The following is a 270826-nucleotide window of genomic DNA, read 5'->3' as shown; positions in this document are numbered from 1 at the left end:
GGGAATGTTCCCAATAGGAATATTCCCGAGAGAAGAAATTTATTTGGGAATGTTCCCAGACTGTGATTTTTTTTTTTTTACTGTTCCGAGTGTTGTAAGAAGTTGTTAGACGATAACTTCATTTAGGTCAAAATTACATAAAGTATTTCTTAACAGATTAATTACTGATTAATATTTGTTACTTATAATGAAACTAACATCTGTCTATTCTTATTATTACCATTAATTTCTCTAAATAGAATGCAAAACCTCTAATGATAAAATCTCATTACATTAACATTCTCATTATATTAATATATTTTAGATTTATATTTTCCCCCTGTAACATAGTTCTAGTAAACCTCTATTAAATTAATTCTCATCATTTTAACCAGCTAGCTATCTCAACTTAATTATAATCCTTTACATATTGCATATAGACTGAATTGAATTGCATTAGCTCATAAATTAAGTTATTACTTTTTCTTATAGCTCAGTTGGTAGAGTAGCTGGCTACGGACTGGAAGGTCCGGGGTTCGATCCCAGGTTGTGACAGGACTTTTTCTCGTTGCCAAACTTTCAGAACGGCCCCGAGGTTCATTCAGCCTCCTATAAAATTGAGTACCGGGTCTTTCCCGGAGGTAAAAGGCGGTCAGAGCGTGGTGCTGACCACACCACCTCATTCTAGTGCCGAGGTCATGGAAAGCATGGGGATCTACCTCCATGCACCCCAAGTGCCTTCATGGCATGTTACGGGGATACCTTTTTTATAGTTTTTTTTTTTAATTTAATAAACATATACTAGTTAAAAGTTAACTAGTAAGTATTCATAATTTAAATATGTATGTAACTATTGTATGGGCGGCCGGGTAGCTCAGTTGGTAGAGCAGTTGGCTACGGACTGGAAGGTCCGGGGTTCGATCCCAGGTTGTGACAGGACTTTTTCTCGTTGCCAAACTTTCAGAACGGCCCCGAGGTTCATTCAGCCTCCTATAAAATTGAGTACCGGGTCTTTCCCGGGGGTAAAAGGCGGTCAGAGCGTGGTGCCGACCACACCACCTCATTCTAGTGCCGAGGTCATGGAAAGCATGGGGATCTACCTCCATGCACCCCAAGTGCCTTCATGGCATGTTACGGGGATACCTTTTTCATAGTTTTTTTTTAATTTAATAAAGATATACTAGTTAAAAGTTAACTAGTAAGTATTCATAATTTAAATATGTATGTAACTATTGTATTGATTAACGCTGATTTAGTGGAAGAGAAGGCCGTATGGCTTAACTCTGCCAGCGAAAATAAAACATTCTATTATATTGTATTCTACTCTAATTTTCTTTACCTTGGCCACTGTTACAAATTACAACCCAAGGGAAACATAGGATGTAGGGAGTATTGATAATAAATAATCACATGGTAATTTCCTCTTGACAACAGAAACAAAGAGTATAATAAATAAAATAAGCTGAGAAAACCATACGTAATAATTGCTGTGCTTCCACACAGGAAGTGAACCATAGATCGAAATAGATGATAATCTGAAGGACTATATTCCGGGTATGGTAACAGTTCGATTTCTTCTAATTCCTGGATATTGTCCATGGTTATTTGAGCAGTATGGGATCTCGCATTATCCTGTTGCAAGAGAATTCTATTTCGATTTACCAATACCGGGTAGCTCTGTCTCAAAACTTCATAAACTCGTTCTAGCCGTTGAGAATAAAGATTCGCTTGAATTGCAAGTCAGTTTGGAACAAATTCCCAGTGATTCACACCTTCAAAATTCCACTAGACACAGACCTAATCGATTTTACTTAACGACGACTTTGGCAGGTTTACGGGGATCGAGAGGTGTCAGGGTTGTAATTTTTCATCACATGTGACAATTCTCCTGATAAATCTATCATTCATGGGATTAGCAATAAGCTGACGACAGATATCCACTCTGTGTTGAGCCTAGTCAGGTGTCAGCTCATAAGATCTACAACTTCTGTATCATGCAGTGGCTTACTGTGGCGATGTATTGTATATTTTGAAGCACCAAATTCTTCTGACAAAATATGAGTATATTTTGTTGTGAATTTTCTTCCAAAATTCTCAATATTCCAAACATTAGCTATTTCTGGACGTTGTTAACCTTTATGCCTCCTTCTCCATTATTGAAACGCTGGAATTATTGTGTGCTACACGCTCACTAACAACACCTTCACCCTCGACTACACATAGACTATTCCTCTAGCCGCTGCAGCAGCTTCATAATCTTGTTTCCAGTAATGGTTTAGAAGGGCTCGAATCTCAAACTTATCACCTACATTTTATATTCTTCGCATTAACAATTTACGGCTGTCACAAGTTCACAATACCGAATAATAACCATAGCGTTCTGTAAATAGTAGGCGTATTGCCTAACTAAAGAAAACCATTAAAATCTTGCAAAGAACCAAACTTATACCGACATAACTTATGAGCAGAGCTGGGAAGTTGGTATCAAAACTGTTAAGTTGTGTGAGCTTGGATTATATGTCTGCCGAATGAAAAGTAAAAGCGCATCTCTCAATGTCAGTGAACCAGAACGACAAACATGTACAGCCGGGTAGTAACCAAACTTGTGCTGCAATCGTCCACAGCCTTAGAACAAGAAAATAATAAACGAGTAATATAAAAATGCAATAATTTATAATTATAAACTTCGTAACTTCCAAACTAAAATAATAATTTACCCATATATATATATATATATATATATATATATATATATATATATATATAAAACATACAAAGAATACAATTATGTTTCTAGCCTCATTATAATAAATAACAATGAATATTTTCATTTTATCAAAAGAAATACTCCTTTTATGTTAAAAAAAAGAAAACAATATTTGTACTCTGAAAATATTCGTTCTACGTCACAAGACGTTATTGGAGCAAATATACAGTAGGGGAGAGTCGGGTAGTATCGGACAGTGCGTTTCTTTCGTCTACCACCACATGGTAGTACCTGAATGACATGGTTACGTTTCTCTATGTGACATCACAGAAACGTAACCATGTCAATCAGGTACTATCATCGTGTGGTAGATGAAAGAAACTCACTGTCCGATATTACCCGATGTCCGATACTACCCGACTCTTCCCTGTATCTTACTATCATCAGATGAACAACTACTTTGTGAATCTAATAATGTATCTCGTATGTGGCACATAATATTAAACCCATAATTGTTTTAAAAAAAATGTTTCATTTCTATTGTAATGACAGCTAGGAAGTTCGTATCGTAATTCCGATGTTGAACTTGGACTGTAACGCAACGGTATCCATAGCAACGTGAGACGTCAACATTTAACGAAGAATAATCCGGGAAAAAATAAACTGCTGTTTGCATAATTATTCAATAACAGATGAGTAAATTTTTTTGGAATCATGCATAATATTAATACTACGTAAATAATACAATAATAACAGAACAACTCACTTTGTTCAGAACCTACACTATTAATTTAAATTAGCAATATTCTTCAAACTATCCACGATTCTACACAGCTCCACAGAATGATACTATGCGTTGTTTATGTGAACTGTGTATCGTCTGTAGCGAGCTGTAGCAGGGCGAGGCACGGGTGACATCCATACTCCTCGCTGTACTCAACCGAAATCTACTGCTTTGATACGAATTTCCTACCTATGCTTATGAGATGACCTAATAATATCTTCATTGCTGTTTGTACATCATCCTTCCAAGTTGTTGCAGGTTAGGCCTTCCTCTCTTACGCTCCCTTTGAAGTATTCATTCTAGGTCTATAACATGTCTTCTTGCATCATTTTTACTTGACCGTGCCATCTTAACTCTTTCAATGTTAGCTCATCCAAAATTGGAGATGTCACTCCCACCATCTGTCTAATTGTATTATTCTTAATTTTATCTTTTCTCGCAACCCGGACTGCTCGACGCCAGAAGTTCATTTCAGTTGCAATTACATCAGCCTCATTTATCCCTTTGAGTGGTCAGTTGTGTATTCCATAAGTGATTATACTTTTAACAGCAGTGATAAATATTATTTTTATCTTTTATTTATGTTTTTGATCCATAAAAGTCCATTTATCGTTGATATTGCGTATTTTCCTTTATTGTTTCTGATGTTATTCTCTTTATATTTGCCGTCTTCTTTATTTTAACTTATAAATATTTGATTTCGTTTTATATAATTTAATAATCCCTCCACCTTCAATTGTTTGATCTTTTCATTATATCCAGTTACTAAATAATATGTTGATCTGTTCTGTTGATACAATACATTGTTATTATTATTATTATTATTATTATTATTATTATTATTATTATTATTATTATTTATTTTTATGCATACGTCAAACTATAGTCGCGACGCTGTTATTCCAGGCGTGATTCCTCCTCTTTGCCTACGTCTTAGGAAGTGAAGGCTCTATAAATTCTAGGTAGGTAGTATCGTTCGCCATTTTTGTTCTTTCGTTGCCGAGCTACCATACGAGGAATCTATTTGCCGCACCGTTAAACATTATCATGTCGTAGCTCCTACGATAATAAATCAAACGCACTGTAATTCAGCAAATAATTGAGCGGCAAATAACGTCTTCGTGTGCTTTCTGCGAATGCCAACGAAAGAGTCAAAATGGCGGGCGATTATATTAAGTATTTATCGAGCCTTAAGAAATGAATAACGTCTTCCTCAGCGAATCACAAGACGCACACGTTTAAATGTAGCCGACCTGCAACGTGATTAGCTGCCGGAAATTAGAGCTACGGGACTATAGCTTAGAGGCTTTAATTGTTTATTCTTCTGTATCTCATATAGGAGTTGTTATTATTAGTTTAACTGACAATAAAATAATAGTTCAAATAAAATATAGGGTTAATGAATACGAGACTAAAATCATCTCAACAATCTTCAAAAGATTACAATTTAATCCAATTTCGTATCAAAATTTAATAAATAATTCACTAATAAATATAAATTATCTACACCGTCCACCACTGTGGAATAATGATTAGCATGTCTGCTTGTGAAACGAGCGGGCCCGAGTTCAGATTCTGATTGTGAGTTTTTCCGAGTGTGGTAAGCACAATAAGTCTCAGGCTGCATTAGGCCTCTCTTCCGAAAAAAAAATCTACCTATACGCTCTAACATGTGGTCATATCGCGTGTGTAGGATCTTTTAATGTATCAGTAGGCCGTTGTTACTATTGTTGAGTTCCTATTTGTATTGTTGTGTGTTATAGATGGCTTGTGTTCATGTAACTGATTTTAGATTTTGATTATTGTTTATAATATTGGTCATTGAGGCGGTGATGAATTATGGTATGAAAATTTCCAATCCGGCATTTGTCTTTGTGACTGAGGGAAACCGTTAGTGGCCAGGAGCGGATACAGATCTCATATTTTATCTCTATAATAATAATAATAATAATAATAATAATAATAATAATAATAATAATAATAATAATAATAATAATAATCCGTGGCGCTACAGCCTGTGAAAGATCTAAACCGACCAGCCGGCTGCTGGCTCACGTCCACATGCCGAAGCAGAGGTGGACGATCATCCAAGCAGAATGGAGGTATCGTGTGGTTAGCACGATGATCCCCCAGCCGTTATAGCTGGTATTCGCAACCGGATTTCGCTACCTATCGTAGCTCCCCAAGTCCATCACGATGCTGGGTGGGCACCGGTCCCATACACTGGCCAAAATTTCATGAGAAAATTTCTTCCCCCATTAGGACTCGAACCAGCGCGCATTCCGTAACGCGAGTCTTAGGCAGGATGTCTTAGACCGCGACGCCACGGCGCGGGACCATATTTTATCTTTACCTCTGTAAAACGACACATTTGCGGGGGGGGGGGGAGGCAAGGAGATGGGAGGAAAGTTGTAATGCTTTCCATACGCTGACGTCCACGTTGTAAGATCAGCTACTACTTTAAATTTAACGGGCACTGACCGGCAGAGATATAATACGAGATCTGTGTAGCCCTTCATGGGCTGTCGCGCAGCGGATTTATTTCTTTTCATTCCACTTTGTAGGGATTACAATCGGACACTAAACATTAATAAGGAGTCAGATTCCCTTGGATGTGTAATCAGCATGGTGCAATGTTAATGTAAAACAAAATTCTAGAATTATATTTCTGCAAGATTCTAGCAGAGAAATCGGATGAAAATTGTTGTGCTATTTGTTCATATTTTGATTTCATCAGATTCGATTCGTAGAGTTTTAGCTGATCATTGCAGAATACAGCGTGAAGGCAGTATAAGGCTTGGGTGTCAACGATAAGGTGATATGCCACAGAATTATGCTGATTTAACATGTTTTGTTATCATATTACGCAGTTTGAACCATTTGAACTCTTTCCCCTCGGGATAAAAATGGCCACCGTCTTTAATTATAATGTATCACTCACGCCTCGTATGACACAGTACTGCCGATGTTTCAGACGACGAAGACTGGCGGGAATATTAACTAGAATATAAGTGACGTGTCAGTCTTGCTAATTTATCTTAATTTTTCTCAGTCCTTTAAGGAAGTTGTCAGTAAAACTGTTTTATTGTAGATTAAGACAAAAAGCTCAATCTCGTATCTTAATGTTTCCTTCCATAAAACAAAATCCCATATAATTTCATTTCAAATACATCATTCTTCTGTGCGTAATTCGTTTTGCAACAGAATTCAATACTACTTCATTTCCGTTCGCAGGGATTCAATTATTTATTGCATAACAATAAATTACAACATTCTGAATCCATAGTTTCAGTGATCTTGCATTGTAATGAAATCATTGTTTGTACCGTTGCTGCGTTATTGTGCAAGACAAGGAAAGTAGAAGATTCAGAATCTTGTATTTGCATATAGGAGTCGACATAAGAATCAGAAGTATGGCGGTATGTATCATGATACGCGACTTGTAGCATGTGTGCAGCTTTGAGGTATGAAACTAGTCAAAAGTAATACAAAAATATACAATACATAGTAAAAAAAGGTTTTCCAATTCACTGCGGGCTAAAGCAGGGACATGCACTATCACCTTTACTTTTTAACTTCGCTCTAGAATATGCCTTTAGGAAAGTTCAGGATAACAGGCAGGGTTTGGAATTGAACGGGTTACATCAGCTTCTTGTCTATGCGGATGACGTGAATATGTTAGGAGAAAATACACAAACGATTAGGGAAAACACGGAAATTTTACTTGAAGCAAGTAAAGCGATCGGTTTGGAAGTAAATCCCGAAAAGACAAAGTATATGATTATGTCTCGTGACCAGAATATTGTACGAAATGGAAATATAAAAATTGGAGATTTATCCTTCGAAGAGGTGGAAAAGTTCAAATATCTTGGAGCAACAGTAACAAATATAAATGACACTCGGGAGGAAATTAAACGCAGAATAAATATGGGAAATGCGTGTTATTATTCGGTTGAGAAGCTCTTATCATCCAGTCTGCTGTCCAAAAATCTGAAAGTTAGAATTTATAAAACAGTTATATTACCGGTTGTTCTTTATGGTTGTGAAACTTGGACTCTCACTTTGAGAAAGGAGCAGAGATTAATGGTGTTTAAGAATAAGGTGGTTAGGAAAATATTTGGGGCTAAGTTGGATGAAGTTACAGGAGAATGGAGAAAGTTACACAACACAGAACTGCACGCATTTTTATTCTTCACCTAACATACGAGTAATTAGGAATATTAAATCCAGACGTTTGAGATGGGCAGGGCATGTAGCACGTATGGGCGAATCCAGAAATGCATATAGAGTGTTAGTTGGGAGACCGGAGGTAAAAAGACCTTTAGGGAGGCCGAGACGTAGATGGGAAGCTAATATTAAAATGGATTTGAGGGAGGTGGGGTATGATGATAGAGACTGGATTAATCTTGCACAGGATAGGGACCGATGGCAAGCTTATGTGAGGGCGGCAATGAACCTTCGGGTTCCTTAAAAGCCATTTGTAAGTAAGTAAGTAAGTAAGTAAAAAAAGGTAAAGATATCCCAGTAACATGCCATGAAGGCACTTGGGGGGCATGGAGGTAGAGCCCCATGCTTTCCATGACCTCGGCACTAGAATGAGGTGGTATTGTAAGCAGATTAATTTAATTTACAAGCATAAACTGTTCATCAGTTGAGTAAAAGGTATGGATAAATTTTGTTAATTCTGTTCTGAACTTTTTCTCAGAGGCCTTCAAAGCTTTAAAAAATTAGGCAGTTTATTGAAATCTGTAATCATCAATAATGAACTCTATTTTTTGCAACAACTGAGACTAAACCGTGCTGGACCCCGGACTCATTTCACCGGCATTATCATCTTCATCTCATTCAGACGCTAAATAACCTAAGGTGTTGATAAAGCGTCGTAAAATAACCTACTAAAAAAAAGAGACTAAACCGTTGCTTACGAGATTATAATGATTTTAGATGGAGATGTGATTTGTGTCTTGTATTGAAATTATGAATGTTTTGATTAGTACTAAATTTATTTTGGTTTTTAATACAGGGTGTATCTAAATTGGTGTCAAATATTTCGGGGACGTGTTCTTAACATCAAAACAATTAAAAAAGTTAATAAGAACATGGGTCTGAAAACCATATGTTAGGGAGTTATTAAAGGATTTGTCCCTTCATTGACCGCTGATTGTTTGATGGTTTTATGTTTGTTTGTATTTTGTAGAGCAAAGAAACCAGAATAAAATGTATTCTGTGAGTGAACAGAACGAAATGATTTGCATCATTTAATTGATGATGTGCTTCTGGACGTCATCCAACGAATGTGTTTTAACACGATGCTACTCCAGCTCATTTCAGTCTGATAGTTCGTAATTTTTTTAATGATCGATTTCCCCAAAGATGTATTGGTCGAAGGGGATTCATTGCATGGCCTGCTCGATTGCCTTATTTTAATCCAATGGATTTCTTCGTCTGGGGACATTTAAAGTCCCTGGTTTATGCGACTCCTGTACTTAATGTTGATATTCTGAGAGCGTATCCAAATGGATTTCACAAATACGAAACACTCCAGGAATTTTCAACAGAGCACGCCAGAGCATGTAACGCAGGTTTAGGGGATACATCGAAGCAGGAGGAAGCCACTTCGAGCAATTTTTGTAACATTAAATTTTGTCTTGTAACTGAAATAAATTATTTTGAGACCAATGTTCATATGAACCTTTTGTAATGTTTTTGTGTTACGAACACATCCCCGAAATATTTGACACCAATTTAGATACACCCTGTATAATGCATCATCAGGGAAAAAATATAGCACAAAGTAAAGCCATTATTTATAAATCACTTTTATACACTTCTGTCATAATGAAATCGATTTCGACGTTTTCAGCATATCCGATTCTAAAAAAGTGATTTCATGCACTCCGTTTGTATGTACACAACGATTTATTCTAAGTTATTGTCATTATACTTCCCGCATTCTTCAGTCTCCCCATTTGTGTACGAATAATATTTTTTTTATTAAATTAGAATTAAGTTTAATATTTTGTTAACCTTCTGCACGTTAAACAATGAATTCATCATGATCTCCTATTCATTTGTTTTGTTTGTTTCTCCTTTATGTTTTATCACGGCTGACTGGATTCCAAATAAAATTACGATGTTTTAAAAACACACAATTTCAGTCATTCAAGGTCTAGGCCTGTTATAATTATTTTCGCCACCGTATTAACAGAGAGTGTGATCTGATTTTTAAATGAGTTAATTTATATTTTCTTATGATTTATACTCTAATCAAATTAATTCGTAACTTGAAACTATCATATCTTCCGACACCACACACGAGACTGACGTCTGATTTGAGTTGCGCTATTTCACGATAAAATGAAAGTGAAAGATGGAATAACTTTACAAATATACACACGAGACATATTAAGTACGAATTATTTCGTAAGGTACAGATTTTTCATTATTATGCATATGAAGAGTTCGCGGCAAAAACGATGAATGTCACATTTTCGTTAAGGATTAGATAATGATCTAATTGAGTATAAATAAAAATATATAAAAATAAAATTTTAACAAACTTAAAATGATAGTTATTATAAAACCAACACCAATCAAAAATAATAAAAATTATAAAAATATATTAGAGAGCTTATCCCCCATAATATTTATATTAATAAAATAAAAACTAAAAAGATAGAAATATAAATAATAATATATGAATTAAATTCATTTCTTGAAAAACCAGAAACTGCAAGATGTAGTGCTGTTTCTATAGAAAATAAAGGAAAGGATTACTATATTCGTGGTGATAATTCTCCTTTTTACCATTTTTCATATGAACAACATTAAATTTCGCAGTGATCCATTGAATTAGATAATGACATCAACCTTAAGAAAACTGTGACATTCATCGTTTTTCCCGCGAACTCTTCATATTTGTTTTCTGTAAGTTAATTTTCATTAGTCTTTGTTTACGTAAAGAATGATGTACAATGGAGCCGACATAAAAAAGTATCTTCGCACATAATCCACCCATTATTCAAATTCCTTAGGAGTGATTTATTAAAGAATATATTCAAGACTAATTTAGAAACATATTAAACGAATTAGCTTTGCACCAAAAACGATACTTCTTAGCGCAAGTGGTCGTATTTTAATTATATGGATACAATAGCAATTAAGATACATGTTGAAGGAATTATCCCTGGGCAAAAATATATGCTGCTGGAGCGAAATTGTCATATTTTAATTATTTCAATATAACTGTAATTAAGAAACGTGTTAAACGAATTAAAGGCATTTAGTGGATGAACATGTCTGTGAAAAATGAGATTTTTTAGTGAAAATGGATAGTGTTCTTTCACACAGCACCTTATTTCAGTTTGTCTTGTCATAGAATACAGAAATATAAAGAGGATGAAGAACTTATGTTACAGATGCAAGTTTGTTTTTTAGTGGATGGAAGTTTATTTGTCTGTGGTAATATTTGTAACATAACTCTTTCATCTACTAATATCTTCAACTATCATTGCATCAAAATCGGATGCTCCCTGCACAAAGTGACCTATTTTAATTATTTAACTACTTCATAATTTCATGTGTCATTAGGCTATATGAGGTTGTTATGACTAAGATACCTATTGTTAATTATTTTGATTTATAATAGTACGACACAATTGACCGAGCATTCCTGGTGTTGTGGAAGAGAAGGTCTGATGGCCTTAACTACACCAGAATAAATAAATAAATTAATTAATTAAATTAAATAATAAAATAAACTAAATTAAATAAATAAATAAATACATAACTAATAAAATAAATAAATAAATAAACAAATAAATAAAATAAAATAAATAAATAAAATAAAATAAATAAATAAAATAAAATAAATTAATTAATTAATTAATTAAATATATTAAATACATAAATAAAATAAATAAATAAAATAAATAAAAAATAAATAAATTAATTAATTAATAAAATAAAATAAATAAATAAATTAATTAATTTAATTAAAGAAATAAATAAATAAAATAAATAAATAAACAAATAAATAAATAAATACTCTCGTTGAGAGGGTTAGAGGTCAGGATTTGGGATGGCCCACAAACCACAAATCGTGCTAAAAATGTTGCTTTACTAATTACCCAATATGGAGTGTTGTGCCCTACACGGAACTGTTACCTATTAAGTATATACATTTTCGCAGTGCTCACATCGTGTCTCTAGAGTGGTGTGTTACAATTTTGAGGTTATTTTCAAAGATGTATATGTACGAGTGTAGGAGGATATTGAATTTTTACCGAAATATCTCTCACGACATGATGAAATAACTTCATTATTGCGAAACGCGAGGTTCAATGCACCATATTTACTCTATCTGCTTGTCGATTGTGATCTGTGAATTGCTATACTGAAGAATCTTCGTGTAGTGTTGCACGTACTCAACGAAACAGCTCCTGTATTATCAAGGCTTTGTCACGATGCTCAGACCTTAAAGGGCCTCGTGAGAAGTACGTGGATTTACTCATGCTGCTGATACGACTATTGCCAAGGTTCACACGCAGCTATCTTCCGCAGTTGCGTAATCCCAGACTGTATTTGGGTGCCTATCTAACAGAAACACAATTTTTATTTTGTCCAGACCTGTAACAACTCGTCTCTTTTTCCCAACTATTTACACTCTTCTATCCCAATACACCTCTGCTGAATCATTTTCTAATATCTTACATGGAGTATGTTGATATTAAAGTATATTTATAGTAAACAGTAAATATTTAAGAATGCTACATTATCAGGCTTAAACGTGTAATCAATGTGACTCATTGTTATATTACTTAAGGAGTTCAAATTTCATCCACACAGCATTTACTGAAAATTATATAGGGTAAATTAGGGTCTGTTGGACAGTCGGGTATGTTGGATACTTGTACTTTAACGTGTTGCCTCTCCACTTTTGGGCACCACATTCTGCTAGAAGTCAATGACGGGAGTAGCCCCACTCGTGGCTACTTCCGTCATTGACTTCTAGCAGAATGTGGTGCCCAAAAGTGGCGAGGCAACACGTTAAAGTACAGAGTGTCCAACATGCCCGACTGTCCAACAGACCCTAATTTACCCTACTTACTTACTTATTTATTTACTTACTTACTGGCTTTTAAGGAACCCGGAGGTTCATTGCCGCCCTCACATAAGCCCGCCATTGGTCCCTATCCTGAGCAAGATTAATCCAGTCTCTATCATCATATCCCACCTTCCCCAAATCCATTTTAATATTATCTTCCCATCTACGTCTCGATCTCCCCAAAGGTCTTTTTCCCTCCGGCCTCCCAACTAACACTCTATATGCATTTCTGGATTCGCCCATACGTGCTACATGCCCTGCCCATCTCAAACGTCTGGATTTAATGTTCCTCATTATGTCAGGTGAAGAATACAATGCGTGCAGTTCTGCGTTGTGTAACTTTCTCCATTCTCCTGTAACTTCATCCCTCTTAGCCCCAAATATTTTCCTAAGAACCTTATTCTCAAACGCCCTTAATTTCTGCTCCTCTCTCAAAGTGAGAATCCAAGTTTCACATCCATACAGAACAACCGGTAATATAACTGTTTTATAAATTCTAACTTTCAGATTTTTTCACAGCAGACTAGATGACAAAAGCTTCTCAACCGAATAATAACAGGCATTTCCCATATTTATTCTGCGTTTAATTTCCTCCCGAGTATCATTTATATTTGTTACTATTGCTCCAACATATTTGAACTTCTCCACCTCTTCAAAAGATAAATTTCCAATTTTTATATTTCCATTTCGTGCAATATTCTCGTCACGAGACATAATCATAAACATAGCCAACATCGTATGAGCAAGCTTATATTCGGGGGCAGTTCCTATAAATAACTGTTTTGTACTAAAATACAATAGAACAAAAATTAAATAAAATTACAGGAGAGTTACTTCCAAACCTATCTCTTTACTTGCTTCCAGTAAAATTCCCGTGTTTTCCCTAATCGTTTGTGGATTTTCTCCTAACATATTCACGTCATCCGCATAGGCAAGAAGCTGATGTAACCCGTTCAATTCCAAACCCTGCCTGTTATCCTGGACTTTCCTAATGGCATACTCTAGACCAAAGTTAAAAAGTAAAGGTGATAGTGCATCTCCTTGCTTTAGCCACAGAAAATTATATAACACACAAAAAATTAGAAACGCGATTATTTTTCAAAATAGTTCTCCAGCTTACTGATACGAGCGACAAGGGAGCTTTTTAAAATTAGTTCTTGAAAGAATATCTTTGGTTGGTTGTGGAGTCGTTTCTGCATCTCTTTCAACATGAGAGCAGCATGTGGGAGCATTTCCAGCCTACTTCAGTAATATAGGGCCTGTATTATGAGCTTTTTGCTCATTGAGACCGTTATCATGAAAAAGGACGTCTTTACAGTATTTCCATCTATTTTTATCTCTATGACTTCTAACAATACTACAGTAAGCTTGCATTCGTTGTTTGTTGATATAAAAGAAAGTCGATCGATTAATATCGGCCCTTCCACGATCCAAGAACCACAGCCATTACCTTTCCACTTTAGTATATTTTGACGGTGGTGAATCTGAGTGTTTCCATTCCTTGTACGGAATTTTATTTCCAGGACTTTGTTGACTTTTTTTTTAATGTCGAACGTTGAAGTGGGCACCAAATCGGGAGAAATGTCCGCCACCATTTCTATAAAACTCTACGCGCATTTTGCTGCTTAGCAACCCGCAACAGATCATTAGCGGAGAAATAAATGAAGTTTGAATATCATCTATACTAATAATAACACTCTAACCTAATTTTTTCTGGTAATTTTCGCTTTTGCAATAATAATAGATGTAAACTTACCTAGGCTATATAATTAGCTCTCCTGAGACAAAAAATTTCATTTTTGAAATTTTTGTTTGTATATCTGTGTATCAAAATACTTTATTTAAAAGGGATGTTATAAGGAGATCTGAAGTCAATAAATCGAAATATCTCGTTTATTATAGATTTTTTAGAAATGTTACATTACAAAAGTTTTTTTTTAATGTTTCCGACAAGTTTTATTCTATGCAATATTTTGATGGTACTGATATTTAACGAGATATGAGTTTTAAAATAACAATGCTTTTATATCAGTGCCACCTCAATCAGACTAATACCACAGTCTAGTATATACAGTCACGAAGCTCAATACGTAGTAAATATGAATCCATAGACAGTTTCTAACCACTAGGATCGCTAATATCGCCTCATTATAGACAATGCGAAATAGTACCGGCACAGTCTATTGTTCCTAGCACCATCACAACTCAAGCTTCGTGACTGTATATACTAGACTGTGCTAATACGATGAAGTGAAAACAAATGACTCTCCGTTTATTTAAGGCGGCCTTGCACAACAAATGGAAGATGTTCAGTTAACACTATTGTTATATGGATATCATTGTAATCTGTAGGCATAGAATTAATATTAATATGTAAAGAGAGGGTGTGTGTTTGTATAAAGTAATCGCAGAAGATACTCAACAGATTTGGATAATTTTATTTCACCATTGGAAAGTGTAGCTTCTCCAGATGAACATAGACTATATTGGCTATTCCACATGAAGTCGATCAGTAAAAAACCTCGCATTTTTTATACTCTAATTTTTTCCCTATTTATACAAGGTGCTGAGGAGAGTGTATTTTCAAAAATATACTATCGAAAGTCAAACGGTTTTCGTGTTGTTGAGCGACAAATTTAGCGTATTTTATAAAAACAAGCCTCTTTCAGCGCTCAGAACTCTGGAACCATTTGCTGCAGAACACTGAACAGGAGCTAATTTTGAAGCTGACATTTGGTAGGTTATGATAAGAAGTAATCCTTATTTTTATTGTATACAGGGAGAGAGATAATCTGATTTTACTTACTTTTAGGCTTTTTATCCATTTGTAAAAATGTAAAAAAAAAAAATATTGAGAAAAAACGTTGTATTATTAAGAGGGATTCGGCATTGTTTGCTTAGTGTCACGGCAATAAGTTTCGAGGGTATTAAATACATTATTTTCACACGCCTAGACTTGAAAGGCGCAACACAGCACACACTGGCCGAGAGATGAAGATAAGCGAGCATTGGGCGTCATTTTACTCCTGTGTTTATGAAAACCTGTGATAAAGCTAGCCCAGCTATGCGCTACTAGACGAAACATCACGTGTTTATGTCTCCTGGCCTTGCTTGTCTCGGCTAGCTCCCGCCTCACAGTCAGCTGGTTAGCTCATGCGCGTACTATTTATTTTCTTTATTTGATTTTTCGATACTTTCTTATTAACGTTGCACCAGTAAAAATACGTGTTTATTTGTACTTTCAAAGCGGAATCTAACCATATATTTTAAAAATATTTTTTCGTGGACAAAGGTGTCTTAATTAAGAAAAATCTAAATTTCTCCATTTCCATAAAAAGTAAGAAAAACTGTTTACATGTCAATATAAACTTTAACTTTTCAGCACCAAAATAAACCATGATTTTGATCATTGGGTGAAAGGGTTTCGGAGCCACAACAGTTTAAAGTTGCTAATTTTATGAAAATACGATAAATTAAAATATTTTTAATTTAAACACTATGAAGTTCTGATGCCTGAAACTTTGCACAAAGCATTGTATCACAGTTGTTAACGGACAGAAAAAGTTTCATTGTATTTAGAAATTGCAAGGTCAATTTTCTCTATATTTCGGTCGATTTGAGATGGAATAGTCCATATCACTAGGGTAACTCAAGAGTGAATCGAGAACTGAGCACAAATGCGCAATACGGTACAATTAAAACAGATCTTTATGCATAGAAAGCTTGATATGAGTAGCTTAATATCAAAGACGGACATCTGTCGTCTCCGTAGTTTTGATCTAGAGGCAATTTTTTGTTTCACAGTGTTCTTTGTAATATTGAACACAATTTATTTTATAAACATAGTATCAGAGTTTGCATATGGTTTCACTATAACTGGAAAGAGCATGAAAAATTGTATAAAAACCACAGCTATCTAAATTTCGATTGAGGTCAGATGTCCGTCTTTGATATCAAGCTACTCATGTATTGTCGAAACATTGTATTACTTAATTACGTATTTGAGTGAGCCACGGTAATCTATAGCCTTCCTTAAACTTTATTTAGTCCACATAAAGTGCTAATTTTATACTACAGTTTAATTTTCTGTTGTCCACGGAACATAAACTATTTATCCTTTTACTAATAATAAAATTGTAACCTGAATATTTCTGGTAACAAATGTAGCGCAAATCACGGGTATGGCTTATAGTATAATATACAGTATGTGTTACATTCAAGATACTACAAGTGAATGCTGTATTTGTTTTCTTCCACTGGTTACAATATTCACTAATGGCGAAGTGCATCAACATTGATTAAAAACGCAGTAATCATAGATTACGAAACGATGGTTAAACAGTAGCCGTGGTTAAAATGTAATTTATGTGCACCATTCATAATCACCGATTACTAAAACTTGGCTAGCTGACACCTCATTTAACCAGAGTAAAGTCTATGATGGTACATTGTTTCTACAAAATGACTAAAGGAAAGCATCCATACCGCTGCAAAGATAATAGTCAACGTCTAAAAACGACTGCGCTCACTATGTTCTACATCGAAATGAACGTATCCTACATTTTCGCGTTGCATTTGTTTGCCTTTGGGCGCTGTTATATTTGTGAGTTCCATTTCTTTGTTTTTCAGTACTGTTAGGTTAAAATCGTACAAAATGGAAAATTGAATCCAAAAATGATTATATCCCAATGTTAGGTTGAAGTATCGATAGACTTAATTACTAGATTTAAATGCAGGCCTATTATATAAAAAAGATGGAATATCCATAAAGGAAAAGGATGCAGAAAATTGGTAGGAATGTGTGTACGATCTTGGACTACACCAGGGAATTGTGCATTATCCTAAGATCCATCCATAACCTCTCTTTGTTCAGCCAGTGACATAGAGAAAGAGATACCGGTATTCGAGTATTCCCTCTTAAAATACAGAAAATAATAGTTAAATAAAATCGTAATATAAGCAGCCGATCCGTAGGAGAAATATGATTGTTCTTGTGTTATTTCAATTGATCCATTTGTAGATTTTGATAAACGAAATCCCTCCTGAAATTTTCTGTCACCTAATTGCTCGCAAGAATTCTCTCTTTCCACTAAAGAACCTTCACCCTCACGCTCTATCCAAGTAATTCAAGTACTGCACAATAATAATCGTCTTCGAAATAATCACCTGTGGTTATGGCCGCCATTTTGCTTTACTTGCTCTGCTAATCGCTGGTTATCTCCTTTAACCGCTCATATTTGGCCGGTTAGAGATTACTGTGGTTAACTTCCTATTTAAGTCGTAACCGAGGTCGATCCACCGTAAAAATGCTTAATCGGGGATTAGGTCACAATTTTAACCGATGGTTACACTAACCGACGTTGATGCACGTGGGCATAGAAACTAAAATTTTTTGTTTCGTGATTACGCTAAGATGAATCTCAAGTGGTCGAAAACGAGAGAGAAAAATTCTCTTTATTTTGAGAAGTGATGAAGAGAGTCACTGCGTTGTATTACTTGATGTGCCGTACAATGCAATATTGTGACATTGTACTAAGTCTAATGAGCTTATTTCCAGAAGGAGAGGAGATAATTAACTTGTAACATCTGTCCTGTTTTAGTCGTCATGCCGGGTTGTTAGTTCAAAACATTATGATCAGTGATCACCCAGGACATAACCAAGTTTTGTACACGTTGTACTTATTCTGGTACCTCCAATCTGTACCTGGTTATGTATCACGTCTGTAATTAGCAAGCTAAAAATATACACACGTAAACAAAAGCACGCGTTACCTTGGCGACTGTCTAGAAATGGAATAGTGGTAATTCCCTGAAGATAAGGCGGAACCTTGAGGGACGTTTACTGTCTGCTAACAGCAAGAGGAAATACAGATCGGGTTATGCACATCTGCGCAACAAAAATACCACACAGAAAGGCAGATTAGCTGTGTCCATACTGCGCGTAACAAGTGCAAAGTGACATAATATGCGTGGAGAAAGGAGGAGACATTTCGGATGTGAGGACTTGACAAGTTCCACACTTGTAGCTTACTTTATACTCCAACATGCGTGAATGAAACAAAAGTAATTTCAATAAATTCGAAATAGGCATACGAAGTTTGGCGTACTGGAGTAGAGTTCTGGCAGCTAGTAGTCCAGCATAATGAATAGAAATTCATAGTAGTAGTAGTAGTAGTAGTAGTAGTAGTAGTAGTAGTAGTAGTAGTAGTAGTAATAGCAGTAATAGTAGTAGTAGTAATAATAGTGGCGGTAGTAGTAATATTTTAACGACGTTTTCTACTACAGAAGTTAACTACTACTACTTAACCCGTTCAGAAACTTCCTCCCGCCAAAATTAAAATAGACTTTAGTGCAAACCCTCGTATTACCACTGTTTGACTATTGCGACATAATATTTACAGATTTGACAACTGAACTTTCGAACAAGCTACAGCGTGTGCACAATATGTGTGTCAAATTCATCAGCAATGCTCGCAAATTTGACCATATTACACCTTCGTTCAGATATTTATCCTGGCTGCGACTCAATAACCGTAGATCACTTCATACGCTTTCTCTTCTGTTTCGAGTTCTCCACACTTCTACTCCAAATTATCTTCGTTCCCGGTTTAACTACTTATCCTGCAATCACAATCTAAACACCAGGTCACAAGAGAGCCAAATCCTAGCAATTCCTCCCCATACAACATCCCACTATTCATCCTCTTTCACTGTCTCCGTCCCTCGTGAATTGAATTCTCTACCTCAGAAGATTAGGGGCTGCCAGACAATAACTACTTTCAAGACAAAACTAAACAATTTCTTACTGACGCGGACAAATTGAAGTTGTAATTATAATCATAATCGAGTTTAATGATTAAATTATATTTAGGTATGATTATTATTATTATTAATGTTATTATTAGTACATAATTATTTCATTGGAGTGTTGTGAAGGTAAAAGAATGGTTATGTATTGTATTGTATTGTATTGTATTAATTATGTTTTGCTCCTTAGCAATATAGTAATTTTGTATTTTTGTATCGCACTGGTTGAGTGGAAGAGAAGGCCGAATGGCCTTAACTCTGCCAGTTAAAATAAACCATTATTATTATTATATTTTGCCTGCAGTCCTCTATTAGGGACAGGGATTTTACATCCCGTAGCTCTAACAAGACACGTAGCTCCTAGCTTTACGTCATGGTGCAAGAGCATGTTAAGGATTTTATCATCCTTTAAAAGAATTCCCCTCGACCGGATTTAAATTCGGAGAAGATTCCAAGAGACTGCATAACTTTTCCGGATGACTATCCGGAGATTATATTTTTTGTAAGTCATCTCCCTGTCTCCCGCTGTGGAGTAACGGTTAGCACTTCTGATCGTGAAACGAGTGAGCCCGGGTTCGAATCATCGTTGGGACAAGTTACCTGGTTGGAGTTTTTCCGGGGTTTTCCCTCAACCAATTGAAGCAGAATTGCTGGGTAATTTTCGGCGTTGGACTTCGGACTTATTTCGCCATCATTAATTCACATATCAGCAGCCATACCATAGCCCGGGTTAAGTTCACGGTGCGGCGTGCTCTACTTGTATAAGAGCGCGGCCATTCGGCTACCCAATCAATCATATAATAGGAGTGGTGAGCACAATAAGCCTAAGGCTGCAGTGCAAACCTTCGGGGTCCCTTCTCCATACAAGAGAGAGAAAAAAACATCTTCCTGCAATGCAAGAAGCCTCAGTCATGCATGACTTTTGTCATAAATAGTATTTTATTAATTACAAAATATCTGAAGTCTGATTCGTGAAATGTATTAAGTCAGTGGTATATGCAATGGAGTGGGAAAGGAACTGGCCATCCTACCCCATTATCATCTGATTTAGTTGCGTCAACATTGAAAAAAAAAAATTGTTATATTTCTAAAGATGAGAGGGACTTCAAAATCTTTGCCTGGCATGGGACATCGTAATTTAGATTCATAAAAGTAAATATCAATTACTTTCTTATTCATTATGCCATAAAATACACGCTGTACGGGATACAGAATATAACTCATTCTAACGCGTAACAACGTTAATAATTTTACCGTCTGTGAGCTCAAAAATAGTTCTTTACTTGTTCTCTTAATAGTAAGCTTACATTCTGTCATTATTTTGATCCCACAATGGAGAAAATTTTACAACTTATAAATGATTATTTGAAAAAAAAAAATGCATCTCAAAACACTGAACACGATTCTAGTAAATAATAAATAATCTTCCTTATTACAGAGTTTACTTTAGGAAAATTTATTTCCGGAAAATTTAATAATGTGGTCACATTACTCATAATCTATTTCAATAGCAGTTGAATTTTCGGTGGTGGAGCAGGGTCCTGCCCTAATTTCTGTAGTGACGCGTTACACGCAATCATGCGGATTTCCCCCAATCTCTTGTCACTTTTTTATTCCATTACATTTTAGTTGTATTATGTTATGTTATTCGGTTTTATACTTCATGTATCCTTCAGCTCTTATGCAATAATTATTTATTTATATTTTATCCTTGGTATAATTTTTATGTTCATAATTTCATTGTTTAGATTTTCATTTTTCCTTTACATAATATTTATATTTAATTAATTACTTAATTTCACCCTACTTTTCTTCAATTAATTATTTAATTTCACCCTACTTTTCTTCAATTAATTATTTAATTTCACCCTACTTTTCTTCAATTAATTATTTAATTTCACCCTACTTTTCTTCAATTAATTATTTAATTTCACCCTACTTTTCTTCAATTAATTATTTAATTTCATCCTACTTTTCTTCAATTAATTATTTAATTTCACCCTACTTTTCTTCAATTAATTATTTAATTTCACCCTACTTTTCTTCAATTAATTATTTAATTTCACCCTACTTTTCTTCAATTAATTATTTAATTTCATCCTACTTTTCTTCAATTAATTATTTAATTTCACCCTACTTTTCTTCAATTAATTATTTAATTTCATCCTACTTTTCTTCAATTAATTATTTAATTTCATCCTACTTTTCTTCAATTAATTATTTTATTTCACCCTACTTTTCTTCAATTAATTATTTAATTTCACCGTACTTTTCTTCAATTAATTATTTAATTTCACCCTACTTTTCTTCAATTAATTATTTAATTTCATCCTACTTTTCTTCAATTAATTATTTAATTTCACCCTACTTTTCTTCAATTAATTATTTAATTTCATCCTACTTTTCTTCAATTAATTATTTAATTTCACCCTACTTTTCTTCAATTAATTATTTTATTTCACCCTACTTTTCTTCAATTAATTATTTAATTTCACCGTACTTTTCTTCAATTAATTATTTAATTTCACCCTACTTTTCTTCAATTAATTATTTAATTTCACCCTACTTTTCTTCAATTAATTATTTTATTTCATCCTACTTTTCTTCAATTAATTATTTAATTTCACCCTACTTTTCTTCAGTTAATTATTTAATTCCACTCTACTATTCTTCAATTAATTATTTAATTTCACCATACTTTTCTTCAATTAATTATTTAATTTCACCCTACATTTCTTCAATTAATTATTGAATTTCACCCTACTTCTCTTCAATTAATTATTTAATATCACATCACTTATCTTCAATTAATTATTTAATTTCACCCTACTTTTCTTCAATTAATTATTTAATTTCACCCTAATTTTCTTCAATGCTTTTAGCAGAATATTAGACCTACTATTTTTTTTGCGAATATTTACATATATATTTATCATATTCTCCTCTTCTTGAATTATTTCCTTTTCTATTTCATTGATTTATTCGTTTTGCTTGTGTCCTTCTTCCTCAATATTAGAAGGAAACTTGTCTTCCTCCCAGCTGCTCAGTTAACCACAGCACTGCCCGATACCCTGCCTGCTGAGCTAAGAAGGCATGTCTGTCAGTTGCTGCGCATGCAGATGCATCAGGGCGGCCTTGGGTCCGCGCGGTACGTTCATTGACTAACAGTACTGCGTAGCGAATTAAACCGGATACTACACGATAGTGACACTGGCCTTGACCCCTTGGCGCCCGCCACGTGGCCTGTTCACTGACCTAAGTGTACACGATGTCGCAATATCAGGTGAATGGGTTCGCAGGGGTGCCCAGCAGCGTTTCCTGGCCTTTTACAAGTAATTTCATTTGTTTATAGCGTAATACATCTGTAAAATAGTATATTATACTACTAGTAGCAAAAGGACAGCTCTATGCAAAAGTGGATGAAATTAGAACACGACCCAGCTGTAATTCAGAAAAGATTATTTGTATTTGAGATTATTCAAGTGAATTTCATTTAGAAAAGCATCGGAAAGCATCCGATTCAGAGTCACCAATTTATTGCAGTTCAGAAAGCGTCAGATTTAATTAGAAAACAGCAATTGTAATTCAGAAATAACCTGTAAATTCCATACCTATTAAAGTTCACGTTGACATTTTATAATATATATTTTTTTTAATCCAATGCCACCAGGTTGTCTTTTCGACATTTCTGGTCTTCTCTCCTGGCCATGGCTTAGTTGTAACCCACTTCTAAGGTTGGGGCGCCTGGAAGGCGGAGTTACATTACCCCGATGATGTGATAGGATGATTATGATAATGTGGTGCCAGGAGAGGTCTTAAATCTAAACTTAACCTAAATTCCAGACCATGGAATCCCCTTTAAGGAAAAAATCCTGTGCTCTAACCGGGAATCGAAATCGAACCCGGGACCTCATGAACTATAGCCAGAAGCTTTGACCACTAGACCATGAGGCTGGTCACATTTTATAATATACAATCACATAAACAAAACAGGCAGTTGTCATGACTACAAACAAGTGAATTTCAACTTGATTGGAACATCTGAATCGCGTTATAATTATGTCAACAATGTGACGTTGAAACATGTATTCAGGTTTCTCCCCACCGACTGTCCTGAAAATTGCATTTTAAAATATTTATTTAAGACTGGTTTTAAATTTAATGTAGTCACATTACTAATAAATTATATATAAACTTAATTACACTTCAACTTCACTAACTACACTTGATTATGTACATATCAACTTAATTCATTACACCTCAACTTAACTAATTACACCTCACGTTAACTAATCAGACATCAGTTTAATTACTTATCAACGTAATTAATTATATGTCAACTAAATTAATTACACCTCAAGTTAACTAATTACACATCACTTTTATTAATTACATATCAACGTAATGAATTATATGCCAACTAAATTAATTATACCTCAACTTAACTTATTACACCTCAAGTTAATGACTACACAACAACTTAATTAATTGCATATCAACTTAACAATATGCCAGCTTAATTAATTATACCTCAACTTAACTAATTACACCTCAAGTTAATGACTACACATCAACTTAATTAATTGCATATCAACTTAAAAATATGCCAGCTTAATTAATTATACCTCAACTTAACTTATTACACTTCAAGTTAATGACTACACAACAACTTAATTAATTGCATATCAACTTAAAAATATGCCAGCTTAATTAATTATACCTCAACTTAACTTATTACACCTCAAGTTAATGACTACACATCAACTTAATTAATTGCATATCAACTTAAAAATATGCCAGCTTAATTAATTATACCTCAACTTAACTTATTACACCTCAAGTTAATGACTACACATCAACTTAATTAATTTCATATCAACTTAACAATATGCCAGCTTAATTAATTATACCTCAACTTAACTTATTACACCTCAAGTTAATGACTACACAACAACTTAATTAATTGCATATCAACTTAAAAATATGCCAGCTTAATTAATTATACCTCAACTTAACTTATTACACCTCAAGTTAATGACTACACAACAACTTAATTAATTGCATATCAACTTAAAAATATGCCAGCTTAATTAATTATACCTCAACTTAACTTATTACACCTCAAGTTAATGACTACACATCAACTTAATTAATTGCATATCAACTTAACAATATGCCAGCTTAATTAATTATACCTCAACTTAACTAATTACACCTCAAGTTAATGACTACACATCAACTTAATTAATTGCATATCAACTTAAAAATATGCCAGCTTAATTAATTATACCTCAACTTAACTTATTACACCTCAAGTTAATGACTACATAACAACTTAATTAATTGCATATCAACTTAACAATATGCCAGCTTAATTAATTATACCTCAACTTAACTAATTACACCTCAAGTTAATGACTACACAACAACTTAATTAATTGCATATCAACTTAAAAATATGCCAGCTTAATTAATTATACCTCAACTTAACTTATTACACCTCAAGTTAATGACTACACATCAACTTAATTAATTGCATATCAACTTAACAATATGCCAGCTTAATTAATTATACCTCAACTTAACTAATTACACCTCAAGTTAATGACTACACATCAACTTAATTAATTGCATATCAACTTAAAAATATGCCAGCTTAATTAATTATACCTCAACTTAACTTATTACACCTCAAGTTAATGACTACATAACAACTTAATTAATTGCATATCAACTTAACATATGCCAGCTTAATTAATTATACCTCAACTTAACTAATTACACCTCAAGTTAATGACTACACATCAACTTAATTAATTGCATATCAACTTAAAAATATGCCAGCTTAATTAATTATACCTCAACTTAACTTATTACACCTCAAGTTAATGACTACACATCAACTTAATTAATTGCATATCAACTTAAAAATATGCCAGCTTAATTAATTATACCTCAACTTATTACACCTCAAGTTAATGACTACACAACAACTTAATTAATTGCATATCAACTTAAAAATATGCCAGCTTAATTAATTATACCTCAACTTAACTTATTACACCTCAAGTTAATGACTACACATCAACTTAATTAATTGTATATCAATTTAAAAATATGCCAGCTTAATTAATTATACCTCAACTTAACCAATTACACCTCAAGTTAATGACGACACATCAACTTAATTAATTGCATATCAACTTAAAAATATGCCAGCTTAATTAATTATACCTCAACTTAACTAATTACACCTCAAGTTAATGACTACACATCAACTTAATTAATTGTATATCAACTTAAAAATATGCCAGCTTAATTAATTATACCTCAACTTAACTTATTACACCTCAAGTTAATACTACACATCAACTTAATTAATTGCATATCAACTTAAAAATATACCAGCTTAATTAATTACACCTCAACTTAACTAATTACACATCAACTCAATTACATATGAACTTAATTAATTGCATATCAACTTAAAAATATGCCAGCTTAATTAATTACGCCTCAACTTAACTAATTACACATCAACTCAATTCATTACATAAGAACTTAATTAATTGCATATCAACTTAAAAATATGCCAGCTTAATTAATTACGCCTCAACTTAACTAATTACACATCAACTTAATTAATTACATATTAACTTAATTAATTGCATATCAACTTAAAATATGCCAGCTTAATTAATTACGCCTCCACTTAACTAATTACACATCAACTTAATTAATTACGTATGAACTTAATTGCATATCAACTTAAAAATATGCCAGCGTAATTAATTACACCTCAACTTAACTAATTACACATCAACTTAATTCATTACATATGAACTTAATTAATTGCATATCAACTTAAAAATATACCAGCTTAATTAATTACGCCTCAACTTAACTAATTACACATCAACTTAATTAATTACATATGAACTTAATTAATTGCATATCAACTTAAAAATATGCCAGCTTAATTAATTACACCTCAACTTAACTAATAACACATCAACTTAATTAATTACATATGAACTTAATTAATTGCATATCAACTTAAAAATATGCCAGCTTAATTAATTACACCTCAACTTAACTAATTACACATCATCTTAATTCATTACATATGAACCTAATTAATTACACATCAACTTGTTTAATTACATATCAACTTTATTAGTTACACCTCAACTTGATTTATTACACAACATTTCGATTAATTACATATCAGCTTAATTAATTGCCTCTCAACTTAACTAATTACACATTAAATTAAATAATTATACATCAACTTAATTACATATTAACTTAATTACATATGAAATTAATCAATTAATTAAACATGAACTTAATTACGTAGGTATTACGTTTATAACATCTGTTGGATATCCCTGATCTACGCCAACTGTGAATGCTTAAGATATCTTAAACGTAGCGGGAATAACTCCATAACGAGGAGATACACGAGTCCATGCGTCGCAAGAGCGGCATATGCTGAGGAAATCGGCGCAATAACGAATTTAGATTAGAGATGATTACTGCAGGTCCATTAAAAGATGCCAATCAATCCAATCCTTTTCAGTCAGTATAGCATTCTTTACTGTGTATAAATTAAGTGCTTTGTATGTTCGATGATCCGTTGCATTGTAAACAATGATCAGAATCCTTAAAGATGAATGATTACCGCAGTGGTGGGTTCGAATTCTAGCTAGGGCATGTAAGTTTGTCCATTGTCACAACAACGTTGCAAAATTTACAGATGGACGTGGATAAATAAAAGAAGGAGGAAGTGAAAGAGAAATAGTGAGATTTGGATATTTAAGAATAGGAGAATACGAAGACTAAAAAAAAGAGCAAAGGGGATAAATAAAAATATAATAAAGGTGGAGGAAAAGAAAGACAAGAATAGAGAATTTAAAAATTTAAGAAAGGGGGAGGAAGAAGTAAATCAAAATTAAGGTTAAATGAAAGAGAATAGGCCAAAAAATACGAATGTAAAAGAGGATGAGAATGAAAATAATGATGATAGAAAAAAATAAAGAAGGGAAAATAAAACGAAAGTGAAGGAATGTAAAGAGATTATTGAAACAAAAGAAAAGCGACAAGCAAGGCATAACAGAACGAGGTTACGTTTAAGACTCGAATTTGGAAAGTTCAAGGTTCAAATCTCCTGGTCGACTAATCTGATTGTGGTGTTTTTCATGGTTTTACTCAGTCACAGACAAATACCGGACTATAAATTTACATACCATGATTCATCACTGCCTTAGTCACCAATATCATAAACATTAAAACAAAATCTAAATCAATAACATGAATACAAGTCATCTCTAACACACGACAACAGTCAACTGATATGCCCAATGATCTTACACACGTGATAAGACCACAGATGTAAAAGCGTGTATAAATAAACTTAATAAGATAAGTTTAACCTAGAATCGCTCTCGGTGACAAACGTAGTTCCATATCCATAAACTCTTCAGGTTACTTCACTAGCGAGTCACTGATGTAATTTTTTCCTTCAAGATTATCTGAATTCCTCCAACGGAACGGCTCAAAACGGAGTGAGACAAGTGAACAAATGACTTGGAGCTCACATAGACTCTCCGCAACAGACCCAAATTCCCTTGCAAAGACGCGTAATCTCATATCTAGTAATTGTTTAGATTCATTTTCCGGACTGAAAGGCCGTGGTCTGTTGGTTGGTTTTCTACCAGACGCTTCATCTGCAACTACGGCAGACATCTTCAGTGGATTGGTATTCGAGGTCGCAAAACTCTTCTCGGCGTACCTGAGGCAACTGATCCTCTGGCTGAATGAATGAATGAATGAATGAATGAATGAATGAATGAATGAATGAATGAATGAATGAATGAATGAATGAATGAATGAATGAGGGGAAGTGGGAGGAGAAACTTTAAAGGTACGTGAAAACACGTCCTTGCAAGGGGGGATTTGGGGCTGTGAAAAACTGAATTTGTGAGCTCCAAGCCTCTTGACCACTTGTCTCACTTCGGGTTGGCTGGTTGTGCGGGCGTATTTACAGTGCATCTAGCGGGCCGAGGCCTGTTGTCGCTGCGGTCCGCGCCCCTTTGTTCGCTGCTCCCGTTCTGGGTTCCGTCCTTTTGTTGTAGTGGCTTCTTATCTGTTCTGTTTATGACCGGGTACCAACATTTGTTTAGCTTTACACCTTCTTCCTTGCGATTAAAGTTGTTGTCATGTTTATGGATTTCGATCGCTTCTCTATCAGCGTATTCCGAATCTCACCGGTCCGGTGGCATCAATGACGTCACGTTGCAGCGAAATAAGGAACAAAACTGCTGGAAGGATCGATGGCTGTCATGGCGACTGTACAAGTTGTTGTCTGTGCTACGCTAGCAAAATTTTGCGAAATTTTCGTACTGCCATCTCGTTCAAAGAAAAGATAGCATAAACAATTTATTTCTTGAACCGGTAGTAATAACTGGTCCGTTGACATGTTCGTTCATAAGCCATTAACATATTGTTTTTACGTTGTGCTCATTACAAACAATACAGCAGAACACACCGCCATGACACAACAGTGCACGATGTTATTCGTCTGCTAATTCCCGCCCTATACAAGAACCAATCAGATTCACTGATGGCGGCTGATGGAGACTGCCACCACCTCTGCAAGTTGATGGCACCGGTGCGACACCGGTGGAGCATCAATGACGTCATCGGTGGAATTCGGAACACCGTGATGCCATCGGATTGCTCACCGGTGAGATTCGGAATACGCTCTATGTGGACAGGGGAAGAAGTGATCCACAGGATCAGTTGCCTCAGGTACGCCGAGAAGAGTGTTGCGACCTCGAATACCATTCCACTGAAGATGTCTGCCGCAGTTGCAGACGAAACGTCTGGTGGAAAACCAACCAACAAACCACGGCCTCTCAGCCCGGAAAATGAATCTAGATCTATAGACTCCGGCCGTGAAAGCCTACACTACAATATTAATTGTTTCTCAACATTCACTCAGTCCAATAAAAGAATGTGAGATCAGGAGAAGAGAAATTCTCAAACCACGCTGTAAGGTCTAGGAGGATACAGATTAGCCTGTGTAGGTCAAGGCTACGCATGTGGACGTACACAGAGTGAGTACTGTTCGGTATTCTAACCGCATCCGTTACGCCTACTTTAACGTACATTCTCGGCAAACTCATAGACAAACTCAAAGCATGTGTACACGGAATGCCGTCTTTCAGAGAATCTCTAATTCGTTTAGCATGAGAGTAGTAGCTTTCGACGCTTTGAGAAACGAGTCACGCCGCTACTCCAGCTGTAGTAGGGACCGGATTTTTATGTAATATCAAGGCGTAAAATATGTACATATTTATGAAAGAAAAATAAGCTGAATATGTACCAAGATATGTAAAATCATAAAAATAGTTGGTATAAATATCTGCCAGGTATAGGATAGGTAAGACTCTCCAGTTGTGATTTCATAGAGCACCCGACTTTTTTACCGCACACTTGACACATTACTATTTTTCCATCTGTAGTGAAAGCTTCGAGATAGGTTTGGAAGTAAATCCCGAAAAGACAAAGTATATGATTATGTCTCGTGACCAGAATATTGTACGAAATGGAAATATAAAAATTGGAAATTTATCTTTTGAAGAGGTGGAGAAGTTCAAATATCTTGGAGCAACAGTAACAAATATAAATGATACTCGGGAGGAAATTAAACACAGAATAAACATGGTAAATGCGTGTTATTATTCGGTTGAGAAGCTTTTATCATCCAGTCTGCTGTCAAAAAATCTGAAAGTTAGAATTTATAAAACAGTTATATTACCGGTTGTTCTTTATGGTTGTGAAACTTGGACTCTCACTTTGAGAGAGGAACATAGGTTAAGGGTGTTTGAGAATAAGGTGCTTAGGAAAATATTTCGGGCTAAGAGTGATGAAGTTACAGGAGAATGTAGAAAGTTACACAACACAGAACTGCACGCATTGTATTCTTTACCTGACATAATTAGGAACATTAAATCCAGACGTTTGAGATGGGCAGGGCATGTAGCACATATGAATCCAGAAATGCATATAGAGTGTTAGTTGGGAGGCCGGAGGGAAAAAGACCTTTAGGGAAACCGAGACGTAGATGAGAGGATAATATTAAAATGGATGTGAGGGAGGTGGAATATGATGATAGAGAATGGATTAATCTTGCTTAGGATAGGGACCAATGACGGGCTTATGTGAGGGCGGCAATGAACCTCCGGGTTCCTTAAAAGCCAGTAAGTAAGTAAGTAAGTAAGTAAGTGAAAGCTTCGTTCATCGCAATCCACGATTTTATTTTTGTCGTTAGCGTTGAAGATACAGGGGCATTTTAGTTTTAGTTAAAAGCAGTAGATAAACTCACTTGCACTTTATACTGTAAGTACTAAAACTAGAGAACTGCGTGAAATGAATGGCACAACAGTACTGCAAGCACTGTTTCGCTTTACTGAATTAGGAGAAAATAAGAGGAGATGTGGGACACATGCATTTTAGCTGCTACTTGTAAGAAACAAAGTACCTACTAAAACCTCAAACTATAGGCATTTACAAACTGTTATTTGAAAAGTGACATTCCTGTCTCATTGAGAAGGGTAGGATTATTCCAGCCGAGAACCATACTTTCTAATTGCTCGCAAATTCCATTTTCTTATAGGTCTACTAAATTTAAAGTAAAAAGGTCAAGAAATAACCTGAAAAGCTATTTATTTTAATCTTTTAACAGCTTTCCAGTTTGTTCCTCTACTCCAGCTTCTTTTCAAAAGTCGGCTACTTTATTGCGGTTCAAGCCAGACTTGACACGGGTTTTCCCTGGGAAGATTAGGAAGAGGGTGGGTAAGGTTGCAAATTGTATGGGAACGGCTTGCTCCCATACAGAACAATATTATAGTTCGAGACAAATCATGTCGTCCTCGTCCCACTCCACCGCATGAAGGCAACGCTACAATACAGGGTAGTTGTATGAGAAAGGTTGCCTTTTGTTCACTCATATTTACAGCGAGCGGTATGGGGTGAGTGCCTCTATTACTTTCTGGAACTAAGGTAAAATTTTTTTTTTTAATCTGTGTATTTCAAATTGTAAACTTCCCCAGCAGAAGTTCCTTTTCTTCCTTTTAGAGAAGTAAAAATGAATAAAACCCATAAATATGTAGGTTTATGTAATATCAAGCCATAATATGTAATGTGGGGTAAATATGTAAAAATATGAAGTATCAAATTTTAATATATTAATGGTAATTACAAGATTCGCAAAGATTTGTTATTTATATACGGTTAGGTTGAAAGGAATATAATATGTAATTACATATAAATCCGGTCCCTGAATTGATGAGTCAAAAGAACTTCAGATAACTGGGTAATTTACTATTGGCAGAGCTTATTACATAGTTTACGGTGTGTTGCAGAACACATTGTTTTCAACTGGATGACCTGCATTTCAAGTTCGACGAAAAATATCCAAAAAATTGTGTATTAATATAAAATTAGACATATTACATTCAATTGCCGTATCTTCGATGCCCCAAAATCTTTTTCTCAAAAATGTAGTACTCATTTTTATTTGAGTTGCCAGGTAACGGATAATTTGCCTCCATTTCTGGTATTGTTTTTCACTGCTTTTCAAAATGCATGCGACTTATTATAGCCATGCAGTTGAAACGTGATGGAAAACAACATACTAAAGAGCGTTCGAAGTTTAGAAAATACTATTAGATATATAAGCGTTTTCTTAACTGCCCCCCGGTTGTAATACAACTAAAATAAGTTATTTACGTATTTTATAACGTATATAAAATAACAGAAGTAAATGTACTCCAATTATTCATTAATTGGAAATACAAATAAACTAATACGAGTATACACGTCTATTTAAAAGCAACGACTTAACAATGTATGTATGTATGTATGTATTTATTCACACTGCAATGGGTATATACCCGGTGGCAGTGGTAACTAATTACACTCAATAAAGACAATAATAAACACAATTAATAAAAAATACAATTAATAATAATACTAATAATTAATACTAACAATAATTAATAATAATAATAATAATAATAATAATAATAATAATAATAATAATAATAATAATAATAATAATAATAACAGGGGACATCCTAAATTAAATGAAGCACGATCAGTTAAAATAACATTTAAAGTAAATCTAATTTGTACCTTAAACCTATGTTCGAACTAAAACCCACGAGTATGATATGTTCATATCTGCACAAGTACCTTTCAACACTACACTCATTTCGCTGTCAACTCACTCACTGCACTGGAACTACGACACATTTCACTGATTCTATCCTGATTTCACTAACACTTCAAAAACATTTCACTGTTCAAATACTTTGCACTGCCACTATAAACTATAAAGCTTCACTGACAGGAACACGTTTCACTGACACAACACACTTCACTGACACAACATAATTCTTCACTGATAGAACACTTCAATAACAAAATATCAATTACACCCTTTAAATACTGTGTATAATTATCGTCTATTAGTAAAACAATAAACAAATGAGCGAGATAAAGAAATAAGCGTGACTAACGGATTTGCCGAACGTACAAACGTTATTGTGAAAACTATTTTAGCACCATTGCTTTTATTACACAGCAGAGGCAAGAAATATGGACACGTTTTCTTTTCTGAAATGGATAGATTGAAATGATATATTACGGACATTGTAACAGATTTATATAATGTAACGCCTTACGTATTAGGCAACTTCTTCACCAATAATACAACGCGGGTTAGTATAAGTTTGTACATTGCGTGAAGAAGAAACTCCACTTACGAAAAAGTACTAAATTAGAGTGGGTGCGACAGCGGGAATGAATATGGGCGTGGCTTCTCAGTGCAGGCTACTGAAAAGAAATTTACTCTTCCTATGGCTGGCTGGCTCCCTTTTCCAGAGTCCAACCCTGAACGAATCCTTGCACTTAACCTGATGTTGCCCCGTTGTGTGTCGTATTTGCGAATATAGTTCCAGTACGACATTACGAAGCGGGTGGCATTCGTGAATCCGATGCTGACAGACGAACCATCCTGTCCCAATCCTAACAGAGCCAAGTCAAATCCCCTAACGAGTATCTGAATTGCATCGATGCTAAGTAATCTAGTAGCTGTTACAGCGTCTTAAAAAATCGACAGGCGCATAGTTTCACTATGCTGCATATTTTTACGTAGAAATACGTGTGGGTATAACCACCTGTCGACAGGTGCATAGCTTCACTATGCTGTATATATTCACGCAGAAGTATGTGTCGGTGTCATTACCTGTCGACAGGTAGGCCTACATAGCTTTACTGTGCTCCATTTCTTTACGTAGAACCACGTGTTGGTGGTGCGTATCGCCAGATGACGTCACCATCTCCAACTCAAGGTCACGTTGGATACATTGATCCTTCGTCTGTCGATCGCCGTTTACTTCATTGAAATATGTCGTACAATTTAGAAATTATAGGCGCGACAAAACAGGCCTGAAAATGTGTCGGTCGATTTTCTATGATGGCACCCTAGTACTGGACCGAATTTACAGACGTATTCGCGTCAAAAATTGTAAATATTGCAGATAGGGTCGGATTTCGCTCGCGTGTATTTTCGGAGTCCATTCGGAGTAGTAATAATTGAACTGATAGCACCTTTTACAACCCATCCTCTGAAACCCAGTGGTGTACCCGGAGAACAGTGTACTTAAATTATTTCTGCCTCAAATAAAATTGAATTTGAAACATTCGTTAAGTAATAAGAATTCATTTCGTTTAATCTTGATTACGTAGTTCGAAATAACTCTACGGCAGCTTGTGGCTAGCTTTATCTTCCGGCCGGTTTATTCCCTGCTAATCACTGAATGCAATACTGAACGTAAATTTCATCTCGGAAGGGGAAAACCTATCTCCGCGGAAATCGGTTATCGCTATTACTTTTCTACGTATTCCACAACGTTGAATACAGCTGCAGAACTGGATGTAAACACAGGCAAACATCTTTATGAGCAACAGACGGGAGTTTCTCAATACTCATGTGTTTTTTTTCTAAACAAATTCTTTTTGTTACGTCACAACACACTTAATGAGAAACGAGTAGGATACCATTTGTGTCATAATATATGAATACACATGGGCGAATTCCCTGGAACAATGTTATATCTACTACGTCACTCACGAACGTCACCATGGAAACCGCAAACAAATGTGTAACGCCATGATGATAATGCATGTTGCTAGTACAAAGAAACGCAGTTAATATGGTCGTTTCTTGTGCACACATGCTTTCCAAAACGTTGTTTCATCATATGTTAAGGATTTAGTATTTGTATTTCAGTGTAAAAGTAATCTGATTCCAGTAACAAGGCTGTAATTCTGTTCCCTGACAGTTCACAGTTTATATTTTAGTACCAAACAAACTTGATGAGTTCTTATTTTAAATCAACAACATAATTACGATTCACTCCAAAATAAAGTCAGCAATTTTCCTCATGGTTGTTTATATTACGCAGAATATACTGATAAATAAAATGGTATAATTCTTATCAAAGAGTAAATATTTTTCCTCGAGAAATTCATTAACCTATAGTAATTAGTACCCATAAAAATCACGTATCTCGTAAACAATTTCTGGTTGTTCATGTTTTTGCCATTGTCTCTTGCGTGCCATTTTATTTTTATCACGTATTTGTGCTTGATAGCAGGTTTTAAGCTTATCAATTTAATTGTCTACTCTAACAGGTATATAGGGTAAATGTTGGTTATACAGTGATACGGGTAATATTGTGATAGTTCTTTTTGAGAATTTATTGCAATTTTACTGATCGAGAGAAGGACCGGTTTTGTTCAGCTGCTTGTCCACGAACATTCCCTTAATACGATGACGCAAATAACCGATCTTCCTCTCGCTCAGTAAAATTGTAATAAATTCTCAAAACGAATTATCACAATATTACTCATATCACGATATTACCAACTTTTACCCTACATTCATATCACTGATAGTGGCAGGTAATAATAATAATAATAATAATAATAATAATAATAATAATTTATTCCTTTTTTGTTTATTTATTTATTCGTTTATTCATTTATTTATTTATATATCTATTTATTTATCTATTTATTTATTTATCTGTTTATCTATCTGTCTGTCTGTCTGTCTATTTGTTTGTTTGTTTGTTTGTTTGTTTGTTGCGCTTTACAACAGCCTGGGGCCAATAACAGTTCAACACGATAAAAGTTAGCACAAGATTTACATCAACAAGGAATTACAAAAACAGTGTCTATAAATAATTATTAAAATTATAGACAAATACAAATAAACAATAATGACAAAATGAATAGATAAACTGCAAAATACATGATATCGAACAGCTCAAAAACGAATAATAATAATAATAATAATAATAATAATAATAATAATAATAATTTTATTTGAAAGATAATGATAGTACACTTTTCGTTGGCACTCCCGATGAAGCAAAAGCTTGTGGCCAGAAGTGGAGTTTACATTAATACCACTGTTCTGACAAAAAATTTTCGAGTTATCATAATTTCTAAAAATGTTAGGTCTTCCATCAGATTATTCACACAGAGCAGCAACAACTCTCTAGGGAAAGGCAACTCCAAAATCAATCCCCTGGTCCTACAAGTTGAGGGAGGAGGTTGTTCTTCAGGCTAACAACTCGATCACAAGATCCTTTTATGAGAAAAAACCTTATCGTGAATCTGAATTACAATATAGCCGGACACTCCTTTTCTGTGCAAACTATTAAACGAAAGCTCATCTTTTCACTTATGTGCATATTAAATTGAAGGACTTAGTGGAAGAAGGGGGTATCCCTCAAAAGTATGTTTTTGAGATATTTAGCATTTTGTTAGTTTCTCTGTAACTTAAGGAAAATAATAAGAATCACAAAGTATTTTGGGTAATTTGTTAGATAGGTATTGCACTAACTTTCTGCAAATGTAGAGCATAATATCTTCATTATTATTATTGTAGGAAAATTTCACTTATGATATACTGTATTTTACAACAAAGAAACAAACAAACTTTGAAACACATTAATCAAAATACACTTAAATAAGGTTCATTTGTTTGTTTGTTTAGTCAACTGTCTGAAGACAGGTCTGAACTTCATAAGTGATACCAACAAGGCACCACTTATGAGGCAACTAGACCAGAAGATAATGGATTATGATCATTGTACTCTATTTCACATCCATTATCTGATTTCAAATTTAAATAAACGTTGTGATGAATTGGAGGTATGAACTTTCATATGGACAGTATGTCAGGACGCTAAGATGGGCATTCCATTGGGGTGCTTTGGTTCCATAACTGTGCCTGCTATACAGGGTGTTAAAAAAAGGATCCAATATTTTAGGAGGTGCTATTGTGCATCAAAACGCGAAAAAAATGTCTAATGAACATGGGTCCTACAACACATACTGTACTTTCTGAGATCTGAACACTTCTTCATAGAAGGGCTCAATCTGACGTCCATTCATGACAATTCATTCCTCTGCCCTTTGGCGTAAGGAATCACGCACTCTTTGAAATTGACCTGATTCCTTCATGTGTCTCCATAACCAAAAGTCTAGGGGATTTAGGTTTGGGGAACGAGCAGGTCAAGGTGTTGGGCTTCTCCGACGTATGCAGTGGTCCTGAAATGTCAACATCAGGTGTTCACGCACATTGCGGAGAAAATGTGCTGGTGCGCCATTGTGTATGAACCACATCCGTAGTCCTGCTGACATGGTACATTCTCCAGCAGGGCAGGCAATATGTTAATAAGAAAGTCCTAAAAGTTTCTATGGTAACTCGTATGGCCCTATTAATCTATCACCAAGAACGCCTGTCCGTAAGTTGATTAAGAATCGGTGCTGATGCCTTGTTTCTTCAACTGCATGGGAATTTTCATCAGCTCACACATGCTGATTACGAAAATTCACAACACCATCTCTGCTGAATCCCGCTCATATCCGCAACCAGACTTTTGTTTTCAGTATTCCTTGCGACGTATCAGTATTCCATGCCAGGGGTGTCAACTACTGTATGATTTTCTGGTAGTCTGCTGTATTGTAGGGCAGAGAAATACATTGCCATTAATGGACGTCACATTGAGCACCTCCTACGAACAAGTGTTCAGATCTCAGAAAGTAAACTTATGTGTTGTAGGACCCTGTTTATTAAACATTATTTTCTTATTTCGATGCATACTATCACCTCCTAAAATATTGGATACTTTTTAACACCTGTATTTGGTTACTTTTGTTTCCTTGTATGTTAATGAACACTTGAGCAGACATTACGTTGTCTGTGCGTGTAATATATTCTTGTCCACTGTTTCGTGCCTTCTGTCTGCTGTTGTCTTTCCATTTTCTGGATTTCTTTTCCTCTTTTTGCTATTATTTGTCTTATTTTCACCATTTCGTCACTTACAAAAACATTAATACGGTCATCACCCGCCATGTTGCTTGGAAACTCATTGCATCAAAGCAGTTTTCCCATTGGCCAGTTAGGTAAACAGCTGGCCAATCAGAACCAAGATTTCAAAGAACTGTGGGATACCTCCTTATTCCATTCAGAATTTTGATACAACTTACAAAGCCCTTTCATATGTTCATATTTATTTCAAAATGGTGCTATCCCTCACTTAAATAGCACTTTAAACTAACAGTAGATGGACTCAGCTTTCATAATATGGAGTTAGTTCATTTTTTATCAAAATGTGGGGTACCCCCTTATTCCACTAACCCCTTCAATTATAACATTTATGTATGTCTTTTGAATAGTAGTTCAAGAAAATAAACTGTAAACAGTAATACCATGCGCAATCTGATAAAGGAACTCGATTATTATGAAACGCTTGAAGTACATAATGAAAAAATACGTGTCATCTTGGTAACGATTCGTTTGATCCATGAACCCTGTTCGCTCGTAACGATGACGACCCTCTTTGTTATGTAAGGCAGTAGTTCACTTTTAGACTGCAAACCGCATACATCCGCAGGGAAGCAATTCAGCTCGTTCCTTGAATCTGGACTGGTCCTGAAATCTGACCACTTCCCTGTCAGGCCGTGTTACTTCACAAGTGGCATTTCATTTCCTTCGCCGTACTTGTGCCAAATTCAGGAATACATTTGCGAAAAAGTATTGAGCCCTAGTCCACATACATTACAAGTAAATTCATTCATTCATAGTGTTCTGCCCAAGGGCAGGTCTTTCACTGTAAACCCAGCATTCTCCAGTCTTTACTATTTTCTGCCTTCCTCTTTGTCTCCACATATGATCCATATATCTTAATATCGTCTATCATCTGATATCTTCCAAACCATTTCTTTCTTAACATATTCCATTCTTTCTTTCATTCATTTTGTTTGCATTTATTGTTGCTGTCCATTTCTGTATGCTGTTCTCTTTTCATTACTACCACAGTCTACTAAATACAATCACGAAGCTTGAGTTTTGAGGTTGCTAGAAACAATAGACTGTGACGGTACTATTTTGCATTGCCTGTAATGAGGCGATATTAGCGATCCTAGTGGTGAGCAACTATCTAATGTTTGCATATTTACTACGTATTGAGCTTCGCGACTGTATATACTAGACTGTGTTACTACCTTCATTAGGCTATTTATTTTCGTCTCTGTGATCTAGTGGTTATAATATTGGCATTTGGATCAGAGGTTCACTGTTTTTGAAAGCCGATGATAAGTCATCTTATTGCTTCTTTAGGGACAAGATTTGTGTCTCTAATAGTATTATTATTTTTAATAATAGTAATAATGATAATAGTAGTAATAATAATAATAATAATAATAATAATAATAATAATAATAATAACAATGGCTTTATTTAATCTGGCAGAGTTAAGGCCGTAAGGTCTTCTCTTACAGGATTAAAACTTGCTTACATAGTTGAACATAAAACTGGATCGGAATTAAGTAATTACATACTGATACGATTTAGATACATGAGATCAAAAGAGGTAGTTATATAAAAATTTATCTCATAAAATAAAAATGAACATAATGGAATACATATTAATATTGTTAGAATCAAGTACGAATCACATAAAAACAGAAGCCGATAATTCAATAAAAAATGTACACAGTAAAAATAATAATAAATACATTAGTATACATATTAGTATTACATTACAAGTAAGTAGGATTCACATAATTAAACCAGAAACCGACAATTGAATAAAATGTACACAATAAAAAATAGACTAATAATAATAATAAACACAGTGGGATACATATTGGTGTTAAGTCATAAATAAACACGATTTACATGATTACACAATAAAAATAAGAAACAAAAATAAAAATAAATACAGTGGAATACATTGCATTAAATATTTGCAACGCGTTAGGTCTGGCAACTCATCATAAGATATTTTTTTCTAATTTACATTTAAAAGAAATTAAAGTTCGGCAGCTCTTGACTTCAGGGGACAGAGAATTCCAGTGACGAGAAGTAGCAACAGTGAAAGATGAAGAATAAAGAGATGATGTGTGGAGTGGTATTTCTAGTGTGTTAGGTTATTATTGTTATTATTATTATTATTATTATTATTATTATTATTATTATTATTATTATTATTATTATTTCTACCACAGTTCCGTGCATAAATATTTTGGAATGTACCCAGTATGCTCCCAACACAAAAGCCTATCCAAACAAAATCTGAATATCATTCTTATGATACTCGAAACAAGAACGGCATAACCGTTTGTAAGCATGCCGCTAAACTTTCTGAATCATCTCCCATTTACCTGTGTTCAGAATCTTAATTTCGCTTCCAGTCAATATCTGTAGTCAGAAAACAGAAAATTCCTTTCGTAACTCCCGAAAGCGTTTCCTCGTAAACCATTGTTATCATAAGTTGGACGAGTACTACATCAGAAACGATGAACAAGCGGACAACTGATATTGATACTCTAAACTCAGCTTAAATTGTTTTAACATCGGTTTCTATCATATCTCTTTATCTCTGCCATATGCCTTCATTTATGTTTGCTGTAACATTTTAATTACTGTGACTTTGCTTTGTTGCTAGTTCTGTCGATTTTATTATTGTCGCTGTAACATTTTACCTTCATTGTTATTAATTTTAGGAAGCTTGTAATTTTCTGTTTATTTTAGACAATGACTTGTACTGTTTGTTGTTGATAATTTTAATTAGTTTTTAATTTGCTATTAATTTTAAACGTGAATTTGTAGTGTTTATTTTAGACAATGACTTGTACTGTTTGTTGTTGATAATTTTAATTAGTTTGTAATTTGCTATTAATTTTAAACGTGAATTTGTATTGTAATTTTCTGTTTATTTTAGACAATGACTTGTACTGTTTGTTGTTGATAATTTTAATTAGTTTTTAATTTGCTATTAATTTTAAACGTGAATTTGTAGTGTTTATTTTAGACAATGACTTGTACTGTTTGTTGTTGATAATTTTAGTTAGTTTGTAATTTGGTATCAATTTTAAACATTAATTTGTACTGTTAATTTCAGTTTAAATTAGGCAATGACTTGTACTGTTTGTTGTTCTTAATTTTAGTTGGCTTGTAATTTGCTATTAATTTTAAACATGAATTTGTATTATAATTTTCTGTTTATTTTAGGCAATGACTGGTACTGTTTGTTGTTGATAATTTTAGTTGGCTTGTAATTTGCTATTAATTTTAAACATGAATTTGTATTATAATTTTCTGTTTATTTTAGGCAATGACTGGTACTGTTTGTTGTTGATAATTTTAGTTGGCTTGTAATTTGCTATTAATTTTAAACATGAATTTGTATTGTAATTTTCTGTTAATTTTATACAATGACTTGTACTGTTTGTTGTTGATAATTTTAGTTATCTTGTAATTTGTATTAATTTTAAACATGAATTTGTATTGTAATTTTTTGTTTATTTTAGACCATGACTTGTATGTACTCTTTGTTGTTGTTAATTTTGGTTATCTTGTAATTTGCTATTAATTTTAAATATGAATTTGTATTGGAAATTTTTGTTTATTTTAGACCATGACTTGTATGTATTGTTTGTTGTTGTTAATTTATTTTGCTTCTGATTTGCTATTTATTTTAAACATTCAGTCTTACTGCACTGCTAATCACAGTTATACTTTCAATTTAAGTATCACGCTCAGCCTCTATACATTATTTACCAAATTTTGTCTCATTTCAAGATTGCTTGCAAATACCTGAAAAACTTATTGTATTCCTTTTCTAATTTCTACTTATGATATTTCACTACTTCTAATATATTATTGTGTAATTATTATATTTAATTTATATTCCACGTCCATGCACTGTATTTGTGAAATGGCGATTAAAATACTTACTTTAAGTCATCTTATCGGCTCTTAACAACTACGTAAAATTTTATTTATAAAGCTGGGAATAATGGCGTTATAATTTTATTGTCCGCTCTTCTTGTTTCGCTTGTGAGTTATTTCTCTCTCTCTCTCCATTATAGAGAGCAAGCGAGCACGTTGTAGTGTGTTGTACAGCAAGGATTGTGGCAGATAATGCTTTTTACAATAGCAAGCTGTGCAGTTGGAACTTAATCCTTGTGTTTGTACATTTTCTCTCATCTTGTTGAAATTCAAACGCTCATGAAGCACGAGATTTATCTTAACAACGACAAGAGCTCTCAATGAGGCATTTCGACACTGGGAGAATGGACGACAGCTTGCGTTCATGCATGTGAATTGGAGTCTGTTGTGGCACTCTAAGTATTGAAACTAATTAATAATAATAATAATAATATAATAATAATAATAATAATAATAATAATAATAATACACGTACTGAGTAGCTGCATAGAATATTTTGGGCCTACTTCAGGCAGCGGGAACAAAACTCGGACTTCTGAGTAAAGGAGAAAATAGATTGTATTATGAGTGTAAAGCCACATCATTATCAGGCCATTGCTCACAAACGTTTTGCCTCTATAAACTTTCCGCTCCCCGATGTCTAAAGTAGCATGGTGACACTAGATGATGATGATGATGATGATGATAAAGACGACGAAGATAAAGACGATAAACACGACGACGGTATTGATGTTGATTTTGATGATAAAGACAACGACGCCGATGATAAAGACGGCGAAGATGATGATGACGATGACAGATGTAAGGAAGATAAGAATGATAAAGCAGGTGGTGGTGGTGGTGGTGATGATGATGATGACAAAGACGAAGATCATGGTGATGATGACAGTGATAAAGACGAAAATGATAATAATTAGGATAATAAGACGACGATGATGGTGCTATGACAAAGACGACAAAGATGATGATGATGATGACGACGATAAAGACGACGACGGTGATGTTGATGATGAGGCTAATAAAGACGATGATGATAATGACGATGATGGTGACAATTGAAGAGTCCCCTGCAAGAATGATGGATGTCACTTTCTTGTCGAAAATGAACCAAGACTGTCAATGCATAGCTTAAGACATATAGAATGTACATACAGAGTTACATGGCATTAACACTGACAGTCATTGTCCAGTAATGATCGGAAAATCACAGTTAAGCTTTGAGCGCTAAGCATTTCAAACTTTCAATTGCTTCTCCTGAAAAATGTATTCCAAATGACATCTATGATTCTTGCAGTGGACTCTTCAATTATAAAGATGACGATCATTGTGACGATGATAAAGACGACGAACATGATATGAGGATAATAAAGTCGAGGAAGATGATGATATTGACAATGACAAAGACGACGGCGATAATTACGATTGTGGTGACAACGATAAATACGACGAAGTTTATGATGGCTATGATAAAGACACGAAGATGATGACGATGATGGTGACAATGATAAAGGCAACAATGAAGATGATGATAACGATGATAAAAACGACGAAGGTGATGATTACGATGATACAGACGCCGAAGATGATGACGATAATGGTGACAATGACAAAGACGACAAAACTGATGACGATGATAAAGACGACGAAGTTTATGATGGCTGTGACAAAGACACGAAGATGATGATGACAATGATAAAGACGACGAAGTTTATGATGGCTGTGACAAAGACACGAAGATGATGATGACAATGATAAAGACGACGAAGTTTATGATGGCTGTGACAAAGACACGAAGATGATGATGACAATGATAAAGACGACGAAGTTTATGATGGCTGTGACAAAGACACGAAGATGATGATGACAATGATAAAGACGACGAAGTTTATGATGGCTGTGACAAAGACACGAAGATGATGATGATGACAATGATAAAGACGACGAAGTTTATGATGGCTGTGACAAAGACACGAAGATGATGATGACAATGATAAAGACGACGAAGTTTATGATGGCTGTGACAAAGACACGAAGATGATGATGACAATGATAAAGACGACGAAGTTTATGATGGCTGTGACAAAGACACGAAGATGATGATGACAATGATAAAGACGACGAAGTTTATGATGGCTGTGACAAAGACACGAAGATGATGATGACAATGATAAAGACGACGAAGTTTATGATGGCTGTGACAAAGACACGAAGATGATGATGACAATGATAAAGACGACGAAGTTTATGATGGCTGTGACAAAGACACGAAGATGATGATGATGACAATGATAAAGACGACGAAGTTTATGATGGCTGTGACAAAGACACGAAGATGATGATGACAATGATAAAGACGACGAAGTTTATGATGGCTGTGACAAAGACACGAAGATGATGATGACAATGATAAAGACGACGAAGTTTATGATGGCTGTGACAAAGACACGAAGATGATGATGACAATGATAAAGACGACGAAGTTTATGATGGCTGTGACAAAGACACGAAGATGATGATGACAATGATAAAGACGACGAAGTTTATGATGGCTGTGACAAAGACACGAAGATGATGATGACAATGATAAAGACGACGAAGTTTATGATGGCTGTGACAAAGACACGAAGATGATGATGACGATGATAAAGACGACGAAGTTTATGATGGCTGTGACAAAGACACGAAGATGATGATGACGATGATAAAGGCGACGAAGTTTATGATGGCTGTGACAAAGACACGAAGATGATGATGACAATGATAAAGACGACGAAGTTTATGATGGCTGTGACAAAGACACGAAGATGATGATGACAATGATAAAGACGACGAAGTTTATGATGGCTGTGACAAAGACACGAAGATGATGATGACGATGATAAAGACGACGAAGTTTATGATGGCTGTGACAAAGACACGAAGATGATGATGACAATGATAAAGACGACGAAGTTTATGATGGCTGTGACAAAGACACGAAGATGATGATGACGATGATAAAGACGACGAAGTTTATGATGGCTGTGACAAAGACACGAAGATGATGATGACAATGATAAAGACGACGAAGTTTATGATGGCTGTGACAAAGACACGAAGATGATGATGATGACAATGATAAAGACGACGAAGTTTATGATGGCTGTGACAAAGACACGAAGATGATGATGATGACAATGATAAAGACGACGAAGTTTATGATGGCTGTGACAAAGACACGAAGATGATGATGATGACAATGATAAAGACGACGAAGTTTATGATGGCTGTGACAAAGACACGAAGATGATGATGATGACAATGATAAAGACGACGAAGTTTATGATGGCTGTGACAAAGACACGAAGATGATGATGATGACAATGATAAAGACGACGAAGTTTATGATGGCTGTGACAAAGACACGAAGATGATGATGACAATGATAAAGACGACGAAGTTTATGATGGCTGTGACAAAGACACGAAGATGATGATGATGACAATGATAAAGACGACGAAGTTTATGATGGCTGTGACAAAGACACGAAGATGATGATGATGACAATGATAAAGACGACGAAGTTTATGATGGCTGTGACAAAGACACGAAGATGATGATGATGACAATGATAAAGACGACGAAGTTTATGATGGCTGTGACAAAGACACGAAGATGATGATGATGACAATGATAAAGACGACGAAGTTTATGATGGCTGTGACAAAGACACGAAGATGATGATGATGACAATGATAAAGACGACGAAGTTTATGATGGCTGTGACAAAGACACGAAGATGATGATGACAATGATAAAGACGACGAAGTTTATGATGGCTGTGACAAAGACACGAAGATGATGATGACAATGATAAAGACGACGAAGTTTATGATGGCTGTGACAAAGACCCGAAGATGATGATGATGACAATGATAAAGACGACGAAGTTTATGATGGCTGTGACAAAGACCCGAAGATGATGATGATGACAATGATAAAGACGACGAAGTTTATGATGGCTGTGACAAAGACCCGAAGATGATGATGATGACAATGATAAAGACGACGAAGATGGTTGTGGTGGTGGTGGTGATGATGATGATGATGATGATGATGAAGACAAAAGTTATGCTGGTGATGGTGGTGATGATAAAGACGAGGACGATGTGATGACAATGAGGGCGGCTCTGTTGTAGAGATTCAAGCCTTCAATCTCCTGTGAGAAGAATTTTTTCTCCCGAACCACAAGTTTGAAATTTTCTCTCTGGGGTCTGCTGACATGATCTGAGTGATGATGGCCATCTCAAAGGCTATTTCGCACAGGTGAAGACACTGGACTACCGGAGGGGCTTTACAGTTGCCACAGTCTTTGATCCTTTTGTGAGTATGAGCATACACTTTCCCAGACTTGTGTAGAGTATTTCCCCTAGGAACAACCTCACTGCTCACGCGATCTTGGATGGGATCGCACAAAGGCAGGACCCCTAAGAAGTGAGTATAGCCTGCGTAAGGAAAGAACATTTCAAAGTACGTATATAATCCCCTAATTCTTTCAGCAGGAGATGGTATGGAGTGTTAAAATTCCATCCACTTAAGAAGTAATTATCTATAGTGCCTTAGAACGCATCGAAACTTGATGTTGCGTATTATCGATATTAGAGCAAAACGCATTTCCTAATTTAGTTCTGGAACTTAGTGAAAGTGATATTTTTGACAAAGGAAACAATACAATTTTAACCTCTTATTCTTTAACTATATTCTGCAATCCTTAATTAGAAGGTTGAAGTTTTTCAGGGTTTTCCCTCAACTGTAAGGCAAATGGCAGAAAATTCGGGCCACAACATCCCTGAGTATCGCCGGCCTCATTCATCACCGAAATCATATTAATAACAAATCAGTAATACACGTACAATCACATCAGTCTCAACAATAGTACACAGGCCTTCGGATTTCAACAAAAAGATTAACTCGCGATATGACCAGAGATGTTAAAGCGAGTATAAATAACAGCGAGATAAAAAAAGAAAGTATACATGTATAAAGATTATAAGACATAAAGTACTCTAATACAATAAAATATTAATCGACTTACTGAAATTCTATTTCACTAATATTAGCTTCATCAAAACGCTTGAACGGAGCCACCATTTTCAGTTGACTATCTATATGCGGTAAACAAATTACGATCTCAAAGTATGTTTTACAGTACCATAAAGAATTTGCAGTTTCAAATGTTGGCAAACAAACAAACAAATGGTAGGGAGGTGATAAAAACAGAAGAAAGTATACAAAGATTAGAAGAAATAAAGTATTCTAATACAATAAAATAGGTATTAATTGACTTACTAAAATTCTATTTCACTAATGTTAGCTTCACGAAAACGTTTGAACGGAGCCGCCATTTTCAGTCGACTATCTATGCGGGAAACATATGACGATCGCAAAGCATGTTTTATAGTACCGTAAAGAATTTGCAGTTTGAAATGTTGGCAAACAAAGAAACAAATGCTAGGGTAGTGATAAAAACAAACAAATGCTAGGGAAGTGATAAAAATAAAAAAAATGCTAGGGAAGTGATAAAATTGTAGCGATAAACAACTATGATTGATTGAAACACGTCCTTTCCTACTGTTTTATTGGTCAAAAGTAGTATGACGTAGAAAAATGTATTAGTCACAGAAAACCCATCGCACATCGCCTATATACCTTCGGCAGTTGGATTTAGAGATATGCTGGCAATTACTAGGCCTACACCAAATAGAACAACAAAACATGAAATAAATTTAAATGCAATAATCTGCGAATATATGTAATTTAAAATAACCTTGGTTAGGATAAAGATAATAATGTATGTATATTAGTCACTTACAGAGCGGATAATGTTAACTTCCTCATTCAACTTTTCTTTATTTTTCGATGTTGATGACTGAATAAACATGTTCAGCGATCTATCAAAGATAAACCGTGGTATGGCTTCATTATGTAGGTGATCATCATACATAAGTTATATTGTAAGTATTAGCTTTCTGTCATTAAGATGAACTGCAAGAGGAAAAAGTAATTTTGGTGTTATTTGCATTATCAAACAAGCTTCCTTAGTCCAAAGAATACGTAATTTTACCCAGCGATGTGACTCGGAGTTAACGTTTGAGACTCCCATTTGGGGAGTCAAACTCAGTGCCCTGCCAATCTGACTGGGGTTTTTCATGGTTTCCCTCAGCCACAAAGACAAAGAAATTTACAACCATACCATGATTCATCGCCGCCTTAAACACCAATATCATAAAAACTAAAATTAACTTTAAAAATCAGTTACATGAACACAAGCCATTTATAACACACGACAGAAACAGCAACTGAACAATATTCAACGGCTATTGACATACCCAAAGATCCTACATACGCGATATGACCACAGATGTTAAATCGTGTATAAAATCTTTTTGCATTATTTTGAGATAATAAATGTTATTAATCATTTGAAGAGTTCGCGGGAAAAACGATGCATGTCACATTTCTGTTAAGGATTAGATAATGATCTAATTGAGTCTATAACTGCAAGATTTAGTGCTGTTTCTATGGAAAATAAAGGAAAGGATTACTGTATTCGTGGTGATAATTCTCCTTTTTACCATTTTTCATAAGAACAACATTAAATTTCGTAGTGATCCATTGAATTAGATGACATCAACCTTAACAAAACTGTGACATTCATCGTTTTTCTCGCGAACTCTTCATTTCATAATGGTTTTTTTATTAGTTGGTAATTTCAACTAGGCTATCCAAAACTGTAATAAACCACTGTTAATAATATTGTAGTTAATTTTTACCAGATAATATAATTCTTGCTTGTTTAAAATAGTAAACGTCATAGTGATTCAATATAATAAGTCAGTATTAACTTTTGCATTTATAAAATTATAAAATATCTTCCCTTTCCCTATCTTATTGAGGTTATAAATCACAAAAGGCTCACAATTTGTGTGTGATTAGACTTGGCCCTCTTCAAGGCCGTCTTCGACCATGGCCTTCCTTATTTCATTGATACACGACGTAAGTCATAGAGAAATGCTTCAAAACAATCGGAATCAATCAAGCAACAACGACTTTCGCCGAATCTATATCATTTTCTGCTCCAACATTAATCGTTTTAACTAAAAGAATGTAATTAAATGTAATAATTGATAGTAACCATGACGACGTTCGCCGCGATGTTCGTTCAGTTTTCAGCGCCGTAAACAAACTGACTTCATCTCTCAACTCCGTTCACTTTTAGAATTGGTCCCAATGTAAACGAAACAAATTGTATTTATCCGCCAAAAACCAAACCTGTACACACCATACCAAAAATAAATAATGTTTTACTAAACAACAATGCTTTTATAACAATAATAGTTATTAGTACTATTATAGCCTTGAGTTTTTCAGAAAATTTCTGTCATTTTAAATAGAATAATAATGTTCTTGTAAACACGTTTTTACTAAGCAAGACCATCCAAATTAGGTAATTTAGAAATGGCTGTACCTTCGCACATGACATGTACACCATTTCACAACAAATGCGTATATGATAACTTATATATTGAGCCTTTTCATATTATGAATATATATTATTAAAGCATTATACATCATTATAATCAGTGTTTGTTTTCATTTAAATATATATATATATATATATATAGTCCTACTTTCACGTGCGATATTATTCTTCTCTAGTTTTAATATTATATTATATAATTCGATTGCCGCTGTAATTTAAATTTTATTTCCTATTTTATTTTACTTATTTATTTTTATTATTTTTTTATTTTCTATATTTCTCTTATATTAATATTATATTATATAATTTCTGCAACTGTAATTTTAATTCTATTTCCTGTTTTATTTTATTTTATATTCTCTTATAGGCCTATTAATATTATATCTGAACTGCGACCGAACACGAGCGCTGCTCATTCGGTCTCAAATTTTGTTAATACCACTGTATCTCCTGTTTTATATTGTTTGTATTATTTTATTTCTATTTCTCTTGTTTGTTTGTAATTATATTATTTATTCTGTATATTTAAATTCAAATAAATAAATAAATAAATATATAAATAAAATAAATAAATTTGTCGTGGATTTAGACTGTGTACTACTTCTCTGTGAGTAGAATGTTTTCCGACACGTGGTTAATGTTCAAACCAAGAGCGGATAGATTATAGTTATTGACTGTAAAAGTCATGGCCTCCTTGACTCACCGAATCTGTTCGCACAAGTCAAACAATCGATGAGCGCATCAAAATTCCGAACAATTGACGTATTTTCTCTGCGGCGTTGTGTTCTTCAGGCGTAGCAACACTTTCGCGGTTTCCTTACACAACGTCCATTAGCGAATAAAGAACTCTGACATGCTGACATACCCATTCAGACCAGTACTTGACACAACACAAGCGGTCTATCTATTGGCTATCGGATAAATGATGTCACTCCATCACGCATGTCGATTATGCGAAAACTTGAAGAAATGCGGACTACAACAATGGGTTGAAAACTCGTGTTCTGGCGACATTTTGAGAGATTTACAGGGGTTTCCAAAACTAACACACAATTGCAATTAAAATTAAAACGAAGGGATTTCTGAAAAAATCAGACACGTAAAACCTTGTATTTATAAAGGAATAATTTTATGGAGACTATTACACTTTTACTACGTCATACTACTTTTGACCAATAAAACGGTACGAAAGGACGTATTTCAACCAATCATGGCTGCTTATCGCATTTGTTTAATTTTATAGCGTCTCTAGCATTTGTTTAATTTTATCGCATCCCTAGCATTTGTTTCTTTGTTTGCCAACATTTCAAATTGCGCTGGTCTGGACATAAAAAAAATACAAACCACTCCAGTCGATGCACAGCACTTTCAAATATGACTCGCATTAGCATTCAAGAACAAGAATTAATAAAGATCACTGGTCATACCTATGCATCTTCCCTGAAATCCTACTTACAAATAAATGAAGAGCACCATTCGGAAATTCTGAATGAGTTGAGGAATAAATCATGTACATCAAAGAGTTCCACTTCTTTTAAGCACACGTATAATATAAAACACTAACACCAACCACTAAAACATTCAAATTTGAAAATTGTATTTTCAATAATTGTTTCTTTTAAAATTATTCATGTTTATTTTTCATGTCATCATCGTTAATTAAAACTTTTCTTGTTTATTTCATCATCCCTAATTAAAACTTTTCTAACACTTGTTTATATTATTTAGGTTATGTTTGTTATAGCTTTTGCTATATGATATTATGGATAGTCACGTATCAGAGATTGTTTAATACTAAGATTTATTGAAAATCATGTGTCAAGTGACGTTGATTACTGGGATCCGGATGACCGGATGATTGAAGTGGAATGCAAATGTTTTAATAAAAATGAAACTGAATCAACAAAGCCTTCTTGACTAGTAATCGTCTACAGAGTTCAATGAAGATTTCATAGTTGGCACACCTGATAACATCACATTATCATAACACACCACTGCCATCTAGCATGCATCTAGCGTAATATTTGTAATGTTGAGATGGTACAATAATACATTTGAAGACAGTTGTATTTTCGTAAGTCAATTAATATTTATTGTATTGGAATACTTCGTTACTTCTAATCTTTATATACTTTCTTCTAATCGTGTAATAGTCAATTAAATCCCACTCGAGTTTTGATTTTCTCTAGATAAATCAAAACCTCTAGTGAGATTACTGTTGATAAAATACTTTTGCCACTATTGTTGTGCGAGTTATGATGTCATCGAGAACAATTTTAAACGACACTCTTTAGATTTTTAATATAATGTAGAAGAGAATATTTTCATGTCATACTTCATTTGTTTTTATACAGAAGCATTATGTTTATATGGTTACTATGACAATAATTTTGTTGTTGATATATTTTGTTAATCTTTGTGTTATGAAAATAGTTTTATTGATGAAATTAACATAAAACAAATCGTTCTTAAAAAACATGAAATAATTGAGATCCTGGTGATAGAATTTGGTGACAGAAGACGTGCACAACTTTTAACGAAACTAATCAAAATCGGCCACCTATTTCTCAGTCAACTATGAGTAAAATAGAAGCGAAATTCAGAGCTACGTTCGGGCGTGGGTTCGATTCCCGCTTGGGTTGATTATTGAGTGAGTAAATGAGTGTTTGGGTAAATAACTCACCATTTAAGTGAATATGTGATTGAATGAGTACTTGAACAAGTGGTTAAGTGACTGGCTTGCTATGTGCTAATTATGTAGGCCTATTGTTAGTTACTCAATATCTCAGTTACTTTACACCTTATAATTCATAAACTACTGTTACTCAAAACTGCTTTGATTGCATGTAACATCAACGAATTTTCTAATTTTCATGACCGTAGCTGTACCTCGCATTTATTCTTGTGCTCGAGTTGGAAAGCTTATTAGGATTTCTTTTCTCTGAACTGCCAGAAAGACAGCTCCGCTGGATAATATTATCCCAAGACAAAAAGCACATTCACGCATCATATTGTGTTCTTTGTTTGAACTGAACACAAAAACGTCAGAAGGAATATATTATACCCGCAGTGGTGGGTGGTAAACCATGGATATCATTTGCAAACATTGTTCAATTCAAGCTGAATTTCTCTCTAAAATTCCGGGTAGGTGTAGCCCCTTGGCACTACAGCAAAACGCAGGTTATTTGACGACGATGCATCAGTTAAGAGGTTATTTAGTGTGGATGTAATTGATAATAGCGAGAAGAGACCAAGGATGTATCATGACATTACCTGATGCTCACCTTACAATTAGAGAATTCCTCGGGATAGATCCAACCAGGTAATCAATCCAATCGGGATTCGAATCGATGGCCGAGTGCAGTTCCGAATTAAGAGTCCAGCTCGTTACTCGTTACCCTTGAGTAAACCTGTGGCTATGTTCACTGCAACAAGAAATAAGAGTGTTTCACAAAACTATTAGAAAAGGATATATTTCCCCCCCCTCTCTCTCTCTCTCTCTCTCTCTCGAGAGAGAGAGAGAGAGAGAGAGATTTAAAGAAATAAATTAATCCTCCGGCCTTAATGAAAGACGACCACGAGGATCCGGAAATTAATGCTAATAATACAATGAATTAAAGATTAATATTGCTGTAAAAATGAAATGTAATAATTAAGCACCGTTAATATCAATTATAAAAAAAATCTTAAATTATGACCTTAACATTAAATTTATAAAGAAAAGAATTTAGTTACAATTGGCATATTGCATATCTTTAATTAAGACCTTCTGAATGGCATAAATTATATATTACTACTAGTTTGTAGGTAAATTGTAGCCTAAATGTTTATGTTTTCAGTTAGTGACAGAAAGCTCATCCTCTGCCCACAAATTTCTGTTACTCGTGTAGGTATATGACCTTTCAAATTAGCGTTATAAAAACATGTGAAGTTAAAATAATACACTGAGAAATCTGTAGGCCTACGTTTTCAGAAACCACGAAATTTTAATGTACAAAATATTAAAATATATAAACAACAATGTAATTTATAATGTTAATATATTATTTATCAGCGAAAGCTATTTAGAATTAGAATTAGAATTATTTTACATCTTGATTACACAACTTTTAACACTGTATCACTGTATTACTTCGGAATATGTATGATAAGAACTTTCGTGTGTTAAATTTTAACGTACCTTGTTAACATGTTCCGACCTATTTTGGGTCATCTTCAGAACTTGTCGTTGTTGGTCTTGGCGCCTCTTGTTCTGTTTCCTGTGAGGATGCGTTCGTAGTGTAAATTTAAAGAGTGTGTTTTGAAATTGAGTTGTGTGTTGAGAATATCGTTGGGGTGTGTTTTCGTGTGTCTGTATATTTCATAGTGTGTTTAGTTTCTGGCTTTTTGGTTGGATGTGTAGTATTTCCATGTCTGTGTTGATGTCTCTGTAGGTGTGGTTGGCATTTGTGTTGTGTTCTGCATATTTGAAGGTGTTCTGTAATTTTGTTATGGCTGTGAAGTGTTCTTTGTAACGTGTTTGAAATGATCTGCCTGTCTGTCCTATGTAGAAGTTGTTGCAGGTGTTACATTTGAATTTGTATACGCCTGTGTGGTTGTATTTGTTTGTTTGTGTTGTTTGTGTGTAGAGATGTTTTTGTAGAGTGTTATTTGTTCTGTATGCGATGTTGTAATTTAATTTCTTGAATGAGGTTGCAATTTTATGTGAAGAATACAACACAAACACAAGAACACAAAAAATACGTTACACTAACATACGAAAACAAAAACACACACAAAATGGCAACCTCATTCAAGGCAATATGCGAAAACCAAGGCTGCAATTCAAAAGGATTTAATTTGGAAAAATGCCGACATTTGAGTGAAGAGGGAGATTAAATAGACAAACTGCACGAGCCGCGCGAGAAACAACATACTTTACTTTTACTTCCATGGTATCACGTGTGACGTCACAATTTTGCATGTCAAAACGTTACACTTATTTTTTTACTTCGAATATTGACAATTTACGTACAAAAATTGTAATATTAAAATGCAATGAACTTGAAATGCCTGATGAGACTGCAACCGGCACAATAGACAGGTGGAAGAAGTTGCCGAAGCAACAAGGCAAATTGAGTTTTCACACCTACAGCGCCTACCTGAAGAGATGAATCCATCAGCGAAGTGGCCGCAGTGGCTAAGGTATTGCAATTTGGAAGCTTCAGTTCACCAGGAAGGTATCCCGTCCATCATTTCATAAATGGTGATATTGACATAGAGGTAGAGAGCGCGCATCCTTTTTGACGTAGAGTACGTCTGTCTCCGCACCCAGTACGGGCACCCATTCCGGACGTACGAATTTGTCCAGAGAGAATTACATACAGTACAACCACTGAAACCGAACTACTTGCAAGTGAATTCAGTCATTTTGTCGGGTTACAAATTATGTCTTTCAGCCGAAGTTGAAAATTTATTTTCTCATTTGAACTGTAGTGTAAAACTTTATTTATGTATAAGTGTAAACCATAAATCGACAAAATAAAATTTAGAGGGAATCTATCTATCTATCTATCTATCTATCTATCTATCTATCTATCTATCTATCTATCTATCTATCTATCTATCTATCTATCTATCTATCTATCTATCTATCTATCTATCTATCTGTCTGTCTGTCTGTCTGTCTGTCTGTCTGTCTGTCTGTCTGTCTGTCTGTCTGTCTGTCTGTCTGTCTGTCTGTCTGTCTGTCTGTCTGTCTATCTGTCTATCTATCTATCTATCTATCTATCTATCTATCTATCTATCTATCTATCTATCTATCTATCTATCTATCTATCTATCTATCTATCTATCTATCTATCTATCTATCTATCTATCTATCTATCTATCTATCTATCTATCTATCTATCTATCTATTTATTTATTTATTCATGACTTATAGGAAAGCACACAGGCCAGATGCCCATCAAAGCATCTTCTTCACATAAATATAAATTAACAGTTTAACTTATAATATAATTATTGATAATAATAATAATACATTAGCAGCAGTTATAAAGTAAAAAATATGTAAAGCATTAGCATTAAATAAAAAGAAAACATAAATGGCTCAGTGGCAGAGTTGCCTAAACCACAATTAAACTGGAAAAATTATTGAAGTCTAAACTTAAACGTGTTCTTTTTAAATTATATGCTCTCAATTTGAAATTATTCCCCCTTTACTTACTTTGGCACACATATAAATGATAATATACAGTCATTCTATGCAGAAATCTGAGGCTTAAAAATTTGTGGCTTAGGCAACTCTGGCACTGAACCACTCACATGAACATAAAAGAGAGATGTGGCTTTTAGTGAATCAGTATTGACAACATGTCAGAAATTTAATAAATCGATATCTATTTCAGGGGAAAAATAACGCTGAATGTGCTGTGATATGAATGATGTAGATAATTTTTTTTATAAATCTGTTTCCGAATAACTTTTCTCTACCGGAAAGTCAGTTTCTTCACTTAATGAACTGAAGTTGATTAACATTTTAATTAATTAGTATTAGTATTTATTTATTTAACCTGGTAGAGATAAGGCCGTCAGGCCTTCTCTGCCCCTCTACCAGGGGATTACAACTATAACATGAACAATAAGATTACAGTTAATATTAAATTTACAATTACAATTACAATAAAAATTAAAGTACGACAAGAATACCTGATTAATGAAAGCTAGACATTTTATCATAGAAGTTAAGAACAAAGAATATTTTTGTATTTACTGAATTACAAATTAAACCTACAATAACAAAATTCTATAGTGATGAAATTACCGGATATTGAAATATTTTGTGATAGATTAAGAGAACTATTTACAAGAAACCATGTCTGAACGAGTCTCAATTACTGACCAAGTGCCTAGTAAGTTTGCGTTTGAATTCAATTTTATTTCGACAGTCCCTGATGCCAGCAGGTAACGAATTCCAGAGTCTTGGCAGGGCTATTGTGAAAGAGGATGAGTATGAGGAGGTTCGATGGGATGGTATTGTTAGTATTGTTTCATGGCGAGAGCGTAATGGTGAATTCATTATGAAATAGTTTATCGATCTAGGAATATTAAATAGGAAATTCTTCTAGATCTACCTGGAGAAATATAAAATGGAATCAGTTTGAATATTTCAGCGGAATGAATATCATTTATCCATCTTGATTACACAACTTTTCACACTGTATCCCTTCGGAATATGTATGGTAAGACTTTCCTGTGTTAAATTTCAACGTACCTCGTTTACATGTTTCGACCTATTTATGGGCCATCTTCAGAACTGGTCGTTACAGGAAACAGAACAAGTGGCGCCAAGACCAACAACGACCATTTCTGAAGATGGCCCATAAATAGGTCGAAACATGTAAACGAGGTACGTTGAAAAGTCTTACCATACATATTCCGAATATTATTTGTTAATATTTTTGTTATAAATGTCATCGTGTTAGTGATTCTTCTGTCATTGAGCGTACGTAAACCAAAAATTCATCTCAATAGTCAAGTTGAGAAGTGGAATGGACGAGGTACTTCGAATGTTTTATAATATAGGAACCTAAGGAGTTTATTCTAGATCAACTTAATTGAATGAACATTGTTTGTAGCACATTGCAACTTCCTTCTAAGTATTTATAAAGTAAAATAAAAACAAAAGGTTCCATGAATAATTTCAAATTATTACGAAATCCCCCTGATTTGTAGGCAGAATTAATAATGAGTTTTAAAGTTAGATTACGGTCAAATTCTATACCTAAATATTTTATTCTTGAAACATAGGCCTACAATTTTTTGTCAATAACTGAATAACAGACAGAAGTATATTCTTTTTTCCTAGAATATTTCAGCATTCAACATTTCCACTGTGTATTATAGGCCTATATAAATATACTTTTCTGGTCTTATTCCTTCTGTCCTTTTGTATTCAATTATTTTGCCAAAACAGCACCTGTGGCATCCTCTTTTATTCTACATACCTATATGTGTATTCTAGGATTTTACATCTCCATGGCGTGATACAATGTCGCTTAGAAACAAGTCTGTTTTGTGAGTTACGAATGTGGGACAAACTGGAGTTCCAGAAAAAGTGCTGGAAATGGACGCACTACATGCAGAGTGTTGCAACACGTTGGGCAAATAACGCAACCCGCGGAACATGTCATCAGATCGCTAACTTGTCTGTTTGCACAGCAGATCCGCACGCCATTCAGCTGTGAAACTCTGCTTCCATCACGTCGACTCTCTGCGCTATTAAAACGCGTTAAATAGCTTCGACTGATGTCCACTTGGTCAGCTGGTGTATTCTTTTCGCTGCGATATCGGACAAAGCACGGAAATAACCAATTTCGCTAACGAAATTACTTTTCATTTGTTTTTTTAAAACTCCTGCTGGGATCGTATCTACTAAACAGTTACTAGCATCATCAATAGATGCCGTTACCAGATTCCAATATCATTAAGCTTCGTTTTCTTTATGGGTCTGATCGCTGGACGAACATTTCTGGTGATCGTCGTCATAGTTACGGTCATTTGCATTATACTACTAGGTTCAAAAAGTTCCCGGAATTTTACTACCATTTTTCGTATTAATATATAACAAGGGATATTACACATTTGTTTTGTTGGTAACATTCATGATGTCATTTCCTTAAAGTTTGTTGATAATGGCAATTATTGGTTTTGAGTTGTAGGCAATTGTTTATCATAGTGTTTTGTTTGTTCGTCGCATTTTGTAATTATGTCCACAGAGCAAAGTACAAACATCAAGTTCTGTGTTTTGCTGGGGACATGATCAGTATGGCTGATGAAGATGGTGATTTCTTAAACAAAATGAAACTGGTGCTACTTGTACGACCCAGTCCCTAAACGACAGTCATCTGAGTGGAAATCGAAAACATCTCCTCGGAAGCAAAAATTTCCTAGGGACACTTACAAAGGCAAAGTTATTTTAAATGTTATGTTTTATTTAACGACGCTCGCAACTGCAGAGGTTATATCAGCATCGCCGGATGTGCCGGAATTTTGTCCCGCAGGAGTTCTTTCACATGCCAGTAAATCTACTGACATGAGCCTGTCGCATTTAAGCACACTTAAAGCAAAGTTATGTTGGAAGTTTTCTTCGACTCTCAGGGTCTCATGCACCATGAGTTCATTCCAGAAGGTCGTACTGTAACGAAAGAATTGTACGTAGAAACCCTCCGTCGCCTCTGGGACGCAGTGAGAAGGAAACGTAAGAAAAGTGGGTAGAAAAAAACTGGTTCCTTATGCATGTGACAATGCACCTGCTCATCGCGCAATTATTGTAAAGAATTTTCTTGCCAGGCACAACATAACTGCTTTGGATCACCCACCATACTCTCCTGATCTCTCACCACCTGATTACTTTCTGTTTCCCCGTCTGAAAAGTCATCTGAAAGGACGGAGATTCAATGCTGAAGAGGTTATCGCAAACGCGACGAGAGCACTAAGACGGGTTTCACAAAATGGCTTCCAGGCCTGCTTCCAGGAACTCTACACGCGTTGGCAAAAGTGTGTAGTTGCGGAAGGCAACTATTTTGAAGGGAATTCTGTAGAATAGTGTTTAAGGTACGTTGTTTCTATGATGCTAACAAATTCCGGGAACTTTTTGAACCTAGTATGTATAGCAAAATTGTTTCATTCATACATTTGGAAACAGGCCGTTTTTTACTTGGAATTTCGCCTTTGTAGGCTATTTGGCACGATATGTCGTCAATCTCTCAGTAACGATGTCCAGAAAAAAAGTGACACATTAGAATCGCTTATAACTTTTTACAAAATAAACATAGCGAAACGAAAAGTAGACAAAGGAGTTCTGTAACCGTAAACATTCGTATGAAACAAGCCTTCAAGGCCAGCGAGATGGGTAAATCAAATCATGCGTCGAAAAGTGCGTTCCTGCGGTCATTTTATGAGACATAAATGGATCCGGACGTTTGAGATGTCGATCGATCCTCGGCTTCCAAAAAGTAATTGCGAAAATTAGTGAATTTTGAAAATGCCTCGAATGCAAATGTGGAAACGATTATAACAGGAGAAAAGAACATCCCAAGATGAATCAAAGAAATCTGGTATATTTCTAAAAAAAAAAAAAAAAGACATGGTCTAAAATATTTTAATATATTTGTTATATTATTTATACTTAAAAGTTGAAATCCGATCCAGCTGATGTTTAAACGACATTCATTCATTCATTTTACTCCATAGATCTTACATGAACAATGAAGCTTTAAGATGTGGAACAAGTCAAAATTTTACAAGATTACAATTACAATTTTTACAAATTTTTACAGTTTTACAATTTAGTAATTTTCTACAATTTTTACAATTTTGTGCAATTTTTTACAATATTTTGGCGAGATGTAGTGACATGAGGTGAGGTCCGAGGATTCGCCAAAAGATTATCCGGCATTTGCTCATTACAGCAAATTCGCTTTAGAGGAGAAAAGGTTTTGACCACCGCAGACAAATTAAAAGTAAGTTTTCGAAAATGCAATTTCAGAAAAAAATATCGTTATTCAGGTCGATGTGGTGCTAGTAATATTAAAACATATATCCAAAGGAGGAAATTTTCTTTTCCGGGTTGGGAATGAACATAGGAATGCGGAAGTTAGGAAAAAATCCAGAAGGGGGGAATCAATTCGAACACAGTACTTATACGCACATCCAGCCAATGAGAGTCGCGACACATATCTACTGTATAATAGAGTTGCTTAGTAACACATCACTCCATACTCTTTGTGAATAATCTGTATTTCTTCCGATTAAGAAAGTCGTTTTCGAAATTACGAACGGAGACAATATTAAAACGATTTTTCTCTTGCAGTTAAAGCCCTGTCCAGACTCAGCAGCTTACTTAACGCTTCACTTGCACATACAAAACTTTGCAAGTAATGGCTGGTTCACAATAAACTGGGAACGGAAACGGCAACGAGAACGAGAACGGAAATATTGTTATAATAAATATATTTAAATGTGAGGATTCACAATTAACTATTGTGAATGCTCACATTTAAATACATTTATTTTAACATTATTTCCGTTCTCGTTCTCGTTACCGTTTCCGTTCCCGGTTTATTGTGAACCAGCCTTAAGAAGAAGCGTTTGGACGGTAAAACTGAGCGATTTTTAGAACTGAGTTGGAGGCATTCAGTTCTAAAAATCGCTCAGTTTTACGGTCCAAACGCTCCTTCTTACTTGCAACTTTTTGCATGTGCAAGTAAAACGTCAAGTAGCCTCAGGCTGCAGTGCAAGCGTTCGGGTCCCTTCTCCGTACAAGAGGGGAGGGGGGAAGTCAAGTAAGCTCGCCAAAGTATTGTAAAAAATTGCACTTACTTACTTACTTACTGGCTTTTATGGAACCCGGAGGTTCATTTCCACCCTCACATAAGCCCGCCATTGGTCCCTATTCTGAGCAAGATTAATCCAGTCTCTATCATCATATCCCACCTCCCTCAAATCCATTTTAATATTATCTTCCCATCTAAGTCTCGGCCTTCTCAAAGGTCTTTTTCCCTCCGGCCTCCCAACTAACACTCTATATGCATTTCTAGATTCGCCCATACGTGCTACATGCCTTGTCCACCTCAAACGTCTGGATTTAATGTTCCTAATTATGTCAGATGAAGAATACAATGCGTGCAGTTCTGTGTTGTGTAACTTTCTCCATTCTCCTGTAACTTCATCCCTCTTAGCTCCAAATATTTCCTAAGCATCTTATTCTCAAACATCCTTAACCTATGTTCCTCTCTCAAAGTGAGAGTCAAGTTTCACAACTATAAAGAACAACCGGTAATACGTATAACGGTTTTATAAATTCTAACTTTCAGATTTTTTGACAGCAGATTGGATGATAAAAGAAAACAAAATTGTAAAAATTGTAGAAAATGACTAAATTGTAAAACTGTAAAAATTGTAAAATATTGTAAAAATTGTAATTGTAATATTGTAAAATTTTGACTTGTTCCACATCTTAAAGCTTCATTGCTCATGTAAGATCTATGGAATAAAATAAATGAATGAATGAATTAATTAATTAATTAATTAATTAATGAATCTGGACCGGGCTTGATTTTGATGACATGAAAATCAATTCATTCCAAAGAATAAGTAAAGATCTTACAAAGAGAAACAGGCGGTTAGATAGATGGGTGGGTGTGTGGGTAGGTGGGTAGATGAACAGATAAATAGAAGGATGTGTGGGTAGATGTGTAGGTGTGTTGGTGAATGTGACGGTACGAGAATGGAAGGTTTGGTGGGTGGGTGGGTGGATAGTGCAGGGATGGATGGAATGTTAGATTATCAAAGGATTAATGTAGCTATAGATGGATAGATGTTTGGCGGGTATACTCTGTTATCACCGCATCATCACAATCTCCGTCGCCTTCTTCTGCTGTTCTGTCTTCAAGTGAAGAAGCCTACACTGTGTGCACATTTCTTTGCAATTGAACTTGTTACACAAAGTTATTCCGACGCACAAACGGCGGCCGGCCAGTGCAGTAAACACATCTTGCGGATTACCACGTTTAATTAAAATCAAAAGCTCTCATCAGCTCGCAAGAAAAAAAGAGGCCGCCAGCATTGTTAATTCTCTAAGAATTAAGTATCCGTCCGAGACTGTGTCTCTACTTCTTGTCTGTCTTCATTTAACATCCCTCTTTTAAGACTACAAAGGATGTTTAAATACAAAGAGATTACATGACTTTAATTGAACAATTTTTAGTGAAAAATTCAATGGAAAATCAAAATAGTCGGGAAGAAACTTGTCAGACGTTCCGTGAATGGGGCTGAAGGAAGTCCTGCATTCACTGTGTAGAAGCACAGTCTACTATATACAGTCGCGAAGCTTGAGGTGTTTTTTTGCAAATCTCGTGATAAAGCGCTCCAAGCGGTTAGCAACTAGAAACAATAGACTGTCCATGGTCGACTTTGGACTGTGTCGTATTTCTATCGAGTGCTAGCTCGTTGCGTATTTCACATTGATGCTTGTGAAATGTTCGTTATTGGTTATAATGAAAATGTTAATGGCTAAAATATAATAATTGGAATAATAATATGGGACAAGGAGGAGACGTTTGTAGTGCTATAAATTGTAGCAACAGTAAGAGAAAGAGGCCAGAGTTATCCTTTTTCCGATTTCCGAAAGAGTCAGAAAGGTTCCTGGGTTTCCACAAGAATGCTGTGCAGAAACAAAACTGTTAATTTGAAGTTCTTTGTGACTTAGAATACATTATATCCTTAAATTTCACAATGAAATGTTTCAGTCTAACCGAAAGGACATTAGATACCGGTTAAAGTTCTGTCACTTAGGCTGCTAAATTTCCAGAGAAATAAAGGTTAGGTCTACTTTTGTTTTTCAGAGGATATATTTTTAATTGTAGCTATTAATTTTGTTATTATTTTTATGTGTTATTTTACTAAAGACGTAGAAAAATTAAGTTTGTTTTAATGAAATTTATTGATCACGTTTTATTTTCAATTCTGGTGGGATTATTATTGCTTAGGCCTACTTTTTTCTTCAAAGGATATGTTTTTAATTATAGCTGTTAATTTTGTTGTTATTTTTATTTGTTGCTTTACTAGAGACGTAGAAAAAGTAAGTCTGTTACAATAAAATTTATTGATCACGTTTTATTTCCAATTCTGGTGTGATTATTATTGCTTAACCTCATCCCACTTTGTTAGCTACGTAAGCCTACACTACAAGTACCGGTACACGTAAGTTACTCCATTAATTCATATTTCCATTATTATTGTTGTAAAGAGAAATGCAAATTAATATTTATTGGTTTCATAGTTAATTATCGCTATAATCCTGAATGAGTGAAGCTATTATAGCAAATTTCAGTTCGTTTTGCACAAACAAAAATTATATCAACTTATTTCTTGCAGGTATCTTCGATTTTATGGTGGAATTTAATATACTTCATTAAAATAATAAATTAACTTTATGCATTTAATATTTCAATAATGGAAGGAAGGTGTTAATTTTTCCAAAAGAACACGACAACGAAAGTGTAACATATTTTGTCAGCTGCTAGGAGAGAGATCTGCGATGATGAGGCGATAGTAACGATCCTAGTGGTGGGCAACTACCCATGTTTGCATTTTTACTACATATTGAGCTTCGCGACTGTATATAGTAGACTGTGGTAGAAGTCTCAGAAGGGGCATGAAATGAGCATAATGTCTGGGATGTACACCGTGTCCCAAAAGGTACTTTACAACTTTGATGTGTTGTAATTCGGTCTGTAATTGACATAGAGGAACAAACCATGGTTCATATGATTCACCAACTCTTGAAGTTTTTTTTCTGTTTTTGTTTTGTTAATCCGCTTCAACATGCGCACCTCTGGTGGCGCGTACAACGTCAAGGCGAAATTCCAACTCTGTCCATACTCTCCTTGGCATATCGATGTCAACTGGGGCAATGGCAGCTCTTATTCTAGCCTTCAAATCATCAAGGTCAATCACACGAGTTCTATAGACTTTGTCTTTGACAAACCCCCACAAAAAGAAGTCAAGGGGTGTCAAGTCTGGGGATGTGGGAGGCCACGCAATTGGACCTCCCCTTCCGATCCAACGTGCGGGGAATGTGTTGTCCAGGGTCCGTCTCACTTCTAAAGCCCAATGTGGTGGTGCACCATCTTGTTGAAAGAAGACTGTTGGTTGAAGCTCAAACAGTTGTGGTATCGCATACAGCTCCAACATGTCTTTGTAAGTTGTTGCATTAACTGTTTGTTCAGCAAAAAAGAATGGGCCTATAATGCGGTCAACCATCACACAACACCAGACATTGACTTTGGGACTGTCACGAATCACCTCCCTTACCATGTGGATTGGTTGAGCCCCAGATTCTTACATTATGTGTGTTGATCTTACCGCACACATGGAAAACTGATTCATCCGAAAATGCCACTTTGTTCAGAAAATTGTTATCATCATCAATTCTTGAAAGAATATCCACAGCAAATTGCATACGCAAAGGTCTGTCATTTGGTTGCAGTGTCTGTATCAGTTGTAATCGATATGGATACAGACTTAGGCGCTTTCGGAGTATCCTGTGTACTGTCGAGCGAGGGATCTGCAACTCTCGCGATGCCGTTCGAACAGACTTCTGCGGTGATCGCTGGAAAGACAGCCGTATTCGTTCAGTGTCTTCTTCACTTGTTCTTGGCCTGCCCGTATGGTGCTTAACATCCACACCTCCTGTCTGCATTAAGTTGTTGTACCACTTTCTTATGGATGGCCGAGAGGGTGGGTGTTTCCGGTATCGTGTTCTGAATCTCCTCTGCACCTGAATGTCTGATCTGGTTTCAATAAACCACTCCACGCACTGAGCTTTTTCTTGCACAGATGCCATTTTTTTTTCAAATGTTCTTGTCACCTGGAAAAGAAAAATCAGTCAGTCAGTCAGTGACATAACAAAACTTCAAGAGTTGGTGAATCATATGAACCATGGTTTGTTCCTCTATGACAATTACAGACCGAATTATAACAAATCAAAGTTGTAAAGTACCTTTCGGGACACGGTGTATTTTCATAACATAAAAATCGCATACATAGCTCAAACACTTCTTTATCGATCTCAGGTGTTACAGTTCGGTCCATCAACTAGGAGTACTCCGATTGACACCCTGAGCTTCCCTCTTCTAACAGACATTCATATCCGCGGGTTAAAACCAAAGATATTTCCACATACAGCATTACCAAATCTCTCAAGAACAATAAATATTCTATATACAGATGTCCCAGGAGGAATATAAAATACTTCAGGATAATATAGGCCTGGTTTGGTTAAGGAAGAACTTTGGTGTTGCACTCATACCTATCCTCAAAGATGCCCGAATCTCGGCATAATGGTTCATATTATCTGTAGTAATTGCACGAGTGTGTTTCGGGCTCGTAAAGTTATTTTGAAATTCATTTTAAGGGAATTTTCAGATAAGTCTTTGAAATTCAATGAAGTGGATTCTATTATTTTTCCGCCATATGCAAGGTACAGTTCAGAGGTTAACATAACTTATTGTAATTTGTAAAACAATAAACGTATCTGATGATGTCGCTATCAAAAACGATGAAAACGTTAATACGAACATTTAATTATGTAATATAAAGAAATTGTACCTTGTATATGGCATGTTAAGTCACCGACGGAAAAATAATAAATCCATTTCATCTAAATTATGCTAATAAGATGAAACCATGAGTCCAATTTAATAAGATTATTCAACGAATAAAATTAAATAACTTTCAAAACCGAATTACTTACATAAATGATAATAATTATTACAAAATACAGCAATAACACATTATTATGTTTGCTTGTAATGAAGTTCAAAAACAAACTGCTATCTATCACGGCATACTAAATACTACTATTGCCAACTACTCAGAGCGGAAATACTAAACAACAATACTTAACCTCAAAAGTAAGATAAGCTGAAATGTTACATTAACAGAATAAAAACACGAAAGGTTTTACAGACATTTATTTATTGCTTGAAGTTACAGTTACTAAAAAAGCAATTTTCAAAGTTAATTTTGTTGGCGTTTCTTGATTTTCTATTATTAACACTTAAGAATCGTACGAGGTATCTTATCAGATAAGACGCTTCCTTAAAAAGCGTCTTACCAAGAAATACAACTATGACTGGTTGATTTTAAGGCGGTTCTGAAACGTTATTGGCCAATATTGCAAATTCATCCTGTAAGTTGAATAGTCTTCTTTAATCATTTGATCCACAGTTGCGCTGGTCTCTGTAGCAGGTCGATTTTTGCGGAAATCGTCGCTGTCGTAAGTACGTCCATGTTTGAATTCCTCAGATCAAACATGCATAATCCTTGCTGATGGTGCTTCATTTTCAAAAGCACCTTGATGTTGGTGAATGCATTCTTTTGGCTTTAATGACGATTTAAAATCATTAAATAAATCATAGCCCGAAAGTTTTCTCGACTTAAATCCATTAGTTTGATAGACCGTTAACTTCAAAAATACATGCAGTTCTATGATTTTTTTTTTTTTTTTTTGAGAGTTGTAAATAGCAGTTGTCTTGGAAACAATTGCATTTGCTATCGAATAAAAAACAATCTAATTTATTGCTATTCACATTAGTTTTGTATTGTATTGTAGACCTATTGTATTTGAAGAGTCCACTGCAAGAATGATAGATGTCATTTGGAATACATTTTTCAGGAGAAGCAATTGAGAGTTTGAAATGCCTAGTGCTCAAAGCTTAACTGTGATTTTCCGATCATTACTGGACAATGACTATCAGTGTTAATGCCATATAACTCTCTATGTACATTCTATATGTCTTAAGCTATGCATTGACAGTCTTGGTTCATTTTCGACAAGAAAGTGACATCCATCATTCTTGCAGTGGACTCTTCATTTATTAACATTCCATGGTATTCATACATTGCTTCACAGCTAGAATATGGAACAAGTCAAAAAACTTAATACTATTATAATGTCTTAATTTATAGTCACAGTCTAGATTAAATATATACAGAAGAGATTTGAAATATAGTCTACTAGTACAACACAAAGTTTTAGTAGTCTATCAATTTCATGAAGCGTCATTGAATGTCATGAATTCACCTACAGAATAGAAGGCGTGAGAAATTAGGTACCGGTACTTCTTTAATTTGCAGTTGTAACTCCCGTACTACTACCACAGTCTAGTATATACAGTCACGAAGCTCAATACGTAGTAAATATGCATACATTAGATAGTTGCTCATCACTAGGATCGCTAATATCGCCTCATTACAGGCAATGCAAAATAGTGCCGGCACAGTCTATTGTTTCTAGCACCCTCAAAACTCAAGCTTCGTGACTGTATATAGTAGACTGTGCTACTACTATGAAACAATCATCACCAACTGTAGTACAACTGGTTATCTTTATTTTCGTAGAAAGAGAGAAATTTTGCAGCATGGAGACAGACTTTCTCGTGCAGTGCTCCCGTCTGACCGGGAATGTGGCGTTCGGTCATATTGCCTCGCGTTCCCATGGGAACGAAGCATGTGATTGACATGCATGGCCAGTCCGGCACACGTCTGAAAACATCACCCAGAGAGACAGTTGCCTTTGCTCTGTTCGCATCCTTCCCTCAAGCGGTAAATGCTGACAGGTTTTGACTTTCTTCTCATATGCGCTTTAGCCAGCAAATCTCAGTGCCATGTGCTGTTAATTGTAATGATAGGGAGATGCCTGTTTCATATATACAAACACTTCGGGAAGCTGGAAATTCATGTAAACGAGTAATGGCAAATCAAACACGGTAATGACGCTCTATTACCTATTCCTGCCATAGATCTAGACAGCGTGATTAGTGAAGTGAGGGGAAGACAAACTAAAATCGTTATGAAAATTGTATCAGGAGAGAGAGAGAAATAACTCGTTCGACCTTAATTAAGGATGACCACGAGGATCCGGAAATTAATAGCAAATAAATAAAATTAATTAAATATGATTATTGTTATAAAAATAAAATGTAATAATTAAGCACCATTGATTATCAATTATAAAATAAAATCTTAGAAGATGACTATAAAATTATACTTATAAATAAAAGATTTTATTCAAAATTAGCATATCCTTAATTAAGGCCTTCTGTGTGGTATAAATGAAACTGTGTAATCTACAGGGAATCTTTAAGAATTTGCGAGATGATTTTTTGACTTTCAAAAGATGATATTGATAATTGTTTTAAAAAAAATTATATGTAAATTTTGGTAAATAACTCCGAGCACCAAAAAATAAACCTGTCACTGACCAATTGAAGAGAGGGATGTTATACTTGGCACTAAGGTAGGGAATACAAGGTTCATAAATGGCCCTCTTTTCCTGATCAACCTGATGAGCTTGGTTTAGATCTCTCTTCATGCGTATAGTTGGATCTATGATAATAGCCTTTTGTTGTTGCCTGTTTACAATAATAATTTATAGTATTAAGAGAGTAAAATCTGTTTACTCTCGTGTACTATACAATATTTCATCTATTACTTTTATCTAAATTTCATTACTAGCCTAGTATCTAAATTTAATTTTAAATTGTATTATAAATGAATGAATGCATGGATTTTATTGTTGCTAATGCGTTGGTTGTCATGGAGAGAGTTATTTAAAAAAATAATTTGAACACTGCTGTGATTAAAGCTATTGTTTAGGTTGTTAAGGACGGTAAGAGAAAGACCAGTTTAGATATGAATAATATAGTGTGTCCCACTCGATGGTAGCCCCGTTAGTTTAAAGAAAGTAAAGTACAAAAATACCATGAGATTGTCACAGTAGATGTTGAAAATGTCCTCCCTGAGCGTTAATACACAACTGAATACGACGTCGCAAGTTTCTGAAGGTTGAAATCCTTGAAATATTTGTAACAGGAAATTAATGTTTTTGGAACACCCGGTAGTTATTTACGTATTAAGGGAGGTAAGTAGTGTTTAGTAGTCGAGGACGAGTTTGCGCTCGAGTGCAGAGAGGACTGCAATTAAGTAGTCCAGTCTAGCAAATTCTACTTAGGGGAGAGTCGGGTAGTATCGGGCATCGGGTAGTATCGGACAGTGCGTTTCTTTCATCTATCACTATATGGTAGTACCTGAATGACATGGTTACGTTTCTCTATGCGACATCACAGAAACGTAACCATGTCAATCAGGTACTATCATCGTGTGGTAGATGAAAGAAACTCACTGTCCGATATTACCCGATGTCCTATACTACCCGACTCTCCCCTAACTCTCGAACTGCATATAATGTTTTTCCTTTGTCACATTTTACGTAATATATTTTTTTTCATTTTACATTATTTAGAGCCTATTTCACCATGCATACTTAAATTTAAGTCTTCATCAAATATTGGTTTAAGTAAGATCTAGCCAAATTTGCATTCCATCACACATTTAAGGACAGATTTTTAATCCTCCTGAATAGTTTCTTTTGATAATACTATAGCACCCGGAGTGGTCTTGGGATAGCGAATGAGACTCTGTTTCGATATTGGAAGATAGTCCAGAAAGTCGTAGATAAAGTCATCATGACGAAAGAACATTATCCCTGATTGAGAGGGTTATAGGTTGTAGGCTCAAAATTAAATTCTGAAGATAGCATAATAATCCTATGTATTGTGGGTCCCTTTCACCACGGCATGGCATGGCGCGTCCACAGGTTGCGGATAGAGGAGACGGCCTACAGATATGGAGGGTAGCTGCGAATGTATTGAAGAAGCAGTCGTAGGCAGCCGATAAGGAGTGGTCCTCCAGCTTGGGGGTTGGGCGAAGGGCTAACAACCCATCACCGTAAAAAAACAGCGTGTTACGAAACCTTACAATAAGTCTCGGAATATGGCGGGCTTATGTGAGGGCGGCAATGAACCTGCGGGTTCCTTAAAAGCCATTTGTAAGTAATTAAGAAAGATAGCTTAAGAATGGGCGGCTCGTTGAATGATGAATCTTGGGACATAGTAAAGATTAGAAACAAATTACCGAATTATTATCTTTTATGTAGAAACCAACTGCGAGAAAAGCTAAAGGAAGATCCAAAAAGCGCTGAAAGAAACAGGAATGATACTGAATTACCTTCATTAAATTTGTAAGATTCGTCGATTCTTGTAAGTCTGATTACATCACTTTACTGTACGAAATGGGAGTGGTGCTGCATTACAAGTAAACCGAGCGGAGACGGAAGGAAATGGTCAACGTGTTTTTCGTGCAGATCGGAGATATCCCACGGGAAGGAGGGAAGGAAATCCCCCGGGAACTGATATCTAACAGAATACTTTACGCTAAGGTTTGATGTAGGAAAACAATTATGGAATTTCAGGGAAATTTTTACTCAGGATTTAAAAGAAATCTGAAACTTATTTTATACGGTCGTAATGTCCACACCTGTGGAGTAACGGTCAGCGCGTCTGACCGCGAAACCAGGTGGCCCGGATTCGAATCCCGGTCGGGGCAAGTTACCTGGTTGAGGCTTTTTCCGGGGTTTTCCCTCAACCCAATATGAGAAAATGCTGGGTAACTTTCGGTGCTGGACCCCGGACTCACTTCGCCGGCATTATCACATTCATCTCATTCAGACGCTAAATAACCTAGATGTTAATACAGCGTCGTAAAATAACCCAATAAAATAAAATAAAAAATAAACTGTCGTAATGGTCGCTTTAAAACCTTCTTCATTTCCTTCTTCTGATTTAAGGATGTATGCTTCTACTATCGCCTCTGATTGAGATTCTGGCTGATATGTACATCTACACTCAGGGACAAAAAAAACCGGACACTTTAATATTTGCTGATATTTTGCAAACCATTATCTTCTCATACAATATTATGGTAGCCATCTGTTGTTATGGAGACGTGTATACATTGTTGATTGTTTTTTGTTTTATAAACAAGCCATTACAACCAAATATTCCAATTTTGCTTCGGAGTCTCAGCTATAATAATTTTGTCTCAACCATTTGTGCTTCATTATCGTTATCATTCGTTATTTCTTTATTTTTACATTTACTGAGTTTAAGTGGGGTTGTAACATTTGTCTTAAAACAAGATGCGACCTGAAGATGTGGCTCGAGCTGTAGCCCTTTACGATGATGGACGCAGTGTACGTTACATTGCAAATGTTATGAATATGGCTAGAAGCACAACCCATGATGCCATAAAACGGTATAGAGAGACCCTAGAATATACCAGAAGACCAGGTTCGGGTCGTCCAAGAGCTACAAATCCAAATGAAGACAGGTATATGGTGTTGAGAGTTCTTAGGGAGCGCAACCTGCCAGCTACTAGTGTAGCCCAGCAATTTGTTAACATGCATGGACGCCCAATTTCGGCCAAAACAGTTAGAAGGAGGTTGAAAGCAAGTGGACTGATATCAAGTAGACCTGCAACTGGTCCCAGACTTCTCAGGATGCATCGAGTTGAACGACTGCGTTTTGCAAATGATCACAGGGATTGGAGAAATGGACAGTGAAGCTGTGTTCTGTTCATCGATGAGTCCCGTTTCAATCTGTGCTCACCTGATGGACTTGGAAGAGTTTGGAGAAGGAGGGGAGAACGATTTTCACAGTGTTGCATTTCCGAAAATATGCCGTATGGAGGTGGTGGAGTGATGGTTTGGGCAGGAGTGTGTACGGATGCTCATACAGAGTTGGTTTTTGTTGAAAATGGAAGACTAACAGCTGATAGGTATATAAATGAATGTTTGGCTGATCATGTTGTGCCATTTAGCCAATTTGTAGGCGATAATTTTGTTTTAATGCATGATACTGCACGGCCGCATATTGCCCATGCAGTCGGAGATTATCTCCAAGAAGTGGGAATCCATGTTCTTCCATGGCCAGCAAGGAGTCCAGACATGAACCCAATTGAACACGTGTGGGGCATGCTGGGACGGCGTGTTAAGAATAGACGACCGAGACCAGAATCGTTACAAGAGTTGAGGCGAGCACTTGGCGAAGAATGGGAACTTATTCCTCAAGAAGACATTGCTAACCAAATTGAGAGCATGCCAAGACGTATGGCTGCAGTTATTCAAGCCAGAGGAGGTAATACCCGTTACTAAAAAGAGTTTTTAATGTTTAAGGCACCATAAAATGAAAAAAAAAAGAGACCAAACGATGCCATAGTTATACGCCCTTTGTAATTTTTTGTAAATTTTCTCATTAGAGATTTTTTTTTCAAATGTTGTCGTATAAGGTGCTAAATGAAACATTATTTTGTTTAAATGGGTTTTGTTTCATTTTGAAATAATTGGCAACAAAATACAAGCAAAAATAGAAGTGTCCGGGTTTTTTTTGTCCCTGAGTGTATTATCAGGCAGTACATCTCACTTGACGATATGTGTCAGAGGAAGAACAATTGTTTGTATACATCTGAAGTCTGACTAGTGTAATATGTAGCTAATCGGCGATGTATGCAATGGAGGGGGAAAGAAACTGGCCATCCTACCCCATTATCTCCTGGCCTAGATGCCTCATAAGTTGGTACCACTTGTGAGGTTCAGACCTGTCTTCAGACAGTTGACTAAACAACTTCTACTATAGCACTTAAACACAAATGACCCAGTGTGCACCTCATGAGCTGGAAATCAACCTAAAAGACCGCAATGCGACACCAGCCTTGCCATGCTACTCGGTTTAATTTCCTGAAATTTCTCGGGAGACAATATAATTATGTTTCCAGAGATAACGATGCCTGATTTGGCTTAGACCTGGGCATTCCAGCAACATGTGAGGTGATGACAGGGCCTCCATCCCACATTTCCTACAAATTAGGTCATCACTAAGGCCCAATACTCGTATGTGTAGATTAGTACATTATGCAACGAGCCTATAATGGTAGTAATTAAGACGCGAGTATGTTTATTTGTGAAACGAGCGCAAGCGAGTTTCATAATTTTCATACGAGCGTCTTAATTACCATTATAGGCAAGTTTCATACGACTTTTAATGCTCGACCATATTTCTAACTTGAAATTATTCATAAGTATTCATGTTATGGTTATCTAAGTGAGGAGCGGAACTGACCTTCTAAATTGTGAGATGTGCGCAGACGCGAAAGTATTGATTTTTTCCGAGGAACGAATGTCACTGACCTTGATATAATCTAGAGAATAACATGAACATTAATCTTGATATAACCTGGAAATTGATTTAGAATTGAAAAACGAGATGACAAATTGAATTTATTTGAATATTATTTACAATTAACGCTAATTATTATAGTAACAGAACATAACCTTCTGCGACAGTATTGGATTTCCAGCCTCCGTGACGTTTCGCTAGTTGTCTTTCGATTGCATATCCGAGAATAATCGATACTTGCGCTTTTATAATGCTACAATGGTGATTTCTCATTGGCTGAACAACTGAACTATAATGAATATTTGTACTTTAATGAGGTGCATTAAAGGGCTACTACCAGGTGTGTAATTACTACATTTCGGCATGGTCGAGCATAAACTTATTTAGGTGACAATGTCCAGTCAGAATTCTCATTTCCAAAACCAGGACTTTTGTTCAGTCAGGTTTTGGTTCTCCAATAAGGAGTTTAGCTTGTCTCATGGCTGGTGTAGATCTCCGGGCTTCTAGTAAAACCTTCATCAAGTTCTTTTTTAGAGCCTGTCTGATCATATATTAAGGATGCCAACACAGGGTTCCGGGACATAGCATTGAATTAAAGAAAAGCAAAATGTTTGGCGAGAATGGCCTAAAACTCGCGATCCTCACCTGAAAGCTCTTGTGAACCAGTTAACGTAGGTATTGAGATAACAGGCCAACTAGAACCTCGTGTAAGTCAATTAATATTTGAGGAGAAAAATTCTCTCCGTCGCCGGGGATCGAATCCGGGTCCTTGGTTCTACGTACCAAGTGCCCTGACCACTGAGCTACGCCGAATTCAATCCACAGCACCGACCGAACCTTCCTCCTTCAATGTTTCCCTTTTGGCCTGACTCCAAGTTAGGCATATATGTCCAATGTCAACTGCCATTGTAATTTCCTTTAAATGTAAATTAGAAAAGTATCTTATGATGAGTTGCCAGACCTAACGTGTTGCAAATGTGTTCCACTGCATTTTTTTTTTTTCGTATTTTTATTATATAAATCGTGTTTATTTATCACTTAACGTCAATATGTATCCCACTGTGTTGTTTTTTTATTATTAATCTATTTTTGTGTACATTTTATTCCAGTGTCAGTTTCTGATTTAATTATGTAAGTCCCACTTAATTGTAATCTAATATTAATATGTATATTAATGTGTTGTCCACACCTTTGGAGTAACGGTTAGCACGGCTGACCGCGAAACCAGGTGACCCGGGTTCGAATCCCGGTCGGGGCAAGTTACCTGGTTGAGGTTTTTTCCGGGGTTTTCCCTCAACCCAATTTGAGCAAATGCTGGGTAACTTTCGGTGCTGGACCCCGGATCATTTCACCGGCATTATCACCTTCATATCATTCAGACGCTAAATAACCTAAGATGTTGATACAGCGTCGAAAAATAACCTACTTAAATAAAAACTAATGTGTTTATTTTTATTTTTACTGTGTACATTTTTCTTTTTTTTTATTGAATTATCGGCTTCTGTTTTTATGTGATTCGCATTTGATTCTAACAAATTAATATGTATTTCACTATGTTTATTTTTATTTTATGAGGTAAATTTTATGTAACTACCTCTTTTGATCTCATTATGTAATCAGTATGTAATTACTTAATTCTGATCAAGTTTTATGATCAACTGTGTAAGCAAGTTTTAACCCTGGTTGAGTGTAAGAGAAGGCCTTATGGCCTTAACTCTGCCAGGTTAAATAAAGCCATTATTATTATTATTATTATTATTATTATTATTATTATTATTATTATTATTGTATTAGGAGCGCACTCAGCTGAGTGACTGTTTGGCCGGGATTCCACAGTTACGTGCACAGTAATCTGTACAGAAATATGCACTGCAGCTATGAGAATATTAAAGGTTTTTTTATTAATTTGTCCTACAATCTGTAATATTGACAATTAATATTTGAGGAGAAAAATTCGGTCCGGCGCTGTGGATTGAATTCGGCGTAGCTCAGTGGTCAGAGCGCTTGTTATGTAGAACCAATGACCCGGGTTCGATCCCCGGCGCCGGAGCGAATTTTTCTCCTCAAATATTAATTGTCAATATTACAGATATTATTCTGTAGGACAAATTAATAAAAAAATATATTTAATACTTGTGTAAGTCGTTTACGAACCGATCAGCAAAGCGGTAAGAATAAAGAAACAGAAGTGAAATGGGCTCTGTACTTCAAAATTTTAAAATGTGTCGATTGCTATTCTGAGTTCCTGACTTGTGAGTACAATGCCGAGAATCTTAGCTCCGGTTGTTCAAAAGTCAAGCATTTTTTTAAATTAAATCACGGGTCAAATTGCCGAACATTCTCGTTTATTTTTTTAATTCCTCTCGAACGGAAATTTAACCCTTTAAAATGAGGACATATCCGGGAGAATGAGGACGTATGGTAACCCTTAGTATTATTATTATTATTATTATTATTATTATTATTATTATTATTATTATTATTATTATTATTATTATTATTATTATTATTACTTACTTACTTACTTACAAATGGCTTTCAAGGAACCCGAAGGTTCATTAGAGATTTATATAAGGGTATAAAGGAATTTAAGAACGGATATCAGCCAAGGGTAAACGTGATCAAGGATGAGAATGGTGACTTGCTTGCAGACTCTCCATCAATCCTAAACAGATGGAAAAACTATTTTGCGCAACTACTAAATGTACATAGGCCAAATAGAAATGATCGGGACGAAATTGAAATACAAACTGCTGAGCCATTTATATCCGAACCCACGCTTTCAGAAGTCGAAATTGCGATAGAAAATCTGAAAAAGTACAAGTCTCCAGGTATCGATCAAATTCCAGCAGAATTAATACAAGAGGGTGGAAGTGAATTATATAGCGAAATTTATAAACTTGTACTTGCTATTTGGGAAAAGGAAATTGTACCAGAACAATGGAAGGAGTCCATAATTGTACCTATTTTTAAGAAGGGGGACAAAACCAACTGTGGCAACTATCGAGGAATATCACTTTTGTTGACGTCGTACAAAATATTATTATTATTATTATTATTATTATTATTATTATTATTATTATTATTATTATTATTATTATTATTCGAGGGATAATTTCTTCTTACAGACATTGTGAACATTTTTCAATGAGCATTATAGCGTTTCTTCCATTTCACACGTTAACTGTTTGACTACGCTCTCCCCTATCTGTGTGTACCCAGTTGAGTGGGTCATGTTGCAAAATGAGCTGTCAGCCCATAGTTTGCTGAATGGCACTTCAACATACTGCTGATTATGTCGTATAGAATATGGGTGTGAGTCTGTATGCAATAAAAGTGCAGAAACTTGTTCCTGGATGAAATGATAAAAAAAATCACTATCACATATAAAAAATGATTCCATTTACAATGAACCAGTGTTTTCAATTAGTCGACACGATGGGTGAAGGAAGTTATGACACCATCACGCATTAATCATGGTGACTTATGACAACTACAGACTTTCTAATTCATCGACAAGAGTTGTGTTCTCAGGACACACAATTAGGGACCCAGTCAATCAGCTAACTATTTATCATCGATAGTATCGTTTAAATACACCAAAAATTTATGGTTTCTAAAACTCGTGAGGATGATTTTCTAAAAGTAATTCGATCACACCGCACATCTCACATCAGCTTTGTTCCACTGTCGCCACACCTCCGAACCCAGTAACAGCAACTTTCTGTAACTACTTCGATTTCCCTCTCATTTTTTACACTATATCTTCATTATCGCCAAATTTCCATCTTAACTCCGAACCCAGTAATACGAGTAGTATGTTTTCTGAAACTACTTCGATTTCCTTTCTCATTTTTTTACACTATTGCTTCATTATCGCCAAATTTTCATCTTAACTCCGAACCCAGTAATACGAGTAATATATTTTATAAATTTTATATATTTAATGTACTATCTCTCAGTAGTCACAGGATAAGAGCACAACAAATGCACTTGTTCAAAACCATAAATGACTTAATAGACAACCTTGATCTTCTACAGCTAATTAGTTTCAATATTGGTAAATCAAATTTGAGAAAGCGATCTCTCTTTTAATTACAGACAACAAAAACACTATCTCATAAAATGTCTCCACTTTTATTAATGCTTCGAACTTACAATCATCTATCAAATAAACAGGATTTAGATTTCCCGTTATCGTACAATATGTACAAGAAAAAGTTATGTAAAGCATTACTTGAAACGCATGTTCTGTGTTGGTGAGTTTTTGAATAAATGAATTGAGCCTATTAGACCTGCTGTGTAGTGCTGTATATTGAATTTATTAACATGGTGTTGTATTTGCTCTGCAATTTGCCAATTATAGCTACGCCTACATTTTGCACTTTTGGCTGTGATGTCCGTACTTGGCTCTTTTTGATTTGTTTTTATTTGGTGTTTTTCATTTATATCTGTATCTGTCGTTTTTTTATTTAGGTGGTATCAATTTGTTGTTTTTTCCTTCTCTTTTCTATTTTTAATTTGTAATTACACTTGTATCTGTTTTACCTCTTTTTTCGTGTTGTATGCAATATGTTTTTTTTATCTGTACTGTCTATTGTAATTGGGGCTTTGCCCTGTTATGGACATAAATAGATAAATAAATATGTTTTCTGTAACTACTTCGACTTCCTCTCTCATTTTTTTACACCATTGCTTCATTATCGCCAAATCTCCATCTTAACTCCGAACCCAGTAATACGAGTAGTATGTTTTCTGTAACTACTTCGATTTCCCCTCTCATTCTTTTACACTATTGCTTCATTATCGCCAAATCTCCATCTTAACTCCGAACCCAGTAATACGAGTAGTATGTTTTCTGTAACTATTTCGATTTCCCCTCTCATTCTTTTACACTATTGCTTCACTATCGCCAAATCTCCATCTTAACTCCGAACCCAGTAATACGAGTAGTATGTTTTCTGTAACTACTTCGATTTCCCCTCTCATTCTTTTACACCATTGCTTCATTATCGCCAAATCTCCATCTTAACTCCGAACCCAGTAATACGAGTAGTATGTTTTCTGTAACTACTTCGACTTCCTCTCTCATTTTTTACACTATTCATTATCGCCAAATCTCCATCTTAACTCCGAACCCAGTAATACGAGTAGTATGTTTTCTGTAACTACTTCGATTTCCCCTCTCATTCTTTTACACTATTGCTTCATTATCGCCAAATCTCCATCTTAACTCCGAACCCAGTAATACGAGTAGTATGTTTTCTGTAACAACTTCGATTTCCCCTCTCATTTTTTTACACTATTGCTTCATTATCGCCAAATCTCCATCTCAACTCCGAACCCAGTAATACGAGTAGTATGTTTTCTGTAACTACTTCGACTTCCTCTCTCATTTTTTTACACCATTGCTTCATTATCGCCAAATCTCCATCTTAACTCCGAACCCAGTAATACGAGTAGTATGTTTTCTGTAACTACTTCGATTTCCCCTCTCATTCTTTTACACTATTGCTTCATTATCGCTAAATCTCCATCTTAACTCCGAACCCAGTAATACGAGTAGTATGTTTTCTGTAACTACTTCGATTTCCCCTCTCATTTTTTTACACTATTGCTTCATTATCGCTAAATCTCCATCTTAACTCCGAACCCAGTAATACGAGTAGTATGTTTTCTGTAACTACTTCGATTTCCCCTCTCATTCTTTTACACTATTGCTTCATTATCGCCAAATCTCCATCTTAACTCCGAACCCAGTAATACGAGTAGTATGTTTTCTGTAACTATTTCGATTTCCCCTCTCATTCTTTTACACTATTGCTTCACTATCGCCAAATCTCCATCTTAACTCCGAACCCAGTAATACGAGTAGTATGTTTTCTGTAACTACTTCGATTTCCCCTCTCATTCTTTTACACTATTGCTTCATTATCGCCAAATCTCCATCTTAACTCCGAACCCAGTAATACGAGTAGTATGTTTTCTGTAACTACTTCGACTTCCTCTCTCATTTTTTACACTATTCATTATCGCCAAATCTCCATCTTAACTCCGAACCCAGTAATACGAGTAGTATGTTTTCTGTAACTACTTCGATTTCCCCTCTCATTTTTTACACTATTCATTATCGCCAAATCTCCATCTTAACTCCGAACCCAGTAATACGAGTAGTATGTTTTCTGTAACTACTTCGACTTCCTCTCTCATTTTTTACACTATTCATTATCGCCAAATCTCCATCTTAACTCCGAACCCAGTAATACGAGTAGTATGTTTTCTGTAACTACTTCGATTTCCCCTCTCATTCTTTTACACTATTGCTTCATTATCGCCAAATCTCCATCTTAACTCCGAACCCAGTAATACGAGTAGTATGTTTTCTGTAACTACTTCGACTTCCTCTCTCATTTTTTACACTATTCATTATCGCCAAATCTCCATCTTAACTCCGAACCCAGTAATACGAGTAGTATGTTTTCTGTAACAACTTCGATTTCCCCTCTCATTTTTTTACACTATTGCTTCATTATCGCCAAATCTCCATCTCAACTCCGAACCCAGTAATACGAGTAGTATGTTTTCTGTAACTACTTCGATTTCTCCTCTCATTTTTTTACACTATTGCTTCATTATCGCCAAATCTCCATCTTAACTCCGAACCCAGTAATACGAGTAGTATGTTTTCTGTAACTACTTCGATTTCCCCTCTCATTCTTTTACACTATTGCTTCATTATCGCCAAATCTCCATCTTAACTCCGAACCCAGTAATACGAGTAGTATGTTTTCTGTAACAACTTCGATTTCCCCTCTCATTTTTTTACACTATTGCTTCATTATCGCCAAATCTCCATCTTAACTCCGAACCCAGTAATACGAGTAGTATGTTTTCTGTAACTACTTCGATTTCCCCTCTCATTTTTTTACACTATTGCTTCATTATCGCCAAATCTCCATCTTAACTCCGAACCCAGTAATACGAGTAGTATGTTTTCTGTAACTACTTCGATTTCCCCTCTCATTCTTTTACACTATTGCTTCATTATCGCCAAATCTCCATCTTAACTCCGAACCCAGTAATACGAGTAGTATGTTTTCTGTAACTACTTCGATTTCCCCTCTCATTCTTTTACACTATTGCTTCATTATCGCCAAATGTCCATCTTAACTCCGAACCCAGTAATACGAGTCCCGGTAGTATGTTTGCTGCGACTACTTCGATTTCCCCTCTCATTTTCATTACCATCGTTTTGTGTCTAGCAATGATTCTAGTTCTAGCTCAATCAAACTATGTCTTAACAACAAAGCCATATTGGGTTCGAATCTCGGGAGATTGTCAGATTTTTTATGGTTGTTTACAGATCTATAGTGCCTCCTTGAGGGGAGAAGCACGGGCTGGGGGCTGCCCTCGCACGCAGGCCGCCTGGGTGGGCCCACTGTACTACCCGAATGGAATGATGTGCATGCCCCAAGGCCCGCTTGCTACAGATTCCCCTGCAATCGCCTCTGAACTCTCCTACAGTCTACACACTTCTTTACCTTTTCCACAATTCCTCAACTCCTGGTCCCACATCGTTTAGAAAATCACGAACAGCTAACTCGAAATGGGCCAGTGCACCATCCTATTGCAACCATACCTGATCCATAACTCCTCTTTCAGTTAGTTGGGGTATTAACCAATCTCGAATCGTCTCCAGATGGGTTCTTCCATTGGCAGACCCTGCAAAAAAAAAAATGGCTAAACCACATAATTTGCAGCCACACCTGCATAATGGGCGGCCAGGTAGCTCAGTTGGTAGAGTAGCTGGCTATGGACTGGAAGGGCCGGGGTTCGATCCCAGGTGGTGACAGGATTTTTTTCTCGTTGCCAAACTTTCAGAACGGCCCCGAGGTTCACTCATCCTCCTATAAAATTGAGTACCGGGTCTTTCCCGTGGGTAAAAGGCTGTCAGAGCATGGTGCCGACCACACCATCTCATTCTAGTGCTGAGGTCATGGAAAGCATGAGACTCTACCTCCATGCCCCCCTCCCCCCCAACTGCCTTCATGGCATGTTACGGGGATACCTTTACCTTCTTTTTTTTTTTTACACCTGCATAACACGTGGTGCATTATTCCAATTGCAACATGAAATGTGGATTTTCCTTTGCCCAAAAACCATATTCCTGCGGTAAATTATACACTCATCAGAAAAGGGGACTTGTCATCGAGATAATGCTGGAAACTCCTACAATAAAGCACATGCTTCGCTACAGGTCGAAATGGTCTCACCTATAAGTCCTTCATGTGACGACGCATTGTTGTTGCCAAATACTCTTAATCTGTCACTAGATTATATTTCAAGTTATACTTTACATAGTTACATAAACTTGAAATACTACGATAAAATCAGAGAAAAATCTTATTTGTCGGAGAAAACCATTAATGTTTCGACCAGTGATGAATTTAGATTATCTCCTCAGGCAGTGCTGTCACTTAAGCAAGGTAAAGCAATTGCCTCCCCTCACGAGTTGAAAATTAAAAAAAAAAAAATGATTGAACAGTACAGTATTACCAAAAAATGTGAGAACTCTACCTTTAATATTAAAATGTTCTATTTTTATTAACACTTAAAAAATTAAAGACGATAAATTTTGTTGGGGCTAATTCAGGAAATTGTTTGTGGCAATGGCATACATGTATTATCCTGCAATGCCCGATTATTTCTATAACATACACTGGTCTAGTTAATTTGCTTGTATATTACACTAATCTGCCACTAATGTAAGTTGTGATCTCACTCGCGATTAGTAGAAAAGTCACTGAAATACTGATGGAACCGAACAATTTACTCTGTTTTTTTTTTTTAATTTGTCATAGAGCTAGCAGTTACATTTCTGTAGGTAACTCCTCCATTACAACATTTACATTTATGTCTCATTTACACTGAAAATTTAATTTAATTTATTTTAAGAATGCAAAAGTTACCATCAAATTAGAAAAAATTGTAAAACCATTCACGATGGGAACATAAATATAACATTATAACCAGTCTTATATATACAGTCACGAAGCTCAATACGTAAGGCATGTGCATCCATAGATAGTTGCTCACCACTAGGATCGCTACTATCGCCTCATCACATACAATGTGAAACAGTACCAGCACAGTCTATTGTTCCTAGTACCCTCATCAACTCAAGCTTCGACTGTAATATAACCATAAAGATACTTGGTAACCATGGAAACATAACAACGACGTTATTTCATTATACGAGTATTGTTCTGTTGTATACTTCAGCGTTATGTGACTGTGTTTTAAAATTACGTATGCATAAAAAATGAAAGTTTGGAGTTTGCAGATTTCCATATTATTATCTAATGGCAATGTTAATGTCAGTGTTTATGTGAATCATTGTGAATGGCCCCATTAATTTAATTTAATTTAAGTATGACTATCATTACTATTACTATTATTATTAGTATTATTATTATTATTATTATTACATAATTATTATATTGGTGTTGTGAAGATGAAAAGAATTGTCATTGTATTGTAGTATTGTATTGCTTTGAATTGTATTGTATGTATTGTATTGTATTGTGTTATATTCATAGCATTGTAGTAATTTCCTATCATACTGGTTGAATGGAAAAGAAGGCCGAATGGCCTTAACTCTGCCAGTTAAAATAAACCATTATTATTATTATTATTATTATTATTATTATTATTATTATTATTATTATTATTATTATTAAATAACCTAACCGCAAACTTCTGTGTTCATGTTATTTTCATTTTTAATTTAATTGTGAATGAGCCTTTATCCTCGTGCAGTCTTTCAAGATGGATTTGCTATGTTGTGGAAGGTTCCCTTTTCAAGTCTCCTCCTGTAATATATCTGTGCTTGATCATATGAGGATGGGAAAACCAAATTCCTTTATTTAAAAAAATAAAAACATGTTAATTTATTCACCTTACGTTTTACAATTTAAGTAAAATATAAAGAGTTAAAAAAATGGCAACTAATACTATATTCTCATCACTTCCAAGTCCAGCACTACAAATCAGTTATAAAAATGAAAGTAACATCTAACATAACATACTTGTAAATGACTAATAATTCACCATGCTTACATATTATGTTAATTAGGTGGGCACTGGCAAGGTACAAGACACTTCTTAATATGTTAAAGTATTACTTTCTTCACTTTGCCACAGCGAACAAAAGCATATTTGTCAACACTCACTTTATTAACAACATTCTGATCACTTTCTGCAACTTCAGATAATCGTCAACTCTTATAAATTTAATTTTTTCTATGCACACAAATTTGAACTATATATATGGAAGAAAGAAGATTCACAATGCAAGGGAAGAAAATACTTGTTAAAAGTATCAAGATTTATGCAATAGAAAAAGTAGAGAGTATCAAGGCCTATTTGGAGAAATTTTGCTTCCAAATTATGTGCCTCAATATTCGTTCAGTCAAATTTCAATATTGTTTGCAAGTGGCATTCGTTTAAATATACAGATTGGAGTTTAGTGCAGCCAATTGGTGGAATATTTGTACACAAAATGGTGCTCTATGTACATCAATGTGACTATTCGTTGCCTGTTCTCACAAACAAAACAATTCTGACTCATTACATTTAAAAAATCAAGTTTCCTAAAGGTGTAGAAAGTGACATGCCAATGCAAAGCAGAATCACGTACATTAACAGCTAGATCCACGAGATGGTAAACAAGTGCAACAATTCTAAACCAGAATCAATTGGAAATCGTGCGTTTCACTCCACTATAGTAAATTAATATTGTTTACTAAGCTAAAACTGAGAGTTCCCAATATTAAAAACCAAGGACATGCGTCCACCAAGTTCCTGCAAGATTTTATAATGACACAGTTGGTTTAGCTAGGCATGAGTACCTTGTAGTAAAATTCTCAAAGTTTTTAACTTACAATATGCAGATGAAGACTACCTGGTTGACTAGTTCCGAAGTGATATTCTTCATTTTCCGAAGCCTAGTGAAGATCCCGTGCTATCTTCTGGTTTCCGTTGTGGTGGGGTGTGTTCATGATTGTGTTGAAAAGGGTGTGTGTTTTGAAATTGAGTTGAGTGTTCAGGATGTGCTTTTGTATGTTTGTAAATTTCATATTGTTCTAGTGTGTCAGGTTTCTGGAAATTTTAACTGGATGTTTAGTATTTTCATGTAAATGTAGTTGTGATTGGAGTTTGTGATGTGAATTGTTGTGTAGATTGGTTATGGCTGTGATATGTTCCTTGTACCGTGTTCGAAATGATCTTCCAGTCTGTCCAATGTAGAAGTCGTTGCAACTGTTGCATGATAGTTTGTAAACTCCTGTTAAGTTATGCAAATCTAGTCTTTCAGATAAAGGCTCCCTGTAAAGCAGATTTGAATAATTTCAAGGGAAAAATTGTTCCGGGGTCGGGTATCGATTCTGGGACCTCTGGTTGAACGTACCAGCGCTCTGCCACTGAGCTACCCGGGAACTCCACCCGACACCGTCTCAACTCTTCCCTTTATATCCACACAACTCGCGTGGGCTGACGAAATGCCAGAGACCCACATCGAGTGCACACAATCTCTGTGTGACTTGGAATTGTGGTTTTCTGTTAACGTACACAGTGACGTATATATTATGCAAATCTAGTCTTTCAGGTAAAGGCTCCCTGTAAAGCAGAAAAGGGTGTGTGTTTTGAAATTGAGTTGAGTGTTCAGGATGTGCTGTGAGTGTGTTTTTGTATGTTTGTAAATTTCATATTGTTCTAGAGTGTCAAGTTTCTGGTTTTTTGCCTGGATGTGTAGTATTTACATGTCAATGTCTATGTTGCTGTAGTTGTGATTAGAGTTTGTGATGTGAATTGTTGTGTACATTGGTTATGGTTGTGATATATTCCTTGTAACGTGTTTGAAATGATCTTCCAGTCTGTCCAATATACAAGTCGTTGCAACTGTTGCATGATAGTTTCTAAACTCCTGTTAAGTTGTATTTATTTGTGTCTTGTCTGTGTGTTAAGATGTTTTGTAGTGTGTTCTGTAAGCAATGTTGTATTTTAGTTTCTTGAAAGATGATGTAATCTTGTATGTGTTCTTGTTTTCGTAAATTAGTGTGCTGTATTGGTTTGTTCTTGTGTTTGTGTTGCATTTTCTTGTTTGTGTTTAGTCTTTTTACTTTTCGACACAATCATGAACACACCCCACCACAACAAGAAGCCAGAAGATAGCGCAGGACCTTCACTAGGCTTCGGACAATGAAGAATATCACTTCGAAACTAGTCAGCCAGGTTATTTTCTAATGTCAACACAGTAAAGAAGTTATAAGTAGGGCTAGGATATTGATGAAATTGCATCTTTTTCTAGTAAGCCAGAAACATAGCCACTTTAGTATTTATATGTTATGTGATAAACTGGGTGTTTTAAGACATATTTGTAGGGCAATTTTTTTGCATTTTTTGCCTGTTTCAACTCATAAGAGCATCTTTTGTTTTATTCGGACATTTTTTAGCCATTTTCACTTAATTTTGGCCACATATCCCCATTATTAATATAAAATAATGTTTATTTCCTTTGATATTTTGTCTACATATTTTGTCCATTAATACCCATTTTTTTTTACTTGGTTATTTAACGACGCTGTATCAACTACGAGGTTATTTAGTGTCGATGGAATTGGTGATAGCGATATGATATTTGGCTAGTTGAGGCCGAGGATTCGCCATAGATTACCTGACATTTGTCTTATAGATGGGAAAAACCTCGGAAAAAACCCAACCAGATAATCAGCCCAAGAGGGAATCGAACCTGCGCCCGAGTGAAACTCCGAATCGGCAGGCAAGTGCCTTAACAGACAAAGCTACGCCAATGGCTAATACCCATCATTTTGTATATTATATTTTAATCGTTTTTCTACACAAATATTGCCATTTTAACGTAGTACACTCCAACTACCCCTTCAATATAGATTCCTCTATACCTGCTAATTCTGGGTAAGAGTGGCCGTGTGGTGAGTTACATGGAAATTACATCAGGTAAAATATTAAAGTGTACCACTTAGAAAAAATTATGTAAAATTAAATAAATTTAAATGTTGGTACTACTCACAGAATTTAACTTAATTACTAGTCTAAATATTAAGTAGTACAAAACCTCTTTTCCTACTAAGCCAATTAGGTAAGAACAATTTTTAGGGCATTTTTAAGGGCATTTTTGAAAGATTTTTAGGTCATAAATGGATTGTTTTTAGGATATTTTTTCATGATTTATAGGTCATCAAAATCCTAGCCCTAGTTATAAGTTTAATCAATAATTACTATGAACGTGTTAAAAGTCTATACAGCAATGCAGGATATGAAGACAAGTTTTACTGATGTTCACAGCAACATGCTCCTTAACAGGACAAGATCCTAGTTGACTAGCTTAGCTGAAACTAGTCAACTAGGTATTTATAAACTTAGTTCACTATTAACACGTGAAAGTAATCACTATAAATTATATTCCTAAGTGACATAGTGTTAAAAGTTGTGTAATCAAAATGTATAAGGACGAGATCTTTAATATCAGTTGGACGTTCTCCATCCTACTAAATTTGTCTACAGTGAAGAGGGATAAGCCAAGTTAAAAACAAGCTACAGCATGATGCCAATGTCTAGCTGAACCCATTTCCTAACAGTGCCATTCTAAATACTCACAAGAACTTTGCAGACACACTGTAGTGTAGGAAACCTTGAAATACCAGATTAAATTCACAAATCACTTGAATTATGTTTCACAGGACAAGACACGACAGCAAATAATATACACATACAGAACAAGCTGAATTATACACTGAATTCAAACGTTTCAATAATATTATATCCATTCTTACATTTTTATAGCCTTTGAAAGTTACAGTAAGGAAGTTTTTAATTATTTGGTTAAAAGAAAAGAGCATAGAAGATGTTTCGTAACTCACACAAAGCACTCTGAAACATTTCACTTAGCGCATCACTTAGATAATAATTACAAGCCACACTGTGTTATCTCAATTACAGTACAATGATGTAGTTACAATACATAGTCATGCATACTTTACATACACATAAGATTATCCAGAAAGGATATGTAAGTCACTCGGGTTTAACAGTGTTCTCATAATTATCTGGAGAAAATGTTATAGAATACAGATACAAAAGAAATAATATAAAGCAAAATAAATTCTCATACACATTACTTCCATATAAAATGTAAGTTGCTGGTAGTGATTAAGAAAAATGAAGTAAAATTTAAAATAAATAACGTTAATAATTTTCCTGATCAAAACATTTACACATGATAAATGGATGAGAAACACGAGGCTTGTTATGGTGGCTGAATATGTTGTAGTTTTAGGTATGTAAATCATGCTGTGGTAACACTCATTATTGGTTCCATTCTTAAGGGAATACAGGTAACTGAAGTGCATCACATACATGACAATTACACCCTAGGGCAGCCTACTCCCGAGTAAAATAGCCATGGAAGCAGGATAATGTGGGGGGGGGGGGAACATTTTTCATGAAAACCTGGTTTTTCTTGTAAGAGAAGAATGTGATTCTGTAAAATGAGACTTAGAGGGAGATTGAGTAGCCTATATTGACAATACAAAATTTCTTATGTTACGACCTGGCCTGGGATCGAACCCGCAACCTTGGGCATACAAGGCCAGCGCTGTATCAACTTGCCAACCAGGTCGACTTTCATAAATAATACACAGGTTGGCAGAACTGTGAAATGGATGACGCAACACCAATAAAAATTACATCAGTAGCAGTTGAAGAATTGAGGAAGAAGCACATCTGTTCGTTTCATCCATAGCTTACTCTTTGTTTAGGTAACGAGAGCTAGAAATGGAGCCTACACGTGTCTCGGGTACTGTGACGATTGAAGATCAAAGATCGAATCTTTATGTGGCAAAATCTCACAGAAATCCACAGAGGAGTGGAGTCTGTGGTGAGCTTACAGTGGACCGTAATACAGTTTCTCGTTGGGCTACTAGTTTTCGTGTCAGATTAGATGATGCAAGACCAGGAAGGCCGAAAACATCAACACATGAACAAAGTGTGGAACTTGTAGCGGATGCTCCTCAAGAAGATCATCGAGCGACATGTGATGAACTTGCAGAAGGTACAGGGATTTCACCAAATTCAGTATTTCGTATTTTGACAAAGAATTTGAAGAAGAGAAAAATGTCTGTGAAATGGGTCCCTCATTGCTTCAGTTCTGAACAGAAGCAGAAACGCCTGGACATTGCAAACTTGCTGATATGACCATCACAAAAATGAGTAGCCCAACGAGAAACTGCATTGCGGTCTAATGTAAGTTCACCACAAACCCTACTCAAAGCACTGTGGAAATGTGAATTTCTATGGATTGGGGGGGGGGGGAGGTTTGCCAAGTAAACATTCGAATCTTTAGTCTTCAATCGTCACAGTACCCGAGACACATGTAGGCTCCATTTCTAGCTCTCGTTACCTAAACACAGAGTATGCAATGGACAAAATGAACATACATGCTTCTTCCTCAATCATTCAACTGCAACTGACATAATTTTCATTGGTGTTGCGTCATCCACTTCACAGTTCTGCCAATCTCTGCATTATCTATGAAATGACCCTCATAGATACAGTTTTCTCAAGAACTGTAAGAGTCGGAAATTTCATACTTCTATAGCAGCTATTAGAGAAATGTGACACTTATAAAGCAGTTATTACATGAACTGAATTCGCTTTGAAAATTATCACTTCAAAAATTATTTAATCATGTTTGACACTACACTAAATATCTACAGTTAAATTTTGTTAAATGGTTTAAATTGAGTATTTTAGAAACACTAAAGCACGAAAAGAAAAGAAAATTCAGGAATTTTAGTTATAAAATTCAATGTTCAATCTCCCATTAAAGACTTCTTTCTAAAAAAAAAAATAAATAAATAAATAAATAAAATAAAGGTCAAAATTTAAATATAAAAGAATTTGCATCTCAATATAGTAAGACCTTCCCAACTTGCTGTATTTTATTACACATTTTGGACATCTATAAAACTGACATTTCAGATTTTAAGGAAGCATAATGAGATATTTTTGTGTACAACCTCGAGGTTATATGTACAGACTATCATTATGAAATGAAAGCATGCTTCCCACTCCTGCATTTCTTTTTAGTACTGTTCTGAGAAATCTATTCCAGATATTGTGACATTTGTTAATTTTCTGTCTTACAAAATCAGACCATAAAATTCCTTCTTTCTCTCTTTCTCTCACTCAGTCTCTCTCATGATTAATTACCTTGCAAATTCATTTCATCTTTTTTTTTAGTAGGTTATTCTACGGTGCTTTATCAACATCTGAGGTTATTTAGCGTCTGAATGAGATGGTGATAATGCTGGTGAAATGAGTCCGGAATCCAGCACCGAAAGTTACCCAGCATTTGCTCATATTGGGTTGAGGGAAAACCCCGGAAAAAACCTCAACCAGATAACTTGCCCCGACTGGGAGTCGAACCCGGGCCACCTGGTTTCGCAGCCAGACATGCTAACCGTTACTCCACAGGTGTGGACTTAATTTCATCTTAAAAATGGATGTTACTTCCTGAACATCCTTACAAAAGCACGAAAACAACTAACAATTTTGTATCCTTTTCCATATAATAAACACAAATGATTACATGGAACAAGGTTTTTGAGTGTCGATATATTGTTGCAATAAAATAGAAAAAAAAAATCAGAATAAATGTTAGAAATGTCTAAGATAATGCACAAACTACACTTCAAAAGCAAACATTTGGTAATATGATGACTGTATGAAGAATTTGACAAATAACATAATTTGGAAAAATTATTAGAAATATCTCTTAAATAATAATAATGTTTAAATCTGTAAGTAGAAATCTGATGAGAATTACATATTTTATTGTACTTAATGACAATTATAACAAATAATAACACAAGAACCATGTCAAGATTTACATAACATTTTAATATAAAAGGTAAGTGTAGCAACAGAACATGAATAATAGTTCAAATATTTGTAATACGTTTGATAAATAAAGTTGAAATGATTTACAGACAATGCTGGAATTCTTAGCAGTAAGTTGAAATGGAATTTGTAGTGGACAAAGATGTTGTTGGATCAGATGTTCCAGATTGAATATCCCCATCCATCATTTTACCATTTTATATAATTCATAATCATCCGAAGGTGAATGCTCTGCAGAGAAGAGTAAAAAATTAAAAAAAAAATAATAAACACAATTTCTAGAAATTACAAAACCCAAAAAATAAGTAGGATGCGTATTTTCCGGGCTATCAACCTGTCAACGCCGGCCGTGAAAGCCTACATTCCAAAAAATAAGATTTATATTACGCATTTTTAAGTAAAAAAACGTAAGTTAATTCAGAAATTTTAAGATCAAACATAGAGTTCGCATAATAATGACCAGAGAAAGAAAGAGAGAGAGAGAGAAAGAATTTATGAAATAATATTACAGAGATCTCAGCGTATATTTTAATCACATTCTTTATGCCTAAATTTCCTGAAATGTTTTCTTCAAAACAATTAAAAAAAACTGACTTGCTTACTTTTTTCCTTTGATTCTGGAACTGAGGGTCATGATAAATCTCAATTTCATTTCAATATCAGGACTTAAGTGTTCGGGAATTTCAACTTCCATTTGAAAGGATAGGAGAGAAAGCTAATTCGATCTTGCAAAACAATGGTGAAAATGAAATAGAAACATACTGTAGATGTCAGAGGATAGATTTATAGCCTTTGTACAATCTGTTCTATAGTAAACAAACTAATAATATTAAAATAATAATTAGAACATGGAAGTATTTAAAATAATAATGTAAGTAATAAAATAATTACTAAGTAATATTTACAACTCTTAATATTAAAGACAAAAAATATTAAATTAAAACTTCAGCCTTAATAAGTAAAATTAACACATCTCTGTATCCAGTGAGTTCCAGACCACTCTCTTCATGTCTTGCTAATTTTATGCACATCACTTACCAAATTATACAAAGAAGTCATGAGACATAAGTTACTAAAGTTACTGGTGTTGTTTTGTTTTTGTGCACAGAGTAAACAATTCATGTGAAACAAAAGAATACTACCAATTAACTTATAATTCATTCAGCTGATAGGAAAAATGTAATACATTTACATAACTATTACATTGGTGTTTGGTTATTAGTGTTACATCTATTTAATTTACCTATATCAGAACTGTCATTTTCCAATTTAACATTTTAGGCATGTAATCATCAATCCAAGCATTCACAATTCATTTGTCCATCAGCATGTCTAACCTCTAGTCCTGCATCTGACAGTAGATGATATTAAAAAAAAAAACAAAGTTAACCTTAATTCTTATTTTCATCAATTTATTTGAATAGTTACTTGCGTTTTTGTGCCTCTCTTGTACTGTATAATCCGAATTATACTGCAATGTTATATAGAATTTTAAAAAAAATTGAATGAAATGCATAACAAAGAATGCACCCCTATGCAACAGAAGTTGGTATAATTTTAACACTCGACTATTAAGTGTGTATTAATAATAATCAAGTATAATAGGCCTTCAGTAATTTTACTATTATTCTCTTTTTATAATATAAAATATACAGTAGAACTTGGTTATAGCGACCTCGTTTTGTGCGACACCTCGCCTATAACGTCAAATATTCTGTGGTCCCAACTAATTCCCCATAAGACATATGCTTTTCTACCTTGTTTAATATGACAAACGTATATGCGTCTACTTCGCATATAAAGTCATATTCAACCTCAGTTTGGAATACAATTTTCTAAGAACCAAAGTATTTTAAGAAATATTTTGCTGAAATCTGGCAAATCCTTTACTGTTCCCTTCTATCATATACCTCTGGAATGCAGGCAGATTCCCCATCCCATTGCAACCTGCCCGAATTCATGCGGTATTAATGGTACCTGCATGCGGTCAGTTTCGACAGGACAAGGACAAGCATTTTAACGCAGTATGGCCACTAAAAGAAGTCAGTGACACTTTAGAAGCCATTAGAATTGTGAACATTTCTATGAAGCTAGGAGAAGGAGCAATGAAATTGCAACTGAAATAATGAACATAGAATTTAATTCAGAAAGTGTATATTGGGCAAGTAGGAGACAACAGAGTAAAATGACTGATTACTTCACTCCTCAGTAAATAAGTTTGGTGAGTAATGAACAAACTGTTTTAATACAGAATACTGTATTTATAATTGTACGTGTATTTTATTGTGTTAAAAGTGAATACATAAATCTAAAATAAGCCTAATTTATTATTTTTCATTTTCCACCTCACTAGACTGATAAATGAATTTCGGTTACTATGACACTCGTTTATAACAACATAATTTTCAAGGTCCCTTGGATGTCGTTATAACCAAGTTCTACTGTATTAGATTTTTTCTTTCTGCTAAATTTTGACATTTAAAAGACAAACATTTGATTATATTAAAAAGTTTAAAATTAGTATAACAGTTATTTACGATATAAGTATTGTAACATATTATAATTATTACAGTACTAGATAGGAAACCATAGTTAATATGATGTTATAAATATTGTACATTTTACCGGCTTTCAAATTTCACTATTTCACTGTCAGATATTTCACTTTTCACTATTTAATGTAAAATTCTGACGTTTTGTAAATTTTGACAGTCTCTCTGGGGAGAAAGGGGGCAGGATTTTGTTTATAATGCAATTGAAAAAAAAAATTGAATTTTCATTAGTTATGGTAATTAAGTCACTACATACAAATATTTTTCATTTTCTGTCATAATTTTTGCCTCATTGTAAAAATGAGTAGTACAGATAAAGAAAGTGTTGTTTTTGATATTGATATTGTAGCAAATGTATTAACTGTATTAGCTTCCACATCAGAACTTACTTCAACAAACTGTAAAGTATTTGTAGTTAATGTGTACAGTTACGGAATTAAAATTTGGAGTGAGTCTTGATGACAGTCCATCTGTATGTAGGCAACAATTTCGCACGACATAGAAGTAGCATATATATATATATATATATATATAGGAAGTCTTGTTTACTACACATGCACAGTGTGTTGTAAGCGAATTTCATACAATAAGGGAGCTCTACATTTTATTTCCGTATCTGTACATTAAATACATTTCTTTCATCTATTTAAACTTTATCGCACTAGTGTGGTAAAGTATCTCATTACAGCGGCATTTTTATTAATGCCATAAACTATGTCATTATAATTATACCAAAAAGGATAAATGTAATCAAGATGTATAACATTTAAGTTAATTCTGTTAGACTTATCTACCAGTTATATATTAAAAATAGTACATGTAAACTAAATAAAAAATTATTCATTACACAAATTTTAGAAATTTACGAATAAAGTCTTAAATTATTTATACTTACTTCTATTTCGTCATTCATAATTCAACCCTAACACAAACAAACGAATGACACTTTACTATCAATACGAAACATTATGTAAATTGTATTTCCAAGGTCAATCTGTCACCTTTCAACAGTTTATTAAACGACAGATTGTACGCTATTGTCATAAAATCAAAGAAATAAATTATTTCAAGAAATGCCTACAATTCTTTATCAAGAAATTTCTCAACAATTTTGCAAAGTTATTACTTTCTTTTTTACCAGACAAACTTACTTTCTTTAAAATAGTTTTAAAATATAGCATATTTATAACAGGAAGAGAGGGGATGTTTTGATGAGAAAATTCTACTGTCAGTATATGTGACAATATATATTTACTTTCCACAGACACTGATGGACTCCGAATTCAATAGCAATCATATTTGTATATATTATTTTAATGTACCGAAGTACATATGATATTTCCATGCAGATATTCTGCGTCATCATACGATGAAAGAGTAATGGAACGGAGAGAATTTTTCTCCGTTCCATTACTCTTTCATCAAATCATATTTGTACCTTCACTTTATGTTAAATATCTTCCTTATGCACGACCACACAATATACAAATAACTCATGAACACACATACTTCATTATATTGCTTCACTACAAATAGATCGTGTTATTGCAGCAGGTCAATATGCCACCTCCATGTCAAACTCTTTACATTAGTTCATCAGAAATATTCCACGAGGTACATCCAGGAAATAAGTACCTATTTAGCTATTAAAAAGGAACTTTATTTAATAAAAATATTTTATGTTAAATTTTACTGACGTGACCAAGGAGACTATTGTTTTGTTGCTAAGCTCTTGTTTACTATCACGAGTCTTTTGTTTCACTCCAAACTGAATGCACTTATTTCAAATGGTATATTATAACATGTGTTTAACAAAGTCTTCATAAAGGCAATTATTTCTTGTACACAGTCTCTATATATATACACAATTTGCGAGAGTTTAAACTGTCCCTCTTTTAACAATGAAAGTGAGGCCAACCAAAAGAGAGAGAGAAGAAATACACTGTTCTGAGTTTGATATTTCAGAAAAAAGTTACAAGTCTTCAGTGGCAGTAGTTTGTTGTTATTTTACGATGCTTTATCACCTGCGATGATGATTATCTAGCATTTGAGTAAAATGAGAAAGTGATAATGACGGCGAAATGAGTCCAAGATCTAGTGCTGAAAGTTACCCAACATTAATAATGCTCTTAATAGGCCAAGGAAAAACCCCGGAAAAATCTCAATCATGCAACTTGTCCCAGCCCAGATTTGAACCTAGGCCTGCTTGTTTCATGGTCAGATATGCTAACCGTTATTCCATAGCTATGAACTTATGTTTTTATATACAGGGTGATTCAGACCACCCGTAACAGTAATTTTGGAAACTAGTGCATGAACATTTTCGAGACAAAAATATTTATAACTAAACCGCATGTGAACTTTCACTTGAGCTTGATTTCATCAATCAGCTCTAACAGGAAGTAGGGTCAGTGGCGTATCACTTTAAAATTTCAAATGGGAGTCGGGGTCAAATAGGGTACCATTTGATAGAGCTCTTCAAAACAAACAACTTTCATAGGAAACGTTTTTATTAATTCCTACTCTGCCAGTCACTTGACCGTGCCGAAGTATTAGGAGTCATTGACAGTATTAGAAGAAGAGTACAGGTGTGTGCTGCTCAGAACGGCAGATAGTTTGAAAATTAAAAAAAAAAAAAAAATCAATGCAATTGTCAAGCCTTTCAGTAACATGTCAACATTAATAATTGTCTTGTTTACATTTTCGTCTTGTAACATTTCTCAATATTGATGACATTGTCTTTTTGTATGTTTTCTCATTGAAAGAGTAGGAATTGATTAAAACGTTTCCTATGAAAGTTGTTTGTTTTGAAGAGCTCTATCAAATGGTACCCTATTTGACCCGACTCCCATTTTAAATTTTAAAGTGATACGCCACTGACCCTACTTCCTGCTAAGGCTGATTGATGAAATCAAGCTCAAGTGAAAGTTCACATGTGGTTTAGTTATAAATATTTTTGTCTCGAAAATGTTCATGCACTAGTTTCTGAAATAAATGACTGGTACGGGTAGTCTGAATCACCCTGTATAGCAGACGTGGGCATCAGTAGTACATGTCGAACGGAGTCCAACGCAAGGACGTGATCTCCCTTCCTCCACACCCCTAGCTGGGGTACCTGTCCGACCACTGGCGGTCAGCGGTGGATTTCACTAAAAAAAATGTCGCTCTCTAAGGAAGCTCCTGAAGTAAAAAAGTCCAAAAATATTATTTCCACAAAGAATGCAAAAATGAATTCTTTTGTTGCGAAGAAGGGGAAAGCGTTAGGTGCTTATTATGCTACAAAATTTTACTAGCACGTTGGCGACATTATGAAAAGACTCGTTTTAATGGAACAAATTTTTTAATTTTATTTTTTATAATAATAGTAGTCCACACCTGTGGAGTAACGGTTAGCGCGTCTGGCCGCGAAACCCCAAGTGCAAGTGCACAAATATGGCTGGTTTAGATGTATATAAGCTTAAACAACTTTGCAAAGTAAAATATTCACATCTTCGGAGTTTTGTTATGAAAATTGCTTCTATGTTTGGCTCAACCTTTATTTGTGAACAGTTTTTTTTCTCAGTTGGCCATTGTAAAATCCAAATCGAGATCACGCATTTCAGACGAAAATTTATTCTATCAGCTCACAATTGCAATGTCTGACATAACTCCCAATTTTGAAACACTTGCTGATTTACGTGACGAAGAAGAATAAACAAATCCTTTCTTTTAAGGGCATGAGTCAATTGACGTAAATTGACAAAAATAACAAAGAACTACAGTAAGAAGTTTAAAAAATAGCCTAATTGTTGTTTTTCTGTTTCTTAGTAATCTGCTTGATATTTTGTTAAGAATCTATTTTTCCTTAGTTTCTTAATTTTATTTTCAAAGGATGCAAATTAGTGACTGATGTCCTTTCAAAACAAATAGGTTCAGATTATGGCATTACTTTTTAACTGTGGTGGAATTGTACGTTTTATATCATTTTATAAGGTTTTTACAGTAGGCTAATTGTTTAAATTAGAAATACAGTTATGTTTTCAGCTTTTTGTAAAATAGTTTGTATTTGTTTTGGAAAATTTGTTTTCTTTCATTGTCATTATTCATAAAAATAACATTTGTAGAAAACTGTGTATCTTTTTGTCCTGCGTAATTACTTAACCTTCCGTGTTTCAATACTTCACGCGATCCACCGCTGAGTATTACGTTAACAGGTGATGCGTGTTGCAGCAATCAGAGTAGTGCGGCGCATCTCTTTAAATGCCCACGTCTGCTGTATAGGTTTCTTATGGTGATGTTAAATTCCTATATCCTACATCCAGGAAAACACACAGTATGTTTTAACAGTAATGATTGTGGGAATCAATCAAACATGCTCTGTCTATATTTTCAAGCATGATGTTGCTAGCACTGCACTACCTCTCCCACATCATCACTCGACTTTGCTCACTCATGTCATAGGGGCATTATAAACTTTTGCAAATAGTGCTTGGATAGATGGGTTGGAGGATGGAAAAAACCCAAGTGCACTTAGGCCACTGGTATGCGTCCTTTGTGCCTCCTCCAAATTTCGATGTGATCGAGAAATTGCTAAGAAATTTTGCCTGTAGCGCTCTTTCAGGGATAGGATTCTTTCACGTGTTGTAAATCTACAATGTGGGCCTGCCACATTTATGTTGTTAAAGAGCAAATCGTGCCAAGTATTTTATTGCCCTCTGAAATCCACCGCCCTTGGACCGATTTAAACCTGCAAACCTCTGATCCAATAGCCAGCAAGAAACCATTGAAGACAAAGGCTCCAGCATGCAATACAAACAAAAATATAGCTTACTGGGGACACTGATACTGTACAACATACACTCACATACTACAGCTGAGATATGGCAATAGCTTGACTCACAAGGCGGGGAATAAGTGTGCAACCTACAGTCCAGATCTGGAAACTGAGCAGTTTTCGTCTTTTCCTATATTTGAAAGTATCTGTTGCCTGTCAGAATTTCGAGAGCAATAAATAAATCAAAGAAAGTGTTAAGAACTAGTCCAGACTTTTATAAACGGAGACTACAAAAGTGCACATAAAATCTAGAGTCATTTTAGAGAAATAATGTACATATTTCAATGAAATTAATATTTATTGCTCTGCTATGTAGGTTGCATCTATCGCTTAAGTATTAGCACACTGGATTTCTATCCAGGTAGCCAGGTTCGATTTCTGGTCAGGTCATGATGGAATTTGTGGTGGACAAAGACGGAAAAAGATTTCTCGGGGTACTCTCATTTCCATCTATCATCTGCAATAGTTAAAATAGGCTGGGATGAAGTCTTAAGGGTAGTATAGTTCTCCGATGCCAATACAGGAATGGCTTGGGACTTATCAGGTACTTGTCTATAGATGGGACCTAGCTCTATCAAGGGCTGAGAAAGGATGACCCATCTGTCAGAGTAGGTTTCACGATGCTGATTCAGTAAGAGCTTGGGACTACGGGTCCCTGGGGTATATCATACTGCTCATTTGCAGATGGGACCTGGCTTTATGAGGGGCAGAAAGCTAATCACTGTACCAAGAATGCAATGTTTATCACCTGCTATTCAGGCCTTTATTTTCACAGCAGCTATAATTCTTGGAAGTATTTACCTTTACATGCTGTAACAGTTTCTGGAACCACAGTAATTGCACTTTAGATGCTGTTGTGTTCCATCAAGATGGGGCACTTTTCATTTTGCGAATGAGAATTCTTAACTTTAATTACTCTATTTCAATCAGAGATTAGAAAATTTCTTTTCATTAGTATGGGAATATTTCATTGAAAGAATCTCCAGCAGATGGGTAGGCAAAAGATGCTCAAACTACAGGAATCAAGTTCACCAGATTTAATATCCTTAACATTTCTTCGCCTGACAGTTTATGAAGTTCAGAATATATTAAATTAAAGTCAGACATATTGAAAATCTAAGACATTATATTCGAGAAGGGATGCAACGAATTTTATATCATCGTCATCATCATCATCATCATCATCATCATCATCATCATCATCATCATCGTTGTCATCATTCCTTCTGGAATTTTAGAAGATACGCTCAGGAAAGTGTCAAGGTTCATTTGAATGCTGTGCATAGTGCTTTGAACTGGTGGGTTGCCATGTTGATTACTGATAAAGCACCAAAAATATGTATAGGTCTTGCAAGTACGGATTACCGACGGAAGGAATGCGAATACTGCGATAAGGAAGAGTGGGCGACAGAAAAGGTCATGAGATAACTTGAATGATATTCAAGAGTACAGTCGGAAGAGAAATGACATCGTTAGAATCAGTCTTGCGTTGTGATAGTTACATTACGACTTTAGTTTGTTCCATTGCATGTGAATACGTGTCTTGTATCGCACGGTATTATTATTTCATTCGTAAACATATGTTGCGCGTTTAATTAGCTTCGAATTTTTCTCTTGCTACATTCTTTATTTTCACAACGATATCCTCATTTGTATCACCTTGAAAGAGAAAGTACTTCCATCGGCTCACACCTCTCCCCCCTCGGAGTGCCTACATACGCACGTCAAAACAGACAGCAACGCCACCATTGGTTTTCGGTAATCGTTTCTTGCGCGAGCTATATGTAACACAGAAAAAAAAACACATGCAGATATTAATTTCACTATCACCCTGGATGGCGCAGTCAGTATAGTGCTGGCCTTCTGTGCCCGAGGTTGCGGGTTTCGATCTCAGCCCAGGTCTATGGCATTTATTTGTGCTTAAATGGACAGATTTACTGAAATGTAAAAGAACTCCTGAGGGACAAAATTCTGGCACACCGGCGATGCTGATATAACCTCAGCAGCTGTGAGCGTCATTAAATAAAACATAATGTAAATAAAAAAATTAATTTCATTGAAATCTTTGCATTATTTCCTTAAAATGGATTTCTAAGTGCAATATGTACTGAAAAGCACATTAAAGCACTTAGAATTTTATAAAAATAAAATAAATATTTACTTAAAATCAATTCCTTTATTAATAGTCACCATGATACTGCTGGATGATCCTCGTATCTTATAAAGAAGTAATAACATGAACAAATTTCATAACAAAATTCGGCGGGAGGGGATCACAACTCACTTTAATATTGTACTTTATAATTAAACTTTAAAACTGTATTGTAACATTGAAACGATGGCTGCAATTCATTTGCTGAAATAAAACAGAACTTAAATTAGTGCCTGAATGAAGCTCGAGTGTATATAAATCAATACACATGGGACTGAAGCAAATGCTGCTTACGCTTGCAGTTTAAGGCCATCATAGGTTCACTTCTTTATAGCAACAGAGATCTTTCTTTCGTTCCACTGAAGCACTAATCTACCTAAACGAAATTACAACTCTTAAGACAATTTTTCTTTTTTCAGATATTCCATAAACTCTTAGCTGCTCAATTCATTAAACAAAGCAATGGTAGCAAATTTATACATACAAACAAAATATATATATATATAATTGAGACATATTTACAAATATGCATATTTTCACACAGGCCCTTAAATGATAGACATAATAAAAAACAATGCTAAGATTCGAATTCCATAAAAATTTTACAAATATAACCACTATTAAATCTCAAACAGCTATCTTCTTTTAAAGAGTCGAGCTCCGTTTACCCACCGCTCTCAATCTGGCATGTCAATCGATATTACAGGTACCACAGGCTTCAGCAACTCAGTCTTTTTAAACCTTTTTTCTGGTTTTACGTCTAATGATGGAGCATCTCCGACACCTTCAGTAGCACTCTGCCCCCTTCGTGCTCCTTCGTCACTTTGAAGACTGTATGCTATGTTAGCATATTCTTGAAGAAATGGACAAAGGCTTAGAAGGAAGTGGCAGAAATCTTTACGAATCCCGAACCACCCTGTCAAGAGAAAGACACATCATTCAATTAACTTCTAAAGTAGGGTTGCCAACTCCAGGGGACAGAAATTCAGGACACATCTATACTAATAATAAATCTGTAGCCAAACTTTTTCTGGTAATTTTCGATTTTCCAAAAATAATTGATGTTAACATGTATAATTAACCATCCTGAAACCGAAAATCGCTTTTTTGAAATTTTTGTTTGTATGTCTGTCTGTCTGGATGTTTGTTACCTTTTCACGCGATAATGGCTGAACGGATTTCGATGAAAATTAGAATATAAATTACGTTCGTTGTAACTTAGATTTTAGGCTATATGGCATTCAAAATAGGTTGTTTAAAAGGGGACTTATAAGGGGGCCTGAATTAAATAAATCGAAATATCTCGCTTATTATTGATTTTTGTGAAAAATGTTACATAACAAACGTTTCTTTAACAATGATTTCTGATAAGTTTTATTCTTTGAAAAATTTTGATAGGACTGATATTTAATGAGATAAATGAGTTTTAAAATTACAATAACAACGCCATCTAAGGCGCTGTACTGAAATAAAAACAAATGACTTCGTTTATAAGGGGCCTTGGTCAACAACAATCGAAAGCTATTAAACATTGCCTAATTGTGTGAAGTAATATTGGAAGCTAATTAATTGTTTAATTATTTATTATTTCACCATTGGAAAGTGTAGTTTCTCTAGATGGACATAATTCTACAATGCTATTACAGTAACTTCTGAAACATATAGCAAGTAATATAAAGTATACACATTAAAACTAAATGGTATGTCAATCTTCATTAAACTATGGTTGCATGTAATAACAATTAAGAAACATGTTAAAGGAATTGTCATTGCACCAAATGAGTGCTCTCTGGACCAAAATGACCGCATTTTAATTATTTAAATACAATTTAAATTATGTAACATATTAAACGATTTATCCTTCTATCAAACACGAATGTTCCCTGGATCAAACGTCCTATTTTAATTATGTAATTACTTTATATTTATTTCTAACGGGTGCAGCGGAGTGCACGGGTACGGCTAGTTAAAAATAAATGTACATTTAAAAAATTTAAAACACATTTCATAAGTACACTTTTATTTTAAAGCTCAATTATAGACAATTGGAATTAGGTTTACTATATTTGTATTAATATTCGGTTGAATGTTAAAATAAATTAAATAAAAGTCTTACACATTTAAAAGCACAGGGATTATCACTAGAATCGCTACGTTAACATTACAATTTAAAAGAATACTTATTGCTTCCTCTGCTTTTGTTTAATAGTTATTTGTTTGTGTAAACAAAATAAGAAAATCCTCTACAGCAGGCCTGTCCAAGGCAACTGCCCTGAACTGGCTCTCGGGGCACGGGGGCAGAAACCAAGTGGATGGGTGCAGTGGCGGACTCAAGCACAAGTCGTGTTTTAATCAGTGGAGCGACTCTTATTTATACTTTCAAATAAATGCTTCTCCGATAACAATTGTGAGTTTAAGTATATGTATAAGAATTGCTCTAAAAATTTTTTTAATAGGCCTATGCCTTTGCTTAATACCTTCTTGGGTTCCATTCTAACAGCTGTATCTCTATATCCAATAAAAATTGGACACATTTTATATGGAATTTTTTATTCGAATTTGTCTATATTACCATCTCCTAAAATATTTACTATTCCTCCTGAAACACTCTGTATACCCAATGGTATTTTCTAAACTCCGAATGCCCTATACACGATGCAGATTGTAATGTACAACATCTGCCACATCACAACTCTCAGACTCAGGAGGCAGCAATAGCTCCATGCACTGACCCGTCTCTCGCTGTATGCCCTGGAAGCTGAATGCCCCAGTAGGCAGGGCTGCTCTACAGGATAAATTAAAGATAGTCTTTACTGAAAGTTCTGATTTCACAAGCTCTGACCTCATTTGGTTCCTCTCTCGTCAGTCCAGAGATTTTTTCAAATTTTGCGAAGAAAAAAAAAAAAAAAAAAAAAACTCGCTCTAAATGAGCATTGCTAACTGAAAGAGCATATATGTTGTTGTTGTTTTCTAATGCCAGGCGTTTGACAATAAAGTCATTTGACCTCTTGCACTCCAATATTTTTCAAAGATATTATCATGGCCAGCCACTGAAGCACAGATTTTGAGGTGTTCCGAATCCATTTCTTGGCGTGAGTTGCACAGTGGGCAGTTAGGGGACTGATATATTCCAATTCTATGCAGGTGTTTGGCCAAAAAATCATGGCCTGTTGCCAATCTAAATGCAGCTACAGACGATTTCCGTGGTAAATCGGGAATTAACTGTGGATTATGATGCAGAGAGTTCCATTTTTTCCCTTGAGATTGTGTTATCAAATTTCGTTTGTTGAAGTCTAAGTATGTAGATTTAATAAATCTTTTCACAGAGTAATACGTAGATTTAGTAACAGGTCTGTAAGTAGCAGTGCTGCCCTTCTTTGCTAAAGCATCCGCATTCTCGTTTCCCAGGATTCCACAATGGGACGGTATCCATTGGAATACAATTCTTTTATTGAGTGATATTAATTGAGAGAGCATTTTAGTTATTTCTGCTGTTTGAGATGAAGGTGTGTGTTTAGAGATTATTGATAGAATAGCTGCTTTGGAGTCTGACAGAGCATATATATGTTGAGCCATTTTCCTTAAGTTTGGCATGCTACATGTTTTCGAAACAGTGTCTCAGCGTTCTTGAGGAATTGACAGATCTTCAGCTTCGGAATTATCAATATGAAATTTCAGAATATAAAATTACAATAAAGAAAATTCTGGACATTAAGCATCCTGAAAACAATTTAATTTCTTTCCTGACAATCTAAAAAAATTCCGGACAGTTGGCAACCCTATTCTAAAGTACTGATCCTATCTAATGCTATGGTTCTAGTATAATATTTTTAGTTACACATCCCGACAAAGGAATTAGAATTCAGTAACTCTGTCCAAGAAACCAGGCGCTTGTTTCCAAAGTTGAGCAATAACTCTTCGTGACTGATCTTGGCTTATCTGATATCCATTTTCAATTTGTGCATTTCTTACTAGTACATCAGTATCACTATCTGCAGGACCTCTAGTGCATTGGCAGCATACATCTGGGTACGTCTGCTCATACTCAGTTTTCTATTAATATGTGTACTTACATCTGTTTCCCCCCTTAGCACCAAATGACATGAGGATGAGAGTGCAATATGAAAGAAATAATGGCGAAACAACGCCAACGTAACTCAGAGAGATGTCTTCATCCAATTTATTGGCAAGCAGCACCTGCAAAAAATACAGACAGTTGTAATTTCACCAGCAACAATGTTTCAATAAAACTTAAGTCTTTGTGTAATGAGCATTAGATATAATGATGAATTATGTATATGATGCTTCTGATGACAGTGATATAGTTAAAATAATTAAAACCTCAAGGATTGGGTGGCTGGAGGATCTTTACAGAGAAAAGGAGATGGATCCATGCTGCAAAGTTACTTTAACAAAAATAGATGGCAAAAGAATTGGACAGCCTAATATTAAATGGTTGGATAGTGTTGAACAAGATTTTAAAGTATTGGGAATACAAGGATGGAAAAGGATTTTATTTTACTTGGTTATTTAACGACGCTGTATCAACAACGAGGTTATTTAACATCGATGGGATTGGTGATAGCGAGATGGTATTTGACGAGATGAGGCCGAGAATTCGCCATAGATTACCTGACATTTGCCTTACAGTTGGGGAAAACCTCGGAAAAAAACCCAACCAGGTAATCAGCCCAAGCGGGAATCGAACCCGCACCCAAACACAACTCCAGATTGGCAGGCAAGCACCTTAACCGACAGAGCTACGCCAGTGGCTATGGAAAAGGAAGAAAAAAGATAGGAACGAATGGAGGTGCATTCTAGGGATAGTCAAGGCCTGTGATAGGCTGTAGCACGAATTATGATGATGACGATTGTATTGCATTTATTTACATTCCATGGTATACGTACATCATTTCACAGCTAGAATATGGAACATGTCAAAAAAATCTTAATAATTAGTACTATAAAGTCTTAATTATAGTCACAGTCCAGTTGAAATATATAAGAAGGGTTTTACAATATACTAATACAAAACAGAAATATTCATGCAGGATTGTTGAATGTCATAAATTCACCTACAGAATAGAAGGCATGAGAAATTAAGTACTTCTTTAATTTGGCCCTAAATAATCTTATGTTTTGAGTTTCATTTTTTATGTCCATAGGGAGCCTATTAAAAATGATTACTGCCATATAACGCATTTCTTTTTGTTAGCACGATAGACTTGCCGATGGAGTATGAATTTTTATGAGTATTTATGCTATGAACTGTTGAATTAGTTACAAAGTTATATACGAGGAAGTTTATTAATGAAAAAATATATTGACAAGCCATGGGCATTATTTGTAGTTTTTTTAATGGTCCTACACGATTCCTTAGATTTGGCACCCACTATTATTCTAATTACTCTTTTTTGTAGTAGGAATATACTGTTACTATCTGTACAATTTCTCCAGAATATTATTCCAAAACTCATTACCGAATGGAAATATGCAAAGTATATGCAAATTTGAAATATTTTAAAATTGAACCTTTTAAAAAAGAAAAATATAAAATTATTCATGATATATAATAATAACAAATGTATGTATTTTTTATCTTTTATTTCTATCGACTATATTCATGTTTTTATTGAATATCACTGGCTTCTGTCGGATTGTCAATTTATATTAAATGTGTATTTTTCTCTCTTTTTCTCTTTCTTCTTTATTCTTGCTCTTGTGTTGTATTTATTGGTTTGAATTAAGTTACTTACTGTATTTAGTAAACTGTCCTTGTAAATTTTATGTTATATTATTGACTAAGACCACACCGTACACGAGCCTGGCTCTTACGGTAGTGGCTAGAAACATTTTTGTTTTATAATTTTAATTTGTACTCACTAGCTAGCTAGCTAAATAAAATAAATATTGTTTTTAAGGTACTGATATTTACTATCACTTGCATAGATCTAATATCAAAACATGCTGAATTTAGTTCGGGGGTAATTTCTTTAATATGATTTTTCCAATTTCACACATTATCGATTTGTAAGCCAGGAAATTTGGTTGTTGTTTCTGTTAGGGACCCATGGTTAATTATTGCACTTGAGTTTGCGAGGTTGAATTTTAGCAGGGTTTAAATTAAATTATGTTGGTTTTGTTACAATTTAATACTAATTTATTGGCTGGGAACTAATCACAAATTTTGAAGAGAATTGCCTCTGTTGAAGATTGGAATGTGTTGGAGTTATTTGACATTCCAGAACTGGAAATGTTCCTCCTTTACTACTATGATGACGACGACGATTCCATTATTCCATTGTAGTTAAAGTAATTAACACTAAAGCAAATATTTTCATTGTTTCTTTACAAACTGGAATGACATACAGGCCTCTTAATAATTTTATGTGACATACCTGAAAAATAAGAATGGGTATGACGAGGAAAGTGTACCCAAGTGCACTGTTGAAAGAAGTTCGTCTCTGCTGTGGGTTTACTTCTGGCGCTCGTAATAAAATTCCAGCAAAGATGATGGTGTACAGCACTCCCACTAGGGAGAGACACATGAGTATCCACAGTGGTACAAACACCACCTCCCAGCTCCACGAGATGAAGCCATCAAGTCGCAGTGCCAAGAAGATGAACTGGAGAATGTTCACCGAGCAGAACAACTCCAACTACAAAACAGGATTTGAGTGACTATCTGGGATGCAATAATTACTACGCAAGACAAAAAACAATAATATATATCTCTTTGCAATAACTTACAATTCATGTCAGTGGCGAAGCTAATATGTAAATACTCGGTAGGCTGAAAAAAATCTGGTAACCTTGTACAGTAAAACCTCGTTAAGACGCGCCCGCTTATTATGCTATCCCGTGTAATACGCTTTTCTTGTCCAGTCCCTGCACATTTTATATATATAACACCTTTATAAAATATTCCATTTCTTGCGCTCAAGTCCCGCATAATACACTGATTTTGTTAAATATTTTCGATGTAATTTTCAGCAATGCACTGTAACAGCAATGAAACATCTTTGTCATTGAACTCACTGGTGCCATTAACCTGAAAATTATTCGATGAAAGAGTAATGGAACGGAGAAAAATTCTCTCCGGTGCCGGGATTTGAACCCGGGTTTTCAGCTCTACATGCTGACGCTTTATCCACTAAGTCACACCGGATTCCACCCCGGCGTCGGAAGAATCGTCTCAGTTTTAAGTTCCAACTCTTGGCCGCCCTCTGCACTATGTCATAGATATCTATGAACCTAGGACAGAAGTCCACACATGTGCTGAGGTGCACTCGTAATGAGTGACTATTTGGCCGGGATCCGATGGAATAAGCGCCGTCTTAAATCACGAAGTGATTTACGCATATCATATATATTATTATAATGTACCGAAATACATATGATATTTCCATGCAGATATTCTGCGTCATCATACGATGAACGGAGAATGTATTTCGGTACATTATAATAATATATCTGAAAATTATTGGTATTCGACCCTTTACCTGCGCATTTAAACCTTCATACTTCATACCTTAGTATACCCCACCCTCTTGTTACACTCTCTTATTCAACTCCTTACCTACATGGTTAAAGCCTACGTACAGTTACAATACCTCACCCTCTTGCTAACCCTCTCTCTCAAACAGCATTCCTCACTCGGCCGTAATAAAATTCTGGAAATTTTTGCTGAGCAGTTTGTTGTCCTTAGTGTATTGAAGTGACTGTGAATGTGATTACAATGAGTTACAAAGCGCTTTCTATGTCAAATCTTACGAATGTACGATGAGAACAGTACTCTTACTCAGAAACAACTCTCTGATGCATTAGGAATCCCATCATCGACATTAAGGACGATAATAAAAAATAGCGACTCAATCACTACAGCTGCGACGTCGGGAGGATGTAATTGCAGGAAACTGAAGTGTGGTAAACATGAGGACTTGAAGTACATGCACACGGCAAACAACTATAAATGACTTTTTTTTTTCGAAAGAATTAAGTACAGTACATATTGTAAATGTCTTTGACGTACAGTACAGTAATTACATAATGGAGTAATACTGACGGCCTTATCTCTACCAGGTTAAATAAATAAATACTAATACTACTACTGTATTACCTTTCATGAATCATGTATTTCAATAATGAAAAATGCTAATAGATACTGTATATAAGTCAAAATTAGTATACCCGCCTAATATGCGGTCCCAGTTAATACGCAGTTTACACCCGGTCCCTTGAACAGTGTCTTATCGGGGTTTTACTGTATCATTTTATAGAGCAGATGTTTATCATCTTTTCTATCAAATTTTTTGTGACACAGACCCCCACAAGATGATGACCACTCATTTTCATCCCCAAACAGAATACAGGTAAAACATATTAGTTATTTGCCTCAGAACACCCTGTTAGCCAAGGATATTTCTTATACCATGAAAATGTCTATGTCTTCCTCCATCATCTATTTTAATATGTAAATGTGGTGTTGAGCTCCTATCTTTGTAAGCACATTTTATTTCATACATCCAACTTGAAAACGATTTCTCTTTGTTTATTTTATTGGGTTATTTTACGACGCTGTATCAACATCTAGGTTATTTAGCGTCTGAATGATATGAAGGTGATAATGCCGGTGAAATGAGTCTGGGGTCCAGCACCGAAAGTTACCCAGCATTTGCTCGTATTCGGTTGAGAGAAAACCCCGGAAAAAAACCTCAACCCGGTAACTTGCCCCGACCGGGATTCGAACCCGGGCCACCTGGTTTTGCAGCCAGACGCACTGACTGTTACTCCACAGGTGTGGACTGATTTCTCTTTAAATTCTACAAATAATGACCTCAATGTTCTCTTAGGATGAGCCCTTTTACACAAAATTAATATGACACGCACACGCACGCACGCACACACACACACACTCACTCACACTCTCTCTCTCTCTTATTTGACTGAACTAAACTAAAAATGCAGTGCTTTCATAGAACACCAATATAGCGCGACGTAATATTGTGATGGAAGGCTAGTCTCATCCCATACGGAGATGTAGCGAGTCTATACCCCTCCCCGATCCCCCCCCCTCAAGCTTGTGAGTCAAGGTCATAGCCATGCCTTTAGAGGCTTTTACCTTAAGCCTCGCTGCTCGCACTGCTCTCTCCATACTGGAACGACTGCCAAAGTAAACTATAAGGAAGAATCGGAGTGCAACCAAGTGTTCAGATATAATTATTACGAACTTTTTGGGTAGGCTAAACCTCAAAAGCCTCTTAAGAGCTTCACCACTGATTCATGTTGAAATTTTCAACAAGTCAATAATTTCTTAATATTAATGTGCTGTTAAGTTGTTTCGGTCAATCTGACTTATCCAATAAAACTATAATATTAATATTAAACCAAAATAATGTTTAACATTATACTATTGTTCTATTAAAGTTAATTTATCTGTAAATGTTTTCGTCTTATGGCACATCAGATGTGTCAATATTAATGAGTATTTATTTCAACATTTAATCTGTATCCGAAAAAAAAAAAAAAAAACTAAGCAAGCAGACTTTTATATAATATCTTTTTCTTGTTTGCTGAGCAGATGAGTGTTGCGAACTTGACACTTACTTTCTTATTATACATTTCTTTCATTTCATAACATTCCTTTCCTCTAGCATATTACAGTTTATACCATATTTACACCATTATAAAATGCACATTTCTTTCTTTGAAAAAAAAAAAAAGTCTATAAAGCATGGTGCATCTTATGCGTCGATATTAACTTTGTGAATGGGTGAAAACTTCATGGGATTCTGTGAAAATTGAGATAATAATCTGTCAGTTAGCACACTGTTCTTTAAGGCCCGGTTTCTTCAACCTTTGTTAAATTATAACAGTGTGTTATTCCATTTCAACTGTAAACTTAACAGTTGAAGCATTTCTTCAACTACTGTTAGTAGTAACAGGCTGTTAAAACCTATGTTAATTTAACTGCCCAATTTCATGTAGTTAAATCATTTAACTCTCTGTTAGCATAAAAGTATCCAATATGGCTGGTGCGTTAGATGCTGAACTTATATATCTGGATTATTTAGGAAATGATATCCATGAATACATAAACAGAGGGGATGATTTCTGTGATTTGACAGACCAGAAGTTCATACAAAGGTATAGGCTATTTTCTGCCAAGCCTCACTTTTCGCTTTCAGCTTACTCGTAGATCCATTTATTTGTTTATTCTCATTAATTGGTTTATACTGCGAAATAATTTCCAGCAGAAAGTTTCTTTCGAACGAAGAGAAATTAATCCCACGATTTCTATTTGTTCCAGTGTTCCCATTTCATACCAGCAATACCAATACGCCGCTCCACGCTATTATGATAGTGTGATACAAACGAGGAAAGAAGCAGAAATCAAACCTGAGAGAATAGAAAGACTTCTATCCTCTCTGAATCAAACAACGGAAACAAGCGAGAATCGCAATTGTCAGAGTTCAGAAAACAGAAGTGAGCCTATACTTGGTTATAGGTTATGGTTAAACTCTAGAATCTCTGGTCCTAACAGAGAGTTAACAAACAGAATGTTAAAATGTGAAATGTAAAGTTGAAGAAACGCAATATTTTTAACAGCAATTCATACTTTTAACTTCCAGTTAATTAACACTATGTTAGGTGCAGTTAACAAAGGTTGAAGAAACTGGGCCTAAGTGTTTTTTTATACAGTATACGTTTGTAGAGCATGGAGGTGTATAGTGTTGAATTAGCATGCATGATTGTCACAAGACATCGAACTTATTCAGACGGACAATTTATTAAGGATTGCATTTTAATAACAGCAAAGAATGTATGTCCCAATGAATCTTCGAAGTTCGAGACCATAAGCTAGTTGCTAAATACTATAGCTAATCGTGGACAAGAAATTTCCATGGTCTTACATTTGCACACGGCAATGTGATCGAGAACATTGAATGCAGGTACGTTTGAAATGTCATCTGCCCTGAGCATGGATAAATATATAATAGGATGCGAAACTGTGGTCAGCACCATCTGGCCGTGGGGGGCTGAAATAAGATGATCAGCGCCCAACATCGTAGGTGGTAAACGTTAGAACTACGTGTTGGGTACATTACCCAGAGTTCTCTATTTATTGAGAAATTGCTCGAGAGTCGAGGAGTCGAGATGGCAGATAGAAACTTGCTAATAAGTGAACATAAAGTGATACATGTGTGTATAAGCAGTGTATTTTAAACAGTGATGTTTATGGATGATGTAAAAATAGTGTTGTTGAATTTATTGTAAAGTAATAGTAATATAATAAATTGAACTATCTAAGTAGTTCTTGCAGACTTTTCCATTGTGCTGTACAATAAATACCCAAAGAATACAATTCCAATTATCTAACATTTTGCTTCATTTTTTTGTATCTGTCTGGTTGTATTTTAATCGGGTAGTGTAAAACACATCGTCTCTTTTATCTTCCTGTTGGCTCCAGTAAGAATTTTCAGTAGAATATGCTGTGAGGAATAAAACTGTAAATGTTTTATTTTAAATTGGGTTAGTTTTGAATATCGATGAGGGTGGGAGGGAATACTTTCTGCACAGTTTAACATTTTCGTCACCATGTGCGCTGCTAAATGCATGGAGTAATTACTCTTTTCGCTACTTGGTGCGCTGCTAGATGTAATAACGCCCCTCCCCCAAACAGATGACAGCAAGATCAATTTCTACAACAGCGCCTCTAGTAAGTGTTACGGGAAACTCAGTAAGTTTCGCATCCTATTATATATTTATCCATGCCTTGAGTCTGGCACCATGCTCTGTGTAGGTTTATAGTGGCAATGAGTTTGACATGACTGTTTTATGTAATCATTAATATCTACCTCAATCTGTTACATTACTTATAAGATACGTACCTCAAATGAACGGTCGTGCTTAACTGCCCAAATACAAACAGCAATTGATACTATTGAAATAAATATCAAGGGGATAAACACAAGGATCCACAGATGTCTACCGGATTCCAGTTTGTCACACACCAAGAGCTCAAACATGAGCAGAATGAGATGGAGTGCTAAACTGATGAGCATGGCTTTGTAATGGACATAAGCTTCCCCTTCGAGCCTGCAATAAATAATATAAATTAAAGACGAAGCAAGCAACACTGTGTAACTTGAGTGACTCTTGTGTTATGAAGCGTACAGACCTGAAGTGTGGATATCTCCACCACACATAGCTGCCAACTGTAGCACCGGTGATTACCATAAACTTCCAAAACCAAATTGGTATAAAAACAGTCCAATAACTCCACTGGACTGTGCCATCAAGACGGAGGGCAAACAGTGCGGTGAAAATCATCAGGCAGACATGTACTAGGAACTTGCTGCAAGAAATGCTCACATAAATGTATTGCAAAAATCTCAAGACACCTATCCTTATTTATAAGCTGAAATTTAACTTGCATTCCAAACAAACAGTTTATGAAGACAAGGACTTACCAAAAATACAGTTCTTTTATCATGCTATCACTAATATTCCTTTTTCTAGTTTAATTTCTCTGAACTGCTATTCAAAAGTCTTACATAAGTGAAATAATTTGCTGTGAGTGCAAGTAAGAAAGATAAACTTTCGTTATCCATATTGCAAGCAAAATGCATTTCTGTATGATTACAAAATAGATATCTACAGGGCATATCAAAAGTCCGGTAACACTTTCAATATTTTATTACACAAAAACTACTAATGATAGCATTTTCAAACACACGTCAGTTTAAAGTCAAACTCTCAAAGTTCGTTTTACACTTCACAGAGATTCAATGTGTGAACCACGAGTGACTCGGCAGATGTTCAAACGATAATCAAACTCTTCCCATACCCTTTTCAACATATCCTCTGTGACCGTGGCGGCAGCTTCTCGAATTCTGGTTTTTAGTTCCTCTAAATCACGTGGCAAAGGCGGTACAAACACACGGTCCTTTAGTTACCCCCATAGAAAAAAGTCACATGCAGCCATATCGGGTGACCTTGGTGGCCAAGTCATGAAACATCTGTCCCTTACTCCAGCAGGTCCTATCCAACGATCAGACATCTCCGTAATCAGGTAAGTACGAACTGCATTGTGGAAATGTGGCGGAGCCCCATCTTGCTGAAAGATGAAATCGTCAAAGCTGTCGACGATGACTTATTCAGCCGTTTAATTTTCAGCGACGAAGCGACATTCCATACGAGTGGGAAAATTAACAAGCACAACTGTCGTGTTTGGGGTACACAGAAACCTCACAGAATCATTGAACATGAGCGTGATTCACCAAAGGTGAATGTTTTCTGCGCGTTGTCACAAAGAAAACTGTACGGACCTTTCTTCTTCATTGAGGCTACTGTGACTGGACATTCATATCTGGACATGTTAGAGCAATGGTTGGTGCCTCAACTTAGACAAGATCTCGATGATGATTAATATTAAAATGGATTTGAGGGAGGTGGGATATGATGATAGAGAATGGATTAATTTTGCTCAGGATAGGGACCAATGGTGGGCTCATGTGAGGGCAGCAATGAACATGCAGGTTCCTTAAAAGCCGGTAAGTAAGTAAGTTACCGGACTTTTGATATGCCCTGTACTTCATTTATAAATTGTATTAAGTTGTTATCTAATGGTGAATGAGATACAACAAAACTCCTTTCATCCGAAATTCAGTCAACCAAAACCCGGGTTAACTGAAACGTCTTTTTTTTTTGTCACACACAAGATACATACAATACACATTCTTTAATTTTGGAGGGTTTGAGGAAACTATCAGTACCTGTACTTTATTGCACCCTGTTGATTCCTTTACTTGTTCATACGATGAAAGAGTAATGGAACGGAGAAAAATTCTCTCCGGTGCCGGGATTTGAACCTGGGTTTTCAGCTCTACGTGCTGACGCTTTATCCACTAAGCCACACCGGATTCCACCCCAGCGTCGGAAGAATCGTCTCAGTTTTAAGTTCCAACTCTTGGGTTCCCTCTAGTGGCCGCCCTCTGCACTACGTCATAGATATCTATGAACCTAGGACTGAAGTCCACACATGTGCTGAGGTGCACTTGTAATGAGTGACTAGTTGGCCGGGATCCGACGGAATAAGCGCCGTCTTAAATCACGAAGTTATTTACGCATATCATATATATTATTTTAATGTACCGAAGTACATATGTTATTTCCATGCAGATATTCTGCGTCATCATACGATGAAAGAGTAATGGAACTTGTTCAGTTCAACATACTATAATGTAGTGAAAAGTTTGGGAAGAACGTGACAACCGCAGGGTTGCCTGGTTGCCAGTCACTAACAGGACTCTCTAAGAAACACTTTCCCTGCTCTCTCACTATGAAGGAGGGTTGCTCATGAATTTCAACGTACCCAGCCATTAGAAAGAAAAAAAAGTTTTGTCGAGGAAAATGAGGAGGTTTTACTAATAAAGCAGTGGAGGGATATAGCAGCTATGAAACGTTGCGAAAATAAAACTCAGACAAAAATATCAGATTACTTTAAGTAGATCTTCTTACTGTAAGGTGTAATTAATAAATTTTTAGAGTACCTGGATAACAATAGTTATCCGAAATCACCTCTGCCCTCATCGTTTCAGATAAACAAGGTTCTATTATATGTGATTCTCTGCGGTGGCTGAGTGGTCAGACCTTCAGACTGTCACGCAGGGAGCCCTGGTTCGATTCCCAGTCAGGTCTGGGATTTTTTCATTAAAAAAATCTAAAGTGACACTTTTGGCGGACAAGGTCGCAGTTGGGGTTTTTCCCGGGGTTCTCCCTTTTTTCCCCAAATTAGGCATTTACATCATTCCGTCACCATTTCTCCATTTCATTATCATTCCGTAGCGTTCCTCAAATGCCGGCCGGCGGCGCATGGAGAGGGTTGGCCTAGGGATGTGTGGGGTTGCCTGCTCGAAACCTGGACCAGAGAACCTTGGTGTGATCGGCCAGTGTGGGTTTGGGAATGCGTCACCAGAGGGCTAGCGCAATAAATCTAAACAAGGTCGCAGTGCTGGGCCATAGTGTCCCCCCTGTTAAATTCAATTCAATTGTATGTGATTTTCATCACTTCTCTTGTATATCAGTATAATCCAGCTAGATCTCTTCAGCTTGTTTGATGGTATCCAGCTTCTTGCAGTGTAAGTGATCTTGACTGAGTAGGCCTACTGATTCTGATTCTTGGCATATGCTGCATTCTGGTGATGCAACACAGTTTAATAATATCATCATCATCATCATCATCATCTTCAAGGTTTAGGCCTGGTGGCCTGTTCCTTCCTCTTGGAAAGTGTCCTCCCATCTATTGCGGGGTCTTCCGACATTCCTCCTTCCTTCGGGTCTGTAGTTCAGTATTTTTTTTTGGGAATCTGTCTTCATTCATCCTTAATATATAGTCTTTCCAGTTTTTCTTTTGTTTTAGTAATCTGTCGTTTAAGTTGAAAATTCCCAGTTTCGTCCTTATGCCTGTGCTTCTTTTCTGGTTCAATAAAGTGTATCCTGCCACTGATCTCAGAAATCTCATCTCTGCAGCCTCTATCCTTCTTCTTTCTGATCGAGTCAATGCCCAGATTTCACTGCCATACATAAGAACAGGGACTGCCATTACTTTATAGAATTTTAGTTGGGTCTCTTTTAGTGTTTTCCAGGATAAAGTTCTTTTTATTGTACCGCACATTCTCTGGAATTTATTTACTTTGTTGTTAACATCGTCATTTTCGCAATAGGATACGTTGCAACCGAAATAATTAAAACTACTCACCTGCTCAATTATTTCATTCTCTATTACTATTTTGGTCCTTAGATGTCTAGTCCCCAGAAAGCCCATTGCTTTAGTTTTTGTTAAGGATATTTTAAGATTATAATCTTTAATAACTCTTAATAATTTGTTTGTTGCTATTTGCAAACCGTCCTCTGAATTACTGAAAATCACTTGATCATCAGCAAACAAAATAGTATCTATGCTCTCTTTGCCGACTATAAAATGTTCTGTTAAAATACTGTTTAATAATAATAATAATAATAATAATAATAATAATAATAATAATAATAATTCTTTATTGCTCATTGACTTGTAAAGTACTGGTACAAGTGTAAAGCATTTTCAACACATTCTATATCATAAATGAATCAATACCATTTTACGTCTCTAATAGTAAACACATAAAAAATTGCAATTTAAAAAAATGTATATAACTAGAGAATAATTAAAACAATGTTTAAAAATACGAGTCCAACTGTAGACTATTATATGAAAGAAAGTGAACTCAATACAATAATTCTTCTAGTTTGTATGGGCATTTTCTATCACGTATTTTTTTTTTAAATTTTCAATTAAAAGTGTTATGCTATTCATTCCTTAGGTACCGTACATAACACATTTGTTTATTTTATTGGGTTATTTTACGACGCTGTATCAACATCTAGATTATTTAGCATCTGAATGAGATGAAAGTGATAATGCCGGTGAAATGAGTCCGAGGTCCAGCACTGAAAGTTACCCAGCATTTGCTCGTATTGGGTTGAGGGAAAACCCCAGAAAAAACCTCAACCAAGTAACTTGCCCCGACCGGGATTCAAACCCGGGCCACCTGGTTTCGCAGCCAGACGCGCTGACCATTACTCCACAGGTGTGGACTACACATTTGTTATACAGCATTATTCCTATGATATAAGCCTAAAGGTTTTTTTTTTCTGTAGCCACTGTCTTTAGGCTTACTCTATCACAGTTTGTATATCCCTTTGTATTATAAGAAAACAGTTCTTTATTTACTGAGTATAACTTTTTTCTTTTTGACTGGTGTTATTACTTTATAAGCATAAAATCTATTACTATCAGTATACTATTATTTAAGAAATATTTGGGTAACCAGCATTTTAAACATTTTAAATATATCGCACAGTATATTAACTGAATAAATAAATAGATTTTATAAAACTTAATGCTGAGTTTCATAAAAAAGAATATTTTCAAATTTACGACTGGCTATACACAGCCAGTTGATTGTCAGCCTTTCTTTACAGCTCGAATTGTCTTTTTCTTGTGCTTGTCACGTTCTCGATTACCTTCCTGCATTGGGTTCTATCTCGGGCCAGGTTCATTATCTCTGTCCATCAGAGGTTGATTGCTTTCTTCACTTCATCATGCCATCTCATTATTCTTCTTTCTCTTCAGCTTTCTCCTTCAACTATTCCTAACATGATGTCCTTCTTCATTGCTGACAATCTTCTCACTAAGTATCCATGTATGACAACTTGAGTTTTGTGGTTATAGATTCCAGAGAGCAACTAGGTTTGATTTCTTGCAGAATAGATTCATTTGTTATGTCAACCCATGTTACTTTTAGCATCCTTGTCCATGACCACATCTCAAAAGCATCTATTTTTCTTTTGTCTGTCATTTTTAGTGTCCAACTTTCACACCCATACATTTTTTGGATTAGCTTCATTTTGATTCTAATTGATATTCCTGAATCATTTATAAATATACTGCATTTCTTCATTGCTGCTTTTCCTAGAATTATTCGTCCTTTTATTTCTTCTGTGCAACTGCTTACTTTTGATATTGTTACACCCAGAAAATTAATTTTATCAACACTTTCAAATCTTCACTATTTATTTTTATCAATGTATCCTGTCATGATTGCAGTCTTCTTGACTTTAGTTCGAGTCCTGTTTTGGTGCTCTTCTCCGACAGTCTTGTTATTAATTTTTCTAGCTCTTCCTTATTTCCTGCAATGAGTGTGATTTTGTCAGCATATTTGACGTTATTGATTCTGCGACCACCAATTCTTATGCCTACATTGATCTCATCCAACTCTGCAGCTCTTATCACGTAAATCATTTTTACACGATTATAAAAAGCTTGATAGTCCATGTTTGAATTGGCATAAACTTGCAATTCTGATTTCATTAAAACAGTGGAGCATCTGTTCCTGCTATTTGACCATTTGTGGTTCATTGTTATTCCGCGTGGGCACAAACCAATTACACACATCTTCCCACATCTTTAAATGAACGTAGGCTATGTCTTTTTTATCTGAGAAATTTAAATATCTTGGAACAGTAATGACAAGTAACAATAACGAATTAATTGAAGTACAGAGTCGAATCACTGCAGCCAATAAGGCCTATTTTGCATTAAGCGCAATATTGAAATCTAACTGTGTGCACAAGGAAACAAAACTTAAAATATACAAAACAATTATTATGTTATGCAAGCGAAACTTGGACATTATCTAAGGAGACAGAAGCTAAACTAGGTATATTTGAACGCAAAATACTCAGAAGAATTTTTGGACCGGTGCAAGAAAATATGCAGTGGAGAATACGTTATAATAACGAGCTATATAAATTATATAAAAGTTTTAATGTTGTTACTTTCATCAAATTAAGGAGGCTTGAATGGGCCGGACATGTCTATCGGATGGAAGGGAACAGAATACCAAAGAAGATCTTAGAAGGGAAAATACATGGTAAAAGACCAACTGGAAGACCCAAAAATAGATGGATAGATGCGGTAACGATCGATTCTCAGGAATATCTCGGAACAACTGCCTGGAGGAGATTAGCACAGGACAGGGACAGTTGGAGGAAGAAAATTGAGGAGGCTAAGGCTCGACTTTGGGCTGTGATGCCATTTTAGTAGTAGTAGTAGTATGTCTTTTTTATGGAGGATCCTCAGCAGAATTTTGCTTCCCTAAGTTAAATATTTGGACAGCATATACTTATATAGCATCTGAATGAGATGAAGGTGATAATGCTAGCAAAATGAGTCGAGGGTCCAACGCCGAAAGTTACCTAGCATTTTACTTTTATTGGGTTGAGGGATAACCTCGGAAAAAACTCAACCAGGTAACTTGTCCCAACCAGGATTTGAACCCGGGCCTGCTCGTTTCAAAATCAGACATGCTAATCATTACTTCACAGCAGTGGACTTATTTTATATTGTTAAGTAAACAATTAGGATAAAATAAAACAACCAGGAAACGACAAAAATAACTTGTACGAAATACGCTACCTTAAAAAAAAAAAAGACACTTAAACATACACCGGTAGTTTTTTAAATGTTGTGTTTAAAACTTGTTTTAATCAACGAATATTGTTTTAAACTGGGATATGATGATAGAGACTGCATTAATGTTAATCTTATACAGGATAGGGACCGATAGCGAGCTTATGAAAGGGCAGCAATGAACCTCCAGGTTCCTTAAAAGTCATAAGCAAGTAAGTAAGTAGGAATAGGCCTATATTGTTTTAAACAAGCCAAATCTGAATACGACATTCCATTATGAAATACATAAGCTAGGCCTATATGGATATCGTTTGATTACACAGATGTAGAAATAATGACGTGCATAAGACATTTCTTGCAATTTTGTAATGTGTTCACTCATGCAATAATATTTATGCACACAATGTATTTCCTTGCTTGGATTACCAATAAAATCTATTAAGTAAAAGTAAAACAATAAAGTAGTATTTGTACAGTAATAAATTCTAGGCAATAATATTGGTAGGCTAATTTGAAAGGTACGATGAAAAGGTATGATATCATGGAAGAGAGAGGGACCAATGCTGATTTACGTTTCTTTATGGGTTAGAGGGTTAAATAAGAGGATAACTGAGTGACGTTAAGCCGAGGTATGTGACAAGGTTAGTGGGTTAGTTGAGGGGATTATTTAAGTGAAACGAGGCAGAGAAATATGACATCATAACTTTCCATTGTATCTTTATGTGTATTTCTTATTTCATTTGTTGAGTTATTTTTAAACTTTAAATAAAGTCGACCGAAATGAAATCCCTACTTTTTAATGCACAGCAAAATGATTGATAATTAAATAAGACAATGTAATTACATTTATTTTGGAAGAAAAAAGTCCTTGTTACATTTGACAAGGCCATATCTTCTTTCTATACCATTACTATGTTGTCATTAAAATAGAGTAGGTAGCTAATTTTGTTACATGGAATACTTCTGTTCTACATTAGCTCTATTCTGAAAAGATGTTCTTTAAGTAGACCTAAGTTTTTCACGTCATTTCGATTTAAACTGTTTTGGCGTATATTCTGATACTCTTACCCTCGACATTAAATTTCCACATAAATTTATTTCAAATACATACTTTGGAATGTGCATATGAAAAAGTAAACTCTTACTATTGTATAAACAATTTTTATTTTCAGAAAACTATGCTGACCTGACATAGTGTGTAATGAGAACAGTGCCATTTAAAATATTTGGTTATACTATTAATTTGGTTTGTTCAATAACGTAACTTACACACAAAATTAAAAGAGAAACTGACAACCACTTTACCACAAAGAAAAAACATTAATGATCTGTCTTACCTTGGATTAAAATCCTGAAATAATGTCTGCAGGTTCATCTTTAACAGTAGCTGGTAATCTGCGATGAACCTTACAACTTACTAATAAAGTCACTGCATTATAATTATAATTCTGACATAAATTAAAAGATTCAAACCAACATAAACACCATGCAACTTTTTTTCCTATTATTTTGCTCTGTCAGCTGGTTCATGCTGCAATAAAAGCTTCGATAATTATCGATGTTCTAATGAAGTGATAGTGGATCAATTTCATGAAACTATATTATTTGCATTTATTGGATCGTATTTCTGTTTCAACATGAAAATCTATTATTTTTTAGTATTTAATTACATATCAATCACTCAAGTAACATTTTTCTAATGTTGCACTCGCATATTAATCGATCAAATCGATATCGATATAGTACGTAATATCCTTTTCCGCCAGGCAAAGATTCACACGATTCTTCCGTTTACGTGAGTGGGGAAACATGGCTGTCGGTAAGAATAAGGGTTTGTCTAAAGGAGGAAAGAAAGGTGTTAAGAAGAAGATGTAAGTAAAATCATGTCTGGGATTATACCTTGCTATTTCGTAAATTTATTAGTGAAAATACAATTTGCTTTATCGAATGGATGTACAAGATAAACCTAGATGATGTGAGGATTAACCGGACCAGACCTCATGCGTTTTGAAGGACGTAGCCACATTTCTGTATGAATTTGATATATTAATTACTTAAATGCCCTATGTTCTGAATGTAATTAATATTCTCAGGTTGAGTTTTGAGTGATTTATACATACTTTGTTGGTTTATCCTGTAGTAGTACCCTAACCTAATTTAGTAAGCTAGATTACGATGTTTTCTTACTGTAAAGATAGTAAATGTATACAATGCACTGATTTTTATGAAAAAATGTGACCTGAATACACATGCGCTGGCTTATATGTATAATACGGAGTCCAACAAATATGTAACAACTAAAATTAGATATCCTAGTATATGAGCAGTATTATTTCGTATATGACATGTCTCATATTTCGTTGGTATGTAGGCCTGTAATATAGGCCTACTTAGCTATAAGAAATAGTGAGAAAGTAATGAATTGGTACTTCGAGATAATTACAAAGATTTGTAAGTAATGGGAGATGACGTAACAGCTGTTTAAAACTTGTTACCACTGTGTAGTTCTTCTGGAGAAAATACCTATGACTTAATGATTCGTAGATAAACTGAAGAAACCTAGCCTTCTTATTTGTTACCGGTACCTATGTAGCCTCCTATCTATCTGTGTATTCTGCGGCATTTAATTGTTGCAATATTCATTTTTAATTTACTGTGTAGGCTATTACAACTACTTTTAAACTAAACGACAAACTTCCAAATATCCATGTTTTGGTTGTAACGTGTGTCACTATGATTTTTTTTTTTTTTCGAATTGTACCAAGATGTAATTTAGGCTAAAATTAACAATTGACAAATGTTGGTGAAACGTTTTATTAAACTTACCCGGGGGGGGGCATTCAATAACAATAATTTGCACTATTTACGCCACATTAAGGTGCTTCAGTTCATCTTTATGACTCAATTTTTGTTTATTTCAGTGTTGATCCATTCACAAGAAAAGATTGGTACGATGTGAAGGCACCATCCATGTTTGCCACTCGGCAGATTGGCAAGACTCTCGTCAATCGTACACAGGGCACAAGTAAGTTGTTTGAGGATTTTCATTATACTTTCTCTTGTAGCATAGTTCCTTTTGGATTGTAGGTAGAAAATTGGGGGCTGGAAAATATTGAGAATAGGACGCATGTTTATAGGACATTTTTTTTTTTTTCGATTAATACACACACACACACATCTAATCTGGGCTGTAACCTTATCATAGCTTGGTATCTTACACACACGCAGTATACTTCATGGAATGCTTTGCGAACTGTTTACTTTTTTAACAATACATTTTAATGATTTCTATGCGTTGTGAAATGTCCCAAGATTATTTGTCAAAAACAACTGCAACCATGGAAAAAATGACTGCTATAGCTTCATAAACACGACAGCTGTTATATGTTAAAAGTAGGACACTTATTGGAAGACCCTATACATACCGATGCCCAGAAGAAATGCCACCCTTTCCCTTTATTATTCATAAACACAGCACTTAGTTTTAATGTGAACTGTGGATGTAAGAAAGTGTCTACAATAGTATAAGATTTAAAGCTGGTTCATAATAAACTGGGAACAGAAATGACAACGAGAACGGAAATATTGTTAAAATAAATATAGGCCTATTTAAATGTGAGCATTCACAATTAATGAGAAGCTTGCCAGAGTCCAAGAACGGGAACGTGAAGGTTGGCCAAGTTTTAATTTTGCCATTCTCGTTTCCGATCATAGCCTACTAGATTCATTCTGTTGTCAACAAAAAAGTATTTGTCGTCGTACTATATTTTGTAGCAAGGAAGCCCCTTCCTCCATTGCTTGTAACTAACCCAAAAAATCAGTAGAATTATTTTCAACATGTGCTACGTGTATATGCAACCAGACTACCACCTGAATTGAATTCTGAAATATTCCTTGCCATAAATTTTGAAGTTGGTTAACCTGTGTTCATGTTGACTGGCTTGTACTCATGAGAGAACGTCATTGGTCAGTTATACATAAATAACATCAGAATGCGTAATATGACTTTACATATCATCATTGACACACATTGATAATGCTTAGCCATTTCCGTTCTCGGTTTGTTGCGAATCAAAAATCTTTACGTTCACGTCCTTCACTTCCCGTTCTCGTTCCCGGTTTGTTGTGGACCAGCGTTTAGTTGGTATGTAAGCTAGTGAAACGTGCACTAGTTGTGCAAATAACTAGCAAGAGTTACTATTTCACTACTCACTACATAGGATTTTTGTAAACAGATTTAGTTTCAAAGCTATATGTCCAGGAATCTTATTGTTAAGAGCAAAATATGTTTATAATCGTAACTTCCTTTTGTAGAGATTGCGTCAGAGGGTTTGAAGTACAGAGTGTTTGAGGTGTCTTTGGCTGATTTGCAAAACGACAATGACGCAGAACGTTCATTCCGCAAGTTCCGTCTGATTGCTGAAGATGTACAGGGCAGGAATGTCCTTACAAATTTCCATGGCATGGACCTTACCACTGATAAACTGCGATCAATGGTTAAGAAATGGCAGGTTAGTATTATTTATCTATTGACATGTGTTACAATCTGTACAACACATTGCTTTTGTGTGCATGTGAAACTAAGTTTTGTGACATGTAAAGGTACGGTCACACGTCGCTACTTTTGCTGCGCAACTTTTGTATTGCAGCTGCAAAAGTTGCGTGTCGTGTTCACATGTAAGCCAAAATTAGCGTGCTGCACGCTACTTTTCGTGCTGCACAACCCGAGTGCTGCAAAAGTTGCAACTGAAGGTTGCGAGTCTGTTCACACACAAGGCGCTACTTTTGCAGCCGCAGTCATGCTGCAGGTTTCCATCTCCGCGTTGACTTCTCAATATACATTTTGTGGTTATGTTCGCATTATTAAGAAACTCATGCGAAAGCTTACTTATCTATTATTTGCTTTTCTGTCCTAACTAGTAATCTGAAATTGGCATTATATTTACTATAAAGCTTTTAAAAACGCCTATATACTTAAATGATACCGACAGCATATTCACATAATCAATGTTGGCAACCCTCCTGTTTGAAACTACACTACAGAAAATTAAAAAAGTGAATTATATCGTCAGCAGATATGCTCAGACTATGTTGTGCACTTAATAACTGTTACAAATAATTTATTTTCATCACATCTAACATTAAAATATATCCAAACAATAAGAGTGTCATTGGCACATTTGGGTGGCAACACTGGTCGCAACCGCAGCAAAAGTTTCAACAAAACCGATATCAAAAATGCTGCGGCTGCAACCCTGAGAACCCTGTTCACATGTATCTACTTTTAAGCTGCGTGCAGCATGAAAAAGTAGCGAGCAGCAGGTTCGGCAGCTGCTACTTTTCAGGTTGCACCGTTGTTCACACGTCGCAGTACAAGAGTTGCGCAGTTTTTTGTACTGCATCACTGCAAAAGTAGCGACGTGTGACCGTACCTTAAAGTGTACGGTAACTTACGTAGTAGGCCTTGTACAGGTGGCAGGGAAGTGGAATTGCCTTGTTTTGTTAACCTTGCTGTTAGGAAGAAGTGATATTGTCAGTACTTTTATTCTAGCATTAGACCCAGTATTCAATTTTATAGATGGTTACCTTGTTTCCAGGTCTGTTCTGAAATTATTGAAACAAAATCTGACCTGGATTTCTGTGCCCTAAAAATATCAAAATATAATATGAAACATAGAAATATGGCACAAAACAAATTAAATATTGGGATAAATCGTAAAACAGCGAATGCCAATAGGGGAAGTTATCCCCACCTTCGCCTCTCGGCACATCGCTCGCCTGCTCTCTCTACTATCTGCCCCACTTTGGTGGATCACTGCCTTCTGCCTCGCACGTATTTCATATTTTACAACACAACACAATACAACCAAATTGATGTGCATTAGACAACGACCACATACGTACTAAGACATATCCAATGACACACATTGCATTTCTGCAATACGTTATGGCAGTTCCCTTGAATATAAATAGATTCATTTTCCCTTCTATCACCAACTCGTCTCGGTAGCCGAGAGGTCTAAAGCGTGCATTTCGTTTCGTTAGGAAGATCAACGGATCGAATACTACCCTCTGCTAAGTCATAAGAAAAAAAAAAGAGAGAGACATGAAGCAAGGAAGAGAGAAAGAGAGGCTGGAGAGGGAAATAGGACGACGTTCCGCTTTTGCTTCGTAGATGCCGCATTCACTCTTTTTGTTCCACTTTGCTCCACTAGATGTCATCCCACCCTAAACCCCTATTTCCACTCTTTCCCGCTAGAGTGTGTGGTGAGCTTGTAGGGGAAAAGTGGAAAGGGGTCGTGGGCAGATCTTAGTGTTCGCTGTTTTACGATTTGCCCAAAAATTGTCCAAAAAATTATTAGGAAAACTTCTTTTAATTCACCATTCTACAAAATTATTTCTCTGGATATTAACTCCTTGTATTGGCCATAAAGGACTGTTCATCCTATAAAAATAGATGAGGGAAAAGATGAGGTGAAAAAATGTCCATTTGTTCTCTGTATGACTTATTCTTTTACAGCTATATTACTTTTATTGGTTTATTTTACGACGCTTTATCAACTGTGATGGTTATTTAGTGTCTAGGTGATGTCAGCAAAATAAGTTCAGGGCCCAGCGCCGAAAGTTATCCAATATTTGCTTTCAATGGGTTGACGGAAAATCCTGGGAAAAAACCTCAACCAGGCAATTTGTCCCAACTAGGATTCGATCCCTGGCACACTATGTTCATAATCAGACACTGACCACTACTCCAAAGCGGTGGACATTTTGAAATATATAAAACATATGCAGTAGAACCTCTATTATCAGTGGTAATGAAGGGGGTGGACTCAGCGGTTAATCGAAAAAATCGGATAATCCGTACCATAAGAGATTTTCATAAATTATGTGCATAAGCCTATAATTATTTCTTTATTTTCTCCGTGGTCATGTTTTTAACATGCTAGTTAGTGGATCAGAAGTTCACTAACTTAAGTCCGATTGTCAGTGACGAGTTTTAAGGGCCAAGGAAATCCTAATGGTTGATAGAAATCGTGTTATACAGTAGATATACATTCTCTTACTTTATACACTGCATCACTGTTTTTACTTTATTAAATCGCGCACACTGTAATGTAGTTTCGTACTCATTTGACATGAGCTACAGTTTCTCCTTTTCCAAACCTCTCAATTATTTACATTTTTTTCGATACTAAGCACAGCACGTTTTCTTTCGGCGATCATGGAAGACATTTTGCATAGAAAGTAAACAGTACAACCACTCGAACAGTAGGACAAATACTGATTGGTGAATGGGTTTGCAATTGTGTGAAAGTTCTTAGGATCATTTCTTTGGAAGTAGATATCGTAGTGACTATTTTGTAAGTTGGAAAAAAACACCCTCAGAGAAATAAGAAGTAACTGTTCCTGTTACTTGAGCGTGGAAGCATTCTTACTAGACACTATGTAAAAGGTTTCTAATAACCCTTTAAAGTAAAAATACGTACTAACAATCTACAGGACTTCATATTTTGTTCTGCAGCAAAAAAGGGAGGAGAGAGAGAGTCGGATAATCCGCTGATTGGTTAATAGGGTGACGGATAATCGGAGTTCTACTGTAATAATAAAATACAAATAGATATCTGCTTACAGGGTTCAATCTGTAAATGAAGTTCATTATTTTAGTGTAGCTTACTTTTTGGTTATTGGAGTCTACTTGGGTTAGCAAATATGACTCATGCTTTGAGGTGGTTGCACGTGGGTTGGTTTCCCACTTGGGCAAACAACCTGGTTAAGTTTTGTGTTCAGTTTTAATTTTTTTTTTATTATGTTAAGATCATTCGAAATCATTTGAGAGTGTTTTAAAAGTTGTGACATTTTGAAATTGCATTGAAGTTGTATATAATTTTCTTGTTGCTTTCAGACATTGATCGAAGCTAATGTTGATGTAAAGACCACTGATGGGTACTTGCTTCGAGTATTCTGCATTGGATTTACCAACAAGGACCAGATGTCTCAAAGAAAGACTTGCTATGCTCAGCACACACAGGTACTTTAGATACAAGAATATCATTTTGTTATGTATATTACTCTCGACATACATATTCACTGCGATTATGTGATGAAATGTCAGTCACTATAGAGATATCTTTTTCATACTGTGTAGGTGCGAGCTATTCGCAAGAAGATGGTTGAAATCATCACACGTGATGTTACATCTAGTGACTTAAAAGAAGTAGTAAACAAGCTGCTCCCAGATTCCATTGCGAAAGATATTGAAAAGGCTTGTCAAGGAATCTATCCTCTTCATGATGTGTACATTCGTAAGGTAAGGAAATGAGTTTCCAGCTGTAGAAGTGTTTTTGGCATTGTTGATTCTATGAACGGAGATAATATTTGAAATACGAATGTTTTTGAATTATGAAATCTTTCATTTACACAGTAGTTTGCAATCAGGTTGTGTACAGGCAACAACATTTGCTCTGTCTGTGGAATATACAGATAGACCTGTAGAAAATCAGGTAAAGTTGGATTTTAATTAATACGTGTTGCATATGACGGTCTCTGCATTAAAAAGTCATACCTTATTCTTGTAACCACGAAAGGAAACATCAAATACCATCAGTGAATAAAAGAAAAACGTCAGGTGGTGCAAGGAAGTTTCTGCACAGCTTATAATATTGCGTATTGCCAGAAAAATACAATACAAAGAGATAATCGTAAATTGAAAAAATTCTAGCACTCCTCTGAAAGAGTGTGTTCTCGTGCTCGGGAAGATTTGATACATAATACATTTACATGCATAAATTACAATAAAATAACATCTAAAAATTAATCATTACTCATGATAACAAATTGCTTATATACATTTTTAAATTTCAATCTGTTGTAGACGTGGGTATTTATGAATTTGTTATAAATTCTAGGGCTGATATTACTATTATTACAAACAATGCTCGTTAAACACTTGGGTTCAAACATCATCCCTTTGGTTTTGTTTTTGTGAGTACTCCGTATATGATCTGAAATATGTGTGATTTTAATGTATAAAATTTAATTATACGTTGTTATAAATTTCGTGTATTTATAAATTAAGAATTTGCTGTTGTCTTCAAATCATTTTAATGCTATCTAAACCAGCCATATAATCAATAAAGCGGTTAGGAACAGTTGAATGTTAAATCTTTTACAGTGAGTACTACATGTAGGCCTAACTTCAGAATAATAAAGGCTAAAATGTAGATATGAATGTTAAATTTGTTACTTATTTTGTTACGTGTAATATTTAAGTAATGAAAGATCGAGGTAATGCATTAATTTCTTACTGAATGAAGATGTACATTGAATATTAAATTTTGTTTGACAGTGCGTAAAGTGATTGCTTACTTTTTTAAGCACCAGTGTTTTAAAGGCTCACTTTAGGCACTGATAACAGTGGGTGAAATGCAACTTTACGCACCATTGTAGAAAAAACCTATTATGCACTTTCTAATTAAGTATATGGTTAATTATAAAATTAGGTTGAAAGTATGCATAATTTTGCAATAGCTTATTATTGGTTCACATACGAAAGCACTTGGTGTGAAAATCTGAGTTTCGTCCCTTAGTCGCCCCAGTAGGGTTGCCAGAGTTACTAATGGCAGGAAATAATGATACGTGTTAGTCTATTTATTTTATTTGCAAGAAAACCGTCCATTTTACTAAAAAGAGATTTTATAACCTATATAATTTATATTGTTAGGCGTACAAATTTGTATTTGATGCATTGAATCTAGATGCATTTGTTTTTGTATTAATCGAGATTTTAAAAATCATTTAAAAGCAATTTTTAACGTAAAATGCGGGTTTCACAGCAAAGAGAATACCTAACGCTAAATCGAATATTTTTTTTTATCCAATGCCACCAGGTTGTCTTTTCGACATTTCTGGTCTTCTCTCCTGCCGTGGCTTAATTGTAACCCACTTCTGAGGTTGGGGCCCCTGGAAGGCGGAGTTACATTACCCCGATGATGTGATAGGATGATTATGATAATGTGGTGCCAGGAGAGGTCTTAAATCTAAACTTAACCTAAATTCCAGACCCTGGACGAATACAGGAATAATCTCCTTTAAGGAAAAATTCCTGTGCTCTAACCGGGAATCGAACCCGGGACCTCATGAACTATAGCCAGAAGCTCTGACCACTAGACCATGAGGCTAAATCGAATATAAAAGTACATTAATCATATGTAATAATTATTGGGACTGTGAAAACTTAACGTTAAATGAAGGTCGTCTAAAATCGGGATTCTGCTGAAAAATGCTTTGGTCTGCAGAATCGAAAGATTCCTTAATATCATAAAATAGATTTTCTGTTAGCAGAAGTGGTTTTAAATCTGTTAAAATGTACAACTTGTGATTCCCGTTAATGTGTATGTGCATTGCATGATATTTGTAGGTGAAGGTCCTGAAGAAGCCTCGATTTGAGCTGTCGAAACTGCTAGAGTTGCATGGTGACGGAAAGGGCGGAAGTGACGAGCCTGGTGCAAGGGTGGACCGTCCTGAAGGATATGAACCTCCAGTGCAAGAAACTGTGTGATGAGAGATGAGCTATATGAGATCAGCTGTTATATAAATAAAAAACAAAGCTCACCAGTTGCTTTTATTGTTCAGAAGCTCCTGCTTCCCTTTCCAGTTTGTAAGTACATCCTGTTCATCTTACCTCTTCCTTACTTTTTCCTGTCTTAGTTTCCTTAGTCCTGTTATTGTACATAAATATTCATCTGCGGTATTTTGAGCATGAATTTGCATGCATACTGTGCTTTGCATGTAACATTCTGGAACATAATGCGTTATTAAACCTTGTTCAACGAATTTATATGTATTTATTTGGGTGCATAAACTTATGTTTTGATACAAAAATAATTCACATTGATATTGTAATTTTAGTGATATTTTTCTCTTTTGAACCTCATATTCGTTTAGAATTCAGCATTTCATCTCATGGTAATGCAGCCATCGGCAAATATAGTAGATTTAGTACTTGTAGAACGTGATTTGTTAACCTTCACCTGTACCAGCAGGGTTGTGTGATGCTAACATACGAGGTGAATGAGCTAGGTAGGTTTGCTGTGATCTCTGTAGAACGGCTGAAGGTATGAAATTCCAACCACTGGTAATGGCTAATGAAAGCTAATAGTAACAATTTTAACACTTTATACTTTTATAAATGCGCTATGTTCTCTTTCTGTAATTTGTGGGGATCAACATCATCTTGTGATTTGGAACATTTTCACTACATAAATCTTTCTTTAACAAGTGAGGAAGTTTTACTAGCGAAAATCTGGAAAATACGTCTCATTACATGCTAATAGTGTAGAGAATGAGGTAAGATTCAGTGGCATTTTGTCATAAGGAAGGGGGGGGGGGGGATGGTGGTGTGTGTGCTTTTTTTTTTTTAATGTAGGCCTTTTTCTTTTTTATCTTGGTTTCCTTCTTTGCAAGATTATCAGGTATAGCAGAGAACAGGATAGGCAGGGCTCAGGCTCATTTTCAGCCTTTTCATATCCAAGAATTCAGCAATGATTGATTTCTTTTGAAGTAGTTGTTGTTTTCTAATGCCAGGCGTTTGACAGTCATTTGACCTCTGGTACTCCAATATTTTTCAAAGATATTATCATGGTCAGCCACTGAAGCACAGATTTTGAGGTGTTCCGAATCCATTTCTTGGTTTGAGTTGCACAATGGGCAGTTAGGGGACTGATACATTGCAATTCTATGCAGGTATTTGGCAAAACTATCACGGCCTGTTTCTTTTGAAGTGGGAGTTCTTATTGAAGTATTGATTGATGTGCTGGTTCAGTCAGAAAAGATTACTGCGTTTTGGAAGGATTCATATCGTAAATTAAGTTGTGAGTTAATCTTAAAGCTTGATTTTGAAGCTGATTAAGTTTCTATATTTTCCAAGGATTTATCATCTCTTGTAAACATTTGTTATGCATGGGTGAACCACTGAAGTAACATCTTAAAGGTCTAAATAAAATGACATTCCTTCATTTGGATATAATTATGCCTTTTGTCTGTCGTAGAACGAATGTAATAGTTAAGTATTGTGGTGAAAACCTAATAAAAGCTCTCCCCCCCCCACCTCAAAAAAATATGGTTACATGCAAGTAGAACCTGCATCACAATTAGGGCTATAACATATGCATGAAAATAATATCGGAACTTGTCTAGGTCTTTAGTAACCCTACAAAGATAATTCTCCTGTATGTTTCTAAGCATATAAACATAATGTATATGTTTGTAATTTATTTTGTTGTAAGAATCTTAGACAGTGTAGTCATTATTTTTGTTACGAAAAGCATATTATGGTCTTTTAAATGTTGTTGTTTTCTAATGCCAGGCGTTTGACAATAAAGTCATTTGACCTCTTGCACTCCAATATTTTTCAAAGATATCATGGCCAGCCACTGAAGCACAGATTTTGAGGTGTTCTGAATCCATTTCTTGGAGCGGGTAACTTTCGGTGCTGGACCCCGGACTCATTTCACCGGCATTATCACCTTCATATCATTCAGACGCTAAATAACCTAGATGTTGATGCAGCATCGTAAAATAACCCAATAAAATAAATCCATTTCTTGGTTTGAGTTGCACAATGGGCAGTTAGGGGACTGATATATTCCAATTCTATGCAGGTGTTTGGCCAAACAGTCATGGCCTGTTGCCAATCTAAATGCAGCTACAGATGATTTTCGTGGTAAATCGAGAATTAACTGTGGATTTAAATGTAATGTTTGCCATATATTATGATGAACTGGAACCTGATACCTACTAAGTGAGGGAAACTCTGATGTTTTTTTAAAAGATACATTCAACTACTAACATCGTGGGCCCCTTCTTTTTCCACATAAATGATGTATGGTTATTCATTAGTTCCTTTGAGATGAAATATATTCTGGGGTCGAGGAAGGCATCAGAACACATTTTTTTTTTTTTCCTTCCAAACTGTAAAGGTAACTGTATGTTCATAGCTGTAATTGTAACTCTGTTACTTTTTCTTGTAAGTAACTTACTTTTAAAAAGTAACTTACCCAATTCTAATTGCATCATGTCATAGATGTTAGGACGTCTAGAACATCCAAGATTTTGAATATCTGTTGGCTCTGTTACCAAGTACTTGTCCAGTCCTGGAGAGTAACTCATGGTAATAGATCCAACAAATAGATACCTGAGAAATGTTAGAGGCCGTTACAACTGTGATATGACCCAAATACCCAAAAGAACGACATGTGTGATGTGTTTCATTTCGCCCCTTGTCCCTCCGAAAGAAAACTACGAAACCCCAACATAAGCCTCAGTATTCAAAAAGAAATATGACTCAGTTAAGAAACAAATTTTATGTAATATTCCTATTGAATTTGGTATTCCCAAGAAACTAGTTCAATTAATTAAAATGTGTCTCAGTGAAATGTACAGCGGAGTCCTTATAGGCCAGTTTCTGTCTGACGCTTTTCCAGTTCACTGCAGACTAAAGCAAGGAGATGCACTATCACCTTTACTCTAGAATATGCCATTAGGAAAGTCCAGGAAAACAGACAGGATTTGGAATTGAACGGGTTACATCAGCTGCATGTCTATGTGGATGATGTGAATATATTAGGAGAAAATCCAGAAACTATTAAGGAAAATGCGGGAATTTTGCTTGAAACAAGTTCAGAGGTTTGAAGGTTTGGAAGTAAATCCCAAAAACGCAAAGTATATGATATGTCTCGTGACCAGAACATAGTATAAAATGTAAATATTAGAATAAGAAATTTATAATTTGAAGAGGCGGAAAAATTCAAATATCTTGGAGCAACAGTAACAAATATAAATGACACTCGAGAAGAAATTAAACACAGAATAAATATGGGAAATGCGTGTTATTCGGTTGCGAAGTTTGTGTCATAAATCTGCTCTCAAAAAAGCTGAAAGTTCGAATTTATAAAACAGTCATATTGCTGGTTGTTGTGTATGGTTGTAAAACTTCGACTCTCACTTTGAGAGAGGAACAGAGGCTAAGGGTGTTCGAGAATAAGGTGCTTAGGAAAATATTTGGGGCTAAGAGGGATGAAGTTACAGGAGAATGGAGAAAGTTACACAACACAGAACTGCACGCATTGTATTCTTCACCTGACATAATTAGGAACATTAAATGCAGACGTTTGAGATGGGCAGGGCATGTAGCATGTATGAGTGAATCTAGGAATGCATATAGAGCAGGGCTAGGCACCATGAGCGAATCCAGACTAAACGGGGATGCTATATATTCATCCGTAATGGCATCAATGCTGCACGATGTTCTGCGGGGAAGAAAGGGGTTGAAAAGAAGTCATAGCTCTCCTTGAGAGAGTAGAATCTGCTCTTGGAGCCCAGCCATGATATACAGTGTTGGAAGACCTTTGGGGAGGTCAAGACGTAGATGGGAGGATAATATTAAAATGGATTTGAGGGAGGTGGGATATGATGGTAGAGACTGGATTAATCTTGCTCGGGATAGGGACCAATGGCGGGCCTATTGAAGATGGCAATGAACCTCCAGGTTCTCTGAAAACCATTTGTAAGTAAGTAAAATTTGTTGGTTATCTTAGTCCAGATATGAGCCTGTAATTATTTTGTTCAGAGACAAGTATGGCAATCATTAGCCAGAGATAATTATAGCTAAAGGTTAGATGTTTGAAAAAGTATTATCCTGATATGTATTCATAACTTTGACTGTAAGACAACCATGATAGCCAATTGTATTACAGCGATAAATCTTTGAAATATGACGACCATTCATTTTTGGATTGTTCTAGGATTTTTAGTTTGATATGGGCACAATTAAGTTACATCCATGCAACAGCTGATTTTGTTGTTTTCTAATGCCAGGCATTTGACAATAAAGTCATTTGACCTCTTGCACTCCAATATTTTTCAAAGATATTATCATGGCCAGCCACTGAAGCACAGATTGTGATGTGTTCCCAATCCATTTCTTGGTTTGAGTTGCACAATGGGCAGTTAGGGGACTGATATATTCCAATTCTATGCAGGTGTTTGGCCAAACAATCATGGCCTGTTGCCAATCTAAATGCAGCTACAGACGATTTTCTTGGTAAATCGGGAATTAACTGTGGATTATGATGCAGAGAGTTCCATTTTTTCCCTTGGGATTGTGTTATCAAATTTTGTTTGTTGAAGTCTAAGTATGTAGATTTAATAAATCTCTTCACAGAGTAATACGTAGATTTAGTAACAGGTCTGTAAGTAGCAGTGCTGCCCTTCTTTGCTAAAGCATCCGCATTCTCGTTTCCCAGGATTCACAATGGGATGGTATCCATTGGAATACAATTCTTTTATTGAGTTATATTAATTGGGAGAGCATTTTAGTTATTTCTGCTGTTTGAGATGAAGGTGTGTTTAGAGACTATTGATTTTAACTATGTGTCTACTTACAATATCTGAGCTTGCATGTTGATCAGGTGATTTTTTTTTTAAAAGGTCTTAAAAGTTATATTTTCATAAGCCTAGAAAGTTATGAAATTAATATAAGAGTATTTATATCGAAATACAGTTCATCTGTTAACATATACATATATTTTTTTTTTTTTTTTTACTTTATATACAAAACCGTTTTCATTGCAAGAAGAATCTTGGAAAAAAATCGTACATGCTGTATATATGTTTACATGTAATGCTTTATGAAATAAGATTATTACCCTAATATAGAAAAGACTTTGATTTTTCATATTTACAAGACTTCACCATAAATATTATCATCAAGGACATTTGTTATTGTATGTGTTTGGCTAAGTTCAGGATATTTATTAATTAAAAAGTATACACTCTTCTTGTGTGAAGGAATATAAAAATGTAACAATCTTATTTGAAGCTTAGAAGAGGTTACACTTGAAAATTCATGAGTACCTTTTTACATTGTCATCATTTAACGTTGAAAATGTCTTATAACAGTAATTCTTAATTCTACCACAAATATTCTTACATATACATCACCACAAAGAAGTATTTAATTGGACACCTTTCTCACGATTGTATGATTAAAGCTCATTGTTACAACAGTCATATTATGACGAGCCATATTGTTTATGCTGAAAGGATATGTGGTTTTTCTTAGCTTTTCGAGCTGCTATCAGTATAATATAAGTTAAATTCACTGTCTTACCAACAAAATTACAGTAAACTTAGTGTTAAATAACGAAGTTCAAGTGTTTAATATGGTGCAATTATAAAAATTAAAAACAAGTTTACTATCACAATAAAGAAGGTTTAGTAGAGCCCGGACGAGTAGTCATGGCACCGGCGCGAGGGACGTATTTTAGCTCGTTTGCTTGGACTCGCCCTCACACTCAACTGGAGGGGTGTTGGGTTAGTTGGTTACTAGCATTCCGAGTGTTCAGATCGTTCTGCTACTACCGCTATTGCTAATACTGAAAACATTGTCCTTCTGAGCTCCCTCATTATGGCATTGTCTAAGGTGTGAAATCATAGAGTAGTTCATAGTCAAGGACATGAAATAGCATGCAATGTATGGAAATTCATGTCAGAAGAGGTTGTAAATGAAATACCAATTCCATTGAAAAGCGTGTGTGCAAGAGTACTGGCTGCCACTGGTATTTCAAAGCAAACCCTGGCAAGAATCAGGAAAGAAGGGGAAAATATTGAGGCAGGAACAGCAGATTCTTTCTCCAGCCCGGAAAAATCACAGCGGAAGAAGAAGACTGTTGCAGCTGTAGACAGTTTTGATGAGGAAGTCATAAGAAGACTCATCTATATTTTCTACGCTACGCATAAGCAGAGGCAGACTCTGCAATCGCTTCTTCCAAAAATGGATATCAGTGTATGATTATGTGAAGAAAGTAGAGAACAATTACATTGAAATTGAGCACGTGATGGACGTATTTGGAGAGCATTTCCATAGACTTAGGGACATCTGATTCCAGCACAGATCAGTCGTCTGATTCGGACAGAGAATAAGAATATAAAGATGGAATAGCGGGCGTAATTCCATTAGGTACCTTCGGACTCGAGTAGGAAAGTAGTGCTACTAAGGTAAGACGAATGTTTTTAGAAAGAGATGAAACGGATATGCCTGCCGCTCTGAGCTTGAGAACCGTAACCCAAACAACCCCCACTCCTGTACCCTGCTGGTCGGCAATTAAAAACTTCGCGCATGTTGGTGCCATAACATCTCGTCTCAGCTCTACATTGTGCCGACTACAGGAAAAAATGTATTCAGTTACAGGAACAGAGAGTTCAGATGTGGGCACTAAAATATGCCCACTGTAGTGCACTCTACTGGCTAGTTACAAAATTATGTTCCATCAATGAGTTGCAGACTCAAGAAGCTCAACTATTTCAATGAAAGTGAATATATTAGGATTAAAATATGTCTAATCATGTCAGATGACACTGAAACTGTATGGTACCTCTTAACTGAAGAAATAATCATGCTTCCACTGGCATTGTCTTTCGAACTAAAACTCAAATATTTGATGTACAAGAAATATTTGGCACGCAGTAAGTTTCAGTTTATACAGTGTGTCCGCTAAGTTCTTTGTCATTTCAGAATAGCATTGTTGTTTTAGCTAGACACATGCAGTGTTGTGGCTAGCAGTGAAACTCCCAGTGCATTTAACTTACCTCAGTAGTATGAAGGATATCAGATGATATTTTAGTACTTGCCATGTTAAAAAGAACATGTCAGCATAAAAGTTCGTGATTGCATGCAATTTCATACATACTTAGGCTACCTTCTGGAAGGTTAGCGTGTCTGGCCGCGAAACTAGGTGGCCTGGGTTCGATTCCCAGTTGGGGCAAGTTATCTGGTTGAGTTTTTTTCCGGGGTTTTCCCTCAACCCAATATGAGCAAATGCTGGGTAACTTTCGGTGCTGGACCCTGGACTCATTTCACCGGAATTATCACCTTCATCTCATTCATATGTTAAATAACCTTCTGGAAATAAAAAAGTTCTTTTACTTCTCTTCTGAGTTTGTGACTGAAACATTGGTAAAAGACTATCCAAAATCCCATTATCGACCATTTTGACCCTCTAGAATGTGAAAAATGTGACTTTGGTTTTACTAGAAAGTGTAGATAATAATATTATAACAGTTTGTTTGGACTTGAAAGGGTTTTAATTTCCCTATGAGGGATTTCTATTTCACTCGATAGAGTAGTGATGGGGTTGCTATCTCTATGCCTTTAGATATATACAAAATGATTTAATTTCTTTTGGTATAATTCCTCACATGTTTACACTATCTTCTTCTTGAAATTGAGAAAGTTCTTTCACTTTCCTTCTGAGTTTGTGACTGGAACACTGATAAAGAATTATCCAGAATTCCATTGTCAATCACTTGTCACTTCTAGAATGTGAAAGAGGTTGGTTTTACTAGAAAGTGTAGATCATGTTATAGCAGTTTGTATTTTTGTTTGTGAATACAGTATACAAAATGTTTTATTTTCTTTCGGCTTTGGTTACATGATAATTGTTCACAATCCATTCTGATGATCTGCTTGCAGTTTGTTCTTCCTCACAACTTGTTTCTTCTTTGGACAAAATCCTGACAAAAAAAAAGGATTGTGTAATTTTAAGAGATGAAGACATTTCTAAAATAATGTTAATAAATGTAGCATAATGATACAAAAACATTTCTGAGTAGTCCTGTTTAAAAATGTGTAGTGGGGAGTTAAAAATAATACGATGATTAACTTGATAATGTAGCAAGAATTGGAGTTACTAAGAACATTTCACAGATTGAAGATTTCACTAGCTATCAGAAATAACTACTGAAGTCAATTATCACTCAGATGATTTGGATATTGATTAAAACTGTCCTCTTATGCATATATGTTTTGTCATTGTGTTGTAATTAAATTATTGTTTTCTTTTTAATTATTATGAAGATATGTGCATTTTAAAGGCTAAAAGACAATACAATGTAATAAACGCTGATGAGATTATTCACTGCCACATTCTGTGGCCAGATTTGGCAAGGACGTTACTGTTTGTAATGGAACCATTTGAACGGAATTTGTATATTATACAAATATGTGAATTGCAGTTAGTTTTAAAATATATTTAAAATTGAGATTAAATTTTAATCAGTGATAATGACAGAATTCAAACATAACTTTTAACATACATGCCAGCGATACAAAGTTATAAATTAAGAATGCAGTAGACGATTTTTTATTTCTCGATTTTAAATACAGTAGAAACTTTCTGTAGCAGAATCCTATAGGACTAAAATATATTATTCTGTTATAGAGAAGTTAAAGTTATTTACAGTTTACATAAGAAGCTGTACAAACATGTACAGTAAGTCTTGTATTCACTTATAATAAACCAATACTATTTATGTAGTCACTCATTTTGTTTTTATCTCAAGCTTTAATTTTAGAATATCACGAACTTGAGTTTTTTTTCTCATTTTAATGTAGAAATTGATCGTAAACATACTTTGTACTTTGTTTCAGTGTTAGTTTGTCATCACATTGGCCTCATTTAGTTCATTTTACTGTTTAAATTCAGCACAATTCTTCTTTATGCTGAAAACTTCACTAAGTGCATTCATCAGAATACTTTTTTAACACTCACACAAGTCTAATGCAGCAGACTTCAGCACTCGAGTAGACGACAGAGAAAATGCAGACTGTAAGAGTTCTGTGTTCATAATTATAGATCCATTAATTTTCCACTTTAAAGTCACTCAATGGCAATACGATTTAGAAATAAGTGAATTTAGTCCATTATAGTTTTCATCTTCCTGACCATTTCCAAAAATATGTAGCTTATATTCATTCATTCATAGTGTTCTGCCCAAGGGCAGGTCTTTCACTGCAAACCCAGCATTCTCCAGTGTTTCCTATTATAGCTTATATATATTCTTTGCATATAATTTATCGCCAAATTCACAGGACCATAGCAAAATTCCTTATTGATAAGTTTTCGTTATTTACAGTACCGGTAACCACTATGCGCACATTTCACTTTGTATTATTTCAATATTTTATAAGTATGATGTTTATTTGGTACTGACATGCTATTTGCCTTCAATTGTATTTATCCATTTCCTAACATTCTCGTTTTTCGGACGTAACTCTACTAGACTTCTTCATGTGGGGTTCTAGTAAGGACAGTTTTCACCATTCTGATGTGCCTTTCAGAACATGGCATAAGCTTGAATATTGACTAAACATTCTCTTGTAGTACCAAGAGTGCTATCACTGAGGTATAACCAGTCAAATCAAAAACCTTGAGAGTTTCACTACAAAACACAAGAAAGCACTGCACACGGGTAACAAAATTCAGCAATGCCATTGTAAAGATCTGGAAGAACTTAGTGGACATACAATTGTTAATATTATATGTGAAATATGGGGGATAGAATTGAGAAGATATGGAGATGTAAATTTGGTTATTGGATTGTACATGCTGTTCTTCAAAATTATCCTGCACAGATGAAGTTGTTTCATATCGGTAGTGCCCATGAAGTCATACAAATCTATAAATAATCGACAGGGGTGTGTGATTCAGATCGCATCTTGTCATGTAATACACCATCAAAGAACACATTCACCAGACTGGCATGAATTCTGGAGTCCATTCTCGTCCTATGAGTTCTGAAACTTTCTTGGAGGCCTTGGTCAAATCGTACTGTGGGTCCTCCACCAAGCACTCCTCCATTACGTAGAGCTCCTTCAGTCTTGGACCACAAATGTGAACAAACTTGACGAATGCACTGCATGAAACCTCGCATTCTCCTAATCCGACAGAAGAAAGATCAGGACAGTTCTTTGCAATGCTGAGTAACTCGTCATCGATGAAAGAGTTGCCATTTGCCCCAACAACCAACTCCTTGAGTCGTGGACAGTAATTGCCGATGCGTCCCAGCACTTTCTTCGGAACGTAGTCGCCAAAGTAGAGGTGGGTGACGGGTGTGTACGACATGAAGAGAGTTTCGAAAGACTCATCAGGGATGACGAAGAAGTACATGACCAGGTTCATGGTGGGGGAATGCTCGATGAGGGCGTTCCAGCAGCGTGGCGAGATCTGCTGTAGAAGCATGTCCTTCTCTGTGTACACATCAATGCGCAAGTACTCAAGGCGCACGTGCTCCTCTGAGGACAAAGCAAGCAGCAGTTCATCGCTCAGGAGAGTGTAGCTAAGGGACAGCTCTCGCAGGTGGCGGCAGTGGTCTGCAAGGGCCAGGATCCCTGAAAATTTCCAAAAAATAAAACAAATATTATCACAACAGAAATGTTTATAATACATGTAAGTCTCGCAGATCTATTTGGCATTTGTGAGGAAAGAGAAAGTTAGCAAGAGTGTGCTTTGTGGTTATGGTCCTTTGCAGGATTGGGTGAAGGAAAGGAGAAGCAATGACACTAATGAAAAGTATGCTCAGTTGCTTAGAAGAAGTCAACCTGTAGGCTTGTTGAATTCAGAGTGTATGTTATTAAGCAAGATGCCACCGATATTTAAAAAAAAAAATTATACTAAAAGGGGATGAACAAGAGAGATCATTCTCAGTGTGTACAATTTTATGAAGAAATAAAACGTATTAGTCAAAAAATAATAAGTTATCAGAGCTGAACAGAAGAGTTACACTTAAACTTAAAAAAAGAATAGCAGAGGCAACCAAAATATCTAACAGTGAAGAGGATTTTGCCTGAACAAACATAACATGAAGTTGAAAGAATATCAATGAGTATAATATGTCAGTATCGATGGCAAAACACCACTACAAATAGTTTGACAAATGAGTGATATGACAAACGATTCACAAATTTTATCTTTTGCACAAAATTTCTTCTACAATTTCGAAGTTATTTGCCCATTCTACGCCAAATCACTCATCATACAGTGGAAATCGCCAGTTTAAAACATTTTAAGAAAATAGGGTTCAAGTGGAAGGAGATGGGAAAATAGAAGTGTGCTGATCGAGAGACAAAAAAATGTCATATCTAACAGCCATGAAGTTCAGCGAGGAGGACTGACACGTCATCTATGCAGAAGGTAATTGTAATTGTATTCTTAATATTGTAACTGTAATCCCTTGGTAGATGGGAAGAGAAGGCCTGATGGCCTTATCTCTACCAGCTTAAATAAATAAATATACATAGGAACCATAATGATAAAGGAGAGAATGGAGATCACAATAATAACAAATTACAATGAAAGCAGTAGTGATAGTGCTGTGGCAGAAATGTATAATAATAAACACACTTTATAACATTTTATTACATTTGGTGTTTGTGACTTATTGGCAGTCTATTTATATGAGTTCCCTCACAAAAATTCTTCTGCAGTTTGACAGAAGAAAATTAACATGAGCAGTTGAATTAAATACTGGACATGGACAATTCAAGGAAAAAAAATAGAAAATGGGTCTCTTCCAAGGAGAACCAATTTGTACACACTGCGAAATACAAACTGCTTTCCAAAAATGAGCAACCTTCTCTTCGCAACAGAAGTGCATTCCTTTAACATTTTACAAAAATGAGCAACCTTCTCTTCGCAAAAGAAGTGCATTTACTTTAACATTTTACAAAAATGAGCAACCTTCTCTTAGCAACAGAAGTGCATTCCTTTAACATTTTACAAAAATGAGCAACCTTCTCTTACAACAGAAGTGCATTTACTTTAACATTTTACAAAAATGAGCAACCTTCTCTTAGCAACAGAAGTGCATTCCTTCAGCATTTTACAAAAATGAGGAATTTTCTCTTAGCAACAGAAGTGCATTTACTTAAACATTTTACAAAAATGAGGAACCTTCTCTTAGCAACGTAAGTGCATTCCTTTAACATTTTACAAAAATGAGGAACCTTCTCTTAGCAACAGAAGTGCATTCCCTCAACATTTTACAAAAATGAGGAACCTTCTCTTAGCAACAGAAGTGCAATTACTTTAACATTTTACAAAAATGAGGAACCTTCTCTTAGCAACAGAAGTGCATTCCTTTAACATTTTACAAAAATGAGGAACCTTCTCTTAGCAACAGAAGTGCTTTACTTTAACATTTCACAAAAATAGGAACCTTCTCTTAGCAACATAAGTGCATTCCTTTAACATTTTACAAAAATGAGCAACCTTCTCTTCGCAAAAGAAGTGCATTTACTTTAACATTTTACAAAAATGAGCAACCTTCTCTTAGCAACAGAAGTGCATTCCTTTAACATTTTACAAAAATGAGCAATCTTCTCTTAGCAACAGAAGTGCATTTACTTTAACATTTTACAAAAATGAGCAACCTTCTCTTAGCAACAGAAGTGCATTCCTTCAGCATTTTACAAAAATGAGGAATTTTCTCTTAGCAACAGAAGTGCATTTACTTAAACATTTTACAAAAATGAGGAACCTTCTCTTAGCAACGTAAGTGCATTCCTTTAACATTTTACAAAAATGAGGAACCTTCTCTTAGCAACAGAAGTGCATTCCCTCAACATTTTACAAAAATGAGGAACCTTCTCTTAGCAACAGAAGTGCATTTACTTTAACATTTTACAAAAATGAGGAACCTTCTCTTAGCAACAGAAGTGCATTCCTTTAACATTTTACAAAAATGAGGAACCTTCTCTTAGCAACAGAAGTGCTTTACATTAACATTTCACAAAAATAGGAACCTTCTCTTAGCAACATAAGTGCATTCCTTTAACATTTTACAAAAATGAGCAACGTTCTCTTCGCAAAAGAAGTGCATTTACTTTAACATTTTACAAAAATGAGCAACCTTCTCTTAGCAACAGAAGTGCATTCCTTTAACATTTTACAAAAATGAGCAATCTTCTCTTAGCAACAGAAGTGCATTTACTTTAACATTTTACAAAAATGAGCGACCTTCTCTTAGCAACAGAAGTGCATTCCTTCAGCATTTTACAAAAATGAGGAATTTTCTCTTAGCAACGGAAGTGCATTTACTTAAACATTTTACAAAAATGAGGAACCTTCTCTTAGCAACGTAAGTGCATTCCTTTAACATTTTACAAAAATGAGGAACCTTCTCTTAGCAACAGAAGTGCATTCCCTCAACATTTTACAAAAATGAGGAACCTTCTCTTAGCAACAGAAGTGCATTTACTTTAACATTTTACAAAAATGATGAACCTTCTCTTAGCAACAGAAGTGCATTCCTTTAACATTTTACAAAAATGAGGAACCTTCTCTTAGCAACAGAAGTGCTTTACTTTAACATTTCACAAAAATAGGAACCTTCTCTTAGCAACATAAGTGCATTCCTTTAACATTTTACAAAAATGAGCAACCTTCTCTTCGCAAAAGAAGTGCATTTACTTGAACATTTTACAAAAATGAGCAACCTCCTCTTAGCAACAGAAGTGCATTCCTTTAACATTTTACAAAAATGAGCAACCTTCTCTTAGCAACAGAAGTGCATTTACTTTAACATTTTACAAAAATGAGCAACCTTCTCTTAGCAACAGAAGTGCATTCCTTCAGCATTTTACAAAAATGAGGAATTTTCTCTTAGCAACAGAAGTGCATTTACTTAAACATTTTACAAAAATGAGGAACCTTCTCTTAGCAACGTAAGTGCATTCCTTTAACATTTGACAAAAATGAGTAACCTTCTCTTAGCAACAGAAGTGCATTCCCTCAACATTTTACAAAAACGAGGAACCTTCTCTTAGCAACAGAGGTGCATTTACTTTAACATTTTTCAAAAATGAGGAACCTTCTCTTAGCAACAGAAGTGCATTCCTTTAACATTTTACAAAAATGAGGAACCTTCTCTTAGCAACAGAAGTGCTTTACTTTAACATTTCACAAAAATAGGAACCTTCTCTTAGCAACAGAAGTGCATTTACTTTAACATTTAAAAAAAATGAGGAACCTTCTCTTAGCAACAGAAGTGCATTCCTTTAACATTTTACAAAAATGAGGAACCTTCTCTTAGCAACAGAAGTGCTTTACTTTAACATTTCACAAAAATAGGAACCTTCTCTTAGCAACATAAGTGCATTCCTTTAACATTTTACAAAAATGAGAAACCTTCTCTTCGCAAAAGAAGTGCATTTACTTTAAGATTTTACAAAAATGAGCAACCTTCTCTTAGCAACAGAAGTGCATTCCTTTAACATTTTACAAAAATGAGCAACCTTCTCTTAGCAACAGAAGTGCATTTACTTTAACATTTTACAAAAATGAGCAACCTTCTCTTAGCAACAGAAGTGCATTCCTTCAGCATTTTACAAAAATGAGGAATTTTCTCTTAGCAACAGAAGTGCATTTACTTAAACATTTTACAAAAATGAGGAACCTTCTCTTAGCAACGTAAGTGCATTCCTTTAACATTTTACAAAAATGAGGAACCTTCTCTTAGCAACAGAAGTGCATTCCCTCAACATTTTACAAAAATGAGGAACCTTCTCTTAGCAACAGAAGTGCATTCCTTCAACATTTTACAAAAATGAGGAACCTTCTCTTAGCAACAAAAGTGCAGTCCTTCAACATTTTACAAGAAATGAGGAACCTTCTCTTAGCAACAGTAGTGCATTTACTTTAACATTTTACAAAAATGAGGAACCTTCTCTTAGCAACAGAAGTGCATTCCTTCAACATTTTACAAAAATGAGGAACCTTCTCTTAGCAACAAAAGTGCAGTCCTTCAACATTTTACAAAAAAATGAGGAACCTTCTCTTAGCAACAGAAGTGCATTTACTTTAACATTTTACAAAAATGAGGATCCTTCTCTTAGCAACAGAAGTTCATTTACTTTAACGTTTTACAAAAATGAGGAACCTTCTCTTAGCAACAGAAGTGCATTTACTTTAACATTTTACAAAAATGAGGAACCTTCTCTTAGCAACAGAAGTGCATTCCTTTAACATTTTACAAAAATGAGGAACCTTCTCTTAGCAACAGAAGTGCTTTACTTTAACATTTCACAAAAATAGGAACCTTCTCTTAGCAACAGAAGTGCATTTACTTTAACATTTTAAAAAAATGAGGAACCTTCTCTTAGCAACAGAAGTGCATTCCTTTAACATTTTACAAAAATGAGGAACCATCTCTTAGCAACAGAAGTGCTTTACTTTAACATTTCACAAAAATAGGAACCTTCTCTTAGCAACATAAGTGCATTCCTTTAACATTTTACAAAAATGAGCAACCTTCTCTTCGCAAAAGAAGTGCATTTACTTTAACATTTTACAAAAATGAGCAACCTTCTCTTAGCAACAGAAGTGCATTCCTTTAACATTTTACAAAAATGAGCAACCTTCTCTTAGCAACAGAAGTGCATTTACTTAAACATTTTACAAAAATGAGGAACCTTCTCTTAGCAACGTAAGTGCATTCCTTTAACATTTTACAAAAATGAGTAACCTTCTCTTAGCAACAGAAGTGCATTCCCTCAACATTTTACAAAAATGAGGAACCTTCTCTTAGCAACAGAAGTGCATTTACTTTAACATTTTACAAAAATGAGGAACCTTCTCTTAGCAACAGAAGTGCATTCCTTTAACATTTTACAAAAATGAGGAACCTTCTCTTAGCAACAGAAGTGCTTTACTTTAATATTTCACAAAAATAGGAACCTTCTCTTAGCAACATAAGTGCATTCCTTTAACATTTTACAAAAATGAGCAACCTTCTCTTCGCAAAAGAAGTGCATTTACTTGAACATTTTACAAAAATGAGCAACCTTCTCTTAGCAACAGAAGTGCATTCCTTTAACATTTTACAAAAATGAGCAACCTTCTCTTAGCAACAGAAGTGCATTTACTTTAACATTTTACAAAAATGAGGAACCTTCTCTTAGCAACAAAAGTGCAGTCCTTCAACATTTTACAAAAAATGAGGAACCTTCTTTAGCAACAGAAGTGTGTGCATTTACTTTTAACATTTTACAAAATTGAGGAACCTTCTCTTAGCAACAAAAGTGCAGTCCTTCAACATTTTACAAAAAAATGAGGAACTTTCTCTTAGCAACAGAAGTGCATTTACTTTAACATTTTACAAAAATGAGGACCCTTCTCTTGGCAACAAAAGTGCATTCCTTCAACATTTTACAAAATTTAGAAACCTTCTCTTAGCAACAGAAGTGCATTTACTTTAACATTTTACAAAAATGAGGATCCTTCTCTTAGCAACTTTAACGTTTTACAAAAATGAGGACCCTTCTCTTAGCAACAAAAGGGCATTCCTTCAACATTTTACAAGAAATGAGGAACCTTCTCTTAGCAACAGTAGTGCATTTACTTTAACATTTTACAAAAATGAGGAACCTTCTCTTAGCAACAGAAGTGCATTCCTTCAACATTTTACAAAAATGAGGAACCTTCTCTTAGCAACAAAAGTGCAGTCCTTCAACATTTTACAAGAAATGAGGAACCTTCTCTTAGCAACAGTAGTGCATTTACTTTAACATTTTACAAAAATGAGGAACCTTCTCTTAGCAACAGAAGTGCATTCCTTCAACATTTTACAAAAATGAGGAACCTTCTCTTAGCAACAAAAGTGCAGTCCTTCAACATTTTACAAAAAAATGAGGAACCTTCTCTTAGCAACAGAAGTGCATTTACTTTAACATTTTACAAAAATGAGGATCCTTCTCTTAGCAACAGAAGTTCATTTACTTTAACGTTTTACAAAAATGAGGACCCTTCTCTTAGCAACAAAAGGGCTTTCCTTCAGCATTTTACAAAAATGAGAAACCGAACCTAAAAGAAGAACATTGCTTTAATATTTTTCAAAAATTATATTAATTTGTTCCACTAGAGACTAATTTGCGAGACAAATTGAGTGTGATGAATCTCTAAAGTGTGATTGATCATCATGGTATGAAAACGAAGAAAGATAGGGTGAAAGACGGAAGAAAGAGAAATAATGGATGAAAGAAAGGAGGAAGAAGGGGAAGGGAAGGATGGGAGAAGAAAGAAAGAGTACCCAAGGAAATAAATTGGAAGAAAACTGAGAATAAAAAAGTAGAAAAGAAATAACAGATTGGCAGGTATAATAAAAGTAGAAAAAGGTTTATCAAAACCAGTAAGATTCTGTCGGCCACAAGGAATATGTGATGAAATTAATTCTATATTTGTGTACATGGCATCGGAATCTTACCTTCAGGAGACACCCTCGGACAACTCTTCATACGAAGTAGCTCCAGAGTTCTCGAGTTGGACGAGGCCAGCACTTCCAGAGAAGTGTCATCCACGGGCGTGTTGTCAATGGCTAGTGAACTTAATGTATTCGAGTGGTCAAACACCACTGTCAGGGCTGAGATGAAAGACTGGTGGTCGACATCGAGGAACACAGGTCGAGCAGAGCTGATCAAGGCCAGGGTCTTCAGCGAACAGTTCACCAGCTGCACACAAACATCAGTTATAGTGGAGATAAATCAGCTGACTTGAGCTGTGGCTGAAAAAAGAATCTACTGTCTTTTACATTACAAATATCTGACTCAAGTTCCTGTGGCCAGCTTCTCTTGATGTGGCGGGCATTAGACATAAAGTGATTTTAAATCCATACCAGGAAAAATGAGCACTATACTAAACTTATGACAGTCATAATGTAATGTTATAATTAGGGACTGGCACAATATTGTTCTTCATCATAGTTCTATTTATTATGGAAAGGTCTGTTGGCAATGTTAGAAGAGGTATAAGATGGGGATTAAATGATACCTTGGAAGATCTAGATTTCGCTGATGATATCTGTTTGCTGTCCCATAGTTTTGGTGACATGCAGATTAAAGTTAATACTTTATTAAAAGTAATGAAAGGGGCTCATATGAAAATAAACGTAAAGAAAACTAAAGAAATGAGATTAAATAGTAAAAACACAGATAAAGTTATAATAAATAATAATAACATTGATACTGTCCAAGAATTTAAATATTTGGGTAATATAATTGACAAGGATGGTGGAGCCTTTGAGGATGTAAAGAACCGAATAAAAAATGCAAATAGTGCATTTGTCCAGTTGTACCCAATATGGAAATCTTATATTTAGATCTACAAAAATTAAAATCTTTAACAATAAAGTGAAATCAGTCTCATTATATGGCTGTGAGACATGGAAAACAAGTAAAATAAAAAAAAATAAAATAAACTGCAATCATTTGTTAATAGATGTTTACGAAGAATTTTAAAAATTAGATGGCCAGATATAATCACAAACTCAGAACTATGGAAGATAACAAATCAGAAAGAAATCACAATAGAAATCAAAGACGAAAGTGGAATTGGATAGGGCACACAATCAGGAAAGAAGATGGAGCAGTAGAAAGAATGGCTTTGGATTGGAACCCCCAGGGTAGTAGAACAAGAGGAAGGCCAAAAGATACATGGAAGAGAACAATTTTGGAGGGAATTTCTAAGGAGGGGAAAACATTGAGCGAAGTGAAGAAGTTGGCTACCAATAGGGTCCGATGAAGGCACTTTGTGAATGCCCTATGCTCCTCATGAGGAGATACAAGAGTTTGATTGATTGATAGTTCTATTACTTAACTATGAATGAAATAAAAACAGACTCTGGAAAAAATGGAATTTGTGCTTAATACTGTATCTCAATTCCTTCTAGAATTTGTGCGAGATATCTCAGTACTTTCATTTGTTAAGGTAACTTACCCTTGACAAGATGTGACAGGCCATCTGTGCAGATTCTACTGTGCTATCAGTCTTAAATATGACAAACTTGAGGTGTTGTGCATGGTGCTGCAAGATGTAGTTGATGAGGCCTACAGGTGTTGGTTGCATGAATGACCTGTGCACAAGACAAAACACACTTGGTTAATGTTGCTACCATAATAATAATAATAATAATAATAATAATAATAATAATACAATGTAAAGCGCCCAATGGGCATGATAAACACTAGTAGGTAAATCGTTCTGGGTGAACCCCACTAGTCCATTATTCTCCGTTACAGAACTGAACCAGAGATACTGTTATCTGTTTGCACTCCAAAGCATGGTATGTATCACACTGATTGTTACACAATACACATCTACACTCATGGCCGGGCTGATGGAAGAACTTCCTGGTACATATTCGGTGGTGAAATCCATGAATCGCAAATCTTGTTACAACGTGTCTGAGCTCGTACTCTGCTCGCAACCATTCTCTGTTTAGCATGGCATCCGTGTTGTAGAAACTGTCGCTAATAGACTCTCTCTTCCTTCTCAGCTCCCGTAGTAATTCTTCGCATGCTGATGTGGATGGCAAGAGCAGGAAAGTTTCTCTTGCCAGTATGTACACGTAACGTGATAACGCGAATTTTGAGACCCCTAGCACCCTCTTCAAGAACCTAGGCTTCAAACTCTCGAGCTCTCGTAGCTGTTTGCAGGACAAGTACTTCCATATGATTTCTAGTCCATATGTTAGTAGTCAATGAATAGGACGTACTTTTTCCCACAGGCTGTTAGCTTTTCTTGTATCTTCTTCAGGAGACATTCAGCGGCCATTAGGGTTGATCTGCCCTTCCAGAACCCGAACTGTTCTTTCGGTAGCAGGTGCTCTGCCTGAGAATCTATTCTCTGGGTTAGTAGCTTGGTAAGTAGTTTGCAAGCCGCCGATTCTAGGACTATCCCCCTATATGACTCCGCCCTGCTCACATCACCTTTACCCTTGTACAGCAGTTTGATAATTGACTTGTGCCACATGCTGGGTATGGTGCACATCTCTAAGCACTTGTTCATGAGCTTTGTCGATATAGGTTCGAGATACGGCAGCGAAATCATTAAGTGTTCATTGCATAGTCCGTCTTTGCCAGGGGCCCTGATTTTCTTGCTGCTACCATAATAATGTATTACAAATACAGTGGCGAAGCATCAGGGTAGGCAGGGTAAGCCGAGCTTTCCCAAACATTTTTGAAGAAGGAACAAGATCAATTTAGAATTTAGTTAATTCAAAACAGGAGCATTTCCGCGTTTCGTTTACCTTTTAACGATGAAAAGCACGGCCTAGATCGCCATGCCTTCAGCCCAGCTTACCCAAAATTTTTGTCATGCTTCGCTACTGAAAATATACCATGTGAGGCACTTAAAACTACCGTACCACCTTAAATATCTCCTATACCAGTGGTATTCAATGTACCCCAGGGATATGTAGTGTTGTCTCAAGGGGTACGTATCCCACTGACTATGTAATGTAAAATGCTGGCATATTTATTTATTATTCTTGTTGCTAATGATTGCAGTTTACATATTATTTTCTTTTATATTATCAACTCTTCTTTTTTCTTGCCCCAATAACATTTTACATAATTCATTACTATTAATATTGCATCAATAACTAAACCTACTGTCTATATAACAGTACTGTAATCATTTATTTTGCATAGAACATCAGTCATAGTCTTTTTTATTTATTATATAATTGCAATGCAGTTTGGGGATATGAAGATAAAAAAAAAATTGTTTGGGTATGCTAGCAAACTTATGAAGATGTATACTTCTTTTACCGCGCACCATAGAATTATCCCTGGACCAAAGGATCTAGCTACACTTTGTGATTGCACCAGAAGTGTGTTCACAGGAAGTTACCACGTTTGCTCTGACAACAAAAAATCACAACCACTTCTGAGTTGTGACGTAGTAACGTTGTTGCCAGATCATTTTATGAACAAAGCCATAATGTGAATAATTTCGAGGGAAAAATTGTTCCTGGCCAAGCATCGAATCCGGGACCTTCGGTTAAATGTATCAACGCTCTACCAACTAAGCTACTCGGGAACTCTACCAGACATTGATCCAAGAGTTCCTGGGTAGCTTAGTTGGTAGAGCGTTGGTACATTTAACCAAATGTCCCGGGTTCGATGGCCGACCCCAGAACAATTTTTCCCTCGAAATTATTCAAATCGAGGGAGTTATACGTGAAAACTTGATTTGCATAATACACGTCACTGTTCGTTAACAGAAAACCACAATTTAAGTCACACAGAGTTAGTGTGCACTCAATGTTAGTTGCTTGACGGTTGTCAGCCCACTTTGAGGTCTGAGGATATAGAGGAAAAAATTGGATCGGTGTCTGGTAGAGTCCCCGGGTAGCTCAGTTGGTAGAGCATTGGTACGTTTAACCAAAGGTCTCGGGTTTGATGCCCGGTCCCGGAACAATTTTTCCCTCGAAATTATTTAAATCGACTTTACAGGGAGTTATACCTGAAAGCTTGATTTGCATAAAAGTCATAATTGTTTGTGTTTGTATTTCATCTGCTGCGTGGCTTCTGCATACCAGTTCTCAGCTAACATAAACGAGTTTGTTTTGTTTTTTACATGGTTACTTTCCGCCCTATTGTAGTTTAATTTATTGTCAAATCTATTTGTTTCGTTGTTATTGTTTCATTATTTTATTATCTATATTATATATTTTGTTCTCGCACCATGATGTTTAGTTTCGAAACACACCGACAGAGTGCACGCACATAAAGTACCGGAAGAGTGAAATGTACGGCAACATTGTTCTCAGATAGCATCAGCTGGCGATCACAAAGTAATTTTAATCCAAGTGTAACTTCTTAGATGTTGTTACAAAATATGGAGTTGAAATAAGTATTGCGTTTAATCAGCAAATAAAGACGAGTATTTCCCTTGGACCAAAAAATTGTTACTTTCTTTTGCACCAAAGAAAAAAAATCAGAATGAAAGGGAAGTATTTTCCATGGAATTATTAATTTACAAACTTCTCGCTATGTTGACCTTGACACTGCCACACGGTTTTTGTACTTACCTGTATTCTAGAGTCGTTCCTATTTTAACACGATGGAAAATAGTTGGACGATTTAGTAAGTAGATGAATTTATTTAAATTAGCATTTCTTTATAATTAAATAAGATATCCACTTCAAACTCTTTTCAAAAAACTTTCTACCACAAGTAAACCTACTGTCTTCCTCCGACGAGTTTAGCGCTAGGGCCTGAGGTATTCTTGCCATGGTGCGGGGGGTTGCAGGTAGATTCTTTTGTTGCTACAGACAGGCCGAGCCGAGCGGAGTGGGAAGTATTAATCGTCCAAAAATATGCAGTCTTCCGTTTGTAGTAGTGTGTGAATATTTCATATACATATTGGTTACCTAAGCCTATATGGTTTTGTTATTAATATATTAAATATATTGTTGCAATTTTTGCACAAACATCTTCCTGATGTTAGCTATGTTAATAATATATGAATTACTCATATTAACACGTTGACTGCCACTTGACGCGTATATACTTCCCTATACGTGCTGTGAGACGTATATACGCTTCAAGCGGCAGTCAACATGTTAAAAATTTCACCGTTACAAGTCATTTTTAAGGAAACATGCTGCGGAAAAGTTTTTGGCTTTATTCTATTGGAATTTTAGAATATGTGTGATTGGTATCGCGGAAAACAGATTCCTATAATGTCATGCGAAAATCATTTGTTGGTGATATCTTAAAATGCAAATGAAGTAGTTTTACTTCTCAAGTGAGTTCAGCAGTAAATTGATTACTTTACAAATTTAATTCAATTCTACTAGTCATTAAATTTTATAGTATGATTCTTCTTTTCATTTATATTATTGTAGTTGTATTATGATTTTTCTTTTTATTTATTTTATTGTATTTGTATTTCTGGTGGTGTGATGGCCTTAACTTCACCAGAATAAATAAATAAATAAGTAAGTAACAAATAAATAAATTAAATAAATAAATAAATTTCTACAATACTTTCCTTCTCTGAACACATAAGTACGAATGATTGTATCTCTATCTCGCCAAAAATACGTTAGAAAACTAATAGGCATATTGCTCTCGTAAATTGGGCGAATTTTTTCAGTATGATTGTACTTCCTTCCAAACTGCCGCTGTCACTGTTCCCTCCCACTCCAGTACCGCGCTAGACTAGTTGGAACCGCATTCCTCTCAGCACTAAACTCCTCAGAGAATGACAGTACATTACATTTGAAGCTGGTATGCTTTAAACAAAGACTTACAAATTTGATAAAGTTAAATATTTTATTGCCATTTTCTTAAAAAATTACCATCCATATGTTAACAATTTCTAGATCTTGATTTAAATCATTGAAGAACAAACAAAATACAGGGCAATTGACATCCCGTAAATGAATTAAAAGGTACTTGGGACATTATGTTAATTAGAGGACTGGCCCTTAAAATCTAGGACATCTGACAACCCTGCATGCAACTGATTTCTAGTTGTCCCAGAACTCACTTGGAAGTATGGCTGAGATTGAATTCCGCTCTCTGCCAGAGCTGTGGGAACTGCGAGACTCGATTCCAGTGCTGACAGACCTGCGCCACCCTCCCAAGATCTTGGACTGGCAGGTGGCTGAACACTTGCAACAATGCTTCCGATGGCAGGTTGTTCCAACCCATTTCGTAGCCCACCGATTCCTGTAAAAAAGATTATATTCGTATATCGGATTTTGGTTGAAATCTATTTGTTACATTGAAAGAAAACAGAAAAAATGTATTAATATTTTAAAATAAAATATGCAAAATCTAACGTCAAATTAGTCACTTTTAGCAGGTTCACTACAAGATAAGTTGTATTTGTTTCATCACTATTTAGCTACTCCCGCAACAATTTTAATGATTTCAACGTTGATTATGCTCTTTCCACCCAAATGACTTCCTCAAACGAAAAATTCTGCCATCACTACTAATTGCTATCTGTGAGTTTGCTGGTTGCAGTCTTAGAAAATGGACACAGAAAAAAAATTCTCTAGCTTAATTTTAGGCAGTATAAATCTACACTACTAAGATTTATTTAAAATAATCCGTCCTCAAGTGAGGTTGACCACTGGAATCCGGAATTAACGAACATAAAAGATAAAAGAAAATGAAACGAGTAAAATAATTATTCAATTTGTACATTAAAACAAAAATGTAGGCCTATGTGTTAATTACATTCTACTCTCACTGGATTTTGCAATGGGAAAGGTCTATCTTGTGGCCAATGGACCGAGGCCATTAAAATGAGCAATGTTATCGCAGTTAGATCTCTCCCCGGTAGAAGCCTTAGCAATACCCATTGCAGGAGATGCAGTGAGCTTGAAAAGTTACCCCACGTGCTACATTTCTGCCCTCAGGGTGAATTACTGCGAATTGACAGACATAACATAGTCCGCTCAATAATTGCTAACAGATTAAGGGAACATGGTGAATACGAAGTATATGAGGAAGTTCAATGGAAGGATCTACACGGCGTGCTGACATCATAATAATTGACAGAGATAAAAAATTTGTCTCATTCTTGACCCCACTGTAAGGTTCGAAATTAATGAAGATCAACCAAAGCAGGTACATGAAGAGAAACGCGCTATTTACCTTCCATGCTGCGATGATCTCAGTCATAAATATAATATTCAAGATTGGAATGTCATTGGACTTATGTTTGGTGCGCGAGGAACAATTCCCAAATTTACATTGGAGATCCTCAGAAAATTAAAGGTTCCTGATAAGACTCTTCAGACAATTGCATCAACCATTTTAAAACCTTCACTGAACATCATCAATCACCATCTCTATTCATCTTCATAATATCCAATGTATATTATTTATTTTCAATAAATCTTTATCATTTTGATAGCCACCACATCTTGTCGCAGAATATTCTTTTTTAAAATTTCATTATGTACTTTTTTAACATTAAATTACATTTTCTTTTTTCTTCATTTGAATTGATAAGGATGCTGATATTTTAAATCCAAGATTTGGACGGCTATCATTTCGATGATATTCTCTCATGATAGTGTAGAATTTGAAGAGAGGCTTTCAGAATTTCCATCACAATCTTCTGAACCTCATAAAAGGGAATTTTAAAGGATTTAAGGATATTACTTGTAAATTTTGGTAAACAATCCCTCGCTCCAAATAGTAAGCCTGTAACATCCCAATTGTAAAGCAAAATGAAATTGATATGTCCATATCATATACAATCTAATTTTAAATATTTTAATACGTAATCAACATGTATCTTAGCCATAATGTTTCCAAACGAAGTATTCATATTCTTGTATTGTTACGTGTTCTGAAGATGGCATTTATGTCGGAAACGTTTAACACCGTAAATGTTGTAATATTTTGCTAATTATAACGTTGTGATTTTGATAAGCAATTTGATGGACATACCTATCCAATTATTGTAAAAGAGCTTATCGGGCCCACACATCATGTTCATCAAATATAAATCTAATTGAATATTTTAACTACATATCCATGAAACCTGCATATATAATGTTGAAATATAAAGATAACGATCTTGCCTAGAAACCGCTGTCTATTGATAACCAAGAAGCTGTTGCGAAGTTTGTGCTACATCAAGACAGTTGACATTTTGATAAAGCTGAACTGCACTTACCTTGGAGGGAACTTGAAGCTGAAGATTGCAGCCATTTTCATTTACTGTGCTGATTGTAGTTGATTTAGTTCTTCGACGTTTTGGAATAGAGTTGCATGATTTCATTTCTGATGCATCTAGAATGAGAATTACATTATGCTTAGATATCAACAGGAAAAATGTCTTTTCTCTCAAAGTATTTCAGAAATATTTATTAATCTTAAAAATAGAAGATGTTAAGAATCTTCTTGTCAATTACCATGACATGTTTGTGATTGTTTCCCAAAATTCCGAACTACGTTTACAGTAACTCATATTGAAAAAAAATATGCATTTGAGATCACCAGTACTCGTAATCTTGATACTATCTCATACCAAAACGACAAAGAATAAAATTATACTATGTTCAAAGGTTAACCAGTTGATGATAGAAAAACTTGTGGTTTGGCGCTATTTATGTACATAATATATTTACGTTATTACAGTACTAGGCTTACTTCCGCCAGGTAGTCGTATCTCAGTCCGTAAACGTCAAGATGACAATGAAAAGAATTTCAACTTCAACCCGTTAGTTTATACTTTTCTTTCTTCTTTGTTATGATAGTCTATGTTTAGAATTATCGTTGTAATTTATTCAAGCAAGAGTTACTCATAAGTTGAAAAATAGGGAGTTTTATTGACAAATAATTCTCCTTAAAATTATAATATTTAATCTTCCTCGACTAATAAGTAAGTCATCATCATCATCATCATCATCATCATCATCATCATCATCCTGTCAAGTACTAGTCCCAAAAGAACTGTTACGACCTGAAAAGCGATTTTCTTGCCATCTTTTCATAGGTCGACCAAGTGACCGTTTCCCATTTCGACGATACTTCATTATTGCCTTAGGGATCCTGGATGAAACCATTCTTGAGACGTGTTCCTTCCAGTTTAACTGATATGTGGAGATATAGTCCAGTATTGATGATACATTAAGTTCTTGAAGGATATCTTCATTTTTCTTTCGATCCCATTTAGTGTAGCCACATATTTGTGGACCTCCGCTAGCCTGGAGTCGGCAGAGCGTAAGGGCCTCCACAGAGACACACACACAAGACCGAACATTAATATCAAGGAACATCCATCCATGCCCGAGGCGGGATTCGAACCCACGAACTTTCGGACTGCGTCGTCTAAGGGGAGCGTGGTTTAGAACACATAGGCACTAGACTGGGCATTTAAAAATTATATTTACTAAAATTAATAATAAACTGTTTATTCCTCGTCCAATCATTCATTGCAGTTTTCAATTAAAAGACTAAAGGTTATGTTACCTTTACGCGGTCAAAATAGCGAACTTACAAAATTAATCAGTGGACAAGTGTTCATATTAATTACAAGAAGAGATGTGCTTGGTAAACAGGTGAGAGTAAAACATTTTGCCTAGCAGTACGCGAGGGGAGGTTGTGTTGGTTCCCGCCAATCAACCAAGACTCCAACACTCGCATTTTAGTACTGCCATAATTATGACAGTCCATAGAGATCCAAATTACCACTTAGCTATTTCGACCTGATGTTGTGGAAAATGTCTTTGTCAACCGGCCTTGAAAACACAAGAACGTTGTACCTAATTACTATAATAACCACAGAGGGCGACTGTACGGCTTAATGTAGCCTAAAGTGAAATTAAACATCAAATTTAGCACTTTGTGTATGAAATAAATGTGTACGTACCACTCATGACCCGTTTGTTAGTGCTCATTGCACTATTGGTAATGCTGTGCTTATCTGTTGACAACAATGAGTACGTTGTTGGTAGGAGAGTCTTGCATTGCCATGGTTGCAATATGAAGGTCTTCCAACTTAAGTCAGTGAAATTGTCTCAAGTTCTCCATTGGATCATCAGATTTGTTGCTGTAAGGAGTAACATTAAATACAATTACAAAAACAAATTCCTTTGCAGAGAACTACATAGCAAGTATATGAACAGTAATGTGACATCACACATCAAAATGGAAGTTATCGCATTGTTATGAGGTAATAATATTAGACATTGCCAGTAGAGGTACAGGCGACATTTTTTTTTTTTTATTTTGATCCACGTTGTACCAAATATAAGGGAAAAATACTGCTTTGCTGCAAAACTCTATTTCTAGATTTTAAAGGAAATTAGTGTTGCGCATCAAGTTTCCGAAAAAGTAATTTTCGGCATGTTCATATGTTTGTCCCCAGCAATTTCTTCCAAAATATTGAACGGTTTTTTTACACGTATTTACGATTCAAACTGAAACGGGAATGATAATATAACTGATGCAAGGATAATTCGTTTAACCAAAACCAATTTGGTTTTATGTGTTTCTAAATTAGTCTTCAATATATTCTTTAATAAATCATTCCAAACCAATGTGAACATAACGAAGATTGAGTACGAAGATACATATTTTGTGTTGGCCACATTGTGAATTATTTTTTCGTAAATAGAAACAAATGAAAATTAACATGGTACATAAATATTATGATATTTTAGGAAATACAGGAAAGAAACATGATTAATATTCATAGTTCTTAATGATCTTGGGATAGAAAATAACGATGAAATATGTATAAAATGAAAATTACATACCGGTGTGCATATAGTAAACATGTAAGTACATAATAAAAAAATGTGTACCTTACGAAATAATTAATAAATTAATAGTTATGTATTTGAGAAAAAAATAATACATAATGAAAATTATTGATCTTTCAGTTTGCTTTTATATTTTTATTTGGTTAGTAACTCGGATTGTTTCGATTTACTCACAACTAGCTCAGATGATTTTACACGAACTTTTATGGAAAACTCCTTCAGGCAAAAATTTGGGACCTGAAGATATTTAACGAACTACTGGGCTAGACGATTAATAAATTGCCAAATTTTACTCTATAAGACTGTTAATGAAATATTGAATAAATTAAATGCATTCGATTCAATGTAAAAAGAACAGAAGTACGTGATAGGTAGCTCTTTGTTATTCCAGTCCCTAGTGCTGATTTCTTCAAGAATTCTCCGTTGTTTGTTATGTGCAATACTTACAACTCTCTATCTTTAAACTCTGATTTTCAATTAGAATTCAGTTTGTTGTTATTTAGTCAACTGTCCGAAGACAGATCTAAATTTCACAAGTGATACCAACAAGGCATCACTTATGAGGCAACTAAGCAAGGAGATAATAATAATAATAATAATAATAATAATAATAATAATGACTTATTTTAGCTGGCAGAGTTAAGGCCGTAAGGCCTTCTCTTCCACTCAACCAGCAAAAGTGTATATACATATGCATGAACTTACAAAGAATCCAACAATTTGATTTAGATGAGAGTTACATGTATACAAAAGTTATTTACAAATTAAACAACAAAATACTATGAACTATTAATTAAACACTGAAATAAACTGTGTAGCAGAATTAAACTAAAATACATAGAATGTTAATATTTTCAAATAATATTAGATAATAGAAAGAGATTATTACGAGACAATTAAAATACAGCACAATCAGGATGATGTCTAAAGAAAAAAGTAACAATGTAGTCAGTGATAGTTTAAATCAGTATGATTGGAGTGAAATGCTAATAAGGTTATCTTTTAAGCTGTTCTTAAAGGTGTTTATTGTCTTGCAGCCCCTAATACTTTGACGCGAGGTGGATATTGTAAAAGATGATGAATAACAAGATGTTCTATGAAGAGGTATACTTAGCGTGCCACAGATAAGTGATCTGGTATTTACGTCGTGGTTAGAGTATAGATAAGAGAAACGAGACGAAAGGTAATTTGGTGTTGAAGTGTGCAGAATTCGAAAGAGTAAAGACAAAGAGTGTAAAGTTCTACGTTCTTTAAGTCGGAGCCACGAGAGACTTGCGAAGGACGGTGATATGTGATCATACCGTCGGATGTTGCACACGTATCTGACGCACATATTCTGAGCTCGCTGTAACTTGACTGACAATTCAGAGCTTAGGTCACTTAACAAAACGTCACAATAATCGAAGTGCGGCGTTACTAGGGTTTGCACTAGGGTAAGTTTTAGTTGCTGGGGCAAGAAGTTTCTCAAGCGACTCAAACAGTGAATGGAGGAACAGATTTTTTTTATCGTTTCTTTAACTTGAACATTCCAACTTAGATTATTATCGAAAAAGAAGCCAAGATTTTTTACGACAGATGAATAAGGGATTAGCGTGTTGTTAAGGGTAACAACTGAAAGATTACTGTTATTAAGGGAGTTAACTAAACGCTTATGTCCAATAATTATGGCTTGAGTCTTACTTGGATTAAGTGCGAGTCCGAAATTGGCCGCCCAAGTGGAGACAGTGGCTAGGTCACAATTTAACTTGTCAATCGATTCATTGATCGTATTGGGTCTGGAATGTATGTAAAGTTGTAGGTCGTCGGCATAGAGGTGATATCGGCAATACTGTAAGTTCTTTGATACGTCATTAATGTAGATAGAGTAAAGTAGATAATGGGGTAGTATTGCCAGTTTCTTTCCCCCTCCATTACATACATCGCTGATTAGCTACATATTATACTAATCAGACTTTCAGATGCATATAAACAATTATTCTTCCTCCGACACATATCGTCAAGTGTATCAATTAATAAAATAATTTCATGCAGTTTTAAGGTCAACTCTACTTCCTTAGCTATTTAAATTATAGTCTAAGTATACTGTCTCGCAAAAGGCGGAAGAAAGAACAAGATTAGAGAGGAAAAAAGAATGAAATAGTAAAGAGAAGGAAAATGTATATATTGTATTTAAAAGGTTCTTTAATGACGTTGTATCAACTGCGATATTATCTAGCATTGGTGGAATTAGTGATAGCGAAATGATATTTGGAGAGACGATACCAATTGTCAGATCACAAATTCAGCTCACAGCATGTTATGTTAACTAACGTTTCTCAAGTTGTGAAGCAAAGAGGGACGAAAACAAAAGAAAAAAATCGGAATATGTATGGTAAGACTTTCCTGTGTTAAATTGCAACACAGACATGGAAATACTACACATCCAACCAAAAAGCCAGAAACTAAACACACTAGAACAATATGAAATATACAGACACACAAAAACACACCCCAACGAAATTCTCAACACACAACTCAACTTCAAAGCACACACTCTTTGACTCTACACTATACCACAGGAATACACCCTCACAGGAAACAGAACAAGTGGCGCCAAGACCAACAACGACCAGTTCTGAAGATGACCCATAAATAGGTCGAAACATGTTAACGAGGTACGCTGAAATTTAACACAGGAAAGTCTTACCATACATATTCCGAAGTGATACAGTGTTAAAAGTTGTGTAATCAAGATGTATTAAAGAAAAATAATAGAATAAGGACAAACATATGTTATAGTCTTATCCAATCATTGAAGAATATAAATGACGGAAAAAGACAACAAATTAGAAAGTAGAAAGAAGCGGAATAATGAAGAGAAGGGAGAAATTGAAGATAATAATGATGATGATAGCATTGCTGTATGCACTGAAACTTATGACCAGGGAAAGGATTTATATGTAAATACATATTTACTTATAAAGCTAATATAATTTATATTTTGCATTATCTTTATGTTTCACAATGTGTAGGGTTGAAAAATCCTACTTTTATTTTCCATATTTTTCCATATTTTAGAGTTTAGTACATATTTTCGTTAATTTCCATATATTTTCCATATTTCATATAAAACAGTCCATATTATATTAGGTTTAACAATAAAACAAAACAAAATTCCATTAACTTTTAAAAATACATTTCAACAATAGAGATTTAAACACATGTTCAGTAATCCCTTTAACATCAGAGTTATTTGAAAATTAGCAGTCCTATCGACAATGGGAAAGTAAGTTACAAAACTGTATTAATTTAATTTAAAATTTTTAACAGACTTCAGTTGTGCAGCTCAACAGTTAAATGCCAGTCAGAGTACACATAGGTTCAGTTTTGTAAATCATACTATAAAGACGGTAAATATGCCAAAAGTACGTCATTCAGTCAATTTAAAATCAAAACTAACAAGTTACATTTCAGAATTTAAAGAAGATGGTTTATCAACTGACAATAAAATATTATTTTGTAATTTGTGTCAGTGTGCAGTATCATCTACACAAAAGTTCCTGGTGCAACAACACATTACAACTAGTAAACATCAGGCCAACAAACAACTAAATTCCAAGCAGAGACAATTGTTTTTAACACAACCAACAACATCGAATGTAAGATCTGAGTTTAACATCGACCTGTGCCGTTCTCTCATCTCTGCTGATATTCCTCTCTACAAACTAAAGAATAAGGTCTTCAGGGAATTCCTTGAAAAATATACTCAACATACAATCCCGGATGAGTCAACACTTAGGAAGACGTATGCTCCATCTACGATGAGACAATACAGAAGATAAGAGATGAAATTAAAGATAGTTCAATTTGGGTTTCCATTGATGAGACTCCCGACAAAGAAGGTAGACTTGTTGGTAATGTAGTTATCGGTTTGTTAAGTGAACAATATTCTGAACGAATTCTTTTACATTGTGATGTTCTAGAAAAGTGCAATAACAAAACTATAGTTAAACTGTTCAACGAAGCTATGGGTATCCTGTGGCCAAAGGGTATTATGTACGATAATGTGTTATTCTTTATTAGCGATGCTGCCCCTTATATGGTCAAAGCTGGACAAGCATTATCTGTTGTATATCCTAAATTGACTCATTTTACTTGTGTGGCGCATGCATTTCATCGTGTGGCAGAAGTGGTCAGAGACAATTTCCCTAAAGTAGATTTGTTGATTTCATCAGTGAAAAAAGTATTTCTCAAAGCTCCCAGTAGAGTTAACGTGTTGAAAGAAATGTACCCTGAAATTCCATTGCTACCAAAGCCAATTTTAACTAGATGGGGTACATGGCTAGAAGCAGTTGAATATTATGCCGAACATATAGACTCTATTAACAATGTTCTCCTTGCATTGGACTCTGAAGATGCAGTCTCAATTGATACTGCGAAAACAGTTACCTGTGACATAAGTGTGAAGAATGACTTAGCTCACATTCAGCATACATTTTCATGCATCATAAAAACGCTCAAAAGTCTCCAAAATAGGCACCTTTCACTATCTGAAAGTTTTGAAATTATAAATAGTACTGTGGAACAACTGAATCGTGGTAGAGGTAAAGTTGCAGATGCAGTAAGAGCTAAGGTGGACACTGTACTTTCAAAAAACCCTGGATATGAAGAACTACAAAAGGTTGTTGCTGTGATGAGTGGTGAATCAACAGTGAAGATTAACTTGGACTTATCCCCAGCAGACATTGTGAAATTGAATTATGTACCAGTTACTTCTTGTGACGTCGAACGCTCTTTTAGTCAGTATAAATCTATCCTCAGAGACAATAGAAGAAGATTCACTTTTCAGCACTTGAAAGAAATGTTTGTAACCTATTGTTATGGTAACAGACAATAAAAATTGTGTTTTGTTGAAACTACATTGGAAGATAAGGTACGTCCATTATATTTTTTGTTTAGTTTGATTAAAATGTACCAATATTTAACGTACATAGTCATTTTTTTATAATTTTAAGTCCATATTTAATTCCATATTTTGGTAAAAATCCATATTTAATTCCATATTTTGGTAAAAATAACTACATATATATTTACATATTTCATATATTTTTAGTCCATATAAATCCGTTCCCTGCTTATGACATTTAGACCAAGCCTGAAAAAAAAAAAAAGAGCAGACAGAAAGAAATATAAAGGAAGGGTACCGAGGTTCTATTTTAGTCGGTACAATGTAATGTGAGGTACACTCTTTGACACGGAAATTGGTCGCTGTTCAGAGACTAAATCCCACCTCGAAATAGCTCGGGAATCATCGTGTGAGCTGTGTTGACATTCCTGCGTTTTACATAGAGAGATTCTAAGCCCGGTCTTTGAAATGAAAAGAAAAATAAAGGCTTCGTAGGGAATATGTCGTTTCGTGACATACAGATACGTCGCTGCTATGACTTGACTTCATCCACTTACCTCGATGCTTAATATTTCCAAGTGTGAATCTCGCATCAACCCGAACGGCACTTAGACAACCGCTACAGGAGAGCGACCATTTTCCGTGTCAAAGGGTATACAAAGTTGCAACTTCAACATTCCACCCACCCCCACTTCGTGATCACCTGCTTAAAATGTAGTGATTTTCTAGCTGTTAGGTCCACTTCACTCGTAAACACGCATGTTACAGATGTCACGATAGTTACACATTTGTAACTTATAGGTTGGCACAATTTGAGAAATCATTCTCGTGAGGCAAGCTACTCTAAATGAAATTCACCAATTTTATTCAGATGGCATCCTCCTACTCTTCATTTTTCACCGTTTCTGCAGATCATCTCTGGAACTCTCTACCACATGTCAGAGACTGTCGGACATTATCTAGTTTAAAAAATAAATTAAAATTGCACTTTTTCAATTCAGATTCCTTTCAATTATAAGTCCTTTTCTCTGCGATAGTTTTGTAAAAAAAATCTATATTTCTTTTTCTTCCTTTTTCTCTTTTTTTCTCTTCATCAACAGATGAATTTATTATCATACCTTTTTTATTGTGGATTTTATTTAAATTTCGTATTTTTTCTTTTTTTATTGGGGTTCTATTACATTCCATTTGTTGTATTCTTCCTTATGTGTTCCCTGTAAATTATTTGTATTGAGTTGCTTTTATTATATTCCAATTTTTAGATCTGTATTTTACTTCTTTTTTCTATTACGGTATTATTTTCAAATTGTTTAGTGTCGATTTTGTTATGCTATTACTTTTTGTAGTATGTATTCTGTTCATTATTATTATTATTATTATTATTATTATTATTATTATTATTATTATTATAGAGAGGAGGTAAGATCTGTCCTGTGACCTTATCATATGCCGTGTTTATATGATAAACTAGCCGTACCCGTGCGCTCCGCTGCACCCGTTAGAAATAAATATGAAGTAATTGCATAATTAAAATAGGACATTTGATCCACGGAACATTCGTGTTTGATAGAAGGATAAATTGTTTATTATGTTACTTAATTTAAATTGTATTAAAAATTAAAATGTGATCATTTTGATCCAGAGACCACTCATTTGGTCATAAAAATTATTTTAGGAAATACAGGAAACGAATGTACAGAATAGCCTATCAAGTTTTCTGTGCATAAGAAGCTATTTTAATCTTTCCTGTCCTCGATTCACTCAGAAGTTACTGTAATAACATTATAGCATTATGTCCATCTAGAGAAACTACACTTTCCAATGGTGAATTAATAATTAATTATACAAATCGGTTAATTTAGCTTCCGATATTACTTCATACAAACACAGAAACATTCTCTGTAGGCTATGTTTCATAGCTTTCGATTGCTGTTGTCCAAGGCCCCTTATAGACGAAGTCATTTGTTTTTTATTTCATTACACCGCCTTAGATGGCGTTGTTATTGTAATTTTGAAACTCATTTATCTCATTAAATATCAGTCCTATAAAAATTTTGCATAGAATAAAACTTATCGGAAATTTATTTTTAAAGAAACTTTTGTTATGTAATATTTTTCGTGAAAATTAATAATAAGGGAGATATTTCGATTTATTTAATTCAAGCCCCCTTATAACCTCCCCTTTTAAATAAAATATTTTGAATGCCATGTAGCCTAAATTCTAAGTTACAACGAACTTAATTTATATTCCAATTTTCATATAAATCGGTTCAGACATTATCGCGTGAAAAGGTAACAAACATCCAGACAGACAGACAGACAAACAAAAATTTCAAAAAAGCGATTTTCGGTTTCAGGGCGGTTAATTATATATGTTAGGACAAATTATTTTTGGAAAATCGAAAATTACCAGAAAAAATTCGGCTACAGATTTATTATTAGTATAGATGATAATGGAGGGGGAGATAGGTTTCAGTCTGAGATGAACTTCCGTGTCAATAGATTCGTATAGTATTAACATCATAAAACAAACTCTCTTCCTGATAAGTGATAACTTATTCTTTCTCCTATCGCACAACTCACATGTCAGGTCTCGCTTCCTCGTCTATTCTAATCATCATTAGGATCATCAATAAGAAGGATAATTATTAGCAGAGCTGCAATAAATAAGTATGCTATATTTGGCAACACTGTCGTGATAAAAGATTTACGCATCCCCAGTGTATTGACACCACCCACCGGTCAAGGCCATTGTCGGTGCATGTCTTTTTTCCGTTAGCAATCAACCCAAAAGGCACGAAGGATAATAATTGTAGAATTTGGAAGACACGCAGAATGCATGTTACTTGCATAAGGTTACGAGATATGTGTGATAACTTCCTTATCGGCCGCACAACATAATAGCATGACGTCATAAATACCAGCTCGAGTAGAGGCGACTTTCACAAGGTCGAGCGGGGCGAATGTCGCTGGCGTCACGTGCCGATCCGGCTATTCACGTGAGCGATTCAATGCGACTCCACGGCGCACGCGCACTCTCGAATCTGCAAAAGAAAAAAAAGTCGACATCAGAAAAAGGATATTTCTGTACATAACAACCGTCGCTAACGTGTTTCATTAGTTACTGAGTAACGATTCTCAAGTGGAGCTGATTCGAAACTTTTGAGCCCCGCTCTCTTTTGTATTTTAGACGCTTCGTTCACCACGTTCATAAAACAATTCAGTGGAGAAGAATAAAATTAAGCCTGCCCTTTCTATTTACTTTTCAGGAGTAGATTAATGTCTCAGTTTTATTCTGGTCGGGGTTATCAACTTAAACATTGAACATTTTTAAGCTCGTACATTTTTATTGGTTATCTCCTCTTCGTTTACTGTTAGGCTTCGAGTTTTGAAACAAGATAATGCCGACACGCGTTTGTATGTCTACACACGTGGTCGTGCAAATCCCCCGAACAATGTTCATATGCCTGAACCTGTTTAAACTGAAATTGGTAAATATAGTTTCTGCGATGAAATGCTATAATGATATCGTATTTTCTAAAGATAGCAGAACATACATAGGAATTTCAATGACAATTACAAGATTAGACGACAAGAAAATAATCGCTGTCATGAACATGACGCGAATTTAGTTCATGCTGCGATTAATATGATCGTTTATAGTTTCTCGTACTGTCATACCGAAGTAATGTACTTTGTATTAAAGTAGAGAGATGAATTTTTTTATATATTTTATTGTATAGGTTTCTTACCGTAATGTTAAACATCTATGACTTATACCTAGAAAAACACAAGGTGTGTATGTCACAGTGAACAGTAAGTAATGTTATTTATTTCAAGGGGTTATTCTTTGAGATGCTTCAAACAAAAAATGTTTAACACAATTTCGAATTATCACGTCGCCATGAAAAGCTTCAGTAGCTATTACAATTTTGCTCGTTTTGGCTTCCTTTTCGAGAAAAAAAGTTTTATATGAAACATTCCGTAGCGTGTTTTGGGAAAGCCATTAATTTAATCCTAAGTCAATTTAAAAGAGCAGTGTATTATGATAATAAATTATTGAAATAATTATAGTTTTGTCCTTTAAATGTGCAGAAAAAAAATATAACTTTTCGTTCAGCAAAGGAATTTTACAATGTTACAATAGTTCGGATCAAATTTCTGCACATTTAAAGAACAACACTAAAATCCTTTCATTCATTTATTATCATAATACACTGCTGTCTTAAATTGACTGAGCATATTGAGAACTAAATCAAAGATTTCCCCAAAACCCGCTATAAAATGTTTAATATAGGGTAAAACAATTTTTATCTTGAAAAGGAAGTAAAACGAGCATTCAAATGACTATTTTGTCTATTTATTCTGCAGAGTTCGATGCTTTTTTGTTGCTGTACTATGATTTATGTATTTGATATGGAAGTTTATTTTCATTTCAAATTTTTTCATACAATTCAGCACATAATACCTCATTAAAATATGTTTTGACAATAAGCTAGACTTTCATAGCTTCAAATTTCGTTCAATATTTATATATATATATTTTTTTTTTTCATTTGGCCATAAAGAGTTTACTAAGAAAAAAACACAGCGGCATTTACAATCTGATTGGTAAGTGAGAAAAGTACAGATTCTATCACCAAGTGAGAAAAGTACAGATTCTGTCACCCGCTGTCAACATATATAATATTGTTACGACAATAAAAGAAAAAGTTTTATGGACCAAACATTTCTTAGTGGTCGTACAAGTGGCGCTTCCCAGCATTCATATCTACTCGAATAATTGCCCACTAAACTACAAACCACGTAGCGTAAATACATTGGCCGCATTCAACAGAACACATCGATTACTAATCGATTATCTAGCATCTGCTAATGCACGTAAAATCTGCGATGAGTAATGTTTCATGAGGAATCGGACGCCATGCTTTTTTATCGCTTTTGAAGTTCGATTTATAATCATGATTTGTGATTTGTTTACATCCGGTTTACGGCAGAATTTTGAAAAATTGAATATGAATTTAATAGAACGATACATAACGTAATTGGAAGCCGAAAATTTTGTGACAAATCTTGAAATGACAAGAAAAATAATTAGTTGGCAATTTCCTTGGTTTATTCAACTGTTTTTAATAATATAGTTTAACAAAACTTACACCTACTTCATTCCTTTAGTAAACTCAAAAGTACATCCAGAAAAAATTACATCGTCACGTGACTAATGATTTAGCGATTACTTATCGATGTTTTCTGACATTGAAAATGCATCACCGCAAAAAAACGCGGGACATTTGAGCGTCCCTAAAAAACGTTCAGAATATAGGGACATTTAAAAAAAAGGCACTGTCCCGGAAAAAGGGGACGAATGGATACCCTACTTTATAAAATCTTTAAGAAAAATCCTAATGTAATCAATAGCACGTGACTGAAGTGAGGCTTCATTGGCCGCTGTTTGGCGCCACAGATTCTCAGTACATGTTCCCGCTTACTGTTGTACATTCTGTTTCATGTTAAACATTTCCCGTTACTCGTCAAGTAGGCCTAACCTACTATACATTCGTTTGCTTAGAAGACATTTACTTTATAATTACTGTAATTAAATTATTTTTAAACTTAGGCATAAAGTCAATCGCTGCCAGACAAAGGAGTTATTCCTTCCAATTGGAGTCGTCAGAACTATCGTCGGCAGGATTTATGACGAGACAGTCCACAACAGCGTCAGTTATCCCTTTCAGCTGGACCATGCGGTCTGGTTGACTTGCTCTGACTAGATAACATTGGATTCAACTCACTTAACTTATTATATACATTTAAGACTATTTGTTTTTCTCTGCTTTTGAGAGGATTTCCACTCTTATGTTTAATAACCACACACACCGAGGATGCAGAAGCCATACTTCAGTACCACGTGCTTACGTGAAGAACTACGAGCTCAAGTGACGCCAGCTTGTTACAAGAACAGACTATCTCGGTATTACTGTTGGTATTCATCCGCGTTCATAGTACATAACAAAATATAAATGTAGCTTTTCTTTTACATATCGTTTTACATATGAGCGAAATTATATGTTTCATTGTATTTAACAACTAGAATTCAATTTTTTATTTTCAAATAATACAAGATTATGGTTTCCCAATACGAACTATATTTTCCTGCGTCATGTGAGTGTTTCGACTGGGAGCCAATCACGGTTATGACAGCAACGTGCTTATGTTTACATTAGGATTTTTCTTACAGCGAAAACAGTATAGATAGGTAGTCTTACTTACTTACTTACTGGCTTTTAAGGAACCCGAAGGTTCATTGCCGCCCTCACATAAGCCCGCCATTGGTCCCTATCCTGAGCAAGATTAATCCAGTCTCTACCATCATATCCCACCTCCCTCAAATCCATTTTAATATTATCTTCCCATCTACGTCTCGGCCTCCCCAAAGGTCTTTTGCCCTCCGGCCTTCCAACTAACACTCTATATGCATTTCTGGATTCGCCCATACGTGCTACATGCCCTGCCCATCTCAAACGTCTGGATTTAATGTTCCTAATTATGTCAGGTGAAGAATACAATGCGTGCAGCTCTGTGTTGTGTAACTTTCTCCATTCTCCTGTAACTTCATCCCTCTTAGCCCCAAATATTTTCCTAAGAACCTTATTCTCAAACACCCTTAATCTCTGTTCCTCTCTCAAAGTGAGAGTCCAAGTTTCACAACCATACAGAACAACCGGTAATATAACTGTTTTATAAATTCTAACTTTCAGACTTTTTGACAGCAGACTGGATGATAAAAGCTTCCCAACCGAATAATAACAGGCATTTCCCATATTTATTCTGCGTTTAATTTCCTCCCGAGTGTCATTTATGTTTGTTACTGTTCTTCCAAGATATTTGAATTTTTCCACCTCTTCGAAGGATAAATCTCCAATTTTTATAGTTCCATTTCGTACTATATTCTGGTCATAGATAGATAGTCTACTGCGTAAAATACATAACAAGAAAATGTGTCATTTGCGTGGTATTGTTTATTGTGTTAAGAGAAGATTTTGCGCCGCGTGACGTGTACTTAGTCCCTAAGCTAATCTAGCTAATTGGGCGACTGTCCAGTATTTTCATGCTGAGATTGAAAGAGATGCGGCTCCGCCTCCATACATGTCCTCTAATCTCTACCGTACACAGTGCAGTTATTTTATCTTTTCTGTTTGAATTAACGTGCTTCTGATGCAACACAGACTTCTAGAATCACCCGATGACAAAGTACAATCAATTGCACATCCCGCAGCTAATCGTCCTAGTCTCTGAATGAAATGTTACCAAGTCAAATCAACACTTTTTTTGCAACAAGGATTTTTCTCAAATTTTCTAGTAGTTTTTGGTAGTCTTTTTAGCTGCAAATCCTACGAATCTGGGTTCAATTCCTGACGTTAATTGGAGTGATATTTGTAGTGAAGAGGACCGATATATTAGGACTTTTTCTGGTGTTCTCTTATCCAAACTTTAAATAAATTTCACTCTGTATTTTCTCTCACATCATGTAACTATGACATATCATTAGAGCCCGGGGTTTGGTCTCTGACCCACTGAAAATAGATCAGCTGTGTACAGAGTACTGCTCATAGCACGCTGCAGGGTTAGTATTTTTTTGCATTCATTATCTGATTAATATTGTGAAGTATGAGAGCATCTCGATAACCACGTTGCGCTCTCAGTGCATTTCGTTTATATTAACGCTAACCGATTCTAAAGGCCCATTCACAGTGAAAATTAAACATAACCTTAACATAAACACAGAAGTTTGCGCCCAGGCTACCAAATGGGATCATTCACAATGATTCACATAAGCATTGACATAAACATTACCGTAAGACGTTAACATGAAAGTTTGCAAACTCCAAACTTTCATGCTTATGCTTACGTGATTTGCAAACAGAACACAATCGTGGAGCGCTGAAGTATACGACAGAATATGAGAAAATGGCGTCGTTGTTATGTTTCCATGGTTACCAAGTATGTTTGCTGTTATGTTTATGTTCCCATCGTGAATGATCTTGATTTTACCGTAACGTTTGTATTCCTAAGGCTCATTCACAATGAAAATTAAACATAACGTAAGCGTTAACTTAAGAATATAAACGTTACGGTAAAATCAAGAAGTCATACCATCATTCACGATGGGAACATAAACATAACCGCAAACACACTTGATAACCATAGAAACATAACAACGACGCCATTTCCTCGTATTCTGTCGTATACTTCAGCGCTCCACGATTGTGTTCTGTTTGCAAATCACGTAAGCATAAGAATGAAAGTTTGGAGTTTGCAAACTTTCATGTAAACGTCTTACGGTAATGTTTATGTCAGTGCTTATGTTAATCATTGTGAATGATCCCATTTGGTAGCCTGGGCGCAAACTTCTGTGTTTATGTTGCGGTTATATTTAATTTTCATTGTGAATGGGCCTTTAGACTGATTGAAGCTGTCGATCTGTACGACAAATTTAATCGTACTGTTACTTCATAAAAAAAAAAAATCTCTCCATCCACCCCACTCACTTATAATCAACTCAGTATTGCTTATCAGGGAATACAAGTAGTGGCTATTCAGAAAGAAAAGAATGCTAAGTGTTTGAAGGTTAACTTGCAGATAAAAAGTTTGGAGTGAATAATTCAGTTTTAATGAGTTAAATATCAGTTATTTTATTCTAAAATCAGAGCAGACAAACCATCTTTTATACAGAAACACTTACTTACTTACTGGCTTTTAAGGAACCCGGAAGTTCATTGCCGCCCTCACATAAGCCCGTCATTGGTCCCTATCCTGATCAAGATTAATCCAGTCTCTACTATCATATTCCACCTCCCTCAAATCCATTTTAATATTATCCTTCCATCTACGTCTCAGCATCCCCAAAGGTCTTTTTCCCTCCGACCTTCCAACTAACACTCTATATGCATTTCTGGATTCGCCCATACGTGCTACATGCCCTGCCCATCTCAAACGTCTGGATTTAATGTTCCTAATTATGTCAGGTGAAGAATACAATGCGTGCAGTTCTGTGTTGTGTAACTTTCTCCATTCTCCTGTAACTTCATCCCTCTTAGCCCCAAATATTTTCCTAAGAACCTTATTCTCAAATACCCTTAACCTATGTTCCTCTCTCAAAGTGAGAGTCCAACAAGTTTCACAACCATAAAGAACAACCGGTAATATAACTGTTTTATAAATTCTAACTTTCAGATTTTTTGATAGCAGACTGGATGATAAAAGCTTCTCAACCGAATAATAACAGGCATTTCCCATATTTATTCTGCGTTTAATTTCCTCCCGAGTATCATTTATATTTGTTACTGTTGCTCCCAGGTATTTGAATTTTCCACCTCTTCAAAAGATAAATTTCCAATTGTTATATTTCCATTTCTTACAATATTCTGGTCACGAGACATAATCATATACTTTGTCTTTTCTATATAGAAACACTAAAACAACAAAACACAATAAAAATCTAGAAGTATTTCTGAAGAAGGCCCAGAGCAGACCTTCTTCTTCTTCTTCAAAGTCTTCAGATATGAAATTTCTGAGAGCAGTGAGGGCTACAGATTGCTATACAATGAAAGAAATAAAAATAAAAGAATTAGCAATAGACGAACTAAACCCAAAAACCAAAAAAAAAAAAATATAGAACACAGTGGATACAAAGTGTACTACGGATGAACGACAGGTTACCAAGGACAATTCTACACTACACACCAGCTGGAAGGAGGCATTTGGGAAGACCGTTGAAAAGATGGGTAGACCAATAAATTACTGGTAAAAGTTTGGAACTGAAAAGGATCCAGAAGCAACCAATTCTTTACAATGATGATATTATTGGGTTGGTGCAAAAAATAGAAGCGTTTTTTCGCTGTGAGATGAATAGAAGACAGGAAGTCATAAGTAATTCATTCCCATACATACTTTCTGCCAACCCTGGGATAGTTTTCGATACCACGTCTGAAAAATCTGCTGGTTTGGAGTTTAAGAAGTCGTCAAGCCAAGTTTGTAAAGCATCTTCGTTATCAAAGGAATTCTCTTGAAGACTGTTGGAAAAGGTGGAAATCTGAAGGCGGAAGATAGAGAAAATATGGGGGATGTGGAATCACTTCCGACTCAAGGTCTTGAATAGCTGCTTTCGTCATGTTAGCGGAGTGCTGGTGTGCATTATCTGTTGCAGCAGCACTTGATGCAGTTTTCCCGGTCGTTTTTCTTCAATTGCGGCCGAAAGGCGTCTCAGTTGTATAATGTGCGCGTTTTATTAATACCCAGCTGGTATCGAAGACGACGTTTTCCTTTGAAGAGATAAGATAAGAGTTTTTTAATTGATTAGGCCTTTTCAGATGCCACTCCAGTCATAAGAAGCGGTAACATATGACTACCAATGACGCGTTAGCATTTTTAATTGACGTGCCGATATCAACTCCACGTGGAGTACGAAACACCGTTGCCGTATCTCGAATTCATTCAGGCGGGTTGAAATAAATATATCACTAATGGTAACTGTAACTAGGAACGATCTTTACAACGGAAACGTGCCAACAACGCTTGACATTGCAAGTATTGATGCGTGCAGAAACGATATATCACAGCACAAAGGCTTCCGACTGAGTATTAAATGAACGCACTAACTATATACGGCGCCTTCTTCATCTCACCAGACGCATAATATCAACTTCTGTGGATGGACATTAACTTTTGTACGGAGTGGTGTGTGTGTGTTGAAACGACAGAACCTTTTTATGGCAGTGCTTTTTCAATAGCATTCTCCCCGTACACGACACATGCTTCGATTCGCCTTCGCTTCTCTATTAAACTCAAACAAGAATATTTCACTTAACACTCCATCTTCTTTAGCCCACAAATAGCTCAAAATTGTTCAATTCAGCAAAAGGAACAACCGGATAATACCCACGGCAGAGCAATGTCGATAGTCGACGTTACTCGCTGGCCACTAGTCACCAGGCCGTACCGAGCCGTGCCAAACAAAACACAATCGAAATGGTGGTAGTAAAATTCGCGACTATATTCTTAAATAATTCACTGCATTAGTCAAGTGCAAGACTTCTGGCTTCTGTTGCATTCAAACAATTATAAAATACGATAATTTGGTCCAGGGAGCATCCGTTTTTGATGCAAAGATAATTTTTTTGGCTTGTTTCTTAAATAAAATTACGAAATGGCGTTACAGTGCTTAACATTTAATAAAAAAAGAAATATAGCAAAACTGTTTTGTCTCGAGACTCTCATCTAAGTCACGTAATAGGTCACGTAATCTACTTCAATATATTTGCGCAAATATATCTTGTAGCTAACAGTGGTGCTATCTCTCGGTAATGTTCAGAACGAAGGAGTTAGAGAGAGAAAAGAAACAAATTTCTCCCTCCAACGACACCACACACCAACGTCGTGTTCTTATGTTGGCAAGATTGTGTATTTACTTAAATTTGGTGCTAAACGTAACGGCACGGTTCAAAGATACCGTGGGAATTCTCCAGTTTAGCGCAGCAAAAAAAATTCAAGGCATATTTACAAGCACAACACTGAAAATAACAAATGACAAACGATAAACAATCTCCTAACACCGCAGTGCTGTGATGAACAAAAGCGCTACGAACTTTGCATCAATCTAATATTACAGTCTAGTGTATACAGTCACGAAGCTTGAGTTGTGAGGGTGCTAGGAACAATAGACTGTGCCGGTACTATTTCGCATTGTCTGTAATGAGGCGATATTAGCGATCCTAGTGGTTAGCAACTATCTATGGATGCCTATTTAATACGTATTGAGCTTCGTGACTGTATGTACTAGACTGTGCTAATATTATGTAATGTATGTATAAATATTGAACGTTTATATAATATACTCACCGCGTTTGTATACGAATAATAATTTTTATTAAATTAAATTTAGGTTTAACATTTCGTTAAGCTTTTATGCGTTAAAAAATGTTACACGGAATTTTTTAGATGTCCATCTGATACCGAAATCACAGACCTACAGCAACTGTTTTAACACGGCTCATCTTGTGTAAATATATAAATCACTGAAATACAGAAGCATCAAAATACGTTATTCATTTATTATTTAATGCGCTATCGATATTGTTGCAAATGCCTATATAAAGAGACGAATATTCCGAATGGCTGAGTGGTTTCTGGTTTCTTTCAGGAAACGTTGCGATGCACATATCCTCCTAAAATATAGATATAATTAGAATACATCCACTAAAATAGACATAAGCAGGGCCTATGGGTTGCGCATTCCATTTGATCAATGTTGTAATAAGGGGTCGTGAATGAGCAAATGAAGTTCTTTAACCAACGAATGCATTGCGGGTGGCATCGTCGCAACTTCCATAAGGGGCAATGTTTTTTTTTTTTTTTTTTTTTTTTTTTTAATTTAGTACACATAATCGGCATGCTCCGTTACTCGTGGGTAACACTACATGCCTATCTAAACATTTAACTAAAAATCATTATTAAATACTTAGTCTAGCCTAACATGTCCTTTCGTTATCTATACATGATTCAGTTTCTCAAAGTCTATTGAATTTACAAATTGTATGAAACTGTTTCTATAGTTATTCATTAATCTATTTTTCGAAACTGGCCAGTTTTCCAGTTTTAAAACACTATTCACTAGTTTCTCTCTTTCACTCGATATCACTTGGCATTCGTAGAGGATGTGGTCCAAAGTCTGGTTCCCTCCGTTGCAGGGGCACATTGGAGAATCTACTATCTTGAAGCGGTGGAGATATGATCTTGTTTTGCCGTGTCCTGTGACTATCGCAGTGAAGTTTGGTGTGGGCCTGATGTTTGTTTTTAATCTGTCATTGATGATTGGGAAGAACTGCTCCTTTTGTTGTCTGGTTCCATTGCAGTTGCCACTTTTCTGTGCTCTCTACTTTTATGCGGTGTACTATTTCCTTTCTCGATATCTTCGTGTATATAATTTGTAGATTGTCTTGTTTTGCTGCCTCCTTAGCGAGTTCGTCTGCCAGGTCATTTCCGTAGATCCCTATGTGAGCCTTCACCCATTTTATGTGAATCGTCCATCTATTGTCTTCAAGCTGTTTGTATTTTTGTTTAATGTCGTCTATTATTACATTTCGGTTCTGGTTGTTTTTTAAGAGGTCTATGGTTATTTGGCTGTCAATGTATACTACTGCTGTTCTTTCAGTGATTCTGTTTTCTGGATTTTCTTGGAGTGTGTGAAGCGATTGCAATATGGCTATTTGTTCAGCTTGGTTATTGGAACATTCGAAGGGGCAATGTTGTAATTGTTTTCGAGTAGTACGTAGAAAAAAGTTTCTTCCACCTTAAAAAAGTCTGAAACTGAGCTTACCTAGTCATGTGATCGCATAACTGGGGGACCACGATAGGTGGCGAACTCCGGACAATGAAATCCGATTAATGGTATCTGTGGGGATTCGCCGCTGGCCGTGCAGCGTCCCTATCTCATCTGGTAGTCACACAGCTGACTGGTAAACGCCAGGTGTTCGGCCTACTATAGCCTAGTTTAAAGAGAAGTATCTTCGCCTTTTCTCCTTTCCGAAGACTGAGCTAGCGACCGCTTGTATTAAGTTTCGTAAAGCACCGACCTATCGTCGTCCTGTCCGGCTTTTAAATTATGTATGGTGATAAAGAAATACAGGTTCTAGAGTGTACACTTATAGGAGAACTGCGCGCATTTTTAGATCTCTACATCGGAGGAATTTAATGTTCTTTTTAAAATTACACACCGATTCAGGAGCGTGATAATGTACAGTAGTATGGGACATTCTGAACGAAAAACATTATATATAAACGTGTCTCATTCTCAACGGTTTTGGAAGTCCACAGTTATGGAGAAATGGTTAGCTTGTCTGACCGTGAAACGAGCGCGCCCGGGTTCGAGTCCTGGTTGGGACAAGTTACCTGGTTGAGGTTATTTCCGGAGTTTTCTCTCAACCCATAAACTTTCGGCGGTGGACCCCGGACTCATTTTGCTGACATTATCACCTTCATTTCATTCAGACGCTAGATAACCACAGCTGTTGATAAAGCGTCGTAAAATAACCAATTAGCAATTAAGAAAAACGGTTTTGGGGAAACCAATCGAAGCCACGAGGAACAAGAACAGTGCAGATGATAATAACTTAAGAGAGTGTTACCTGTACATATTATGTTGTTGTGTTATATGTACAATTCTCTGTATTATCACCGCTTCGTTTTAATGTGATAAAGTTTCATTATTAAATTGAGGGGGAATACTGCAGCGGAAAAATCTGGGTAATTGTCTCTTTATCCCCACGGACAAACGGCTTTCTAAAAATTAATGTACAACACACATGTTAAAATGATTTTATTTTGTTCGTAGGACTGCTCCACTCGGCCTGCAGACTCCTTTCGCAGATATCCTTGTCCATAAAATAAAATGTAATTTTTAACATATATATCATAAATAACAATATTAATACGATGCAGAAGCTTTTTATTCCCCTCAAATAAAATTCAGACTTTGCTTACTGAAACCAGTTATTCAATTATTCTCTCACATTATTATCGCTATAAAATTTTCTTCTTTCGAGTCCTGTTTACAAACAGAAAACAGCATGATGGAGTTAAATCTGGTGAATATTATGACGGATGACGCTACAGTCGGCTTACCTCACCTATGGCTCTTCAGTTTCTCACAGTAGTCTTATTGATAATGACATCATGTTTCAGAAAATCAATTGCTTTCTATGCTCAGAAGATTTTTTGGGTCGAGAAAGAGGAATGCTTCCAGGTTTTGTTTGATTTTTGTTTAAGACACAAAGTGGTGATCAGTCTTTTATTTATAGTAACATAAAGGTCCCTATATACTTTTGTTTTATTTCTATAAAACATTGTGCAATCTCAAAGCAATATTTCACTTTTTTTCTGCTTCTGATCAACGTTCAGTGCATTAGGAACCCACCTTACTTACTTATGGCTTTTAAGGAACCCGGAGGTTCATTGCCGCCCATCGGTCCCTATCCTGAGCAAGATGAATCCAGTCTCTATCATCATATCCCACCTCCCTCAAATCAATTTTAATATTATCCTCCCTCTACGTCTCGGCCTCCCCAAAGGTCTTTTTCCCTCCGGCCTCCCAACTAACACTCTATATGCATTTTTGGATTCGTCCATACATGCTACATGCCCTGCCCATCTCAAACGTCTGGATTTAATATTCCTAATTATGTCACGTGAATACAATGCGTGAAGTTCTGCGTTGTGTAACTTTCTTCATTCTCCTGTAACTTTATTCCTCTTAGCCCCAAATATTTTCCTAAACACCTTATTCTCAAACACCCTTAACATCTGTTCCTTTCTCAATAGTGAGTGGTTTCTATAACTGCAAGGTACGCAGACTTCGCATCTCGCGGTTATAGAAACCACTCACTATCTCTCGTGCAGTCCGGATTTGTGCGAGGCGGGCCTCGCATCTCGCACGTCGGATGCGTCGGTTCAGAAAAACCAAGGTTTTAGGCCTGAATGGCACGAATCTGTTTGAGTTCTGTATTTGGGAGAAGCGACCAGAGGAGATATGTTTCTTTATAACAACCGTAATTTTTTGACAAGTGTACCGTTTGACAGCGATCTTTTTTTTCTTTTCCGGAAGTGCACTTCACATACGGTAATAATTTGTTTCTCTATAGCAGGCCTGCACAAGGTTTGCGCTCTCCGAGCCGGCTCACAGCTCATGAGCGGAATGCAGATATTAGCTGCGCTCTGTATAAGGGTGGACTGGAAGAAGGGGTGATCTCGTACAAAATATACACAAAAGGAAGTACTATTACGAGTGCTTATGAAATGAATTCCCGTTCAGTGTTTGCAAAACTATCTTGGACTATTATTAATTAATAAAGAAATATTTATTTTATAGAAATAATAGAAATTCTATAGCTACTTAAATGTACAATATCATTTTGTTATAAATTTATTTATCAATACATCAAAACGAGGTTTTATGCTGTTGGCAGCTGAAAGGAACAGTAGCCTACTGATCATAATGGAACATCAGTTACATATGTTCGATGTCTGCCTTTATTAAAGTTGATTATAGAAAACAGTTGCTCACAAATATAAATGTTGAGCCAAACATAGCAATCATTTTCACAGCCAGCCTGTGTAGTCGTGGATATTATTGCTAATATTTAGTCTTGTAAAACTCAACCAGACTAGTAGTATTATTCAAACGATCTTTAGCCCTTAGGTCACATTGAAGATCAATAAGTTCGAGCTTAAATCGTTAAATGTTATGTTCCGTCTTTTAGATTCCTCCATACTGTACTGTAGCAGTAGGTAAGCAACGTGAAACAGTTACTGAGAATAGGCCTACACACTGCACTCCTCTAGATAACTGAGTGGTCGTTTCCCTCTCTTCTACCTATAGCAAGTCTATGTCATATATCTTCCTCTCCGTTTCGGCGAGCGGTAAACACCGCTCTCCCGCTCCGAAGGAGCGCTGTTTGTGCAGGCCTGCTGTATAGACTTCACCCAAGAGGCTTATATATAAGTCCTCTTGACTTCACCTGAGCTTGAGCTACGTTCTTAAACCCGTAATCTGCCATGAATATGCGTATTATCCGGTTTACTTTTCTTTCGAAGAAAGCTACAAGACTTCATCGCCCTCGGACCTAGTGTCGGGCATGTTTTTTGAAGAATGCGTGACTGGATAATCGTCAGTAGTAGAGGTATTCCCCGTAGGTTCAAGGCCTCGTCCGTAAGGTAACTGTGAGAACCGCACGCATCGCACCGCTGTCGTTACGAATTCAGACACGCGCTGGCGCTACACGTGAGCGGCTCGCTCGAGGTCGTAGTTCTTACCCCGGCTCAGGCTCTGCCTGCGATGAAGTAACGGTCCTTGAAACACGAGGCGCGACTGTGCTGGGGAAATGTGTTGAGTTGGGAAAGCGTTTAACTATGCTTCACCTAGGGCGCACACAAAAGCCCTCCAGCATTGACTTTCGGCCGCGGTCATGGCAAACAGCAGTTACAGTGGCGGAACCAATAGTTTGTGAGCGAGGCTATACCTTGATATAATGTATGTATCAGTACGTTCAGTAATGAACGCTTAGTGCAATTTTATTAATGAAATTCACAGGAAATCTTTACAAGCTGTAAAATTTACGAAAATGATAAGAACTGCTACATTTTTCGTGAATGAATATACATTATTTTGTCCATACCTGTCGAGCAACGATTAGAGCGTCTAGCCGCGAAACCAGGTGGCCAGGGTTCGATTCCCGGTTGGGGAAAGTTACCTGGTTGAGGTTTTTTCCGGAGTTTTCCCTCAACCCAATATGAGCAAATGCTGGGTAACTTTCGGTGCTGGACCCCGGACTCATTTCACCGGCATTATCACCTTCATCTCATTCAGACGCTAAATAACCTGAGATGTTGATAAAGCGTCGTAAAATAACCTACTAAAATAAAAATAAAAAATACATTTTGCAAACATAATTTGTAAGCTGGGTATATGTAGAATTTCGAAGGTCGTCAAAAGTTACATTGTTATAGGGCATTTAAATATGAACAAATTAAAATAGGTCTACAATATCTAATATCTATATGAAATGATGAAATGATTAGCCTAAAAGTGTCCCGTTAAGGGCAAAGGCTCCTCCTATAGAGGGAGAGCTCTATTTGTCTCACGCGGTGAGCTACTCCGCGTAAGAGATGTTTACAACCTTCGTTCACATTCTGCACAGTTTGGTATTGTTCGCTTGTTTCTGTCGCACTGGTTTTAGTCGCTGTTCACTTGTCTTCTTATGTTTTTCCAGTCTTCCCTATGTCTTGCTCTGCTTGACCAATGGCTTCCTACAAGTTCACTGAAGAGGTCGGCCCATCTTCTTCTTGGTCTTCCGGGTGATCTCTTGCCAATGCGGGGATCCCATAGTGTGACTGTCTGCGTCCATCTTCCGTCTCTAAGTCGTGCAACATGGCCTCCCCACTTCCATTTGGTGTTGGTGGATTGCAGTGCTGGATCGTCAATTGCTGCCATCTTTTGTAGCACTTCGTTTGGAACTCTGTCCCTCAGTGATAAGCCTAGTATCCTTCTCAGCATCTTCCTTTAGCATGTTTAGAGACTGTTACGAAGTTTGGCAGTGAGAGACCATGTCTGACACCCATATAACAGTACAGGAGTTACGCAGGTCTCCAATATTTCTATTCTGAGTTTCTTGCCGAGTGTTCCCTCCAGTACGATGAACTTGAGACTCCAGAATGCCTTCCACGCGAGAGAAATCCTTCGTTTTATTTCCTTCTCTGTCTTCTGGTGGAAGAAGACTAGCTGTCCTAGGTATATGTATTCAGACACGTATTGTAGTTCTGCACCATCAATTATTATGGGTGACTCCGGCCCGTTCGACATTACTTGTGTCTTGGTCATATTCATCAGGAGGCCTGCTGAAATATCTATATATCGATGTCTAATACCTCGTATCTACAAAAATGGTCATTTAGTTTAACTATATTATTATTATTATTATTTTCACAAAATTGGACAATTAACTAATATTTTGTCCTCGAGTAGACCTTGCAAAGCAGAAACGTACATAAAAAGTTTGTCTATTTTGAGAAAAAATAATTTTTTTAATATATTTTTAAAATTTACCTGCAAATTTACAGATACGAGGTATCACTTCTTAGCCATCGATATTTAATTTGAACTTTGCATGAACATTTTGACAAAACCATAAAGCCTATTTATTATGTGTAATGTCTTAAGGGGACACTCAACTATATTTTGGAACTTTTTTCCTATTTGACAATCTTTTTCAAATTTGGAGAAAAAGTTTAATATACACATGGAAAGTAACATGCAAAATCTCAGCTCAATACTTTTCAAAATAAAAAAAAATTCAATTTTTAATCAATCATTAATTGAAATATCACTTTTAATTATCATTTTTTATTTTTTGGCTTTGTGCATTTGACTGTGACTTCTCAATGAATAGGGGAAGAATTCTGCCTATTGATTTAGTTCTGTCACGTAAATTAGTGTAGAAATTTAATCCTTCATTTCTATGACACTTTTTCTCCAATTTTTAAGTTGAGTATCCCCTTAAGCGAAAGCTATTGTCATGATTGCGGGGAAAAAATATAACTTAATTAAAACTTGGATGTTAAATTATTCAAAAACGTAAAAATAAAGAAATTCCATAACAATCGCTATCATATTACAATACAATCGACAGCTTTACTGCTTTAGTTTGTTTCGCAGGATATAGTAGTTTGCGCTGTCGTTCCTATGGAACAAGTTCACATAATTATTTAAGAAATATGAAAAAAAAAGTTGGAAGATTTTTGTAAAATATTATAATTTTACCAAAATATTAATAAATACCAAAAATTTTTATTTTAATTGCATTTTACACATCGTGAATAATGAAAATCTTATTCCCATACCATTAGCAGGCTTGGTTTAGTACAGGGACATCATTTTATTTTTACTTCAATTTTTATTGTACCTGAGTTTTTGAATGTACTTCACTCCCACCCCTCTACTAGTAAACTTCCAACCGTTCTCCAAACATAACGAGGCCGCGTATGCAGTACTGAGTTACTGAGTATAGTACGTTCCAGAAATATGTTCGCGTTTTCCAGTGACGAAAGAGCTTTCAATATTGAATCATATTTTCGCACAGGTACTGTCGTCCGTTTGCCTACGTCGCATCCCGGTTTCCCCCACCAGCTTCTGTTCGCCCCTCTGTAAAGTCTAGTAGCTGGGCTGTCTTAGCTCTTTTCTGAAAACATTAATTTCTGTTAGGAATTGGACGTCTACGTAATAATATCAACTGTTTAAAATAACTTAAATAAAAGGGCCTCAATAAATAATTGTCACGTGATTTCCCCCCTCTCTACGACCGTGCGACAAAACCACTTGAACGGACAGTAGATAGCATTTCTGAGTAATTTTATCTTTTTGGATCAGGCAGAAGTTAAGATTGAATTTTCAGTACGTAAGGTACTCTTTTATAGAGTAGGTATAGAATTATTTCAAGATGAGTTACTCGTACGAAGGACGAAACTGGTAATTGGAATTAGGTACAATAGTCTATAGTGCGATAATATGCACAAAAGAACTGAAGCCTGTATCGAAATGAACAGCCACCATTTTCAAAAATGTGTTTAAATATCCATATTATGATTATTTTTCAATTTAACTTCTTTCTCTATATTGTACGCTAATGTGCTGTAACAGTGCAATATGCACTACATAATTAATTCGTCCGAATGGATAGCTCAGTTCGTGAGTAAAAACACTTACAGTCTTACTAATAAAAACTCTATATACAGACGTTTAATTGTCTTATACTTATACAATGAGTAGCTCGTTTATAAGTTGTGTGTAAATTCCTTACTAATAATCACTACATACGTCGTGTATAACAGTATAACTGTTACACAGCTACGTCATAGTTTCGTCTTTACTTCGTTACGAAAGGTAATAGAATATCTGAGGTTCTCTATTGCATCCGTTAGAGCGCTCTAGTGTGGCGTGTTAAATATCGATAGTACAACTGGCTCTAATCGATTACCACACTACACTTTGGTCAAAGAGTACAAGCTATAGCAATATTATTCTAATAATTCTATGATCTTTGGTTTGTTCTTCTGTGGTTACAAGGTAACCATCATCATAAAATGACAGTCGATACGAACAGCTGTTAGAGGGGCGGCCATTTTTTCCTCATATACAACGCTTAAACAAGGGGTTTCGTGTATATAACTACTGCAAATCAATTCCCATTGTATAGTTACAGCCTGTTTATACGTCCATAGCTTATTCACGGTTTATTAGTAACGTTTTCTGTCTCAACTCTGCATAAGTCTCATATAAAAACTATACACGGTTTATTAGTAAGACTGTTATTGTTAATACTAACTGTATTTTGATTAAACAAAAACCTAATGAAAATGATCAAACTCAAAATTGCGATATTTCCTAGTTTACGTAAATGGATGAACTACTTTACTTCCCTCCTATACCTAGTAAAGTGATTTGTATTTTACGCCAGTATCATCGAACTCCAGTCTTGGAAGGGGGAGCAAGCGCAGTTTCCGGTTGTAGATCTTTAATCGAAAGGTATAGCCAGGTTAATATTAAAAATATTAGTAAAAATAAAATGATGTCCCTGTATATATGACATTTCATATTTTGCTTGTCACTAAGTTATAAGAGAATGTGTTTCGTGTTCAATGTAGATGATGTAAGTTTATGTTGCTATTAAGTGCGATCAGTGATTGTACTTATTGTATCTTCTGGATGAGGGTTCAAGACAGTAAACTGTAACAGCGATATCATTGATAATAATCGATAAAGATAATGAATTCTTGAGGAAACTCGTAAAGCGTACGAGAAAGTATGCGTCACCTTAGCCACACAGATTATTTTAGTAGCGCATGCATACCTTGCTCGCGGTGACTAATTACGACGTTCAGATTGTGGGCCAGTCACGTGTATTATGTCATGCACCGCTAATCATTGTAGAAAGTTCCTACGTCCATAGTCAGCGGTTCAAGGCGAGGGCGAAAGATCCGAGATTCGAAGGCCGGCCCGGCCACGAAGCGACGAACCCGTCCACTCGATAGGCTGAATCATGGGTATGAGCTAGAAACCGCAGTAACACTTTCTACCCTTAACTGTAGTTTATTTTACGACGATTTGTCAACTGCAAAGCCTATCTAGCGTCTGAGTGAAATGAAAGTGATAATACCAGCTAAATGACTCCAGAGTCCAGTGCCGAAAGTTACCCAACATTTGCTCTTATTACTTACTTACTGGCTTTTAAGCAACCCGGAGGTTCATTGCCGCCCTCACATAAGCCCGCCATTGGTCCCTATCCAGAGCAAGATTAATCCATTCTCTATCATCATATCACACCTCCCTCAAATCCATTTTAATATTATACTCCCATCTACGTCTCGGCCTCCCCAAAGGTCTTTTTCCCACCGGCCTCCCAACTAACACTCTATATGCATTTCTGGATTCGACCATACGTGCTACATGCCCTGCCCATCTCAAACGTCTGGATTTAATGTTCCTAATAATGTCAGGTGAAGAATAGAATGCGTGCAGTTCTGTGTTGTGTAACTTTCTCCATTTTCCTGTAACTTCATCCCTCTTAGCCCCAAATATTTTCCTAAGCACCTTATTCTCAAACACCCTTAACCTATGTTCCTCTCTCAAAGTGAGAGTCCAAGTTTCATAACTATACAGAACAACCGGTAATATAACTGTTTTATAAATTCTAACTTTCAAAATTTTTTGATAGCAGACTGGATGATAAAAGCTTCTCAACCGAATAATAACAGGCATTTCCCATATTTATTCTGTGTTTAATTTCCTCCCGAGTATAATTTATATTTGTTACTGTTGCTCCAAGATATTTGAACTTCTCCACCTCTACAAAAGATAAATTTCCAATTTTTATATTTCCATTTCGTACAATATTCTGGTCACGAGACATAATCATATACTTTGTCTTTTCGGGATTTACTTCCAAACCTATCTCTTTACTTGCTTCCAGTAAAATTCCCGTGTTTTCCCTAATTGTTTGTGGATTTTCTCCTAACATATTCACGTCATCCGCATAGACAAGCAGCTGATGTAACCCATTCAATTCCAAGCCCTCTCTCATTAGGTTGAGGAAAAACCCCGGAAAAACTTCAACCAGGTAACTTGTCCCAAACAAGTTTTTGCACCCGGGCCTGTTCACTTTACGGTCAAACATGCTAGTCGTTAAGACTCATTCACAATGAAAATTAAACATAACGTAAGCGTTAACGTAAGAATATAAACGTTACGGTAAAATCAAGAAGTCATACCATCATTCACGATGGGAACATAAACATAACAGCAAACATACTTGGTAACCATGGAAACATAACAATGACGCCATTTTCTCATATTCTGTCGTATACTTCAGCGCTCCACGATTGTGTTCTGTTTGCAAATCACGTAAACATAAGCATGAAAGTTTGTAATTTGCAAACTTTCATGTTAACGTCTTACGGTAATGTTTATGTCAATGCTTATGTGAATCATTGTGAATGATCCCATTTGGTAGCTTGGGCGCAAACTTCTGTGTTTATGTTACGGTTATGTTTAATTTTCATTGTGAATGGGCCTTTACTCCACAGCAATGGACTGCATGTAGTGCTAAAACTTGAAATATGTACCTACACTGTTTTACAGTAGTGCAGAGCACTTTTTTGTTTTCTTTTTTTGTCTGTTACATGCCAATGACACCCATTCACGTAGACGAAAGGTAGGCCTAAATTCTCTCATTGCTCACGCAGGGAATCAAACCACGGACTGCTTGGTTAGGAAGTGTGTACGCTCTCAATATACTCCGTAATAGTAACTGGTTAATTCTTAAAAATGTTTCCTGCATATAACGTGAGTCTCAAAATATTTAATATTGAACGCTTGGTGCAGTTTTGCTAGTGGAATTCACAGGAAATCTCTACAAGCTGTAAAATTTACGGAAATTATAAGAACTAGGCCTACATCTTTTTTTGCGATTGGATACATCTGCTTTTGCAAAAATTTCCAAGGTGAACATAATTATGTGGAATTTCGAAGGCTGTCAAAAGTTGCATTGTTACAGCATATTTAAATATGAACAAATTAAAGCAGGTCTACAATATAATATTAAAATGAGTACTACAGATGTATCTACAGAATAATAGGGACTAAAATGTAAATATGAATGTTAAATTTGTCACTTATTTGTGTTACGTGTAATATTTATGCCATGAAAGATCGAGGTAATGCATTAATTTCTTACTGAATGAAGTTTGTACATTGAATATTGCATTTTCTTTAGTTGTGCGTAAAAGGAATATCAGTGCGTAAAGTGATTACTTTTTTACGCACTAGTTTTTTGAAGGGTCACAGTGGGTAAAATGCAACTTTATGCATTATTGTAGAAGTATTGTGTAATGTTATAAACAGTAATATGTCTTGGGTATTTTTATTAATTTTATGTTTACCTCTTCAGTTTACAGAAGTTTTCATAATTTTGTACTCCGTGATCTTATGAATAAGTCCACAATAGAAATGTTAAGATTATATTTGTATTATTCCTTGAAATATTGTTGTTGCAACAAGATGTAGCATTCAACTTTTTCTAACCGCTTTATTGATTATTTATTGCCGAGATAACCATGAAATCGTGATCATGAATAAAACAGGTTGTCATTCCATGGATACTTATTTCTTAATGTTTTTTTTTTATTTTATTGGGTTATTTTACGTCGCTGTATCAACATCTAGGTTATTTAGCGTCTGAATGAAATAGTGATAATGCCGGTGAAATGAGTCGGGGGTCCAGCACCGAAAGTTACCCAGCATTTGCTCGTATTGGGTTGAGGGAAAACCCCGGAAAAACCTCAACCAGGTAACTTGCCCCGACCGGGATTCGAACCTAGGCCACCTGGTTTCGCGGCCAGACGCGCTGACCGTTACTCCACAGGTGTGGACTTTTCTTAATGGTTCTGAGTTTACACGGCCATGACATCGTGATCTTATAACCTCTTCAATTTGAAATATTTATTTAATGTAAATTTGTGCTAACCTAGAAAAACATTGTATTATACACATTCGTAAAGTTATTCGTTTGGCTCTTGTGTGTTTGTGAAACGAGGCGTTGGCTCGTTTCACAAATATTATACTCGTGGCAAAAGGAGGACCTTACGAACTTGTATCATAATAGTACATTATGGAACCAGCCTATAATGGTAGTAATAATTAAGACGCGAGTATGTTTCTTTATGAAACGAGCGCAAGCGAGTTTCATAATTTTCATACGAGCGTCTGAATTACCATTATAGGCAAGTTTCATACGACTTTTTATGCTCGACCATATTTCTAACTTGAAATTATTCATAAGTTTTCATGTTATGGTTATGTAAGTGACGAACGGAACTGACCTGAATTGTGAGATGTGCGCAGACGCGAAAGTATTGATTTTTCCGAGGCACGAATATCATTGACCTTGATATACTCTAGAGAATAACATGAACATTAGTCTTGATATAACCTGGAAATTGAGTTAGAATTGAAAACGAGATGACAAATTGAATTTATTTGAGTATTATTTACAATTAACGCTAATTATTATAGTAACAGAACATAACCTTCTGCGACAGTATTGGATTTCCAGCCTCCGTGACTTTTCGCTAATTGTCTTTCGATTGCATATCCGAGAATAATCGATACTTGCGGGTTTATAACGGTACAAATGTGATTTGTCATTGGCTGAACAACTGAACTATAATGAATAGGTGTACTTTAATGAGGTGCATTAAAGGGCTACTACCAGGTGTATAATTACTACATTTCGGCATGGTCGAGCATAAAGAAAAATATTAGTGTTTATGGTTAAGTTCGAAATTATGTGTGTGGTTGAAATTATTAAAGAACATAGACCCTATATGTATTCATTTAATTTTCCATGCCCTTTGATTTCTTCACTGTTTCACGTACTTGATGATATTCTTTACTTCTGTTCACTGAATGCTGTGGCTTCAGTTCAATTATTAGAATATTTTATTGTAAAGCGGAATATCCGGATATGTCGACTGTAATATTCCTGTTCGCTCTGCTTAGTAGTTTTGCATTACTTCCGTATTATCAGTTTATCTCATTAATATTTTCCGTGTAAGGTTTCTCTACATGATACGTGGCGCTACAGCCCTTTAAGGGCCCAGACCGACCAGCCAGTTGTTGATCTCACATGCACATGTCGACGCAGAGGTGGACGATCACCCAACCAGAATGGAGGTATCGTGTGGTTAGCACCGTGATCTTCCCAGCCGGAGTAGCTGGCTTTCGTAAACGGATTTCGCTACCTACCGTAGCTCCCCAAGTGCATCACGATGCTGGGTAGGCACCGGTCCCATACACTGATTGAAATCTCATGAGAAAATTTGTTCCCCCGTGAAGACTTTCCCTTCATGAGTGGCTTCATTTTCCTTTGTGATACTGTCATCGCGGATCCAATATCAGTCAAATAATAATAATAATAATAATAATAATAATAATAATAATAATAATAATAATAATAATAATAATAATAATAATAATAATAAACTTATTTTCAACGATTAAGCCCTTTTGCTCCTGTTGTTTCCACTCTCATGAGGACTATGCACCAACATTGGATTTTTATACCTGGCGGGATTCCCTGATCATGTAGTCAGCTTGGCGAAAGGTCATTGCTTGGAGCGACGCAGAACAAATGCAAGAATAAATACGCACACACACACACACACACACACACAAACACAAGCTCTACAAGAGGAATCTACGAAAAGATTATTATTTTTTGGTCCTACAAAATACATCTGTTATGGTAACAATTAATATTAGAGGAGAAAAATTCGCTCCGGCGCCAGGGATCGAACCCGGGTCCTTGGTTCTACATACCAAGCCCTCTCATCATTGAGCTACGCCGAAGTTCAATCCACAGCACCGGATCGAACCCCTCTCCTCCAGTGTTTTTTCCCTTTTGTGGCCTGACTTTAAGTTGGGCATATATGTTGACATTTTATATTAGGCTAAGTCAACTGCCATTATACAAAGAGCGCACTCAGTTGAGTGACTTGGTGGCCGGGATTCCACAGTAATATGCACAGTAGTCTGTACAGTAATATGCACTGTTGCTAGAAGAATCTACGTAAAGATTATTATTTTTGGTCCTACAGAATATATTTGTTATGGTAACAATTAATACTAGAGGAGAAAAATTCGCTCCGGCGTCGGGGATCGATCCGGTGCTGTTGATTGAACTTCAACGTAGCTCAATGATGAGAGGGCTTGGTACGTAGAACCAAGGATCCGGGTTCCCGGCGCCGGAGCGAATTTTTCTCCTCTAATATTAGTTCTACAAGAGGAAGAAAAATTATCACTTGTATTATCGGAAGTAGAACTAAGAACCGCTGAATTTGTAGCTATAAACGCTTGAGCAACATCGCAAGACTATGCAAATCAAGATTTCAGGTATAACTCCCTGTAAAGTTGATTTGAATAATTTCGAGGGAAAAGTTGTTCCGGAGCCGGGTATCGAACCCGGGACCTTTGGTTTAACGTACCAACGCTCTACCACAGAGCTACCCGGGAACTCTAACCGACACCGATCCAATTTTTCCCTCTATATCCACAGACCTCAAAGTGGGCTGACAACCGTCAAGCAACCAACTTCGAGTGCACACTAACTCCGTGTGACTTAAATTGTGGTTTTCTGTTAACGAACAGTGACCGTACGTTAAACCAAAGGTCCCGGGTTCGATACCCGGCTCCGGAACAATTTTTCCCTCGAAATTATTCATCGCAAGACTAATACATTAATATTAATAATAATAATAATAATAATAATAATAATAATAATAGTCCTCCGAGTTAACTCTGTGGTAGCGTGTCTGCCTTCAGACTATCCGACTAGCCGGCTCGGGTTCGATTTCCGACGGAGTCAGAGATTTTCATGTAAAATTACTACTTCGACACTAGGAGAGGTGGCAGTGCACGACTTATATCACTAGATTGTGCATCAATATGCCTGTGTTAAACTCCAGTAGTACTGTTTCATACTAGCGGAAGGTATACATACTCCCTTAAGTAACTATTACAGAAAATAAATGTAATGTAAAGTGTAAAGTGACTTGCGCCACATTCTGCTCGTATATTATGAGTCACTGTTTGGATATCTTGAGACTAGACACGAGTAGAATGTTATTCTCTAGAAATATGTTACGTGTTGCAATAGTAACTGGCATGATTGGGAACAGGAAATGAAACGTCAGGAATCTGACATGAGCTGACGATGGAATTAATGGGATGCATTGAAAATACGGCCGATTTCATTTTCATCTTGAGTTCATGAATATAACAACGCCTTCTTTCCGAACGCCCTTTAATATTGACAGCTGCATCAAGCAGTCAGTCTCTCTCATTAATAATTTTCAGAGCATTAGTAACAAAGAGAGAATGAATGTGTCATGCTTGATTAGGGGCGTTACCGAGTTTGAACCCCCGAGTTTGAATATTTTTTAACTCATAATCATTTTCTCTTCTCTAATTTTTCACTGTCAGAGTAACAAAATCTACATCGACATAAGGCACAGTCCTCCTACCCCTCCTTCAATATAATCCCTGTGCTTGGTGCTGCGAAACGTTCTAAGTATAACAATACTATACTATCTATTTTATAGAGAGACCTACTGTACTCCAACCACGAGAAAGTCTCCAGGGAATGAGACGGAGCGGGGTGATGCTTTGAATGAATGTTGATGTCATAAGATGTCATAAGGTCACACACATGGATACTCGTATCTCTATTAGCTGTCTCTCAAAGCACAAACCATAACACTGATATACACATTTTTATACTACCCTAGTTGCAAAATTAGATCACGGTTAATCTCCTGGTCTTTTAATCCCTCCATACAGGAAATAACATATGCAGGAGAGCGCATGTTTTTTAAACTGACGTTATAACTCTAATATTGTCTATCTACTTCGCTGCAATAGATGACGCAATAGTAAGCACATTCCTTTCACGGTTTATCTCCTGGTTGGAGAACAGTACAGTCTTGTACCGGCCTTGTAATAAAATGAAGCCGACATTAACGAAATTTAACTTGTGACCGTTCTGTACTGCTGATGTTAAATATCGTGAATTGTCGATTTTAAACTCATTTTAAGAGTGGTATTCACCCGTTCGTTAATTTGAGTTCTGACGTTGAGTTTAACATTTTGTGCATTTTACCATTCATATTTTAATATAAATATATAATAATAATAATAATAATAATAATAATAATAATAATAATAATAATACACAAAATTTAAAATATACCGATAATGATAACCTTATTAGCATTTCACTCCAATCATACTGATTTAAACTATCACTGACTACATTGTTACTTTTTTCTTTAGACATCATCCTGATTGTGCTGTATTTTAATTGTCTCGTAATAATCTCTTTCTATTATCTAATATTATTTGAAATATATTAACATTCTATGTATTTTAGTTTAATTCTGCTACACAGTTTATTTCAGTGTTTAATTAATAGTTCATAGTATTTTGTTGTTTAATTTGTAAATAACTTTTGTATACATGTAACTCTCATCTAAATCAAATTGTTGGATTCTTTGTAAGTTCATGCATATGTATATACACTTTTTGCTGGTTGAGTGGAAGAGAAGGCCTTACGGCCTTAACTCTGCCAGCTAAAATAAATCATTATTATTATTATTATTATTATTATTATTATTATTATTATTATTATTATTATTATTATATGCTCGTATAGTAAAGAATTTTAATAATGACCTCTTCTTGACAAAATTCTGCGCACGCCTGTGCTCGATCCAATTACTCCAATGCGACGCCATTTCCTGATATACCACAAAACGACTCATAAGCTCTATTTCATTGATTCCCAAACTTTTGAAGGCGTGATCCACTTTTGGGGGAGACTTTTGTTTGCGACTTCCCAATTGTGCCGGTACTTAACCCCACTCGGAAAATAGAAATGCCTGTAAAATCTAAAACAACGATAATTTTAATCATAATCATGGATACCATCTAAAGAACGACCAAATAGAAATAATATAGGTATGGGGCAACGAAGCTTTTCCGATGTTCATGAATTTCATACTTCTGAGAAAAAGAAGTAGGCCTAATATGTTTTACCGCTTGTAAACCGATGATATAAGGGTGGATGATGCCTATTTAATTTAAATAAATTAGTAACAGTTGCCAACTTAAAAATATGAATGTCTACATAAAATGCAGTGAAGTGGTGGCCAATGGCACGAAGATATAATTTTCTTTCTTGTATTGGTGGCACTGCAGAAAAAGACTGAATCGTTTGCAGCGCTATCCATGTCTTTTCAGATAATGGCTTTATAATTAAAATGTACTTAAAATGAAGATATTGCAGTATTAAAACACTTATGTAGTTAAAATTCGTGTTGTCTAGAAATGTTTCAGGATATTCCCGTTCTATCCTCAGTAGCTATAAAGCGAGATCAGCTGATGTTCTTGCTGACGTGTGGTGCGATGTATATCGCTGGCTGACTCAGCAATGTCCTGAAACATGTCTAGATAACACGAATTGTAACTATATAAGTGTTTTAATACTGGAATATCTTAATTTTAAGTACATTTTAATGATTATGGAAAACACTGTTGAATAACGACTAATATTTTAACATATCCAATGGCTTTAATCCTAATTTCCCGCAGTGGAATTTGCTTAAGGTTGTATGTATGTATTTCTTAACACTACAATTGGTTATACACCCGGTGGCAGTGGTATATAATATACAATAATAGCATTACAATAATACAATAATTACAGCAATAAAAAATAAAATAAACGTAAATTTACTTATAACTATAAATAAATAGATGCAATAAACCTAGGACTATACATAAAAACTATGCTATAATAACCAGTGGCGCAGCATGAAATTTTGAGCAGGGGAAACTAACTCAAGTTGTCTTTCATGCAATATGAGAAAACGTATTACAAAAATACAGTCTTAAAATAAATAGTAGTCAATGTCAAGTCAGCAGTCGAAGATTGGTTGGAACATCGTAAGTAACACCAATAAGGCATGACCTCAAATGATACGTAGTAAAATATGATTTCACGGTTTACACATATCTCTTAACAAATAGACACGTATACGTATAACATTAGCTCACTCCCTGTCATACTTAGAGAAATCACAATATTAGTATCATTACGTAAGTATGCGTCTGTCTTTTGGTTGTGTCCTTCACTGACAGCAAGGGAGTCGGTCATTTGTTTTTTAAATCACACTTTTGTTTGTAAGTCAGTCTTGATAATACAATTGTCCTAAAAAAAATTCAAGTAAATTAGTGTCAGGAACTGTTATTTCACTCATTATTTATTACATCAGCCACAATGCACACTAACACTTCAACTGAACACAACTGACGAAAAGGGATAACTTGGAAACTACTTATTTTAAATGTTAAAGCTAGCTTCTTGCGAGCCTTGCGACTAGGGTAGTTTAGTTAGAAAGGAATGGAAAATCTGCGGGGTGGATTACACAGAAGAAACCGGTCTGCTTGGAAGCTGGTGCGTGCAGGCTTCTTGTTTACTGCTGCATCACAAATCATCCTGAGCTGCCGCATCACAATATTTAACGCGTAAATATAAATTCTACTAAATCAATAAATAATTTTCTCCATAAACTGCAGGTTTATTATGAAATTATTATTAACTGGGGAAGCTAAGCTTCTTAGCTTACATTGACGCTACGCCACTGATAATAACGCCTATAATAAGCAAAAGTAAACCTAACCTATTTCACCCAACTATTACCAATTTAAGTAATTACATATCACCTTAATTAATTACATATCATACTCGTATAAAAGTTTGAGCGTTTGCCGACAACCAAATGGAGGCGATTATGTAAAATAAAGAAAATAAAAAGTACACTATTTTTCGTGTTTACCGCGCAGATTAAGACTTTCCCAAGGACACGTAAAATTCGTGTGAAAAATAGCCATAGAAGAACTACATTTAACACAAAACGTGTACGTATCTCTAACCAGAACTAAATATCATTTTCCGCGTTCATTGCTAATAGAAAAAAACACGGCTCTGGTTAAGACAGAGTTGTAACACCCGGGCGAAGGCACAAGCGCGGGTTCGAACCCGTGCAGAATGCCATGTGCCTTCCTCTTAACAGTCACTTGCTGGTCGAACTCCGTATTAGTGAAAGCTAAATCGATAGCTTGCGTAGTTGTGTAACTCCAGGGGAAGTTAGAAATGTCAGGTTATTCAACTCGACAGAATGGTAATATGTTTCGTTACGTCGATTTCGAGACAGAAGAGCCAATTCATGAAGACGTGTAAATTTAGTAAGCTCCAAAATCATTACAAGTCTTCATAACATTTTGAATTTACTATGCACCCAAATAAATAATTGTTTGTTTCGCATAAAAGCAATTCATTGTCACAAAATGTAAGTCAATTGGACTAAGCTATAGTGTTCCATGGTAGTCCTATAAATCAGTGAATAAAGGATGAGTGATACCACAGTCTAGTATATACAGTCACGAAGCTCAATACGTAGTAATATGCATCCATAGATAGTTGCTGACCACTAGGATCGCTAATATCGCCTCATTACAGACAATGCGAAATAGTACCGGCGCAGTCTATTGTTCCTAGCACTCTCACAACTCAAGCTTCGTGACTATATATTGTCGGACCATCGGATCTAAGCCCCTTCAGCGCTGTCGTCGTTCTTGGAAAAGTTAACGCCTCTACTCACCCCATTCCACCCGTTTCTCTCCCACTACGTCAAACAGCAGGCCACGAACCTTGCCGAATAGGGATGTTGCCAAAGTTCCGTCAAACAGTGTCATGTCTCTTGAATATTGCTTATAATAATGTAAGGTTAATTATTACTTATTCATAATTTAATTTAAGTATTTCCAATGACGCCGATTGACTTATGCAAAATGCTATTACTTGCTTAATAATATTTCTTTCACCACTCCGTGCTACAGTATTCATGTTGAGTTGACAACACTGGACTGCAAGTGCAAATAAACTGTCCCGCAAGAAGGCTCAAAATTGTGAGTAGTGGGGGAGAGAAAGAGAGAGGGATAGAAAAGAGAGAAATAGGAATACAGGGAGAGAAATGAATTGCCGAGGCTGAAAAGGAATTAAGGTTCAGTTCGCATATCTTACGGGGGCACAGATCCGATGGTCGGACTATACTAGACTGTGGTGATACCACATGTCTTTATCGCACACGTGCAAGTATGAAATTCATGAACATTGGAAAAGCTTCGTTCACAATAGCTAACTAAAATAATTGTATGATCAAAGTAAGGAACGTTAATAGGCCTACCCTTGAGATTGTGTTAACCCTTAAATTGGAAGAACTGTAAGCCCGGTGCACACAGAATCAGACACGGCGCGGCGCGACGCAACATCTTGTCTCATTGCATTTGTCTCCCATTGATTTCTTATGATGTGGTGCACACAGAATCAGACGCGGCGTGACGGTCGCGAACAGACACAAGGAGACACAGAGAGACAACATTAATTACTGCTAGAAGTTCGTTGCGAGGAGACTGATAGCTGCAGTGTATTGCGCATGCGTTAGTAGTGGATATGATTGCACGCTTTACTATCTACAAATACTGTACTATATTGTTGTGTAATGCACATTATTCATAGTGCAGCTCGATGTGGATAAATTAGTTGTTTTAGGACAAGAAATATACGTTCTATAAAATCTTTGAAGCAATATCACGACAATAATGTGGTTTCTAAAAATGTGTGAGAAATTGCAAATGAGATGAAAGCACCAGGTGAATAATATTATTGATAATAATAATAATTTGTAGTAAGCCTAATTCTCTGCTCTATACTATCACTCATTATTGATTTAATATATATTATTTTTCTTTATCGTGAGTCGTGAAGCAGTCATAAACATAGAAAATGACGTTTGTGCACTTGTGCAGTACATTAGTAGTATTTAATTTTAATATTGTTTCAATCGTATAGATTTGTAGGCGTATTAGGAGTCCTTGGGAAATAATAACCAAATACGATAGAAATTTTCATATAGACAGTCCTCTTTCATTGACGCCATTTTCTAGCCTAGGCCAGTTTTCCAAACCCACACAGCCAGCAAATCAGTTGTCGCGAGCAGACAGTTTTAAGCTGTCGCGAGGCGTTGTAAAACAAAGTGTAGCGTAGCGTCGCGTCGCTTCTTGATTCTGTGTGCACCCGGTCTAATGTCTCACACTGACATTACGGACTGCAAAGAAAACATCTAATATATAATATTATTTTGTAATTTTGGTTAACTTTATATGTTCCTGCCAATTTATTTTCTGATATGTTCGTCGAGTTAGCTCTGTGGTAGCATGTCTGCCTTCAGACTACCAGCCCGGGTTCGATTCCCGGCGGGGTCAGAAATTTTTCTTGTAAAATTTCTACCTCAAGACTAGGAGAGATGGCGGTGAACAACTTCTAATCACTAAATTGTGCACCAATACGCCTGGGTGAAATCCAAAATCTCTCCGCAGTGCATATGAAGGGAAGGCATATGTCACTGTTGATAGTGATTCGTCCGTCGGATGGGGACGTTAAGCCTGGCGGTCCCCTTGGTGCTATTCGACAGGAGTAGGCTACGTGTCGGGACCGGGTTTCCCTTCTCCCTTCTTCAATTTAATCATCATCCTCACCCATTCCCTACACTACACATTCACTCACTCTAGTACACGACATAACTCTTCACAGATACACATGCATAGCGTGGCCCGCCGATGTGGTGTGCAATTTGAAAATGGGTGAGTCCTGCCATCTATCCACAATATGAGGAACTCGAATCAGCAAAGTGAAGTGGGTAGGCATTAGACGCACACATTTTCTGTTATTTTATTAAAATTATAACATAAATGAAAATGTTGTATTCTATAGGATACTTCGTCAATTTAAGGGTTAATAAATATTGAAGAGTGCGCATGAACATATTTTTTTAAATAAAATAAATGAAAATTCTCCAGTGTGGTGGACACGGGTGGCCGGTAAGGGTAGCTACATGCCTCGGAAACAGTGTAATTATTAATAACGCCTTGTCATTGACAGCCACATGGTGATGCTCAACTATTTCGGTCACTCCACTCTGCACGATAGAAGAAGCATAATATGTAAATAATACTGTTGACTTTATTATCAGCTAGAACGACATATGTCGCTCTGGAAAGAGCTAGAACTTCAGGGAGATAAATAAGATGTTGCGGCCTGTATACGACCAAATAAACACTTAAGTTTACTTCCTTGGCAGGTTGCCATGGCAACCGGAGATCGTTCTCTGTTCGTCCTACATCACATTTTGTGAAGTCTTCTAGAAGTTTCCTAAAACGGAACATGTGACAAAACATTATATTTCCTTCCAACCTTTTCTTTCGGTCTTCCTTCCTTTCTCGCCCCAGTCAGGGTTAAGCTCTTTGACCTTTCAGATATTAATTTTCGAATTTATATACCAGACAGACACAGTCGGACTCCTGTAACACGGGGTCAACATGATGTCGGGTCTCAGTCTACGACAGGCGTTCTCAACCTGGTGCTCTTTTAATGACATTTGGTGTTATCGTCATGTGAGTAAAAATGTGCTCGTGAGACGAACGCTGCTGATGTCCTTTTTTCAATTCAAACTACGCGCCGGAACAAATAGTGTTCCTATCCATCCATTATTAAAAATTATGATGTTCAATGTGCATCGTTTCCGTCTAAAATGATTGGTTGGAACTAAATGAATGAAATCTATATTACGTTAGTTTGAAAGAAATCGATGTACGTAGACAAAGAACATATCGAAAATTACATTTTTTATTCGCCATTACGTAAATATATTTATGCTCGACCATGCCGAAATGTAGTAATTATACACCTGGTAGTAGCCCTTTAATGCCCCTCATTAAAGTACACCTATTCATTATAGTTCAGTTGTTCAGCCAATGAGAAATCACCATTGTATCATTATAAAACCGCAAGTATCGATTATTCTCGGATATGCAATCGAAAGACAATTAGCGAAACGTCACGGAGGCTGGAAATCCAATACTGTCGCAGAAGGTTATGTTCTGTTACTATAATAATTAGCGTTAATTGTAAATAATATTAAAATAAATTCAATTTGTCATCTCGTTTTTCAATTCTAAATCAATTTCCAGGTTATATCAATATTAATGTTCATGTTATTCTCTAGAGTATATCAAGGTCAATGACATTCGTGCCTCGGACAAAATCAATACTTTCGCGTCTGTGCACATCTCACAATTTAGAAGGTCAGTTCCGCTCTTCACGTAGATAACCATAACATGAATACTTATGAATACTTTCAAGTTAGAAATATGGTCGAGCATAAAAAGTCGTATGAAACTTGCGTCTGAATTACTACCATTATAGGCTCGTTGCATAATGTACTATTTTCTCATGGTTTCTAAGCATCAAAAGAACGTCAATATTGACAACAATTTTTTTCACAGTATAAAAGAAACGTTGACAAGAAAGTCTTACCTTAGAAATCAGAAAAAAATTCCAACTAGATTGCTTCAATGAAATTCTATTAACTGTTAACGAAGCTTAGTATTAATGTATTGTTATTAATATCATTTACATTAATTTCTGGAATACAGGTTTGACTTGTCCTGCAAATATTTGATCCATCTGTGTTAATATGGTGATAGGTTTCTTCATTGCTGTTATTTTCAAGAAATACTACATCGGCGGTAGAATGTTTTCTGTACTTTTGTTTGCAGAGATGTCTTTTGCAATTTTCGTTTTGTTCTCCATGCTGTCTTCAACACATCCCTCAGCAACCTCACAGGAGTACTTCACTATCACTACTCATTATATTAAAAACTCAAACAAAACTAACAACAAAATAATTACAAATGTCTATTCTTATTGTTACTTTGGAAACAAAACTTAAACAACCACAGCTTTCTGGAAACATATCTAAATACGGTGCTTACAATCAGTTTATTTAAGTTTAATTTTTCATAACTAACTAAAATTTGTACATTTGTTTTTCTGCATATATTCGAATGGTGGCGAAAAAAATTATGTATGTGACTCGTGACTAAACTATGACTTTCTTCACTCGTGGTTTTAGGTTTCCTAATTTAATCAACTCGTAAAAAAGCAGTTCTTTAGTCACGTGGTATATAAATTACTATTTCAGTATCAGAGATGCGAAAATGTGTTTTCAATTAATTTCGTAGTAATATTTCTGTATTCTTCACAGATATTCGTGTAATCATGATGATAATGATGAGGGAAACAGGAGAACTCTTAGAAAACTCTTATTACCACAAATTCCACCTTGACCCAGACGGGGATTGAATCGGATCCCCATGGTGTAAGGCAGAGTCGGCTACGGGCGATCTTAAAATATGTATTTCAGTGAAAATATACGTAAATTAGTGTCCACACCTGTGAAGTAACGGTTAGAGCATCTGGCCGCGAAACCAGGTGGCCCGGGTTCGATTTCCGGTTGGGGCAAGTTGCCTGGTTGAGGTTTTTTCTGGGGTTTTTCCTCAACCCAATATGAGCAAATGCTGGGTAACTATCGGTGCTGGACCCCGGACTCATTTCACCGGCATTATCACCTTCATCTCATTCAGACGCTAAATAACCTAAGATGTTAATAAAGCGTCGTAAAATAACCAACTGAAATAAAAATATGTAAATTATACATTTGCCACATAATCCTGGCTACTGGTTCACTAAAATGTTACGTTACGCTCAAATTCCTGTTGAGAGTAATGGGTCTGCTACATTTTAAATCGTTCACTATTTCTCCATGAAGCTTCGAGCTATATTTTTACCTCAAGCCCTGCAAGTCCACGAGACTGTCCCGATTCATGTTTGTCGTCAGGCGAGAAATAGCCTGTATAGGAGGTGTCTTACAATATTTAAGGATAATGTTAGACTTAACCTTCGGAACGCCATGCCTCTCCCCACCCCTGCATGACTATTTTAAAGTAACACGGATAATCCAAAGATAAGTCCTTCCAGTGACAAGTTACAATTCTATGTTGTTTCCTCAGTCTAAAACTGTGTAGTACTGAAATAATATTCACACTCACAGTCCCGCCAAGGACATGAATGTCAATGTGAGTAAACTGTGTTATACCTTACTGGAGGCCCAGTTCGAGTCGAGCACACATCACGGAAATACAGACACGTGTTGTTCAGTGCGCGAGGTTCAAATAGCCTGCGAAAGACGGAGCTGAAAAAAGAGGTAAATAACCTGAAGAGGAGAAAGAAGAAACGAAGGGAAAGAAAGAGAAGATACGGTGGAAGTAAACAAAGAGAGATGAAGCAATGAAAATATAGAAAATGAAAAGTAAGGAAGAGAAAAAGAAAAGAAAAGAAGGAAGAGATATGGAAGAAGTAGGGCCTATATGATAAAGGTTAGGAGAAGAAACAAGGAAATATAAGAAGAATGGAAGAAATACAAGGAAGAAAATAAGGATAGAAGATCTACAAGCGAGGAAAAAATGACAGAACAGTGAAAAAATATAGGCAAAGAAGGAAAAGAAAAGAATAAATATAGAAAAAGAACAATTGGAGAAAGATAAGCAAAGAACAAAGAAAGGAAGGAAGAAAAAGAACGATGGAAGAAAGATACACAAAGAAGAAAAGAAAGGAAGAAAAACAGAAAGAGAATTAAATGAAAGAAGATAAGCAAAGAAAAAAATAAAGGAACACAAACAACGATAGAATAAATATAGTCAAAGAAGAGAAACAGGAGGAAGATAGAAATAAAACGAAAGGCAGATAAACAAATAATAAAACAAAAGAAAAAAGACAGAAATAGAACGATCGAAGATAGGAAAAGAACAAAAGAAAGGAAGAAAGGCAGAAATATAACGATGAAAGAAATATAGGTAAAGAAGAAAAGAAAGGAAGAAAGATAGAAATATAACGATGGAAGAAAGCTAGGTAAAGGAGAAAAGAAAGGAAGAAAGATAGAAATATAACTGTGGAAGAAAGATAGGTAAAGAAGAAAAGAAAGGAAGGAAATTAGAAATAGAACAATGGAAGAAAGATAGGTAAAGAAGAAAAGAAAGGAAGAAAGATATAAATATAACGATGAAAGAAAGATAGATAAAGAAGAAAAGAAAGGAAGGAAGGAAGAGAGAAATACAAAAATGGAAGAAAGATAGGTAAAGAAGAAAAGAAAGGAAGAAAGATAGAAATATAACGATGGAAGAAAGATAGATAAAGAAGAAAGGAAGGAAGATATAAATACAACGATGGAAGAAAGATAGGTAAAGAAGAAAATAAATATAGAAATATAACGATCGAAGGAAGATAGATAAAGAACAAAAGAAAGGAAGAAAGATAGAAATGTAACGATGGAAGATAGATATGCATAGAAGAAAAGAAAGGAAGAAAGACATAAATATAACGATGGAAGAAAAATATGCAAAGGAAAAAAGGAAGATGAGAGGGACGGAAGAAAGAGTATCACGTTAACTGTCGTATACTGTACCTATTTTGGTCACACATGCGCTACCTGGTGCAACTACATACCCGTAATCTCGACGTTAAAGCAGGTTTCGATATGAGATCATGCTGTGTACACGAGAATGTTGCAATGCAATTAACTAACCGTGCAGTAGTCTGTTTTTCCATATTTCAGACTCGTGTCAAGGTCTCGCCGTATCTTCGGGATTATACGCACGCTGTCAAAGAAACGGTGGTTCACTGCCAGGCAGGTGCCGTGGTGCTCGCAGGTTTGCTTTAATACTGACCATGCGGTTACTGCGTCGTCTTTACATGACGGGAGTGTATTCAAATCCAGGCGAGTTCAAGTGAAATAATTTATGGTGGACAAAGTCGACTTTGGGTCGGTGAATTCCTGGACAACTTATATGAGGCACAAATAAAGTTCTTGAACCAAAAACGACAATTTAATAGCAATTTGCATTTGAAACTGTGAAAATTTCCCTTAAATTGTCGTTTTTGATTCAATAATTTATTTCTTCTCTCTCGTATAAGTTGCATCATATGCAGATTCAGCTATCTGTAAAACCGCTTTACTGATTAACTGTCACAACTATTTAACAGTTGTTTAACATTAACATTAAAAGAAATAAAATTCTCACGTTTTTACAGGTTCTCTTTAAAAATCTGGAGAAAATACAATTTTCTAAATAGTAAATCGGAACACCCTGTTCAACATCTATTCGGAGAATTTAGTGAAGAATTGTTTTGAGAACATGGGAGGGGTGATAGTAGGAGGAAGAAGAATAAAGTGCATAAATTTGCTGATGATATGGCGTTGTTATCAGAAGAGGAGACGATACTAAGGGATATGCTACTGGAGCTAAATGACAACTGTGAGTAGTATGAGATGAAGATAAATGCAAACAAGACGAAGATTATGGTCATAGGAAGAAAAATAAAGAAGGTAAACCTGCGAATACTAAATGAGGCAGTAGAGTAAGTGGACAGCTTCAAATACTTGGGGTGTACTAAAGCATTAACATGAGCTGCTGCCAGGAAGACAAAAAGAGGATAGCAATGGCAAAGGAAGCTTTTAATAGAAAAAGGAGCATCTCCTGCGGACGTCTGGGAAAAGAACTAAGAGACTGGCGAAGTGCTTTGTGTGGAGTGTGGTATTGTATGGGGCAGAAACATGGATAAAACGACGAAGTGAAGAGAGGCAAATAGAAGCATTTGAAATGTGGATAAGGAGAAGAATGGAACGTGTGAAATGGACAGACAGAATGAGAAGTGAAGCTGTGTTGGAAAGAGTAGGTGAAGAAAGAATGATGCTGAAACTGATCAGGAAGAGAAAAAGGAATTGGCTGAGTCACGAGATGAGACGAAACTGCCTACTGAAGGTGCATCACTGGAAGAAATGGTGAACGGGAGAAAAGTCCGGGGCAGAAGAAGACATCAGATGATAGACATTAAGATATATGGATCATATATGAGAAAAAGAGAAAGGCAGAAAATAGGAAAGACTGGAGAATGCTGGGTTTGCAGTGAAACACGTGGCCTTGGGCAGAACACTATGAGTGAATGAAAAATCGGCACGAATGTTTGTGCCGTAAAAACCCCCGACAGTTCCATTTAATTGAGGCGTATGATCATCCTAGGTATCAGAGCACAGTCACAAATAAACAGTTGACTGGCTAGTCATCTCTATCCGGCATCAACTAAGCTCGCAGGCCTACACCTCATCCTGATGCAATAGTTGCGACAGTTTCTACATTGGACAGACAGGCAGATCATTCCAAACTCGATACAAAGAACACATCAAAGCAATAACCAGAGGACACAATACATCTAGAACACATAACTAATGCTAACCATACATACAATAACATAAATACAGACATGGAAATCCTACACATACAACCCAAAAACCAAAAACTCAACACACTAGAACAATATGAAATATACAGACACACTAAAACACATCCTAATCAAATTCTCAACACACAGATCAATTTCAGAACACACACACTATTTGACACAACTCTTCATCACACGAATGCACCCACACAACAGGCAGCGAAGTTGAGATGGCGCCGAGATCTAGTAGGCTCTGATGATGGTGTCAAGTAACACCGAAACAGCTGTAAGCCACACATGCTTACATAATTAACACGAGTAAGATCGCCATTTAATCAATTATTTACTTAATTCACTTAGGAATATAGTAAAGTTATAATAAGCACTTTCATACGTTAAAATAAACTATACCTAGTTGACTAGTTTCAGTTTTGTGTCAGCCATCATCAGAATTAAATTAAACAATTCAAACAATGACGTCACGATTATATTCCAGACTTTTGTTTCAGAGTAACTGTCTAGAAATTTGATATAATTTTTTTTTATCTATTTCGTCTTTATTAATTTTGTTATAATGCTGTTGTATAAAAAAGTATGAAACTGTGTATAATGTTATACCGTTATTGCAGTCGTCAAAATTAGAACCGCTCCTCTCGGGAAAAATAATATGACATCATAACTGCCTCCCTTCTGATGAAAGCCATGCATGTTAAGGATTTTTATCGACCTTAAAAATCAATTGCACCAGTTCAAGTTTGATGACAAAAATAGCACTCACTGGATCGAGGACGACCACATAAAGATGTTCGTGTTCTGATTTTGTTTCAGTCACAATCTTTTAAACCACATGATACAACGAGTAAAGCCCATTCACAATGAAAATTAAACATAACGTAAGCGTTAACTTAAGAATATAAACGTTACGGTAAAATCAAGAAGTCATACCATCATTCACGATGGGAACATAAACATAACAGCAAACATATTTGGTAACCATGGAAACATAACAACGACGCCATTTCCTCATATTCTGTCGTATACTTCAGCGCTCCACGATTGTGTTCTGTTTGCAAATCACGTAAGCCTAAGCATGAAAGCTTGGAGTTTGCAAACTTTCATATTAACGTCTTACGGTAATGTTTATGTCAATGCTTATATGAATCATTGTGAATGATCCCATTTGGTAGCCTGGGCGCAAACTTCTGTGTTTATGTTACGGATATGTTTAATTTTCATTGTGAATGGGCCCTTACTGCCACAAGAAACCTATTCATATAAAAGCAACGGAGAAATAACTTAATCAAGGGCAATGTTTAGAAATTAGCAGGACTCGAAATGGATATTTTCACGAATCGGAACGCTCTATTATTTTCGTGAACACAGTGCTGTTGATGGCGACAACGACGGAATTAATGACCAATGAGATGACGCCGAGTATTACCATGAAGTATTTATATAGGTATACATCAACCAATATACAAATTTCGGACACAAGTCTTCGGAAATGTTCATCCTTTTTACCACATATACACAGCACAGACGGTAACTACGAACAGTAGTCACTTCATTCGCCAAAACAAATGAAGGGTTCAGAGCCACAGTGGGCCAAGCGCCATTCATTAAAAACGGAGAAAGCAAGGGTTAAGGTTAAGTGAATACCATAGTTAATTAAATACATATCATTTAGTTTGAATGTGTATACTTTATATTACTTGCTATATGTTTCCATTGAATTATGCTAATAACTTAATTTTAACCCTTGTTTCCTACGGTTTTAGTAAATGGCGCTTGGCCCACTATGGTTCTGAACCCTTCAAATATGCATTGAATAAAATGTACACATCTTATTGCATTGTGTATTGTAATTTTATTGTGTATTGTTTATATTATGTATACCACTGCCACCGGGTGCTTGCCCACTTGCAGTGTAAATAAATACATACATCTTTAATAATTTACTTAGACGCATATATTATTACTAGTGAAAGAAAATGACTTCCGTCCCTGTACTAATGATTGGTGCCGTTGTTTCGCAAAATCTTGAAATGGATGCTCAGGTCGCAGTTTAAACAATTAACCCTCCTGCCTACCAAGGGGGGGGGGTAATTAGTATTTGAATTGAATTGAACTGAATTGAATTGAATTGAAGAAGAGAAGTGGGAAGAGAAATTTAAAAGGTACGCAAAACGCATCCTTGCAAGGGGTTCGGGGCAGAAAGAAATTAAATACGTGAGCTCCAAGTCTGTTGGCCACTTGTCTCACTCCGGGTTACGCTGCTCCACTCTAGGAACTCTAGAAAATTTTGAAGGGGAAAAACCGAAAATGGACGTAACCTCTTAGGTACCACATACGCGAGGGGGACGGAAATGTGATCAAGGTGATCACGGGACGGGACGAGGAAGAAATGGCTGGTGGAAATATGCACATTGAAAGGAACTGTGTCATTTCGCAGTGCGATAATAGTATTATCCCACTGATGATTTTTCAATATTACTTTCATTTTTCTCGATATTTATTTTTTAACGTTTTAAAATAAGAATAACATAAATAATTATTCTACTTTAAGAAGTAATTCACATTATTCATGTGGGGTGATCTTGTTACACCCCTTTGTAATCAATGTCATGAAAATTCCACTATATGAAATTCAATTGGTAGCTTAATTTTCTACAGTTTTTAGTTTATCTGCTTCCAAATTATTTTATTCTGTGTTATTTGTATAGTTATTATTTTATTTATTTTAATGTTTATTTTACGACGCTTTATCAACTGCTATGGTTATCTAGCGTCTGAGTGCGATGAAGGTCATAATGTCAGCGAAATTAGCCCAGGGTCCAGCGCCGAAAGTTACCCAGCATTTGCTCTTAATGGGTTGAGGGAAAACCCCGGAAAAAAACAAACAGGTAACTTGTCCTAATCAGAATTAGAACACGGGCCAGTTCGTTTCACGGTCAGCCATGCTAACCGTTACTCCACAGCGGTGTACTTATCATTATTCATATTGTTATTTATATTATGATGAGTATCTGACCTGTGGTTCTAATTTTTTTTTTAATTTCACTTTCTATGTTATGTATTATTCTAAAATATAACTATTTTTGTGTATTATGATTATTAGTCTATTATTATTATTATTATTATTATTATTATTATTATTATTATTATTATTATTACAATACCACATAAAAATATTTTCCAAATAAAATTACAGAAAATAAACTTTATTAATAAATTATAATCAACCAACAAATCTCACCACAATTTATTATATTAGCGTGTCACATTATTATTATTATTATTATTATTATTATTATTATTATTATTATTATTATGAACAATGTATCCAAGTATTGTGGGTCCCCATATCACCATGGCATGGCGCGTCCTCAAGTTGCGGATAGAAGAGACGGCCTCCAGATATGGGCGAAGGGCTAACAACCCATCACCGTAAAATACAAATCCATACAATAAGCCTCGGAATATGGGACTGATTGTCTGGCACGACCACAGCAAACGAATAAGGTTTTGTTAGAAATAATAAAATTATTAGTGGAGCCTTTCATTGTAGTATGAGTGGTGTTGGAATATTTGAATTTTAACAAGAACTAAAAATTTGTTTTCTTAGATTTATATTTTTATTTATTTATTTTTAGAATTGAAGACATTATTACAAACACAGCCCTAGTCACTTTTAATGAAATTGAGTTAAAGACACATTTGTTACTACTTCAAATGTTTATAGAATCCAAAAATGACACATGTCAGGTGCAATAACCACAAGAATAAACACCAGTTGTACGGAAACAGCTGACATGTGTTGTTCTATTTATTTTTATTGTTCTCTTGAAAAATAACAACTTTGACAAGGGTTGTTTTTTTTAATAATGTCTTTAATTGTAATGAATTTTTTAATTAGTTTATTTTATTATAAACAAATGTCCCGCGCCGTGACGTCGTGGTCTAAGGCATACTGCCTACGACTCGTGTTACGGAATTGGCGCTGGTTCGAGTCCTCATGGGGGAAGAAATTTTCTCATGAAATTTCGGCCAGTGTATAGGACCGGTGCCCACCCAGCATCGTGATCCACTTAGGGAGCTACGATAGGTAGCGAAATCCGGTTTCGCAAACCAGCTATAACGGCTGGAAGGATCATCGTGCTAACCACACGATACCTCGATTCTGGTTGGATGATCGTTCACCTCTGCTTCGGCATGTGGACGTGAGGCCAGCAGCCGGCTGGTCGGTCTTGGCCCTTCATGGGCTGTAGCGCTACGGATAAACAAATGTCTTGGAGATTTTCACGGTTGTTCTATTTGTCCTACAGATGGTATTCAAATGATTACATTTCAACAAATAACTGAAATTATTTTCAATTTATGTTATAGTACTGTGACTTTCATTGTTTGTAAATTTGTTTTCCATCATGTCACAACCTTATAGCGTTGAGGAGTTTGCTTTGAAATTTAAAGGGAGTCAAGTTTAACTTTACATTATATTTTCTCATAGTGTCACCAATAACATATCTGAAGTTCATTAATTTTGGTAATACGTTTTCAACAAAATGGAAGAGAACTTTTGAATCACTCTATATTTTTAAAATGAGGAAAATTATTTTGTGCGAGATCGTGCGTATTTGCTTGGTTTCCGCACAAAACCAATCCGCGGAAAGTCTAAAATTCCACATTCAGTATTCCCAGCCTAACACACATAACAATTTCCCTTTTCTTACCGCTTAAGTGACATATTGATTTTACTGCTTTAGGCTTTTAACATATTATTTTTAGAGACGTTCAATATAGTAATAATTATAAATTGGAAACTTACCACTGCAATTTCACCTACATTTCACTGTTAACTATTGTTTTTAAATATTTGCAAAAATTAAGTAAACTCTACAACTCCACTAAATTTACTGCATTCGTGATGCAAGTAACATTAAGGAAGCCGTGAAAAAATCAACAAGATTCCAGACTCATCATAGACTGGGGGAAAAAAAAGACAGACGTATATCACGGCCTGCTGGAGTATAGTAAAGACAGAAAACATTTTAAAGCAACAATGTTGAAGATAGATATTTTTGTTTTGCAAATTGCCGTCATTGAACAGAAACCAAGATGGAGATTTCATTGCAACTAACTAGAAATTCCTCTTTCAGGTATGTAATAAACGATCTTCGCACAAAATACTGTACGATACACGAGCGGTATGTTTTCTTTCAATTCTCGGAAACTAAAAAAGCTCAACTACGTTTCGCTTTTTCAAACTTTTCCTCGAACATGAAAACTTCAACATACCGCTCTTGTAACGCATATTACTATTACATTTTCTGAGATCTATAGTCAACCTTAATAGCAGAACAGTTAAAGAAATTCGACTCGCTGCCTAGCAGTGGCTTAGGCCTATGACATCTGATCATTAGCTTGATTTGGAGTGATAAAGTGTTACTGACTCCCGGTACTTCTATTTTCATTATCGTCGCTCGGCCTGGTTGGTGCAGTTGGTATAGCGCTGGTCTTCTATGCCCGAGATTGCGAGTTCGATCCCGGGCCAGGTCGATGGCATTTAAGTGTGCTTAAAATGCGACAGGCTCATGTCAGTAGATTTACTGGCATGTAAAAGAACTCCTGCGGGACAAAATTCCGGCACACCGGCGACGCTGATATAACCTCGGCAGTTGCGAGCGTCGTTAAAAAAACGTAAAAAAAAATCAAAGGCAGGCCGCAAGAGTATTACAAATTACCGACAGCTTATACAAATAAATAATGCAATCAAGCAGTACCTACAGTGTCGACAGTGTCGTCAGTATTTCTGACAATTTAATTCAGACATCTGAAAAAGTACGTCTTGAAATCTATACTAATAATAAATCTGTAGCCGGAATTTTTCTGGTAATTTTCGATTTTCCAAAAATAATTTGTTCTAACATATATAATTAACCACTCTGAAACCGAAAATCGCATTTTTGAAATTTTTGTTTGTATGTCTGTCTGGATGTTTGTTACCTTTTCACGCGATAATGGCTGAAACGATTTGTATGAAAATTGGAATATAAATTAAGTTCCCTCTAACTTCGATTTTAAGCTACATGACATTCAAAATACGTTATTTAAAAGGGGGGTTATAAGGGGGCCTGAATTAAATAAATCGAAATATTTCTCTTAGTATTGATTTTTGTAAAATATATTGCATAACAAAAGTTCCTTTAAAAATTATTTCCGATAAGTTTTACTCTTTGCAAAATTTTTATAGGACTGATATTTAATGAGATAAATGAGTTTAAAATTAAAATACAATGCCATCTAAGGCGGTGTAATGAAATGAAAACAAATGACTACGTCTATAAGGGGCCTTGGACAACAACAATCGAAAGCTATGAAACATAGCCTAGAGAATGTTTCTGTGTTTGTATGAAGTAATATCGAAAGCTAAATTAACCGATTTGTATAAGTAATTATTATTTCACCATTGGAAAGTGTAGTTTCTCTAGATGCACATAATGCTATAATGTTATTACAGTAACTTCTGAGTGCTCTTTGGATCAAAATGATGGCATTTTAATTATTTAAATACAATTTAAATTAAGTAACATATTAAACGATTTATCCTTCTATCAAACACGAATGTTCCCTGGATCAAACGTCCTATTTTAATTATGTAATTACTTTATATTTATTTCTAACAGGTGCAGCGGAGCGCATGGGTACGGCTAGTATCATATAAACCTATAATTAATACAAATTTAGAAGGAGCCAGAACGGACAATAGCCATTTCTTACGAGACGGAACGGAAAAATTCCTGAAATTCCAGTCCATCTCAAGCCGTGGAAATAGTAAGCTTTGATAATAAATTATAAAACAAGAGAACGTTAAGCTTAGACTTACTTACTTACTTACTTACAAATGGCTTTTAAGGAACCCGAAGGTTCATTGCCGCCCTCACATAAGCCCGTCATCGGTCCCTATCCTGTGCAAGATTAATCCAGTCTCTATCATCATATCCCACCTCCCTCAAATCCATTTTAATATTATCCTCCCATCTACGTCTCGGCCTCCCTAAAGGTCTTTTTCCCTCTGGTCTCCCAACTAACACTCTATATGTATTTCTGGATTCGCCCATACGCGCTACATGCCCTGCCCATCTCAAACGTCTGGATTTAATGTTCCTAATTATGTCAGGTGAAGAATACAATGTGTGCAGTTCTGCGTTGTGTAACTTTCTCCATTCTCCTGTAACTTCACCCCGCTTAGCCCCAAATATTTTCCTAAGCACCTTATTCTCAAACACCCTTAACCTATGTTCCTCTCTCAGAGTGAGAGTCCAAGTTTCACAACCATACAGAAGAACCGGTAATATAACTGTTTTATAAATTCTAACTTTTAGATTTTTGGACAGCAGACTGGATGATAAGAGCTTCTCAACTGAATAGTAACACGCATTTCCCATATTTATTCCGCGTTTAATTTCCTCCCGAGTGTCATTTATATTTGTTACTGTTGCTCCAAGATATTTGAATTTTTCCACCTCTTCGAAGGATAAATCTCCAATTTTTATATTTCCATTTCGTACAATATTCTGGTCACGAGACATAATCATATACTTTGTCTTAGCAACCATAAATGGTGTTCTCTTGTTTTACAAATTTTATTGTCAAGCATGCTAATTTCTAAATATTGAATAAGTACCGAGAAAAACACACGGTATATTACGTAAATTGTTCCTTTTAATAATAAGATCATATAAAATAACATTTAATTATATTTAAAAATCTGAAAAAGAAAAGCAATAAACGAAAAAACAAAATAAATATAACGTCCTTTCTCCTCAATGCTCCAAATTTAGAAATCGTTGTCTTGTAACAAATTTTAAGCGCCAAAATGCTGATTTATGTGCCATGTGATAGCCTTATGAGAGAAATGCACTAGCTCTGCTCAGTACGCCGCACGATTGTCGATAATGCTAGTTGACATTCGCACGATTCTGTTTCTGCCTTGTGCGCGTGCGTGGATTGATTCCTAATGCCACAGGTCTGCCGTACAATACTAGACAGCACGTGAACGACTTTCACGTGGAGCGCTACTTGACGTGCACTGGCAAGATTGGGGATGGCCTGCATTCGTCAGTATTGCTGCTGTGAATTTTTTCAAGATGTACTAGATGGAATTAATTCATATTAATGTATAAATAAAGTCCTCTGCTCTGACAATATGTTATATATAAATTTCATTTTAAATTATATGCGAATTCTTAGTAAATAATAATATTTCAGTGCAGTCGGTCATTTAATTGATTTAGTAGTCTTCCACTAACATAGACGGAGAAATTATAAGTGTGACAAATGACACAACGACCCTAAATATAATCCCAATTCTGATTTCGATACATTAAGATATTTTTAGAATGTACATTAAACTAAAAATATATGTTTTCTTACCGTAGGTTGCAATGACAATCTCACAAATTTGTAATGCCCGTAGCTGTCAACACAAAACTGTAAATATTCGATCGTATACACCACAATAATAAACTGCTGTAGCACTGGCGTTATAAATTAAGGAATTTTGTTTTTAATAGCTGTCAAGACACACCCGCACCAACGAAATCGGAAGAACGCATCCAACACCGACACAAACGAACGATTATCTGCGTCAGAAAAGAAAGACCGCCATCTTATGGAAGAAGTGATAACTATAGTTGAAGCTACATCTCTGCCATCTGTGACAATTTCTAGAACTAGTGGTAAAAATGTTGGCGTCGGAGGTTCTTTAAGAAATTGCTCATGGTCGAGTGGTTAAACCTCTCTGCATTTCACCGTGGAGATTCGAGTTCGAGTCCCGTCTTCGTCAAGGTGGAATTTGTGGCGGATGCTCAGAGGTTTTTCCCGTGGTTCCTCTGTTTCTCATTTTCATTATCACCATTCCACAGTTACTATTCATTCTGCAAAGTCCCGAGCAAGCCTCCAGAAAATGTTAAAAGAGTTCTGCTGAGACACATAGAATACATCTCACAGTTTCGGAAATTATACTACAGTCTGTTGTGTTTATTTCAATGTCCTATTTTTATTTCGGTTTACAAAGGGCGATTATGAGTTTATGACAAAAAATGTAATAAAATTAATGAAGGGAATACAATATTTTCTCTTCATATGAAGCAGTATTCTGAAATTAATCCAAGCTCACAACAAATTTTTCACTATGGTTCACTCAAAGAATATCATACATGCCTATTTTATAACTTTAATATTGCAGAACTCACGATTACAACTCAAACGAGTGGTTCCACAGGTCTGTAGCTGCTCTGGATGCCGAGATATGACTGAAAGAGAACATATGGCATGGTCAATTTTATACACAACTTTGGCTCTCTCATGCCCGTAACGAAGGGAGGTGGTGTCATTGGGCGTGGTCACACAAGTTACATTGGTTCATGACCTAACTACTAATAATATTAGCATTCGGCTGTGGCTCGTAGTGTTGTTACAAAGTATTAATGAAATGCTGTCATTTTTTGTTTTATCACAGATCCCAGAACAGGTGCCCATACTCGGCACCGGGAAAGTCATATTCCGCGTCAAAAAATGGCCCCTACACAATTTTGTTTAATAGAAATAATAATAATAATAATAATAATAATAATAATAATAATAATAATAAAATATGTTCGAATGTTAACAAATATATTTAATGAGATTGCCTCCGTGGTCTGTTGGTCAGCATGCTGGCTTCCAGATCTGGAAGGTTCGATTCCTGGGGTCGGCTCTCAGTGAATTTTTCTTGAAGAAGAAAAATTGCTTGGGTGTCTAGAGTCTGGAAATTTGTATGAATGTGAGTGTGATTGTGAGTGTGCTGGGATAATATTAATTAGCCAATCTTCAAAAATATAAAATCAATATCATGACTGTTGGTGGGCAGAAACCCGAACACAAGTTTCAGCATCACATTGTTGACAAGTAACTCCATCAGTTAGGATAACCATAAAGTACTAATAGATGCTATAGAATTAACAACGAAAAAAAAAAAAAAATATATGAATTATCCTGTGAGTTTGTGAGAGTGAATTTTTTTAGTGTGTGACATGAACTTAAGAATGTCGTCCTCATTGGTTACTGTTGAGAATGTCATTCACTGTGTTTGCCTAACTATTAACCCAACTATCACAGTGTCAGGTCCTTTCAAGGGCAACAGAATTTTAAAGGATCATGAAAAACTTTAGTGTCGCTTCAAATGAAAGTAAAACCAGAAGTACCATGTCTCATATTTACAGCATTTATGACTCAGGCATAATTCATAATGTGGAATTTCTCATACATATTCACGTCATCCGGATAGACAAGCAGCTGATGAAAATTTCAGTACAAACAGTTAATACTTTTTAAATATTTCCACCACTTTTGGTACCTACCAATTTTTGTAAGTCAAACAGAATTAGAAATTATTACAATATACAAATACCTACTTTGTGTGAATTTGTATAGAATTATCTGCTTATACTATATAACATTTCATTTTCTTATTTTAGAACACAGTAAATGATTTAATTTATGTATGTCTTTTAAATGATGATCATCAATAACAGTCTTGGATTAGGCCTCCTGGCCTGTTCCGCTTCCAGAAGAAAGTTGGTCTTTCCATCTCTTCCTTGGTCTTCCGATGTCTCGTTTTCCATGAGGTGTACAGTTCAATAGTCTCTTGGGTAACCTATTGTTGGGCATTCTTAATACATGTTCATACCAGTTGTTGCGGTAAGATTCTATAGTATTCATAATGGCGGTGATATTCAATTCTGCTCGGATGTCAGCGTTCCTTTTATGGTCGTAAAGAGTATATCCTGCAACAGGTCTTAGCAATCGCATTTCAGCAGCTTCTATTCTTCGAAGTTGTCCTTTCGTTAATGACCATGTCTCTGATCCATATAATAATGCTGGGACTGCCATAACTTTATAGAACTTCAAAATTGTTTCTGGTCGAACTTTCTTTAATAGAGTTGATTTGATTGTCCTTAACAGTTGCTGAAATTTGGCAAGTTTAATATCTACGTCCCTGGAGTTTATATAAGAAAGATTGCAGCCAAGATAGTTGAATGTGTTGACTTGTTCTATACAATTATTATTGATTGCAATAATACATGATTCTTTCCTTGGAAGGCCATGATTCTGGGTTTATTTATAGAGATTTCCAAATTATAATTTTTTGCTATCTTGTATAGTGTGTGTATTGCTCTTTGTAAGTTGTCTTCAGAATTTGCTAAGATTATCTGATCATCTGCGTAAAGTAATGTGTTAAGTGGGAAGTTGTCAATCATAAAATTTGTGAGCAATTCGTCTTCCCAATTTTTGATAATGTTATTTATATAAATATTAAATAAGGTGCTGACATTGGGCAGTCTTGCTTTACCCCTTGATTTATTGTTCTAGCTTCCTTGCTTAAAGTGTTATTTACTTTTAATTTGATTTTTGTGTTTTTGTACATATTCTTGATATAGGTACCAATCAACCTACTCTTCTAACTCTAAGCAGCGGTGTAATTGAAAATGTGAAGGAATTCTCATATTTAGGCAGTATAGTCTCCCGGAATGGTGGTACAGATAGCGATGTGAGAGTAAGAATAAAGAAGGCAAGATATGCCTTTGGGCTGCTAAAGCCTATATGGAAGAGTGCTGCCTATACAATAAATACTAAACTCAGAATTTTTAACACAAATGTCAAATCCGTGTTTTTACATGGCTGTGAAACCTTGAAAATAACTAAAACTATTATCAATCAACTACAAGTTTTTATTAATAGATGTTTGAGAAACATATTAAAAATAGAATAACTCTTCTCGGGTTCTCAGCCAGGTGAGTTGGAGATTAGCTTCCAAGCTTTCGACGGCTAGCTCTGCCATCTTCTTCAGGGACGAAGGCAAGAAGATGGCAGAGCTGGCCGTCGAAAGCTTGGAAGCTAATCTCCAACTCACCTGGCTGAGAACCCGAGAAGAGTTATTCTATATCAAACGCCGGGAAAGCCTCAAGTCATACATATTAAAAATATTCTGGCCAGTCCAGATATCCAACGAAAATCTATGGTTAAAAACTAAACAAAAACCAGTTGAAATTCGGCATAGGAAGTGGGAATGGCTGGGACATACACTTCGCCGACCTCCAGATGACCCCGCCAGGAAGGCATTGGATTGGAATCCGCAGGGCAGCAGAGGAATTGGCAGACCCAAGATAACATGGAAACGAACTGTTCTCACAGAAGCAAAAACGATGGGGAAGACATGGAGTGAGATCAAGGCGTTGGCCAGGAATAGAGTCAGATGGAGAAGCTTTCTGAGAGCCCTATGTTCCACCTAGGAATGATGGGAATATTGATTGATTGACATATTCTTGATTGTGTAAATTAAATGTTGGGGTATTCCCATTTCAACTAAAACGTCCCAAAGTTTTGTTCTGTCAACTGTATCGAATGCCTTATGGTAATCAATGAATGCCAAGTGCTTTGTTACAGTATATTAAATTCTCTATGTGTCTCAATAATTTGTGTTAGTGTGAAGACACCGTCTATGCAGGATCGATTTTGTCTCAATCCATTTTGTTCTTCTCTAATTAATGCCTCTGTGATTGTATTTAATCTGTTTGTAATTATTTTTGCATATATTTTGTATCCTGAATTTTAAATGATAGTTCACCCAAATAAACTACTACAACTATGTATAACGAAAAAGGATGTCATGCACCAGTTTTTCAAACTATGGCCTGCACGATGGATATGTCTTGTATAATAAAGACTGGGGTTAATTCAAAACACAATAAATGCATTTTCGAAGTATTGTATTCATTAGTTTATACAATTATATATACAGTATAAGTGAAATGTACATTTGTTCTAAAAGTACTTATGGCACTAAAGCATACAGAATAAAAAACTATAAAGCGTAATAAGTAATATACTACATTATGTCATGGAAGTTTTAAGAGCTGTCAGTTGAAAATTTAGATAGAAAATAGCAACTTTGGTTCTACAATACAATATCTAAACTATACTAATTCTACACTGTAATAACCATACAGCCAAGATCTAGATGCATGTCATCTACATTTCTACAGACTACAGACTTACATTAATTTAGTCTAATCACAGTCATAAACTTCTGATAAAATTCTATATGCGTCTGTTTCTTATGCTTAACATACTTCATGAACTTTACGTAACAAAATCAAAGCCACCTTGATCAAATTCAGCACATAAAGCAAGGATAATAGTCTTGTTGAGCTTCACGTTTTTACTCCATACATCGATTCTACTTGCAAAATGACAAATTTGATACAATGCTCAAAAGTAAAAAATTTATAAAACTAACTTTGTTAAAACTAACATAATTTCCTTACTGAAAATTTCCAAAAAAAAAAAGTTACTATGGAGTATTTAAACAGCCAATACAAATTTTTAAATGCACATGCATTCTATTTTATTACCTTAAAGTGACAAACAAGATTTGCTGATTTGTAGGTACTGGTACAAAAAGTGAAATGAATGATAATGAACACTTTTCGTAAAACAAGTTACAAAATTTATTTCTTTAAATTCCCTTCTATCTGTACGCATAAAAGTCTCCCTTTCTTCACCATTACACTCTATTTCTTTGTACTCCTTATATCCAACAATTGACTAAAATCACATAATGGCAAGACACTGATCATACAATATATTACAGAAAATAAATTTAAATATATTTTTATCTAAATAAACGTATTTAAATTTGAATAATAACAGGAATGTAAATCCTCTTCACTTTTAAAATTATTTCAATTCTCTTTAAGGGCATGCAGTACTGAGTTCTAGTGAAACATTTAAATTTTTACCATTTTTTAATTTTCCCACAAAAAAAATCATTTGCTCTACGAGGAATATTTGTAAAAAGTTTCATTTCATTAGTCGAATTGTAACTGACATACTTATTAATTCTTTTAAAGGGCTGTTAAGCTAAGCTGACAGTTAGGCAGTTATCCGGATATGAATTTTTTTTACATTTTTCAATCTAGAAAATCAGATTTCTCAAAAATTTAGTAAAATAATGCAAAGACATTTTTATCACACATTTTAAACACTGAGTTCTCTGTATCCTATCGAATAAACTGTATATATATTTTTATGTCACAATTTTTTAATCCAAATAAGAAAACAATTCCATTACTCAATTATTCAGCTACATGTTAAATCATGACACCAGGAAAAATCTTTATTCAGTTATTTGTAAACCGATTTTTTCTAAGATGTATATTTTTCTTCGGGATATGTATGGTAAGACTTTCCTGTGTTAAATTTCAACGTACCTTGTTTACATGTTTCGACCTATTTATGGGTCATCTTCAGAACTGGTCGTGGTTGGTCTTGGCGCCACTTATTCTGTTTCCTGTGAGGGTGTGTTCCTGTGGTATAATGTAGAGTCAAAGAGTGTGTGTGTTTTGAAGTTGAGTTGTGTGTTGAGAATTTCGTTGGGGTGTGTTTTCGTGTGTCTGTATATTTCATATTGTTCTAGTGTGTTTAGTTTCTGGCTTTTTGGTTGGATGTGTAGTATTTCCATGTCTGTGTTGATGTCTCTGTGGGTGTGGTTAGCATGTGTTCTGCATATGTGTAGGTGTTTTGTAATTTTGTTATGGTTGTGATGTGTTCTTTGTAAAGTGTTTGAAACGATCTGCCTGTCTGTCCTATGTAGAAGTTGTTGCAGGTGTTACATTTGAGTTTGTATACGCCTGTGTGGTTGTATTTGTTTGTCTGTGTTGTTTGTGTGTTGAGATGTTTTTGTAGAGTGTTATTTGTTCTGTATGCGATGTTGTAATTTAATTTCTTGAATGAGGTTGCAATTTTGTGTGTGTTTTTGTTTTCGTATGTTAGTGTGATGTATTTTTTGTGTTCTTGTGTTTGTGTTGTATTCTTATGTTTTTTGTGATTATGTTTTGTCTTACGTATTATGTTGTCTATTATGTTAGGGTTGTATCCGTTTTCTTGTGTTATGTATTTGATTGTGTTTAGCTCTTCATTGTAATCTTGTTGGTTCATTGGTATGTTGAGTAGTCTGTGTATCATTGTCTGTGTACCAAGTCTTACCATACATATTCCGAAGTGATACAGTGTTAAAAGTTGTATAATCAAGATGTATATTTTTCTATTTAATTTTTTATGAACCAAATTTACGAACAAAAAAATCTGAAAATTTCAACATCATCTAATCTGAATGAAAGATATTAGTGGTTAAAATTTCACTGGAGGTAAAAAATTGTGGAAGTTTTAAAATTTGATAGTGCATACCCTTAATAGTTTAAAACTAAACACTCTTTCCCTTTGAAATAAATAACCAAAATATAACATGTTTACACTATTAACATACAGTACAATCATATTAATGACAAAAAAGATGATAAGAACAATGTTTCTTCACATAAGCGTTTTGTTAAAACTTTTCTACTGTATTTGGGGACTTGATAAAAATTTCCACATATAATATGTCCTACAAGAACCTGTGTAGTGGGTGCAGCATATTACTTTGAATTGTTTTTTTCTGGTGCACAGTCAGTTTCTAATATCTAGTTTATAAACTATGTAGGAAGTTCTCTATATGTTATCAGGACAAAGTGATGGTTATAATGTACACAACAGTTAAAGAGCAGCTTTGATACTGCATGGAATCCACATGAGTGGAATGATTTTTTTCAGAGTAAAATCTAAATTTTCAGATGGAGATCAGTGATGGCAGTGGCTGTAGGGCAGTCTCCTCCCACAGCAAATAATCTAAAACTTTAATTTTGTAATGCAATTCACTATTTTAGTTGTGACATATATTCTAAACATTTCCATGTACATCATGTAACTTGCCATGAAGGATAAAATGATGGGTCCATATTATGGATAATGAGGGCATGTTTTTTTTAGTAGGTTATTTTACGACGTTGTATCAACATCTCAGGTTATTTAGTGTCTGAATAAAATGAAGGTGATAATGCTGGTGAAATAAATCAGGGGTCCAGCACTGATAGTTACCCAGCATTTGCTGATATTGGGTTGAGAGAAAACCCCGAAAAAAACCTCAACCAGGTAACTTGCCCCGACCGGGATTCAAATCCGGGCCACCTGGTTTCACAGCCAGATGCACTAATCGTTACTCCACAGGTGTAGACGGTATGTTTTTCAAGAGATGGCTTTTTAATACACATAACAGTCACATTTGGAGTGGCACGAATCCTAAAACTGTGGAGAATCTCTACAATCAATGGAAGTTTTCTGCAAATATTTGGGTTGGATTTGTTGATAACTAGGGGGCAGATGTTGATGAAAAGTCATCTTCTTATTTTTCACATTAGGACGATGCCTTTTAACATAGAAATCCTTTCTATTTTAATATCAACGTAAAAAAGTAATTTCTTATATTTCATTTTTTGCATTTTTTAACGTTTTTGAACTAATAGGTCATTTGTATATTTTATTCGACATTTTTTGCTCGTTTTTAATACTTTGAAGAATTTTTAGATCATTTGGAATGCATTTTACTTTCTTCTTTACCGATAGGTCTGTTAAATCATTTCTAAGCAAATAGGTCAATAGTAATTACCTACTAAATAAGTGAATAACAGTGAAATTTGAGTTTTATAGTTTGGAATAGACTCTTAAGTCCATCCCTCATTCCACTGAAGGCTTCACTTCACACAACGGAAGTAATATAAAATGCTTGATAGCAGCTTAGTTTAGGTGAGGACTTTGACCGCTACTGTTCTTTTGTCGGTATGAGGGTGTCTTTAGAATTTATGTTTCGAAAGGGGGGAACTTTCATCATGTTCTGGACGGGACGTTGTGTCCTCAACATCGTTCGGAAAGGATGTCTGCTGTAATAGACAGCATTTTTAACACAACGATTGCAAGAATGCATGCTGCGCCCACAATTTGTTTTATCATTCACACTCCCTCATCTGGAAGATCTGGTAACAAAAATGAAGTGCGGAAGGAGGAGACGGAAATGAAGGCACTGACATAAACCACCCCTGATTTAAAAACATTGTAACCCTCATTAAAATCTATAGTTTCCCTTAAAATCTTAATTTTGTTGCATGATCTTTTCCTTTATCTTAGCCAAATTCCAGGAAGTTGCTCCTCTCTCCGAGATTTGCAGGGCAGTCATTGAACCAAGGTGACTAATTTTTAAGAAGTTGTGGTGCGAGTACTTTGAATAATATTTAAATGTCATTTTCTTTTAATTTTATGTCATTTTTCCATTAGTTTAAGGGCATTTTAATGATCATTTTAAGCAGATTTTTAGGTCATCAACATCCGCCCCCTATCGATAACTATCTAAAGGGGTCATATCTTATGCCTGCGTGATTGAATGAACATGTTTATGGTATTCTTCTTAGGTGGAAATGCTTCCGGAGCTACTTGAAAATGTTCCGATGAATATTCAGAGAAACATGATCTTCCAACACGATGGTGCACCCGCACATTTCAGCTTAAATTGTCGAAATTATTTAAATGTGCATTTTCCGAACCGTTGGATAGGGACAGCAGGTCCAGTTGCTTGGCCACCACGTTCCCCAGATATGACTCCAGTTGATTTTTGTGTTTGAGACCATATTAAATCAATTGTTTATGAAACACTCATCGACACAGCAGAAGAAATAGTTGCTAGAATTATTCTTGCTTTTGACGATCTTCGTAACCGACCACAGATATTTCGAAGGATTCGTCGTTCAATCATATGGTGTTATACTTTGTGTGTCAACAATGGCAGTCGCAATTTTAAACAGTTCCTACAGTTTGTTAATACCATTTTCTTAATATCTGGTATTAGATAAAGAAAAGTTACTGTGTAATCATAGAAAGTAAATAAAGTAACTTTCCAAGTTGAGATTCTTTCATTCTTTCCTTCATACCACTATCACTTGAAAACAAAGCATTTCCGGACGTTACTTTATTAAGAAAAATGTTTAATTTCAGCCCCCTATCACATCAGAAAATTAGGAATAGTTATTCTGTTACATCCTGTATATTCCACCCAATGTTTTCCAAACACATTTGTCCACACCTGTGGAGTAACGGTCAGCGCGTCTGGCTGTGAAACCAGGTGGCTCGGGTTCCAATCCCAGTCGGGGCAAGTTACCTGCTTGAGGTTTTTTCCGGGGTTTTCCCTCAACCCAATACGAGCAAATGCTGGGTAATTTTCGGTGCTGGACCCCGGACTCATTTCACCGGCATTATCACCTTCATTTCATTCAGATGCTAAATAATTTAGATGTTGATACAGCGTCGTAAAATAACCCAATAAAATAGAAAATCCAAACACATTTGTATTCTATATTTTTATTTGGAAAACCGCTTCTTGCTAGGATTTGAGCTGTTATATTCAGCCAGCCAGTTCAAAAGCTTAGTGGGGGAAATGATGACATAGTAAACAGGGAAGAAATGAACTGTGTGCATACACGTAGACACACATGCGTAGATAAAATAACGTTTGCAAATCAAGTTTTCAGGTATAACTCCCTGTAAAGTTGATTTGAATAATTTCGAGGGAGCTAGTGTGCACTCAATGTTGGTTGCTTGACGGTTGTCAGCCCACTTTGAGGTCTGTGGATATAGAGGGAAAAATTGGATCGCTGTCTGGTAGAGTTCCCGGGTAACTCAGTTGGCAGAGCGTTGGTACGTTAAACCAAAGGCCCCGGGTTCGATGCCCGGCCCCTGAACAATTTTTCCCTCGAAATTATTCAAATCAACTTTACAGGGAGTTATACCTGAAAGCTTGATTTGCATAATATACGTCACTGTTCGTTAACAGAAAACCACAATTTAAGTCACACAGAGTTAGTGTGCACTCAATGTTGGTTGCTTGATGGTTGTCAGCCCACTTTGAGGTCTGTGGATATAGAGGGAAAAATTGGATCGGTGTCTGGTAGAGTTCCCGGGTAGCTCAGTTGGTAGAGCATTGGTACGTTAAACCAAAGGCCCCGGAACAATTTTTCCCTCGAAATTATTCAAAATAACGTTTGTTGTTGCATTTATTATAATGTGATGCCAGTTATTGCTGCCAGCATCACATATTGCTTAGAGTATGTGCAAACCATAAGACAACATGGAATATCACCTGACAATAAACGAACATCTATGCCTTAAATGTGATCTGAAATCAACAGTTATGGCTTCCACACAGTATCAAAGATGCATCTTAAGAACTGCATCTATATAAAAAGCTCTTGCAATCTGCTAGAGCAAGGATCAATACAACACTGAAACTAGCAGACTACAAGATATCTTGTGCAACTGTAAGTTGTAATGAAATTTCGAAATATTAAGACCAAAATCATCCCTACTTGCATGCTTGATGGGAAGTTTAATTCTATTTTCAACTACCAAGATTCTGAATGATAAATCTAGCCTATGGCTATGGAGTCAATTATTTTAAAATGTTATTGAACGTTTTCAGATTCCTTGTGGTTTACTCTTAACCACTAAGGATTTCACTACAAATTCTTCTCAAATTATAATTTCACAACCATTTTTTTAATTCTACTGCGTACGTATCTCATTTTGAAAAAGTATTGAATGGAAAATAATTGCTCTTATGCATATAGGAAAAAAAAAAAAAACAACATATTTACTTTTATGACTTAGAATACTAAAGTTTCGTTACCACCGATTAATTTAAAAATATATTAAAAGTAGGGTAGAAAATTATTTTTCAATAGTAACAAGTGAATGTCTGTTTAACCCTGTAGTACTCGTGTGGGGGACACCTGTCCCAGGGTTTAAGCCACAGTCGCATTTGTTGCGTTTTGCTACTCGACTTCTAAAAATGCAACAAACTTTCAATATAAATGTGTAAAAATGCGACAACCACATTGGACTTCAGAAACGAAGATGGTAACGGAGAAACTGAAATCAGAGATGTGTATGAACTAATCACTTCTAGAGAATCTGAATTTAAATTGAATCACGTCACGTCACATATCATATCATATCATATCATATCATATCATATCATATCATATATATCATCTCATATCATATCATATATCACATGTCATATATCATATCATATCATATCATATCATATATCACATGTCATATATCATATCATATCATATCATATCATATCATATATCACATGTCATATATCATATCATATCATATATCATATCATATCATGTCATATCATATCATATCATATCATATCATATCATATCATATCATATCAATCATATCATATCATATATCATCTCATTACATATCATATATCACATGTCATATATCATATCATATCATGTCATATCATATCATACCATATCGTATCATATATCATATCATATCATATCATATCATATCTCATATCATATCATATATCACATGTCATATATCATATCATATCATATCATATCATATATCATATCATATCATATCATATATTATATCATATTATATCATACCATATATCATATCATATCATATCATATCATATCATATCATATCATATCTCATATCATATCATATATCACATGTCATATATCATATCATATCATATCATATATCATCTCATATCATATCATATATCACATGTCATATATCATATCATATCATATATCATATCATATCATGTCATATCATATCATATCATATCATATCATATCATATCATATCATATATCATATCATATCATATCAATCATATCATATCATATATCATCTCATATCATATCATATATCACATGTCATATATCATATCATATCATATCATGTCATATCATATCATACCATATCATATCATATCATATATCATCTCATATCATATCATATATCACATGTCATATATCATATCATATCATATATCATATCATATCATGTCATATCATATCATATCATATCATATCATATCATATCATATCATATCATATCATATCATATCATATCAATCATATCATATATCATCTCATATCATATCATATATCACATGTCATATATCATATCATATCATATCATGTCATATCATATCATACCATATCATATCATATCATATCATATATCATATCATATCATATCATATCATATCATATCATATCATATCTCATATCATATCTCATATCATATCATATATCACATGTCATATATCATATCATATCATATCATATATTATATCATATCATATATCATATCATATCATATCATATATTATATCATATCATATATCATATCATATATCATATCATATTATATCATATCATATATCATATCATATTATATCATATCATATATCATATCATATCTCATATCATATCATATATCACATGTCATATATCATATCATATATCATATCATATCATACCATATCATATATCATATCTCATATCATATATCATATCATATATCACATGTCATATATCATATCATATCATATCATATCATATCATATCTCATATCATATCATATATCACATGCATATATCATATATCATATCATATCATACCATATCATATATCATATCTCATATCATATATCACATGTCATATCATATCATATCATATCATATCATATCATATATCATATCATATCATATTATATCATATCATATCATATCATATCATATCATATCATATCATATCATATCATACCTGACAAAAGAAGAAGAAAGATAAATATATTACTCAAGAAAGAGGGACTTAGAGATTTTGGCTGTCAAAAACTCGGGTCGTGCTACTTGACTGTGCTATGCATCATTTCATAGCTTAATTCCACCATGAAAACTTGCTAACATAAATATGTGTCCTTTTCTTGTGATAGCCACAGAAAGATTGATAAATAATGTGATGATATTGGAGAGTAATGAAGAGAAAAAAAAGTGCCAGAACTTTAGAAATTCAATGCTAAAATGTACCTATCAAATAATTCACAAAGACTAATGGTCGACATATTCCTTGTTACGATAAATGCAAAATTTAACTGATGTAATGAAAGTAAGATTTCAGGTCTGCCCCAATTAATTTGAACACTACTGTATTTATACCTAATGTGAAAGAGGTTCATTACTTAGTTTTAAGTCATGTCAATGTCAAAATGTTATCTGAACTATCACTACTAAGAATATCAGAAACTTGATTCTTAGAGAAGTGTAGACCTATGGCTGCACAGGATCATAGTATGCTACTGTGAAGTTTGAACTCTACGTTAACTAATAACCTGTAAATATTTTAAGAACCACTTCAATGACTCGATATTGCTTTCTTTACGAAACAGCTCACATTGAAGTTCCAGGTATGAACACGAGACTGTTACAGAATTACAATGACTAACCATCGCGAAATGATGGAGGATTTTTATGGCACAAGAAATGTGATAAGCTGTACTTATCATTGGCTGAATATTGAATATCTTGACCTAGTTAAACTTTTAAGTGGCCACCTCCCTGCAACTGAGTATGCACCATACCATGATCAGAGCTGCATCCGGAACGCAAGCTTCAGGACTCAGAGCCTTTAAATGGATAAATGCTGGTCCTCTTGTTGTAATCACACGCACGGGAGAGGCTGTGTGTCTTCATGGCACTGCTGCCTTGTCCTCTGAAAGAACTTGCGTTGCAACCAACGACACTGCAAGTACAGAAATGGATTTCCATAGTCTTGGAATTAGACAACAGCTGCTACTTGCTCTATACTTAAGGATACACTCAGGTGAAATTTGAATTTTCTTAGCCGTATGAGCTACTAGATGTTTGAAAATTTGTTCTTCTTATGAATTACATTTTAGCACGTATCAAACAGTTTTGGTCCATCGTGCATATAGTTCACGATCCACTATCATACCTGATAGTGGATCTGGTAAGGATCTATAAACTTTCATGTTGAATCTTTCGTACACGACTTTTAACACTTGAATATAAATAATTGATTAAATGGCGATCTTACTCGTGTTAATTATGTAAGCATGTGCGGCTTACAGCTGTTTCGGTGCTATTCGACACCATCCTCAGAGCCTACTAGATCTCGCCGCTATCTCAACTTCGCTGCCTGTTGTGTGGGTGCAATAGTTGCGACAGTTTCTACATTGGACAGACAGGCAGATCATTCCAAACTCGATACAAAGAACACATTAAAGCAATAACCAGAGGACACAATACATCTACATATGCCGAACACATAACTAATGCTAACCACACATACAAGAACATAAATACAGACATGGAAATTCTACACATACAACCCAAAAACCAAAAACTCAACATACTAGAACAATATGAAATATACAGACACACTAAAACACACCCTAATCAAATTCTCAACACACAGATCAATTTCAGAACACACACTATTTGACACAACTCTTCATCACACGAATGCACCCACACAACAGGCAGCGAAGTTGAGATAGCGCCGAGATCTAGTAGGCTCTGAGGATGGTGTAAAGTAACACCGAAACAGCTGTAATCCGCACATGCTTACATAATTAACACGAGTAAGATCGCCATTTAATCAATTATTTATAAACTTTCATTCCAATGTTTCTGTAAATTAAATATGGTCAGAGAACTTGATTCATGAATTGTTTTTAATAACCGTGTAATAATTATATATATTTTTTTTACTATAAGAGAAGAGACATTTCAATTTCGGATTGTTATTTAAGGGAATTTTTACAGCACAGTATGTTGTACAGACCCAGAAACAGAACTTGGGCCACCTGAATTTTGTTTCTGGATCTGTACAAGTCTAGAATTAGAAACACTTGGACTAAATGTTACACTCACCTCCATGTGGAAGAAGTTGACTAGAGTGAAACCGATGAGTATGGCTAAACAGATGTACACAATTGTTCGAACGGTATTTCTGCTGGCCCTCCAGGCCTGCAGCTCTTTCATATGCAAGAAGCGATTACGAAATTCTGGAGGAAGTTCGAATGATGAAGGCTGTGGGAACAGAGACTCGTACATGTCCTGGAGGATGGCTCGTGCCACAGCATTGTCCTCTTCTCGCTCTGGATCCAGGTTGTCGTTCAGGCAGATAAACTTCCTGACAACACAAACAGTGCAGCTTTTAAATCAAACATATTTCATGATTATACATCTGTGTACGAACCTCTTAAACTGTACACAAATCCATTGAGAAAAACGTGTAGAAGTGAGACAGGTGTCTGGTAGGTAAACTAATGTGTACTACAGACATGTGACAACCCTTTGCGGACATAAGTTTACTGATTTGGTTAAACTATGATGAGTAGCGACCGGATTTTTATGTAATTACATATTATATTCCTTTCAACCTAACCGTATATAAATAACAAATCTTTGCGAATCTTGTAATTACCATTAATATATTAAAAATTTTATACTACATATTTTTACATATTTACCCCACATTACATATTATGGCTTGGTATTACATAAATCAACATATTTAGGGGTTTTATTCATTTTTACTTCTCTAAAAGAAAAAAAACTTCTGCTGGGGAAGTTTACAATTTGAAATACACAGATTTAAAAAACCTTTTTACCTACCCAAGAAAGGATATATTTCGGGACGAAACATAACGTCCTTAGTTCCAGAAAGTAATAGAGGCACTCACCCCATACCGCCCACTGTAAATATGAGTGAACAAAAAGCAACCTTTCTCATACAACTACCTTGTATTGTAAAAATCACTTAGAAAGTAGCATTGCCTTCATGCGGTGGAGTGGGACGAGGACGACATGATTTGTCTCGAACTATAATTGTTCTGCACACGTCTTAACAAGCCGTTCCCATGCAATTTGCAACCTTACCCACCCTCTTCCTAATCCTTCCAGGGAAAACCCGTGTCAAGTCTGACATGAGCCGCAATAAAGTAGCCGATTTTTAAAAAGAAGCTGGAGAAAAGGAACAAACTGGAAAGATGTTGATAGATTAAAATAAATAGCTTTTCAGGTTATTGCTTGACTTCTTTACTTTAAATTTAGTAGACCTATACGGAAATGGGATTTTCCGAGCAATTAGAAAGAATGGTTCTCGGCTGGAATAATCCTACCCTTTTGAATGAGACAGGAATGTCACTTTTCAAACAACAGTTTGTAAATGCCTATAGTTTTATGTTTTAGTAGATACTTTGTTTCTTACAGGGAGCAGCTAAAATGCATGTGTCCCGCATCTCCTCTTATTTTCTCCTAATCCAATAAAGCGAAACAGTGCTTGCAGTACTGTTGTGTCATTCACTTCACTCAGTTCTCTATTTTTAGTACTTATAGTATAAAGTACAAGTGAGTTTATTTACTGCTTTTAACTAACTAAAATGGCCCCTGTATCTTCAATCCTAACGACAAAAATAAAATCATGGATTGCAATGGACGAAGCTTTCCCTACAGATGGAAAAATAGTAATGTGTCAAGTGTGCGGTAAAAAAGTCGGGTGAAATCACAACTGGAGAGTCTTACCTATCCTATACCTGCCAGATATTGATATTAAATATTTTCATGATTTTACATATTTTGGTACATATTCAGTATATTTTTATTACATAAATATGTACATATTTCACACCTTGATATTACATAAAATTCCGGTCCCTAATGATGAGCAGTGTCATAGGCCTACTTTGGGTCACGCCGGATGTCGTCCAGGTGGGACACGAGCTGGCTAATGTTGGAGTTGAGCATCTTGAAGCTCACGTCCTGGTGCTTGTCCCTCTCCACCTGGTACCGGTACACCTTCCTGCTGCCGAACTTCTTTAGCAGCATATCTGCCACGGGCTTGCAGTTCGAGATCAGAGCCTTGCTCACTACTGGCTGAACAAAATGATATACAAAAACGTGACTACCTGTACTACTACTACCACCACCACTGCTAATACTACTGTCATTACCACTGCTGATACTGGTACTTCTATCACTACTACTACTACTTCCACCACCACTGCTAATATTGCTATTTCTACTGCTACTGTTACTGATACAGACTTTTTAGTAAGAAGATGTCCCTTCCAACAGGTTACTAGCCTCTATTATTTATAATCAGTGGCGCACCGCACAAGAGCACGTGAACACCTTGTTTCCATTAATGCACGACTAGTTTTATTATTTGATACCGTATTAACGCAGTGGGAATGTATAATATCAGAATCGAGTATTTTAAACTTCCCGCATCTTGCATAAACTTCTTATGTAAACTTGGCAACATCCGTTCACGTACAAGCCGTGCTCTTTTCGAGATGGTTACAGGAATTTCACGCATGCGCAGGAGAAAATTGTCTTTAGCTGGCCGCTTATGACTCGTCAAGAGCACAAAGCGTTAAGTGAACATGATGAGTATCTAACCTGCAGATGTCAGGTCCATCGATGCCTATCGTTCACGTGCTATATCTCGAGGAGGAAATTTAAAAGCCTGTAGATGTCAGCATCTGACTGTAGGAACGTTTACTTACTTGGATGTGTGTACAGTGCTGCTACGAGAGTGTAGTTTGTGAATTACTATACTTCAGTGTCGGCATAATAGCATAGTTTGGCTTTCAAACACGTGCTGGTTGACTGTGGTGGTATGAATTTAAGTATCTGTATGGTAGTGTATAATATTTAGGAATAATATTTACTGGCATGTATTTATAGTAATCTATGCGAGTGGGATTACAGTACTGGTATAGGCTATAGTGTATCAGTGTGTTGTGAATCAAAATAGCCTATATTACTGAACACGCGCGTTTGTAAATAACGAGAATGTGGTATGTATTCATTTTTAACAAACGTAAACAATGAACTCTATTCAAGTAATTTTGAACAGTAAAGAACTGGGTAAACTGGCTTACCAAGAAAAATTGGAAATAAAAAGACTGAGTTTCATTATTATTATTATTATTATTATTATTATTATTATTATTATTATTATTATTATTATTATTATTATTATATGTTGTTTTGAATTTATATACGGTTTTTTTCGATAGTTTTTTTTTTATTTTATTGGGTTATTTTACGACGCTGTATCAACATCTAGGTTATTTAGCGTCTGAATGATATGAAGGTGATAATGCCGGTGAAATGAGTCCGGGGTCCAGCACCGAAAGTTACCCAGCATTTGCTCGTATTGGGTTGAGGAAAAACCCCGGAAAAAACCTCAAGCAGGTAACTTGCCTCAACCGGGATTCGAACCCGGGCCACCTGGTTTCGCGGCCAGACGTGCTGACCGTTACTCCACAGGTGTGGACTTTTCGATAGTGAAACATTGGAATCATGTCATTTCATATTAGACTAAACGTACGATTTCAAATACTCTTCGATTTTGGAACCACAAAATTGTGAACATACATAATATATTATCACGAGCCACCACTGTTTATAATATACATGAATCACATTATTAAGGAATGGAGATTGAAACCACATGGAAGTATACCGATAAGTCGTTTGTCCCAAATAGATACTTTATTATTTGCTGATGATATTGTGTTTATGGCAACTTCAGAAGATAATTTACAACGTTTGGTTTACAACTTTAATCAAATGGCAGAAAGTTTGAATATGGAAATTTCAACTGACAAATCTAAAGTGATGGCTTTTATATTAAAGGAACCAGTCCGTAGCAAAATATGCATCAATAATAAGATCATCGAACAAGTTAAACATTTTAGTTATCTCAGTTACCAAATTTTATATGAAGAAGAAAAGGATTTGAATGAGAAAATTATTAAATTCAACAGAGCAATGGGGATAATTAATCAGATATTCATACCAACCTTAGTACAAAAACACACGCACACCAGAATTTATAAAACATTGGCCAGACCTATACCCTGTTTTGGTAGTGAAGCTTGGACGATTCGTAATATTGATTCACAAAGATTAACGGCGGCAGAAATGAGATTTATGCGTCGTACAGCGGGATACACGAGAATGGATCACATTAGAAATTTTGACATTATGAAAGAACTGCAGATTGAACCGATTACGGAATACCTACAGAAATACAGACAAAACTGGAGATCACATGTCATCAGAATGCCTCGTTCTAGAATTCCACGCCAAATTTTAAATTACCATCCTGTGGGCAAGAGATCCTTGGGCAGACCGTTCAAGCATTGGCAAGAGACCGTAACGGGCCACTAGGCCCAATACATGCATGGATAATGATGATGATGATGATGATGATGATGACTATTACTGGTACCACCAATACTACTATTATTACTGCAATATACCACCATCAATACTGCTGTTATTCTGCTGTGTTTACATGTCAAATTGTTTAATCTAACCATTTTACAGTACTTATTGGAAAAGTTTTTCCTCAGATTTTGCTGAAGTGTTTAAAAAATAAAGCTTATTAAGAATCATTTCATTCACTGGAAAAGTTTTCTTCTTCTGTTTTGTTCAAATACTAAAAAAAAGTTATTGGATATCAATAATCAGAACTACAGTTTTTGTACACATTAACGAATGTAATTTGGTACTAAACAGGGATGTAGTCATACCAGGGCGGGCCAGGGTGCCACTCTGGTACTTTTTTCTGCAACCTGGGAGTGCTCTACTTCCTTATTTTTATTTTTTAAACAATAATTGCCTTACTTGCTTGTTACGCAACTTTAGTATTAGTATTTAGTATTTAGGCCTTCTCTGCCCCTCTACCTGGGGATTACAACTACAATATGAAGAATAAAATTACAATTACAATAAAAATCAAAGTACGAAAAGATTATCTGATTAATGACAGCTAAACAATTTATCATAGAAGTTAAGAACAGAGAATATTTTTTGTATTTACTGAGTTACAACTTTGTATTTTATAAGAATATATTAGTAATATGTACAAACAACAGTGGCATTACTAATTAGTAATAATAATAATAATAATAATAATAATAATAATAATAATAATAATAATAATAATACAGAATTTAACTGCGCACTTAAGCCTATATACAGCCTTTTACCTGCGTGCTTAATCCTACATACAGTTACAAAATATCTACTGTTTTTTTACACCCTCTTTCTCAAACCGCTTTCTTCAGTCAGCAGTAAGTATGAAAATTTTTGGTAATTTCATAGAAGACGGGCACTTAGTTGAATATAGTAAGTATTACCAACTTCTTTATTTCAGAGTTAAATGTTAGTGATCTTTTAGTGACTTTTACATGTTAGTTCTAGGTTTTTGTACTAGGTGTCGCCGTGATTTTCTTTTAATTTTATTGGTTATAGTTGTCATTTGTTCTAGAATTTTCGTTAATTTTGAATGGATAATGACGTTATCAGTTGTTCTTGGTTGTTTGACGTGAGTGGTGTTATGTTGTGTCTGATGGCTAAAGCTATTGAAAGTTTCTCATTTTCTGATTTTTGTGATTTTCTTTCGATTTGATTGGTTATAGTTATCATTTATTCTAGAATTTTCATTAATTTTTCATGGATAATGACGTTGTCCTGTTGTTCTCTGTTGTTTGACGTGAGTGGTGTTACATTGTAGATTTGTCTGCATTTGTCGAATGGGCATCATCATGCTTACGAAAAGCCACTTTTCAGTGCCAATAATTTATTTTATGTGCACAAGGTTGGAATTTTGAAGTAAGAGGGAAAGGAAGGAAACCGTGTTATGAAATGTATCTATTAAATTTTGTGTCGATTTTGGTTTAGTTCTTTCGCTGGTGAAGAAGGATTGTGTTGAATGTTGAGAAGAAAACTGTTTTTCTGTGGTTTAAAGGAATTATTTACTGAATTTTCTGTAGAAGTTAAGATGTAATAAGTGTTCGAAGAGAATTTCATTTAGTGTAAACACGTGGTAGGCTATATTTATGCAAAGTTGACTGTACGACAAAGTGTTGGTTTAGTTCTTTGTTGCCTGCATGGTTTAAGTTTAGAATACCTTAAAGCCGGTGTCATTTATACTGGAAGTGAAGAGATTGTCGTTGAAGACGTCGATGAGAATTGAATTTTATTTGATAAGATGATAAATTATTATGTTTTGTTTTATGTTTTAGTGATTTGTGGGGGTAAAGTGCGGACGAAAACTGCCAGAAAAGTACTACCAACTATGAACTTCGAATCCCACCAAACACCATAAAAATCAAAGATGAAAAATTAAACATATTTTCATTTTTTGAAGGGCTTGTTCTTCTTTAAAAATATGAATATATGTTTGATTTTCCATCTTTGATTTTGTGATGTCTGGTGACATTTGAACTTCATAGTTGGCAGAACGTTTTGGTAGTTTTCGTCAGCCATGTTGGATTTTGCCCGTCTTCTAGGAAATTACCAAATTTTTGCTTGTCAGTTTATTTTCATTGGAGCATTGAAGTCTCTGCGACTAGATTCTGATTATAATTTGTCTTGAACAGAAAACTTTTGTTCTAATAATGTTATTCGTCTTGAAAATGTGATTTTTCATTGTAAAGGTTCACATATCAGGATAACAGCTTGCTATAAAACACTTCTTTTTCCGAAAGAATTAAGTACATACGGGTATGGTTAAAATCTTTGATGTATTACAGAATGGGGTTATACTGTACTACTATTCATGAAAGCTATAATTCAATAATAAAATTATAATAGATAACCCGCCAAATGCGCAGTCGTAATAGTCGTTACAAGAGCGGTATGTTGAAGTTTTCATGTTCGAGGAAAAGTTTGAAAAAGCGAAACGTAGTTGAGCTTTTTTAATTTCCGAGAATTGAAAGAAAACATATCGCTCGTGTATCGTAAATTATTTTGTGTGAAGATCGTTTATTACATACCTGAAAGAGGAATTTCTAACTAGTTGCAATGAAATCTCCATCTTGGTTTCTGTTCAATGACGGCAAATTTGCAAAACAAAAATATCTATCTTCAACATTGTTGCTTTAAAATGTTTTCTGTGTTTACTATACTCCAGCAGGCCGTGATATACGTCTGTCTTTTTTTTCCCCCAGTCTATGATGAGTCTGGAATCTTGTTGATTTTTTCACGGCTCCCTTAATGTTACTTGCATCACGAATGCAGTAACTTTAGTGGAGTTGTAGAGTTTACTTAATTTTTGGAAATATTTAAAAACAATAATTAACATTGCAATTTAGGTGAAATTGCAGTGGTAAGTTTCCAATTTATAATTATTACTATATTGAACATCTCTAAAAATAATATGTTAAAAGCCTAAAGCAGTAAAATCAATATGTCACTTAAGCGGTAAGAAGAGGGAAATTGTTATGTGTGTTAGGTTGGGAATACTGAATGTGGAATTTTAGACTTTCCGCAGATTGGTTTTGTGCGAAAACCAAGCAAATACACACGATCTCGCACAAATACAGTTTACACTCCTTGAAGAGCATCTTGTCGCGGTTTATCCTAAAATAATAATAATAACAATAATGATAATAATAATAATAACAATCTTTTCACGATGCGTCCTAGTACTATTTTATTTACAACTACACCCTGGCTATAAACCTTACCAATTTTGAATCCTGGTAGCGTTCATAGGGCGGAGTAGGGATCAGAATGTTAGTCAACTCTTGTGGCAGATCTCTGGAGCAGTTCATGATGTCGTTCTCAAACTTGACAACTCTCGCATAGCTCAATGGCAGCTCGTAAGACCGAGTCAGCAAGGTCCTTATCTCACGATCTGACCATGTGCTGCAATCAAAGTACCATGCAACACTTTATGTCTGTTGTGGGAAATTCAACAACGCAAGGCTTTCTTCGTAAAGTTGATTATTTTTCCAACAAAATGTGTATTCTTCTACAGACGTGGACAAATTATTAGCAAAATTGAAGATTTTTATTATATTTTTTTTTACAAAATATGATTCTTCAATTCAGAATACAGTTGACATTTTTGCGTATTTACACATTTAAAAAACGAAGATTTGTATTGTATATTTTCAAAATTTCACTCTTCAATTTGGACTACAGTTCATATTTCGGATATTTCCAAATTATTAGCGAAACTGAAGATTTTTATAATATATTTTTACTAAATTTGACTCTTCAATTTACACTGCACTGACATTTTTGCATATTTACAAGTTACTGGCAAAATTTAAGATTCTTGTTATATAGTTTTACAAAATTTTTCTCTTCAATTTAATCTGCAGTTGATATTTTTGCACATTTACAAGTTATTAGCAACATTGAATATTTTCATTATATATCTATTTTTTTTTTCAAAATTTGACTTCAATTTAAAATACAGTTGACATTTTTGCATAGGCCTATTTCTATCTACTGTAATGATAGAAATATGCAAAATTGTCAACTGTAGTCTAAATTGAAAAGCCAAATTTTGAAAACACAATTATCATAAAAATCGTAAATTTTGTTAATAATTTGTCCACGTCTGTATAAACCAGAAATACACAACTACAATGCCATTAATTTAACTTGAGTTTGTGGGTTAAGTTCTGGTTGGGACAAGTTACCTGGTTGAGGTTTTTCCCGAGATTTTCCCTTAACCCATTAAAGAGGAAATGCTGGGTAACTTTGGGTGCTGGACCCTGAAATTTTGCTGACATTATCACCTTCATCTCATTCAGACACTAGATGACCATAGCAGTTGATAAAGCGTCGTAAAATAACCAATTAAAAAGAAATTTGAGTTCTATGACAGCAAACAATCGACAGAATGCTGTTCCTATAGAGCCTGCATGTAATTCAACATTGTGTCATACTATTGCATAGCATATTCACTTTCTGTAATAGCCATAATACAGTAAGAATGACATTCAACAAACAATACCAACATTTGAATTGAATTGAATATATTGAAATTACAGATTGTATATACATATTTAAAATATAGCCTATATGTGGAAAAAAAGAATACCTATACGAAAAAAAATTAAAAATGGACAGAATATTTAATTCTCTTACTGAAAATATTATTATTAAGTTTACTCGTAATTAATTCTGAATTTATTTTAATAAGCTGATTGTATAACTTGCTCCATAATATGAAGAATGAATTTTCCCAGATTTTGTATTGTATTTTGGTTCAAGTAAAATAAGATATGGTGAAAAATCGGTAGAATGAAGAAAAATTCTCCCTAGTCTGGGATTCAAACCCGGGTTTCCAGCTTTACATGTTGGTGCTTCATCCACTAAGTCACACCGGATTCAAGTTCTGATGCTGGATTGAATCCTTCTCATTTTTAAGTTCTACCTATTATGTTCTACCATATGGAAACACAGAATTACTGCACTGAAACTCCATATAATGTACTTCGGTACATCATAGTAATATCAAGTAAAATAGGTAACATATTTCGCCTAATATTATGGAATGTTTCTATATAATCTTTATATATAGGCCCTACAACACTATTTATAAAAAGAGTTGAACAAAGTTTAATCGTAAATTTATTCAATATTATGGACACAAAATTCTGAAATGTGTTAGGTAATCGACAGATTTTGATAAACATTTTTTTTAAGCAAAGACAACAAAATAAGTTGTTTTTTTTAGTAGGTTATTTTACGACGCTTTATCAACATCTTCGGTTATTTAGCGTCTGAATGAGATGAAGGTGATAATGCCAGTGAAATGAGTCCGGGGTCCAGCACGGAAAGTTACCCAGCATTTGCTCAATTGGGTTGAGGGAAAACCCCGGAAAAAATCTCAGCCAGGTAACTTGCCCCGACCGGGAATCGAACCCGGGCCACCTGGTTTCGCGGCCAGACGCACTGACCGTTACTCCATAGGTATGGACAAATAAGTTGTGATTTAGCACTTTCTCCCCAACCAATTATACCGTATCTAAGAACAGATTCAAATATTGCTAATATGAATGAGTAAATAATTTCGGAGAATGACAAATTTTATAAATAGTTTTACATTACCAGCATTTGATTATTATCGTTTACACGTCTTACATACACAGGCTACTAAAAGTGGTTGCTGGTTATCAGCTGTGATTTAGCAATTATGAAGCTTTACACTGGATACAAGGCTTGTGAATTCAAACTTGGGCAAGGAAAATCTATCCAATAATTTTGGAGAAAGTAAAAGTCTTGCAATCAATTCTTATAGCATCACAGTACTTTCTGTTTATACAATGAGAAAGTATAAGGAATGAAATGCTACTGGAACTTACCCAGACCGGTCGGTGTCAAAGATATCAAAAATGTCTACCAGTGGGAGTGTGTCCTTGCAGCTCATCAAGAAATAAAAATACGAGAAGGCAAACTGCATGTCATTTGCATTGCGAACCCTGTGTGATGATGTAAGCTGCCACTGCTGACTGAACCTGAGGGAAGAAAAGGTACATACGTGTAATATTAGTAGAGCTTAATGGGGAATAATTAATGTTGTTAAAAAATACTTTACTGGCTCATGCTTGTTTTTAGTATGAAGCCTTCTATTGAGGGCACCTCACACAACTTCCTATTTTATGTAAACCCTCTTTTAAGGAAAAAGAAAGTAATCTCTTAATGGTTCGTTAAAAGGCAGTTCTACTGTATCTCCTTTGAATAGAATTTTATTCCATAACACTTTCAATAATAGAGGTTATTCACTATCAAAATTCAATGTGAGCGAGAAATGGCTGACAGATTTCACCTGGAGCCCTCTATCAGATACCGGTTACATGATTTTTTCAAATGCTATAAATCTACGACACAGGACTTTCAGCTTTATTTCGTTCCTAAGGAAGCCATTCTTAAAGGTTTTATTATCTTTATTACCCTTTAAGATTAACCTGGTTTGAATGCAAAGCTTGGAGTCAACAGCTAGTATGGAATCTGCTAGATTGAGGACGAATTTTCCTTTCTCTGTGGAATGGTTAACGTTGTTCAGGCACTCCATAACACAGTATGAATGGCAAAGAAAATTTTCACAATATAAAATCATATTGAGACAAGAGTAATGTTGGTGGTGAAATGCAATAATATTTATCGTTAATTCTAAACCATTAAACTATGTTTGCTTTAACTTTCAACAGAGTAGCCTGGGGTCTATTCCACCATTAAACTTGCAACTTCTCAAATATTTCACTTTTTAACTTTTGAAAAGTGAAAAGTATTTCTGTTCCTCCACGAATTAGAGACTGTTTTGCACTTTTCATTTCATCCTGCACTGCAAAGTCTTTGCATATCAGTAGTCATGGCAACTCCATGTTGTTGAGCTCGATTTCCTAGTCAATAAAGACATATGAATAATAAATTTATTGTTCTTTAGGTGAAAGAGATAAATTACTTCTTAATTTTGGTTCTAGAATAGGCCCAATTCTTTCAAGAACATAATGTGCTTCAGTTGTAATAATTCGAAAACAATGAAAGAATTGAGACAAACTTAGGTTACGGAAATTTATCCTTTTTATATTTTTTTCTTCTTCTTTTTGAGTTCTTCGTCACTTGAATCACTTGATAGTAAATTTTCTCTTATCATATTTCTCTCTAAATTATTTTGAATCTAAAGCAAAAATATACTGAATATAATGAATCTAATCTTAATGGCAAGAGACTTGGTTCTTTGTAAAAATCCCATTCACTTTTCAGCGTATGATTTTGCACTTTTCAAAATTATTGTAATGATGGAACAAAAGTAATAATATATTTGAAAAGTTTCCTCCATTTTTCCTTTTCACTTTGGAAACCAATTCTGAAAAGTGATAGTGGAACAAAAACTGCAATGAAGAGTGCAAACCTACAAAGTGAAAAGTTTAATGGTGGAATAGGCCCCAGGTGCTCAAATGCCTTTGGAGGACAAAAGGATGAAAAAGAGGGCACTGGACAATTCCACGTTGTCCTCGTGTAATGATAGGACTACTATTTTGTACACTTACATGTTGCATTGGGTCTATTTTTGTTTTTATGTTGTTGATCTGACAATATGTAGGATCAATTCTTAATGTAAAAAAATATATATATAATATTGTGCTAGTTACTTGCTCGGTACCTTGTCTGAAGCCGTTCCATGACGTCAATGTCGATGAGATGTGGCATGTGAGCAGGAACTTTGCGGGGTTCAAACCCGAATTCTTGGTTGTACAACCTATTCACGTACAGAAGAGACTCTGCAAATGTATCCCGAGGTTTCTTCCCTGATGAAGATGCAATGCCATATTGCTGAGCATCATAAACTCTCACAGCCTTCTGTTTCTTCTTGGTGTTAATGCCGTTTGCGGCTTTGGAAAATTTATCTTCACCCCGACCACCAACAACATCCCAATCCGTATCGTATTCAGACAGCTGTTGCTTCTGGGGGACAGAAGCCGCATTGTGTTTACCATTCAGCTTCTGGTATAGTTTGTAAAGCTTTGCATTGTAAGACACATCTCGAACTACTTTGTGCTTACCACTCGAAGAACCAATTGCCTTCTCTGTCACAGAAATCTGATCCGTCTTTAATCCTGTGTTAACATTTAGACTTTCGTTCTGTTTCTTTCTAAATGTTCCTGTGTTGGACCATGAATTGTGAAGTATGGCGATATCTGTTGTAGAATTCTGCTCAATCTTTTTGTTCCTCTTTGAGTAAAATATCCTATTAATATTGTTTTTTAATTCTTCAGTTTTCATCTGATTTTCATCGTGCTTTGAGAGCTGAGGATAGAATTCATCATGGCCCTCTTTATCATTCCAGTAATTGAGATTGTCTTCATTGTTGACGACTCCAAAAAGTTTCTGAACAAAAGACTGAGTGCTATATTCACTCTGGTTGATGTTATGTACTCTGCTGTTATTATAAACAGTTGGTTGTTGCTGTAACATAACTGTAGATTCAGATACAACCAAACTGTTACCTGAACTGGCATTGTGATAGGTCACATTGGATTTCTGTCTATCCCTGTGTGACAACGTATAATTTTTTCCTCTCCGCTTAAAATCTGTCCATGAACTATTTTTTTTTGTTCCTAACTTATCACTAATTTTCTTTGAAATATTCTTTGGACTGACATAAGGTGTTGTGTACTCTGGATCAGTTTCTCTAACATCTGCTGCATTCATATATTTAACATCTTCAATGTCTTTAAAATAAGTAAGATTCCCTTTGTAATTGTCATCCTTAACATTTTTTCTGATTAAAATATCGAGAAGACTATTCATCCGCTTTCCAGAATCTGGCACATCTTCCAAGACGATGTCCCCTCCAAAGTTCATGTTACGGAAGAGATTGTCATTGACTGAGTCGTGGGCGTGGTGGTGCTGGTTTTCGTTGTAGCTGTTGAGATCATCTTCGTAATTCGCGAGATGTCTGTTTTCGTCATAGATGCCAAGATCATCTTCTTCACTCAGGTCGCAGTCGCCACCGTCAAAGGAACATTCTGATGTGTTACACGACACGTCACAAGATCCATCAGCCACCCACGACCACGGACAGCTGTCGGAGCAATCAGGGACTGGCCAGGAGAGGTACACCTGTCATCAGTGAGCCAATCACAAATCAGTAAGAGATGCTAGAGGGTTAAAAATTAATTTAAAAAATCACTTCATTCTTTTCTGGATAGAGTTTAATGAATAATCATTTCATATTTTAATGGCAACAAGTAGAATAGAAATTTCTAGAGTAAATTAATACTTCTAAAAATTTGTAGCAGTGTAGCATTAGTATTTATTTAAATGAGGGAAAAAGAAATGGTGGATGAGATGTAGATTGGACTTTTCCTGCTCGTGATGAGAAAGGAGGTCATAACTTTTTTAATATTCGGTCTACTTTCCTCTTCAGGTGAATAAAAAATGAGATGAGAAGGGTATGCTACTTGTTACAAACAGCTCAATTTGCTTGATTGATCATCTGTTCTATATTAATATATATAATAGTAAAACAGATTTTTTCAAGACCCTGCGTTACATGGATTTGAACTGAAGAAAGCATATTATCAATTTTACATTTGTGTTATGCATGATACAAGTTCGTAACTTGGATAAAATTATAGTTTTACAGTGAATTTCGGCTCATTATGGAATAAGCAGAAATGAAAGGACCATTATGTTGACTAAAAATCATTTTATGCTCGACCATGCCGAAATGTAGTAATTATACACCTGGTAGCAGCCCTTTAATGTTCATTAAAGTTCAGGTGTTTCACCAATCAGAAAACACCATTGTAGCAATATGAAAGCGCAAGTATCGATTATTCTCGGATATGCAATCGAAAGACAACTAGCAAAACGTCATGGAGGCTGGAAATCCAATACTGTCGCAGAAGGTTATGTTCTGTTACTATAATAATTAGCGTTAATTGTAAATAATAGTCAAATAAATTCAATTTGTCATGTCGTTTTTCAATGTCTAAATCAATTTCAAGGTTATATCAAGATTAATATTTATTTTACTCTCTAGATTATATGAAGGTCAATGACATTTCTTTCTCGGAAAAAATCAATACTTTCGCGTCTGCGCACATCTCACAATTTACGAGATATTGCACAAGGTCAGTTCCGCTCCCCAGTCAGGTAAGAATAACATGAATACTTATGAATAATTTCAAGTTAGAAATATGGTCGAGCATAAAAAGTCGTATGAAACTTGCCTATAATGGTAATTAAGATGCTTGTATGAAAATTATGAAACTCGCTTGCGCTCATTTCATAAACATACTCGCGTCTTAATTACTATCATTATAGGCTCGTTGCATAATGTACTATTAAATCATAGAAGTACAGAATCTATCAGCGAATAATAAAAATGGAAAACCAACCACAGCATTAATTTCCAACTCCCAGAAGAAGGAAAAAATTCTAGGTAGATCAACTTTTTTCTAGGAACCTAATTTAATTCTGGAACTACCCCAAAATTCTTCTGTTGCCATGTTTAAACTTATCACGGGTCATGATTGGTTGAATAAACATGTTCATTACATGAAGCTTGGCAAAGATATGCAATCCATATAGAAAAAATTCTAATGGTCCATTTCACATACCTTTTGTCCATTAGCATTAGTGATGAAATCATCAGGCCACACTTCTTTGCCGAACATGACGTCATCATTAAGATAAAGGAACTTTCGAGAAAGACCAGAAATCCTTTAACATAAAATATATATATTTTTTTCAGTTAAATGTAAACATTTTCGTTTCACTATACATAGTACAGGGTGATTCAGGAGGAATATTACACATTTTAGAGGTGGTAGTATGGACTATACTGAGTAAAAAAGTTGATATAAACATGTGTCCAATTTTCAATGGGTGTAGAGATCAACTAAACAACATGTTACGCATAACAAATGTTACAAGTGGCAAGAAGGAAAGACAGATGTCTTAATGATTAGGTTATTACTTATTTACACAGTATCAATATATTTCAAATGTTCCACTTTTCTGTTCTGTTAACAATAGTAAGTGTTGCTCTTCTGAGGTCATCTCGTCGTTCCTTTATGAGGGCAACTCTATTCATAATGTGAGCGACCAATTCGTCCTTCGTGTTTACTTAGTTTTTGTACAGTTGGCCTTTATCCATCCCCACAGACAAAAATCAACAGGAGTAAGGTCTGGCGATCTTGGTGGGCGATTCATCGTCTGGGGAATGTGATTACAGATTATGTGTCACCTGACTGCTAAAATGTACAGGGGCTCCGTCATGCTAGAAGAACATGCCCATCTTTGTAGCCAATGGAACTACAAACAGCTGTTTCTCTACGCCCATTATGAACAGTGCTGCCCTCAGGCGATCTCAGAAGAGCGACACACACTATACCTTTGTATGTAGTCAGTAGTACGTAGTCATTTGCGTTTCTTCACACCGTTTGTAAGCTTTTTACGCGTAACATCCTTTGAAACTTGGACACTTGTTTATATGAACATTTTTACTCATGGTCCCCATAAAATATTTAATATTCGTCCTGAATCACCCTGTATATAAGTACGTACAGTTCCACTAACTATAAATCGCACAAAAATAACTTAGAAGTGCTCTGAAAATCAATCTAGTTTCTCAATATTTCGTAATTGAGTTATATATCTTTAAGATTTATTCTATGATTTCCATGTGCAAGTCTGTATACTCCTCAGAACAGATATTTGAAAGATGAAAGAGAATAAAAATGAAGAAGATGGAGAAGGGGAAGAATGATGAAGAAGGAATGGATTACGTAAAGTGCAGAAAGTGGTGCCAGGAAAAAAAGGAAGATAAATAAGAGGAATTCGCCTTGGCGAGACCTGTACTTTGTTATGGCAGTGAGGCATGGACATTGAGGAAGAAAGACGAAAGCAGAATAACGGCTAATGAAATTAAATTTATGAGATATACAGCGGGATATACAAAATGGGATCACAAACGCAATGAAGATGTAATGGAAGAACTACAACTAGAACCTGTAATTAATCACGTAAAACATTATCGGAACAACTGGATAAATCATCTGCATCGCATGCATAGAGATAGAATCCCAAAAGTCATGCTCCACTATCGTCCAAACAGGAAGAGATCTTTCGGTCGTCCAAAGAAGCGCTGGATTGAAAATTCAACTGTGAGATCGTAACAGGCCATTTGGCCTAATACTTGAAGGGAGGAAGAAGAAGAAGAAGAAGAAGAAGAAGGAATAAGAGGAATAAAAATGGAAACGAGAAATACTATAAGGTGAGAGAAAAGGAGGGCGAGATGAGGAGGATGAAGAAGAAAATGAAGATTAAGAGATAGAGTGGAAGAATGAGGAAGGGGGAGGAGGAGAAGAAGAGTAAGATAGACACAAAGAAGGAAAGAATGATAGGAGTCGAGAAAGAAAGTGATGGAAGGGGAAATGAAAGGTAGAGAAAAAAAGAAAGGGAAAAAACAAGAAAAAGAATTTGGTCAAAATGAAGAAAACGAATTTAGAGAAGGAATTGATGATACATAATTAGAATAAAAGAAAGAAAGAGAAGAAGAAGATAATTAGTTTGGCGTGCAGTGGTGACCAACCTGTGGAGGTGGCTCTCAATAGCAGGACTGCTGAACGTGGGCAGGTGTGACGGGTCAGGGAAGATCATGTCGTGAGTGATGATGGTGAGTCGAGGGTTCTCCAAGTCCAACCAGTAGGGTATCTGACCGTTGGTCACGAGGTACACGTGACGCACCCAGGGAGCAAATCTCTCAAGGGACCGCAACGAGTAGCGCAGTTCCTGAAATTGAATGCAACTTCATCACACAACAGGAATTTAGATTTCAATTCCAGAGCCTTGAATGTTTCTTCGACTCTTACTGAAGCCTTACATTACGAAATATAGGACTAAGAACAGGATCATTCCAGGTGAAGTGATCTCAAAATGTGAGGAAAAAAGGAAGAAAATAATAAGAGTGATTAAAGTGATGGTCAATAATTTAAAGATGAAAAGTACAAACTAACGCAAGAAAAAATATTCCCATAAACATTGGCCCACAAATGAGCTGTTCTCGAGATAATACACATTTTCTTTTAATATAAACCACTGACTATGAGAGCAATCGTGACGAAGAAAGCTGTGAATTCTTTGCAAAGGGCATTTGTGTTAAACAAGATAGTGAATACAGTAGAACCTCTATTATCCATGGTAATGAAGGGGGTGGAGTAAACGGTTAATTGAAAAAATCGGATAATCCGAACCATATAAGATTTTCATAAATCAAGTGCATAATACAGCTTCGTAATTTCCTCCGTAGGCTTCTGTTTTATCAAGCTAGATAGCAGATCAGAAGTTCACTAATTTAAGTCTGGTTTTCAACGACAAAACTCCTTATGACGGCTGTCTGTGGAAAGATAGGAACAGTACAGGTCTCATATTGTAGATTTACATACTTTATACAATTTATATTTGTTTTTCAGTAAATCGTGCACAGTTGTAATTCCTATTTCATATTCTAATGCGAGATGAACCACAGTTTTTCTTTTCTCAGACCACTCAACTACTTGCACTTGTCCACACCTGTGGAGTAATGGTCAGCGCATCTGGTCGCGAAACCACGTAGCCCGGGTTCCATTCCCGGTCAGGGCAAGTTACCAGGTTGAGGTTTTTTCCGGGGTTTTCCCTCAACCCAATATTAGGAAATGCTGGGTAACTATCAGGGCTGGACCCGGACTCATTTCACCGACATTATCACCTTCATGTCATTCAGATGCTAAATAACCTAAGATGTTAATAAAGCGTAATAAAATAACCCACTAAAAAAATACTTGCACTTTTTTTCGTAGCACAATACGTTTTCTTTTGACACCTGTGGAAGACATTTTGCATAGAACTTAGCCAGTATGGTCCCTTGATAAGTAACCCATATTATATAAGGGTAAAAGTTTGTAAAAAAAACACTCTGTAGAAAAAATTCGTACTAATATAATGTACAGTTCTTCATATTTTTCTGCAGTAAAAAAAAAAAGCGAGAGAGAAAGACAGTCAGATAATCCACCAATTGGTTAATAGGATGACGGAAAATCGAGGTTCTACTGTATTTAGGTTTTGGCTTGAACATCACAGAAGTTTTATTAAACAGAAGTCAGTTAAGTTTTAATCAGAGAATAGTATCTTCACTTCCTGCAGAATGCTCTTCCAGACCTTGACGCTGATAATGTTCCACTACAGCAACGACAGAACATGTGGTTTATGCATGATGGCTCAATGGCACATCTTCATCGAGGGATGACTTGGGATTCAAGTATGGTCGGCAGTGGATAGGTAGAGGAGGACCTGTACCTTGGCCTCTTAGATCATCAGATCTTAATCCTATGGATTTTTGTGTATGGGTCACATGAAAAGCCTGGTTTACACTAAGAACACAGTCTATTATTATACAGTCACGAAGCTCAATACTTAGGGAATATGCATCCATTGACAGTTGAGGTGATAGTACCGATCCTAGTGGCTAGCTACTAGCGAGTTCATCACAGACCACATTATACTGTGCACAGACTTCTTCCCTACCAAACACGACGAAATATGTTATACTTTCGTTATCATGTTCTTTAAAAAAAATTAACACCTTCCTTCCATTATTGAAATATTAAATACATAAGATTTATTTATTATTTTCAAGAAGTATATTAAATTCCACCATAAACTCGAAGATATAAGAAATAGTAATAATATATTTTTTTGGTGTTTACGCAAAACGAACTGAAATTTAATATATAACTGTGAATGAGTGAGACAATAATGAACTATGGTACGAAACTAATAAAATATTAATTTGCAGTTAGCATTACAACAACAACAACAACATAATAATAATAATAATAATAATAATAATAATAATAATAATAATAATAATAATAATAGTAGTAGTAGTAGTAGTAGTAGTAGTAGTAGTAGTAGTAGTAGTAGTAATAATAATAATAATAATAATAATAATAATAATAATAGTAAATGAGTGTAACTTATGGTACTTGTAGTGTAGGCATAGTTATCAAAGTAGGATCAGGTTAAGCAATAATATAATCACACCAAAATTGAAAATAAAACATGATCAATCAATTTTATTACAACAGACTTAATTTTTCTCTCTCTCTAATAAAATACTACATAAAAATGGTAATAAAATGAGTACAATCAAAAACAAATGCACCGAAAGGAGTAGGTGCAGGTCGATTGTGAGCAGTTATTCAACATCTCGCATTACTAACCTCTTTATCCTCAAAGCGTGAGGGGGAGAAGTCTTTGCTATTGCCCAGCAGTGGAAGTTCCATGATCAGATAGGCCTTACTCACGTTCACTAGATGTCCACCTATGGTTACATTGCTTGGCAGCTAAAAAAGAAGCACAGAACATTCGTGAATTATATATACTTCTGTGACAATTACAATAAGATTTGAAATACCGAAAAAATAAATCGTTAACTTTGTGTACTGCAAGTTAAAATGGTGGAAATATTTCTAGTTTCCCACAAAAACATATTAGGTATTTCTACAACCAAACTTTCCATAAAGATGGTCCATCCCAAAATGCTACATTATAACATTATATTGTAATGTAGTAGATCAAACATTCATGATTATGGCACTAGGTCATGTGATGATTTGAGTTTTAAATATTGTCGCACTTCCAAAGCACTGAAAAGTTGGGAAACTATGGGAAAAAATTTTAAATTACGGTTTATTTAACGACGCTTGCAACTGCAGAGGTTATATCAGTATCACCGGTGTGTCGGAATTTTTGTCTCACAGGAGTTCTTTTACATGCCAGTAAATCTACTGACATGAGCCTGTCACATTTAAACACACTTAAATGCCATCGAAGGCAGCCGGGTAGCTCAGTTGGTAGAGCAGCTGGCTACGGACTGGAAAGTCCGGGGTTCGATCCCAGGTGGTGACAGGATTTTTTCTCGTTGCCAAACTTTCAGAACAGCCCCGAGGTTCACTCAGCCTCCTATAAAATTGAGTACCGAGTCTTTTCCGGGGGTAAAAGGTGGTCAGAGCGTGGTGCCGACCACACCACCTCATTCTAGTGCCGAGGTCATGGAAAAGCATGGGGCTCTACCTCCATGCCCCCTAAATGCCTTCATGACAAGTTACGAGGATACCTTTACCTTTTTCTTAAATGCCATCGACCTCGGCCGGGATCGAACCCGCAACCTCGAGAATAGAAGGCCACCGCTATACCGAGGGCGACAAACTATGGGAATAACATTTTTTAATGCCTTACCAGTTAATGCTAAAAGTGTTGCTCTTCCCCATTTTAAAAAAAGTTCTCTTAAAGTGGTTAACTGATATGGATTTTTACACTGTTGACAAGTCCTTTAATGTAAAGGTGAATGATCTTGTCTTTTAATTTATAACTAATGTAATGTTTCTTTTTAATGAAGCATATTGTAATTTTAATTATTTAATGGCCAATAAATATTATTATTATTATTATTATTATTATTATTATTATTATTATTACTATTATAATTACTATTAAGGTTCTTAGGAAAATATTTGGGGCTAAGAGAGATGAAGTTACAGGAGAATGGAGAAAGTTACACAATGCAGAGCTGCACGCATTGTATTCTTCGCCTGACATAATTAGGAACATTAAATCCAGACGTTTGAGATGGGCAGGGCATGTAGCACGTATGGGCGAATCCAGAAATGCATATAGAGTGTTAGTTGGGAGGCTGGAGGGAAAAAGACCTTTGGGGAGGCCGAGACGTAGTGGGATATGATGATAGAGACTGGATTAATCTTGCTCAGGATAGGGACCAATGGCAGGCTTATGTGAGGGCGGCAAAGAACCTCCGGGTTCCTTAAAAGCCAGTAAGTAAGTAAATAAGTATTATTATTATTATTATTATTATTATTATTATTATTATTATTATTATTAAAACTGCTATAAAATGCTAAATTTGATTTTTAAAGTGCTACTTACTTACTTACAAATGGCTATTAAGGAACCCAAAGGTTCATTGCCGCCCTCACATAAACCCGCTATCGGTCCCTATCCTGTGCAAGATTAATCCAGTCTCTATCATCATATCCCACCTCCCTCAAATCCATTTTAATATTATCCTCCCTTCTACGTCTCGCCCTCCCCAAAGGTTTTTTAAAGTGCTATATTTTTTTATTTTAAGTTGCTAAAATCTGTCATATCTAGTCATCATAATAATGATGGTGTGGTGTTGTCAGTAGTGAGAATAATGATGATGACAGAGGTTTGGTGGTTGTGATGACAGTGGCAGTGGTCATGGATGTGGTGGAGGTGGTGGTTTACAAATAATATACCTGACTGCTTCTTCTGAATGCTTCCCCAGAATCCATCTTTACTACCATTAGTCTTTTCTCAGAGTAGACCCAAAAGTTCTGTATTTCTGTCTGTAACTGTCTTGTCAACTCAGCATGCAGGACGCTTCCTGTTTTCCGAAGTACAGCATCAGATAGGCCGCTAACAATAACTGTACTGGAGTCTGCATACGTGCTAGGAACTGAGCTATCTGTAATGGAAACGAATTATGTAATGAGAATTATTCTACACCAACTGCTATACATTTTATTGAAGTAACAAAATAAAATAAATGTGAACTGTTCAGCAATTATTTGTTCCCATTCCAGTGTTTGTAAATATATAATATGGAGACTTTTAAAGCAAAAGAAAAATATAGAAGACACAATGAACGGAAAAAGACAGTATACCAAGTTTAAGTTGACATTATTTGAACTATGAGCAAGAATAACCATTATGTATGATTTGAGGCTTTCTCGGCGTTGGTTCACTAATATGTTTTCGCAGGATATCAGCCGAGTTAAGATTTTGGAATGCTCCAAGCTTTCGACTGCTATCTCTGCAGCCATTTTCAGGGAAGTGATGTCCGAACCGAAAGTCGAAAGTTTATATAGATGTTAGGCTGTCTCAGGTGAAACGGGATTGGTTGGCGGATCGGCCAATCCGGGGCCGGGAATTGTCATCGCTCGTAAGCTCCGCCCCTCCCGGGATTCCTGCGTGAAGTTTGGCGGGCGGCGAGCCCTGTTCCGCCGGTTGGAATCGGTTGCCGTCCTCGGTCCGTGATCTTCATGACCTTGATTGTAAGAGGGCCTGAGTTGGTCTAAGGCCGGTGTCCATGCCTGACTGAGCTGGAGTCCACTGTCTCTGTTAAAGTTGTTTTTCTCCAGCTTGATCTCTATGGCCTCCTTGATTGTACGATTCCAGTAGTGGCTTGATTTGTTAATGACCTTGGTGTGGTCAAACAGTATTTTATGCTCCTTTTCTATGCTGTGTTGCGCCACTGCAGATTTTTCCGGGTAATACAGCCTCAGGTTTACGGGCTCCCCAAGATCCACAAACAAGGGCTACCATTACGACCCATTGTTAGCACCATCGGGTCGCCCACATACCACCTGGCCAAGCATCTAACCAACATGCTCCAACCCCTGATTGGAACGTGTGAACATCATGTGAAAAACTCTACAGAATTTGTTAGAATTCTGGAGAACATCAGAGTGGTCCCATCAGATCTACTAGTGAGCTTCGATGTAATTTCACTCTTCACAAAGGTTCCGATAAAAGAGGCTCTTGAACTGGTAGCGGAACAATTCCCGGATGATATTCTACAACTCTTCCGACTGGCCTTGACTACTACTTACTTTACGTACAACAGTGAGTTCTACGAACAAACCGACGGCGTGGCAACGGGCTCCCCGCTGTCACCTGCTATTGCTAACTTTTACATGCAGCACTTCGAACACCAGGCCCTAGACTCAGCCACACACAAGCCGAGCCACTTCTTCCGCTACGTAGACGACACCTTCGTGGTCTGGCCGCACGGACAAGACAAGCTAAAAGAGTTCCTACAACATCTCAACAGCATCCACGCGAATATCCAGTTCACCATGGAGGTGGAGTCAGAGGGCTCACTGCCGTTCCTGGATATCCACATACACAGGAAAGCAGATGGTACTCTCGGACATGGCGTGTATAGAAAGCCGACGCACACAGATCTGTACCTGAATGCACTCAGCCTCCACCACCCTTCGCAGAAGAAGTCCGTCCTGACTAGTCTACTACATCGCGCCATAGTCATTTCCGATATCAACAACTTGCCTGCAGAAATGGACCATCTTCGTAGAACACTACAACAAAACAACTACAGCCGGAGAGACATCAACAAAGCCCTCAAACAAGCTACCACGAGATGTAACACAATAGACTTAGACAGCAAGCAAGAACCGACAAAGAAAGCTTTCATTCCATTCTGCGGGAGCGTGTCACACAAAATAAGCAGAATCCTCCAGAAGGTAAATATCAAAACCATCCATAAACCACAGAGCAAAATCCGGAGTCATCTACGTCAGGTTAAAGACAGTCAGGGCTTAAGGACTCCAGGGATTTACAAGATTCCATGCGAGTGTGGCGAAGTATACATAGGGCAGACTGGCCGCACAATAGAAGACAGAATCAAAGAACATAAGAGGAACCTGAGGCTGTATTACCCGGAAAAATCTGCAGTGGCGCAACACAGCATAGAAAAGGAGCATAAAATACTGTTTGACCACACCAAGGTCATTAACAAATCAAGCCACTACTGGGATCGTACAATCAAGGAGGCCATAGAGATCAAGCTGGAGAAAAACAACTTTAACAGAGACAGTGGACTCCAGCTCAGTCAGGCATGGACACCGGCCTTAGACCAACTCAGGCCCTCTTACAATCAAGGTCATGAAGATCACGGACCGAGGACGGCAACCGATTCCAACCGGCGGAACAGGGCTCGCCGCCCGCCAAACTTCACGCAGGAATCCCGGGAGGGGCGGAGCTTACGAGCGATGACAATTCCCGGCCCCGGATTGGCCGATCCGCCAACCAATCCCGTTTCACCTGAGACAGCCTAACATCTATATAAACTTTCGACTTTCGGTTCGGACATCACTTCCCTGAAGATGGCTGCAGAGATAGCAGTCGAAAGCTTGGAGCATTCCAAAATCTTAACTCGGCTGATATCCCGCGAAAACATATTAGCGAAGAATAACCATTGCAGTTTTCGAATAACACCTGTAATGCAGATATTATTTAAGTACAGTAAAACCCCGATAAGACGCTGTTCAAGGGACCGGGTGTAAACCAATATAAACTGGGACCGCATATTGGGCAGGTATACTAATTTTGACTTATACACAGTATCTATTAGCATTTTTCTTTATTGAAATACATGATTCATGAAAGGTTATACAGTATTACTCCATTATGTAATTACAGTACTGTACATCAAAAACATTTACAATATGTACTGTACTTAATTCTTTCGAAAAAAAAAAAGCCATTTATAGTTGTTTGCCGTGTGCATGTACTTCAAGTCCTCATGTTTACCACACTTCAGTTTCTGCGATTACATTCTCCCGACGTCGCAGCTGCAGTGATTGAGTCGCGATTTTTTATTATCGTTCTTAATGTCGATGATGGGATTAATAATGAATCAGAGAGTTGTTTCTGAGTAAGAGTACTGTTCTCATCGTACTTTCGTAAAATATCCAATTTTTTCGACATAGAAAGCGCTTTGTAACTCATTGTAATCACATTCACAGACACTTCAATACACTAAAGGACAACAAACTGCTCAGCAAAAATTTCCAGAATTTTATTACGGCCGAGTGAGGAATGCTGTTTGAGAGAGAGGGTTAGCAAGAGGGTGAGGTATTGTAACTGTACGTAGGCTTTAACAGCGTAGGTAAGGAGTTGAATAAGTGAGCATAACAAGAGGGTGGGGTATACTAAGGTATGAAGTATGAAGGTTTAAATCGCAGGTAAAGGGTCGAATACCAATACTTTTCAGGTTAATGGCACCAGTGAGTTCAATGACAAAGATGTTTCATTGCTGAAAATTACATCGAAAATATTCAACAAAATCAGTGTATTATGCAGGACTTGAGTGTAACAAACGTGGTGTTTTATAAAGGCATTGTATATGAAATGTGCAGGGACTGGACAAAAAAAGCGTATTACACGGGATAGCGTAATAAGCGGGCGCGTCTTATCGAGGTTTTACTGTATAACTTCCATCTGGTCCATTTCAAGCACTGAAAATTGTATTTTGCCACCCTATGAACTGTTTATATTGTAATTAACTTGTAAACAAATGCATGTTAACTCATCTGTTACCGTACTTACCCGTGGTCCAGTGTGCGTGATTAAGGCTGATGTTGGAGCGGAACGTAAGTCTGACTGCTTCAACAACTTGCGAAGGGGACTGGAACTCCACGAGAGTCCAGTTGCTGCTGGAAACTTTCACCCTGAGCCTTTGTGAAGCATTCACAGCTCCGATCAGCTGCAGGACTTCTGCCACACTTTCATCTGACAGCCATTGCCTTGACAGAGACACAACGTAAATCCATTCAAACTCTTGTAACAAACTAACTGAGTTAATATTTGAGGAGAAAAATTCGCTCCGGCGCCGGGGATCGAACCCGGGTCCTTGGTTTTACGTACCAAGCGCTCTGACCACTGAGCTACGCCGAATTCAATCCACAGCACCGGACCGAATCCTCCTCCTTCACTATTTCCCTTTGTGGCCTGACTCCAAGTTAGGCATATATGTTGACGTGTATGTCCAATGTCAACTGCCATTATACTAGGAGCGCACTCAGCTGAGTGACTTGTTTGGCCGGGATTCCGCAGTTAAGTGCACAGTAATCTGTACAGACATATGCACTGCAGCTATGAGAATATTATAGATTTATTAATTTGTCCTACAGAATAATATCTGTAATATTGACAACTTGGAATCAGGCCACAAAGGGAAATAGTGAAGGAGGAGGATTCGGTCCGGTGCTGTGGATTGAATTCGGTGTAGCTCAGTGATCAGAGCGCTTGGTACGTAGAACCAAGGACCCAAGTTTGATCCTCGGCGCCGGAGCGAATTTTTCTCCTCAAATATTAATTGTCAATATTACAGATATTATTCTGTAGGACAAATTAATAAATCTATAATAAACAGAGACTTTTCCCCTGAATATGGAATACAGAAAAAAATACTTTCTCATACTTTTACGAATTTTAAATCAATCAATTTCTTTTATCTTGTTAACAATGACTTTGATGTTTATAGTTGAAGACTGAGTAAGGAGCTAAGAGTAATTTTAATTTCAAACATTCGAGGAAAATTAATCATAATATACATTGAAGCTACTGGCTCATACACATCCTGCCATTTATGAACACTTAACAAACAATAAAGGAACGAGACTGGATTTGAATTCTTATTTATAAGGCTAGGTACATACTCTGTAAATTATTGTTATTTCAGCAAAAACACAGTTTTTACGAAAATGGCGCTTAGACCCTTTACTCTTCAAGGCTTAAGTTTATTTTATTGAACTCTTTTTTAAGAGATATCAAGTTAAATTTTTTTTACTCGTTATTTAACGACGCTGTACCAACTACAAGGTTATTTAACGTCGAAGGGATTGGTGATAGAGAAACGGTATTTGGCGAGATGAATTACCTGAACGTAGCTATGTGAGAAGGCACACAGTTTGCATGTGAACATTTTTTTGAAGTCTCTTCTTGAAGTTGCAGACGGTATTGTTCCAGCTGTTGTAGTAAAACAGGATCTGACCCATTTACCCACGTATAAACCACATCAATGGGTACAGTCTGACATAATTTGCTTTGTAGGGACTTCCCCACAATGTTATCACTGAAGGAATTGAATACTGCTTCATACTTTTCTTGACTCCATGTCATCCACACCTATGGCGAGAAATGTAATAATATGATTATTCATAACTGAAATTTACAAAATAACTTCAGATTTTAGTAAGTTTACAGTAGCCTACAAAGTTCAGATAGAAGTTTTGTGTCATCTATATAGGCCTACTCTATAAGGTTTTCATGTCTCGGCTTGAAAATTAGTTTATATTTCATGTTGTATGACAATGTTATAATGACTAGAATTGACCTCAGACATTTTTTCAGAAGCAATATAAATCCAATGAGGATAAGAAGGAATTGGCTATGAGTTACAAAGTAAAATGCATGGTAGACTATATTGAGAAATAACGCAGTGAACTTCAGATGACAATATTATAACTAGGGCTAGGATTTTGATGACCTATAAATCATGAAAAAATGTCCTAAAAACAATGCATTTATGGCCTAAAATCTTAAAAACAAATGCCCTTAAAATGCCCCAAAAATTGTTCTTACATAATTGGCTTAGTAGGAAAGGAGGTTTTGTACTACTTAATATTTAGACTAGTAGTTAAATTAAATTTTACATAATTTTTTCTAACTAGTACACTTTAATTAATTATTTTATCTGATGTAGTTTCCATGTATGATCGTTCACCTCTGCGTCGGCATGTGGACGTGAGGTCAGCAGTCGGCTGGTAAGTCATGGCCCTTCATGGGCTGTAGCGCCATGGATTTACTTTATTTTTAGTTTCCATGTAGTCTACCACAAGGCCACTCTTATCCGGAATTAGCAGGCATAGAGGAGTCTATATTGAAGGGGTGGTTGGACTAATCCATTACATGGGGTGTACTACGTTAAAATGGCAATATTTGTGTAGAAAAAAGGATTAAAATATTATACAAAATAATGAGTATTAATGGACAAAATATGTAAAGAAAATATCAAAAGAAATAGACATTATTTTACATTAATAATGGGGATTTATGGCCAAAATTAAATGAAAATGCCTAAAAAATGACCGAATAAAACAAAAGATGCTCTTATGAGTTGAAACAGGCAAAAAATCCAAAAAAAAAAAATGCCCTAACAAATATGTCTTAAAACACTCAGTTTATCATATAACATATAAATACTAAAGCAGCTATGTTTCTGGCTTAGTAGAAGAAAGATGCAATTTTATCAAAATCCTAGCCCTAATTATAACGACATTTTTTGACAATAATGTGCAAGTAGTGTTTCTGTTTTCACATTAGAAATTAATCTTAAGGTATTGTACTCTGCATCTAGATTACAATTTATATTTAAATAGCCAATATATCTACTTCAGTAGACTCTCTGAAAACATAGCTCTGGCCACACGTTATTCCCGTACTGGTTGGATGATCGATCACTTCTGCTGAAGCATGTGTAAGTGAGGCCAGCAGCAATTGACTGGCCTTGGCCCTTCATGGGCTGTCAAGTCACGGATTAATAAATAGGCATTTCATTACATGCATCTGATGTCCCCATTGAAATTTTTTAACTTGTATGCGACCTTTAGTCGTGATGTCAACATATAATACATAACAAGGGAGAAGAGAGCTAGTCACTCTACCCCATTATCTCCTTGCTTAATTGCCTCATGAGTGATGCCTTATTGGTGTCACTTATGAGGTGCAAACCTGTCTTCGGACAGTTAACTAAACAACAACAATATATAACTTACGTAGGGAGTGCATTATAGCATATTATGATTGATTTTTGTTTGTTTTTTTTTTTTTTTCCTTGTAGTGACATTCACACAACCAAAAATCTAGTCGGCTGTTACTAGCACAGACTATGCAACAAAAATGTAATACAAAAACGTATTCTGTGCAGTGCCGGATTTAGGCCTAAGCAACCTAGGTAGTTGCCTAGGACGGCAATTTCCGGGGGGGGGGGGCGGTATATTCGTTTTTAAAACAGATGTTGGTAAATCTTTTCTGAAGTTTGTTTTTGAACACATTGTGGAAGTCGGATATCGGTATTGTTTTGTTACTGCATTGTCGTGGTCGTGGCGAGAGTAAAAGGAAAGTGTGCAGCCGCATAGTTATATTGTAATGCTGGTATCGCATTATTATATGTATTACTATGAAACTGCTTAAATTTATCTGCTTGTATAAACACGAATGGATTGTTAAAAATCAAATTGGATGTGTGTTTATTATATTATCACGATGGGTAGTAACCACAACTCAAAGTTACAATTCCAATCGTTAACAATATTATTTACTAATCAAGATGTATAATACTATTTAATCACTTTCCAGCATGTGCACTATATAATTCAATATGAAATGTTTATTACGTAGAGAATTGGAGTTTATTTTTCAATTTACTTTACACTTCCTATCGAAGTAAGAAATATTCGTAATAATTATACCACCAACAAAACCAATGATTAAAAATAAGCCATAGCTTGTCTTTCACAAATCAATTTTGTTTCAACAATGAATAAGTTTGAATATATTAATTTGTATCGAGTCTGATGTGCTTCGTCAGATCGACTTTGATGACGTCATCAAAGCTTTCTCTGTGAAGAAAGTGCGAAGGAAATCTTTATAATTCACAAGTAAGATACATGCATTTTGATTCCCGTAATTTATTGTTTTATGAATTGTAACATTTCATTTAAAACTAATTTAAACTAAACATGACCTGTATAATAGCTGCTCATAAACTGTATGTGAGAGTTGGGGGCGGCAAATTTTAGCACTGCCTAGGGGCGGCACTACCCTAATTCCGGCCCTTATTCTGTGCACATTTACAAAATATGAAATTAACCTTGTAGAAATCCTTCAACTTACATCCGACGTACTTTATGTAATAACAGTCAAAACGCTCTCGAAAGTAAAAAGTTGAAGTGACTCACTTTGTATATACATCCTATGAAATTAAAGAAGAGATGACAAATAAGTGTGAATCTTAGGCCCGGTTGCAGAAACGCAAATCAAATCAGTCCCTGATCGCCAGTCAGTTGATGTCTGATTTATTTGATTGTTCGTTGCGTTGCACAAACGTGAATCTCCAATCAACTTGTCTCAATTTACTAATTGCTGATTTGGGAAAGAAATACATTTGACAACAGCGCTATTTAGCAACCACAGCCAATTTGATGCTCTTTAAAAGTCGCGAAACGAATGCATCTAGTGGGCGGTGACTAGGAAAACAAGTGAATGTTTTGCTGGTTTGTTGCTTTTTGTAGAAAGGAAACAGGCGGATTCTATTTGTATATAGACTACAATATAGTGAAAAAAAAAAACGTGAGGGGGCTTCTGTTGTGGGATTTGCTAGGAGAGTCGACAAGAAATTGGAATATGCATAGCCTCCATAACCTAAAATAATTCCATTTCCCATCTCTCTGTTTACAAATGGAGCTCGTAACCTACTCATTAAAAATATTGTGTTGTCATGTGTAGAACCCTGCCAACGGGCTACAACATTCCAGAATTTCAATGATGGTGTAGACTACATATTGCCTGTATATTCACAGAAAAGAAACCTTTTCTATTTCGATAAAGTTCGGCATCATTTCAACCAGGTGATTGGACGGGGATGTGAGCAGTCTATACAACCAATATTAGGCTACTCTTGGAAATCCTGACATGGCTGAAAATTCTCTCTGGATTTCAAATCGTTCCCTGTTTGAAGTTTGGGGATTTATGAGACCCTGCCATAACAAAGCAATTTCATACGTAACATTCCTAACTACTCGGCAAATAGTTGATTTGTGGACCCTAACAAGATAACCCAAGACCATCTGAAAAATTCCAACAGCATGAAATCTCAGCATTATTAGAACTTGGTTCATAGGAGAAAGTGAAAGGTTTCGATTTGTCTGTCTGCATATAGGCCTATTTGTTTCAATTTCTGAAAGTAACAAAACACACGAATCCTTACTTAACCTAAATCTTTGCTCAAATTCTCTGTCATACATAAAGACAATTCATGTCCATCATGGAAACGCCTTCTTCTTAATAATATTTTTTTTTCATTCTAAAATTTCTTCATCAGAAGAATCCATTATGTCGAAAACAATATTGTTACGCTATAACTATTTACTATATAATTACAGTAACTGCATTACAAACAGAACAACATAAATAGCCTACTTGATCGATGATCAGTGACTTGACCAGCAAAAATCTGTTGATCAAATCTGATGGAAGACTGATCTCCGATCAAACACTGATTGTTCTTTCTGCAACAGAAATAGAACTGATGGCCAATCAAACCCTCCTTGATTGCCAATCATATTTTGATCAGTGTTTCTGCAACCGGGCATTAGTAGGGTATCTGCATTCTGTAATATTAATAATAACAAAGATAGATCTACGTCACTATTATTAAATCATAGCAACTATCAGAATTCAAAACATAGTCAAGAGGGAAATGTCCACCTGTTTCTCGAAAATTAATTACAGTGAATTAGATCAAATTATCATTACACCGTTCATATAAAATCGTCAGTTAAAACACGTAGCCCATTATTATCCAACTATTTGTAACATTTTTTCTGCATGTTTAAGTATATTTAAGAACTGCTTTGAAAATATATTACACCTTTAAAATAAATAAAGATACAATTAGCCTATTCTATTTTACTTTGTTATTTAACGACGCTGCATCAACTACTAGGTTACTTAGCATCGATGGTATTTGGCGAGATGAGGCCGAGGATTCGTCATAGATTATCTGACATTCGCCTTATGGTTGGGGAAAATCTCGGAAAAAACTGAACCAGGCTATCAGCCCAAGCGGGGATCGAACCCGCACCCGAGCACAACTCCAAATCCACAGGCAAGTGCCTCAGCCGACTGAGCTATGCCAGTAGCCTCCTATGGTTTACTTTAACTATTAATAACATATTAAATCCTACTTGAATGAAGAAATTAAATAACTATAAATAAAATTGTAATGTAACATAAACTATCGAAAAATAACATTTATTTATCATTTCAAAATAGTGCATTATATGCGCATACATTTTACAAATGAAGTTTTTTATTAAATAATAATAATAATAATAATAATAATAATAATAATAATAATAATAATAATAATAATAACAGTATATTAGGCTACTAGAAATTTTAGTAAATATAGATATAAATTTGGCCTAATAATGTAATCTCATTGACATGCTATGTAATTATTGCAGTTGATAAAGCGTCTTAAAATAAACCAATTAAAAGGAATTAAAATGTAACAGAAGAAAGTTTTTGAATCTTTTTTGCATTTTTTCACCTTGACACACAAAAGCTTGGGCTTGAAATGTCTACAACACTTCAACAATACGAAACTTTGCGCGAAACGCCACAATCTATTACAAATGATTAGAAAGTATGTCACTAAATTATAATTTTTTTTGTACAGCAACACAAACATCCCTGTCAATAATTTAAACTAACCTCTCCAAATTGAATTACGGAAACCAATATCGTACTAAATGATATCAAAATAATGATTACGGAATATTTATGAGATAACAGATCGTAAGTATGTCTCTGTATTATCTTCCATAACGTCATAATATTCCTGAACATAATAGTATGTTAACATAATGTTATATTAACTCATAATCCCGATCACTTAATTCTCACGACAATGTTTACTTTGAAAACACTACTAGTTGGCAACAGTGCGAAAATAAGATGGTTCCATTCGTTGTCTGTTGTCTGCCAACGAGTTAGAAGAGAGATTATAGAGTGGCCATTGCGCCGCCATGTTTGAAGAAAATTGAAAGAGCGTCAGCCATTAAAGCGCCTAAAACTAAGTGGGCGTAACGATAAGTAAGGTTGGAGTCGAGAAGCTGTCATAATTTCGTTTGCATAAATCAGTTAATCTGGAGTGGAAAAACCTAGTGTTTCGTAAAAAATGTAACTTACGTTCTAATCTAACTAATCTAACTTAATCTAAAGAGTTCCAGCAAATATACTGAAGGAAATGTTAATCTTCTTAAGTTTTTTTAATGCAACCTGCAAGACTGCCTATAAAATAAACGAGTAGGCCTATGACTCGGATGATTTTATTAAATTGTGTTCCCAGTCTCTACACGTTGCAAAACTATTTATTATATCATAAGATATTATAGAATGTAGTAAACAATATCTCTAGTAAACATTCTGATGGGGGCAGATAAAAAAATTTACCGTATTTTTTTTCTTCCACCATGTTAATAATGTCAAAAGAAGTCTTTATACAAATTTTGGCCACTCGACCGCAATTACGAGGTTGTCCAGAAAGTGATTTTCTCTGCGGCCGTTTACAAAAAAAAACATATTTGCTTGGAAGATTTATTGAAACAGCTACAGCCATTGTTGCGCTGTTTCTCAACATATCTCCCACTGGAATTGAGACATTTGTCATACCATGGGATCAATTTTTGTATCCTTGTGTCGTGGAAGTCAGCCGCCTGGGATCGGAACCAGCGTTTGACAGCCGTCTGTACATCTCTGTCCATCGATATGACAATTGTCTCAATTCCGGTGGGGAATATGTTGAAAAATAGCTCAACAATTCCTATGTCTCTTTCAACAAATTTTTCCAATGAAATTGTGTTTTCTTTCTGTTAACGGCCCCTGGCGAACTTATTTTTCACGATCCTCGTAATTACGGTCGAATGGCCAAAATTTGTATAAGAACTTGCTTTGGTATTACCATGGTGGAAGAAAATATATTTTTTTTTATCTGCCCGCATCAGAATGTTTGCTTGTAAGCTTGTAACTTGAGTAAAACATGACCCCACACACTTTTAGTTTTTTTTTTGTTACAGTAGTGTATAATTATTGGAATTTGAACGTGTGGCCAGCAGCCTGTTGGGCTATCTGGGCGCCAAAGATTGTTATTATTATTATTATTATTATTATTATTATTATTATTATTATTATTATTATTGTATTCATAATTTTTAGTTGATTATACATCACGAAATCAATTAATTTATTACCATTATTATTACATGTTATTTCACCATGAGTACCTACAAATTGTTCAATTTTTATATTTCCTAATCTAGCATTAAAATCTCCCATGATTAAAAGCATATCTGATTTGTTAACTTTACTGACAATTTTTTTTATTCTGTTTATTATATATATATATATATATATATATATATATATATAAATAGAATCATTCAAGATTGGCGACTGACACGCCATGGATTTATTCCAATTAATCGAAATTTGCAGCTTGATGCTTTACTTTTCGCTGATGATTTAGTTCTCATAGCATCAACTGCAGATGATTTACAATATTCAGTACACAATTTAAATATGGTCAGTGAAAAATATAACATGGAAATTAATATTGAAAAATCGAAAATCATGTCATTTTGTGGGAAATTCCTTGTACCAAGTAAAATCTGTTTGAATAATAAAATAATAGAAAGAGTAAATACCTTCACTTACCTTGGCTATACACTATCACCTTATGATGAAGTAGATATTGCTGAAAAAAATATGTAAATATAATAAAACAATAGGGATCATTAATAAAATCATGAAACCTTCACTAGTACAAAGACACACAAGAATAGGCTTGTATAAAACCTTAGCACAGCCAGTATTAAGCTATGTTAGTGAAGCGTGGACTGTGAAGAATAAAGATGTCAGTAGAATAACAGCAAGTGAGATGAGGTTCATGAGAGCAACAGCTGGATATACTTGCTGGGATCATAAAAAAAATGAGGACATAATGTAAGAACTTCAAATAGAACCCATTATACAGTTCATCAGCAAATATCAACTTCAGTGGAAGGGTCATCTCGAACGAATGAATCGATGCAGAATTCCAAAAGCACTGTTTCATTACCATCCATATGGCAAAAGATCTCTAGGCCGTCCAAAGAAGAGATGGACTGAAAATTCTAGTATGAGACCGTAACAGGCCACTTGGCCTAATACTTGTTAGGAAGAAGAAGATGATGATTATTATTATTATTATTATTATTATTATTATTATTATTATTATTATTATTATTATTATTATTATTATTATTATTATTAGACAATCAAGTGTACGAATTTCTAATACTCTCTCTGATCCATTTAATATTATTTGTGGTGTGCCCCAGGACTCAGCTTTAAGACCTCTTCTATTTTTAATCTTCATTGACGACATTTGCAAAAGAATAAGTTCTGATTATCTATTATTCGCTGATGATATTAAAATTTTTCGACAAATCAAAAGTAATGCTGACTGTCAATTTCTTCAGGATGACATTAATTCAATTACCAGTATTGGTCAGTTGATAACGGGATGATGATTAATAAATCTAAAACTTATGTAATATAATTTTCAAGGAAAACCTCTACACTAAAATATAACTATCATCTAAAAGAAATATTTATTAACAGAAAAGATTGTATTAGAGACCTCGGTGTATTAATTTACAATAAATTATATTATCACAACCACATTGATTATATTTAGAACTATGCAATAAGAGTGTTAGGAATAATTCGGTCAATTACTTATTCTTTTTCAACACCTGACTCTCTTTTAATACTATACTATACATTAGTGAGATCGAAACTCGAATATGTATCTGTAGTTAGGAACTCTATTACAAGTACTGATTCGGCAAAACTTGAAAATATTCAAAGGAAATTTATATCATTATGTTCGTACAGATTTCTGCCTAATAACTCCGAGTATAACTATGATAAAAAAAATGCGATCGAAGCTTGTATGCTAGACGTCATGATCTAGATTACTTATTCTTATGTAAGGTCCTTAAAGGTGACATTAATTGTCAATCTTTCTTAAACAGTGTCAGCCTTCGTATTCCTATGAAGGACATGAGACATCACAAACTCTTCTATGTTAGAAATTCTAAATCTTTCTCGCCGGTCTCCAGATGTATTAAAATGCTAATTTACATGTAGGCGATTTCGATCCAATCAATGTATAGAAGTATTAGAACATGACAATGTTTTTGCTAATATTATTTGCATAATCTTTCTACACAAATTGGTAATACTTTTGTAAGAATCAACTCCTTTCTATAAAATATAATAGTATTAATTCTTGTAAAGTAATCATTGTAATCTATGTTCTTCATTATGCAAATCAAGCTTTCAGGTATAACTCCCTGTAAAGTTGATTGGAATAATTTTGAGGGAAAAATTGTTCCGCGGTCGGGTATCGAACCCAGGACCTTTGATTAAACGTATCAACGCTCTACCAACTGAGCTACCCGGGAACTCTGCCAGACATTCATCCAATTTTTCCCTCCATATCCAGAGACCTCGAAGTGGGCTGACAACCGTGCACACTAACTCTGTGTGACTTAAATTGTGGTTTTCTGTTAACGAACAGTGACGTGTATTATGCAAATCAAGCTTTCAGGTATAACTCTCTGTAAAGTTGATTGGAATAATTTCGAGGGAAAAATTGTTCCGCGGTCGGGTATCGAACCCAGGACCTTTGATTAAACGTATCAACGCTCTACCAACTGAGCTACCCGGGAACTCTACCAGACACCGATCCAATTGTCTCGTCTTTATCCATAGACCTCAAAGTGGGCTGACAACCGTCAAGCAACCAACATTGAGTGCACACTAACTCTGTGTGACTTAAATTGTGGTTTTCTGTTAACGAACAGTGACGTGTATTATGCAACTCAAGCTTTCGTTCTTCATTTTGTTGTTATCTCAATTATTTAATTTGTACCGTAATTGTTCATTTTACTGTATTAATTGTATCACTGTGCTGGACTTTTATTGGCCTATGGCTGTTGTCCAGCTCATAAATAAATAAATAAATAAATAAATAAATAAATAAATAAATAAATAAATAAATAAATGAATATTGTTATAAGTGTATAATTATGTTGTTTCATGTCCCTCCAGTCAAAATACTAACAACACTACTAGTATGGTCTACCCGAAAGTTTTGCAGAAATTTGGATGCCAGTGTCGAAACACAATTTTAATATTTTATTGCTATTTAGTTTTAACTGGGTTTAAAACGGAATTGTAGTGGTTTTATCCGTATTTAGTTTAAGTTCATTACTTATAGTGAACAATTTATTTGGTTTATCGTTTGTCTTCGAAATAGGCCTACTTTTTATATGCTACAGCACATCGTTTTCTTCTATAAGCAGTAAGGACACAAGAAGTGTCGTGAACACAAAAAGCTATGCTCGGAGGGACACAATTTTTCTCATTTCATGTTTATTATCCACTGTTTCATCAGTTCCTTTTTTTTTTTTTTCAAAGGAAATCTGTAAGAAAAGAAAAATACTGCAGTACACACGGTATGTATCCCGGGCTTTGTTACATATTTACGCATTAAAAAATGCTGCTAATTAACAAAACTATGGACTTAACTTCATAAAATTTAGCTGAAATATGATATATCATTCTTTTTCAACTGCTACTGCAGTTATATGCAGCACACGCAAGAGGTATATATATATATATATATATATATATATAGTTTTTTCGTAGTTCCTATTTCCGTATACACAACGTTGTAAGCAGACGAATTTATACAACGGAAGGCGCTTATTCCATTTCTGCCGTGTTTCGCGGTGGCACCGCTAAGAGAGCGCTCTACAAGGCAACTTGGTCACTCTATAATCTCTCTTCTACTTCGTGTTGTTTGCGCTCTTTTTATCTTCGTACAAGCACAGTCTACTATATACAGTCACGAAGCTTGGGATGGTTTTTTGCATTTCTCGCGATAGTTGCTAGCCGCTTGGAGCGCTGTGAGTACTAGGTCAATAGACTGTGTCACTGCCATCGTGATCTAATACAGGCCGTAATGCAGGCCATGTGACTCGCTTAACCAGATCACGAAGGGCGGCGTTTCAACCATATAAATTAATTGGAATGCATAAAGAGTAACATATATTTGTCTAAAATGTAGTGTAATTGCATTAATAAAATTTAAAACAATGAATAGGGAACACTTCAGACATAATTCCTTGCTAGTTAAGGTGTAATATTATTTTTGGTGTGAAAATTACGTTGTTCGTATGTGTAATACCTGCCTTTATTTCGATTAAATACTGCGAAATTATTGTACATTCATTTATGCACGATTCAATAATTTTCAGTTGCACCGCACAATATGTTGAAATTATAGGTTATGTTTACTGTCCCAGTTGCCCCTTTCTGTCTAATTTTAGTGGTCTCCAATAATTCCCTGCCATTCATATGGAAATATTATAGGTTATGTTTACTATATCTTATATTCCTAAATTCGCAATTATACATTATAATTAAACATAATGTCATGTATGACACCCGTCACATTCTATTTGTCTGTACTTTAATACTACAATTGAGTATTTAATTATTGTATTTATCTACTACCTAAGAGACGAAGTAACAATCGTACGTACACTAATTTCATAAGAGTGGTATGATAAATTTTCTGTCTTTATCAAGGAATGTAGATGTGCTATATTAAAATCACAATATAAATTCTTTTTTATTAAACCTCAAAATAGCTTCCATTCTAAACTTAAAATGTTGATGCGAAAAAATTATGTTAACATGTACATAAAATTCTCTTCACATTAAAATAACACAGTTTTGTAATTATTTCTGCAACATATTATGCAACAAGAAGTAAACGGAACTTATGGACACATTACACTAAATAAAACTTAGCTATGATACGCAATAAAGTTATAATATAATATTTCACTGAGCTCCATACACTGAAAGAGAAAACCCGAACATATATTACGGCCAGGAAGGTGAGTTTATAAAATATAATATATACTTTATGAAAATAATATATAAACCTTATGTATTTCGTATTTCAATAGTGTAAGGAAGGTGTTAATTTTTCAAAAGAACACGATATCAAAAGTACAATACATTTTATCGTCTGCTAGGGAAAGAGTCTGTGATGAGGCGATAGTAGCGATCCTGGTGGCTAGCAACTAGTATGGATGCATATTTCAACTGTCTATGTTTGCATATTTAGTAAGTATTGAGCTTCGCAACTGTATATACTAAACTGTGGTACAAGGTCACGAGATGAAATTTCATCACCAAAAGTGATGTCGAAGAGTAACCGTAAGGTGCGTGTTTACACTATAGTTAAAGGAATCACCAATAGATGTCGAAATAATGACCTCTTTTTTTTTCATTCGTTTACTTTTTTCTAAGACATGAGTAAAATATATTTTTTTCAACAAGTGTAATTTTTTCGTGATAATAATGGATAATGAAGAAAGGTATCTCATTTATTGTATTTTAAATAGTGAGTAATGTATTTAAACGGACCAAAAATGGCGGTAGATATCTCACAATTCGTTGATAGCTCATGACCATTCTAGACATCAAAAATATCTACCACGTTGACAAATATCGGAGATCTTCCGCGACTCCAGTAACGAGATATTGAACTAGTCTGCCACCAATACTTGATCTCTATTGCCGTATTTATGAAAGTATGCGTTGATCTCTTTCAGTCTCAAAAAAGAGACGACACTAAATTTCGTCGAATATTATTGCATAAAACAAGGCGTTAATGAGAGCGAGAGAGTCAACTATTTATAATTTATATTCTTAATTCGGTTATTCAAGTGCGAGGTTATCTACAGGTTGGTGCAATTGGTGGCACAGAGATGAGCCAGAAGATTCGCCATGAATTATCTGACATATTTTTAGCCTTAAACCTGGGACAAGAATTCAACCAGATAATCATCCCAAGCGAGATTCGAACCCGTGCCCGATCGCAGCCTCAAATCGGGAGATCAGCTCTTTACTTCTATTCGGGATAGGCATTGCACAGCTTACTAAATAATTATCTAGCAAGAATGTAATGAAACTACAGTCGCGTCGCTGTTAGTTCCGGCGTGACTCCTCCTTTTGCTTACTCCTTAGGAAGTGAAGGCTCCATAAAGTCTAGATAGGTATTATTGTTCGCCATTTTTGTTCTTTCGTTGCCGAGCTACCAGACGAGGAATCTATTTGTCGCACTGTTAAATATCATGTCGTAGCTCCTATGATAATAAATCAAACGCACTGTAATTGAGCAAATAATTGAGCGGCAAATAGCGTCCTCGTGTTTTCTGCGAACGCTAACGAAATAACAAAAATTGCTGGCGATTGTATTAAGTATTTATCGAGCCTTAGGAAGTGCATAACGTCATCAGCAACGGATGACAAGACGCACACGTTTAAGTGTAGCAACGTGATTGACTGCCGGAAATAAGAGCGACGGGACTATAATTATTAAGCCGGGTCACGGCCTACTCTATTTATTTAGTTAAATGAAGGAACTTACGTATATATGTGCGATGGATGCGTGCAGTGGTCCGCTCATATTGATCGTTGTAAAAGGCTAAATCGTTTATACTTTTCTTTTAGTAACATGTTATACTTACTTACTTACTGGCTTTTAAGGAACCCGGAGGTTCATTGCCACCCTCACATAAGCCCGCCATTGGTCCCTATCCTGAGCAAGATTAATCCAGTCTCTATTATCATATCCCACCTCCCTCAAATCCATTTTAATATTATCTTCCCATCTACGTCTCGGCCTTCCCAAGGGTCTTTTTCCCTCCGGCCTTCCAACTAACACTCTATATGCATTTCTGGATTCGCCCATACGTGCTACATGCCCTGCCCATCTCAAACGTCTGGATTTAATGTTCCTAATTATGTCAGGTGAAGAATACAATGCGTGCAGTTCTGTGTTGTGTAACTTTCTCCATTCTCCTGTAAGTTCATCCCTCTTAGCCCCACATATTTTCCTAAGTACCTTATTCTCAAACACCCTTAATCTCTGTGCCTCTTTCAAAGTAAGAGTCCAAGTTTCACAACCATACAGAACAACCGGTAATATAAATGTTTTATACATTCTAACTTTCAGATTTTTTGACAGAAGACTAGATGACAAAAGCTTCTCAACCGAATAATAACAGGCATTTCCCTTATTTATTCTGTGTTTAATTTCCTCCCGAGTATAATTTATATTTGTTACTGTTGCTCCCAGATATTTAAATTTTTTCACCTCTTCAAAGGATAAATTTCCAATGTTTATATTTCCATTTCGTACAATATTCTGGTCACGAGACATAATCATATACTTTGTCGTTTCGGGATTTACTGCCAAACCTATTTTTTTTACTTGCTTCAAGTAAAATTCTGGTATTTTTCCTAATTGTTTGTGGATTTTATCCTGACATATTCACGTCATCCGCATAGACAAGCAGCTGTTAAGTGATATGATTGAAAATTTTAAACAAATATATTTCATAACTTTGTAATTTTATTGACTTATCGGGAAACCAAAAATGAATTGTAAACTAGGAAACCAGAAGATAAATCTGGAACTCATTAGGATTCAGAGGATGATGAAAATAACATCGAAACCAGTTAATCAGGTAAAATAGCACCATGATCTAAAATGTTAACACAGTAAAGTTTCTATTTATATAATTAAATACCGATAACTTAATATTTTGTCAGTGATTACTGATTAATTTAAGCATAAAGGCCGATTTCACCAAATTTATTTAAATTTAATTGTTACTTAAAGTCTTTTTAATTGACACTTAAAGGTATACATGATTTTCACCAACACAAATTGGGCTTTAAGCTGTCATTAAACTATAGGCCTATTTCAGTTAATAAAATTGATCAATGTTTGATCATTTAAATGCGTTAACAAAAATAATTTTCACCATGGCTAAGACAATAATGGATTTGATATTTGAAAATGATGATTTCTTACCAAGATGGGCGAGGATAATTTCCGAAAATGAAGATAATTTTAATACAATGAAAGAAAAAGATTTACAAATGCGGTTTGCATTGTATATTTTGGTAGTACAGAAGGTGATTTAAAATTTAAAACTGATAGTTAAGTAGGTACTTCCTAATATTATTTAATTGATACATTTATTGAAGAAACGTTTAATCAATCTTCGGTTCCCCGAAATATGGCAACTAAAGTAATGAAAATAACGTATTTACCATGTACACCTAATATTACATTTGAAGGCTTTAGAATAGCGCAAATTCATTAAGTTTTTCCATTTTGTTTGTTGTAGCCTGTGATATTTTCTTGTATCTACTTTCATATTATCCCAGTTTGTCTTCAATATTGCTGAAGACATTGGGATGAGGTTTTCTTGCATTGACATCACTTTCTACGTATTTCCAACATTTCTTCGGTGAAGGTTACTTATCTCCCGACCACTATACATACTAGGTTCAAAAAGTTCCCGGAATTTGCTAGCATCATAGAAACAACGTACCTTAAACACTATTCTACAGCATTCCCTTCAAAATAGTTGCCTTCCGCAACAACACACTTTTGCCAACGCGTGTAGAGTTCCTGGAAGCAGGCCTGGAAGCCATTTTGTGAAACCCGTCTTAGTGCTCTCGTCGCGTTTGCGATAACCTCTTCAGCATTGAATCTCCGTCCTTTCAGATGACTTTTCAGACGGGGAAACAGAAAGTAATCAGGTGGTGAGAGATCAGGAGAGTATGGTGGGTGATCCAAAGCAGTTATGTTGTGCCTGGCAAGAAAATTCTTTACAATAATTGCGCGATGAGCAGGTGCATTGTCATGCATAAGGAACCAGTTGTTTTCTACCCACTTTTCTGGACGTTTCCTTCTCACTGCGTCCCAGAGGCGACGGAAGGTTTCTACGTACAATTCTTTCGTTACAGTACGACCTTCTGGAATGAACTCATGGTGCATGAGACCCTGAGAGTCGAAGAAAACTTACAACATAACTTTGCTTTAAGTGTGCTTAAATGCGACAGGCTCATGTCAGTAGATTTACTGGCATGTAAAAGAACTCCTGCGGGACAAAATTCCGGCACATCCGGCGATGCTGATATAACCTCTGCAGTTGCGAGCGTCGTTAAATAAAACATAACATTTAAAATAATTTTGCCTTTGGAAGTGTCCCTAGGAAATTTTTGCTTCCGAGGAGATGTTTTCGATTTCCACTCAGATGACTGTCGTTTAGGGACTGGGTCGTACAAGTAGCACCAGTTTCATTTTGTTTAAGAAATCACCATCTTCATCAGCCATACTGATCATGTCCCCAGCAAAACACAGAACTTGATGTTTGTACTTTGCTCTGTGGACATAATTACAAAATGCGACGAACAAACAAAACACTATGATAAACAATTGCCTACAACTCAAAACCAATAATTGCCATTATCAACAAACTTTAAGGAAATGACATCATGAATGTTACCAACAAAACAAATGTATAATATCCCTTGTTATATATTAATACGAAAAATGGTAGTAAAATTCCGGGAACTTTTTGAACCTAGTAGTAGGAGACATAGGCCAGTTTTACACTAAAAGAGTGTACCTAGGCCTATTCGAGAATGAAGACTATAAGGAGTGTAATTTATTTAATAATATTTTATTAAAATAAAATAATGTGATGTTGTTTTAAGAGATGATATTTCTTCTGATAAATAATTTTGTTCGGCTATTCATAATTTATAAATGTGGTACGATTTATTTTCGGAACGAACTGTGGCTGTAACGTGCGTTTAATTGGTTCGATTACAGTCATTGCTTTAACTGTCGCAGTTATGTGGAACAAATTAACGAAGATAATCGAAGCTCCAGTGTATACCTGACAATTGTCAGAGCTCAGTAAAAAATTATTCGAGTAAAGAAATCCCACAAAATTGCTTTAACAGTGTGTTATTATTTTTGTCTTACGTAAGATAAAATAATGGCATCGTTCAGACAATATGTCTC

At 35.5% G+C, this 270826-nt stretch overlaps 4 protein-coding genes across 4 annotated transcripts; 1 reads left to right on the top strand and 3 right to left on the bottom strand.

The window, feature by feature from the left end:
- Positions 1–99573: 99573 nt before the first annotated feature.
- Positions 99574–119969, bottom strand: LOC138714628 (transmembrane protein 185B). Its single transcript, XM_069846662.1, has 8 exons — positions 119781–119969; positions 111610–111786; positions 111320–111527; positions 105827–106087; positions 103502–103625; positions 100101–100344; positions 99723–99804; positions 99574–99632 (listed from the first exon to the last, which is right to left on the bottom strand). The coding sequence occupies exons 1-6, from the start codon at positions 119816–119818 to the stop codon at positions 100106–100108; spliced, it is 1047 nt and encodes a 348-aa protein (XP_069702763.1). The 5' UTR covers positions 119819–119969; the 3' UTR covers positions 99574–99632; positions 99723–99804; positions 100101–100105.
- A 186-nt stretch (positions 119970–120155) lies between these two features.
- Positions 120156–129054, top strand: RpS3A (ribosomal protein S3A). Its single transcript, XM_069846663.1, has 6 exons — positions 120156–120314; positions 121365–121468; positions 122758–122954; positions 126347–126472; positions 126590–126751; positions 128861–129054. The coding sequence occupies exons 1-6, from the start codon at positions 120253–120255 to the stop codon at positions 128999–129001; spliced, it is 792 nt and encodes a 263-aa protein (XP_069702764.1). The 5' UTR covers positions 120156–120252; the 3' UTR covers positions 129002–129054.
- Positions 129055–137628: 8574 nt separating this feature from the next.
- Positions 137629–211764, bottom strand: LOC138714623 (F-box/LRR-repeat protein 3-like). Its single transcript, XM_069846655.1, has 8 exons — positions 211627–211764; positions 165163–165285; positions 156462–156641; positions 154764–154879; positions 152613–152794; positions 148047–148182; positions 146539–146782; positions 137629–139669 (listed from the first exon to the last, which is right to left on the bottom strand). Exons 3-8 carry the CDS (start codon positions 156487–156489, stop codon positions 139029–139031), a joined length of 1347 nt encoding a protein of 448 aa, XP_069702756.1. The 5' UTR covers positions 156490–156641; positions 165163–165285; positions 211627–211764; the 3' UTR covers positions 137629–139028.
- A 13112-nt stretch (positions 211765–224876) lies between these two features.
- On the bottom strand, positions 224877–259754 carry Gnptab (N-acetylglucosamine-1-phosphate transferase subunits alpha and beta). Its single transcript, XM_069846648.1, has 13 exons — positions 259519–259754; positions 253898–254145; positions 252565–252761; positions 248691–248899; positions 246615–246737; positions 243947–244146; positions 241971–242073; positions 239006–240465; positions 237204–237356; positions 234567–234747; positions 228758–228948; positions 226942–227203; positions 224877–225787 (listed from the first exon to the last, which is right to left on the bottom strand). The coding sequence occupies exons 1-13, from the start codon at positions 259651–259653 to the stop codon at positions 225707–225709; spliced, it is 3543 nt and encodes a 1180-aa protein (XP_069702749.1). The 5' UTR covers positions 259654–259754; the 3' UTR covers positions 224877–225706.
- Between the last annotated feature and the right edge of the window lie 11072 nt (positions 259755–270826).

Source organism: Periplaneta americana, chromosome 15, assembly GCF_040183065.1.
Source record: "Periplaneta americana isolate PAMFEO1 chromosome 15, P.americana_PAMFEO1_priV1, whole genome shotgun sequence".
Lineage (NCBI taxonomy): Eukaryota > Metazoa > Arthropoda > Insecta > Blattodea > Blattidae > Periplaneta > Periplaneta americana.
Note: the sequence above shows the minus strand (reverse complement) of the source record. Positions and strands in the feature narration are given on the sequence as shown.

What these genes read in the sequence shown, in the direction of transcription:
- LOC138714628 (XM_069846662.1), bottom strand. Translation starts at nt 119,818, where the DNA reads ATGAACCTGCAGACATTATTTCAGGATTTTAATCCAAG. An exon ending in TTTCAGGATTTTAATCCAAG is followed by an intron (nt 111,787 to 119,780) that starts GTAAGACAGATC and finishes CATTTCTTGCAG; the next exon opens with CAAGTTCCTAGTACATGTCT. An exon ending in AGCACGACCGTTCATTTGAG is followed by an intron (nt 106,088 to 111,319) that starts GTACGTATCTTA and finishes CCTGTTTTGTAG; the next exon opens with TTGGAGTTGTTCTGCTCGGT.
- RpS3A (XM_069846663.1), top strand. Translation starts at nt 120,253, where the DNA reads ATGGCTGTCGGTAAGAATAAGGGTTTGTCTAAAGGAGGAAAGAAAGGT. An exon ending in CAATCGTACACAGGGCACAA is followed by an intron (nt 121,469 to 122,757) that starts GTAAGTTGTTTG and finishes TTCCTTTTGTAG; the next exon opens with AGATTGCGTCAGAGGGTTTG. An exon ending in GCTATGCTCAGCACACACAG is followed by an intron (nt 126,473 to 126,589) that starts GTACTTTAGATA and finishes CATACTGTGTAG; the next exon opens with GTGCGAGCTATTCGCAAGAA.
- Gnptab (XM_069846648.1), bottom strand. Translation starts at nt 259,653, where the DNA reads ATGTTCAGGAATATTATGACGTTATGGAAGATAATACAGAGACATACT. An exon ending in ATGGAACGGCTTCAGACAAG is followed by an intron (nt 237,357 to 239,005) that starts GTACCGAGCAAG and finishes TTCTTCCCTCAG; the next exon opens with GTTCAGTCAGCAGTGGCAGC. An exon ending in GACATCCGGCGTGACCCAAA is followed by an intron (nt 227,204 to 228,757) that starts GTAGGCCTATGA and finishes TTGTGTTGTCAG; the next exon opens with GAAGTTTATCTGCCTGAACG.
- LOC138714623 (XM_069846655.1), bottom strand. Translation starts at nt 156,489, where the DNA reads ATGAGCACTAACAAACGGGTCATGAGTG. An exon ending in CCTGTCACATCTTGTCAAGG is followed by an intron (nt 146,783 to 148,046) that starts GTAAGTTACCTT and finishes GTTTGTGTGCAG; the next exon opens with CTGGTGAACTGTTCGCTGAA. An exon ending in TCCGAGGGTGTCTCCTGAAG is followed by an intron (nt 139,670 to 146,538) that starts GTAAGATTCCGA and finishes GGAAATTTTCAG; the next exon opens with GGATCCTGGCCCTTGCAGAC.